Source organism: Corvus moneduloides, chromosome 1, assembly GCF_009650955.1.
Source record: "Corvus moneduloides isolate bCorMon1 chromosome 1, bCorMon1.pri, whole genome shotgun sequence".
Taxonomy (NCBI): Eukaryota; Metazoa; Chordata; class Aves; order Passeriformes; family Corvidae; genus Corvus; species Corvus moneduloides.
Genome location: NC_045476.1, coordinates 27207163 through 27437306, shown reverse-complemented (window position 1 = coordinate 27437306; position 230144 = coordinate 27207163). Strand labels below are relative to the sequence as shown.

At 39.8% G+C, this 230144-nt stretch overlaps 3 protein-coding genes and 2 long non-coding RNA genes across 18 annotated transcripts; 3 read left to right on the top strand and 2 right to left on the bottom strand.

Annotated features, from left to right (window-relative positions):
• Positions 1 to 14693: 14693 nt before the first annotated feature.
• Positions 14694 to 18078, top strand: LOC116441362. The gene is given in 3 exon segments (XM_032103168.1): positions 14694 to 16395; positions 16398 to 17167; positions 17228 to 18078. Coding segments are annotated over 3 exon segments (1503 nt in total). The 5' UTR covers positions 14694 to 16112; the 3' UTR covers positions 17678 to 18078.
• A 14206-nt stretch (positions 18079 to 32284) lies between these two features.
• On the bottom strand, positions 32285 to 101383 carry LOC116441343 (solute carrier family 12 member 7-like). 4 transcript variants are annotated; one of them, XM_032103118.1, is made up of 25 exons: positions 101131 to 101378; positions 88634 to 88728; positions 86060 to 86182; positions 81898 to 82044; positions 81110 to 81164; positions 78017 to 78147; positions 76072 to 76313; positions 73220 to 73431; positions 68905 to 69072; positions 67413 to 67511; positions 66704 to 66761; positions 63291 to 63465; positions 61329 to 61447; positions 60539 to 60637; positions 58548 to 58667; positions 56783 to 56887; positions 54496 to 54664; positions 51810 to 52005; positions 47621 to 47790; positions 47339 to 47470; positions 45058 to 45165; positions 37072 to 37253; positions 35835 to 35849; positions 33703 to 33836; positions 32285 to 33249 (listed from the first exon to the last, which is right to left on the bottom strand). In XM_032103118.1, exons 1-25 carry the CDS (start codon positions 101234 to 101236, stop codon positions 33158 to 33160), a joined length of 3252 nt encoding a protein of 1083 aa, XP_031959009.1. In that variant the 5' UTR covers positions 101237 to 101378; the 3' UTR covers positions 32285 to 33157. The 4 variants fall into 4 exon arrangements, with proteins under 4 accessions (XP_031959009.1, XP_031959023.1, XP_031959017.1 ...); XM_032103132.1 differs by lacking the exon at positions 101131 to 101378 and adding an exon at positions 96658 to 96767; XM_032103126.1 differs by lacking the exon at positions 35835 to 35849 and having other exon boundaries at positions 101131 to 101236.
• LOC116441361 lies at positions 96833 to 102916 on the top strand. Its single transcript, XR_004239042.1, has 2 exons — positions 96833 to 97009; positions 100430 to 102916. It is a non-coding gene; the product is annotated as an uncharacterized LOC116441361 (long non-coding RNA).
• Positions 102917 to 122989: 20073 nt separating this feature from the next.
• Positions 122990 to 212095, bottom strand: NFX1 (nuclear transcription factor, X-box binding 1). 11 transcript variants are annotated; one of them, XM_032103043.1, is made up of 24 exons: positions 211989 to 212095; positions 201401 to 202450; positions 197428 to 197589; positions 173125 to 173202; positions 170806 to 170911; positions 167275 to 167346; positions 165427 to 165566; positions 164370 to 164469; positions 164014 to 164231; positions 163151 to 163248; positions 161737 to 161767; positions 160503 to 160585; positions 159854 to 159962; positions 154557 to 154676; positions 153780 to 153859; positions 153215 to 153445; positions 152858 to 152931; positions 150182 to 150283; positions 147890 to 147931; positions 147411 to 147509; positions 142344 to 142410; positions 135311 to 135456; positions 128323 to 128424; positions 122990 to 126827 (listed from the first exon to the last, which is right to left on the bottom strand). In XM_032103043.1, exons 1-24 carry the CDS (start codon positions 212011 to 212013, stop codon positions 126752 to 126754), a joined length of 3411 nt encoding a protein of 1136 aa, XP_031958934.1. In that variant the 5' UTR covers positions 212014 to 212095; the 3' UTR covers positions 122990 to 126751. The 11 variants fall into 11 exon arrangements, 10 of the variants coding, with proteins under 10 accessions (XP_031958934.1, XP_031958989.1, XP_031958917.1 ...); XM_032103098.1 differs by lacking the exon at positions 211989 to 212095 and adding an exon at positions 211683 to 211911; XM_032103026.1 differs by lacking the exon at positions 211989 to 212095 and adding an exon at positions 207342 to 207516.
• On the top strand, positions 126816 to 132939 carry LOC116441338. The gene is made up of 2 exons (XR_004239037.1): positions 126816 to 127712; positions 128157 to 132939. It is a non-coding gene; the product is annotated as an uncharacterized LOC116441338 (long non-coding RNA).
• Positions 212096 to 230144: the final 18049 nt, after the last annotated feature.

Here is a 230144-nt window from a genome sequence, read left to right as displayed (position 1 = left end):
GGTTTGATCTAAGGGCCAAGAATGTCTCCAAGGTCAAAACTTGCGTTTGGTTTTCTTGTTACAATAAATTCCAGACTCCAGTACACCATTTTGAGGTGATCATAATAACCTATTACACTTGGTTTACAGTGATACTCGTGATAACCTTCAGGCCAGTTTCTTGCTTAACTGAATCTCAACACTTGCATTTCACTAATACCTGCTCTACGTATCACTGGAAAAGCCCAGCACTGGACAATGGCACTTCAGTTTCCCTGTGGCACCTTTTTGAAAGGGACCTACTATCAAGTGAGACCATTATGTGTGACAGTCCTAACCCTAAGGACACTATGATCAGCCCAAAGCATTACTATGATCAGCCAAAAGTATTCTTTCACCAGGTGTCAATTGTGTGCAGTTACTATTATTCGGCCCTCTTGGTTTTAGAAGTATCCACATCAAACACCCTTGGTCTTGATTCTTCTAATCTCCTTGGTACAGCGCAATGTGCCAGATTCGCAGAGGGTTTTGAAGTACACTTGAGATTGTACATAGATAGGAAAGGTCTCTGGTCTGCAGCAAAGAGCTTTCATGTTACTGTCATTATTTGTTGGCAACAAGATGTGCTGGTAATTTCCCAAAAGCCATGCAATTGCTCATGATGTGTCATTTAAATGCTGCAGGTTAATGTGTATAAGGCATACCATTCTGACATCGGGTATGTCTTCACATTTCACACACACACCCCAGAGCCACAAAGCAAGTATCTCACAGAAAGGATGAGGAAAATTATTGTCTTTAAAATTCTTTGCCCATGGAGAGAGGAGCCCACCCTGGAGCAGCCTGTCCTTAAAGGACTGCACCCCATGGAAGAGTGACGCATGCTGCAGCAGTTCAGGGAGGACTGCTCCCTGTGGGATGGGCTCACATGGCAGCAGTTCTCAGGGAGTTGCTGCTCATGAGACGGACTCTCACTGGAGAAGTTCATGGAGAAGTGTCTCCTGTAGGAGGGATCCCATGGAGGAGCAGGGGAACTACTCCCTGTGTAGCAGGAGAAACCACAGGTGATGAACTGACCATAACCCCCATTCCCTGTCTCCCTGCCCCACTGGGGAAGGACGTAGAGTGGAGAACGAGGGAGGGTAGGGGGAAGGTATTGTTAAGGTTTTATTTTTCTTCTCATTATCACGCTCTGATTTTATTTAGTAATAAATTTAATTCAAATGTCTAAGTTGAACCTGCTTTGTCCATGGCCATATTTAGTGAGTGATCTCTCCCTGGTCATTATCGCAATATGAGATAAATTTGTTAAATTTTGTTAAATTTTTTTGTTAAATTTTCTCTCCCCTGTCCAGTTTGTGGAGGGGAGTGAGAGAGTGGCTTTGGTGGGTGCCTGGCATCCAGCCAGCCTCCACTACACAGGGTCATGCAAAATTCTCTGAGTGGCTAAAATCTGACAGACTTGTCATGGTTCTGTAATTCCCAAGGTATTATAGAGATATTCCACTAAAGTGGAAGTTGTCCATAGAATTCAGAACCCTGCATTTTAAGCCTGTAAGATGTCTCATGTTTCACAAGAGGCTGTGCAAATGCTGAGGATCTTCAGGTATCTCCTAGCCCAAGAAAGACTATCACACTACTGTCCACCTTAAAAGAACTCATGAAAATTTAAAAGACAGATGTTGAACAGTTTTGCTTAAAAATCTCAGAGTAGGAATTCTTGGCATCCATCCACGCCTATGGATCACACAGCTGCTCACAAAGGGCTTCTGAGAGTTTTACTCCTTTATACCCAGCAGAGGGTGATAGATGCTAGAATTTGCATTTGCCAAATTAACGGTCATTTGGCTCAATATTCAACTATGAGTTTGTGTCATTAATATCTCTCATTATCTGAAGTTGGCTAATGTCTGCAGCCACACACAGCAAATTCAGTGCAATACCAGAAACAAAACCAGTTTTATGCATACAGTAACTAGCTACTTCAGTCTGTAGGCAAAGACAGAAAACTACTTTATCAAGCTGCAGCTCAAGTCATTAGAGCAACATATCCTTGTATCTCATACATGTTAAAACTTACGTTGTATACCAAACATGGTAAATCTGCACCAAATAATAAGTTATTCAGCTGATTCAATTCAAAGTGACAATGTTGGTTTAAGAGGAAAAATATTTTTATGTGCTACTTCTGCCTAAAATAATTTTATAGTTTAGTGGTTAAGTAAATAGCTAAATTGTTAACTGTGGGAAAATATTTTAAAACAACCAAAAAAAGTTATCCTTCTGGATTATGTAACATGCCCTGCCATTGCAAAAGGTCCTAGGAATATTTAAAATATGATAAAGTGCCCAAGGGCTGCATTACTCAGCATTTTATACAGAGGACAGAGAGACCAAGAAGGGGCACATGAGCCAGGAGAGACACCCCAAAGATCTCCTTACGGGCTGGTTCGCAAAGGGATGCCTCTCTGGACGCCTGTGCAAGTCTTCTCCTGCTCAGCAAAGCCTATCATCATCCTTAGTCTCATTGTGGCAGCTCCACGGCCATGTACCCCCATTTCCTCCTAGCTCACAACCTCCATGCTGGAGCCTCAGTGCTGCTGTCCTGACAGCCATCCCAGCCATCCTGGCCTCTCCAAGCTAACAAAAGCAATGATGCTGAGACTGGTCGGAAGATGGAATTCTAAAAACGTATTTCCAGATGGCTTCCCTTAGTGTTGTCAGGCCTGGCAGCAGCTTTCTTTGCTCTGTATCAACCCTGGAAACATTGGTAGACAGTGGGCAGCAAGTTCTACCAGCATAGGAAAGAATGGACTGATTAAGTAACTCGGTTTCCAGGGTTAAACACTCTGGGCAGAGCTTAGCAGGTTTAGTGGTTTGCAACTTCATACCATTTTTTGACAGATTTAAAACTCTCCCTAATAAAAAAGGCAGGGGAATGAGTTTGAAGTTTAGTGTAATTATGTTTTCATCATGAATGAGCAGATGAAAACAACATCTGTTTTACATAACTTTTCTTCATCTACTCAAAGATTTTACTCTTTAGAAATTACCTTCTTTTGAGCAAACCCTCACACTCTGTGAAACTACTGAAAGATTTATTTGTGTAGTCAGTTGCTTTATTACCAAATGGTCACAATATGCAATGACTCTAGAGGTAGATTCAGGGGCTGACACCCAGTTGATGCTGTGGTAGTTTCTCATTAACATGACAGATTTCCAAACTGAGTATTTTCTTTCATGCAATTTGAATGCTTGAAGACTGCAGAAGTTTGTGCTCACTTTGAAGAGGCTAGAGTTAAATATTTGCTTTCAGTACTGATGGAGAAGCTGGCAGTGATGTTATAGTCGTGATTGCTCATGCTGTTAATGAGCCCAGGTTAACACAGGATGCTGCTGTCTTTCCCTGTAACTATGAGTGTGACTGGAGATATGTGCATAAGCTTTTGGTACACCCTTTTATATGCTTTAAGGTGTAATAATATTTTTCCTACATCAAAGTGAGTGCCTGCACCCATCAGATATTTTGCTTTAGTCCTGAAAAGGTCCAAATGTTGCTCTCCTAATGATTTTATCATTCAATGAAAATAGGGTTTTCTTTATGTTCAATCTGACCCTTTCTCATTAGCCTACTAGATACAATCTCATTAGTAGTACTCCAGGTAGGTACCACACTGTTCTCCAAACAAAACAGAGGACCAACTATCTTAAACAAAATCCGCCATGTCATAAAAGGAACATTTGGCAGGAAATTAATTCAGTTATTGTGATTGCTGTCACTGTTACGTCTGTCTGTGAGTGACCTATTGCTGTGTTTGGTGCTTCAGAAGTAATCTCTGTGAAACCATCCCATCCTCTGGGGAGTTATGCTCCCAGTCAATAAGCAAAACAGATGAAGACTTAGGGAAAGGGTGGAGAATTACTCTGTTTTTCAAGTCAGTCACTTCAACACAGAGAAGTTTCTGGCTGGGCATCATCAAGCCCAGCTGAGCTCACTGCAGCATTCTCCACTGCTGCAAGTCCGAGATTTTGTGACTGACCTGAGAGTAGGCAGAGAGGGAGAAGGGGCTGAGGTCAGGCTCCAGCAGTGCTCTTTCACCAGGCTGTTCATGGGCATTCCTGTGCCAGCAAGGAGGAAACAGACAGATCATGAAGCCCTGCCTCAGGAGGAGGGAGATGTCTGGAGAAACATCTCTACTCAACACAAGGACTGATGAGACCATAGCTACACAGTGTGTATGACCCTCCTCCACCATTGTTTTACTGTAAAATTGTAAAAAAAACCCTGACCTGTCAAAACTGTATCACTGCTCACTAAAACATGACTGATGTCTTCACTGACTGATGTCCCAGACACTGGGTGGTGCAGGAGTTTTTTTGGGGTGGGGTGAAGGTATGTGTGCTTAATGTGTTATGCTTTATATGATAAGATGGGAGGAATATTAGCCACCTGGAGCTGTGTTCTCCCTGCCCATGATGAGAGGCAGTATGCACAGGAAGAAGTGGAATGGTATTGTGGAAAAAGAGAAGACCCTGGGCACAAGATATTTCTCCCAGGGTATAAGGACATTGTTCCTATTTTTATTTATGACTGAACTACAGTCATATGTACACTGAATGCCTTACCACTCTTACATTGTCACACAATATCAGACTAACCTGCAAGCATGTTAACTATGTTAAGTGTGTTAGAAAATGGCTAGGCTAGCTGTCTAAACACATAGATGTCTAAGCACTCAAAATCTCAGGCAGTACAACGAGCAAAGGCCAGAGGACAGGGAGGAGGGTGGTGCTCAAACAAAAGTACGTGTAGCTGGTTTGGTTTTCGGAAGGTTTGGTGGCTGGATGCCAGGAGAGTAAAGTACATCTCTGCCCAGTAAGACCTGTGTGGGTGCTCCCCAGCTCTCAAAACTTGTCCCTCAGTCACTTCTCTGTTACTATCCAGAGGAGTCATGAGGGGGCTCAGAAATAGCCATACACTGGTACAGAGAGGCAAAGCAGCGAGGCAGAACAACAGCATAGTGACCTGGTCTGGTTAGAGTCTGCACAGGCAGCACTTGTGAATGACATCACCAAGGTTTCACATCAACACATGCCTCTCTGCCTCTTTTTTAACAGGAAATTAAGCTAACATGATAAAAAATATCACATCTCTTCACCAATTCATTTGCGTTTTTTGAGGGGGCAAGGTATGTATCTGGGGGGTTTTTTTCTCATTAGAGTTTGACCCAGACATGCTGATCCCAGAATCTCTGAACTTCCTTTGCTGAGGAGCCACAGCAGAACTAGATAAAATTACGGGCTTCTTTAAAACCTTCCAATCTTGTCTCTCACCTTGTAAGTATATGGTATTTATTAGCTATTCTTTATTAGCTAGTCAGAATATGTTTCTTTTTGGGGTTATATCACACTTCCATTGTCACCCAGCCTACTTGTACATTTTAATATCTGCAATGTCCTATTACCCAAGTCCGAAGTTCAAATGACACTTAGCAGATAACTTGTGCACAAATACCTTGATTTCCCTGTGTGATGGTTGAGAAATATGTGCAATGTAAGCCAAAAGGTGGAGAAAGGTTTTTGCATTTCTCTCCAGATTGTTGGACCTTGCATCTTCTGAAGCTTCTGCCGGATGTCTCCTGTGGATTGTCCTAAAAATAAATTTACCAATTGCTGCACTCCTTCTTCCGATCCAGGATCCAAGGTGGCATGGCGACGCATCGCATCTCGCAAGTTGTCTAAAAATTCAGAAGGTGTTTGAGAGGGACCCAGCTTAGTAGCATACAGGGCTGACCAATCTATGGCTTTAGGGATTGCTCTTTCTAGCCCTTTTGTTATGAATCCCCAGTACCTTTTTAACAGTGCCATTTCATCTGGCTCATTAGGGCCCCACTCTGGATCCTGAAGAGGAAGTACCTTTTTAACATCCTCCTGTGTTATCCTGCAATCATCTTCAGCCATATTCACAGCTGTCTTTATAACTAATTGCTTTTCTGATTCAGTTAGAGCATCAAGCAGTAACTGAATATCAGCCCAATCAGGATTGTGTTTGTTCACCATAAATTTAAATTTCTTAGCAACCCCAATATTGGGTCACTCTGGTAATTTCTGGCCACTTTTCCCCAGGCTTCTATGTCTATAATAGAAAAGGGGATTTTAACTAATACAGGAATCCCTTCATGATTTACTGCTTCCCTTAAAGGTGCTTGTATATTTCTTTTAGTTCACCCCCAGGTCCTTAATGTTATAGGACCCTGTGGGGAGGGTGGTTCATCCTCTTCGCTGTCACTGCTCGGTAAAGGTGGGTAGAGGTTAGTTGTTATTGATTTCCCAGAGGGAGATGAACTAGAAAGTGGAGCGGGGTTTGGGGATGGAGATGATGGTAACTCTGATTCTGTATCATTTGCTACCTGTCCCCCATCTCCCTTTTTAGGGGGTGACTTAAGTAGATCTGCCACTTCTTGTTCTTGGGCTTCTACCTGATATACCTTGTCAGGATGGGTACATCTCTGGTTTATTGAACATGCACCGCAACATCACTTAGGTTTTTCATTATTAACTTTGTTATCCTTTTCAAAAGCCAATACTAAGGGATCAGAGGGTGGTCTGACCCAAACTCTTTTTGTCACTCAGGTAGATTTTGAAGAGTGAAAAATAATTCAGCATAAACAATCTCTGGCCATTTTTGCTCACGTCTGAGAAAAAGCATTAGTTGCAGTAATGTTTCACAATCCAGTGTACCAAAAGGTGGCCACTTCATATCCCCTTCCAGTTTATAAAGTGGCCACCATTGGGTGCATAATTTAATAAGCTCCCTCTTGGTCTCTGCACCACTATGATTCACCATCTTTTTCCAGTGTGTCAAAACACATCCCAGAGGGATACTCTTAGGAACCTCTATGCTTTTGTTTGCCACCATTTTTAAAGTTCACAAAAAAGCTTGTTTCACAACACACTCACATACTCCACCACTCAAAACCCCCCCTCCTTTTTATTCAAATCTAAAAAAAATTCACACAGCACATTAAACTCACTCCACGCATTCAAATGCTTGAAACAATTCACTTAAAGCACTTCTACCAACAATTTTAAACTTATAAAACCCACAGCAAGCCTTTCGCAACCCCGAGCAAAAATTTTGCTGGGGTTTTGCAAGGCTCTGCTAAAATCTGGTAAGCTAGCAAGTTACAGCTTGTGCTGCCGCCTCAGTCACTCTGCCGAGCGGGGGGGTTAGCCCCTACCGCTTCGTTTGCACTGCTGAGTGGGGAGGGGGGTTTAGTCTTGAAACTGAGCTACATGCTACGCTGCTCTGCCTCGCCACTAAGGTTAAAATTATTAGCCCTTGGTCTGGATGTCACCCTGAACCAAACAACCAAATTTAAACTCACTTACAATCAAACTTTTCAAAATATACAACAAACTTACAAAACAAAAATCTGAAGCTACAAACTCAAATCACCCCACTGGTCGCCAAAGTGACACCAGACATAGTTTCAAACTAGCTCCGCTTGCTCCTTTAAACACAAATTTAACAATTTCTAAACACACAATTACCGCTTTCTCACTAATACCTTAACCAAATTTCACCACCACCATTCACACAACTTAAAGCTCACGCACTCTACTTAACTCTTTTCTTGCAAGCCACTCTCTAGACACAAAAAAATCTCTCCACTCTCTCAAGCACAAAAATCCTTCCTCAACTCCAGTAAACACAAACTTTTATAACTTTTTCATACAAATACGTGGCTGATCCGTGCCAAATACACACAAATCAAAACACCCACAATACAAACTCTCACAAACTAAACACACACGTACACAACACACTGCTAATTCACAGTTCCAACAAGCCCTTTTGGCATAACCCAGCCATCATACCCTTACAGCGCTTGCACAGCCTAGGGGGTCTGTACTCTTTAACCCAAAGCGGTCCCTGTAGACCTGCAGCGCGTCCCTAATGCATGTGCACATCACTCAAAATAAAGTTAGTCTCTCTCTCTGTTCACCACTCGTATCCCAAACTACAAGCCAATACTGCTTTTAAGCCGCCGACCGGACCGGAGCCGACGGCGCTCCCGCCGATGCCACCCGTACTCCTCCAGTGTGCAACCCCACGGTCCTCGCTCCCCTCTACGAGAACGAACCAAGCTGGAGTTCTTGCAGCCATTCAAACTCCGCAGCGACGTGCACCGCCCCGCCACCCGCTCTGTGCTCCCGGCTCTCCTCCACGAGACACCAAAGGCAGTGCCCCTCAACACACGCCGCACGGCCACCCACGCTGCGCACCCGTCTCTGCTCCATGAGAGACCAAGGTACCTCGTTCCCCTCCCTGGGAAACAGAAGCAGCTCTACTCCCCTTACGGGAGATGAATCTTTGGAGCCGTTACCCGCTCCGTTAAAAAATTACTATGCTTTCTGCGGACACTTACAACCAAACTCTCCCAGGCTTCTGCTTCACACAGGGTGTCCCGCTGTGTCTTACAAGCTGCCTTCTTTAAGGTACCCCTTTAATTTTAAAACATACCTCTTTGTCCATGGTTCCGGCAGGTCCTGGTCTCTCCCTGGGTTGTCAGAGGATCAAGGAGCCCCCACTCCCCAAAAATGTGGGGCGAGCACCTAAGGGGGGTCCCTGGACCCCTGGCCCCTCGACCAGATAGAGCAGGGCCCCACCAGAGTCGCCAAAATGGTTTACCAAAATATGAATATCGATCTAATGTCGATATTCAACTGAGACGGACAAAAACTCTCTAACAGTTTGGAGTTAGAAAGCGCATGTTTTATTTGGCTCCAGGTACTGCGTGGGATAGCTCCCTAAGACGCAGGGCCCCGATCCAAGCAAACACGACACTTTTTATTTCCAAATATTATGAATATCCAAAATACAAATGCATATTCATAACATTAACACCTCTCATTCTCCACTTCATATGGAAATGAGCTTACATTAAGCATGCATAGTGTGTGTCCTGAATGGAGTTGGTGGTCTTGAATTGGGTCAGTGGTCCCAAGAAAGATGAAGTAACTCATCTTCCTCATTTTGACCTTTATGACTTTTTGAACAATCCTAATTACTTTAGTGACCTCTAAGTTTCCTCTTGCGTGACTTTTGAACGGGTTCCCACCAAGGGAGGAAATTGGTAATTGTCCTTGTTCCCTACACCAACTTATCAAAGTTTCTATTCCTCATTCTAAGCACAGCTAAGCAAACATACAAATGACAGATCATCAGTTATTTGGTAATCAGTTACTAACATCTTAAAACCCATTTCAGGTCCAGCTCTCTCAACTATTTTAATTAACTCTAGCTGGGCCCAAATTCCTTCCTATTCTAACTAATTTCAACACAGCTAGCCTATAACTAAAATCTTTGTATTTCTTCTAAATCTATGTTTCACTCTGAAGAGGAAAGGCTGCAAGGAAAAGGCAAGGCAAGGTCAGTGAAAGCTTTCTGTCCTGGCATATTTAGCGGTGTGAAGCGGAACCGCTGTTTGCTTTCCCTAAGGACTCTACGACGCTGAGAGCATGTGCTTTTACATGTAGCTGAGAAGTGTGGAGATACAACTAGAAAGCAGAAGTGAGAGCACTGCTAAACTCATGTCAGAAGTGGACACGCTAACGCTGCTAGGCCGCAAACCATGGCAGGCAGTATGGCCTACCAGGAAATAGCTAGTATAAGGGAACGGCATGCTTGGTATGTACCTGTGTCGGTTAATGCTACCTTGTAGCTTTGCAATGTTATTAAGAAACATAGGTATGGTTGTTATAGTGATTGCTGCTTATATAAGAATCCATTTTTAGTTACTGCTGAAAAGGTATAAATACTCAGCTCTGTATCAATAAAATCGGCTTCTTGCATCCGAGCCATCTGCCCCGTCTATTCCATCGCCAACCACCACACAACAGAAGGAAAGTGAGAAGCACCCGTATGTTGGGGTTTTAGTAGTTCTCCTTTTGTTTTTTGGGGGTTTTTTTTCTCTTAAGGAGCTTTCCCCCATACGCTAGGAGACAATAATGACTGGACACTTAAGAGAGACAAAAGAAGTTGTCACCACTCAGGGGAGGGGTGCAGCTGGCTACTCTCTCTTTAGCTGAGGTTTCTCACAGAGGGCAGAGATACAGCAAAGTTAGGACTGGGAAAACGGGGTTGTGTGCAGCCCCCAGCTCTTGTGCTCTCAGCATTCGGAGGGGAGAGAGGCTGCGGTGGCTGTGGGGAGAATTCGTCACCACTGCAGGATTCCGTCTCCTGCTGCCTTTCTTCTACCGTGAGTGCAGCTTTGTTCGTAAGAGCGGCCGTTGCATTGGAACCTTCTTAAACAGTCTACCTTCACTAAAAGAGGGACTCTTCACCATCTGCTCGGGTGCCTCAGGTGAGAAACCCCGGGATCCCGAGCCTGCCTTTCCCTGCCCCGCTCAGAGCCAGGCCACTGCTGCCCCACCACCCCCTTCTTTGCCACTGCTCCGAGTTTTCTATTCTATAGGAATAAAATCACATATAAACACATGAATAGATTGAAGAGATTGACTGATAATATGGGTTTATTTACAAGCCTGATTGGAGTATTTAAGGCCTGATTGCCATACGACTCACAAACTACTTTTAAATGTAACTCACTTTCAAATTTCTAAGAGTAAAATACGTATTTGCACTGTATTCAAAACTGCATGGCAAATTATTTCAGATATTATGGACAAAATGATGCAATAATCACATAATAAGAATTTGAAAAGTCAAGTAGGCAAGAGAAAACTGCTGGGTTTTTGTCTGCCCGCATTCTGGACCACAGCTGTGTGAAAATGGTCTGTGAGCCAGGTGCAAAGGTGCACAGCAGGAACAGCACTGTCACCTAATAAACACCCCAGGTTTCTTTATTAATGACTCTCAGGAGTAGAAGAATGTGTCATGTTTCCTACAGAGATCCATTTTGAGAGGAGAAATGTTTGGAGAGGAGCAAAATCACAGGAGTTCCCACTGTAGGCTATATCCCCGTTTCATTGTATCCTTTCACTTGCAGAAACCCATCTGATCCTGACTATTTGAATTACAAGGACACACCGAACCTCTTGCACGCACATCTGCTCACTAAGCCTGAGAAATGTTTTCTAGTAAAAAGGAAATGAGAAGGACCAGTGTAGATACAAAAATGCTGCTAGAGAGGATTTTCTTGCTATTTTCTAAGTCCGTGAGAGACTTTTCTCTCTCACAGAAGAGGTAGCAGATTTGTGTAAACAACCAAGCCACCTGCAACCTTGAAAAGTCTTGTTTATGGTACAGTAGAAAAATATTTTGACAATGGATGTTTTAGGATTTTAGCCAATCACCCCAAGGGGTGGCTGATCCTTTGTCCAAATAGACTATGAAGAAAAAAGTCTATAAAAGAGTTTGTAAAATAATTAAATGAATAAATCTTGCTGCACAATTCCTGCCTGCTGGATCTTCTCTCCTCCTCCTCCTCCCTATGGCTGCAGGACACAGTGATATACCCTAGGGCCCAGGCCTGTGGTAATAGAGTCTGGACCATTGCCAACAAACACCTCTGCACAAAAGGCTGAAATAATTGCTCTAACCCAAGCCTTAGAATTGGCAAAAAGAAAGAATATTTATACAGACTCAAGGTATGCATTTGAGGTGGTTCATGCACACGGAGCCATTTGGAAGGAGAGAGGACTGTTAAACTCACAAGGGAAGAGTATCAAGCATGCACCAGAAATACTGAAGTTATTGGACACGGTTCAGCTACCTGAGAAGGTAGCTATCGTGCACATTAAAGCGCACCAAAAAGTGAGTTCTGAATTGGAAGAGGGAAATATGCTGGTGGACAGAGAGGCAAAAGACGCAGCCAAAGGTGAAGTACCCAATGAAAAGGTAGAGGCAACATTAATACCAGATGGAAAGATTTGCCTTGAAGGTAGGCCAGAATACAAGAAGAAAGATAAGAAACTTATTAAAAAAAGGAAAATGCAAGTTATAATCAGAGGGATGGGCTTTAACAAAGAATAACAAGCTCATAGTACCTTCTTATTTTTTGTGGTCACTGGTGCAGAAATAACATGAGAAAACACACTGGGGAATGGATGCTTTGTCCAATTATTTGAAAGATAGGATTATGGCTAGGAGATTGCAAGGTGCAGTGATACAAGTAACTCACCAGTGTGGTCTTTGCCTCCAAACTAATCCTAAGAATATTCCAAAACCTAAAGTTGGAAAAATTGGGAAAGGCTGCGGACCTGGGCAACAGTGACAAATTGAATTACCCTGAAAAGGGGGGTATCGATACCTATTGGTATCAACAGATACCTTTTCAGGATGGCCAGAGGCCTTTCCTGTAGAGGAATTCCTTGTGGAGCGGGGGCATAGGATACCCCAGGAGAGCTTGGGCATCCCAGGGCTGTTGCAGAAGTACCCCTGACGGGGCCTCAGGCTGAAGATAGGCTTGCAAGGCACCTGCTAGCTGGCAGCCTTGAACAGCCTTGGGAAAAGGTATACACTGGTCAGCTCCCCCGCTGCTAAGACGCTTTCTTGTGGGAAAGGGGCGTGAACTTGGCAAAGTATAACTTGGTGTAAGTAAACAATAAAACTGGAGCACAATGCTAAAATCATATCGGTGTCCATATCGTGTCTCTGGCTGGATTCCCCTGCACCTGGGACCCCCCCCGCTAAACTTTCCCACTAGGATGGCTAAAGCATGAGAGGTGACCAAAGCGTTGTTGCAAGAAATAATATCCCACTTTGGAGTTCCAGCCACTATGTCTTCGAATAGAGGAAACAACTGAGAGAAATTGAAAAATATGTGGCTGGGGCCCAAAGCAGAGAATTAGATGGGCCAGTACATGATGTACAACCTGGAGATTATGTGTATGTAAAGTCTCTTGCAGAGAAGATTTTGGAACCGCAGTGGGAATGACTGTTCCAGGTGATCCTCACCACCTTCACTGCAATCAAGATCAAAGAGCAGAAGGCCTGGATTCATCACTCCCAGGTGTGCAAAGCCCCTGAGGGAGTTTGGGAGGTAACGCCAGGCGACAACAAACTGAAGCAGAAGCTGACCCAAAAAGGCAACGGATGAATTCAGTTATGATGGACATTATGTGGAAAGTTGGGACTTTACTAATTATTCTTACAATCGTAACAAGAGTTAAAGTAGTACTACTCCAGTCTAACGCAACTGAAATATACCCATGCCAGGGGAAGGCATATGATCCTCACTTTCGGAAGGCTTTGAACAAAATGCTCAAAGTCACAAACGCAAGCCTGTGGGAAGGAAGGGATGTTTGAAGATGTAAATATGCATTTGTGCAGGATGGGTTTCATGAGGCTTATCCGTTTGGCCCTGAATGCTGTGACAAATGCTTGAGCAATTAAGTTTAGACTGAAAATAGAGGGGTGTGCAACAAAAGCATATGATGAACAAATTGACCGCAGTAAGGAGTGACTTAATTAAATTGCAGCAACCATTGCAATCCTCCTTGCTGGTCCTGGGTGATAAGCATTGGAAGCTGTCCAAAATATTACCAGATTGGGAAGATACAGAAGAACAAGACCATGAATTGAACTGTATTATACCCCTCTGAATATAGAATGTGGGCACGAGAACTTAAAAGCCAGTGGCAAACCATTAACCTAGAGCCCTGCTCTATGAGGGAGCAGTTAGGGTACATATGTGGAAGGATTTTAGGTAAAGACATTTGTTTGGACACAGACCAAAGCATTTGCCACTTTGAGGTGCATTCCATTAACCAAACAACGTGGCTAGTGTATACGGAAGAGGTTGCATCTGCCTCAGGATGGCATGTCCCACCATAACGATAGACAATTTAATCGTAAATGATAACCCAACTTAATCTGTGTATTTGGAATTTTACGAAAATTGGAGAATCACATCAGTATATAAAGACAAGCATGATTACTGTCCAAGAAGTCTTGCCTGTCCCTATAGGAATGAATCTGACATTTGTCTCATCATTGGTGGGATGTGCTTTTTGGATGGTCACCGACAGCAACTGGTATACTCAATGCCTTGATTCATCTTATTATTGTATTGCTCATTTTAGTTAGTGCAAGTTGGATTTTATCTATGGTGATGCTTGTTTGGTATTGGAAGATGCTGTGGAGAACAGCAGCCTTGATATCACTATCCAAAGCGTATGGTTTAGTCTTGAATGAGAAAAAGGCGGACCATGCCGCTTGGATAAATGAAGAGGAAATCTGTGTACTGAGTAAAAGAATTTACTCACTGTTAAAAGAGAAGTGGGGAATGAAACATAGATTTAGAAGAAATACAAAGATTTTAGTTATAGGCTAGCTATGTTGAGATTAGTTGGAATAGGAAGAACTTGGGCCCAGCTAGAGTTAATTAAAATAGTTGAGAGAGCTGGACCTGAAATGGGTTTTAAGATGTTAGTAACTGATTGCCAAATAACTGATGATCTGTTATTTGCATGTTTGCTTAGCTGTGCTTAGAATGAGGAATAGAAACTTTGATAAGTTGGTGTAGGGAACAAGGACAATTACCAATTTCCTCCCACGGTGGGAATGAAACAGATTTAGAGGAAACATAAAGATATTAGTCATAGGCTTGGGATTTCAGTTGTAGGCTTGGGCCCAGTGAGAGTTAATTAAAATAGTTAGGAGAGCTGGACCTGAAATAGAGTTTTAGATGTTAGTAACTGATTACCAAATAACTGATGATCTGTCATTTGCATGTTTGTTTAGCTGTGCTTAGAATAATGAGCAGAAACATTGATAAGTTGATGTATAGAATAAAGACAATTACCAATTTCTTCCCTTTGTGGGAGCCCATCCAAAAGTCACACAAGAAGAAACTTAGAGGTCACTAAAGTAATTAGAATTGTTAAAACTCAGAAAGGCATAAAGGTCAAAGTGAGGAAGATGAGTTACTTCATCTTCCTTAGGACCACTGACCCAATTCAAGACCACCGACTCAATTCAGATCACACACTATGCATGCTTAATGACATGTAAGCTCATTTCTATACGAAGCGGAAAATGGGAGGTGTCAACACTATGAATATGCATTTTGTATTTTGGATATTCATAATATGTAGAAATAAAAGGTATGTTTGCTTGTATCGGGGCCTGCGACTTAGGGAGCTATCCCATGCAAAAATAAAACATACACTTTCTAACTCTAAACTGTTAAGAGTTTTTGTCCATCTCAATTGGATATCAATATTAGATCGATATTCATATTTTGGTAAATCATAGTTAGCATAGGAGAAAGGCATGCTTGGTATGTACCTGTGATAGCTAGTGCTAGCTTTTAGTTTTGCAACGTTATTACGAAACATAGATATGGTCTTGGCCAGTTGCCCCTCGTTTCTAAAAAGGGCTGTAAAGGGACTTTCTGAAATAACTGAGATGAGATCTCCCCACGGAAAGAGGACAAATCTATTGGCAGCAGACCACGAGGACTTCGTCTCATCCATTGGTAACTATTGCCCCCCCCCTTTCTTCCTCTCTACTCTTTCACTTTGTTTTTTTTATCTCTCTCTCTCTCTCTCTCTCTTTCTCTCCTCTATCACATTACCATGTTGTGCGTACTTAAAAAAGGTGCACTGTTTTGATTAAAACTGAAATCCCTTGTGTCCTTTTGCTCTCTGAGATCTGTAAACAAACCATCACGACCCTCACTTGTATTAATGGATCGTGACATTAAACTGGCATCACGGACAGGATTTCTGACAGACAGAAGGGGTTGCAAGGTTGTTTGTAGTCTGTAATAGGGGAAGGACGTTTCACTCCTGCTGCACCTAGCCTGACACCCCGAAAAGGGTGAGCGGTGACTAGAAAGCAAGGGGGGTGACTCGAATTTCCTGCAAACTGCACACGCCTAGGTGAAAAGCACCCCATACTCAGCTGAGGGCTCTGTCTTCAGATTTTTCACAAGAAGATCTCTTAGTGTAAAAGGGGGAACTGTTTTGGTGGGCGTGTGTGTATCTGGACTGCTTGGTGTAGTGAAGAGACAGCCATAAGTAACTTAAGGAGTACCTCCCAGGCAGATTTTGGTCTCTTCACCCACCCAGGGAAGAGAAGGGAGACACGGCGAAGCTGTTTGTGTCACAGAGTGTAATTAAGTTTTACCTCCCTGTAGTGGTTTTGATCCCTTCATAAAATGACTGAAAACCCTAATGCAAAAGATAAAGCTGCATTTTATGCTCTGCTAGCAAAACATAATGCCCGGCCCTCTCCGGGAGGGGAAGAATGGGCTCAAAATAACTGGTTTAATTTGGAGAGTGTGACTGATAGAATATGTTCATTACAACATAAGACAAACTTTAAATTTGGCCAAAATAAAACCATAATCTGCTCCATTTTAGGAGCATGCCTTACAGCAGCTATAGATCACCGCTTTAAGCAATGTAGTGAAGAGAAAGCAATCATAGATTCCCTTCAAAACCTGTGGAAATTTTACAGGAACAATCAGATGAAGAAAGGAATGAAAATCATTTGCTGCAGGCTGCTTTGAGGGAGGAATATTTTAAGAATTCAATGAATGCTGACTCACCAAAAGAGAAAGAGGAAAAGAAAACTCCTAACATTAACCAACTATACCCCCAGGAAGAACTAGTGCTAGTGAAAAATTGTGGGGAAAACTGCTGCCCTCCTATGAGACCTCTAATTAAAACAGAATATAATTATATCAATGATGAAGATTTTGAACCCCATATCACCACTAAACAAATACCATACACTGCTACTGAATTGGCTAAGTTAAAAAAGGAGTATGAATCTGAGACGGAATATGTCTTCCAAGTGTCTCTCGCCGGAGGAGACCAAATTCAATTAACTGAACAGGAGGCCAGTGCATACTGGGGATGTGGAGTTTTCTTAACAACAGAAGACAAACGTAACACATGGTCGCTGACTCAGCATGCAGCTTTCTGGGCTGGGGGACTCAATCCTTTAGAAAGGGGAGACCCTTTCGCTATAGTTGGTACTCCCGATCAACTTCTAGAAAGCGTCCACAAAGCCGCCTGTCTGCAAATGATCCATGAAAGGAAATTAACTCCTGGATATGAATCCCCCACGCAATTACCTGTTAAACCTGAACTGATGACCCCTTTAATTCGAGGCCTTCCAGAATCACTCAAACCTACAGCAATTGTCCTTCAAAAAACCATAGCTGCTGTAGGTCCTGTAGAGAGGTTGGATAGATTCCTTGGAAACGTGAGCGACCAAACTGCATCTACCGATCCTGGGTTTACTCCATATTCAACCCCCTCTCAGCCGCCAGGTTCACAATCAAATTCATCTGCCGGTGATTGCAAAGTTTGGACACGGAGTGAGGTTGAAGAAGATCTGATTAATTACAGTAGGAAATATGGATCTATAAAAATCCCAGAGGAAAAATCAGAAAAAACAAAAGGTGTCAGGTACATTAGGGCTCCTCATAGTGAAAAACCAGAGAATGTAAAACAGATCCCTAACCGTCAGCATTGGTGGTTATTAGGTATCAAAAAGGGAGTCCCCAGAGATGTGATGGATGGCTTACCCCTTGATCAGTTGAGTAAGGTAGTGTCTAACTGGCACTGCCAAAAACCCATTCTACCGAATCCGTCACTTCAACCCAGTGCACCCCTCCTCCCTCAGAATCTGGGCAGTGAGTCAAAGCCACTTCTCCCTCAAAGTCCGGCCAATGAGCCAAAACAGATTCTTCCTCAAAACCAGGGAAACTAGACCCTCTGTTTCTTGTCAGTGGGCAAAGAAACGGAGCATAGGTATACCTGAGAATGCTCGCTAAAAATAAAACAGGAGATATAATGATCAGAGCTATTACAAGTCCTAAACGGGCACCTGTAACTTTTCTGATTGACACTGGGGCACAAATTTCTGCTCTGACAAAGAAAGATGCCCAGAGGTGTGGAATTGTTCCAACAAAGAACCAATATTGTGTTTTAAATGCCTTGGGAACAACAGAATCTATGAATGTGGCCTTAGTCAAGCTCACTTTGCCTGGAGAGGAAAATCAACTCTCTATCAATGTGGTGATTGGAGATATTCCAACCAATTTATTAGGGATGAATGCCCTTGCTAGGAGGCAGTGGGAGGACTCAGAGGGTCTTCTGTGGTCTTTTGGCACACCATATTTTAACATCAGACTGCTCCAAGCTGCAGCCTCCCTACCATTCAGCAAAGTAACTAATGTGAAACAATACCTCCTTCCCCTGGGTGCCAAAGAGGGTATCAAGCCAGTGATACAGGAGCTACAAGAACAAGGAGTAATAGTTAATACTCATTCTCCTTTCAATTCTCCGGTGTGGCCAGTGCGAAATCCTAATGGATCCTAATGTCAGTGGAGGCTGACAATAGATTTTCGTAGGCTAAATGCTAACGCAGACCCTCTTACAGCAGCAGTCCCAAATCTAGCAGAATTAATAACATTGATTCAAGAAAAGGCTCATTCAATCATGGCAACTATAGATGCCAAAGACATGTTTTATATGACACCTTTACAGCCAGAAGATATGGACCGTTTTGCTTTCACATGGGAAGGACAGCAACACACTTTCACTAAGCTTGCCCAAGGGTACAAACATTCTCCTATCCTGGCTCATCACGCTTTAGCCCAAGAGTTAGAAAAAGTTCCCAAAGCGGACAATCTAGCTGTTTGTCAATACATTGATGATATCCTTGTGAGAGGAGATTAAATAGAAGAAGTGAGAGATACCCAACAGAAAATAATCTCCCACTTAGAAAGCCTTGATTTGCAAATTCCCTCAGAAAAACCCAAAACCCTTCACATGAAGTGAAATTTTTGGGAATTTGGTGGAAAGGAGGTATGACATGTATCCCACCTGATACCCTAACCTCTTTAGATCAGATTAAAATGCCTGAATCCAAAAAAGATCTCCAACGTGCTTTAGGATTATTAGTGTTCTGGAGAAAACACATCCCAGATTTTCCATAATTGCCAGACCTCTTCATAACTTGTTAAGAAAAGGGACAAAATGGAAATGGACTGCTTCTCAAGAAGAAGCATTGCAATTGTTGGTTTTTGAAGCAACAGCTCACCAAGCCCTGGGCCCTATTCATCCTACAGATGCTTTTCAGGTCTCCTCAGGGTTGTCAGTACACATATGGCAGCGGAGTCCTTAGGGTCCGACGAAGACTGTTGGTTTTTACTCCCATGGCTTTAAAGATGCTGAAAAAAGGTACACTACCTGGGAGAAAGGATTGTTTGTGGTTAGCTTAGCTCTCCTAGAAGTGGAGAAGATTGCACGACAACAACCGATTGTTTTGAGAGGCTTTTTCAAAGTTATTAAGGCAGTCTCTACTGGCACCACCCCCACCTGACAGGGTGAACCAGAGGGCCTCAGTAAGGAAGTGGTATGCTCAGGTTGAACATGATTGTAGCGTCTTCTCAATAACTGAAGGAGCTGTTAAAAATCTGGCAATCCAAGAAACTGAAAACTTGAATAGCAGCCAAGACAAACCTGCCTCAGTCATTAAAGTAGCCCCTCCTTTTTCTCCCAAACGGTCAGCAAATTCTTGGTTTACGGATGCTTCTGCCAAGCAAGAAGGAAAGGTGTGGAAATATAAGGCTGTAGCCCTCCACACTTCCTCAGGTGAACGAATTATCACAGAGGGGGAAGGCAGCGCCCAAGTTGGCGAGCTGATAGCTGTTTGGAGTGTTTTCCAAGGTGAGGCACAGAATACTTCTCCTGTCTGTATCTACACCGATACCTATGCTGTTTAAAGGATGGACTGAGTGGCTTCCTTTTTGGCAGCAAAATGATTGTGAAGTTAACAGAATCCCAGTATGGCAAAAGGAAAAGTAGCAAGAAATTCTAAGTAATGCAAGTCAAGGGAATTTTGCCGTGGGGTGGGTAGCCTCTCACCAGACAGATGGAAATCCAGCAGGAGAGTGGAACAATAAAGCTGACGAATTAGCAAGACTAAGTCCTGTGAAAAAAGATCAAATTACAGAGGACTGGGAGCACTTCTTAGAATGGTTGCATGTAAAAAGACAACACACAGGTGCAAAAGATTTGTACAAAGAAGGCCTTGCTCGCGGTTGGTCTGTTACCAGAGAAATGTGTAAAACAGGCATATCAGCCTGTGAACAATGCCGCAGATGGCTAGAAAGACACCCTTTGGAAGATGACCCTCTGCATTTAAGAAAGGGTAAAGGCTTGTGGGATGCATGGCAGGTAGATTATATCGGCCCCTTTAAAAAGTCAGGAGGTAAACACTTTGCACTGGTAAGAGTAGAGATAATAGCTGGGTTAGTCCAGGCCGATGCCTTTAAAAGAGCTACAGGAGATAATACTGTTAAAGCATTGCAGGGATGGTTTGGAACTTTCCCAAAACCACAAGAAATTCAATCTGATAATGGGTCTCACTTTACTGCCAAAGTTGTACAGGACTGGGCAAAAGGTGAAGGGATTAAATGGACTTTTCACACCCCTTACTACCCTCAAGCTAACAGGATTGTAGAAAGGACCAATGGTGTCTTGAAACGACTTTTGAAACCACAGGAGAGAAATTGGGATGTTTGGCTATGGGAAGCTGTGAAAGGTGTGAATGATAGATGGGGGGGGTAAATGGGTGTCCCAAAATCACTGCCTTTTGCCCAACAGCTCCAAGCATAATTCTCTCACTACAGGGACCAAATGATCCTAAGAATCCTGCGCACTACCCTGGACAACCTGTTTTGGTAGACCTCCCTACTGCAGGAGAAGTACCACTAGTGCTAAAAACCCCTCTGAATAAATATGCATGGGTAGCCTCTGATGCCCTAGGGAGAGAGCATCGGATACATACACGCTACATAATTCCATCATTCTAATTTTCTGCCTTTTGGTGGCAGACTCTGTTGTATTTACTTTTCACAGAAGAACTCCGAGGGACATGAAGAAGACCACATAAACCATGATAAGACTAGTGATACTTTTCTGCATCCTACCACAACACCAGGGCCAAAAACCAGCTGAGTGGCCATGGTCTGAAGCTACCATTAGGTACACTAGTGCTCTAGGATCCTGTCCCAGAGATCATTGCCTGAACCTAGCCACTGTAGTACTGCATGACTCTGAGGTATACCATCCAAGTGAATGGGGATGGGACTTGAAGGATTGGACTAGAATCCTAAAAGGAACAATTGGTGAAAAAATTAAGGTAGGATGCAGAAAAGTAGAAGGATCTCTTTACGAGAAAGCTTCCACCATTGCAATCTCTGGAAATTTTCTAAAACCAGATGGGAAAAGTGATTTGCACCCCAACATTACGGCCAAACTCTGCCCTACAACAGAGTGGGTGTGTGACAAACAAACCCCCTTCATCCTGTGTTGTTGTCAGAAGAATGTCGGTAACTACACCTTTAGACCCCAGTACCAACAATGTTGAAATCACAAAGCTTTGCAGAAACAAACTAACTGACTGCTGGTATAACTTTCCTCTAACCAAACCAACCTATGCAACATGCAATTGGCAAAATAACCCGGCGGATCAGCCAAGTCTGAAAGGTTTAACTTATAAATTCAAAATAAATGCCGTAGCAAAGCCCATACTGAGTGCAGTAATCACATACCATGGTATAAGTACCCTCCTTGTGTTAGATGACAAGAATAAATTTTTTTCCACCCTTTATGGTAACCCGAGGTGACGATGTTACAATACGATGTGGATTAATTGCTGAATTTTTTACCGAACCTATACACAGTTATAGCATTGGACCTCATGGTCATGTTTTGTTTTCAAAATTCAAATCAAGATTGTTGGCTAAACCTTAATTGCTGTACAGTTTCCCCATAAAGTCATGTGTGGTAAAAACAATACAAAATACTGGGGGGGAACTCAAAGTCGATGTTGCAATACATACCACCCAACCACCGGTCATGCTAAGCCCAAGAATTTTTGAAATTGGACCATGTATAATCACAAAAACAGGCCAACAACAAATATTGCTCAATCCGGCATGGTCCCTTAAACAAGTCAAGTTGCTGATGCAAAACAATATCTCAGAAATTCAGCCAGCTCGTTCACCTTTTCTGCAAACTTCCTTCAAGGGGTGGACAACCTGGTTGCAAAAGCGGAACCCTTCTAAGAAACGAACGCAAAGAGACATAACTGGTGTTGTGGGAACAGGATTGGGAATCTTAAATAGTATTGATTCAGAAGTACTAATGAATAAATTGGCTGCCACAACTACAGATTTGACTAAAATACAACAACCCATCAGTGGTTGTTATCAAACATATTACCAAATTGAGAAAAGGTAAATGTGAATGACCACAAATTGATAATTGGCATGCTCGGTGCTACACAAAACAACATTTCTTTGGCTCTCAGCTGTGTCCAGGCTCAATTGTGGATGCAGTCAGTTGCTGCCTCAATTATAAGAGAAGGCAAAGAAGGCACTTTTCCTACTGAAATTCGGAAAATAATCTGGGACGGTGCCACTGATTTTGAAAGAGAATTCCAATCCTGATGGAACTTAGTGAATTTTACCTACAATCCCATCACAAACACAGCCACAGCCTTTGTACTAACCATACGTAATGCTTCAGTGCATTCGATATTCCCTATCATTGCATTAGGGCTGAACCATGATGCAGCTATTCTCTACCCTTTCCAGCACAGAGAATGGGCCTGTCAAATTGGTAAGAAGTGGCAAACTGTTAATTTGGAAACTTGTATTGTCCGAGAACAACAAGGGTTCATCTGTGAAAGTAATGCAATTAGACCTCAAGACATTTGTTTGGACACAGAACAAAATATCTGTCATTTTGAAATTCATCCTAACAAGATTCCTGAAACAGTGCTTGTGTATATTGGCAATGGATGTGCATGCTTAAGAACTGCATGTGATAAGGTAGTTAGAGAAAATTTAGTAGTAGATACTAAAATTCATTAAAATTTTTGAGTTTGTAACTTTACTAAAATCACAGGATGTGATTTCTCTTATTTAGCCCCACTTACTTCTTATTGTCTTTTACAGTCCAATTACACACTGATCCACCAATTATTGCCTACCCCCACTGGGATGAACCTTACTTAGGTAAAGCACTTGTTGCTTCACCAAGATTTCGTTGAAATTTTGGAAAAGATCAAGAAAAACGGACAGAAAGCCTTGGTAACTATCAAAATGTGAAAGAAATACATCATGTTCTAGAAAGAGGAAAGAAAGATGCTGGACACAGCTGGTGGGATACTTCTTTTGGGTGGTCACCTACTGCTACAGGTGTCCTGAACAAATTGTGTCGTCCCATCCTTGTTCTCTTGATTTTAGTTTTGATTTGTTTTGTTTTATCAGCAATCTTACACATCATGAATTGCAGAATGATGAAACGGTTAACACAATTGACATCTGTAATAGATGTGCACAATTTGGACAATATCCCATCCACTGTGGACACCCCTAAGGTTGCTGACACAAGACGAACTACATGAGTATTAAAATAAGATAAGACATGATTAAAAATTACATGTGTATTTTGATTAAAAATTACTTATTCCTTCTTTTTCCTTTTCTTTTCTTTCTCTTTTCTTATTTTCTCTACCCTTTTCTGGGATATGCTACCAACATTGACGCGTCCTGAAGACTTCGCAACAACACTACGAAATTGTGCTGATGGAGCTCTCCTGATGACAATCGTGAGTCACGGGGTGGTGTAAGAGATGGTCCGAAGATCCCTCATCTGCCTCACGATCATCGCCAAGGACAGAGATTGAACACAGGAGTTCCGACCTGCCTAAGGTGGGATGTCTGCCAACTGTTGCCTGCAGGTGTGCCCACTGGGAGCTGGTACGCATTCCTGAGGAAATTTGTGCAGGACACAGTGGACTGTGCCGTTCTTGCTGCCCAGGCGGGAAGGACTGCGCTGAAGTGGAAAGGAATGACCTGTCCTGTTCCTGTTTCCCAAAGCAACGGGCCTCATAACAACGGCTGTAGATTTGCCCCACCTCTTGGGGAAAAGGGGGAGATGTGGGGATACAGCTAGAAAGCAGAAGCGAGAGCACTGCTAAACTCATGCCAGAAGTAGATGCGCTAACGCTGCTAGGCCGTGAACCATGGCAGGCAGTATAGTTAGCATAGGAGAAAGGCATGCTTGGTATGTACCTGTGATAGTTAGTGCTAGCTTTTAGTTTTGCAACGTTATTACGAAACATAGATATGGTCTTGGCCAGTTGCCCCTCGTTTCTAAAAAGGGCTGTAAAGGGACTTTCTGAAATAACTGAGATGAGATCTCCCCACGGAAAGAGGACAAATCTATTGGCAGCAGACCACGAGGACTTCGTCTCATCCATTGGTAGCTATTGCCCCCCCCTTTCTTCCTCTCTACTCTTTCACTTTGTTTTTCTTTATCTCTCTCTCTCTTTCTCTCCTCTATCACATTACCATGTTGTGCGTACTTAAAAAAGGTGCACTGTTTTGATTAAAACTGAAATCCCTTGTGTCCTTTTGCACTCTGAGATCTGTAAACAAACCATCCCGACCCTCACTTGTATTAATGGATCGTGACACATGTCCAAAAGAAAAAAATCACTGGAACAAAAAGAGCAAACTGATCCAAGGTGAACTGATCCATGGAGAAAAACAGAAGCCTACAAAAATCTGGGGGAAAAAAAAAAGGCAACTCACGTGCCCGATTCACAGATGCAACTCTTGCAAAACTTTTGAAGGCAGTCTCACTCCCTCTGCTGAACAATTGACTGGAGGAAATCCCACTCCAAATCTGTGGGAAACAACAAAAGTGGTGCAACAAGCAGTTCATAGAATAAAAACTAAAACTCCACCTGAATAAATTAATGCAATTAACAACTTGTTTCACCTGGCTTTTTTTTTTTTTTTTTTTTGAGGAAATTTGTTTATTTTCTCTTTCTAAGAATGTCAAACATCCCTGCATTGATGATAAAGAAAGCAGTTTGAGGGCAGAGAAAGTGCAGGAGCAGTAATGTAGATACAAAAATGCTGCTAGCAAGGATTTTCTTGCTATTTTCTAAGTCCATGAGAGACTTTTCTCTCTCACAGGAGAGGTAGCAGAGTATGTAAACAACCAAGCCACCTGCAACCTTGAAAAGTCTTGTTTATGGTATAGTAGAAAAATATTTTGACAATGGATGTTTTAGGATTTTAGCCAATCACCCCAAGGGGTGGCTGATCCTTTGTCCAATTAGACTATGAAGAAAAAAGTCTATAAAAGAGTTTGTAAAATAATTAAATGAATAAATCTTGCTGCACAATTCCTGCCTGCTGGATCTTCTCTCCTCCTCCTCCCTATGGCTGCGGGACACGGTGATATACCCTAGGGCCTAGGCCTGCAGTAATACAGTAATCTCAATCATGTGCAGCAGGGCACCACTGAATCTACCAAAGGCCTGTGTTATCTAAACAGAGATGTTCTACTTGTCAAATATAGGAAGCTAAAGAAAGATTTATATGATACACATCTTTTTCTACACCCCAGCTGCATGTCACTGGAGCATGTCTATAATCCTCCACATCAATCTCCCATTACTATCCCACACCGGATCTGAAAATGACTAGCCGTTCCATTTCATCAGCGTAAACTATGTCCCCTTGTTTTTCAAAGCTGATGTTATTTCCATGGTGATCTATTGTCACTGTCCTTCCTAGTCTGTGGCTCTGGTTACACTTTAGCCTTCCTTTGGGCTGTGGCTGCTGAAGTCACCTGATTTTGCAATCTTGGGAAAGAGTCCAGATCATTGATTAAAAGTATTAAATGGAACTGACCCTAGAAAGATGAATTATGCCTCTCTGTAGATGACCAAATCTCCACCTTCTTCCCAATTCCAAAACTGAGAATATTTGTTTACACTTTTAAAGGCCCATCTGTTCTGTGAAGTTGTAATGAAAAGATGATGGTGATGATCTTTTTTCTTCCTTCTCCATCATTTCTAGAATAAATGCTTTCAGTCAGAAATGGTTTCTTTCTGCTTTCTGCTAATGTTTCTGCTGTGTATTGTGGGAAATTACGCATAGAGCCACTGACTTGTCTTTTTCCATCCTCTGCTTCATTGGACTGAAGGTTTCTCTTGAGCCTGAGATCCATCACACAGCCTCAGCTTTACTTAGAGCTCTTTCTTTGTTGGGATTTTCACAGGCTGAAAGACAAACTTGGTTATGCTCCTTATTATTTCCATTTTCATTTTGAGCACCAGCTAACCTGCTCCTAATGAAACAGAACTATAAGCTTCATGGATGCTTAGTAGAAGTGTAATCCTTTTGTTGTAGTTTTCTTCAGTGCTCTGAGATTATGTGATGAGGTTGATAGAGTCCACAGCATGTCTATTGAAACAAACTGATGTGCTGAATGAGTATTTTTCATATAGGAACACTGCTTCTCTACCTTATCTTGTGAAATTTTCTCTCACAATATTTCTACCTGAAGGGGGAGAATAAGGAAGGGAAGTCTCACAGGAGCATGCTTCTGTGAGTCACAGCTCTATTTTTCACACTCAGCAGATTCAAAACTAAAGTTTTTCTTCCTGCAAGCTTTCTCAGGCTGAAATTGCAGACCTTTCAAGGCTCACTTTCCTTCATTTGATCCTTTTTAGATGCTTCACAGGACATATTATCTTGCAGGCAAATTAGTTTCTCTCTCATCAGAATTGGGTTTGGACACTGTACACAGAATTTCTCCAAGTACGAAGTCTATTAAGGAGCAAGAGAGCCGATTGTTCTTAATATGCTCAAATACTGACAAGCTTGTGATTTTCCTTCAGCATTTATATGCTTAAAGCTTATGGTTCAGGTCTTGCTGGAGAGGTTTTTTGGTGGAAGAACATAGGCAGAGAAAATATTTGTATCCAAACTTCTCACTAGCTTGACAGGTAAAACCAGTGATTTACAGTCAATCATAATGGGAATGATTTGTAGCAATTCAACGCATTATCAGCATATATCAGTGTGTGGCATCAGTGTTAACAGAGATGTTGGGAGGCATAGCAAGAAGAGAGGTGGTTTACATGGTCAGGAAAAGAGATGATGCCTGAAAAGTTCTCTGAAAGGCAGCCTATGCCACACACCACAAGTTTCTCTAACACAGAAAAGAGACGCCTCTTCTTCCTCATGACCTGCCTCTTTTCCTGAGTAAGGAGGACACTATTTCTTGAGCTTTTACTTCTAGAACGGATCCTTCCCTTTCAGTACCAACTCAGGTCATTCCATGAATCAGCAACAAGTTGTCCCTTCACAGTTTCCTGCCTCAGCTTATGAGCAGCTCTTGCAAGAGCATTGCTGCTGCAGTTCCCTCCAGCTTGAGTCCGTTTGCCCTGGATGCAGCTCTGCTGTTTCCAACTGCTACCTTCCGTACAGGCCCTCCACTGGACTTACAAGTACTGCTGTTGTAGGAACCCAGAGTGCAGAGAATATTTCTCTGCCTGTTTTGAAGGGTTTTTACCCCCCTGAACAACACTGTTTTGACCTTCGACCATGGAAAAAATTGCCAACTATTGGACAAGAACTAGAAAATACAATGGTGTGAATTAGGTGATAGACTACTATGTAAGATTGTCACAGGGTGAAAAACTTAGAGGTTTTGGGCTTCTCTTTGTAGTAAATAGATAAGAGCAAAAAACATCAAAATGGAGGATTGTTGTTGTTCTCCAAACCGTCTTCTTCTACTACTCCATATTCTGCAGTAAAAGTAATTTGGGATGATTGGACAAAAAATTCCGCAGTTCCTGGCTGTGTTACTGAATAATTGGTAGGAAAGTGAAAATAATATATGTTTTCAGTAACTATGGGTTAAATTATCTTTAAAAGGCTGTGTAAATCTTGATAATTAGGCTTTCTCCTGCATTCTCTGCTCTGTGCGGTGTCTGGGTCATGCTAGTGACTCTATTTCTCTGATAAGACTTAATAAACAACTATCTAGCAGCAGTGAAGGCTGAAAGTCTCCGTTTGTCTCTCGAACTAACTCCTGGCAAGGACTTTAAAAACTCTCTCCCATCAGGAGAGATTTGATTTACAGCACAGATCTGTCAGCTGTGATGTGAGGTTTGTTTGCACTAACCCAGGAAGTGGGTATAGAGATACATAAAGAGCTAGGAATAAATACAGGCCTACAGGCATACATATAGGTAGTGGTATAGATATGTGTGCATATTATTTTTTCCCAGTTGTTTCTAAGAAGTGATTATGTTCACTTAGTAACAGAGGACAGAGGTAGTGGCGTTTTGTACTGTTGTGTCTAATGTGAATAATAGTTTTGGCAAAAAAGACAGTTCATTCAGATAGACATAAAATTTTCTTCATTTCAGTGAGGAACACAGCCAGGGCTGTCTACTTCAGCCTACAGCAATATCTCCAATAACAAACTGTGGTTTTCCCTTTCACCCTCATAGATAATTCCAGAAATAAATCTTACGGGAGAGAGTAAGCCTTTGGCATTCCAAGGATGCAAACAAACTTGCTGGAGTGATCTATTGTCAATCTCTACCCTCAATACATTACCCTTTCCTTCAGCGATATTTAATGGAGATGGTTTTTTTTCAACTGATCTAAACAATTTTGTCATTTTGCTTGAGTGTTGCCAGGAAAACCCACTCCATGCATCTTAAAGCAAATTGGGATCCAAGCATTTTATTTATCTGTTAACAGCACAAAATTAAGCAGCAATAAGAAAAGTGTGTCATTCAGGATAAACAGTGGTAGTATCACAGGTAAACCTCCAAACTTGACATACACAAATGTTAGTAGACACCAGCAAATTTTTAAACACCCTTTGTAAAAAACGTAAAAGAGCTTTCTGAAGAGCATTCACTTTCCCTTGGCAGCCTTTCAATAGCACCACCAACACTGGTGCTGTACACTTACCTTGTCAACTAAAGGTACCATCAGATTCTTGCATTCTTGGGGGAGTCCAGCTCAAAAACTGAAAATGGCCAGTAACTCCTCCCACACAAAATGTGCCAGGATAGAGAGCTGTTGATGTTCCTCTGGCAGGGTTTTCCATAGCATAACCAACACTACTGCTATTCACTTCTCTTGCAAACTAAAGGCACCATCACTATCTCAGTCTCCACAGTGCCCAGCTGCAAAATTGAAAATATCCAGCAATGGGCCCTACACAAAAGGAGCCAGGACAAAAAGCTGTTGCTGGCTTTTACCTCCTTCCTCCCTGTCACCGTTCAACAGCACCACTAGATAGAGCTATGTCCTTGCCTTGCCAGCTAAAGGTACCATCACACACTCAAACTCATTTCAAGTGCAACTCCAAAATTGAAAACGTCCAGCAACTGTTCTCACACAAAAGGAGTCAGGACAGAAAGCTGACCCTTATCTTCTCCTGCCAGCCTTTCAACAGAACCACCAACCCTGGGGCTACGTGCTTGTCTTACCAATGAACTGTGCCAGTGCATTCTCTCACTCTCTCCAGAGTCCAGCACTTTCTCCCATACAGAAAGTGCCAGGGCAGACCTCACCTTGCTCTTGCAGGCTTTCAACAGCACCAATCCCACTGTGGCTAGGCAAGTGCATGCCTGCTGCTCTTGCACTATCAAGGCACCACTTATGTCCTGTTCCTCTTGTTGAGTGGAAGTTTGGAGAGGGAGTGAGCACTGCACTACCCTTAGCTCCATTTCCTCAGGGGATCTTGCTTATGCAAAAGAGCCTGTGCTTTAAAAGGACTCCAGGCTTGCTGCACTATCTGGATCTATTGCTTCTCAGCTGTCCCTGCATGCACTTCTCATACATCCCTGGCCAAGAAGCACAGCTGGGCAAGTTTTGAAAAGTAAAAAGTGTGCTTGTCATTGACTCGTGTCATACTTTTGAAAATATTCTACAGTACTACATACCTCTTCTACATTTGTGTTTGGTCAATACTGATCCTCATTCTCCACATCCTCACTCTTCAGGAAACAGGGACTGCTTGGCCTGTACTCCTGCTGCTAGTCTTGGTGGCTTTTCTTTGCCAGACTGCAAGGGTATTTTTTCAAGCTAAACTGAAGAACACATCAGCCTGATCCTGCCTACTTGTGTGCATTGTGTTAATGCTTGTGAGCATTGGTTCTGAAAAAGACAGAAGGAAAAAAGGAAAAAGATAGAAGGAAAAAAGGAAAAAAAAAGACAAACCCCCCACCATAAAATATAATCCTGTTTCCATTTGCAAACTTTTTTGATTTGTGTCCTTAGAAGAGTTTTTAGAACTGAAAACCCCCTGGTATTTCAGGCAAATAATGGTCTCATTGTTACTCAATGTCATTGAGTTCTGAGGTAAAGAGAGAGGGAAGCTGTTTTGGAATAAACCTACATCAATTGCCTAGTCCAGCTGCTGACCAAACACTGCAACTCGGCACTTGCTCTACCACCTAAGCTTCACCAGCAGTTAACCCTGACTCTTGAGAGAGATCAGCTCCAGGAGTGAGCAGGAGTTAAAGGTGTTTCTAGCTCTAATTTTTGAAGATCCAAAAGCTTCTTGGCAGCCCATTTAGAATCCTAGCATCACAGGAACTCTGAGCTTGCTCTACTACCTAAATCTTATGCCACTGTCCTTTGCATCTCTCAAATTTACAGGACAACCTACTCTATGATTTAACTTCACAAACTCATTAAGAAATACCACAAAAAGCAAATGACAAAGATGGGCACAATCTCTTTCTCCAGACCATTCTAGCATGTGAATTTAACTATTCACCACTCAAGTAATGGTATTTCATAGCTTACAACACGTAAGGTTTAATATTGTGCACCTATGACCAAAATCCAAAAGAATTACATACCCAACAGACAAGTGCATTCATACTTCCTCCTGCATCATGGGTGCATTTACTACCTGACACCAAAAAGCATGAATGCCTCAGGAGTTCAGCAGCTGTTGGATCTGCGGTCTATGTATACTGCCATAAGTTAATGGATTTTTACCTCACTTCCTAACATATTTAAAGGCTGTAGGAGACAGCAATTTGCAGGTGAGAATAGGTGCAAAATTGTCCTGTAGCTTTTTCTTATGAGGTCATAAAGAAATATAACAAACTATCATCAGAAATAAGGCCTCAATGACATTTTGCCCTGACTAGTCTTGCACGTGAATTCACCTATCCACCACTTTAAATCATAGTGTTTGATAACTTATAGCCCATAATTCTTAATATTGTGCACCTACAAGCAAATCTCAAAAAAATGAAGCTGACATGGAAGTGTTCGTACATCCTCCTCCATCACAGCATGGGTGGTCCCTGTAACACAAAAGGATGTATAAAAGTCTCAGAAGCCCATCTGCTGTTGGATCATTGAAAGCTTCCTTTCTAAGTTGATGTTTTGTACTTTCCAGCTTGAAGGTTTGTTCTCTACCGCTTCTGTAAGTTTATCAAATACCTTCTGTTATGTCCACAGAAACCTCTGTCAGTCTCGCCTTGCAACTAAGGGCACTCATAGAGCCTTTGGTAGGTCCCTGATGGCTCTGAAAGCTTATCTCTAAATTTTTATCATTACTTTTACTATAAGCCATCTACAGTTGTCTATAAATGCCTGCTGATGGCCCTGCACAACAGCCCATGGAGTGCCTTTTAATATGTCCCATGAAAAGCCTAGAGCCACCTGGAGTGCAGTAGGGGCATCTGCTGATGTTTCTCTTCTCCTCACTGGTCTGAGAATGCTTTTTAATTCAATTGATCTGCTGTGCAAATCTAGAACCTTCAGATGCCTTCTCATCTGTCCACAGGGCCTCCATGTGCCTTTCATTGCACGTAAGAGCCCCTGCAGTGTCTTTGGTGCACCCCCAAGGTACCTCTGAGTGACTATGCAAAAACCTATTCCTAACTCAAGGCATACTGCTGCAGTCACACTCAGTGGTATATGGGGGCATTCTGGTGTGCAGCATGCCTTTCCAAATGCCTTTTGATGTAACCCAGCAGTGTTTTTGAGTCATCAGGAATTCACTGGGTCATCTGATTACCTTTTTGTTCCCTCTGTTCCTGTGCATCAAACTACAGGGACAGGTAATGGCTGTTTTCAGCTTTTGCTGTTTATAGCTTTGTCTTAGTTCAGCTGAGAGTGTTATGATAAAAACCCTGGCCTTGAGCCTAGCCAGGTACTTGGGCACTGCATCACTGCTGTTCTAGTCTGAGCAACAGATGTCTTGATTGTATTACAAAGGAATAAGAAAAAGAAAAACCAAAATAAGTGTCTATATGTCTAAATAGACCCATTCCTTTTACAGCAGGACAATCTTCTGATACACTTTAGGTCTTAAACAACATTTACAAAGCTAAAGAGTGCCTGAAAAGGAACAGAATTATAAAAGAAGCAAAGAGTTTCTATTGAACACCTAAGCTAAACTGTTCAAAAATTTCAAGTGAAAAACACTTAGGAGCTAGTTCAGTTGAGAAAAGCAGATTTTATTTCAAACAGCAGCATACATACAACATTTTCAAAATATACATATCTGAAAACAAGAGACTGCATTTCATTAACCACCTTGCTGTGGTTTATCAACTGTTAAATTATATTTGGAACCGGGTGAAGTTTCTGCACCATCGCCTTCCTATGAGGTGGATGCTCTCATGTTTCATCACTGGTATAATGGTGCAAGATAATGGTAACTGTCAGTACCTCATAGAAAAGAACCCACACAACTTGTCTATTTGCTGTCACCTGGTGGTTTCAGCTACCTAAGTATTTTAAATACAGAAATATTATTTTTAACAGGTATGGCAAATCATGAACTTCAGGGAAACACTCTATGCATGTCATAGACAAATTTGACTGGCTATATATATCTCTGAAGGAAGGTTCCTGAACCAGGACTAATTCCAACAGAAGCAACACAGCAGCATTTTGGTAAAGAAAGAAGACAACCTTTCCTACAACCCTTCCCTTTTATTATGATGCAGAACAAAGATTAAAATAATCAAAAGTTGCTTACATTTCTATATCTTTAAAAATACGATTGCATTACCAATTTTTTTGTTTTACCACAGCTTAAGAAGTGTCAGAATATGCTACACATAAATATCCTAACCCATCCACCATTTATCAATTCCCCATAGAAATATTTTCTACCTAAATTTGCTTAAAATATTATTTAAATATAACATCTTATTAGGAAAAAAAGAATACATCATCATAAGATTCAGCTTGCAGGTAATTTTCAACGCACTAGAACACAATGAAGCTGCTCAAATTATGGCAAAAAACTTTGTTTTCTTATGGTGGTGGTGTGTTGTGTGTGAAAACCACATGCAAACAGATTAAGAATAAATGGTGATCACTTCACGTCCACTGCCTCGGACTAGGAGAACTCTATCCAGACCTTCTGTCAGAACTTCCAGAAATTCCATGTCTGAAATACCATCTGGTCAAGGAATTTATTCAGAAGAGAAACAAAATAGCTAGTAATCTCTCAAAAAGTCTGACATATAATGCGAAAATAAAGTTCAACAATTTCATCAAAGAGTTTTTATGTGTCACCCTTTACTGTCCCATTACTGGTTATTCAAGTGGAAGTGAGGCCTAACTTGGGAGAAATTCCTAGTTTTTCCCTAATCACCTACAAAAAAAGATAAAAGTAGGAAATTTTAAAATTAGTTCAAATTTAAGAAATGCTTTATATCAATAGAAAACCCCCCTCCCTCACCACTACCAAGATTTTTTTCTAACTCTCTTTGTGTCACTTTCTTAAAGGCAGACTTATGCTTACCATACTTACTATTGGTTATCCCAACAGGTAATGGCAGAATGACAAAAATGAAACTCTCAATTTCAAGAAATATGGAATAAATACAGTAGAGGATACAGTTTTCATCCCCTTTTCTGTTTTTAGGAGGTCCAGGCATATTCAGGAGAACTAGCTGAGCATGCTGTGATTTATTAAGCACTACTCCGTTGAGCTTCACAGCAGTGTGCATTCTTCTCACATTTGACTGATTTCTAGCATGCAAAGAAACATTTTTAAGCACTGTCATAATACTTATGTAATTGAATCATATTTATTTGAAATTACAAGTATGTAAAACAAGCTATTTTCATGGACACTAGTATTTGTACATATTCAAAATAAATAAGAAAATTCAATACCTTTGACAAGAACATTTAAGTCTGAAATTCAAGCAGTTCTAAGTAATTTGTCAGAATGCACAAATCTTCCAGTTGCCAATTATCTTTTACCAAGATGAATCAAAACTTTGGTTTCAATAGAAATTAAAGTTCAGACAAGAACCACTAAGAATCCAGTTTGAGTTATATAAAAAAGTAACTGGATTTATACAAGAATTCCCAGACAATGAAATTACAGGTATGCAATGGAAAGATCACAGTATTTATGCTGTACAGTACAAGGTTTTATTCATGCTCCTTTGGAAACATTACAAAATTCTATAAGCCAGTGAAGAAAATTCAGAAACACCACAGAATTTTGAAAAAATTACTAGCTTCTCACGCCGTAAGAGTAAGGCAGTAAGCAGTGAACTGAAATTGAGCCTATTCCCTTACATTATCAACATTACCTAGTATTTTCCTTGATGCATCTACAAATGTAATTGTTGTAGATTTGTGCACAGGAAGAAAAAACGGCTAGGATTTAAAAAATGTCCTAATTTTAGTCTTTCTCTTGTATGGTTTAGTTGCTTTTCAGAACAAAATAAAAGAACAGTTTCCTTACAGTTCCTGAGAAACAGCCATCTGTGTAAAGTTAGCCATGGCTGGAAATGAGTCTTATGCTACAATGTGACCAAAATATTCAAACTCTAACTTAGTCCATTTATCCAAAAGATCTGCTGCCCAAAAATAGATTTTTTTTTTTTTTTTTAATAAATAGTTAAAAGGCATTTGGCCTGAAATTTAGTGGCCAGTGAAAACCAGCCCTATCAATTCAATTGATTCTCTACACTCTGCCACCCCCAATCTTCCCCCTACAAGAGAATGACATTTCTAAAACTGAGTTTATCAGTCCCTCCTGGGGGATTTTCTATCACGATGCCCATCTATCCTAAGAACCAACTGTACAAAAACCATATATGGAACAAAGGAACGCTTGAAGCTCAGTCTTTTAGAAGCAGAACTGCATTTGAGACGATCAAACAAGAACTATGAAGAAAGGCAAGATTGTATAACTTAGATGTATAAATATTGAAGCTGAAACATTGTTAAACTAAAAACAAAATGCAGGGTGTAACTTTGTGACTGTGGGCAAAAATTCAGCACTGAAATAAAGGCTTGCGTTGTGTAAAATATGAACTGAGGCATACTAACATCACTTATCCTTCAAACACTGGTAGAACTGAAATCATACATAGTAGACAAAGTAAACTTCCAAAATTTTCAAAAGAAGCTCAATTTGTTAAGCAGATAAAATTAAGAAAATGCTGAACTCTAAAAAAAAGCAGAGCAGTCAAGTGAATTTCGCTCAAGAGATGTAGTATCCCATTTTTGTGTGCTGTCATATATGTCTGAACTTACGTTATTTCTACACATGCATGGGTTGCTAGAAGGCAGGCAAGAACTGACTTTTGATGAAACATGAAAGTTCCCTTTGGGAACAAATATTCCTTATTGTGCAAGTAGTTATAGCACAATGAGAGGCTATTCTTCCAGAATAAAAATATATTCAATTTTAAATGTAGTAAATTAGAACACTAAATACTATGCTGGTGCAGAGGAGTACTGTCAATATTTATATTCTTACAGAAACTAAAACACATGTTTTGTGACTTAGCTTGAACAGAAATCTGATAATACTTAAGAGAACATTAACAAGTCACAATGATGAATATTTTTTCAGCGACGTGCTATATCACATTATATTAAAAAAGGAACAAAAGAATAAATGCATTGCAAATTATGATTTAAAAACATGCATAAAATGTAAAAGATCACAAGAACCAGAGAACCCAGCCTATGTTGTTTAAGTGAAGTGAAATTTAGACTTACAGATTTCCCCATTCTCTATGTGAAAGGGAAGCAAATGCATAGAAAAAAAAATTATGCCATCAGGTACATTATTAAGTCAACGATATTAATATACTGTACAGGCACACCAAGTTTGAACTGTAATTTCTACCCAACTACACATTGTAGTTTTAAAATAATAATATCTGAAATCAGTGTCTTGCACAATTCTAAAGTAGTGATAAGAACTATTTCAAAGATACTAATTTTAAAAGCCTTTAACGATTAGAGTATAATGGAGCCCAGGACAATGCTTTAGAGCATGACCACAATAATTTTTGGAATCTGCAGAACGCAAACTGTTTCTAAAGAGCTCAAAGCAAATCCACAAACCAACTTAGGATTTTAGGTACAGATTTTAAATATGCTTTCTAACCGCATTGCCCAAAAGTCCTAGATTTAAGATACGTTTTCTTTAGATATTAAGATTTCCCTTGACATCCACAGTTTTGGTTTGGTCATGTGCAGAAAATAATTTAAGCTATTCTTCTAAAATCACAACATGAGGAAACAAACAAACTGATTTCCTTCTGTCATTGTTTTTGTGTCTACTACATTGGTTTGACACAAGGAGTAGCTCTTATCTATCTAAGAAGAAGACATTAGGGAATATTTAAAACAGGAAATATTTAATATAGCAAGACATACATATTTACACAAGTTTTATATTGCTTTAATTTACAGGATGAGCACTGAATGTCCATTAAAAAGCCAACCAACCAAAAAAAAACCCCAACTCCCCCTCTCTTCCTTTGTTCAATAAAACACCCCCCACACCCAACAAACATGCACCCAAAATCAAAAACACAACCTAAGTGTCTTGAAAGACTATCTGCTTCTTTGGTACTCCCTCTACTACCAAACACAACAAAAATACACTAATTTTTCACCCAGAGGGAGAAAGAAGAAGTTATCATTAAGCTTTTTAACATATATGCTTTCTGGTACAATCCAGACGTTGAGTTTACAGCTTGAAGTCTGCTATATTTAAACTTCACTCAAAACATTCTCTTTACAGTCGTTCTACCCAAGTACATACTATTTTTATAAGGATGCCATTTAAGTGAAGTGCATGAAAAGATTATTTTTGTATTCAAGTTTAAATAAAGCAGAATCACTTAAAAAACAAAACCCAGATAACACAACCAACTAGAACCCCTCCCCCCATTAAAATACGCACAATGAAATAAAAAGCTCCAAATACCACATGCATACTTACGGCTTCATGTTGAAAATATCTTTAAAGCCAGACACATTTGAATCCTTGTTTTTATGCTTTTCCGCTACAAACTTTTCTTTAGTCCAGGTCATTTGCACTTTCTCTGGCACAGCAGCAGCCACACTTGCTTCAACTGCTGGAGCAGAGTGTGAGGCAGTGTTTCTATCATGGATCAGCTGGGCCTGGCCACAAAACAAATAATCACCCCAAGATTCAGTCAAAACTAGCATTTTCAAATTACACATTATTAAAATTTTGAAAAGGAATTTCACAGCAGGAGAACCAAAGAGGTTAAAGAAAAATGCACCTTACTTTGTGAACAAATATGAGACTATTGTGACTTTAGCATGAAGTGAAATTGCTTGTAAAAATGTACTTAATTGTTTATATTTGCAAGACTACATCTTACCTGGAACATTACTTTTGTAATGAACTCAAGTGAAGTTGAATTTCACCAGAGAGTACTTTATTAACATCAGGGCATTTTGCCAATGAAAAACTTGAAAGCCAGTACTCTCATTGTTCATGAGTTACATTATTTCACAGATACTGTTGTAAACATTGTCCATTTCACATGCCTTTAGCTGAACTACCACATCACTCTCATGACGCCAGTATGGGACTGGCTGAATTGAAGGCTAGCTGTAGATTTAGATTATTAAATTAGATTATTTATGCCTGCAAGAGTATATTACATAACAAATCCAACCAATCTAGCCATGAAGGGGCCTTCTCTTCCCTTTTAACAGTAGAAACTCAAATCAACTTCAAGAACACAAAAGCGCATGTTGGAAGAATATTGTGTTTTCTATTTTCCATTCCCCTTGCTTCTTTGGAGAAAAGAAAGATTAAATATTTAGCACATTATTTACTTACTTTCCCTCATAATACTTTGTCCATAGACTTCTCTATTTCCATCAAATGCAACACAAATACAGTAACTTAGACTCTGAAAATTATAAATGAATTGGTATTTGGGGGCAGGATTCTTTTTATGCTTTGGAGTTTTCTGTTTTGGAGGAGGTATTTCTTTTTTTCCCTGTGATTGTTTGTTTGTTTGTTTGCTTTATGTTTAACAGTTATGAAAGCTATTCAGAGACTTGTTAAATCATGAGTTGAAGCTCCTGTTCTGTTTGGGAACCCAAATTATTCACATGTTAGACATCATCATGATCCCTCCACATATATGTTGATTAAGAATTTCATGCAGGTCAATAAAAAGCATGAATAAAACCCAAGCAGATGAGAATACTACTTTCGTCTCAGAAAAGCAATTCCTCTAGTGGTTGACAAATTGTAATTGCAGGTGGTTTTAAATGCCTTTGAGCTTCTGTATATTCCCTAAATTATTTCCTAGTCTTTATCCTTCAGGATTCCCAAATTCTAGAGTTAATTTCTGAGGTTCATATAAATATCTCTTAGTTTGATGGTCTTCCTATGTTCACAGATGATTAAATGATGATTCAAGGCCATAAATCAGAAATTCCTGTGAATACAATTCTATGAGGAGAATGAAAGAAGCTAACAAATACATGCCAATATTATAAATACCATGGAACAATATCTGATGGACTAAAATTTCAAAGGAACAACCGTAAGATGAGTTCAGTTCAACTATACTTCAATGGAAGAAAATTTGCCATGTTTAGAAAGACAGTGAGACCAAGAGAAATTCTGGACCTATAATACACATTTATAAAAATGCAAACACAACAAAACCACATTCTTGTTAGTGCTATTTTGACACCAAATTCAATTCATGAAACACAACACTTTGCTCTCTCACTCCATGATGAAAGGGAAATACAATGGTATATAGCACCTACAAACTAGGCTACACATTTTAGATATGAGCAACGCTTCAAGTGCACTCTAAACTCATTGATTACATCAGTCCATTTCCTTTCACTGTCACCACGCAGAAAGCAGTAGTGACATATATAGGTTAATAATGGCTTGCAAATAAGCATAGAAATCTCCTTAAAAGACCTAGTATATCAATACAGTCTCTGCGAATCTTCAGTATTTCAACAGAGAAACTATAAAGGAAGTCAATGGTTTGTGAAAGCATGAAATATGTTTATTAATGTAACACCCTGCTTCTGGCTCTTAAGAAAACAGGAAATCTCAGAAATGTGTTTCTTTTACGGAAAGTAAGTTTGAGAAAGAGAATATAGTTCATGTCGCAGAAGCATCATCTAGAGACAAGAAATACGGGTTAAGATAATGAATGTAGAAAAAAATATTAAAAATTCCTCCATAACAATGAATGATTAAATTGTTCATGTGTAGTTTAGTTTGCAGTAGTGGCACTTCAAGTGTTGCAATGGAAAATATGTCTAGTCAGCACTATGTCCAACTACCTCTTCCGCTTGGTAATCATTAGTCAGCAGTGCCTGAGCATCTTGGACAATGGACAATGGACTGGATTAGCTTTTTCTTCTAATTGAGCCTCGAGATTCATCTGTGATGCTCTGAATCTGGGACAAAAATGTTACCAATGACAAAAAAAAAGTCTACAGAAAAAAGCAGGTATCATATTCTTCTTCATTTCAGTAGATGAGATGTGGTATCAGCTTATACGGCTCTTTTTAAAATGTTTAGTAGTCAGTTATGAAGTCCCTTTACAGACATTTGTGAAAACATCAAGCCAGTTGAATCTTTCAGTCTCTATGGGAAGCTCAAATATTCACTTGTTTGTGAGGGTCACATCCTTTTGTATACATACATATTCAGGTGAATTTTTTTACTCAATTACAAACAAAAGCATGAAAAAAATTAAAGCATGTGAGAAAGCTACTTTCCAACTCTAAAAACCTAAAACCTTAAAAATCTAATGATTCACAAACTATAATTTTGCTCCTCACGTGCATGCACCCAAATTTCTGCCAATGTTACCTAACAGCACAACCCAACACAATTTGGTGGGGAAAGGATTATTACCTTCTCACAGGTCCCATTATCACTGCCTGGCCCAAGAGTCATTACTGAGGGTTAACCAGAGAAAAAAGCCAACAACCACCAAAAAGGGAAGCAAGAAAGTGAGCGAGGTTCTACATTTTCCTTCCCCTTTGTAGCATGCTGCAGTGGGGTCTCCTGCAACATGCATTAGACAGTGAGGCCCGTGGAAAGAAATAGGGAGCGATTCTTGATAGAAGTTTCAGAGATCTTTATTCTCCAGCCACATGGCCAGGGGACTGCTGAAGAACTGAGCAATCACAGGACAACCAGGGTCCTCCCCAGGCAGGGGAACACAAAATAACCAATGGGGAACAGGATTAGGGTACACGTGATCAGGGAGCAGGGAGATCCCATGCCTAGGCCATACCTCTACCCCAGGGTCCCCTCTCCCAGGACCCCATGGCAGGGGGGAGGAACCCCAACAGTAGTGCTATTGACAAAGTCAAATAAATAAATGTTTGCCAGCTACACTTAAGTTACCTATCTTAAGCTTTGCAGGCACATGTTATATTTACACCCAAGCAGAAGCAATTTGACCAAGTTTTCCAAGAAAGTAAACAAAAATCTGATGAGTCCTCGATGCCCTGTTCTACAAGAAAACCCAGAGGGCAAGATCAAATCAGTTCTAGTTTTAAAAAGTGACAGAAGAAGGAAGGGTGAGGGTGATTGCTCAGGGACAAAAGCAGGCCTATGACTGAAACAGCAAAAGAACGCTGTACAAAACCAAATGCACCTCTTTGAGAAGGTCTTAGCTTCATTTGAAGGCATCCACTTCAGGTTAAAGTGAGGTTAAAGTACTAATCTTGGTGGTAACAGGAAACCAAATTACACTCACCATTCAAAGCTGGAATACCAGGTTATATTTGAATGCCTGGAGACAGACAATAAAAGAAAAGCAATGCTAATTTGAACTAGAGATACTAATAAATGAAATGTTTTGGAGGTCAGCAAAAACATGAAAAGAATGGCTCAGCTCATTTAAGAAAAGATGATCAGAGTAAGAATGGGCCTGGCACACTGAGTACATCTACTCATCTTGTAGCTCCAGAGGACAAACATTATCCACATTTTCTTATGAAAATACAAAAGAACAAGGTAGATTTAGATATCCTGATCAGAAACAATACATAGATATGACTTTTAATCTTGGACAAGTCAGTAAATACTAGGGGTTCTTGGAAATATCAAGGGTTTTACTTCAGACGCTAAAATAAATTCAGTGGTATTTTGAATGTCTCCACCACAATCGTTGGGGTTTTGACACTGACTAGAAGCCAGGCACCCACAAAAAACTATCCACTTATTTTCCTCTGCTATAGCTGAGCAGAGGAGGGGAAATTAAAACAAAAACTTCATGAGTGAGATAAGGATTAGGGGAAAAACCACTCTAAGGCAAAACAGGTTCAAAACTCAAACAGTATAAAGAAGATTTATTGTTAACAGATTTAAAAATAAAAAGGGTAATGAGAACTAAAATAAACCTTTAGAACACCTTTCCTTCCCAATCCCTCCCTCTTTCACACTGACTGTGCAAGGAGACAAAAACATGGGGTTTTGGTCAGTCTTTGTCACTTCCTAAAAATCTTCCTTCAGTACGCTTAAGGAAAGGAGTTTCCTCCTTCTGCTGTGCCGTGGGATCCTTCCCATGGGGATAGTTCTCTGTGAACTTTTCCAGCACGGTTTTCACATTCACAAATAGCAGCCCATCCGACCTGTTGTAACATGACTCCCTCCCACAAACGGTGCAGTCTTCCCAATACTGCACATCATGGGTCATTTTAGTTCATGGGGTTTAGTCTTTTTAGGAGAAGCTGTTCTAGTTCGGAAGCAAGGGCTCTCTATCTCTGGAAGAAAGGGTCTGCTCTCTCTCTTCGAGTTCCTCACTAGATTACAGCTTTTCAGCATCCACGTGCTCCAGCATGAGCACTTTTCCTCATGGGCTGAGCATGGATCTCTGCATCCCCCCCATGCACTTCATGAATTACAGGGAAATAATTTGTTGTATCATAGTCCTCACCACAGCTTGCAGAAGAATCTCAGCTCCAATGCCCAAAGCACTTCCTTCCCCTCCCTCCTTTCACTGACCTCGGTGCCACCATGTTGGTTCTCCTCACATGTCCTCACTTTTCCTCTTCTCTGACTCAGAAGAAAATTGTTGTCCGTAGGTATTATTGTTCTCAAGTTTTATCAATTGAAAAGTTCTTATTGAGCTTCGCTATGCCAAAAAGGTTGATCTCGACTGTGTTCCATGTCGGGGAATTGTTTGCCATGTTTTTGTTGTTGGCCACTTGGTCCCTGCTGGCACCACATGGGTGGCCCTGGGCACGCTGCTCCTGCCCTCAGGAGGGGTTTGGCTTCGGGAGGGCCTCAGCCATGCAGCCTCCCCTGGCCCCAGGAGGGCTCTGGCCGCACATTTTTGGCTGTGCCACCCCGGCCACATGGGCATTCCCAGTGCTGGTCACAGCACCTGCCCATCGTCAGTGTCTTCAGCGCTTGGCTCTGTGCCAGACATAGTAGAAGCTTTGAGCAGCTTTCTCCCGCCCACAAAAAACTAGACTGTTTTTTTAAACTAATACACTCAGGTTTTACCCTGCTTGATAAGAAAGAAGAAACTGAAGCTATAATGGTGATGGTAAAGTTCAGACAAAAGTGAGTAATAAAGAAAATTATATGGAAGGAATAGAAAGAAATAAAAACTTCAAGCAAACAACTCTGAAGTATAGTCCAGATTCCAACCAGCTCAGAGCTGAGGAGAAATTCTTTCATCTCCTCTGCAATTGATGTGCTATAGACTACAAAGCACTAGGTCCTATTATTCATGTGGAAGTTAAATCCTCCAAAATCTCCAATAGATAAATCACTCAAACTCCACTTGAAAAATACTACTGTTCAATAAAGAAACAATAAGACTGAATAGGATGTACAGAAAAGTTTGGTTTGTTACTGAAAAGATGTTAGGCAGGCTTAAATTGAAAGAAAACTACCATGACATGGATAAGAAAGAGGATTTACAGTATCACATCATTGTAACAATAGCAGGCATCTTTAGGAACCTTAAAAAAATCCTGTGAGGTGGAAAAATGAATAGAGAGAAGAGGAAAAATAAAAGGAAAAAAACCATAAAAACCCTAAACTGCTTGGACTTGTACGATTAACAGCAAAAAAGAAAAGCCACAAGAAAAACAATCTAGCTGTTTTACAAATGAGCAATTAAACACAGTAGAGTTCTCTTATTTGCCGCGGGATGGAAATAATTTTTGTGATGGCAAAGCCAGAGAATTCACTATCTTCTACATCGCTAAAAAGTCTTGATAATACTGAAAGAGTTAGCAGAATATATGAGGGGGTAGGAGCACAAGCCAAAAGGAAAGGACTTATAAGTTACAAATATTCATAAAATTACAGCTGAACGAAGCTTGTTAATAAATATGCAAAATAGTAAGGATAGGGGAGCAGCAAAAACAGCATTTCCATCTTGATACTATAGGATTATAGATTGTTGGCCTAAGTTTGCTTCCAGAAAGAAATTAGTTGATTCATAAAACATTCAAAATAATGCAGAAACTAAAAAAAAATATTCAGTGTGATTTGAACAAATTTGTATTATATTGTGTAATATGGTGTATTTGTAAGTTATATGAGGAGTGGCTGAGGGAGGTAGGCTTCTCTAACATGGAGAAAAGGAGGCTCAGGAAGGACTTTCTCATTCTATTCAACTACCTGGAAGACAGTTGCAGTGAGGTGGGGATTGGTCTCTTTTCCCCAGTAATAAGTAACAGGACAAGAGGAAATGGCCTTAAGTAGTACCAGAGGAAGTTTAGATAGAACATCATGAAAAATTTCTTCACGGATAGGGTTATCAAGCATTTGAGTGGGCTGTCCTGGGAGGTGGCTGAAGTTGAGGTTCCGGAGGTATTTAAACAATATGATATGGCACTTAGGGACATGGTTTAGTGGTGGATGTGGCGGTGTTAGGTTAAAGGTCTTTTTCAATCTAAATTATTCTATAATCCTAAAACCAAATCACAATCAAAGCTAATCAGTCCAGTTGTATAATCATGAATCTTAGCTACTGATGTCAAGTTTGGAAAGGCTCTGAATATATTCGACACTGATGCTCAAATGTTTTGCTAATTAACACTTGCACTCAACAAGAACCAGAAAACTCTTCAAATCTGTTTAAATAAAAAATTATTTCTTTTCCCACATAACTTTAACGTTGAAAGTTGTCTTGGGGTGACTTTATGATGTTGTATCCCATATCTCTGCCCTATGCCCAGAAATTAATTTTGTGCCTTTCTATGCCTTTAAACTGAGCCTGAGAGGGGGGAGAGAAAAAAAAAACGAGCAAACTCTTCAAAGCAGTTTACAGTTTGTTTCAAGGATGCAGAGATAGAGACAGTTCTCTGCGTTCAGCTGCGGCAGCAGAGGGAGAGTGGAGGGAAGCACTCTGCTTGCTTTCTCAGCCAGTTTTCAGCTACTTTTTCTCCAGAAAGAGAGACAGAGAGTTGAACTTTGCTTTCCTGGGACTTTGGGGTTTTTTTCCCCTCTTTTTTGGACTGTTTCAACATCAGAACACATCGGGACTTTTTCCACAGAAGTGGAGGCCCTGGAGGAGGGGGCTCCACCCCATCCCAGCTTCGAGGAGGAAGAGAGAGGCTACCTATGGAAGGACTCTGAAATTTTCCCAGGTTTTTCTCTCCACAGTGAGAGGTTTTATTATTTAGCATTATTATCCTCTTCCGGTGTGTTTGTTAAATAAATAGTTTTTATCTCTTTCACTTTCTTCGAGGAAAATTAGTTTTTTCCTGAACCTGGTGGGGGAGGGGTGGTGGTAACCTGCCTTCTCCCAGAGGATATATTTCCAAATTTGTCCAAACCGGCGAACAAGTAAAACTGGTTGTAGAGAAACACAGAATGCAGTTATGAAAGTTCTTAACTAGTTAGAAACCAATTAGAAGCCACAGCCCAAAGGTAGTACTTTCAGATTTTTCACAGAACATCTTGTCAAGTCAAAGTTCCTACCTCCCTTTCCCTCTCATTCTTTGATAGCTGCATCTGTTTTAGCATCTGAGATCGCTGTTCCATCATAAGTGTCTTCTCATACGTGAACGCAGAAATATCATTTTCAAACTGCAAAAGAAATTGGCATTAGAAACACCAGAAGAAAAGTACTACTTGGAAGAACAACATTTAGACAGTGTATCTCTCATACCTGTATTCATTCAGTGCTCCTGGATGTTTTCATGGCAGTAGAGTAATCCTAAGCATATAATTTATCAATCACTTCTGTCCTCATTCTTAAAACTTAATCTTCAAACAGCAATTTCATACAGTGAACTATCCTAGTGTAACAATATTATTGTTGTTTTATCTAAATTTTAGGTACTTGGAACAGACTTTCCACTATTCTGTTCCAACTAGGCTGCCAAAGTGAGAGTTGAAAGCAGTTATTTAAACTGGGCCTGCATTGCTGCCACCTAAGCATGTGTGTACACTTGTTTCCTTAAAAACTGTCCACAGGCACAAATAACACATTATCCTTGCATCAGTGAGAAATGTTCATAAACAGAAGCCATTAGGAAAAAATTCTGAAATATATTCTCACATTGGCTCAAAACTAAAATGCAACATAAAAATCTACAGCAGTCACCTGTGTTGTCACTGACTTGTAAGGTATCTCTTATCCTCTGGAAGATTCCCAGAATTAAATATTACCCTCAGCAGAAAAGAATAAATTGTATTTCTGTAGTGGTTTAACACTAGCCAGCAACCAAGGCTCATGCAGACTCTCACTCACTCCCCCACAAGTGGATTTGGGAGAGAATCAGAGGGATAAAAGCTAGAGAACTCATTGGTTGAGATAAAGACAGTTTAATAGGAAAAGCAAAAACTGTGCACACAAGCAAAGCAAAACAAGGAATTAATTCAATGCTTCCCATGGGCAGGTCCCCATCATGCATAATGGTTACTTGGGAAGACCAACGGCATCACTGCAAACATTCCCCCCTTCCTCCCTCTTCTCCCCACCTTATACATTGAGCATGATGTCATATGGTCTGGAATATCCCTTTAGTCAGTTTGGGTCATCTGTCCCAACTGTGTCTCCTCCCAACCTCCCCTAACTTCCTTGTCAGTGTGGCAGTACGAAAAGAAGAAAAGATCTTGGCTCTATGTAATCCCTGCTCAACAATAACAAAAACATCTCTATATTATCAACCCTGACATTTAATCAAGAACAAATCCAAAACACAGCCCCATACCGTGAAGAAAATTAACTCTACCCCAGCTGAAACCAGCACAACTTTCTATACTGTCTTCTGCTCAAAATCCAACCAAGGCTGAGACTTTTTATGGCACTCTGTGTTCTTTCAACTGTACATGCCACAGCTTTTTAGACTTTCATATTTAGTAGTCTAAGCAAAGAACAGTAAATCTTTCACATGTAATTTTTTCCTAAGTAATTAAAACAATTCTTAAAATTGTTTTATGATTGATTAGCATGATGAATCTTTTTAATAAGTTCTGGTGATTCTAGAAACTAGTGGTGGTAGAAGTTTTGAACCAGTTTACTCATCTTCATCCCACTTCAGAATGAGTAGTTTTGGTTGTTTTTTTTTTTTCCATAAGCCTTACTTTGGGCGTTATGCTAGTCACCTTTTAGTGCTGGAAATTACATCCTTAGTTTCCAAAAAAAGTGGACCTAGACAGAGTATAGCTTTAGTCCTTTCCTCTTAAACAGTTTATGACCCATATTTAGAAAAAGAAAAAGTTACAAAATTCATTTTGTCACTACCTTGACTTGTGAAACTGTAGCTATACTGTCTTGCTGTTCAGTGCTGGCTGAGGCTGGTGATGCCAAAAACAACTCTCATTTGAGACTAGGGATTCCTTATTCCAGAGAGGTATTCTTCCAGCAGTTGGAGACATGGACAAGTTCATCCTGTCTCATACCATATGTCATAGCTTATTAGATTAAGCACATTCAGCCTTCCATTTCACTGCTTGCTAAAAATTCAAGCTTTTTCCTTCCTGAATGAACCAGCTCTATGGACTGGTCCTCATAAATAAAGTAAGAATTAACACATCAAACATCTCAAACTCTGCTTGACAAACCCATTAAACTCGCCGCCATGTATACTAGCATTGTAATATGGTAAGACAACGATGCTTAACTTCTTGTTCTTTGTGGGTCTGGAATCTTTCCATTTCTGTATTTGGGCTAAAGTCTCTTTATTTGAAAAAATCTAAATCTGTTCTCCCAAGTTTAGTCCCAGTAGCACCTTAAAAATATGTAGTAACAAACCATTTCAACAACTTCCACTTGAGCATTCAGTCTAAGATGGTATAAGAACATCTGAAGATCCTTCTTCATTTGAATACTATTATCATCCATTTGAGCGACGGTGAAGATACGCATTTTACATTTTCTCCAAACCTACCAAAAAGATACATTATAACAGTTTGTAACATGGTGATTGCTACTACCATGCATAATTTGAACAACGTGAAGGAATATTGAATTAGATATGCTTAGAACCATTCAGTGCTAGAAAACTAAATCCCAGCCATTTTCTGTTGTCCTTGCCTTGTGCTGTCGAAGGAGAAAAGGCAGCAACATCAGCATACCACCATCATGAACAATCCACCACACATCTATATTTCCTTCAGTAAAACGTTCTTGATTTGTTGGAAATAAGTCAATGTTTTTAGCCACCAAAAGTGCTTGTTGAGCTGCAGTTGTTTCTCGTACAGTATCTGTAAGGGAAAACAAGACATTTAATCAAGAACTCCTAGTTTTCATTCACAGATTTTGCTTTTGTTTATAATTCAAAAGTTTCAACCCTCCCAGATTCTGCTGAGGCAAAAGAGGAATATCCTAGGTATCTTGGCAAAAGACCTGGGTGCCTTGGTTCCAGCCGAGACAAGGTTAATTGTTGCAGTAGCAAAGATGGGTGTGGCTAGGACCCAGAGGTTATTCTACACCACTTCATGCCATTGCTGGAAGCAGGGGGGAGTATTTTCCCAAGACAAAGGGTTCCTTCTGGTCAAATAAACATGGTGCCGGTTCCAAGGTGGAGGGAGTGGTTGGGTGGCAGCAGTTCCAAGGCAAAGGGAGTGGTTGTGGTGGCATGGCTGCAATCAGGTGGAGCTCCATGGTGAGCATTTTTGCATGTGCATTATTCTCTCTTTCGTACGCTTTTTGTTATCAACATTGTTGCTGTATCCAGTATGTTGTTCTTAACGTGTGATCTTTACCTTTTGTGCCTCCAATTCTCCTCTCCAACCAGCCACAGGGGAAGAGGAAAAGTGAGCGAGTGGCAGCATGGTTTGGAGTGTGTCAGTGGGAACACTTAATTGGGGAGTACTACTTCTAAACCACAGCAGTCTTTATTTGGTATCTGAGGTAAGGCACAATGGGTTGAGGTAACAGCAGACTGCCCAGAGCAGGTTGGAAACAAATTTGATCCAGGCATTTTTTATTTTAGGTATAGAGCCACTAGTCACAGTGTTGCATGGTCTGTTTATGTGGGAGTCTTACCTAATCCTGTATATATTCCTGTCTGCACTCCTCATGATATTTTTCAGAGTAGCAAGAGGGATCAGGATTTCTTTGCTGATGTACCGTGGGATGTCAATTTATGACACAGTAACGTCAAGGGTCATTTGGGATGTATCTTGAATGTTGCTCTCCTACTCTTAACCTCGGGCACTACCTTTGCATGTTTATTAATCATACACACTCTGTGGGGAGATCAGGGGAGGATGATTTTCCCCAGCTTTTCACCCCCTTTTCGTGGCCTTTACCACCCCCTTCAGCCTGTTACATTTTGAGAATTCTGAATTCCGTTTAGATGTTAAGGAAATAATATTTTTGGTGATAAGCCTGCCATGTGTCCTCAGTCTACACCATGTTTAGAGTGAAGGAGTTTTCTAGGGACGTTATTCAGAGATCTGCCCCAAGGGTCATGAGTGACATGGAAGGTGGGAGAAAATGGGCTTTTGAAGGATTATTCTGCTCCAATGGTTTGGAACTTCACTCCTGAACAACTACAGGACCCTGGTAAAGTGACAGAATACTTGAAAGAAAAATGCTGCGGCAATTCCAGGGAGGTGTGAAGTTTTGCAGCGTGCTGGGCCCTGGCTACTATTTACTGCACATTCCTTGATACTAGAAAGCAGTCTCAGGGGGAAGAGGAGGAAAGCAGACTGACAGGCACTGTAACCACTCATACTGCAGCTGAACCAGAGGAACAACCTGTGCCAGTAGCAGTTGCCCCTATATAGAAAAAGAAATCCAAGACAAAATCAGTTCACTTAGTGAGGTATGAAGAGGAAGGAGGGCCCTCACAACAGGAGGAACAGGCAGAGCCAGAGATAATCACCCAATAATCCCTATCTCCAGGTGAGCTGTGAGATATGCAAAAAAAATTTCAGCCACCAGTTGGGTGAGCCCCTAGTGACTTAGCTGCTCTGATGCTGGCATATTGCTGCTGATATGCAACTAGATGGTAGTGAAGCCAAGCAACTGGGATCCCAGACTTGGGATGCCAGCACTGGCAAGGGGATTGGGAAGAAGGCAGAAACACTCAGCCTCTGGAGGTAACTGCTGTCAAGCATGAAGGAAAGGTATTTTTGCAAGGATGACCTAGTACTGCACCCAAGCAGGTGGAACACCATGGAGAAAGGTATCCAGTACCTGAAAGAATTAGCTGTGCTGAAGGTAATCCATAGGGATTCAAATAACAAACAGTCCCCTGTAGATCCAGATGAGGCTCATTGTACACAATCCACATGGCAGAAATTTGTACAGTGTATGCCATCATTGTATGCCAACTCATTGGCACTGATGTCAATGGAAGGAGAACAAACAGTGCTTCAGGCAGATATCTGACTCCAACAACATGAAGATCATCTGAAAAAGGGCTACTGGCATTATAACTGGATATTATAAAGGGATTCAAGCTTCTTCAGAAGTGATTGGCACTAAAGTACAGCTCCTCCTGGCATCCTGAATGCCAGTGCTGGACTGGATATTCAAAGGGAGAATCCTTTCCATACATCATGCCACTGACGTTACATGGAGTAAGTGGGTCACGCTGATCACACAGCAAGCTTGAACAGGAAACCCCGATTACACAGGGATCTTGGAAGTCATCACAAACTAGTCCAAAGTTGAAAATTTCATACTAACATCAGAGAAGGAAAAGATGACACATGCTGAGGAGGCCCCACCATATAATCAGCTACTGGAAAATGAAAGGTGTTATGTTCTCTTTACTGATAGTCCCTGTCATATTGTAGGGATACATGGAAAATGGAAAGCTGCTCTATGGAGTCCTATGCCGTGAGTCACAGAAGCTATTGAGGGACAAGGTGGATCAAATCAGGTTGTGGAGCTGAATGCCATCCAGCTGGCTTTAAGTAAATGCTCTGTGGCAGTGGCTAGAACTATAGAAAATGACCTTCTGGCAGCACAGAGGCAAAGCCACCTGGTCTGCTGAATTGTAGCAAGACATCACTGCCTGGGTAGAGAAGGTGGCTGTAAAAGCATGCTGTGTAGATGCATACATACCCAAAAGTCAGGCTATCGAAGAACATCACAACAACAGACAAGTGCATTGGGCAGCCAAGAATGAAGTCTCTCAGGTGGATGCAGACTGGCAACATAGGCTGAATTATTTCTGGCTCAGTGGGCCCATGGTATCTTAGGTCATCAGGAATGAGATGCAACATACTGATGGGCTTGTGATTGAGAAGTGGACTTAACCATGGACAATAAGTATGGACTACTATAGATACACCAGTTGTGAGCTCCTGATGCAGCTTGTAACCAGCCCTCCTGCCCTGGAAGACACCTAGGACAGATAGAACCCACAGTCATGGACTAAATGAACTCAAGAGACATCTTGGAGGAATGGATATTGACCGTGGAAGTGGTACTTGTTCATGTGTATATATACATATATAGATATATTAGTTGGACGGTGTAGGATCTGGGCATGACATAAATGATATAGAATAAGGGGTGGATAATGTTTTGATTCTGGCCAGGACAGGGTTAATTTTTGCAACAGCCAGGAGGGGGCATGGCTAGGACCCAGAGGTAATTCTATACCACCTCAGGTCATTGCCAGGGGCATCAGGGTAAGGGAGTCTCTTCCAAGGAGAAGGGGCTTCTTCTGGTTGAATAAGCATGGCACCGGTTAAAAGCCAGAAGGAATGGCTGGCTGGCATGGTTCTGAGCCAGAGGGAGTGGTTGGGGTGGCATGGCTGTGGTTGAGGCAAGCTCCACGGTGGACATTTTTGCATGTGAATCACTCTCTCTTTTGTATACTTTTTGTTATTAGCACTGTTGCTCTTACTGTTCATTTTCTTATATCATTGCTTTTTCCAGTAAATTGTTCTTATTTCAACCTGTGATCATTACCTTTTGTGCCTCCAATTTTTCTCTCCAACCCAGCACAAGGCGGGTGGGAAAGAGGAAGAGGGGCAAGCAAGCAGCAGTGTGATTTGGAAAGTCTCAGTGGGAGCACTGAATTGCTGAGTAGCATTCCTAAACCATGACACTGATTATAGTAACCAACCTGGTTAGAAGATGAAAAAGCAATGCCATGGTTGAAGAGGGCTGAGAAAACCCACTCCAGATGAAATCAGATATGGAGAAGCATTCAATTGTCCACCACATGTTCAGTAGCACATTTCATCCACACAGCAACTACACTAGTTACACAGCTGAATTAAAAATGCAAATGAGAAGGTCAATAAACACATACCAACAAAATTTTTCCACGAGAAACGATTTTCTGTCTGCTTCCACGACTGTGGCCATGCCATCAGGACCGTGTTGTGCTTCATCCCTCCTAGACCAGCTGACTGAATCAAATAGGATATTCCATCTCTGAAGTTAGGAGACACCACAATCTGGCAAAATCCTTTAGTCTTTTCTACTCCCATTAAGGCCTTAACATTCTGCAATAGGAAAATTACACACAGGGAAATACAAATCATCAACACTGATAATTAACACCAGAAGGAATAACAACATTAAATAATAGAAAAAATTTATCAACAATGTATAACCAACATGAAGAAATCACTAATTCCAAAAGAGTAAACATGATTCTATGAGAACTAGAGTCCAAATTGCTACCTCCCCAAAAGACATCACACAGTTTTTTCATTATTTTAATTATTCAGCCTTTTATTTCCAAAGAAGAATGAACAAGACATGAGTAAAAACACATAGATAAATAAAGCAACACTGCTTCAGGTAAAGTCAAAACCACTGTCTGACAAAACAACATATGTTTGGAATGATCAGTCCTTTCTTTTGGAATTGGAAGGGTTTGGAAGTGTGATGCCAAGTACTTAAGAAGAGGCTGCCAAAGTTCCTTAAACACCTTTGACATTAAGAGGCTGATTATTTATCAGTTCCCAACATGGAAAAACAGATGTGCAGGAGACACTTGGAGGCACTGTCCAAATAATGACGAGATAAACAGACCAGATTAAATATACCGCACCCCTTTAATTTCAACATGGCTCTCCTCCATTTAAACACTGACAAACATGAAGACACATAACCAGGTAATTTAAAAGAAGTATTCAAACCAATATCAAGCTTGACTAGGGAACATGAGCTTTGGCATTTATTATTTTCTGATTAAATAACTTTTAACCCCTCCATCATTATCAGTGACTCATGTGGGAGATCAACATGTTTCAGAAGGAAGAACTAATATATCAGTATTTTGAATTTTACAAAAACCAAAATCTGTCAAAAATCATCAGGAACAGATTGGATCACTGCCTCAGTGTGGCTTCAGATCAGAAACTCCATTTAATAGAGAAAAAAGAGTCTTCAGAGAATTTGCTAGCAAAGCTAACAAGTATGTCTGTGCAAATATCTGTGAGGGTTTATCAGTGTAAATAGATGCTTTTTTTTTTTAAAAGACAGACACAAGAATCCCTTATTTCCTACAGGTCCCCTAGAAACACTTTCCAGTTTAAATTTTCCAGAATCAATGAGGCCTCCAGATGCTAAAACTTTTACAATTCATCTTCATTTCCATTTTAAAAGCAGTAGTTTCCTGAATCTTAACACCAGGTCTGACTTGCTAGAGAACCCATGGATTAGGCCTCCCTTAAACTCATTAATTTTCCACCTCTCAGAAAAATAGCTAAGTTAGGCCATCTACAGATAACACTTCAAATTCTTGTGAGTACACAATTTCTGTTTAAAGGGTTTTTTCTGTTTTACTTCATAGGCCTGGTTTTGCATTCCTCGTCTTGTTTTCTACTCACACATGATGATAGCAACAGCTTAGTAACAACTACTTTTACAATATAGCATTGCTAGACTTTTCAACTTGTTTTCAAGTTAAATGGTGTCTTAGAACTTTTTCACGTGATGTCAAATAGGTCATCTGTCTTTTTACTTTGTTATTTTAAAAACCACTATGGATAAACCTGAATACCAAGAGAAAAAAAGAGCCAACTGCCCATTTCCCCCCAGTTTTATGTTAGCTAGTCCATTTCAAGATTTTAAATGCCCATCTATTTAAGAGATCCCATGTCTGAAAAAATCACAGGTGTTTTTACACAGCTTTGAAGACTATTTGGATCAAAATGGTAGACATATCAACTGGTACTCTTTTGAACAACACTGCAGAAATTAACCAATTTGGAAGATATAATGGCAATCAAAACCTACTTTTGGACATTTCAATACAATACAGGAAACATGGTACTTTCTCCAAATGTTTCCCCACTCTAAAAAGATAGGAGTAGGCGAGTTTGCATAGGCCAGTAAATACAATTATTATTACTAAAGAAACATTGAAATTAAATTCAATTGTGTTTGTAAGCACAGTTGGATATAATTTTAAATTCTATGACAACTTACTATTTTTTCCTACCCATCCTACTTCCTCTGGAGATATGGGATAGATAGAAAGATAAAACAAAGGATCTCAAGAAGGATCTTGTTCACAGTATTCTGGCAAAGTCTGTGCCTAATCCTAATTCTTTTATGTTTTGCTAGAAGACTGTAGAAAATCACATCATGAGAATGATATTATGCCAAGCATTTGCATTTATTAGTTAAACATTAATTTTTTTGTTAAATATGTGCTGTTTTCTTTATAAGGCAATTTGTTAAAACTTGAGTAGTTTGGTTTTTATTTTATGTAATTTGATTGTAGGCTCTCAATATTAAAGAAAAAGTTAGGAAGTATCAGTATTGCCTCATCCTATTGGAAAATTTTATAAAACATTTTGCTACATACACCAATCCATTCTTTTTTTACAATCACTGATTGCGCTGATAGCAAAAATAGATGTTTTATTCAATATTTTACAACAGTCTGTTCTAATTCAATGTATGAGTTACCCAGATCCAGATTCAACATTTAAATACTAAGGTAAATTACAAGTATTTGCAAGCTCTCTTTTACATACCTCTTCAGCTTTCTGAGTTTCTGTACATTTATCTAAGTAGATTCCCTGAAGCACAGAACCCACAATAGTCAGTCCTTTACCAGCCTTCAACTGAGAAGTAAAAGAAAGCAATCTAGGGTGTTTCACTAACTGCTCATTATCCAAGTTTAACAAGACCAAAAGTTGAGGTCTGCCAAACAAAGGAAAAAAAAAGTTAAGTGCACACACACACATTCATCAGGAAGAACTGGAAAATTAAAATTAACAATTAATAAAATGCAGATTAATTGCTTAATTCAATGGAAAACAGTCAACTACTAAGTAGGTAAGCCATAATTTGCAATAGCAACAACAGTTCAGGTACAGAATAACTACATAAGCCACCATAATGTCATTTTGAAAAGCTCTCTTAAAGACCAGCTTTACATAGAAAATTATAAAATCACAGTTATTTTACCCTTCCAGTGTCATCTGGTGAAACCTGCTGCTCGAAATGACTAAACACTGAATGCACACCACATTGTTTACTGCTCCATTCAGTTGGATTTGGAAAACCTCTAGAAACAGACATATCTCCTCTGGGTCACCTCTTCAATGCTTAATTATTTTATCATGTTCTCTCACTCTCCTACCCTAATCTGTTGTAGGGAATCTGACTCCATCTTCTTAGTAACCTTCTTTTAGGTTTTAAATGTTTATAGGTCAGTTATAACATCTTTTAGGCTCCTCTCCAGCCTCCTCCAAGCAGAATAAGCATAGCTCCCCTCAGCCTCTCCCCAGAGGAAACATGCTCTTGTGCTCCAACCACGACCTGTGGTCATATCTACTGGAGTTTATGTCATTCCTACACCACAGCACCTAAACATGGAAGAAATATTCTAAATGTATTCTAATGAGTGCTCCCAGTATATTTACTTCTCAATGGACTATCTATCCTGCTGTCAATACTGTCCAGCATGTCATTGCCAAGACACGCTCCTGGATTTCTATCTACTGGGAACCACAGGTCCTTTTTACCAGAGCAGCTTCTCAGTCTTGTATCACTGCTCTGAATATGCCTGTGCCGGGTACTGAACTTGCAGTTATCCTTCTGGATTTTCATGATGTTCTTAACGACCCATTCCTCTACCTGCGTAGATCCATCCAAAAGGACAGTCAACCCCTTAATCATACCAAGAGTACCTGAAGTTCAGTTTCAACTGCATACTAGATGAGAATGCATTCTATTTCCTTTAATCAATATTCAATCTACTTACTTTTCCCAAACCAACATTTATACATTTCCTGTCATTGCTACGAATTCAAAAGACTGATGAAGAGTTGGATCATACTTCCTACCTCAAAACTAGCACAGTTTAAGTTGTAACAAGATGGTTCAGTTCTAGCAATTACATTGACACAATAGAAAGGTAAGTCATTTGGAACTGAAGCAGTCAAATACTTAACAGGCTTGTCAACACTACATTACATTGGTGTCTCTGAGATGCCAAGTTCATCAGTCACAGGACAAATGGTAAAACAATGCCACTATACTGATGGACAACAGAACATTGCATGTGCATGCACTCTGTGATACTATCACTGAGCAGTGACAAGAATTAAAGTATCACATTACATTCATCAGAAATGACAATGTGCAAATGTCTTTTGTTTTTAAATGTTAAGTAATTTTTTATGTTGGCTTTGAGGAGAATTGAGTTTAACAAGTAAAAAAAATATATTGCAAAAATAGTAGTGAACATCTAACGCCATTACAGTAAAACGTGAGATTTTGTTTTAATGGTATCCAAGCAATTTAGAAAGTGCTACTATTGAATGAAGCTATATAAAAAGTATACCACAAAAATGAATTTAAACAAATAAAGGGTCCTCTGTAGATTTGTACAATGTATTTCAGAGGGAACAAATACAGAAGCAAAAAAAAAAAATTGCACTTATGGAAGTACAGTGTTTCTTCTGTAGAGACAGTGAGATTCAAAGATAACGCTTTCTTTGAATGTGAAAAGTCTATAAATAATCAAACATTTCAAATCTTCTGCACTTTTGCAAACCATGTCAACACCATATGGATTTCAGTTCTAGTTAGTTTGCCCATACTTCCAGCAAAGCTGATTAGATGCTGACCACAAGTCACATTCCATTTCAGTAAAATAGTAGTATTGCAATGATATCATTGCCATGCCCAAGTTAAAACATTATTTTAATGGTGAATTTCACTCCATCTTTACTTCACTGCTTTACCAGAAGTATTCCCAATATATTTACATATTTCAAGAATTATGCGATCCTGAAAAACATAGGACTCTACCTCCAGTTCTTGGTGTGAGGAGGACCGTCTTCAACACGAAGCAAAGCATAGCGAGCTGCATTCAGAGACAATCCTCGGATTCCATCACCCCATTCTTTCTCCGCTCTTCAGGACACAAAAGAGATTCAGTTAACAGGGTCCCACTTATTTATACGAATCAAATACTTTTTCTCATGTGGAGGATAATGGAGGAAAAAAATGATCCTTTTTTTTTGCATGAATGCATGAAAAAACCTTGTCTTGCAGATTTAAATCAAGACTGAAGACTAACCAAGATGAAGCAGTTTCAGGTCATTTCAAGGTAATTTTTTCTGTATTTATAAATATTTACTATGGTCTAGTTTATTCATACTTCAAAAGCATTTTTGTAATGGTGAGAGCTACTTAAGTTGCCTTTTAGCACTAGAATGAATAAATGAAGGATAGTTAAAAGGAACTATTTTAAAGCAGCAAAATTAGTAAGTGAAACTTGACTTCACATGGATTAGTAACCTATCTTGCCCTCAGCACCACCACTACAGCCTTTTCCACTTTCTTTCCTTCCCAGCTTCTCTCCCAGAAAGTCTGAAGCTCCATCCATTCTCCTGACCACTTTCAATCTCCCTACATTTTCCAGTCCTTTTAATTCCAATATTAGAATATCGGTGATTGAAAGTGGTCAGGAGAATGGATTCTACAATGGCAAGGGGTCCATCTCCCTTGCCCACCCTCCCTCCAATTTTCCCTCATGAATTCTCTCTGAACTTTGCTACCTCTAGCAAAGCATCTCCTTCAACAAGGTAGATGTCCTGGTATGTGCCAACATTTGTAGAACCTATATACAAATTTGGAATTACACATAATTTTATGTATGCGCCTATATACATACAGGCAAGCAGAACTGTTACCATCTAATCTGACTTCCTCACTAAAATTGGGAAATCAATTTCCTTATCATTACCCCAGTAAATTGAGATGTTAAAATCCAGGAAAGCATCTAATCTGGAAATGGAGATATTAAAAGATGGAGAATCCACAGGGTGGAGCAGTTTATACCGGCTGATCCACTTAAGAGCTGTGCTTAATCACTCATCAAAACAAATGGCCTAGCTTCAATTTCCTGCTCCAAGACCTTACTATTTTCTTTCAGCATAGGGTGTCTTTCCTTAGAAAGGGATAGCATGCACATTTACTGATCATAATTTCCTGTAGTGTTTGTATATGTTGTTTAGTTGGGGGTTTTTTTGTGTTGTATGCTGGTTTAGTTTTTTGAAGTTTTTTTTATGAACACAGCATGCTCTTTAAGACTCATCGTTGCTCAGCATGTCCTACAGGTATCTCTTGACAAATGCATACAGTGCAAAGTATGTTGCAATTTAAAGCTTAATTCTAGAAAGTAATCAAGTCCACACACCAAAAAAAAGTAGAGTTTGAGCTTCTTCACAAGGTAATAATAATTTACAGTTCTGTAATAGTTGCTGCTTGATATTGAGAGGTAATGTTCGTGAAGTACCAAAAGTTTATACCATCATCTCTGCTCCAATGAGAGTTTCCCAGACTTATTGGTTCTTACTTCTGTCAGTTCTGGCCGTTGAAAAGTTTGGAACAGAGCTTCCAGAGAAATTCAAATCTGAAAACTTACAAGCCTTAACAGAGATAGGATCTTACCTTGTTTCAAAGAATACTCTGAACTTTATTACTTCAGTTGTATCTCTTTCATATAAAACAGCTTTTTGCTGAATGGTAAAGATATTAAATATAGAATAAATAAGATATATGGTCTTACCCTCTATATTCTATGTATTTGTATATACATCCTGCGATTAGCATGGCAATCAAAGCATAGTACCAAGAGCAAATGAACATCAAGGCAAGACATAAACTCATCCCCAGGAATGAAAGAGTCCTAAAAGAAACCATTTTTTTCCATTTTTTTAAATAGGCATGCAAATGTTCTACAAAAATAATTTCTTATTTAAGTTAACTTCCAGAAAGGCCTTTCTTCCTTCAAAGGCTATTTTTTAGCTACTATAAAAGCAAAAATACATTGTCCCAATTTTAGCTTATAAGAAAAAACTGCATTCTGAACCTTTGTGTGACATAAATAATACATCTAAATTAGATATAATAATAGATTTACTACATTTGTCAGTGTTGAAAGTTCATCAATACCTCCAAGTAAGGTCTGTTTCAAAACATATTATTACTTATTACTGTTGATTTGAATTTATGCTAAAAAAATTCTAACAGTAATAAACAACTTTGTTACTTCCACCAAAATAGTTGATTAGTTTAAATTCAGTTTGACTCATCAATTCTATTCCTCACTTCTGTTGTGGTCTGTCTCTCCCGCAATAACACAAATCAGTAGAATACAGAAAACAATCTTCTAAAAGTTATAAATAAAGAATGACTAAGCTGAAAAAATTACAGAAGTATTGCCAGACTTAAGTCTATATGCCTGGTTTGCCCACACTTATTATCAAGTATAGATGTAAATAATGTCAAAATGGACAGTTTTGTGTATACTTTTAGTCACATACAACCTCCCAAATTCATTTTCACCCAATTTCCAAATTAGAGTTAGCTTTGACTATATCGACAGAGTGTCAATAGACCCAAGTTTGGTTTGGTACCTTTAGTTTTCTTCTTTAGTACATTGAGTTCAATTTTAAACTAAGGGAATGCTTTCTACCAGTTCTGAGCACATCAGTCTTGTAGTTTGTCTAAATAAATAATAGCTGCTCTTTTATGTCTGAATTAATCTAAGACTCTACTTTCACTCAAAAAACAAAATGCCATCCCAATTGCAGCCCAACATTCCAACACCTGCTTTGGCTAGTAGTCACACAGTGAATCAGCTGCCTCACTGATGTCTCTGAGAAAAATATAAAAATGAATTGTTGCCAAATGCATGTCTCTGGAGGGTTAGGTGTCAAACTAGTATGTAACTACGGAGCAGATTCAACAAGTTTTTTCAAAGCTAAAACTGCAACATTTCATTTTCACTCAGCTCTTGGAAAGGAAAAATCATAAGCAACTCTTACATCCTAAAATCACAGCAGCTTATCTACTAAATGCTCTAGTATTTAAGTTTATATTAGCAGTAAAATTTCTCAATAGAATTACTTTAAATTAAATCATGTACTTTTAACATACAGTTAAAAAAAAAAATAAAGTCATTTCCCAATCTTAGTTTGAAATGTTTAAACTCTTAACCTCTTAAAAAAGACTAAACAAAAACCCCACACTTTCACCTTTTGTGTTATTGATCTTTACTCACTTTTTAAAAGGTTGACTTCAGTTACCAAATGCTATGTCCAAAGCATATTTTAAAACCAGTCATCACATCATCAATGAGCCAACTGATGTATATTGAATGAGATTTTTTTCTGTAGAAGTTTTGGGTTTGTGTATTTTTTTTGCATAACCAAAATCAAAATTGTCGTAACCTTCCTGAACACTTTTACCAGTTCTCCTTAAGTATATATACAATTCAGATTTTATGGGTTTTCATCCCCATTTTCACTCAGAAGATCTCTTGGCTTATAAGCAGAATAAAATGTCATCCTGTAACCCCTTTCCAAACCAACTACACTGATCATGGAAACATGTGGCTAATGTTATTACTATGGTGCTATTCCAAACACATGAAAATAAATTATGCTCTAACTCATTTAGTTCAGAAAGGAGATTTTGTTTTATTATTACAATAAAATCAACAATTTAGGGTGTATAGTTAGTTTTAACCCTTTTGAATGAAGAAATATTCCCTACCAGTGGTAATACTTGAAACGAGGTCTCCAGTTGGGAGTTCGCAAAAGTGTCTGAACTGCACAAGCCAGATTTACAAACATATAGCACATAAGGAAAAACCTGTTAAGAAAGGAAGAGCATTTTCTAATAAGAAATGTACTAGACAAATGTGCTTTAAAATGTAAACAGAATCCAAAAAAGGGAAGAAATGTATCCATTTTCCTGTGCACTGTGTTTACAGTGGCCAAGAGAACACAAGACATACATTAAGATTACTTATAGACTATTAGGCCTCAAAATATGGTATCACCATAATATAGAACCTCAAACATGTATTTTGGAAACAAATGCGGCAAATAACTGACAATCATGGTGTATCATTTTTGGCTGCGACAGAGTTGATTTTCTTCTCTTTCTATAGTAGCTCAGATGGTATCATGTTCTGGACATCGTCAATAAAATAAAATTCTATTCATATTCTAAAACGTTGAATTGTTTTTTCTGTCTCTGTTAGATGCACTTTACTTAAATAGCAGAAATTGTTATTTGAAAATCCAAGTTTTTTTAAAAGTGGAACATATTTTTATTAGCATTCAAGACCTCTGTCATGGAAAAAATTTTTTGGGCCTAGAAATCAGTTCAACCAAAACATTTTGTTGTTTTATATTATCTGTAGGATCAAATAGAAATATAATTTGCTAGAAAACAAAGTCTAACATGTATTATTTCAAAAAGAAAAATAATTACCTACTTAATTTAAAAATAAAATACTATTTAGCTTAAGAACACGAAACACCACACTCATACTTACATTGAAAGAATTGGTGCTACACTGTCCAATGAGGCTATCAAAATTCCTATTTCACAAATACCAGCAGTGAGGAGCAGAGCCCAAGTTGGTTCTCCATTTGCTTTTCCATGACCAAATATCTATTTCAATTCAAGTTAAAAGTAAGATTAGGGAAAGCTGTTCATTATACAATTATGAACTATGGTACAAATCATGAACTAACTTACTTAGTTCTAACTGGAACTAAAAGTAGACATTGGTTACAAAGGAAAATGATGCTATCTATACTGTGGAAAACCAAAACTAAAATTGCAGAACACATATTTCCAATATAAAATATGCTTACTAATGTAGGCAATGACTACATAACATTAAAGTACTATTGCAGCTGTTGTTGAAATATTCTTAAATAAATTAAAAACCATATGCATAAGAAATTTATGCCCAGTAAAAAGCTAATATAGTTTAGGCCAGTATTTTTTGTAACACAGAAATGAGGTGTCAATTCAGTCCTTATCAACATAATAACATAAGGAGGACTTGGATAAGACTATGATCCTGCACAGAGCCCTACCCAAAACCATTTTGCATGTGGTAATTTCCTTTGTGGAGAATTCTATCCAGCTATACTGGTGACAGATGGCAAAATGCTTTGCCTGAAGTTCCAGTGGTATTTATTCTCCTCTGTATTTCTCCATTCAATTACAGAAATTAAGTCCTTATTCATTCTCCATACTGTCTTCTTTAGCTTCCTGTCCTCCATCAATTTTCCTACCATTATATTAAAATCCCCCTTTTTTCTACTCTTGTTTCAAGTATTTTGGTTTTTTTTTCTTAAATATATCATACTCTTGCTTCTATAATAATCTCCTTTCATTTCCTTGATTGTCCATTCAGTAGCCATATCACTCCAAAACTGCAAGTGCATCCTCAAGTATCAAATCCCTCTTTAAATATACTGCTTCTCTTCAATTCCCTTTCTCTCACTTCCCAAACCACAAATCTTTTCCTTTTGATTCTTCACTCCTTTCAAGTCTAACTCTGAAGACACGTAATCATAATGTCACCCTCTCTGTACCAAATTTTTGCTTCAGGCAAAAGTAAATTTTTCTTGTTTCTCTTTCTCTATACTACCCAGCACTCACAACTTACTGCATTATAACCCCTTTCTGTTGACAAGTCGAACTCCACCACTACTCAGTCCCTCCACGCTAGCATACTTAGTGTATTTACTTCCCGTTACAGATACTGATACTCTTGCAAGTCTTGAGGTAAGCTTTCAAACTCCAAACTTCCCCACAGAGATCACAGCTTTACTCTCCAGACACTATTATATTTCAGAGTCTTATTTACTAATTTTTAATTCAAGTGTTGTTGTCTGGGTTTTGCACAAGCAGCCAGCAAGAATTCTCTCATCATCTTCTGTTTGCCAGCTCCCTTACTTTGAGAAAAATCTGATTTATTTCTTCTTAAAACATGCACAGAGGTGTTGGAACAAATCTTCATGTTTGGAGTAATGCATAGAATTCTACTGTTATAGCTTTGCTGACTTTGTTTACCTTACAAAAATGAATAAAAATTAGGTTTATATCTCCATAATATGAGAAGTATTATGCATTTCCATAGTGAGATTAAGTAACTCTGTTCACAAATACAAGCAGTAAACACAGCCTGGAGTCTAGAATTTCAGTTATTAGTTGCTTCTTAGTTCATTTATTTCCGTTTATAGAATACTATATTCTCAGTTTGGAACCACTAACTTTCATGTGTAAGAACAAACATAATTAAATTGCACTGCACAAAAGTACTGAAGCTCAAACTTTGTCCTACAATAGCCTGATCTATTATTCTACACAAACAGAACTGAGTTCCAAATCTTTTCTTCACATTCTACAGGAACAGCAGAAATAATGCCTCATATATTTTGTCAAAATAGAAGTCACATGGGAAGTACTGTAACAACAAGAACATGAAAAATCTCACTTGAATAAACGGTACAATGCCATCTCTTGCAATGGCCTGCAACAGCCGGGGTGCACCAGTGAGACTCTGGAGACCAGCGCCACATGTTGAAAAGAATGAACCAATCACAATAACCCATGGAGAAGGCCAGGCCAGTGTACCAACCACCAGATTTCCATTAACTGCTTCTCCAAACCTTAGGAAAGAACAGGGGAAACAAAAATAATTAAAACAAAAAAGAATCAGTAAGCGTTAAAATAACTTTTATTATAGTTTCAACACCCACATTTCAATGTTTTTGGACAACAGCACTTTTTAACAATAAACACTATGTTACAGTACGCACTATAGGATTTCCCAACCAAGCACTCTCTCTTTACCGTGCTGTTTTAAAGAAGATAGTAAAATTGCTTCACATTAAGTGCTGCCTCTAAGCAGTTATGCAGCAATTACCAAATATCTTGGCAAACTTTTCAGAATTAACAGCAATAGCAGGAGTATGTACATAAGTATCTTACAGATTCTTGTGACAGCTAGGAACTAGATTGCAGAAATCTGTTCCACTACTAATACAAGTATACTCTGGGGCATAAGCAGGAGATTCACAAAAAGTATTAGCCTTTCCTTTTAAAAGTGTGACACTGACATACAACAAGTAAACAGAGAAATTACTAGACACAATGATTTTGAGTTTTCCACATCTTCTGGCTGTTTTGCTACCTGACGCAGTTTTTAATTTACTACAGCAAACAAGTGGGTAGAAGTCAGGAAGAGGCGCTTTCATCACAGTCCTGAGTGTCCCATCCAATACTACCTCCACTATGTTTTTTAGATACTTAATTTTATGTTAATTTAGGCATGACTTGAATAAACTACAAAAATGTTATTCCTCGCTCACCCCTCCTTCGAATTGACAGTTTTGTTTTAAAAGCAAGTAAGGTTCTTGTAGTTCATCTTACTGCTGTTAGTAAGCAGCCAAAATTTATTTTAAGGCTATCTCTACTGTGATACCACTGTTATTTTTTCCCAATGAGTTCAGGTTTTCCAAAATAAAAGGAAAAGTCTACAGAAATGAAAGAAGATAAAAACTAAGAAAAATTAAGTGCTTTTTATCTTTTCAGACCTGCTATTAAAATAGGGTCAAGAAACACAGCAATAAAGTGAATAAAATAAGTCAGTGTTCAAATTCTTGCTTATGCCCAAGTTTGGATGCATGACTACATATATTTTCAGCAAAGGGGAAAAAAAAAAGGCAAATCACACTCCTCAAAATTATAGGACAAAACCCATATTGTGCTTCTATATCAAGATTTATATAACTACATATTTATTCTTTGTTCAAATTCTAATGCCTGTTTTTTAAATTAAACACAGGATAGGAATAACTTGAAGAGATGCAAGAAACAGAAAAATGTACAACCTACTTTTTTCCCATTGCAGAAATAACAATCATAATGAAAAAAGCCTCAAAACCCAGTTTTTAAACCAGACTAAAAATCCATACACTTTACTATTCTGCTGGATTTCAGCCACATAAAAACTGTCAGCAATGTAAATGAAAGTTCATGGATTCAAGGCTCTTGCTGCTATGCAACCTGCTCTAATGATAGATAACATCTTGGAAAATTCCCTTCCCCCTGCCCTGTAAATTTAAAAAATGTGAGTTTATAGATATTAGTTCTGCATTAATTTCTTATTTCAGAATTCACTTACTATTTCCTAGGCAGTTTGATTTGACTTTTATATTTACTTTGCAGAAACAATTACCAGGTATTTTCACTGATGTGGCAATATAATTTTAAAGTAAAAATCACAGAATCAAAGAACAAGTAAGGTTGGAAGGGACCACAGTGGGTCACCTGATCCAACCTCTCTGCTCAAGCAGAGTCATGCCAGAGCACATTGCATGGGATTGCATCCAGATAGTTCTGTAATATCTCCAATGAGGGAGACTCCACAACCTCTCTGGACAATCTGTTTCAGTGCTCAGTCACCCGCACAGTAAAGAATTTCATCCTCATATTCACGTCGAACTTCCTGTGCATCAGTTTCTGCCCACTGCTTCTTGTCCTGTTGGCTGGCACCACTGACAAGAGCCCAGGTCCACCTTCTTGGCACCCCTCCTTTACTTACTTAAATACATTGATGAGGTCCCCTCTCAGTCATGTCTTCATAAGGCTGAACAGGCCCAGTTCCCTCAGCCTTTTCTCGTAAGAGAGATGCTCCAATTCCTTTATTATCTTCATAGCCCTCCACTGGACCTCCAGGGACTCCATGTCTCTCATGTACTGAGGAGCCCAGAAATGGACACAGCAATCCAAATACTGCCTCACCAGGGCTGAGTAGAGGGGCAGGATCACCTCCCTCAACCTGCTGGCAATGCTCTTCCTCCTAGTGCAACCCAGGATTACACTGGTCTTCTTGGCCACAAGGGCATACTACTGGTCCAGTATAGAACCCTGGGGGACACAGGCCTCCAACTAGACTCTGCCACTGACCATGACCCTCTGGGATTTGCCAGTCAGCCACTTCTCAATCCACCTTACTCTCCACACTTCTTGAGTTTGCCTATGAGGATGCTGTGAGAGACAATGTCAAAAGCCTTTCATGGAAGAAGCCTGCTGCTTCTTGTATTAGTTTGATTAGAAACCAGCTTTTAACTTCCGGTTTTCCTTCTAGACTAATGAAATAAGTAGTCTCAGCATCAACTTCACCACCTTTTAAACAATACCCCACTGCCACAACCAAAAGCAAATGTGGGCCTCAGTAGAAAAGAGAACCAGACACCAGCAAGAAAACAAATGCAAAACCTGACAAAAATTTCATCTTAACCAACTTCTCCTAACGGAGAAATTGATCAAAATCTGGAGATTTTCTTCATGCTCATATCCATCATATTTATTCCATTCATCCTTCATATTAGGCCTTAAATTTGTCAGGCAACTACATGCTTGAAAATCGAGATGACTCCTGATGTAAAACTGAGATTTTAAAACAAAAAATAGTCATATGTCTAGAGGAAATCATAATGGTGCACTGCAGTCTTACAAAGTCCCATTGTCACGTAACCCCCAAATTTTTAAATTTGTTCTTCAAAAGCCTATTACTTCTCCCAAAGTAATATCCCCTTATCCCCATGCATCAGTTCTGCAAATACTAATTATGACTTTCTTTGTCAAGAACATTTTATTAGGCTGGTTCAACTTCAAACATTTATCTTAGGTTCTGCTTCTGCTTCTTGAAGGCATAAAGTCTGGTAACCTGACCAGTTTTTGCAGCCATCTCAGTTTAACAGACAAGCTTTCCCTCCAGTTTTAACCTAAGCAAAAGAAATATATACCATATGCGTATTTCACAGAAGAGCCATTAATAAGTCCTATTAATATAACTTATGATTATACTCCCTGTAATATTAGAAGTTGAATACGACTTACTTATCTCTTAATATCACACCTTCTATACAGGCACCAAACAACACTATACAGGAGAGATCTGTTACTGAGACTGAAGGAAGATTACTCTCTAAAAAAATCACATAGAAAAAACCCCACCACTTTTCACCTAGGTATGAAATGAAAACATCCACAACAATGAAGTGTATGTGCATTTCCTGGTTGCTGTTTGTTTGTTTTAGTTCTTCCATGCTACAATTTTTGGTTTATGTTCTTCATGACTGTATTTGATTCATAGCGATTTGTGAAGTATTGGAAATAGCCAGTTCATATATCATGCAACAGAACAGGTATTTTCTCATACAAATAAGCAATTACTTGTGTACACTAGGTTTTGAAGGACCGACAACTTCAATTGCTGGTTGTTTGGTTTAAGATCTGATTATACTGAGTATAACAACAACCTGCCAACTGAAACAATGCTAAAAACCTTTGGATCGCTTGACTAAAACCATCAATTATATATTGGAATTTGAAGCACTAGTAGAATATAGTATATAATTGTTAATAAATTTCGACATATTTTAATAATATTTATAAATAATACTGATATTTTAGACAAATATAAAATATTTCTTTTCAGTTTATATTTCATTCATTTTATACTCGGGGAACTCTAATGACTTTCCAGTAAAAATTCTGTTACACCTACAAAATGTAGACTAGAAAAAAGTCATAGTATAAAGGATACAAATAAAAGATGTAGTCGAAATAGCCAAAATCGTTCCAGTAGGAATAGATTTCTGAGCATCCTTTAGATCTCCAGATCTGTTTGAACCTGCCATAATACCTTAAAAAGGGACAAAATTTATGTCATAAAAACAATTAACAATAATTCCATGTTAATAACTAATAGAATATGAACATCTAATTTTAAGCCAAATTTAACAGAGGGATTACCAATGAAGCAGGCTACAAAAGTATAATATAATCCTTCACAAATCATCAATTTATACCTTCATTTTATTCAGAAATCTGTGTTACTACCCAGTTGAATAAGCAAATCCTATAAAGGTCAGTAAAAAGACTGATTAAAAAAAATTATTTTTCAAGCATAACCTCAGAATCATTCTTGAAATGAAGAAATACAAGGAGTAGCAAAATACTGGGGGTGGATGTTATAAATTAATAGGGATTTAGCAATTTTAGCCAGTGTGACCTAAGGCACTAACTTTCTACTAAACAGACCATCATAATAACATATGCAAGCAAATCAATAAACTAACAAAAAAAGCTTTGAAGCAAAAAAGAAAAGAGCAGGCAAGAAAAAGAATGGTTAGAAAAATCACATGTACACATGTATGTGAATCTAAAAAGAGAACAGAAGTACTTTGTAGAACATACTCTCATAGGAGGGAAAGAAACCCATACAATAACTATTTCTGCCATCTCTCCTAGAGCTGACCTGACCACTGGAAGCAAAAACATAGAAGCTAACGTCAAGATGCTCCAGTGCAAAAACATTGTCAAACTCCATGGAATGAAACATTAACCATGGGTTCAGATATGATGAAATGTTGGTAAGCATCTGAAGTAAAGAAATGGGAGCAGTGGGGTTCAAACAGTGAATACAAAGGGACACTTCCACTTGATAATACTAGCAAACAGTGCTGCAGCTTCTTACTGGAGTTCTATTCTGTTACTTGATATTACTTCAGCTGGGACTTGAGAAGAAAAACATGTCTGGTTGTTTCAGTCAAGCATGAGCTGAGGAAAATGAAATACAACTAGTTTAAGCTTGACAAAAAAGTCTACGTAGTTAGTGTGGCAAAAAAATATTGGACATTTAAACAAAGCCCAGGCAGTTAACCGGGCATCTTGAATACCTGCAGAATCATCTGAATATTAAACCATTCTCATGCCTTTGAAGATTAAAGTATTATAAAGGTATGCATCTTATTTTGAATAAGCATTTAGTAACCCATGAGGATTTTGCCTTCTTTTCAGACATAGATTTGGCCCTTAAACAGATTTCCTGTTTAAGTCCTATAACCTCCAAAAGTCATCAGCCATGACCCATGTCTCCCTAGCACCAGAAGGTTTTAGGTATATAAACTTGGACACAGAAACTAGCAACAGAATGAGTCACCAATAAGATTGGTGAAAATGAAAAATTTTCACATGAAATTTTTTTTTCCAGGTATAAGTACACATCCTCAGGCAAGAAAAATAATTGTATCTACCTGTCACAGATGGGAAATAAATCCCTACAAGCATTGTGAAGTAGGTCATGATGTCTGTAAAAACATAAGGAAGTCCACCCATTTTTGACTCTTCTGATCCAGCAACTGAGGGCTGATCTTTTTTCTCAACTATTGATCCTTTTTCTGAATAGGCACTCCAGAGATTATCTACAAGGTCAGGGAAAAAACAAAAGTCAGTGTCATCTCTCTGTTTCAGGATATCGACTAGTGAGAATGCAATAATCCTAGAAATCAGATGCCTTTTTCTTACACAAAAATAATTACATTTCCCAGTATGATTAATACCAATTGTAACTGGTGGGCATTCCAGTCCATGCCAGTAAAAATGCAGTAGTGTGAGATGCGTCCTGCAAAATTTTCTCCTCTTTTAAAGGAAAATATAGTTATAGAATTAAATTCTAATATATTTGTAGAACATACATTTCCATTGCGCACGCACACAGATGCACTATTGTGAAAAAATAAGGAAACTTACTTCCAGGTTCAAGGAATCTCAGTGTATACTAATACTTCTTGTTCTTGTATTTTGAGGAGCAATATGAAAAAGAAATGCTACTTAACAGTAACTTGAGTTCTTTGAGACCTGCTGTACAGAATAATCCTGGATAACAGTTCAGGATTCAGCTGTTCATGGCTAAAGATTTCCACATGTTGACAAAAGCAGGGTAACCAGACTTCAGAAGATCACTTATAAGCAAAAAACCCCCAGCAGAATATGGCTCAAATTCCCCAGCAAATGAAGCATATTTGTTTGAAGACTGATAGGTCAAAAAGCCAGAAACTTTTGAGAGCTTACATTTGTGGAAACACTGGTTCTGTACCTTGGTAAGATTGTGAGAACAGCCCACACTGATTCTTATTTGAAAATGAGACAAGTTGTCCTATCATATGTGAGGAAACAAAGTGGATACTCTCCTGCCCCGTCAAGAAGGCAAAGGATTTTACAAGAAATAAACAATTCCCATGGACTGCCAGCATGATCAAATAGCCGATTTTCAGACATCCTGAATAACCTTAAGGAATTCAAGTACAATATTTTAAGTTTTTATAATAGCAAAAAGTAACCTTGAGTAAAATAGAAGATGGACTTTAAACCATAAGTGGCCAAAGATAGGGTACTCATACCCAGATTTTTAACAAAAATCTTACAATCGGTAAGCATATATGGAAGTGTGCATGAGAAGCAGAAGAGAAAGCAGATCAAAGATTAAAAGTAAGTATTATATGGTAAAGAATGCTATGTGTATTCAATCAAATGAAGAAGAGTAACAGACTGATCTAGAGATAAAACTGAAGCCTAAGAAGAGTTAATGAAACAAGAGAATTTTAAATTTCAGGAATTTGAGAAGTGACGTAAAATAAGACTAGATCTCCAAATTAGCATCTACCTACCCCCTGGGAAACATAAGAAGAAAGTCCAAAATTAGTTTGTAACTGCCAATCAAAAGCACTTAAACTCTTAATGAGCACTCAACAGCTTGTGTCCTTTATTCAGCACGACATATGGAGTGACAATGACTTGAGCACTGCAATGCATACAAACTTAATTGTGGAACTGTGCATGCCAGCACAAGTGGATAAAATTGGCTTAGATATTTTGTTAAATAGAAATCACTTTCCTATTTCACAGCATGTCACACAGAGCTTTCCTATGCTCATTTTCCCAAAAGTGATAATCCAAGTGGACTTGAAAGTTGGGGTGAGAAAAAAGAATAGCTTTCCAGAAAAGTCCAGACATTTGCCCCTTCTAGGACCATTCCTTGATTGCTAAGGCTCCTCTAGCAACATTGAGGATACATACATGAGACCTGGTACAATGTATCAGACCAACATGCTACCATGAAGCAGAACAACGTTGATTAAACCTAGTTGCAGAATTGTATCTTTTTTGTTAGAGTTACAGGCGTATTTAGTCAGTCACTTGCAGAATGATTTGTTATTGTTAGGACAACATTCACAGAAGGTATATAAGAGATGAATACTTACTGTATATGAGTGCCCAATAAATGGTGTGGACTTATCACACTTCCTAAGACATGCAGTCATGGCATCTGAATACTCCCAGTCACAGCTCAAGAAACTTTAATTTGCAGAGCCTGCAGCTCCAAAGTCTTCACACAATGTAGAACATATATCAAGTGGAAGAAAACTCTCCTTGAGAAATCTGTGCCACTTGAGCTCAAGCGAACACTAGGTATCAGAACGTGTGCTCACACTCAGCAAGTAGAACGCCTAGTTTTAGCATTTGGTGTAATTAGGATAGTGAAATGCATTGTTACAAAGTAGTTCTTGTTCAGAGAAATGTTAATCAGTGAACAGGAGCAGAGCACGCACTTCCAAAAGTAGGGAAAGCAGTACTCAGCCCAAAATCTCCAAGATCACTGAAAGACCTGAGGCTGAGGTGAAATAATATTGACACCCAAGGACAAACAGAAGGCCATTTCTTTCATTTAAAAGTGTTTCAGGGAGACATAGAAATTAAAGACTCATGAGTAGCATCTCCACAGGAACAGTCAACAGCAACAATAGCAGTTGATAGAGGCAATAAAGATAGGAATTATCTTTGGGTTCTGACAAAACTTAGTAGTTATTCACAGTTTTTCTTGAGTTTTGAAAAACTGGGGAAGCCTCAACTCAGCTTTTGTAAAAGAAAATTGTCAGAACTATTCAAATTCCTTGAGGGAAACAAAAATTAAGGCAATCCACTTAGATCAGTCCATCCGTATTTCCCGTGTTTTTAAAATATTGCTCACCCAAGGAATTTATAGCAGACATTGGATAAGAGGGAATGTCCTCACATGGATAAAAAAAAACCAGTTCAAAGACAGAAAGTAACAGGTAAAAGTAAATGGAAATACAGCTTTGTAATGCAGAGGAGTCACCAGTAAGCTTTTACAAGAACACCATCAGGATGTAACCAGTGCTATCCAGTACACTCAAACAGCCCGAAAAAAGGAGCTAGGACCAAGATGAGAGCCTGCTGGCAATACTCAGTTAATTGAAATTTGTAGAAGGAAACCCAACTGCAAAGAACTTAAAAAAAAAAACAAAGCCAAAACAAAAAAACAGGTTCAGTGGGTAAACATAATGGAATTGATGAAATTCACTATAGGTAAGCAAAAAGCAATGAATACTGGAAAGTGTGTTGCTCACACTGAACTTTCAGCAGATTCCTGGTCTTTAGCGATCTTAGCATTATGTGAGAATAAATTAGCAAAATATACTTTTATACAGGATTGCTAGTTCAAAAAACAGCGAATGGAACAAAAGCACATCTTTCCAAAAGGAGAAAAAATTAGTAGTCAGCCTGAAACCTCCAAAAAGTAAAAGCACAATTTAAATCTCACAGGGTAGCAAAAAATTAGAACATACAGCTGACTTGTGATCTGGCGCAGGAAATGCAAAATTATTAATGAAAAATTGTAGCTATGCATACGGTAATTATAAAATTCAGAGAACAAACCCTAAGTTACATTTCTTGTAACAAGCAAATAATTCCATTTTTCATTGAGAAAACTATTTTTTTTTAAAACAGAAATTTAGATTCAAAGAAGCCTATGTTTCATTTAGTAGCTGTTAATGTACACTTTATATTTGATATATATAACTGGGGTACTATGGCAGCAGTGATTGTCTAGCGTCCCTATGTAGCATATTTATATAAATCAAACTTTAAGTGAAAGCAAGGGAGAGATATCAGAGCATCCATTTCATTCCCAGAAACATTATTTGTGTGTGTACAATGCAAATTATTACACATTTAAGATGAATCCTATGACTCGATGCAATTGGAATTCCAAGCTGACACAACTGTACAGATCCGTAAAGAGAAAAAAATCTATACATTTAGTAGACTGCTTTTCTTGAATTCAATCACTAACTTGTTGTACACATTGAATAAGCCACAGAACTTCATTCTCATTGCACCACCTATAAACTGGTAACAAGTTCTCCCCCAGAAGAGTTTGAAAACATATTAATGAATAGCATATTGAAATGTGTGCTTGGCATACACATGTAAAAAAATAGCTGTGATAAACACTTTATTACCTTTTTCATTGAAAGAGAACTTATAAAACTCCAATTACCCCCAAATTAAAGCACTTGATACTAAGATTCTTGATTCTAAAACCAGATGAAAATTTTATAGGAAGAAGCATGCTCAAGATAGCAATCTTTCACACAGATTAGAGGTAAAGAAATAGTGATAGACTAGACTACTATATTACTGACCAGCTATTGGCCAAATTAATAATTTCCAAAAGCTTTTAAATCACTGTGCTTTCCAACTTACCAGTTAGAACTCCACTCATTATTCCTGGAATCCCTTGAATTTCTGTTACATTATTGAGACTGAAGTAGTCATCACATGTAGCATTAAGCAAAGAGCTATCACAGAACAGGCGCCACAAAGGTGTAGTCTTTGTTTTATTATTGCTTTCAGTAAATTTGGCACAGACATCAAAGCTGCGTTTTGACAATGTACGGTTTCCAAGGAGACAGATACTATAAACAAGAAAAACAAAAATCAGCGTTCCTTCAATACAGGGATGTGAATTAAGCCATTTTTTGTCCATTAGACTTCTTCAGAAACCTATTATTTACACTTCCTACCTTAAGGCCTATACTACATCTACTAAAATAGTATATAGCTTCTACATCTAAAACTATTATCAACAGTCATTAGAACTTGGATCAAATATTTCTACTTTATGGTATTAGCAGCTATTTTGCCTTCTGATTTATTCTTTAGAAAGTACAATCAATTTAAGCAGCTTGACTACGAAATAACAGCAATCATGACGCATTCAGTCCTACAAGAAAGAAGTAAAATTAAGCAATACTTTATAAACTTAATTAAAAGATGAGTCTGATGAAGAAAATATAAAAGTAAGATTAAGCAAGTAAAGCATGCCCTTTCTTTTGTAGCAAATAAAACCTTTAGATCATCCTCAAAAATATTACAATCTAAAAGGTAGGAAATAAGCCAGGAAGGTTAAACAACAAAATTTAACAACAGTGATGGGAGTACACATTAAAGAATCATGTATTGGGAAGGAAATTGTTTTTTTCAGGAATGAAAGAAAATTAGAAAAGTCAGAACAGTTGTCAAAAGCAAATTCCTACCAGCACAGAATATTAAGGATCTAGGTTTATCTCTTTGCTAAACTACACAAAAGATGTTTAGGATTCCAGGCTTGTTGAATAATGGAATGATAGCTATCTATGAAAACAAAAGAAGGTACATAAAATAAAACGTGGGTTAGGCAGATACACCAGTGAGGCTTCAAGGTATAGCATCACATGGAAGTTGAGCAAATTTAACAGAAAATTGTTGCTAAAGAGATCATCTTGCCACTTGCCTTGCTTATTTTTCTTTTCAATTGCTACTGATTTGATGACTCAATAGCAGCAGGGTCAAATGATACAAACAATGGAAACTTCCTTCAGTTTGATTCAACTGGGAGATCCTGAGGTAAACTATTTTACCACCTATACAATGGACAAACTTAGTGGAGGTCAGTGATATTAACCTAACCAACCAGCTAAGTGGAAGCTGTTTTTTTGGGGTTTTTTTTAACAACCACTATCAGATCAGTCTTACCATTATATAGAACCCCACTTGAGTTTCTCATTTTGAGGCAGACTCTAAACCATTATATTTCCTGGAAAATAAACTCTTTTTATATTTTTTCCCCCAGTACAATAATATTACAGTAGCAGCTCATGTAAGGTTTCCAGGAACTTGAATAAGTTGGTAGTAAGTTTTATATGCTACATATCCACATAAACTCTCTTTTACCTATACAGGAGACAGAAAGATATTTCCTTTGATTTGATGTGTTTTGTTCCTCTGGAATAAAATATCTTTGATATTAGTTTTGACATAAATTCTACTAATCTTTGCGGCACCTTCTCATTAACATACTTCTAAATATTTAAATTACTAAAACTTTCTCTTTAGATATATATATATATATATAAAATTTCTTTTGCTAGCTTTCACATAACTAATCTATGAGAACTGGCTTAGACTGTATGCTCTCTGTAGAGAACTTCTGTATGCTCCTCATACAGATACAAATAAGAGTTTGAAATATTTAGCCATATGTTACGATGATTTTTTTTTTTAAAGGCTTCGGTGTTGCTTCTATTTCTCTTCCAGTCAGCTACAGGATAATAGCAACTGAAAGTTGTTGTAAGAAACAAAAGTTTTATTCAGGAATATGTCAACATTTTTGATCATGCTTATCTTCTCAACAGAAGACTTGGCATTATGTTACAAACCGTCCACAAGTACTGGTCTAATGCTAATTTGTAATGCAATTACCAACACCTCAAAGTAACATCGACTGTGTAGCAATCATACAGCAAAGGATAACTCTTATTATGAAGTACCATGCAAGACTGAAGTTATCAGCCTATTCTGATAATGTCTTAAGCAATATAATTTTGTTTTCTCTTTCAAGATAAAAAGATGCACAAAAATGCAGCTCACACAACTGGGTAAAGTGGAATGCACCTAATAACTGGAGTAAAGAAATAACTCTTATTGAGCTAGGAATTATGCACATTGAGGATGTTGAGAAGCAATGTGTCATGCATAACAATACAATTTTATTTTACTAACGGGAAAGGCTTCACAAACACAAGTGAATGTAAACACCTCAATGTTTCAATTTTAAGTAGGGAGAAATGGAAGTTTCAAAAATTTCCTCGCAACACAGAAGTTTAAAAGTTTCTTTCGAACTATGGTTCATAGCTACAATGCTTTTTTTGACCTTTTTATTTTATTCTATAGGTTTTTAGTTTAAATCTTTAGATAAAGCAGTTATATTTACTGTCAGCAAAACCCACCTTCTTGTTCCTTAGGTGTGGATGGAATAAAAGCCAGTAATTTTAAGCACCAAAGAACATTTTCTAGAGTTATCATATCTTACGAAAAATGAGAGAAAGATTCGGATATGTAACTCAGAATAATAAATGAGCACATCAATATTTAAACTACATAAACCTACTACTGAAGCCAATGTGGTTGTATTTTGAAGCTTAGCTTAAAACATGAAATGGTTGCAGTACCTATTCCCTCCCCACGCTTCTTTTTTTTTTTTTTAATAACCCACACAACTTGGATATTGCACTTACGGAAAGTCAGGTGGGTCAAAAGCAGTCTTAATAGCTCCAGCATATATGGCAATGATGGAAAGAATCACACAGGCAAGGAAGACCAGTGCAAGTTTGTTGACATATTTCACTCCCACAAAAACTACTACAGCCATCAGAATGATAATACATGTTCCATAGACTCTCATGTTGTTGAGCATAGCCTCTGTTTCTTCACCAACATCTTCCACTTTAAATATAGCGGCACTTGGAGAAATATAGGTCTGCAAGTGATATGGCAAATTATCATACATGTAATAATGAACATTTTATTAAAAAATCATTTACTTGAACTACAAAATCTAACCTTCTACACCAGTTTTGCTTTCACAAATGATTTTAGCCAGAAAATTTGGGCATTTAGAAAGTGTAGAGATAAAAGGAAGGGAAAGGCAAGGGTGAAGAAAAACAAATTTTGAGAATAGGATACAGCTTTTGCTCCAGCTTCTTCTCTCCCATTAAAGAGTTTCCACTCCTTAAATTCATGTGTCTGCCAAATGGGAAAAACCGCTAAGGAATTTGGGTGGAAAAGGAAGTAGCACACTACACTACATAACAATATCTATATTCCTTCTTCTAGCACCCCTGAAAAAAACCCTCTCTGCTCAGCTAGGGCTTGAACATTAGGGCTTGAGGCAACTCCACTCCTTCCAAAAAACTGCTAAAATGACTATTTTTCAATAATATAATTCCTAAAGGCAGGAAGAAACTTTGAACAGGAGGCTACCATGATACATTTATAAGCAAAAACCAAAAATAGACAATTATTTACCAGAATTTTTTTAGATTAAACTTAAGTTTAGCAAATTAATATTTACTAGAATGCTGAAAAAGATGAGAATTGTCACATCATCATGGAAGAAAAAGAAAGCAAATTGAAAAAAATATTACTGATAGAGTATATATTGTTAGAAAACCCTAGATTGTGATGTTGCAGAAGTTTCAGGCTCTATATGGAGGTACTCCTGAAGATGTTCTTGTGAATTTTGTTGACCTGCTGTTCACAGCCTTTGCCAGGGAAAAACACAGGCAGACAACTGATTTCTGTTTCTCAAAATAATCCATGCCCCAGTGGAGAAAAAAAAAAGCAATACTCATGCCTTGTGGTTATGACAGGAGTCTATTCTGAGGTCTTTGTCAGATATCCTGGGTGGCATTTTACTTCAAATTCTGTAGCTGAAACCTGTACATTTTTATTAACAACACAAACCCAGCATGACTATCTAATAGGGAGAACACTGCATCAAATTCAATCCACAATTTAACATGTGCTCATGTTGCTACTATAGATCAGATCACACGAGCAAGCATTAGTGAAGACTATCTCTAATTCAAATTTTAAAAAGCCTGGATTTGATGACATGGATCATTGTAAGTAACAAGAAAGAATTCTGAAGTATCTCCTGTACATATCTTAAGTTTCTGATATGATGACCAATTATTGCCCCCCCCCAGATGAAGCAAAGCCATAGTAGCTGGGCCACAGCATCTTTGCAAATAGATGAAAACTCAAAGCCAGTAGTTTGAAATGAGGAAGTGGGATAGATTATTATTGCCTCATTGGAGATATGACCTTCATGTTCTTCAGAACTTTTCATTGGGCAGCAGTGAGTTACCTCGGTAATGCTTGCCTGATCTAGGCTTGCAGACTCTCATTTGGAAAAAGAAGATTTATGCTTGGTTCCTAAATTAAGTAGAATAAATATACATCAAATAGCCTTTAATTTATTTTTGTATTACTGATAAGAATTTAATTTTCTCAAATAGTCACAAGTAGAGTAAGAATAAATATCAACATCCTGAAAGTGTACTATCAAAACATTAACAATCACCAGACTAGAATGCATTTTAGACCATTTAGAACAGTCATCAGCAATATTCCAAAACAGCTCAAATACATTTAGTCTTAAGAGAAACTAGTACTTACCAATAAAATTTCAATGGTACCAAGAATGTACATTGCTCCTGCAAAGGTTGTGCCCAAGTAGAAACAAAGTCCCACTGCACCACCAAACTCTGGCCCTAAAGATCTTGAAATCATGTAGTAAGAGCCTCCAGCTGTGAATTTAACAAAAAAAAAAAAAAAAACAACAACACACAAAACACTTCCAGGCCTTCAGATTAAGGACGGCAATAGAGAACAAAAATCTGAATAATTCAATCAACATAATCACGATAACCACTGCATGTGCCTCCATTGACATGCTCATGCCAAGACTGTAGTCAATGTCTATACTAACTAGGCAGTTAGAATGTGTGTTTCAAAATTAATATCCCCACGTGTGTTTTCTATGGAACAGAAAATGAAGACCAAAGAAAGAAAAAGAAAAATTCCACAAGCTAAACAAAAACAAATTAGAAAAGGATATACAGGTATAAATAGATGTGAATGAATTTTTAGCTTCTAACCTCAAGCTATTCCCCATCAAACAGTAAATTTCCAAAATAATTGCTTTATGAGACAAGGACAAAATAGAATATTTTCTACTGATATACACTCTTTATTTCATCTGTATATGAAACCATTGCCACTTTCACTACAGATCACATTTTTTTAGTACTATTTAAAAGTGTTAGGTAGGGATTGCTTTTTCTTGTCCACTTATATGCTATTTACTTTGACCCTGAGTTTTTCAATTCTTCTCACTCTTACTTCCCATACATATGCATCATCTTTCTTTAAGCCATAAACTACATCACCACCAATACCCTATTTCCATTGCTCTATTTGCCTTTTAATAAGGCTCTAAGCGTCAAGAACTTCCTCTCTTTTTTTAGAATGCCACCCAACTCCCTCGAGGCAAACTCTTCTCTCTGGTTCCCTCTCCATCTACTCTTAAATTCATATTTGTCCCACTTGTGACAACTGAGAAAGAAGGAGACAGAGAAAGGAAGGGTTTGATTTTAAATAAACATACATCAATGTGCAGTGTCTGAAGCTGTTTTTCATAGAATCATTAAGGTTGGAAAAGACCTCCAAGATCATTAAGTACTATCATTAACCTAACACTACCAGGTCCATCACTATACCCTGTCCCTAAGCACCACATCTACTTGTTTTTTGAACACTTCCAAGTATGGCAATTCCACTATTCGCCTGGGCAGCCTGTTCCACAGGCTTCAATGTTTTCAATATGAATGAATGAGAAATTAACAAAGATATTATGATGCATCACCAATTCTTTTGCTGAATATAATGCTGTTGCATATAAAGGCAAAAGAAAGGATCCTGCTGCTCAGGTCTCCTTTGCATCCTAGGTTCTTATCTGTGCTTTCAGCCTTCTCCATATATGCCAGCACAAGCATCATTTCTCTAAGAAACTGGCACCACCAACGAAACAACGAAAATTAAGACCTGTCTCGTGTAAGAACTGCAGGCTTCAAAGTCTGTGACAGATGTTAAACAAAACCTTTACAATGAACTTTAAAAATATGAGGGCGAAAAAGAGCAGAACATTTTAGTTATCTGCACACTAATTTGAATAAAATCAATAATTGATTGAATAACTCAACTTTATAATAAACTACAAGTATTTAAAACAAAATTATCTATTGTATTTTTATTTAATATATGGTACTGTATCCATGAAATACAATTATAATACAATTATTCTATATCCTACACAAATTGTATCTTTTACTTTTGCCCAACAACTTCAGTAACAGCTCTGAAAACCCTTGTTGGAGTGAAAGCTCCTCTGGACTCAGGCCCAGAGGGAAACCAAAGCACAGGGGTTGAATTAAAACCTTTGAATAAGCTGAGATACATGAAGTCACACTAAAGTGAAATAGAAATACAGATTTTTAACTTTTAGTAGAAATATATGCTAAGTGCCTTAAACATTAAAAAGCTGTAGCAGAGACCTTAAACATAGTTCTTGCTGCAGCAGTGTTACCTTTTCACAGAATTCTTTAGACAAAATATAGATAGAATTATACTGTTCACATTTTTTAGAATGTTCACATAAACAATAAGAACTGATAGAAACTGTATATGTAAATCTGTGTAATACCTATGTAACACTTGTGTAAGACTTACGGTTGTTAGAATTAGACCAGGATAGGTTAAGAAAAGAAAAACTAGAATCGTGTGTTAATCTTATTGGTCAATTAAGAAATATAATCCACACTTCTGTAACAAAAAAATATATGGAGCATATAGAGCATATAGAAGAAGAAGAAGCTGGTTTTGCCTGCTGTTGCTGCTTGGCCTTATCATATAACCCCCTTCGAACTCTGCCTTCAAGAAAGCTATGAGACTATGAAATAAAGAACTTAGCAGAACAGCAGCCTCCTCTGCTCTCTTACCCTGGTCCGAGAAGGAAGGGTACCCTGTCAAAAGCTCAACAACCCTTACTAAGCTGCAGAAGCTCTGCAAGTGAGGAACTATTTTAAGTTCATTAGGTAAACTGTTCAGAGTTCATACCCATGCCTGAACACGAGAACTATCATGTAAAATGCTGAGAAACTGAAAAGGGTAAGAGCTTCAAGAGCTAACTGATTTTGCATCTAAAAATAAAATCCTCTTAATTTATGAAGCCGAATCAATTTATCGATCTATCCTGAAAATTTAAGGAGATGGGCAGAACCTAGAATGCTTATATAGAAAAATATTTCTACCATCAGACCAGTTACTACTCTTGCAGAAAACAAGATAACTAACTCCAGTGTTTAGATGGAATGTAGGCAAAATCAGGAGAGAAAAAAGTACTAGCCGTATTTGTAAAGAAATTTTGTGTGAAGACCAGTCTCCACTAATTCAAATTATAACATCTTATCTTTCATTAAAACAGGATCAAATGATTGATGACAAAGATGTGCTGCAGAATATAACCCCCAGAAGCACAGATAAAAGATTGCATCTCACATTAAAAAGTTATTTATAAAATCAATTAAAAGAAAATATGCATTTGACGCAAAATCATTACTTCTGATATTTGAGAACTGTAAGAACTTCTTGTCCCAGATTTAAACTTCCATCATTTGACAATTTGCCATCTAAGATAAAATTCTTCATTACCTGGAACTACACCATTTGTTGCTATAGCACTCATTGAAATTGCAGTTAGCATAGTCTGTGGAAAGATGAAATAGAGGAAATTTAAAATACCAGAGTTCTGGAAGTTTTTTTTTTAAAGACTGGGCAAAACAGTAATCAAATGAAACTAGATTTTTTTTTTTTTTAAACTAAGATGTTTAATTTGGGATATCCATGCAACTCAAGTACTCAACTTTTCAGTGGAAGATTTCGTTTACTTAGATATTTGACACAGTCTTTAAAAAGAACTGGAAGAATACAGACCATTGAATACACTTAAAACAGTATTTTCATTATTCCAATTAAAAAGTAGCGAAAACTGATTGTAACATTGTTATGATGACATCTAGTAGTGGTCTCACATTCTAAAATATTACTTTATGGACCTAATGCTCTGGTTTGATTTGTAGTTTATTATTCAGTTTGTTCTGAAGTAGTAAAATGGAGAATGGTTCAGATCTCAAAGTAAATAATGAAACATTTGCTAAAGGCCAACTTAATAAAACTCATATAATACTTCAAACAAAAGCTTATTTTGATCAACTCAAAAGAATCTCCATACAGGTTAGACTGATATGTGACAGTCACTGCTTAAATATACAACCCATCTCTCTCAATTTAACCATATTGGTTAAATATCAGTACAATTTAACCAATATGATTAAATATGGTTACTTTACCCTGATACTGATATAGTAGAAGGTATCAGTACTCTTGCAACAGAGGATTTGGCCAAGAGTTTAAAAAAAAGTAAAATATGGTTAACTTACACAAGCACAACACATGAACACAATGATGAAAGACTGAAGAACTCCAGCTGTTCCCACAATCCATGTTAAACGCAGGAAAAGGATGACTCCCAAGATGTTTTGCAAACAGGGAAGATACACACCAATAAAAGTGCCCATTTGTGGACCCTGGAAACAAAGTGAGAACATCAATTCCTTTGTACTAAAAAATTGAAACCCATAAGAACTTTATGGCACAAACCCTTATCACAAATGCTCCACGAACAAATGCCAAGTGAAACTGAATGGTAGCTTCAGAGTGTCCAGCTTCACAAATATTCACATGCTATTTATGCAGAAAAATTCCTGAAAAGAGAGAAAACTATTTGTGATAGTGAACTCTCTTGTTCCACAGGAATTAGGATGAAAACTTGATAGGGATAGGGCAGTCCTTTATCTGTTGATTATAACACTTTACAAACTTTCTTCTGAAATACCAGTTACAGGGTAAAGTTGCATGTTGAAGATAAGCTACTGCCATAATCAAAATATCATCTATAGTCTGCAAAATTGCCACACAGCTGGCACAAGAAGTTATATTCAAAAGTATTTTCAATTTTTAAAAACGACAGACAAGGTATTAAGACAGAGGAAGAAGTAATGCAGTGTAGAAACAAAAATGTTGCTAGCAAGGATTTTCTTGCTATTTTCTAAGTCCATGAGAGACTTCTCTCTCTCACAGGAGAGATAGCAGGGTATGTAAACAACCAAGCCACCTGCAACCTTGAAAAGTCTTGTTTATGGTATAGTAGGAAAATATTTTGACAATGGATGTTTTAGGATTTTAGCCAATCACCCCAAGGGGTGGCTGATCCTTTGTCCAATTAGACTATGAAGAAAAAAGTCTATAAAAGAGTTTGTAAAATAATTAAATAAATCAATCTTGCTGCACAATTCCTGCCTGCTGGATCTTCTCTCCTCCTCCTCCCTATGGCTGCGGGACACAGTGATATACCCTAGGGCCCAGGCCTGCGGTAATAATGCAGAGCTGACTACAATTTCTTTTTTCAAAAGTTGTAAAACCTGCCACAACATAGTATATGTGTACCTTTTATTTGCTAGTGATCATCATAGGTGAAGACACACACAAAAGAATTCAGGCTTCATCACTAAAGTTTTGGTCTTCAGCATTTATGAAGAGAAATCAGGCTTTGAAATACTCTAGTTAGAATCAACAGTTATACACAGTAGCTTTCCAGATACACAAGGTGGTCTTAAATCACAACTTGGGCTGTGAAAAATGGCAATCAATTTAAATAAATAAGCAAGCATTGATGCTTTAGAAGTTATCAAAATTATTAAGAAAATACTAAGTTTCCAAGTACTTATAAGGAATCATAGAATGTCATTTGGACTATGTTTTTTTTATTTTTAGCATCTTGGGCAATACCCATGTGCAACATCAACACTACTGTCTCAATCACACCATTAAAAATGCTGCTCTGACAGGCTGCTACTTAACTACCACAATTTCAGAAATGAAATTAAGACACTATCTTCGTTTTGAAAGACAGATGTCTGCTAAGGAAGGCAGAAGCCTCCCTTGAAGTGGCAGATGTAACCCCTTTCCCTCCGAGTTATCATAATTTTGAAATCAAGGGCCTTTAGGCAAAGATGTGGGAAAATAGGAATAACAGTTCTTTATTATTATATATATAACCAGTCAAACAAAACAACAATAACTATGGCAGTAACAGCAAACAATCACAAACCCAGTCCCAGCCTTCTCAGCTGTCAGGCCCTTTCCCCTCGGGTGCAGTTCCGCTCGCAGCCGGCAGGGGCGCTGGCGGCTCACGGTGAGCAGGGCAGGTGCGATGGTTCCCCCGCGGCTGCAGGGGGCGCTCCGGAGCGAGCTCGGGGAGCACACGGCACCGGTGGCCTGGGATCCCGGGAAGGGATGGAACAAGGGCTTCACAAACCGCTGGACAGCTGGCCCCGGTGTCCGGCTGGACTCTCAGGAACAGCAGGCTGGAGCGGCAGGGACGAGCACAAATCCCAGAGGCCAGATGAGATGTATCCAAATGGGGAACCCCCCGGAGGTCAGTCAGGCAGGTCGACGGCTACAACGCAGCGAAAGCTCGAAGCAGCAGCGGGGCAGGGCGGCCACAGCCCGGCCTCCAGCAGGGCAGGGAAAGCGGCTTTGGGATCCCGGCATTGTTTCCAGAAGAAAGAAAAACGGTCGAAGAAAAAGAACCAGCAGCTCCTTTCTCTGCATCTTCTCTCTCCGAACGCCAAGAGCGAACTGACCCCACACCCAGGTGAAACAAAGGAGTAGCCAGGCCCACCCCACCCCCAATGGGCAGCTCTTTTGTCTTTCTTAAGTACAGCCTGTTACAGCGGGGATTACTGCAACACGCATATATCAAACCAGGAGTCCCGTGGAAGCGAAGTATATATGGACAGATTCGTGGTAGATGTTTCAGAGATGTTTATTTCTCCAGCCGCATGGCTGGGGCTCAGCTCAGGAACTCCCCAGTCACGGGACCCGAGGGTCCTTGGCCACACCAGGGAACACAAACCAACCAATGGGGAATGAGGCTGACCAGGGGCAGGGAAACCCCGTGTCTCCCCCCCAGGGCCCCTCTCCCAGGGCTCCATGGCAGGGGGAGAGACCCCAACAACAGCCATTTGTCCCCTAGCAACATGCATATAGGAAAAAATTCCTTTAACAGGAAAAAAACTAGGACTAAACTAAAACCCCAACAGACACGTACATAAAAATCATGTTATCAAGCCACCACATGGCGCACAAACAAGATTAAGTGCAAGTGAGGACACAGTGTTTATTTGGATAGTCAGCTCCAGAGGGAGTAATATGGTGCTGCATTGAAAAAAACCTCTACACAGCAGCTGAATGGACAACAGGGATCACACTAAGGAAAGTGTGAGTAGATCAGTGTTAGTTTTCCCATGTCTGAAGTTTACCTTCAGATGAGATGAAACAAATATAGATCAAGCACAACTAGACAAACAGAAAGAAAGCACACTCATGAACAAATGCAGGATAAGCAAAAAGTTAAACAAACAGCTGGACTTTATTCCTGACTCTTGCCCACTGTCCTGGTACCAACTTCCACTCAAAATCTCCCTTCCAGTCAAATGAGTCGCCCTTCTTAGCTTATTTTCATCTCTGTCTCTTCTGCTCTGTGCTCATTTTCCTTTCACTCATTCTCATGTGCTTCTCCTCTTTTCTTCATAGCTCAGCATATAAATTCAGTAGCAGCACCCCTTCTCCTACAAAAAGAGAGATGACTCCCAGCACTGTCCCTTTCCCAACCTCTACCTTAATTATCTTAGTTTCAGTCACCATGCAGCTCATCATCCCTCCTTGCCTACAAGTTCTTATACTCTATCAGGTCACATGTTTTGATCCAAGCTTTCTCCTTCCAAAACAGTCCTTGCTCTCAGAGGGATCAATCTAACATGCCACTACAGACTCCAACTGTTGCATACATTCCATTTCTACAGAGGCAGAGACACGCACTTTGGGTATCCAGTAGACAGACAACCCTTGATGAATTCAGTTCACTTCTAGCAAGTGTGTTTAGCAATGTGTCAAACAGAATATATGCCTTCCCCTCCCCCAAGTATAGTATTTTTGATGTTTGCAACAAAATGTTTTCTTGGAATGCATCCACTAAGTTTTAAAAATACTTACTCTGACACACAAAACCAAGACAGTTACTCAAAAAAACTACTACCATGCTAAGAGATACAAATATGCTTATAGATTTAAGAGTGACCTGCTTCATCTCAAATTTGCCTTAACATAACTACCTAAAAACCTAGGCAGTTAAAATATATTAATAAACCTGCAAAAAGTCCTATTGTATGCTCACTAGAGGTAGGTAACAGGTACTGATGCTCAAACAAGTTCACAAGGAAGAAGAAACTGGGTATAATCCATATTTCAGATCCTAGATTAGCACATGTTTTTCCTAGGGGTTCTACAGCAAAGTCTTCCTAAAATATGCTAACAAGAACATCAAGTTAACACAAGTCCTTCTGCAAATGCTTCAGTTCTAAACATGGTATTACAAATCTTACTCCTGTTTTTAGGTATCCACATATTCTATTTTCAGGTTGAAAAATGCTCCTCTTTGTAGTTAGCTTTGTCTCGATAAATTATTAGAAGTCTAAATACCTTGACTTCCTTTCGTTTGCTGTCTTCATCTGCTTCATGTTCCACCACTCCTTGAGTCAGATTGGTGTAGTTTGCTAGTTTATTCAGAAGAGACGACACCATGGGGTTACTATCCATTTCTTCCTGTTGGATTTTGAAGAACACTGCATTTATTAAATAGATTTTTTTTAAAGTCATCATTTTATGATACTACTTCAAACACATACTCAACAGGTCAGCCCTGATTCAGCCAAATAAAAAAATTAGCATGACAAAATACCACTCAGCTTTCAACCAACAGGAGAGTTCTATTCTTTCTAGAAGTTTAACACTACATGGCTGTGTTGCACCATTTCTTTCATATTTTTACACTATCTTAAAATATGCAGCTCGAATATAAGGAAAACCTAGAGAAGGACCACTGTTAATTTTAAAAATATATTTTTATCACAATACAGTCTTTAGCAATTGTACTGGTAGGGCTGAGTCATTAGGGTGTTTTTCCAGCATCTTGCTTGTGTTTAAAGAGTGACTTCAAATGATTTCTCAAGCACCAAAATACTTAAGGATCTCTCTAAAGTCTACCACTGCAGGCTTACATATTTTATCTTACACCAGGCATACTACTTCCAAAGTGTTAATGTGTTGAAAATACCCACACATATGCATATCACATGTTATTGCACATATGTAATACCACCTGACACAGAAGTCAGCCCATCTTTCTTTAGCCAATTATCTGCCACGAAATAAAAACATGCTAAAACAAATAACAAAATCCAGAAGAATATACAACACAAGAATCCCAAGAAAAATGGATCCAAGGGAATTCAATTAAATACACAAAAACTGAACACTGGAAAGAAGACGAGATCGGGTTTTTGGGGGAGGTCCGAGTGCTGGAGAGCTAGCCAGAGTAACGACACATACACCAATACGATTTGAGCATCGTTCTCTCCTTTATTGTTTACCTATACAAGCTTATATCTACTTTTGCAAAGATTCACACCCAGTCCCTCTAGACGGCCTCTAATCCGTGGGAGAGCGAACCAGTGTATTGCCAGGGGCTTTCAGGGCTGCCTGCAGCCAGGTGCTTTCCAGGCTTGCCTGCAGCCAGGGGCCAGTTCAGGGGTTTTTCCTCAGCAACCCTGGGTTGTCCAATCTTTCCAGGGGTATCATATGCCCCTGTTCCGCAACGAATCCCTCTACAATTGGGGTGACAAACACAGACAAGAAGTATCTCTGCCTGGGAGATTAGGTAATGATAACAATCATAATAGTCAAACTTCTTTTTAACAATTTATACAACAACTCCAACATCTGAAAACATCAGAAAAACAAGATTGTAGGAAACTTACTCTGAAACATACATAGTATGAAAAAAGATTCACGACAACATCACCATTGGTGATGAAGTCACTAGAAGGCTTTCAACATGATACTGTTAACAGCACTGTCTATAACTTGAGATATGTAAAAGTAATGGTTTTATATCAGCTGAGGATTTAAGGTAGGTCATGATTCAAAATAACAGATTTGGGACAAAAAGCAGCTACGGCCAAGTTATCATCACTAAGGAAAACAGCAACTAATTTGAACCACATAAAGTTTTGGGAATGGCTTTATGGAATAGAGCCTGAAGGAGAGAAATTCAGTGACAAAACTTAAATATTGTTCCTGTCAAAAAATACTAAGATATTGCATACATGATAAAAAGACAATTAATTATGGACATTACTTTGATCCTTAGCACAATTTTCTCTAAGACAGCGAAAAATAGTACATATACATTTTTTGGTTCATGCACAAAATGAACTGAAAGATCATGTCCTCTGCGCAAAGACATTTGAAAGGAAGAAGAGAGGAGCATAAGAGAACAAGAAAACATTTACAAGAATGCAACAGCAAGGTGGCTAAACAATATTGGAAGGACCTTGCTTTTGTTAACAGCAAGCATCAGAGCCAGGCCAGTTGATGCTGCTAGAGCAGAACAACTAAGGTTTTTACTAGAAATACTACTTAATTGCAAAAGTGGCCCTTAAATGTACTAAATTAATATACTTTTTTCACTAATTGATTATAATCATTCAGTCGATTATAGAGGTATGAAACATCCATTATAAAGCAGATGTTTACATTAGAAATTGCTATGGTGTGCTCTATACTATAATTGGACAATACAACTAAGTCATGGCTTATAAGTTTGTTTTATAGCTTTGCTGCTTTACGAGAAATCTGTGATTCCCCTGTTGAACGAAATCTTTTGCTAATCCTTTAAAAACTGAATACTGCTTTCTTAAAACAAATAGATTTAACTTCCAGCAACTTCCTCTAACAATGTCTAGATTCTAGCCCAAAAAAATTAAATGCAAGAATTATTTTGTCTTATTATTTCTTCCCATTAATGCACACCAGTATTTACTGTTCTTGCCTATATATCATTCAAATCCACTGAAATGGAATGTTAGCAGGAACCAAACTATGAAAAAGTTATTAAAACTCATTTTCCCCCCACTAAATTTCAAGACAGAAAGCAAGCAGGTGCTTGCGCATCTCCATGAAAGGTAAAATATGTTTTTGGAGTATTTAACTCACCTCAAAGAGAGCCATATTCTTTCCTTCATACACATTTCCTCTGTCAAATTCTGCTCTGTTAATAAATGGACTACTTTCCCTGGCAGTCCCATCCCCTAGTGGAAAAGTAACAGAATTAAAAACAAGAGAAAGATAAAATGAAATGATACATTATACCATAAAAGGAATAGTCAGAAGACTCTGGTTTAAGAAATGGTTCTAAAAAACACCATAGGTGGCTGCAAAACCCACTCTTCATCTCAGACATGCAGATGTTAAACATTTAAGGAAATTAAGTTTATTTTAACAGTCTAATCTTTGTATAGCATTCTATCTCTTAACTCTTACTTATTATTCTCTAACACACACACTGATTTCTCCCCTACCCTTTCTAGTTTACCTAAAAACACTTGATAATTGCAATAAACTTCACATAAATGTTCTGGATATACAATAAAATAACCCCCCAGCCTGGCTTTTCTTTACTTTACTAACTCCCTCAAAAAATCTCCAGTAGTTGAGGCAGGAATTTATGAAAAACAATGCAAAAGGAATTATTTTGTAAAGGTTGTGGGGACCCTTCCATGACATGTTTTACTTAATCTATTCCTTATTGAAATATAAACTTCATTAACCTGTAGCTCTACTGATCTGCTCTGGCACTCCTCTCAAAAAATACAGCATTACTTTCACTGCCTTCCAGCCCACAAACTACATAAACTATTACATGCTGATACTGTCACAATATTGGCATTTCCAAATAATCTCAAGTCCTTGCCTGTGCCACTTTGCCTGTCTTTTTGCTCTTATATTCACAAATTACAGCAATAGCACCTACCACAGTTTCTTCACTACAGAATTAAAGAACAATTGAAGAACAAGTTGTACTCTTTTTCCCTGTCTCCTCCCTCTGCCCCTACAGGACATTTCTCTCCACAGTCCCAGAAGAAAGCTCTGGCAAACGTGTACACTAGTCTCAGCACAACATATTACCTTGGTTGTAAACCAGACAGAAATAGATCTCAGTCCCTCAAAAAGAAGAGGAACTGTGGATTTCCCACCACTGATTTCCTACCACTCTCTACAGTATCACTAACTTGTTGGTATCATGACATAGAAACCACATACTGTCATAAGAGACACAGAAGATAGCAATTGTCCATTAGGACTCTAAAATGAGTTCCCTAGTCCAGAGAAGAAATGGTGATGAATTCACCTGTACAATATACCTCCTTCTATCCATATCCTCCAACTTTCATTTTTCGGTTTCTCTACAGGTTATATTTAGTCTCCCACTGCTTCAAGTCCTACAGCCTGGTTAGGTGCCCCTCGTCCAACAACGGTTAATGCAAGGCCAGCAGAAGGAGCATTGTGAACGCAAAAGAATCTCCCTCATGAACTAACACCTTGAAATTTTTCACAGTATATGGAACACGTTGGTTTAGCACAAGATTATCTGAGAAATTGACATTTATCCTTTAATGGGCTCCATTGTACTTAGAGAAAGGTTCAGTTAGCTTTTTTACAGACAACAAAAAGCAACTCCATCCTAAAACAAATACATCCTGATTCCTCTTTTCATTTTGCTAAAGCATGTCAGCACTAGGACTTTTTGCTTAAGACATTGCATTTCCTTTCCAAGATTTTTGGAACATTGTTTTTCTTTTATCTCCATTCCTTGAAATCACCCCATTGTTTTTGGTGAAGCTTTATAAACCATTCATTAAAAGGTCCATTCCCAAGTTAAAATAAAACTAAGGTTGTTCTATGTCAGTCTTGCTGAGGTCACACTTCTATCGACTTTCTCACCAACTGACAGCTGGTACCTGTAATGATTAACTAAATATTAGTATTCCTCTCAGGGTACTTCCAATCCCTTCAGAAAGGATAACTCTTCGAAAAGTGAGCAGGGAAATGTCAATTATTGTTTTGCACTCATACAGAATGTAGTGTCACTGGAGTTACTCCTTCAGTGGGTATCACCAGACTAATCAAAACACCAAAAGGGTAGCAAAAAAAATAACGTGAATCAGTATTCATAATTCTGACGTTAAATACTATGGTTTTGTCTAACCAGTTCTGGACATAAAAATCAGTATCTCAGCACTACACAATATTTTAAATTGTAGGTAGAAGAATAGTGAAGATGTCCTTTATATGTTCGTATTTCTAAACAAAGAGTTACTTGGCTTTGCTCCAATAGGAAAAAGCTCAGAGCACAATATCTCTAAGAAACGTGTCTTGTTAAATGCACCTAACAGTCATCAAATGGAAAAATGCAGAACTTAGGATCTGAAGAATAGGAAACCTTTTTCAGTGTTTCCAACCAATATTCTGCCTATTTCAAAGCTTTCTAACAATAGTCTTCAAAACAGTCTGGTAGTGACAGACTGCAAAAAAGTCCTGTTTCTCTAATACAGCTCTCTTTTTGTATTTGTGGATATTTGGCACAGCATTTTGATAGGTATTGCTGATCATGTCAAATATTATTTTAGCTTCACTTGAAAAAGAATCAATGCTGAAAAAGTGACCACAAAAGCAAACTGAGAAGTACTCTGTCATCTGCAGTTTGTTGACTAATTCTACAATTGTCATAAAATCATTAGAATCACAGAATCATAAAAGCATTAAGGTTGGAAAAGAGCTCTACGATCAGGTTCAAATTTTGACTGAACACTACCATGCCAACATAACCACAGCACTAAGTGCCACATTCAGTTATTTCTTGAACACCCCCAGGGATGGTGGCTCTACCACCTCCCTGGGCAGTCCATTCCAATGTTTAACCACCTTTTCAGTACAAAAATTCTTCCTGATGTCCGACCTGAGCCTCCCTGGGTGCAGCTTGAGGCCATTTCCTCTAGCCATATTGCTAGTTGCCTGGGAGAAGAGGCCAACCTCCACCTTGCTACAACTCCTTTCAGGTAGTTAGAGAGTGATACGGTATCCCCAGAGCCTCCTTTTCTTTATGCTGAACAAGCCCAGCTCCCTCAGCCACTTCTCATCAGACTTGTGCTCCAGACCCTTCACCAATTTCATTGCTCTTCTCTGGACACACTCTGCAACTCAACGTCTTTCTTGAAGAGAGGGGCCAAAAAGTGGACACAAAACTCGAGGTGTGGCCTTAACAGTGCCAAGTACAGAGCAACAATCACTTCCCTGGTCCTGCTAGCCACACTATTTTCAATACAGGGCAGGATGCCATTGGCCTTCTTGTCCACCTGGGCACACTGCTGGCCCATATTCATCCAGCTGCTGGTCCTGCACTCCAAGGTCCTCTTTTGATGGGCCACTGTCAAGTAACTCTTCTCCCAGCCGGTAGAGTTGCATGGGGTTGTTGTGCATGACATGGTGCTTTGCCTTATTGAACCTCATACGTGTGCTACAGTGGATAACCTCCAGTTGTCTGGAACCTCCCCAGTTTATCAGGACTAACAATAATGATAGAGAATGGCTTAGCAAGCTCATCCACCAGCTCACACAGTACACTCTGGTGAGTCCCATCCAGCCCCATAAACTTGTGAGTGTCTAAGTGGCTCAACAGATCACTGACTACTTTTTTCTAGATTACAGGGGGTCAGTTCTGCTCCCCGTCTCTCTCTACCAGCTCAGGGGGCTGGTTCTCGTGAGGAAAACCAATCTTTCTGTTGAAGACTGAGGCAAAGAAGGCACCTCAGACTTCCTCATCCTTGGTTACAATGTTCCCCTTCACATCCAATAAAGGATAGGTTTTCCTCGGTCCTCTTTGTTGTTAATATATTTATAAAAACACCTATGAACACCTTTGAGTTTTCATCACTGCTGTCAAAAAAAAATCACCTTTATTTCAAATTTAAAAACACCACCTTTTGAAGTATGCTTATTGAATATGTTTAGATATTCAGTGAGCCTTATAAACATGTAAATCAAATTGACATGTATTATATCATTCAGGAGAAAGAACTAGTTTCAGGATCTCAACACACAGACAACATCCATGGTGAAGTTAACCAAACAAACTATCTCAATCTTTAGCTTGTCCCTTCTTCAAAAGAAGATTCAACAGAAAAGAAATTATTTGCTAGAAAACCAGAACTAACAGGATTAACACTTTTCACAAATGCTGTAAATCTTGCCCCTCATGCATCAGGTGGACAATAGAAAAAGCTATTTCAGTTACTGAGGTAACATGGAACACAAAAGGAATAAGTACTTCATTTCACTAGTAAGTCTCAAGCCATCTACGGTTTATCTTAACCTGATTCCCTTGAATTCTATGAGGAAGCTTTAAAACGGTCAAATCATAGAATAATTTAGGTTGGAAAAGAACCATTGAGTCAAACTACTCACCTAACACTGCCAAATTCACCACTAAACAATGTCCCTAAGCACCACACCTACACATATTTTAAACACCCCCAGGAATGGTGACTCAGCCACTTCCTTGGGCAGCCTGTTCCGATGCCTGACAAACAAATCACCTTTCCCTTAGGTTTCTTTGAAATTGAGTCTGTTCAAACTCTTCTCAAGTGTGGAGCTGAGTTAAACATAAAATAAAAATTATAATTTCCAGTGTAGTTTCAGACATGTCTTTAAGCTCCATTTCTTCTGAAAACCAGTGTCTGCAACTACAGCATTCCAAAAATCTATACTTCCTGTTGCTTGATTTCTGAAAGTAACTCAATTTATGAGGATTTATAGGCAAAAATATTAAATCTAGACTAGTATCTAATTTTGGACCACAAGAAAGACAAAATAACAACAACAACAAAAACTTCTTTGAGTTTGGTTATAGTATACTTCATCTGTCTTCTGGCACACAAAAAAAATTTGTTGGTTGATGTCATACTCCATGTCACCCAGTATAAGTCATCAAAGCCTAAGCTTTAAAAATTATGTTTCTACTCCCATACCTGCTTTAAAAATTATTATTACTATTTTTAATCTGATACAGAATGTTCATATAACCTAGCACAACTCTGCGCTTATTGCTGGACCAGTAGACAAACTAAAGCCCTAACTAATGTACCTTTCCTAAAAGCCTGTGTGGTGTTTGCTGTGTTGATGGGACAAGCAAAAAGCCCTACTCTTGATTTCTACAGATACTCAAGCACTGTGGTGGGTAGTTATATCTGCATGGAAATTAGCTGCAACAATGACATTTTCTTTTGCAGACAAGACATACAGCTGCAGGAAGAGAAGGTAGGAGATCTGTCTCAAGGTAATAGTCAGTGTGTTCATGCAGATCATCACAATGTGCACACTCCCATACTCTCTAGTCTCCCAAACCCACACAAATTACCACAAACCATCCCAGAGCTGTGCTGGTCTTAAATTTGCTGACAATGTCATTCTTATTAACACTTCCACACATCAAACAAAACTTAGGTAAAAATTTTTGCGTATCACAATTCAGTGTTGGTCACAGAGGCAAAAGACAGCAATGTGTCCAAATCCATATTCTTCAGAAGATTCAGAGTAGTGATTCTAAAAAACATCGACAGGTAGATTACTTTTAAGGTATGTTAATAGTTCAAAATTTCTAAGCTGACCCAAACTGGCGCATTTTATATAGTGCAAAACAGAACCCAACAGTATAGGTTAAACATGCAGAAGCCACCTTTGCCAAAGAGGTGGCCCTCTCATTTGGGGGTTGGACTAGATGATCTCCAGGTGTCCGTTCAAGCCCTAACAACTTTGCAATTCCCCTCTTATACTTACTACTCACCCATCTGCATCCCCATATCACACTGTTCCTCCCACAAATTGAACTATTTATTATAAATGCTTATGCTGTCACCAGAGACAATCAGCATAGGAATGAGCAATTCCTCGAAGAGAAACAACTTCCTTAGCATTCATGACAATAGCACTAAATTCCCACATCTGCTTCCTTCCCCACCCCTGAATCACAAGTGGTAGAGTGTGAAAAAAAAATGTTATAGGTGTCTTGTCATAGAGAAAGTGGCAGAGGAAGGCTAGAGGTAGACAAGGAAACGATCATTTAAGTGATCCTAAATTTCCACTATGATGTCTGTTCAAGAGATTAAGGACAAAAATATTTGACTATCTAATCTGATTTCCCATCTTTCCGCAGGCTGCAGAATTTCATTTGAGCATTAAGCTCTATAACTCTGAAAAAAGAATAAGCGGTGTATCTCTTGATGTTTCCATAACTGAAATAAGAATAAAAATCCTATTAATTTATATAAAGATTAAGGTTTTTTTAATACTGAAAGAATCTCAGATTGTTCCGTATTTCTATTTAAATTTGGCTCTTTCAAACTTCTAGCAATAACATCCTAGTAACAGCTTCCAAATGTAACCACTCATAGTATTTTCTCTCTGTGAAGGTAACTATACTCATTCAAGCAATCTCAACCTTTCTATTGAAAAACCAAAAAAGTTAAGTTCCTAAAACTTTTTTCTAACTTTTAAATTATTTTTGTGGAAACATTCTGTACAGGTTTTAAGTTACACAAAACAAAAAAAATTCAAACTTTAAAAATCAAAACCAGCCTTCTAACACCAGTCTCAGTCAAAGCTATTTACAGAAGTATAATCGTCACCTCTCCACTCCAAGGATCAGGTTAGCCTTCTTTACCACAGCATTAAACCAAGCTCATGCTATTCTATTCCAGTCTGACCCCTAAATCCTTTCCAGATTCACTGCTTTCTCACTGTCCGACACTATGTCTGCCATCATTATTCATATTCAAGTATATGCTCCTAATGCTCCTATTTACTTTTGTATTCAAACACATTTTGTCCAAAAAAGCAAGCACCTTTTTCTCCTGACATGAGGTAAGAGTCTAACACCTATCTGAAAAACAAAAGTAGGTTGCTTTCTTATGATAAAAGAATACAGGTGTTGTTCAAAGGAGTGAGAATTATCTAAAACTTTTGAACCACATTACTTCAAGTAAGATAGCTCAGCTATGACAATGTATAACTGTTCTCCAAACACGTACTTGTGGAAAACTAGAAATGCTTTGATTCCCACTAGAAATTGTTAATTTTATATGCTGTTATCTAAAGCAGAACTGCAGTTGGAGAATAATCCTTCACAGAAAAGTCCTAACTTTTCATCGTTTGCAAAGGGCAACTCTTAATCACAGTCCGTGTACTGGCTCTGGTTAACAACATACAGGTGAAACATAACAATTTAGAATAAAAACCACGGTAGCATTTTCATTCAGATAGTATTTGGTCACATTAAGAAGAAACCACTGCAAACTGAGAATATGAAAATAAGATTCTGCGCAAGAGACAGCAAACACTTAATGTAACAAAACTTTTTAAGGTAAAAGTACATAAAGTTTAAAAGTCAGTAAAACTGATGTATATGAGTGTCACATCCAAGAAAGCTGCCTGTGGCAAAACCTTTAATTCCATCTTCTCTATCCTGTATATTTACATCCTGCATGTTCAAGTTTTTGATTGGCAGGCAACTAAAGAGAAGTCATAGAATCTAAAAAATTAAATGCCTTAACACTTCCAATCTAAATCCACATATTGAAGCACTCCTTAGAGCTCTAAAATATAGTCAAGTTTTTAAAAGCCACTACCTTGCTATAAATTCAAATATGGAAAAGGCATCAATAAACTTGTTTGAACATATCTTACCTCATTTTTTCTGCCACATGGGTTTAAGAATTCAGTGCAACCTAACTCAAAGTTTCATGTTATTGCGCTCTTTTTAGTAATTAAATGTCTAAATGTAAAATATATTTATTATATCACAAAATTCTTGCAGTATTTTTATTAATGATTAGCACAATTTATATGTTATCTTGATATGCAGAACAAAGTGTATTTAAGCCCCTTGTAAATAAACTCCTTTACATAATGGATAATTCTAATACTACATACATCACCTAAGTTATTAACATAGCTAAATTTTAGCTTTTCTTTACTTAGGCTACTATTATAATCAAGCATAACTTCTAATGAAAACACTGCAAAAGCTCTTTATAAAGTATTTATAATTTGGCTGGAATTATGGGAACCTGATATTTCAGTAAGAGAGATATTAGAACCACAGTATTGTCTTTAAAGAGACTCACTTAGATTTGGCCCGTTTTCTTCATAATGTTGTTCACTCATGGTTAAGGAAAATTAAGTCAGTTCCTCTGCTGATTCTTCACCCATCAAGAATTGAAACAGGAAACTGACAGTTCCTTCCTCTCAGCTTAGTGTAAGACCTCAAATCCTGTCTCTTACTAGCATTGGATTAATCCTGAAACTAGTCATGAAGGTTTCAGGCAGCATGAAGCATGCAGATGACACAAATTACATGATAGTCACAGAATTCTCTGAAGAGAATTAAGCTGAAGGATTTTTGTCAGCAATAAACACCCTCCTTAGTGAAATGGGAAGGATCAAGTCACTGAAATACCCCCACATCCTCATCTAATAGTAAGTACATTTAAAGTTTTATTTCTATCAAATAAATTCACTTTAAAATATCTCCACTAAACAGATCAGCAGAGATTAGCAACAAGTAGTATTAACCTATTCCAAAGGCCTATGTACTATTAAAAAACCCTCTTTTATGCACCAAGTACATATTAGTACTTAAGCAAGTTCGTTTTTAAACATTGATTTTATGTAGAAATAGTTGTCATTTATTCTACTTAAGGTGTAGCAGATAAACACTTTAAAATACAACCCTAGTAACTCTGTAAGCTCTTTTTAAAAATAAATATTTTTCAATTATAAAGGGTTCTCTTTAAGATTGGCAGCACAATTTGTTCATTCTCTTTCAAATGAAATGTCACTGTTTTCCAGTTTATGCATTCATTTATTACACATTCTATACCAGCCTTAAACAACTTCATACAAAGTGTTTCAATTCTGTTAAGTGGATGTTAGTAGTAGGAACAGACTAGTTCCTGTGATGAAATATTTGAATGACATCCAAAATCTGCCTTTCGCTGATCATAACATCTATGTCGCAAGCATGGTCAGCTGTGGAAAGGCTATAAGGTTGAAGGGTTGACTGAAAATATACTAGACATCTCAGTGAGATTAACCTATCTTCCTCCATTGCACATATATACAGACACACACACATACGTGTGTCGACTATTCCCTGGTTTTCCAATAAATAACATTTTACAGAAATTCACAGCATCCATGCCTCATTAGTTATATGATTACTTCTTCGTAGATGATCAGGTTTGTCATTGCTATTCCTTGTATTTGAGGGTCTTCAGATTTAAAAGATTTTGCAGGAGTTAGTTCTCACATTAGTTTCTAAATAAGAAACTGCTGTGGCAAGATAAATAATACTATGGGATGCTAAAAATACTAGTATGCCTTGAAACACCTGATACACACAGCTGCTAAGGAACAGAAAGCTGATCAACTTTACAAAGTTTTGACAGGTCTATCTAGACAGCCTCTACAAATATGTGTGAAGAAAACAAAATACCCAACAAAAATCAAACCCAGAATTTCTTATAAAACTTCATACATTGCTGCCTACAGACTCACATTTCCTTCTCTTCTTCAACTATTTACTGACTACCCTTTCTTTGCAGTATATTATAAACACATTAAAAGACACAGGCACATATGCTTTCTGCTACTTTGTGAATATTTGAGTCAGCAGGCTGCACCCTTAACCACGTTGTTCACTTGAAGTACTAGTTTCCATTCTGCCTCCTTATTCTTCTGAAGTACTACTGTGACTAGTGCTATAATCCCATAGCAATTCACAAATGTCTTCCACTCCTTCACATACATGAAAGTATCATATAATCAGAAAATACAAAGCTATGGAATTTCATATTATGAAGGAGTGCAGATCATAGAGTAAGAACATCCCAGGCTACTCCGCTACCACACAGATGATTATCAGGTAAGAATGTGTGAAAGGGGATAAATGCACAAAACTGTGCATTAATTGATAAGTGCTTTGCTAATAAGAATCAAAACTGTTGATCTAATGACAAGACAGCATACAGCTGATTCCCTCCAAAAAACAGCATTGAGTTTGATAGGGCAGGTTTGTCAGGTTTTTGTGTGTTTGGTAGGTTGGGTTTGTTTTTTTTTTTTAAAAAAAGGTACTAGTGTAGTCAAGGAAGAACTACTTGTTTTTTAAGACAGACAATCCAATCAAAACCGATTAACATGCTAGATTTCTAAACAGCTGGAACAAAATAACATGCTGACCTATATAGGCTGAGTCAAATGGGAAATCCCCATTCTCCTCTTTTTTATTTTCCTCTTTGCTCTCAGCTTTACCCACCACTCACCTTGACACAACCCTAGCCATTCTCACTTTTTGCAGCCCTCATTTACCTCAACTCAAAAACATGGGAAGCATGATTTTTACCTCTGCAGCAGTTTAGTTTATTCACAGTTTAGCATGCTGAACCAGGCCAGTGAAACGTCTGATGGTGAAATGCAGGAAAAAGGAAGCAAACCCAATGACCGAGAGGAGGACAGGGAAAGAAATTATTTACTTCTTAGCCTTTTTCTCAAGGCTGGAGAAGTGAGAAGGGCAAATAGCCCTTCTCTGAGCAGCAGGCTTTTAGATGGGCTTAACTACAGCAGCTTTTAGCTGTACTAGTATTTCAGAATTCTTTAGTTTTCAGAAGAATAACTCAAGAACAATTATTTGATTACACAGCATTAACCTAACAATTCCATACAATACCCAAAGCAACAGTAAGTAGAACATCTTTCACTTCCCAAAACTCTCTGTCAAGTATAGCATTTAATCTCTTCCTGAAGTCAGAGCTCTTCGCCTATAATTTACATACAAATTAATGCCTTCCCTTTTCAGTGTTTTCCTCTCTACTTCCAATTTTACAGACACACGGGAAGAGTCATACATAAATTCATCCACTTGATTGATAAACCACTATGAAAACAGCAGTTCCACTCTTCCTCTCATCTTGCCAGGATTTAAAAGTGTTCCAAGCCTTTCAGATGCTTTATATATACATATAGTCTAACAAATCCTGTCTAACTATGCCTGTACGTATATTCAGTATTTTGAGATTCCATCTGAGTAAACACCATACACCATGCCTCTCTGACTAGCTCTTCTACCAAAAGAAAATTTGTCCAGATTAATGCTGTACTACAGTCATCCATCTAGTACAAGAAACAAATTGTTGCCACAGTTTATATTGTTTTTTTCTATTTCATTTAGTTTAGAAAAAGAAGAGGCAGTTATTAAAACACTCATCATTAAATATACTAAGAGAACGGCAACTATATGTAGTATGTATCTTTTATGAGTAAGTAAGGTTTAAGAGGAGAAAGCTTTGGAAGAAAATGACCCAACTTTGTCAGCTTGGTGTTTTACTATATTAGCTTCCTAAAATAATGTAAACACATTTAGTTTATCAAGTATCTGTTTTTATCTCTTTACATTTACATCCCACATCACACGGTATTAGCCTTTTTTATCTGTCATCTGTACCACAAAAATAAGATGACATTAAGAACTGCCTTTTACAAACCCCCATCTATTCACCTGTGATCATCTAACAAAGTTAACCCCTCCCCCACACCTTTACAGAAGTATCCATTCTAACAGTGTCCAAATGTGCAAGATATGAACTAGCTCGCGTAGCGCTAGCAGTGATTCACACACCATACTTGGTATTGCTGCTACAACACGCTTCAGAAAAAGGAAGTGTTAAGAGCCACAAGAATTACTGATTTCCCAGCAGAGTCTTGGCATCCAAGTGAAAAATCACTCATTTCCCCAGCAACGCTGGTAGAGAAATACTAGTGCCCCTGCAAAAGGGGCTGTCCTGAGCAGACCCTTACTCAGGATGCCCGAGCTCCACCTCAGACTTGATTCTACTCCCCCAGGAGGCTTCAGGAGCGAGGCCTAGCAAGAAACAAGGCTCCGAACGCGACAGCATCTCGTAGCAAACACCTACTTAACCCTAGACACGGTCTCTGATGCAAAAGCACATGGCTGTACAAACACCTGGAGCAAGGCAGGTAAAACTGTACTCTTCTCTACAGTCTGAATCTTTCCTCCTAGCCCTCTCTCTAGTGAGCTCCAACAGCAACTACCTTTTAAGAGAGCCTAATGGCTGGACTTGATGATCTGATCCTAAAGGTCTCTACGTCTTTTCCGTCTGTTAAACCGCCGTGGGCGGCGCTGCTCCCGCCCGCTCCCCGTCGCAGGCGGGAGGCTGTCTGACCGTCCCGCACCGCCCCCAGGCAGGCGCCGCGCCCGACCGCGGGGTGCTCCGCTCCCCCGGCCGGAGCCGCCCATGAGTACTTCCTCCTTTCGGCCAGCGGCGCTGGCTAAAGGAAACAAAGAGAAACAAGCTCTCAGCCACCCCAGGCGCCAGACTTTCGCCCTCTCCCGAAGCACACTTCTCCACCTGGACAGGTAGCCCCGTCATCGCCCGCTGCAGAGAGGCGATGGGGCCCCTCCACAGGAGTCAGGGGCTCTCCGGCGGCCGGCCGGCCCGCCACATGCGGCAGACCCGCTCCTCCGCACACAAAGAGCCGACGCTCTTCAGTCGTTGACCCCCGGCGCTTCCCCACTCTCTCACCGGTGCCCCGGTCCTTCTCGTCGCCTTCATCTTCCTCCTCTCGCTGCTGCCCATCCCGCTCCCCGCCCTGCGCCTCCACCGGCACCACCGTGAAGCTCGTCGGCATGGTGCAGACGGCCCCAGACCCGCTGGCGCCTCCTCCTAGGGCAGCGGGCAGGGTGAGCCGGGCGCTGCCGCCTCCCTCACGTGAGAGCCATTTCCTCACGCAGCGGGGGGGCGGTGGCCGGCACCGCGCCACCTCCCCCTCAGCGCCTGACTGATGGCGCTGCGGCCGTAGCTCCGAAGGGAGGGGCTCGGGCAGGGGCCCGGGCCCTGGGGCATCCTCTCTTTCTCAAACCTTGCCTTACAGTTATCCTTACAGCGCTAAGACCACCAGGCTGCTGCTCCTCTGATCCCGCCAGACAGAAACTGCCTTCCAAAGGAAACTAGAGCCAGGCTGCAGGACCTTAATCCTCCGGATCACTGAACAGATGACAGCATCCAGAACGCCCAAGCAGGAGATTTATGATCACCTTTTGGACAAGTGGAGGAGAAAGTCCACTGCACACATTTGGACTACCAGGAGATTAAGATGGCTCCCAGAAATCTGCTCTCCTGTGCAGCAGACATGGTTTGCAGTGGACAAGTCAAGGTCCTGTGATTCAGGCTGGAGTCACCATTTAAACTCTGACTGGAAGTGAAGCAGATTCAAAGAGTCAGTGGATGAGTAGTGTATCAAATTACATATTAATGATGTAGCACTAGTGATGAGATACAGCTCTTCTTTACCTCCAACTTCTATCTCAAAGGAAGTTGTAGCATCTCCACTCCAAAAGTAGAGAAAACAGATTTAGAAGCCAAGGGCATTTTTCTTGTCTCCTGCTCTCCTATCTTCTCAATCAAAGTGCTAGAATAAAGCAGAAATGCTATTCATGTCAGTCTGTATCTGTGTCTTTTGGAAGAGGACTCTGGTTGTTTTGTGGGTCCCATACTTCATTGGGATGGAAGATGTCTATGTAACACTACAGTCTGTCCCACAGCATAGAGGCCTTCAGAGAAGGGGGTAGGGAAAGTGATTCTGGCCACCAAAGGTGGCAGTGAGATGGCAGATGTGGAGATGGTGGGGCAGGAAGAAAAGGACAGGGAGAGATGCACGGTAACATTTTGATACTTGGTAAATGGGCTTCCCATTCAAACCATGGTGTCACTGTGGTAACGAGAATAGTGGTTTGCATGAAAAAGAAGTTTCTTCATCCTCCCTCACCCTTCTTCCAAGCTTAAGAAAGCAACTGGAATGGTTTCTTTGCTAATGATAGCAGATCTCCAATGTTAATGATGTTATCTGCAGAGTTAAGGATGTTTTGGGGCACTTTTAAAGTTCATTTTGTCATGGTACATACTATTATCAAAATTAATAGTGTGAAGGAATCAGATACAATGATAAATTAGAATAGTAAATGTAATTTTGAAATACATACACAAAATAATAATTTCTTCTTCAAAACAAGAACTGATTTTTGTCCAGGACAGAGCTAATTTTTTAATGGTGACTGTGAGGGAGCGGAGCATTGAACTATGTGTGCCTGTCTAGGTTGTTATTCTATCCCTTCACCGTCATCACTGGGGCAAAAACAAGGGATTCTTGTCTGGAGGGTCTGTCCACCACTAGTTTTCATTGTCCCAGGTTTAGTGAGCATATTTGCATGTAAGTCACTCTTTCTTTGTACATTTTTGTTATTAGTATTGCTTCTGTTACTCTTCATTTTCTTATCTCCTTGCTGTTTCCAGTAAATTGCTCTTACCTCAACATGCAATCTCTGCCTTTTGTATCTCCCACCGAAGAGGGAGGGGAGCAGCTTGTGGTTTTCTTTCTAATGGGACTACTAAATTTGGAATACCATTCCTAAACCATGACAACAGCATTGTCTTGGTTTTGGACACAAAACTTCAGGAGGAAACACTCCAGAATAAGTGTCTCCTCCTAAGGGAAAAGGGCCTCTCTTTTTCCTCCACCAATAAGACAAGTGGGTCACAGCAAGCGAGAGTGGAAAAAAACCCAAACTGTTTGTTAACACCAAACAAAACAAGGTAGAACAGGGAAAAAACCCTCAAAACACAACAAATGCCCAGAGAGGGAACAAACATGTGGGCTCGGACCAGCCGGGGCTACCCCGCGGGCCCGCTGGGGCCACCCCGCAGGCTCCCCGGACCGGCGAGGAGGGAAGGGAGGCAGTGAGGCAAGGGGAAGGAAAGGGAAAAAAGAACAAGAAAAAAACCCCAACAGAACGTTTCCCCAGCTAGCTCGAACACAAAGGAAACCAAAAAGCAGCACAGCGCTCCCGGCGCACTCCCTCCCGAGCCCTTGGGCCGAGCCGTTCAACTGGCCCCTTGGTCCGTGGCTCTGGGCCCGTCCCCAGGTCCATCTTAAAGGCACAGCGTCCTTGGGCATTGAGCGGACGGTTAAGGAATAAAGCGGCTTCATAACGTCACCCCAGGACAAGCATGCAGTGTATTAGGTATGGGATCATACATGAGCATTGAGAAGAAAATTTTCAATAGCTGATCATTTTTAAAGGAACATCCACCTCGTGCCTTGACAAGTCTATTGAAGGAAACTCATGTACCGTAAAAATGAAAACTGTGTCATACTGCATGCACAAAAGGTTGAGTGGAGAGAAATAGGACTGCAGCCTTCATTTTACTCCAACCTGATACAATTATTTTTTTGTTTAAAATAGCTAAGAGCCAAAGAAAGAGTTTTGGGCTAAACCACTTTTTAATGATCAGAGGCAGCACTTCCTCTTCCAGCTCTCTTCTGTTTCCTCTGTCATAACCATGGAGAACCATCTGATGAAAAATAGGCACAGTTCAGTGGAGCAAATAGGGTAAATTCATATGGGCTTGTGGGTTGTCCCCCATTACAGGGACAACCTGTAAGGTGACAGCTGTGGGTTTTGAACCTCTATAAAAGTTATTGCACAATGAGGACCTTTGACTGGGAAAAGTAACTCACTTCTTACATTTATTTGTCATTTCCTTTGAAATAGCATGAGATAAGTAGTGTTGGGATATATGCAAGATCTACCAACAGACTACTCTGATGGTATGGTTCTTGGAATAAGAAATAAAAAAGAGCAAAGTAGAATAAGATTAAGACATTATATAAATCTGTGTCTAAAAAGCACAATGATGAAATCATAACATTACGTGAGTGTTTTGTTAAAAAAAAAAAAATTGGGAAAAGCTTTCAGTTTGTGACATTCCCTGAAAACACAGAGCTCTGCACCATCACCATCCTTCTCTTTGGAAAGATAAGAACGCAGCAGGACAGCACCAATTCAAACATATATCCAGATAGACCTTTAGAAGTCATTCCTCTTGTTAACAAAAAATGGATTTTGATGAATATTCTATAGTACCCCCCTAAAAATAAACTAAAAACTGGAACACATGAGGATCTGTGTAAAGAAACTAGTTCATATACCAAGAATAGTAAAAGGATAAAATTAATGCTAACAATAAGGTTGTGATTTAAAACAAGATGTCTGTCTAAGTTAATGATGTCTCTAAGACACCAATACCTTAAAAACTTGTACTATCTTTGATCTTATTAAGATATTAGAAGTAAATCACTAGAAAGAAAAGAAAATGCCTTCATTGTCACAGAAAAAAGTAAAGTCAGAAATAGCAAAGAAGGAAAGAAGAACGTCTAACAGTCTGTGACTGACAAAAATCATTAATATTACACTTTTTCAAGTCATCAGGACTAATGCAGTTTATGCATGTGAAACTGAAAATAAACTAGCCACTGACTTCTTGGACTCAGGAATGTTGCATTTTTAGAAACCTCAAAATCTTTAGAAATCTTGAAAAACGGAAAATTCCAAGAAAGGGAATGACTGTCCTTGTTAATATTGAGTTATCAATACTTAAAAAGAAGAAAGAGTGGCTCAGAAAAGTTGAACTAACTGGCTTAATGATAATTTTGTTTTGAGGAAAGATTATCATGATCTGTATATTTTGGGGGACAAGATAATGTGTCTGAACAGTTAAAGTCCACATGAAAAATAGCCAAGGCATTTGGTTTGGTACCAATGGAAAATTGGTTGGAAATTTCTATGGAATTAACTGCATATACTTCTCATATATTTCAAAACTGCTTTCAGGAAGATCTCAAGCTGTTAGCAGAAGCAGAAAGAAAATAAAGCATAAGACAGGGAAGATTAGGATTTTCTCAGATGCTTTTTTCATCAGCCATTTAGATTTTCTAGTTAAGTCTGTGGGTCACAATGATTGCAGTAAGTAATGGCAGAAAACATTTGTAATCTGAATTGAAAAGATAAAGGCTTTATAATGCAGTCATAAATACATCTGAGGATCAGGACTACAAGGAAATTTCATCTTGGGAAGAAGTAATTCCAAAAAGGATACAGTGTAACCCAAATTGAGACTGACACCTTTTCAGTTTGACCTTTGCCTGTTCTTCCTAACTCTTCAGGAATTTGTGTCTTTTATTGTGACTAAAATGCAAGCCATCCGCACTGTGCTTTTTATTTGCTGTCTAACAAGCATTTTTCAGAGTCCTGTGCACCATGCCAAGTGGTACTGTTCTGACTTAGTTTGTTACCTACTTGTGCCTCCTCAATGAGAGAAGAAGGGCATCATAACCTCCCATTACCTGATTCCTTACAGTCTCTTATTTCTGTCATCTAGAACACAAGTTCATCTTAGCACATTGCAATGGACTAACTTTGTGAGAGCTAGAGTGTTAATTGCCCAAGTGTTCATGCCTAGAGCATTTCTGCAGAGATGCTGCAATGCCTTTTCATATCTATGGTGATCAAGACACCTGAAGCTAAGTATCAGATTGCATGTCTGTCTTGCATTCAGAGCACATGGAAATAGAATTCTATGAAAACCTGATTAAATTAGTCATTGCCAACACAGTCAATTCAAGTAGTGAGCTGTTACTTTTTAGGCAGGTTGAACAAGACCATAGTGGTGTATTCACACTGTTTTGTGAATATGGAATACCCAGCAGCAGCTCCAGAAACGCTGGATAATCTCTCCATTATTAAAGAAATTGGTTCAGTCTTCCAGGGTTAGAGCATGCTGATAGAAGAACACAAACTGGTACGAAGGTAGAATGCTACTGAAAAATAACATCAAGCAGCATGGTTGACTCCTCATATAAATAATAAACACATTGATAAGAGAACACTCTGGAGGATCCTTTGCTGGGTTATTTAGGAAGTTGTATCTGCTACAGTATGAAGCATGTTAGGATACCATCACAAAACCACCCGTGTATATATAATTATTGAACAATATTTGCAAAACTAGTGGCAAGTATTTTTACTTATAAAAGGCTCGGAACACAACTGGATTCAACAACTATTTCTCCATTCAGCAGATATACGAATCTTTGCTAACTGAAGGCTGGGGAAACTAGGGGTGTCACATATATTTACAATGCCAGCATGTTTACTGAGTAATGATACACCACAGCAGGTGCTGATATCACAACACAGGTTTCTAACGAGATTGAGATTTGCTTTTAAATCCTTTACTGAGTCACTTTTCATTAAATGCACGTACTTGATGGTACTCGAGTTGCTAACAGAGCAATGCTGTTGGCTTATGGGCAGGCTTTGCATGACAATTTTATCTTTCACAGTATATTCCTGTGGCTTCTGTAAAAAGAGTGAAACTCAAGAGTTGTATTGGTTTGCTAAAGCAAAAAAGGTCATGGCTGAACTTTGTAGAAATCTTCAGACTGAGTTGGGCCTGTCATAAGTTTACATGGTGATAGTTTATGGTGCTTTTTAGTCCATGAGGTTGGGCAGACCCCCAAGGTGCTGTGACAGATAGCTGCATTTCTTAAATTTGTGGCCTCAGTTGACTCTGTGAAAACCTGCATATTGTCTATTTTGTTGTAAAGATGAGATGGATAAACAACAAAGCAAAGAGGTGTATACATGGACCTCTCTGACACTGACACCTGGAATAGGCATTCTGCCTTTCTAGACACTAACTTACAGTGGTTGACAGAGGAAGTTTCCAAAGTGCAAGGTAGCAGGCAGACAAGCTGACAAACTCCCCAAAAGGTAAGAGATAAAGGTTGTCCCAAGGACCGGTACCAAAAATCAATGATTAGAAGTTACAGAAAAAATAGATGCAAAGAAACCATATTATGTATTTTAACTCCAGGAATGCCATATGATGTTAATTGTCCAGCAGGATTTTTGAAAGGGCCACAGTAGGCAAATTTCTTTCGCAACTTCAGATTGATTTGTTCCAACCAGCAGAGCTGAATTTCCTCTATTTGAAGAGTGAACTTATGTGATTTAGTATCTTCATTTATGAAGAAACTTAGCAAAGAAAGCTATTGTTTCTATCCTTCTCCATCTTAGAGATATCTAAAACTTGTTCTCAAAGACCCTGAATGTACTAATAGGCCAAAGTTGCGCTGACCAGCCTCACCTGAGACACTTCTAACTTCACATTCTCTGTCCCTGGATCAAGGGACTCCCTTTAAATTCAGGCCTCGGCCTTCTGTCCCTATGTGATCTATGGCATAGATGTACTTGCCTTAAGTTCTATCACAGCTCTGCTTCACCATGAACTTTGTTATCCAGAGCCTGGCCTGCTTGTCTCACTTGGGCACTGTGGAACCAGTGGCTGGAGAATCTCCTATTGTGCTAGCTTTTGTTATTGTGGTTTGGCTTCTCTCCCAAAGGGAGCAGACAGGCCTGAATGTTCCTTGATGTTCTTCTGAACGAGGTCCTGAATACCTTACTCTACCCTTGAAGTTCGCCCTTAGTGTAAGAGCCTGCACTAAATGACCTCCAAAGGTTCTTCAAACACTTCTTTCTGATTTTGTAAAAATGCAACCACTATCCCACATCAATTAGGTACAACAGAATTTGCTTTTTAACAGAGCAGAAAAATAGAAGGAAACTAGAAAGCTTGGTAAAATATCTGTTGCCTCCAGTCTCTACTTCTGCTCTCTCTTTTGTACTTTTGCCTCACTGGGTCAGTAGTGTGTGCTATGGGGACATCATGAAACCTAGGTTCTGTAGTCTGCCATGCGATACAGGAAACACTAACAGAATATTAATAAAAACCGGTTCCATCTTTCCTGGTGATAAAACAGAATGAGTCATCTCTCACTATGAAAAAGGCTAAGCCTGTGTTATGGTGCCTATAACAGCACTGCTTAGAACTCTGTGAGCCCTAATTTCTGTTCTTTCTTGTTGCATTGTTCAACATCACCTGCAGAATTAACTTTTCCATCCTTTCCCTCTCTGTCCACTTGACATACTGTTTCACGTACTCCTTGAGCTCAGAGGTTATTGTGTGGAAAAGATGCCAAAACTGTGGAGATGCACCCTTAGAGTATGCATAGTCGATTTTTCTGACTTGCAGAGTCTGTGCCAGCTGGAGCAAGTTTTATTAGTTACAGAAGTGGTGAAATAAACCACTTTTATGGTGCAAACCTCTCTACAGGCTGAAGCAGGAAATAAATAAGTTTGCTTACACCAGCATGACTTTCACATACACCTGTTCCTCTGTTGGTGAACCATGACTCTGAGAGAGGGAAAACATCATTAAAGTATTTTAAACAATTTTATCTCTTAAAGCTGTTCTCTGACAAAATGAATACCCTCTCCATCCTCTCAGTGGCATCTGCTAGCAGACACAGTTGAGCTGACTTGCAACATAAACACTTTGGTTAATCATTGCCAAAACTAAAATGAATTGTGAAACTAGTTTCATAATTCCAAATAAGTGAGGAGAACATAGAATCATAATAGGAAAATGTAAAGAGTTCCTTAAAGAACAATACTTTGTCAAATGAGTGGCAGGTATAAAAAACACTAAGATGATACAATAGAAGTTAATATTATTTTTGCTTTAATATGACTTTGCTTTAACTGTGTTTTATTATTCTGCTGAACAGAGAGTACTTGGCAGAAAAAACCCCTGCATAATCCAATTACATTGCTTTTCTTCCAAAGGGAAATTATGCTCAACTCAATGCTAGGAGCCCCTCTGCCCAGTGAGAGTCCTCATCACTGAGCAGCAACATGGTATGGATCCCTGATATTCACTCCTTGGGAGAGTGAGTTCTCTGCTGGACCGTATTACATTTTCAGTAGAAAGGGTGGGGAGTAGTTTCTTGCATGCTCATTAAGGATATTATTTTGGGACACGACAAATAGCACAGTCGAATCCCTTTAGGCAATAAATACTTAGAATCTTCCCAGAGTACTCCAAATAGCATGTTATTATGCTAAAACTAGGCGCTTCACCTTCTGTTTTTAATTAACTGACTAGTGACTGTTAAATGGCATATTCTTTAATACGTCTGCTGAATGAGGACCCTCAGAGGACATGGGCAAAATTAGGACCTTCTTTGCTTTGTCTGAAGTGAAGTGAGTCTACACAAACAAGCTGATTCTGACCAATTATTTCTCAATAAAGAGACCAAATATCTTTTTTATATCAGGGAAACTAGCCAACATACAACATAATGATCTTGCAAACCAACAGAAAACTGCTAATCTTTCTGTAAACAATAATAGCTACAGTTACAGTTTCAAATTTGAATATTGACTAAAATTATGATACAGCTTGTCATGCTGAAATACTAACTAGCATAACTTTATTCTCTTTGTGGAACCGTGTTCAACTAAATAAGTGTAAAAACTCGTATCTGTATTAGATTTACAGTTTATTAAAAATCATAATTTTCACAATATTTGGGAATACGTAATCTCTGTGCATTTTTTTTTTTTCAGTCAGTGCCTCAGCGTCTCCATACTGTTGTATACTATCACCCAGTGGAATACAGTTGGACAATATCTCTCAGAATAGCCTGAGGAAGTAAAGCATGCTTAAATAGCATCTTTCCAACTAAGAACCAAGGGAAATTTTCCACCCAGGTTTCAAGCAGAGAAGCAACTGGTGCTGAAATGGCATCTTTTGGTGACCAAAGAGCATAGGAACAAGCACCAGGCTTTAGAAGAGATTTAAAAAAAAATTTAACTGTAGTTCAGTGACACACACTATCGTGGTGGATCTCAGGAGAACAGGTTAGGTTGTGCCTGCTACGTGGACTTCGATCACACTTATCTAGAGACTGTGTGCTGCAAGCTAACTGACTAAGAAATGCTAATTGATTTTAGAAAAACTGTCTACATCTCTACAACAACTTCTTCTTGCAGCTTTTCTTTAGAGATAAGCTCTCAACATCAGCTAGTTCTGCCTTATAGGAATAAAGCTTATGCTGTAATGGAAAGGAAAGTCCTAATTTGAGTTGTAGCATCCTTAAAAACATTACACTTTGAGCTGTCTAAGTGGAAATTTGGAAAACTGTATGAAAAGGCTGTGGGCTGAGAAAAGCCTTGTAACTCTTCAGGAAATATGACCTGGTTTGAAGACAAGAAAATGGCTCCAGTCAAGGAAATTATGTGTAATTTTGAACTAGGATGTGCTAACTTTCATCACTCTGCTACATAAAAAAACCCCATATATCTGGAGAGAAAAGATGTCCTAAGTTCTATAAAAGATGTCCTATACATTCTGTTGCCTGTAAGAATACATTTTTCCTTTAAATAGTAAGGGCTTAAATATATAAAATTACTGCTACTGTAGACTTATTTACCTGATATATAATATATATAATATATATATAATGTATATAATTTATAATTTATAAAGTGTGTGTATACTGTGTAAAGTGTGTATATACACACCCTGATATATGAATCTAGTTATAATTCTTGTAGGATTTGAATAAGGAGACTGGAATACCTCTTTAGTCAGAGATGATTGTTCATCTTGTCAAACCCAGGGAAACAGGTGACAGCAAGTCATATCAGAGAAGGGAGTCAAAAATTGCACAATTAGCTCAGAAACCACTGCAAGATCCCACTTTAAACACAAACACTGTGAAGAAGACATAGTCTTACAATGGGATAAAAGAGCATAGGTGAAATAAACTGTCCGCAAGAAAGATTACACAGAATTAGACTGGGAGGAACCAATTATCATAATTATATAGCACATATTTAGGCTTGAATGGACAGAAATGAGTGACTTTCTCTCTAGCTGAGAGACTGGCAAACCTGGAAAAGCCAGGAAATGGATGCAGCATTGAACCTAGTGAGGGCAGGGAAGAAACAGAGAAGAGTTGCAGGGTTACACCTATGCCCTTCCTCTGGTATTCCTGAAATGTGCAGATTCCACGATTCTTTTGGTGACACTGTTGCAAGACCACTGTCTACATATTTTACACTGTTCAATTAGTGTAATATTAGCAGTAATAATAGAAATCTAGGAGGGTAGTCCCCCTACTCTTAAAAACATACCCTAACCCCCTAACCTTAAAAACACTAGCAAGTTAGAACATGCAGGAGGACTATGCCCCAGTCTTAAAAGGCCGCCAAGAAATCCCCAAGCAAGCTCTGCCCCATGCAAAGAGGCTACTCCTATGAGTCTGATCAGGAGACCCTGTGTACCCTGATGCAAACTGCCAGGATGACCATGGCAGCTCCTGGGGCAGCAAGATACAGGCCACACTGCACACTAAAATGGAAAAACAGAACAAAAATGCCTACTTTGGGAATATGTATAGGTGGGGACCATGGGCACTTTGGTGCTGGCTAAGAAGTTTGCAAGTTTCTTAGCAGACTAGAAGCTGGGCTAGAGAGGGGCAGAGGCAGAGCAGACAGCATCCTACTGTGGTCCTGCTGCTAACTCCATTGCAAAAGTATAATTTGGAACATATATGCCACTTCTCTGCATACACTTTGTATCATCAAAACCATAGCACTTTCCTGCCTCTAGTTTCTTTTAACATGGGTATGAAAGCACATGTCTTATGTGCTGCTTTAGCTGGGATAGACAACTTTTTTCAGTGTCTGGTATGGGACTATGTTTTAGATTTATGCTGAATTCAGTGATGATATTTTTGTTATTGCTAAGCAGTGCTTATACAGAGCCAAGACCTTTTCTGCTTTTCATACTGCCATGCTGGCAAGGAAGTTGGAAGTGCATGGGAAACTGGGAGGAGACACAGCCAGGACAGGTGACTCAAACTGACCAAAGGGATATTCCAGACCACATGGCATCATGATTTTTATATAAAGTAGGGGGAGAAGGAGGAGAGGGGGATGTTTAGAGTGATGATATTTGTCTTCCCAAGTAGGTATTATGCATCATGGGGCCCTGCTCTCCTGGAGATGGCTGAACATCTGCCTGCCCTTGGAAAGCAGTGAATTAATCCCTTGTTTTGTTTTGCTTGCGTACGTGGCTTTTGCTTTCTCTATTAAACTGTCTTTATCTCAACCCATGAGTTTTCTAGCTTTTACCCGTCCCATTCTCTCCCTGATCCCACTGGTAGGGGAGTGAGTGAACAGCTGTGTGAGGCTTGGTTGCTGGCTGGGGTTGAACCATAACAGTCCTTTTGGGCACCCAATGTGGGGCAAAAAGGGTTCAAGATAATGACAGATTTGACTGGGATGTGCTAAATTGAATTCATAGCTATTAGTGCTGTTTAGCTAGTAATCAGCAGACTCCTGTGCTTGCCATCTGGCTCCCTTGCATGACTTTATATTAGTCTAGTGCTCATTAGTGGTTGTTTTTTGCTTTTGCTGCTTGCTGTATTGCTGTACTGCTTGTCACCTCCCTGTACTCTGCCTGGGAACATTTTGATAACAGCCCTGGTGATGTGCCTGGGCTAGAAGATGGCCAGTGTGTTGCTGCTGTTTCTGTGCTGTGGTACTGGTCAAAATTCCAGTGTGAATTTGAGCTGAATGGACTATGGCATGAAATGATGGAGCAGAGACCCACCTGCAGCTCATGGAGGACCCTATGCTGGAGCAGGTGAATGCCTGAAGAAGGCTGTACCCCATGAGATGCTGTGATTGAAGCAGGTTTGCTGGCAAGACTTGTGACCTTATGAGGGGTCCCACTGGAGCAGTTAGCAAAGAACTGGAGCCCATGGAAAGGACCCACACTGGAGAAGTTAGAGGACTGTCTCCCATGGGTGTGGCCCCACACCGGAGCAGGGGCAGCAGAGAGTCCCTCACAGCCCATGATGGAGACCATGGTGAAGCAGCTGTCTCCTGCAGCCCATACAGACTGTGATGTGGACTACACTAAAAGTGGACTCTGGCGGGAACCCTCTGTTGTTAGCCAGGCAGGGGACAAGGGAAGGAGTTAATTGCAATGTTAGACACTATAACCTGGCCCAAAAGGACTAGGGATGGAGATTATAATGGATATACCTTTAAATTGTTGTAAACTATGTTTTGAATTGTGTGGTACAGGAATTAGTACAGTAGAAACCACCTGAGCCAATGGAGGAGAAGCCTTACAGGAAGCGTGACTTTACCTGAGCTGGCTTTGGTGCCCAGTAACAAGCAGCAAGAAATAGAGCCCAATGTAATGGACTAAATGAATTCAACAGACATTTTGAACACATTTTATAGACATTTTGCAGGGGTTGTCTATAGACTAAGGGAACAATATCTGTGTATTATATCAAAGAATGGGAAGGGGAAGGTGGTTAATGAGGTTGTATGGAATAGTGTGGGACCTGAGTATGATGTAAATGGTTCTAAATAAGGGGTGGAAGTCCCATTTTTCTGCATACACTCTATGTCGTCAAAAACAGCACTTCCCTGCCCCTTGTTTCTTTTGACATGGGGATGAAGCACAGGTTTGTTTAGATTACAGATCCATCCATGACATGTTTCACTTTTTTAGCCTTTTTATCATTGATGTTTTCCACGCAAACTTTGCATTTCTCATGAAAAAATCATAGCCAAATTAACAGTTTGTTTTTTAATAGCCAGGGCCTTGTGTTTCTGCAAACATTCCTAGACATCAGTCTGCAGCTTGGGCAAGTTAGTTTCACATTCACATTAACTGCAGAGTCATGTGATAAGCAGAGCTGGCAATATGTCTTTATAGACAGTTACCACCGGTAATACAAATAGAGCACCAACATTTTCTGCTCTAAGTAAGTTTCTGATATCCCTAACCCTGTGATAATTTTGATCTTGTGAAAGGAGGAAGGAGGTCTTGGGATATCTATGGTGATTGTTTGGCTTAAAAATACCCCAACACTTTTCCCCCTGTGATATAACATGCAGAGGGTCTTCAGGCAAGGAGATCTCAATCAATATGACAATCCTATGCACAGATCACCCCAATCTGTGAGGCAGTTCTTTTGCACCCATTAACATATGTACATCTGATCCCTCACTTCTGTAAGTCCTGTGAGACTCTCAGCAAAACAAAGATTATTGTTACCATTATTTAGCTCAATTAAACAGTACCTCTTTTTGTCTATGGTTAAAATGGCAGGTGAACTACAGTTCTGTGTTCTATACTTCCAACTGCTTTTACAGTGATGATAGCCAAGAGGAAAATCTGATCAAAACCACAACTCATTAACTCTGTAGGAGAGGTACTGATGCAGTCTAAAATTCTCTCTGCTTTCATATTGCTTAAATTAGTAGCGGAAGAATATGGAACATTGTACATGTTGACAGCTTCAAGATGAAGCTGAACATAATCACCATGTTTGAACAGCTGGCATGAGTGGTTAAAACATTTCATATAACTCCAATAATGATACCTAAATGACAGCCTAAATGTACAAATCTGTATTCTTCTACATATTGCCTAGCTCCAAACACCTGGATGTATCATAAACATTGCTGCACATCCTCCATAGATGCCTCCTGCTCTACCTCCTCTGGTACGTTTGGGTGTAAAAGTAACACTGAGCTTTTAAATACCCCATCAGAACTAGTGTGTGCTGTATGTGGCCTCTCCTGGTAGACATAGTCATTGTGAATTTGTTCACAATGGGTATAGCCCCCTGTTCTATAAGACGAGCACAGTATCCAGGGTGTTCCTTCCAGGAACTCCTTTCCTATAAGGATACATGTCCACTGCCCAGCAGACTCAGAAAAGCAGTTTACACTTGTGGGACTTGCAGTTGCCATTAACGCTCTCTTGAAAGATGCAGATTTTTTTAGCCTTAACTAATGAGCTAGTCTTTGTTGTAACAGAGTTATATATTTTGGTGGGCCAAAAGTATTTGCAACACCAGCATTTTTATGCCTTCTACCTTGCCTGCTAGTCCTCCACACCCAGTAACAACCATGGTCTTCAGCTCTGCAAAAACCCCACTATTTTTTTGGCATCCTTGGTTTTTCAGTCGTAACCGTGGTCTCAATACCATGTGTCTGTAGTCTGCAACCCAGAGCCTTGGTTTTGCTGCTTCCACAGTAATTATGCTGTGATAATTAGTAATTATGGTCTAATAGTACAGTATTTATTTAATTCTTAGTCTTCTGTTTTTCATTTTAAACATAAAAAAAATCACAAGCTTCCAGCACAAGTATTATCAGTCCTACAAGTTGTCATCTCCCCCACAGCTGTGTGTAAAGGGTGCTTTCCCACAACCAACACTCTCAGAATGAAACTTGAAATTCAGTTCATGGCCCTGGCTCATGTGGTCTTTTATGAAAAGCCCTTCGGGCTCAGACTGCCCACTCATGTCTCATAAGGACTTCTGTAAAACATATAGCTCTCCCTCTGTGACAGTGGGGCTTTTTAGCCCCAAGATGACCACTGTTGTAGCATATACTACACATAGGATTACTACCCATGGCAGCAAAATGAAAGAATTTAGTAGGATTGCTAATTGAGTGCAAATGTCATTCCAGTAATAAGAGTGAGGAATTCGTCCTGGGGTTCCCCTCCCTGTGTATTCAAACAATACTACTTGTCTTCTTTTCTGTTGCCCTGTAAATATCAGAAGTCCAGCCACAATTCTACTGTGCTGCACAACAAATAGAAAGTCATTAAGACAATCCACAACATGAGCAGTCTTTTGAATTTGTTAATACTAGCATTGGGCTCATCTGCATTGAAAACTGCACAAGCTGTTGAGAAACCACTGTGCCTGGCCTTAGAACTTAAATCTCAATAGATTAAAATCACATGGGGTTTATCAATAGTAGTCAAAATACTAAGTTACTTTCTATTGTAAGCAATGTTCTATAACCACAGGGATGTATGAATGAAGATATTAAGTGAAAGGAACTCTCACAGAGCATAACAGAGGATCCATCCTGTCATCTCTGGCTGCTCTAAAAGAATAGAATGAAATTTATATCTACAGTGAGTGATAATCAACCAGAATTCACTGGTCTCCCTAATACTCATTGGTCTTAAGCATGAACAAAATTTTCCCACTAAATGACGATTTTTTTTCCCTGTTTCTTGATAGGTTGTAACTCCACGCTATTACCTGACACATTGTCCACCTTAAAACAGGAAGCCTTCTGGTACTTGACCCAAGAAGCACTTTGTGCTTCTCCTGGGCTAATCTGTCAGAACTCAGAGCCCAATGCAAAATGAACTTCTAAAATCCCCTGAATTGTCAGTCTATTGCATTCCCATCCACTCCTCTGTGATTTAGCTTACACTTTAAAGCAGGCCAGACTGTGGTTGAGTGTCCACCTTACATTTGGCAAGGGAGGGAGGTTTCACCAATCGTGCCTCATCAGAGTGTAACAAACATCATGTAAAGAGTCTGGAGGAACAGATCATCCCAATCTCTCCCCTCTCCCCACTGCCTACCATGCAAAACTTCTTCACCTTTGGTGCAATCATGAACTTCAAGCATAACTCACCTATATTTCTCCATTCATTGAAGTCATCAGTCATTAGCTCATGCTTGCCTAAATCTCTCATTCTTATTTCAAGCAATTGTGTCCCTCCGTGTGCCACCAGAATGTCTGCCCACACTTGCCAAATGCCTAGGTCAGCTTAATCTGTTTTTGAAATGTATTGTTGGTGATTGTCTTGGCTACAGTACGCTCAGGAGTACTATTGCCTATGCATCCCCTTCCTCACTTTGTCCTGCTCTCTTCTCATCATCGTGAAACTATTTCTTCCCAGAAACAGAGCAAAGCCTGATTTTCTGCCCTTTTAGCAGAAAACACCAGAGCAACATTTCCTGCATTCCATGTCACTACCTTCTCTGAATACCTCATGACCTCCTGGGCTGCAGGAATGACAATGCCTTTGTTCCTGAGAACATATGCTACCCTCCCTGCTTGCTTTCTCCCTTATCCAAAACTGCTTTTTCCTGGCCATCTTATACCCTTAGACCCATCTTGGGGAAGCCAAGCTCAACAGTACCATGCATATGATTCCAGAGCAGATTTCAGTGTCATTCATATACAGTTTACTACCTTCATATCTACAAGCATAAAGAAATCAATCATTACCATACCCTTCCAGTGTTCTCCATCTTTTTTGGTAATCTGTATGACAAAAGACTGCCAGGTATAATACAATCTTCCAGGAACTCTGAAATTAAAACCACCAGTCATGACCTGAGTCCATGTATTTTTCTCTCTCCTGCCCAATCTGTTTTCTTAAAACTACTCCTGGAACAGAGTCATATGGGCCCATACTCCCACTCTGCACCTGCAATGGCTGAACTTCCCACCTAGTAACAATCAGGGAGTCTAATACCTAGAGCAAGTAAAGAACATTACTAACATTACTGGTGGACTGAATTTGAACTGAACAACCAAAGAGGAATCACTAACTGATTAGAGCCAGTGCGCTATGGAATAATTCCAAAATTGCACTCTTCAGTTGTAACAGTAGTAGAAAAAAGGGAAAGTCTTAGCTCTAAATGTGCATAGTTGTAAAGTAGTTTTTATTGATAGTAATTTCTTTCATGTAATTATATTTTCAATTTATAGACCTGGATATTGTTTTGAAAAATATTTTACAGGGTAGCAGTTTTTAGTTTATATTAATGTGAAGAGGAACACATCTGTCACTACACTATTTTGCAAATCCTTTTGCTTCTGAAAACAAGCCTTTTTATAACTTCTTGATATAAGATGTCCATTCAACAGAATAAACTGACCTTGCTTCAGTGAGTTTTTGATGCCAGAAACTGTTTGGCCATTAAAAGCATGTCCTCATTAAGGAATTAAATATCAGGTAACACTTAAATAATGCTTTATTAATTTCAGAATACCAAGAGCTCTCTCTTCAAGACAATGTGTTTATAAATTATTTCCATTTTATACATTCTTTGATGCAAAAGAAATGTTATGAAGCACTAAAATAATTTTTTCGTTCACTTAGAATGAATAAATGTTAAAATTTGCTCTTAGTGTTATCCCCAAAATTAATATTTGAATTTAACTATAACATTCTGAATTTGCAAACATTGTAGTAACTGAAAAATTACAGCCTTATCAAAACAGAGTTACAACATTGCATACACAGCTTATAAGGTCCTAGGAAAACATGAATATTTGATTTTCCTTCATTCACTCCTTTCTGTTCTACCAGAAGATATTTTACCCATAAATGTGTAAATACTACTGAATGGTAAACATTAGAAGAGTACAAAAGCTGTATCAGAATAAACAACAACAGAAGATTAGGAGATACCAAATTTGGAACAAAACAACCATCAAGGAGCTATTAGCATTGAACACTTCAGTGTGACTGCAGAATTACGTCTTTTATCAGTTAACAAATCATGACCTTTTTGAAAAAGACAAAAGGTAGCACAGATATTAGCATATTAATAGAATATAGCCAATAATTTCTGGAGACTGTATGCTACATTCGAAAAGGTGAATAAAAAGACTAAGATGATAAAGAGAATCAACAGCTTGTTTAAAAGGGAACTCAGGGAGATCAAGACAACCCAGCAAAGACATGGAGAGAACTTTATTAATGCATCTGTACACACACCTTTGGCAGCTAACACTGTATGTAGAAAAAGAACTGCTAAAGCTCAAGGAAAAAACTGAGTCAAAAGCATAGCTTGTTTAAGTTGGCCATGAATTTTAGGATCATATTTGTTGGAAGAGACTTCATGGAGGTGATGTAGTCCAATTTCCTGCTCCAAACATGTCCAGTTAAAGAAGGTTGTTCAGGATCTCATATAATTGAGTTCTTAATGTCTTCACAGAAGTCAATTCTGTAATATATCTGAGTAAACTCATCCTGTATTTTACCACCTTCCCTGTAAAAGTGTCTATCAACTCAAAATTTCTCATGTTTCAACTTCTATTTCCTCTCACCCTTTCACCATACACTCTGGCTCTCTCTTCTCCATACATCCCATTAGGTATTTATGGACATCAATAAGATGTCAGTATTCTCCCTTCTGAGGCTGAACAAATCCAGCGCCTTCAACCTCTCCATTATGTCACATCATGTACTCCTGCCTCCTGACAAACTTGATGTTTGACTTGTTTCAGCCAAGGTCTTCCTTGTACTGGGGAGCCTGCAGCTGGACCCAGTATTACACAAGTCATCTCACAAATGCTGAATAGAGAGCAGTGATTTCCTTCGACCTGCTGTGTTTGTGCTTAATAATCCAGGGCAGAGAATATGGCTGGTTTTGCCACAAGGGTGCACTGCACTTACTCACGGTTAGCTCACTGTCTACCAGGATCCCCAGGCACCCAGGTCTTCTTGCATAAAGCTGCTATGTAAGACAACCTGTCTATGCTCCAGCCTGTACAGTTGCATCAGGTTATTTCATTCCACGTGCATGGCCTTGTATATATTTAGGCTGAAGATTAAAATAATTTCCCATGGCCAGGACTTGAAAAAGCTAGGAAAACCATGGAATAAAAAATTAACTTCATATGAGGCTTTATAAATTCTTAGTAAGTACATTACTCAGTAAGTGACTGTCAGCTGACAGCCAAGACATACACTCCTTAAATGACTAATGAAGTTATCAAAAATACACCTTATATAAAAATTAATGAATTATTTAATTGATACTTCAATCCAATACCTGTTTAATCACTGCCGACTACAATAGAATATAATTAAAATTGCAGAAGACTTTGCTTGAAGCTGCTGAACTGTCTTTCCTAAGCAATCACACTTAACTAGAAACTTTGGCACCTATTTATTTGATGCCAACATACTGAATTTAAACATCAGCCTGAGTCAGTAGTTATTGCAGTGACTGAAGATATTAATTAACACTTCCTGAAACAGTGTTTCTTAATAAGAGGTATCTAACTTACTGGGTAACCAGTAAATTCTGAAAATTCCTTGAATTCCTTGTTAAAAAAAAAATGGGCTGTCTAGGTGCCTTAAATGGAGAGAATGTACTTTCCTGACTGTACTGTTTGATAGGTGACTATCCAACATCCAATAGTTTTCACCACAGCTTTTACTTCCTGGAACTTAGATATATAAGTAACTCTTGTCAAGATCCAGTTACTAAATTTCTTAGAAATGCCTCCGCCCAAATAAAGGTGCCAATGCCAGTGACAATAGTATGGGTTTTATTTGATAGCAAATATGAGAGAGACAGAAAGAAAGAAATCGAAAATAGGTGGGGGGGACAGAAAGAGTGACAGGGACATAATAAGGAAAATATCACCACTCCGTGGATCCCAGTGATGTTCCGTTGATCCTCTCCAGCCGGTCTTCTTGGTGGTGAAGGTTCCCCCAAAAAGCACAGAATCCGATGGGTTTATATACGTTCAGGCTAGGTAGGAAAACCCAGGCACCTCCCTGGGAGGGGGAAGTTTGCCATCGTCTCTTACAACAGACTCTGGGTTTATTGCATCATGTGCAGTCCCGTGGTGCAAGGATTCAGGAATTACTCTGGTGGGGGCACTTCGGGGGATCTTTGATGGATTAAGGCACCCCCTCAGCTGCTGCTCACATGAATGTCCCGTGGATGTGGCCTTCCCAGGGTTGGGGGTTCCACAGCCAGTTTGTGTAAAGGAGGATGGTTTCACTGCCCCTGAGCAGAGGTTATGACACACCGAAACTTCCTCACCCCACCCCATTTGGGGGGAAAATCGGTGCAAACTGGCTCCCAGCAAATGGGTCTGTGGACTACAGCATCCCCCACCCCAAAGCAAGCCAGAGATGATTCTTAGCACAGCTGCTGGGTTTGGCTCACATTCTTTTCCTTGTTTACTTGTTTGTTTCAGGTGATTGAAGAATGGGTTTTCCCTTTATCTAATCTCAGCAGTTTGACTTTCAGTCCAAAGTTCTAGTCAGGCATCCTTTGGGGAGGCGAGGGGGGTGGTCTTCTTTATACAGTTTTTGCTATAATGGGCAAAACTCTTTTATATCAATGTTTGAGGCATGAACTAGTTCAGTCTCTGATAACACTCCCTAGTAAAACATGTTGGCTTACTGACCAAACACATTTTGAAAGACAGCCTTTTGACTAGCATATAAAAAGTGTTCTATTAAGATAAATTTTTCTCTATGCTGATGTTTTTAGTTTAGTTTCTTACATCTCCTTACAAATTAAGTCCTCTAGTTCTCTGAGTAGAATACATTTTCTACACTTTAAGGGAATAAATGTGAATGTAGCAAGATGATTGGATACTGGAGTAAGCACACATTAGATCCATTAGAAAACCGAACCATTTACTAGGGGATAGATTCTGAACATTCCACAGAAAGTGAAGTTGGGAAGGCCAAGCATAGCAGAACTTGACATAACAGCCACATTTTGCTCCTACTTCCTTTTACTGAAAAGAACTCCAAAGAAGGCAACAGTAGTTCATAATGGCACCTAAAATGTTAAGAGGATTGCCTGAAATACCAGAAAGGTGATATACTTTGATCTGTGCTCTTAAAAAGATTCTTTCAGTGGTAAAAATAATTTTCTGCTGTGGAGGAGACATGCGTTTTCGATGGAAGCTTTAAATTAGACACCCTGACTTAAAAACATAATAAAAATACAGTGCTTGAAACAGCACCTCAATGGATAATACCAAGAGATTCCCAGGATCCTTCTGGGACCTTGCTTCTTGCAGGACAGTATCAACATGGTCTCTCCATCTGCTCAAGACACTGCACTACCTCCTTCAAAAATCTTGAGATGACAAAGACTAAGAAACCTGGTCTAAAGCTCAGGGAGCATCCAAAATACAGCCTCTCTATATATACCCTTTCTAATGGCTCTAATATTCTGGTTTATGGTTAAGTAACAAGTATATAGACATAAAAATTTGCACATCAACCATCTTAGGAATTCAGCATTTTAGTAAAGGACGAGGACAGCATTTGTTAAATATGATAGCTTCTGCTGGGAATTCACTATCTACAAAGGCTAAAATACTTGAAACCCAACATTTGAACAATAGTATCCATCTAAGCCTATTTCCAAACATGGAAAAGGGTTCAGAAAACAAAACTGATTGTCTCTTCTGCTGCCATTTGCACACACTGATAAGGAAGACTTATTTGGTCTCCCCCTAGTCCATGACAGACATAACTGAAGTGCAAGTGTTTTTTTTCAGGCAAAGATTTCTAGGTAACACATTTTCCAATGCTTGTATACCCGCAACATGCCATCCTCATCTTCCAAAAATACATGAAATGGACGTCCAAACTTAGAGACAGTTGACATAGCAAGATAAAAGGTTTTCATCTGTCTTTCAAGATTCTTCAATCTCAGATCACTTTCTGAATTTCTATGAGCCATCTTGCACTTCATCTGAAATACCAGGTCAGGCTTTTCCTGAAAATGCATGACCAGGTTTAAAAGTTTCGGGAGCAGGCAGTTCAAATTATTTCAAACTTCTGATTTTCAGACTGCTTGTTCTTTGAATCTTCCCGTCACTTACTGAACTGTGATGGCAAAATTTTTACATCATCTCTCCACCCCCCATTTATCATCCTGAATTTGTTGTATCTAAAGCCCACAGGGACTTTAAAGTTACATTAGTCCTCACTTCCCCTCCCCCCATCTGCCTTACAGTCACCGTTACAACTGAATGGTGAACAAACAACAATAAAGGGACCGTAAGTTAAAATCATACATTTTATTGCCAAGTAGCATTTAGGCTGACATAATAAAGGGTTTTTCATATAACCAAAATGTACATTTCTATCCAGAATCATCTCTCCTGTAGTTCTGAATTCCGAGAAGGCAGCATACTCTCCATTTCCTGGGGAGTCCTCTTTACGTGCTTCATTCTCCACACAGCATTCATTTAAAAATCACTTCAGATCCAGGAAATCACACCTTTTATATAAAAATTTGAGGGAAAAGTCTTCCCAAATGTCCATTTAAATTTTTACTCTTGTTTCTCTGTGATGTCTCAGTCTTCCAACCCTTGAACACCAAGATGAAGTTTGCAAACAATTCCAAAGCACTGAACTTTAAATTAAGATTTATTTTGGGTTTATAAAGAAAGTAGTTTTACATCAGTAACTTGAAAAAATCAAGTTAAATATGAATTTTTCAACAAATAACAAGCGTTGTAGAAAAATTTTATTTTGCTCATTTCATTATGAAGCAGATACTGTAAAAACTGCCACAGAAACAGTGATATTGAAGTCTACTTATGCATCTTATACAATTTTAGGTTAAACCCAAATACTGAATATTCAGAGCACGTTAAATATGTTAAACTATACAGAAAGGCAACAGCACAGCCCAAATGCCAAACTACCTGCCTATTTTAAACACAGTTTTAAAAGCACTTCATGAAGTTGCATGGATTCCAACTGGTATCACATAACTTATTTCAGAAGATGCTTACTGAAAGGTAAATATATTTACAGGAAATTATTATTCTTAGGGCTGTGGAAAATTGCTAGCATATCAAAGCTGAAGTCATAGTTACAGTGATGTCAAAATGATTTTTGTCACTGACTTCACGGATGCAAAGATTTCTTTTACCTACTTATTTTTCTATTAGATAAAAGGTGTAAAGGCCAGCTCAGATTTAAAAAATAGCTATTTGAAAAGTATTTCCACGAAGCACACGTGCAATATGAAGCTAAGTTATCACATATATCAAAACTCCAGCCTTATGACTATACCATATGAAAGTCAAAGATTGCAGCAAAAGCAAACAAAAACAGAGAGAACAGCACCACTGTTAGCCTTACTGAATTCTTTCTTAAGGCTATGTAGCTGAGTTCCAGGGGAAAATTACTTTCATGGCAAACATATGGTATCATATTTTTAACCAAATTATTAAAATGCATTTAAAAAAAAGATTCAGTACTTACGAATTTCTTCGTAACTACAGGTATGCTCCAATAGCCATGATTTAGAGATGTGTAACATACAGATCTATAAAAATGTTTTAACATTCATGTAGTTAAGAGGCAAGTGATAAGAAGTATGACTTCTCAGTATGAACAGATTCAGTAATAATTATTAATCTTAGCCTGAGAAACTGAGATTACCCCCATTTTCTTATTACAAGCAGTGGCAACTTGACTGCTGAAGTGCGTCACACCAAAGCTCTCATTTTTATGTTAATGCCATAATCTGATAAGAATTCCACTAAACAGAGCTGAAAATAATGCTATGAAAACCTTTTAGGTTTTAAATTTCAAATCAGAGGTGCAAATGTGATGGTTTTGGCTATATTCATGTGAAACTGTGAAAAGTTAGTAGGCTGCACCTTTATTCCATTTCTTATCAACTAAACCACTTTGGTTTTCTGTAATGTTAGGTCTACCTATAGTAAACCAACTGTGTGTGCTCCAGCATACAAGCACCTGACTCAGTTCACTGGACATGTGTTGCCAGCTCCTGTGTGGAACCTACCTTTGCAACGTAACTATGTACATTCTTCCTAGAGGTCTTACAAGCTTGAAATCAGTGCTATATTAACATAGCTCTGAGTTTCAAAACCAGAAATAGCCTTTTTTTGGCCACATTGAGTCAGCACTTGTCTGCAAGCACTGGTACAGATACAGTCCTCACAAGGAAGGGATTGAGGAAATACATTCCTGGAAAGGTGCTAAGTAACTTATTTCTTCAGCTGATCTTAGCAGTACACCTTGTAGAATTAAACCATAATTTGCTTAAGAAATTAAGGGCAATGTAAGACATACTGATTTATTTTTCATTTCTGTTCACAAAGTCTGAGACAAAAAAGTAAAACAAATTAAAATCACTACATTCAAATTAAAAGCCTGAACACTCTTGAAGGTACCTGTTTTACCTGAAACACTTCAAATGTTTAGTAACATTTAAGACTGCATCTTTTAAAATGTGAAATAATAAACTCCTATAAAAATATACAATAATAGCATGCATTTTATTTTCAAAACATTTGGGGGGACAGATATGGTCTGTGAGTTTTCTACTTGTTCCATGTTTCATGAGCTGCTCAATTGAAATGTAGCCATGGAATGCTTCATAGTTAAGGCTCAGGGTCATATGATAACTCTAAGTGAATCTAAGCATGAGTGAATGCCTTCCATTTTTTGGCAATGAATCTCACACTACAACATAGTGAGCCCCTTTTTAGCATCAGCCTCTGATGCTGTACAGGGGGCTCACCTCTAGTGCTACATTGTTGCAGCCTCAAGCAACAAGAACCAGAGTACCTCAGTGTCAGAGTTCCCAAAGCTATTAATACAAAAAACCTTCTCCTCAGGAGAACAGGTATTACTCAAATTCAGAGCTGTACCACCTCTTCTGATCAGACCTACAATCTCCTCTCCCAGAGAGCTACTCAGCTATCTTAAATCAAGATCTGGAAACAATTCACCATCATGAGACCACTCTGGTGTCTTTCAGTGTTTAAACTGCCCTCCCATTTTGCTAATGGTATTTCCCATAAAACAAAGATCTTCCATTGCCAAATAGTTCAGGCAGATGGTCTTATAACTGTTACAAGTATTATTCCAAATACGTAACATACTTAAAGCAAACTTCACGCATTTATCTTAAGCTTGCACAGTACAGAAAAAAAAAAATAAACCGCAATAAAACCATGCACAGAACACCAAAATAATATGTAATGTCTGATTTTGTTCAAGGTCTTGAATAAAAACATAGTAGTAGTAGTAATCTCACGTTGTGGAGTTGGTTTTGTTGTTGTTTGCTTTGGGTTTTTTTCTTTGTTTTTGCTTGTTTTTCTTTTCTTTTTTTAACATACCAAATTTGAGATAAATTAGAGTAAGTCTCAATTCCCCACCTTCCCCAAATACTGGTTCTTCAGATTCCAAAGCAAGTCTCTGCTCTTAATAGGCATTTATGTATATATTCACACATAAATTTTATATTTCTTTCCATGTAGAACTCAAATTCTCAAATTTACCACATTAAACCAAAAATGAATTAATAAAACATGAAAATACTTAAGAATATCCCAACCAGTGTTTTTATCATGTATTATTTCTAGTCCATTTTAACTTGTGTGATATATGTCAAAATAAATATTTGAGATTTATTGTTGTTCTTAATATTCCAAAAATATATTTGTTTACCACCAGTTCTCTTGCTTCAAAGTCATCAATGAAAATCTACATTATTCTGACAGCACATTAGATACAAAATTGCACCAAACCCAGATTTAAAAAGCTATACCACTATTAGGTATTATGCAGTTACATAAACTGTTGAAATGCTTAACTTTTTAAACTAGCTTATCAATCTAACTTTAGATGTCAAATTATGAATATATTGAACAACTGATCATTTGACAGATAATCAAAAAGCACCTCACACAATAACTTAGCATTTTCACCTCTAAGCTTCTGTATCATAATCTATGTGATTCTGATTCATCTGAATGATTCACCATCAATCACTTCAGTCCTGGACATCAAAGTAGTCAATTATTGGCTCTTCCTTTAATGGTTTGGATAAACCACTGTTTCCACTACTCCTGAAATTATAAAAATATTAGATATTACTCACATGCATGTAAAACAAGATACAAAGTAAACTGAATCACAAACTCCTGTAATGTCTCAATGTGCACATACACACTGCATCGGTCAATAGCACGCACTTCTAAATTAAGTTTTAGTTGGAGTACCTTAATGCTCCAGAAAGCCTTTGTTAACTGAATTTTGACAAAAACATATGCTTGATTAAATTAATGTACATCGACATGTGTCTGAATTGACAGAATTTGTTTTGGGGTTTTACTAGAAAATGTAGTTTACCAGTAATATTTATTAAAAAAATGATACTGTACTGAAGATTAAATGTCCAAAATGCCCTCTTAAAAGAAACAGCAAAAGAAATACTGTTGAACTGAGCTGATGATAAATCCACTTGATTTCAAAAGCAAGAGTAACAAAAAAAATATGGTAATAGCAAATTCAAACACTAAAGATTTTTTTCAGTAAGACAGTATGAGATCTTTCACAAGGTTTTGTAGAATTAAGAACTTCTAAAGAAACTTTACTTCTAGAAATGAAAAATAAATGGCTAAAGTCCTTTATTTAATTTTGCTACATAACTCCTTGTCATTAATTAGGGTCACTGAAGACAGCAATCCCACAGAAGTGGAAACGAAGAGTAACAACCTGTTTAAAACTGACATTGAATTACACCTTAAGCAATCCTTTCGGAAATGTATTTTGCTCTAGATGCTTAGCTCTGAAACAATTTAAATTTTCTCAGAACAGCCTACTTTGTATTCTAGCAGCATCTACCAACAGTAGCTACTGCAACATTAAGCAGTCCCCTTCTGTAAAAGGTACTTGAACATGATTTCAGATGCTAATCTGGGAAAAACTTGGGAAGAAAACACTTCTGAAAGGTTAACCTGAAAAAATAATAAGCCATCCATTAAAAAAAAAAAAAAATCATAACTATGAGATAACTACAGGTATGTGAAGCTGGCAGGTCATACAATGTAAAGACTGTCCTTTTAGGACTATTGACCAAGATGTCTTATATATCCCACCTTCAGTAATACTCACTATCTGATAAAAATGGTAGTTCACTTTTAATCAACTGTGTAGTCATATCCACACAAAAAAATACATTTAGTATCTGTCCAAATAAATAATTTTATGCCAGTAAGGCACTACTCTTGGTTAAAGGTAAAAAAAAAAAGGAATCCCCAAACCTCCAAAACATCACTCTCTTCCCAATCATGTAATATTTATTAAAAAATAATTTTAAAACCCCATAATATTTGTTATACTACTACCCCTATAACACACAGTCAATCCTATGTTTTTGTATCACTTAATTTCAGGCTTGCTTCTGTGGAAAGAACATCTCAGTGCATGCTGCAAGCTCCAAAGCTGTGTGTGGGTTAAGAAAAAAGAAGAAACGGTGTATAAAGTTGAAGCTTAGGAACATGTTCCTTGGGGAACTCAGAACAAAACTGAAGAATATGGTTTTAAATCCAAATTCCTTACTTATCTGTTTGTTTGTAATGAGGAAGAGGAGGTGCAGGCCTGCTCTGTATTTCTTTATCTAGCACAGAAGTTAAGGTATTGCTTGGACAAACCGATTTCCCTCTAAAGAAATAAAAGAAAGGTTACTTAATTCAATAGGAAATCATATTCATTAAGAAGTTGGGAATGAGTAATATTTATAAGTAGCAGTTTTGGTGTCAGAGTTCATACTTGCATTCTTAAATCATCTATTCAAATACTTAATTTTCCAACCATGGAGACCAACACTGCAAAAAATACATTTTCATTACAAAGAAGATATCCAGTATTCTAAATGTCTCTTCACTTCTGTCTATAAAAGATGCAGAAGCAGCTTACTAGATTTGAGCATTGGTACCCAAACTCCTTTTCTGCATGTCAGGTCCACAAATCCTTTCTACTATGAAGTGCATTAAATGATCAACTGTTAAAATACCAAAACCGGAATACTTATACTCAAGGGCAACATATCTGTTCTTTTAAAGAACAACATATAAATCAGAAGGAACAACTTAATAGCTTAACTCAGCAGCATGAGAACACGGTTCACTGAATCTCTACAACATATTACCTAAAGTTTTGGAAGCACCTTCTCAAACTCCGGCAGTAAATCATGTTAAACTTGTTGATCACAGCACCCTCCTAAGCAGCACTCTCCCAAACAACAACTGCCTCTTCCTTGTAAGCAATTCCAGGTGAATCAGATCAGAAAAAAAACATTATGCATTAGAGTGGGGAAATTAAAAAATCAGCTTCTGTCCTCCACACTAATTACAATCTATTATGTGATTGCCACCACACAATGAAGCATCACACTTGTGCCTGTCCCATCTGAAGTGTAAGGGTCACCCCATGGCTATAGTCACAGGGCAGTATGTTCTCCAGTATAGGAGAACAGTGTACTTTAGCATGTATACTTATATGTTCTAAGCTTTGAATCACACTCAACTTCAGTTGGCAGTCTATGCCCAAAGGCTGCAATGGCTGGAGAAAGAGGAAGGATATATTAAAAAAAAAAAAAAAAAAGTCTGAAACAAACAACCCCCAACACCCAGGAAAAAAAAGTCCTAGAAAGATTGTTCCAAAAAGGCATCTAACTAAAAAAACCAATCCAAATCATTACCAAACACACTGTATCTCTAATAGATTGTGGAGATGTCTTAAAATTTCCTCTAAATTCATGAGCTACTTTCAAGAACGAGTTTGTCGTATTTCACTTGGATGATTTAACTGCAAGACTGAAAGAGCTTTCCCATTAACAGTTTCTTTTTCATCTTATCTGGGAGCAGATAAGATGAATAAATTAAAATTCTTAAACCTCATCAAGGTCAATTTCTTACCCTTCCTGCACCTTCTTCTAAACCCATGCTACTGACATTTTCAGACCAAACTACTTCTTGTACACTAATCAAACTGCATTACTGAATGGTTTTTATCGGGTATTAGCAAAAAGTTCTTCACTGAGAGAACTGCCAAGCATTGGAACAGGCTGCCCAGGGAAGTGGCTGTCACCATCCCTGAAGGTATTTAAAAGATGTGTAGATATGGTGTTTGGGGACTTGGTTTAAGGGCAGACTTGGTAGTACAATTGGACTCAATGATCTTAAGGGTCTTTTCCCAACCTACATGATTCTATGTCAAGTACTAAATAATATTTCCTCCTTAATTACTTTATTTATGCATTTCTAAATAAACTCCTCTAGATCACGAGATTCTCTGTGTTTGCTAATTAAATTTCTACTCAATGAATACCAACACATGCATCTTGTTTCTTTCAAAATTACACACTGAATAGCAGAAATGCTGCAAAGCAATGTGTTGTGCATTGTTATAATTCCAGAAATGTGCACATGTTGAGTTCCATGCTTTGTCACATTCTTGGTAATTCATACTTTCTCCCCATTCCCCTGAGAGCTTTAAGCAGTTGAAATCTCACAACAGTACACAGATGAATGCCAGTTCTATTTCAGAGCTTACAAAAATTATGTATTTGTCTTATTTCCATCATATTTATCTTTTTTATTTCATAATGTCTTGTTTCTATCAGTTTGTATTTAAGGGCAAATTTTTGTGATATTGTGGCAACACAGATGAAAAACTCCACAACACTTCCAAGGTAAGTCAAAAGTCCACTAAAATATTACGTGATGATCCCTGAGCTCCTTTCAGTATTGTTTTAAACTGAGTACTGACAGTCTATTCAAATGAACTACAAAATCTTACAAACATAGGTCACCAATTTAAAAAGCACCCCCATCTCCCCAACAGTGAAAGTTTTCATTATCTGGAAAAGAAGTTACTTGCCAATGACCGTAATTTTTTCAAGGTTATATTATGTTTACATGTACACTCTAACAACAAGTATATCACAGTCCTATCAGTTGAGAACAGCTAATTTTCCTCTCTTGTCTAAAATGGTTAAGAAGTCCTTTAGCTCTAAGCCGGCCATATAAAGCCAAATGCTCCCACTGCCATTTCACTTACATCTCAACGGTAGAGTTCTAACTGGAAAAAGACAACAGTGGTAGATGGGAGGGTATTCTGTTGTCCTCTTTCATTTTTATCAACTGTGATGCGCAAAAACATGGAAAGCAAATTGCCTGGAGGTAATTAAGCAAAAAAAAGAAAGGCTAGAAAGGCCTTCAACAACTAAAGTGTCTGTCCTTACTCTAGAACATCAGACTAAATCTTGCTTGTACAGTAAAAAAAGAAGAAAATAAATGAGAGCTCTGAAATGTCAGAAACACAACACTTCGAAGAATACATGTGCACTGATTTCTACTAATTAGCTAAAAAAAAAGAAATCTTACTGAAAAAAGAGAATGGTCCTGCATTTCAAGAATGTAAATCAGCAGTTCTGCTCTAAAGTTAAATGTTCCCAGGATGTAGAGGGTTAATCTAGCATACCTTCAAAAATTAGGAGGGATCAAAGCCTTGTGAACAATTAGAGATGATCCTGGAACAAAATCTACTTTGGTTACATCAAGGCCTAGACCTGTTATAGCTTTGAGAAAATTTAGCATTCCTCAAAAAAAGCAGAAGAGATAAACAGCAAATTGGTATGTCATGAAACCACAGGAGATTTAGAGACAAAAATCAATAAACTTACATTCCAGCAAAATGAACACCACTTTCTGTGTACCTTGGTGGCACACTGATTGGTTAAAGAGGAAAAAAAGAGATGAAACAGCCCACATTTAGTCCATGTGGAAAAACCCCAAACAATTGAATTCAACTAAAGAGATGTACAATGGGAAAAAAAAAAAAAAACTTTGATTAATTAATTACTGGAAATAAGAAAGAAAGCAGACCCTACCTAACCAGCCATGGTTATCTATCATCAGTTGTAAAAGAACTGTTGATATGAACACAAAAAGCTCTGCAAGTATTTTGGACATTTTGATATGAAAGTTGCTATTCTTCATTTCATTAACTTATTCTCAAAGTAAGGAAAAAAAAAAGCCAAGTGCCTGCCTCAAGCAAAAAAGTTGAGATGACACATTTTTAACAGCAGTACAGGGAGAAGCTTGAACATAAATTATCTGCTGATTTTAAGGCAGTGCTAGTGCTGACAGGATGGCCTGTTGTATAAAACCAGAATGTGGAAATCATGACTCAATTTATCTTCTTCAAGACTGCAAGCTCAATTTTTGTAACTATAGGATGGGTCAGCATTGATCTGTTTTGGTATGAAATACTACAAAATTCCTTGTCCACTACTCTGTCCAGACTAATTCCATGTAGTCTTGCAATAATGTGCCATCATATTTCAGACAGAGCAGATTTTTGTGAAAAAGGTCTCCAAAAACTGATAACAGTTGAGGTGGAATAATGAAGCAAATGGCTCTTAAATAATCCCCATATTGTTTAAACTTCATATAGTCTATGCCTAAGCTTTCCAGAAGCAACATACACTATTCTCAGGGCAAACAATGTCAATGTTTAAGAAAAAAACAATAAGAAAAAGATGCAGCTTTTTTTCTGAAGCAGGACTGCTGTTAAAACCACCTTGGCTGGTGACCTTATAGCATTATTTGTACTTAAATTGCTTTAACATTCTTAGAAGTTGCAGATGTCGAGAGGCATTGCCTTACAATAGGCCTTTGTGATTGCAAAAGGGGGTACAGAGAAAGTTAGCTTTTGCCTCATGGCAGAAGATGAAATTCTTAGTGAAGGGTGGAAAAAAAGCTCTTAAATAAACAAGAGTACCTTCATGTAGTCATCATAATTTCTGTCAAATTGAATCTGAATTTATTTTAGATACCAGAAAGGCTGCAGAGATAGTTAAGTAAAATGAATTTGTACCTAGAGTTCAAGTACTGAAACATGCCCAGAAAAACTTAAAGAAGTCAAAGGATAATGTTATTTCCTCAGAACATATACTTTCCTCTCAACCCTGCCACTGGGATGTGCAGTTTTTTCTTTCTGCGATGCAACTATAATGATAAGGGTGTTCCATGTGGTTACAGGGCTTTTCATTTCTTTAGGTCTTTGATCCTGCTGATCTTGTATAACCTACATCTATGTAACCATTTCTGAGCCATTTCCAGAGTGACCTCATCGAAAGGAAATAAAACCCTGGGTAAAAAAAAAAAAAAACAAAGGACATGTCAATGAGACTGTGGCAGCATGTGGCTTTCTCACTGACCTTGTCACCTTCTTGAGAAGGACCTTGTCACCTTCTTGAGAAGTCCCCTTGTTAATGAGGAGAAACTGACCTTAATGTTCTTCCTGGAAGTAACAGGAAGAGGATGGGTCTTACAGGGATGACTGCCCTCAAAATCACTTCCAAGATGTCTCAAGTCCATACAAGCTGCTTACACAGTGGTCACTACATAAAAACAAGCAGACACCCCTTTAACAGGCTCTGGAATCCAGAGTTATTTAGAGAAGGAGAAAAGTTTTACTCATCTGAGTAAAAAACTTCAAAAAACCACTGACAGGTACAGCGAAACACAAGTGTCTACTTGGAAAGGAAGCTTTACTCTTTTCATCATAACAGTCTGGACATTATCCATTACCTCTGAACATAGTTCAGAAAGAATCTGGTACTGCAACTGTTGAAAAGATGGTGACTGCAAAGATGACCAACAGGTAAGCACAGAGAAAGGCACTTACAAGGATTCACTACGGGTCTTACACTTCAAATGACACCAGAACTGTAATTCAGATCAAGGTTAACAGTCAAAACTGGGAATGATCTCTGTGGTTATATATGGGTAATGCCGTACATGAGTGACTCTAATGCAGCTAATATGATCAACTTTTACTGATGGTGATGGAGGCAGAGGCTGAGAGCAAAGCAGGTTTATGAAGTGTGCCCCTAGATCTCTGGAAGAGGACGAAGCCTGGTTGAAAGAAGCTTTCTTAGCAATGGGACTTTCTCACTCTTCTAACCTACCTGTAATAGCGATGCTACCATTTGAATGACACAATGGTGGAGTGTGAAGAGAAGGAATGGTCTTCTTGTCTGAATGATTTTCATTTATTTATACATGGAGGAGCCCATGATAGAAATCCGAAGACATTGCTGAGACAGAATGAAACAAAACCATTTTGACTTTCTGGTGATTACAAGCTCTGGGAGTTGAAGAAGCCATTGTGAAATACACAAAAATATCATTCTGCAACTTGAGCTATTCCTCATCTGAGGCTACAATGTTTTTTATATCTTGAAGAAGTGGCAGATAAAAAGAAAATTAAAAGAAGTTCTGGATGAATCCATTAATTTAAGAAATATTGGTGTGCAGCTGAAGAATAGTCTCAGTACACCACTCAAGTGTCTTTTAAGAGCGGCAGTGATGAAAAAGAAGCATGTGCATTCTGCACAGTATGCTATTCCCTGAAGAACACAAGGAGCAAGAGAAGAAGCAAGTGTGCAATCTCTCCTAAAACCATAGAGGAAGGCCTCCCATTCTCAAGTTGCAGGACTTGCCTTTGCTTTTGAAGCATAATCATCTGCCCTGCTCCTTTTATTCTCTTCACTAATTTCTCATCCTGCCCCCTAATTTCTTTCTTTTTTTTTAAAATAAGCTTTTTCAAATATGAACACTTTGTTCATCTTCCTTTACTTGAAACAAAAAGTATCATACGTTGTAAGATCAAAGTAATGTTCCATCTCTCTTGGAAGAAATCAAGATTGTAGCTAAGCTACCAACTGATGAACAAGTTAAGGAGTAGCTCATGGCACTCTAATAGCACGGAAGATGACAGATTTCTTACAACTGCAGTCAATATTTACAGTTTAAAACAATTGGTTGTCAAATAATCACAATTTGACAGCACAAAACTAAGTATGCTGCTGAGTAAGGAGCACGGTCAATGAAGCCCTGATACCTGAAGCCTTCCCATACTACGTCTCTAGTGCAGTCAGCTTGCTTTTCCCCTAGCTATATTCCCTTCATTTTCTTCTCTACTGTAACTGCCTTTTGTGAGTGTTCTCCAAAAATTTTCATTTTTGCTACGAAATCTCTTCAATTTGCAGTAATTCCAGCTCCCTCTTTGTCCATTAACTGAAGAGGGAGTATACACTGTGACAGCTTCAGATAGATGGAGAAATATGTTACAATAACCATATTTTTTCAAAGGTAGTGTAAATTTAAAGTATGATTTCTCAAACCAGTAATTAGTTTTCATAAAATTTTATTATGTATTTTATTTCTGATACCTCTATCAAATTTAGCTGATGACAAAAAGTTACTGCTATGATGAATGGAAAACAATCTTGCAAAATATTTTCTTAGCTTTTTTTATTTCTAATTGTGTTTTCTTCTCTGAAGATTTACTTAAGTAGTGGAAATGAACCCATGAAACTATCAATTCAAAAACTGCTTTAAAAAAAAAATTCTACTGGAAATTGCTGCATTTTGCAAATTGCATTGTAAATAAACTCATTCTGCTAAGTGATAAAAAACCATCCAATTATTTAAACTATACTGTAAAGATTTGAAAACAACAATAAATTACATACTTCACTGCAGTGATAACAACATTGCGCTTTGGTTCGTTGTCATAGCTCACACTTTCAATGCCATAAACCTGAGCTAATTCATGGATGATTCTGCGGTGATCTCTGTTCATTGGTGGGTAACAATGACTCTTCTTTGTATGCTTGCCCTGAATTCAACAGAAGAGGTTAAGAAAGAAGAAAAAAAAAAGATGAAGTTTTCCTTTAGAGGAGCCAAGGGGAAGAAAACAGCAAAAAAAAGTGTTTCTACCTCTAAAATTTTGCTGCTATGACAAAATCAATACCACAAATTGCTAAGACCTCAGTATTGACAGAAAGCTCATCTGAAAATATTAATTTAATTTCCCAAACTTAAATTGTATGTTCTCTGTTGTGTCCAGCACCTCAAAGTATACACACATCCACATAAGGATATCTTTTAAGTTGGAAATACAAATCCTGATTACATTCATTCTACTTAGATCCCAAAAAACAATACAAAATTATTTTTATCTGAATTTGTATCTTTCAAAATGATCTGCCAAGTTCACATCAGATCTAATTTTATTTTGCAGACTGGCTTCACAATGTACATATTGCAGATAGCTACAAAGATGTCAAATTTATCAATTACTTCCCTCTACCAAAGAAGCTATTTATCTGCAAGTTCCTCATGTAATGGCATCAGTAGATTCTTTATTCAATAAAACCCCAAAGTTCTAGTTTTAATCAGTTAATGAGACTGGTAATGTTGATTCAACACTGATTATTAAATCAACAGTAAAAGAACAAACAAAAAATCAAGGCCCTATGAGCCCATATCCTTAATGGGTTGGATCAATTTTTGACAACAAATGCATATAAGGATGAGTCACTCAGTGCTTTGGTCTGCTTTCACAGATTCAGGACACTGCTTCAGATTTTGCCTTCATTATCACCAGTGAAGTCTTCTAGGTTTCTGGGTCAACAGAAAAGATTCAAAGGGAAAAACTAACTACCTGTAGTAGAATAAGTTCGAGTCAGGGACTTCTGGAGAAATCCCAACCTACAGAACTTCCTAGGACTGTAGGCAGTGCATTTAAGGTCACTGAGAGACCAGGATGATATCCCACTTCTCCATCACCTCTGAAAGATTGTAAGAATGGGGTAGGAACCCAATGACTAGAGAAAGGTAATTGTTGCAACTATATACAAACAAACAAAAAGAACCCAAGAACTATTGGCTGATTAGCTAAAATTCAAATCTGTTTTTAGGTACATGGAGGAGAAAAATACCTGGGAACAATCAGTGTGGATTTACAAAAGGTCAGCCACCAAAATTAATGTAAAAACCACATGTCACCAGAGGTACGTTGCAGCTATCCTGAAAATAGTGCGTTAGTATCTATCTTCTCCTAGATTATAAAATTGCTAAGTTACAAATAGAAACTGGACCAGAAACTGTGGTCAACCATTTCCGGAAGTCTTCAGGATAATCACATGCTGACAGAATATTATCTTTCCTTTGCAATTAACAGTAATAAACCTCCCAGCTATTACAACACTTCCAGCATAGACAAAAGAATTTGAAGAACTCTACAGATTCTGTACCTATTTATGATGACTAGTATGCTTGGTTTAAAAAAGCAGTGATGGTTCCATGCTCTGAAAAACATCACAATTCTTGTCCCTGTGAAGGCAGAGCTGGATATACATGTTCTCTGTCTTTTCTGCTTACATATATCAACCATGAAAACTCTGCTGTGCTAGACAGAGTATATATTGATTAGTGTAGGCCAGAGATGTTTATGAGGCAAGGAAAGTCATATACAACAGAGAGAGTTGAATCATGTTAATGTTAAAACTTTTAAGTATCAAAATCCTTTTTATTACTCATTTCTCCAGTTAAACTGAAGTGGGCATCTCCAAAGGGACAATGCAAAAAAATAAAAAAGTAGATGTAAAATGAGTAAGCCTAAGTAACAGTAATCAGTATCAAAGACATAGTACTGATGCAGGCAGAGCTACATGAATGCTTGATAGATTAGCATGCAAAATACTTTTAATACAAGTAAAGTTTCACATCTAGAAACAAAGAAAACAAGACACATATTTAGTCAGAGAGTATTTAGGAATCATAATAAACAACCAAACACAGACTCAAGCATAAAGAGGACTTGAGGATTATGGCAGAAGAACAACTAAAACCAGTCTCTGCATAACGCCATGTCACACATATTAATTCAATCTTTAGCTACATAAACCTGTGGGTTGCAAGATGAAACACGACTCTCACAAGAGAGAAAAGAAAGCATCTGAGACTTCAACAGAAATAGAAAGAAAAGTTATGCAAGAAAAACTGAGTACAAGTGCAAATTAACTTTATAGTGCATGGGAAATATTCCCTTTTACACCATACATACCACAATTTTGAAGGAAAGGAGAGTCAGAGCATGGCCTCCACACATGCTGTCACTTCTAGCTTCAGGACAGGCTAGGAGGACACATGGAACTACAGGCTGGTCAGCTTCACCTCAATCCCTGGGAAACCTCCTCCCTTTTGAAATCTAACTTGATTTTGGGGAGCTTTCTGGGAGCTTCTCATACCTTTATGGAATAGCAATTCCCTACAGCCTGATGGGTAGGATGGTACAGAACTGATCCTTGAGATACTGAACCGTCATGTGACCCTACATGGTTCATCCTAATCACGATAAAAGCTGGGTACACTGGGTAATTCTCCCCTTAGGTCAGACAAGGAAATGACTGAGATGTGGTTTCTTTTCATATTTTCCTTCTCTTCTCCAATGCAGATGCTCCTTAACAGACACCATTTCTCTGCTTTGTACAATCACTATTCAACAAATGGTTTGCACTGGGAAGTAAAGCACTGGAGATGTTCTTGAGCTCTCTGGTATTCTTGTTCTGGCATGTTTGATGTCACTAATCGCAAATGTAAGACCTGTGGTTGCCTCTTTTTAAAAGTAATTACATATCTTGGTTTGATATTAGTATAAGCATATATTTGGTATATGCAATTATATATAGAAAGACATATGTGTACATACTTGTATATATAAGTATGTATGATAAAGGTAATGTATAAAGGAATATGCAAAATAGGATAACCACAGGTAACACAACACTAGGCGAATTATTCTTAGGTAAAACATACAGATAACAAACAATTATTCTATGCACCTGCTTCCAAGTGTCTGAGGTTGGAGGGACCTGAGTATAATTAGCATAATCTGCACCCCAATGAACAAGAAATTGAGCACAGGGGCAAGAGACAAATGAACTAGGAACTCCTGTTAATACTGAAACAGGAAATACACAGGAGACTGAAGCAGTGTCAGGCCACTTGAAATGAACATAAATAAGTTGTAAGAGTAAGTAGAAATGAGACAATGAAGGCCAAGGCCCATCTGGAATTACATCTGGCCAAGGATGTCACGGACAGAAAGAAAGGCTTCAAATACATCAATAACAAAAGGAAAAGTAAGGATAATGTGGGCCTATTACCAAACAGAGGGGGGAACCTAGTAAGAGAGGACACAGAGAAGATGGAGTATGTGAACATCTTTGCATCAGTCTCACTGACAAACCCTCAAGAATCTCTGACTCAGGAAACCAGGGTAAAAGAATGTTGGAAGGAAGTTTCTGTTGGTCTAGGACTGGGGTTAGAGAACACCTAGGCAAACTTGATATCTGAAGTCCATGGGCTCTGATGGGATGCATCCCTGAGTGCTGAGAGAGCTGGTGGACGTTACAGCGAGGCTCCTTACAATCATCTTTGAAAGGTCATGGCGGTTAGGAGAGGTGCACGAAAACTTAAAGAAAGCAAACATCACCCCAGTCTTTCTTAAAGGGCAAGAAGGATTCTGAGGAACTACGGGCCAGCCAGTCTGTCATGGTTTGACACTGGCTAAATGCCAGGCACCCATGAAAGTCACTCACTTACCCTCCCCTGCTACAGCTGGGTAGAAGAGTGAAAATTTAACAAAGGCTCATGAGCTGAGATAAGGACTGAGAGAAAGCACTTCAAGGGCAAACCAGGCTCGACTTAGAAAGTCAATTTATTACTAACAAAATCAGAGCAGGATAATGAGAAGGCTTTTTTCCCCAACCGCTCCCTCCTTCCCACTGACAGCATAGGGAGTAGGGGTTTTGGTCAGTTCATCACCCAAGCTTTTCTTCCACTTGGCTCAGGAAGAGAAGTCATTCACCTGTGAGACTGTGGAGTCCCTTCCCACAGGAGACAGTTCTCCACGAACTCCGCATGGTTCCAATCTCACAAGCAGCGGTCCTCCCAAAACTGCTGCAATGTGAATTCCTCCCACAGGCAAACAGTCCTCCCAAAACTGAGGCGTTGGTCACTCTTCCACAGGTTGCAGTCCTCCAAGGACAGGCTGCTCCACCTTGGATGCAGGGGCCCCCTCTCTCCACCAGGTCTCCCACAGGACCACAGCCTCTTCCAGGCATCCACCTGCTCTGGTGTGGCCACCTCCCCCATGGGCTGTGGATGGATCTCTGCATCCCCTATGGAACTCCATGGGCTGCAGGGCTGCCTATTTCATCATGGTCATCACCATGGCCTGTAGAGGAATCTCAGCTCTGGTGCCTGGATCCTGCCCCTCCTTCTCCACTGACCTTGGTGTCTCCATGTTGTTTCCCTCACATACTCTCACCTCCTCCTCTTCTCCAGCTGGAATTAAAACTGCGCCACCACCTTTGTTTTGATTTCTTCTTAAATATGTTATCACAGAGGCATTAGTATCATTTCCAATTGGTCCAGCTTTGGCCAGTGGCATGTCCCTCTTCAGAGCCATCAGGGACTGGCTCTGCCAGACATGGTGGAAGATTCTTGCAGCTTCTCACAGAAGCCACCTCTGTGGCCCCCCCACCACCAAAAACCAGGCGTTGCAAAACCAATGCACAGTCTCACAGTCTCTGGAGAGGTGATGGGGAATGGTTCACCCTCAAGGTCATCGTGGGATGACAAGAAGGTGATCAGGATTAGTCAGTATGGATTCACCAAAGGAAAATCATGCTTAACCAATCTAACTGTATGATAAAACAACTGTCTATCCCCTGGCTAGATAAGGCAAGAGCACTGAATATTGTCTACCTGGCTTTTAGGAAGATTTTTGACACTGTGTCCTGTGACATCCTCATAGTTTAACTCAGGAAGTGCCATGTGGATGAGTGGACAGTGAGGTGTTTTGAGAACTGTCCGAACAGCAGATCTCAGAGGGTTGTGATCAGTGGCAGAGAGTCGAGTTGGAGGCCTGTAACTAGCGGTGTTGCCCAGTGATCAGTACTGGCTCTAATATTGTTTTAACTTACACATCAGCGACTTGGATAAAAGGGCAGATGCCTCCCCAGCAAATTCACTGACGACCCAAAGCTGTGAGGCGTGGCCAACATCCCAGAGCAGTGCGCAGCCCTTCAGAAGGATCTCAACAGGCTGGAGGGATGGACAGAGAGGAGTTTTCAGAAATTCTTTAAGGGCAAGTACAGAGACCTGCACTCAGGGAGGAAGAACCTCATGCACCAGTATAGGCTGGTGGAAAGCAGATCTTCAGACAAGGATCTGGAGATGCTGATAGGCAGCAAGCTGTCCATGAGACAGCATTGTGCCCTTGTGGCACAAAGCCAATGACATGGTGCACTAGGAAGAGTGTGATCAGGAGGTCATGAGAGGTTATCCTGCCCCTCTACTCAGCCCTCATGAGGCCTTACCTGGAATGCTGGAATGTCCAGTACCGGGCTCCTCAGTAGAAGAGAGAAATGGAGGTCCTGAAGCAAGTCCAGCAGAGGGCTACAAAGATGATAGGGGACTGGACCATCTCATGAGGATAGGCTGAGAGAGTTGGGCATATTGTACCTCAAGATGAGATGACAGATAAGATTCTATTTATTATTAGGTTTTTTTGTCAATAAGTATCTGAAGATGGAGTGTCAGGAGGATGGAGCCAGGCTCTTCTTAATAGTGCCAACCAACGGGAAAAGAGGCATCAGGCAGAAACTGATGCACAGGAAGTTCCACATGAATATGAGAAAGAACTTCTTTACTGTGCAGGTGACTGAGCACTGAAACAGATTGTCCAGAGAGGTTGTGGAGTCTCCCTCACTGGAGATACTACAGAACTGTCTGGATGCAATCCCATGCAATATGCTCTAGGATGACCCTTCTTGAGCTGGGAGGTTGGACTGGATGACCCAACTGGGTCCCTTCCAACTTTACCTGTTCTTTAGTAACTAGACACAGATTGACTTATTTTTAGTCTTTCATTCTAATGATGAAAACAACGGGCAAGAACACTAGACAGATGGACAATCACCAACATTGTTTAAGAAACATCCTCCATAATTTTTTTAAGGAATAAAGTTAAATAACTGTCCTTAGGGCCTAGGGGGATCAAAATTATGCTTTCTACAGTAGATTAGGTCCTTCTTGAGCTAAAGGCAACTGAGAATAGTATAGTTTACATGGTCCTTTGAACCACATATACTGGGTCTTTCATGGAGCAGCAGCAAGCTAACCTGGCAGACCTGAAGGTGGTATCACTGAAAAACATATGATTATGTCTGTGGTATCAGCCTCTCTAAGTATACTGGAGTCTCTCAAACACTGTGACTGAATCCAGGTTTTTTTATAGAAGGAGCACAACCTCATACACTGGCAAATATAGGAAGGTATAAAAAAATTCGTGAGCAAGTTCCACTGCAGGGATAAGAAGTACCTAGGCTTTCCTCCTCAAAATCTGAATGTTTAAACATAATCTTTGACAATATTTTATTAATGGAGAACCAAAAATTGATGATCATCCATTGGTGCATTAACGCCTAGCACTGCTTTAATCCTTAAGCAAGGTTTGGCACCAAAGTGATCCTGAACTACTAGGTCTCCTAAAAATTTTGTTCTTTTTACAATTAAACTGTGCATTATATTGGAGCGCAAACAGATCTGGTGTCAACTCATAACTATGAGTATTAATAAAGTTTAGTAATATCAAACTCCCCCCAAACGAAACCAATTCTAAGAATCTATACAGAGTATCTGAATACTGACCTTATTCACAGCTTCCACAAGCATTCTCATTTCCTTCTCAATGTCACTGACAAATTTTATATCCTTCCTGCAAAAACAGCATTCTAGGTGAACAGGGCAAGAGAGCGTACAAAGATATAGTATCTTCATATTTTGTAGTATTTTTCAACAAGAACAAAAGTAAAGAACACAATTGACGGAAGCAGAAACTTCATTCACATTAAAAGACTGTTAGAATGTCATCACTATTACAAAAATAATTATTTCCCCTTCAACAACTGGAACCCAGAATAAAATGCTGTGACATGGCTCTACTGTCTGACAATCCAATTCTACCTTTTCAAATGAATAATGTAGATGTTAAAGTTGCCATTTTGGTGTTTTTAAGTTACTTGTCATTAATTTACTTAATTACAATATATGATGAGACACAAAAATGGGAACAGGGTAAACAGAGTGGAGCTCTTTTCCAAGACAGAGGAAAAGTTCACTGATTTTGGTCTTCAGCTTGCCTAGCACAACAAATTATTAAGAATGCATGAAGCAGCATAAGGCTACTTGCAAGCAAACAAAACATTCTTGATGTGAGATACTAAGGATTTGTTTGAAGTATTTTTTTGTAACCAGCTTCATCACAGTACTTCAAGTCTTTCACTTATGGGCAAACTTTGTGCTCTGTTCTTAAATAAGCAGGTAAACCAGCTTTAAAAGGAAGGCTGCTATTTTTTAGGCTACCATCCCCATGGGGAAAAAAGGCTACCTGAAGATTTCATATCTCAAAGCTGGTTAGTAGTAAATAATCCTTCAAAAACCAGGCACTATTCCATATCAACACAGTACCACTTTGTGAATGATGTCAGAATTTAGCCAGTCAAGAAGTGCCTGCCAAAGCAAGCACAACTATCTCTGGCAGATGACCTACCAAAGTTCTGGATGCTGAAGTGAATGTATCATCAAAAGACCAAGGGGTCTCAAACAAATGTGCAAAACAACAACATTGAATAGCTCAGCTACCAACATCACTTGATCAGATAAAATGGACTTAGCCCATCACTGGTAAACCTTCAAGGTCTAGCAACAGTACATGGACACTGCATGTAGCTATGAGAATTCCTGGGTCTTCAGTAGAGTTTAACACTGGGAGAATTGGAAAAAGGACATGAACTGGTAGAGCTAAAAAGAAAGGGGCCTCCAGACACCTACAGTGTGAAATACAGAGTCAGCTCATGTAGTATGAGGCTTTGGAAAGAATATTGCAGAAATAATTTCAAGTTCAAAAAAACCCCAATCCACAAACAAAAAAAACCCCAATCCAACAACAAAAAACCCAACCAAAACCACCAACACCTTCAGGATTTAGAGGGTTAGAAAGCATGAACTACACAGAATACCAACCATGAACACCCAAATTTCAAGGTGAAGTGATCATGGCAGTTAAGAAAAAAATGTATCAACTACCCAGTGAGAGGGTCCACAAGGATCTGATGTATAATATTTAAAAGCGTACTAAGGAACCAGCTAACACACTGAGGGATACATAAAAATAAAAAAGCCCCTCAGGAGCCTATAGAACCACAGATATTCATAGTGCATACAGTGTGGTCTTGCACAGCCAGTGACAAAACAAGAAAATTATTTTCTGTGTAGCTCCAGGTGGGTAGATACATCAGATATTCTCTCTTACTCCAGTAGTCTTAATTCATCAAATAACAGCCTCAACATCATCCATGTCCAGTTGGACACTGATACTTGTGCCAGTCTATTCTCCAACTTCATGTCAACAGATCAACCTGAGCATTTGTTTACTCTATGTGTATATATTTCTGGAGCTTCTTAAAAGGTCAGTGCTGAGGTGTCCAGCCAGTGGATCACTGTACCCCCTGATCTGTGCTCAGTTGGTAGTCATCTCCATGCTACAAGATGGATACCCCTTGGCAGCAGAGTATCTCCTCATGTAAAGCTATATGGTGGAGAGACTTCTTTTGACTCCTTATCAGATCCTGACAAACACATCAGCAAGATCAGCATGCATCAGCACTTCCATGCTATTCCTGGTGCCCCCTTCTCCTGTCACTGTCCTACAAAGGAGACATATTATCTTGGCACGCTTACACTCGCTTATCTTCTTCCTGTTACCTGGAGTTGCACTGCATTTTGGGAGCTTCAGGGTTCTGTCATTAAAGACTACACCTCAAAATCCTCAGGAGTTCTTACAGCTTTCTCAAGTTTTCTTCATTTTTATGTATGCATTTCTTTCAGCTCTTGACAATATATCAGCTACACAGACCAATTAATTGCCTAAAGAAGATAACATGGCATTCTAGTAATGACTTTGGCAGCTGCTGCCTTCTTGAGGCAGTGACTCTGAATGCACAGGGAGGCAACTGTTGAGCTTTTCAATCATTCTAAGATCCTGTATGTAACTTATGCTCTGCAGAAAGCCACAAGCCCTGAACTCCTGCATTAGTGGAGTGATGCACTCAAGCAAGAATAAATTAATCTGTCAGAAATTATTCAGAATGTTGAACCATCTGAAAACCATACTGTAACAGATACTGATGCCATGATGATTTTTTCCTTTTTTTATATATACCTTTTATATACCCTTTTATATAGCTTTTATGTATCCCCAGTGCTTTTAGCATGCATACTTGTTGTAGAGGAATTCCTTGTGGAACGGGGACATACGATACCCCAGGAGAGCTTGGGCACCCAGGGCTGTTGCAGAAGGGGCCTCAGGCTTGCAAGGCACCTGCTAGCCGGCAGCCTTGAACAGCCTTGGGAAAAGGTATACACTGGTCAGCTCCCCCGCTGCTTAGAGGCTTTCTCATGGGAAAGGGGCGTGAACTTTGCAAAGTATAACTTGGTGTAAGTAAACAATAAAACGGGAGTACAATGCTCAAATCGTATCAGCGTTCATGTCGTGACTCTGGCTGGTTCCCCTGCACCCGGGACAACGCCCCCCCCCCCCCCCCCCCCCCCAACTAAAACTTGTAATTCCTTAAGTCTGATAACAGCTTAGACCCAATATTTCGTTAAGCCAGGAGACCAAACATTCTGGAGGCCTTGCAGTTGGAGGCCAGAAAGCCCTATTCCATCCTGAGAAACCAAGGTCTTCCCTAGAACATCCTGTAAACTAAGATAGGTCCATCCAGGGGGGGATTCCTCAGGATGGGGGGTTCATTTGAGCCTCTCATTGGGTAATCTTTGATAGATCAGCTAATTTGCAAGGCCTATAAATTGTATACGCAATCTATCATGTGTTTGCATTTTGGCGTGTTCCACCTGGACGAAGTGGTGCACCTTAACGATCCTTAAATAAATACCGAAGTTAAAAACCCCTTTTCCCTTAAACCATGTTTGGTTCTTAATTTTAAGACCAGGGTAAGGCAACAACACAATTTCTGGATCCTGCCATCATAATGGAAAGACAAATCTTCTGCTAGACTACTAAGATAAAAGATCATCAGGAGTAGTCAAGGAAGTAAATTCATAAAGCCATAGATTCACAAATTGCAGACTGCTGCTCCTGTGAAGAGTTACTATACATTACTGTAAGGAGAAACTCATTTATCTTTAAAACTAGATAAATGAAATCCAGTAATTCAATGCACAAAGTAATTGACTTGAGGACTAACAAAAACTTTTGCTTTAGCTATGAATCAGTAAGAATAGCACTGGTGTATTAGTTTATTGTAAATTACCAGTGTAAAGTGGCTACAAAGGAAACACAATTAAAATCACTGCAAGAATGAGGAGGAGTGTGGAAGCATTAAGGCTACTTTTTAAGGTCTCTGTTTGACCATCGGCAATATAGTGCATGACCATGGTCAGTTCTGTTCATGAAAGATGAACACTGCATTATGGGTAGTGGCTGGCAGAAAGACAAGATAGAATTGTAATCCAAAAAACCACAGTAGACTACACACACAATGCAAAATTTTCACTTATTGTACTGAAAGTGTGTGCGGTGTTTTCTGAAAAAAGTAAAGGAAAACATACTCTATACACAACTAAGATAATAGTCCTTATAAAATAGCACTTCTAAGCGCAAATACTAATAAAAAAACCAGTAGCTCCACAATGAAAACATTCAGCTCCTATTTTACAGTAGCCTCATCAGTTGGAAGCAAAGAAGATGTAACTTTTAAATTCTGAGTGGTTGCTTATGTAAAATTTTCACTTATCTCAACATATCAACAAATTAAATAAAGGATTTTCAAGCAGCAAACATCCTTACAAAACCATGATATTTATGCAGCATTAGAGTACTGGAGCAAGAACAAAACATATTAAGCTGTTCTAAAAAACTTAGACCTGGTAAAAACCAACGTCATGCCTACAAACTCATACAGGAGTAAAAACTCTTAGATGACATATAATCTAAACATCTTTTTAAAAATTTGTCTGATCCCTCCCTGTCATTCCAGATTGCGAAGTATTTATTGATGTGATGATTTTGGTATTACCTTGATTTCACATTGTCTCATTTTAGGGTGCCTCAGTCTAGCAATGCTCTATGCAGTCACACTGGCATAGGCTTTGCTCTGCATCCAATGTTTTATTAATTCCATTTCTTTATTTTTAAAATAAAAGCAGTAAGGCAAAAAAGTAAATGACACTGGTGGAAAGAACAGCAGTCTATGAGAGCATATTTCATTATTTTGCCATCATTTTTGTCTTTGTTTTGAAATATTTATAAGGAGCACTGAGGTGAAAGCTGATTCTGTGTAAAAGCAGTAGAGATGTGAGAAGTACAGGTACTGATTCATAGTTAGAATGGTGTAAAATGATGTTCCCATTCTAAATCTGGTCCTTTTCTGGTTACAGAAAAAAGCAATCTGTCAGGCACTTTTTACTTTTCATTATATATACTTTATATACTTTATATATACTTTTCATTATATTATACTTTTCGTTTACATACCATTTTGGAGGTCTTGAGAAGTGCACATCAATTCCTTTGCCTCCTTGGCCATCTACTGCCAAGGCAGTTATTTTTAGAAGAGTAAATAGAACTGTTCTGCATTTCCCATCTTGCTCTCAACACTGTTGACTTATGACACCTGCCATCATTAGAACACATACCTTGCATCTTCTTTTAAAAGGTCACTGTACTTTGGCCCAGAAGAACGGATATTAAAAGGATCAGAATTATCATCTATTTCAAGAGCTTCAGCAAGGCGCCTAAATTTGATGGTAGGAGGAAAAAACCCCAAAATATAAACAAAAACGTAAGCAAACAACAAAAAAAAACCCCAACCCCATATAAATCCCAACCTTCCATACATGTCATCAAAGAATAAAGTTACAGGTTACTAATACAAATAAATAGCTTGCAAAAGATATGGTCTGCACATTTCAAACTACTCATTTAGAACTAGAATATTCTAGCAAGATTTCTGATCACTCAATATAGATCTTCGTAACAGGAATCATCTCCACACTTATCTGTTCTCTAGGTCATGCAGAAAATAATTTCTTATCCACATGGCATTAACTTTCCAAATCTAGACTACTTCTGTTAAAAAAAAAAATAAAAAAAAGCAAGCAAGTTAATTGCCCACCTGTTCCTCTGAAGAGCTAAGCATTCCTCATCGCACTGCAACCTGAATTATGAAAGAAAAATACAATTGGAATCACTGCTGCTACTCATACTTTTCAAGGTGTAGCTTGCTGGTGTCATATTATCAAGTCTAAAGAAGTAACAAGAGTGTGTGCGAATAGTTTATTGTATTAGAACAAATAGTAGAGCTAAAAATAAAGAAGCAACAAAGATCTTTGAGCAGCCAATCCCTTCTCCTGGTCTTGAACAGGAATAGCAATTACCAAAGTCGTACAGGAACTGAGGAAAAAAGCTTCTGAACTAGATGTTTATTGGCAAATTTTATCATTTGAGAGAAGAATGAAGTTGATAGGAGCACTGAAGGGATGCTAGGAAGGACTGGGAATCAGCAATGGAAGATGTCACTTACTTGTATGAATCAGAAAAAATTAACAGTCAGGGAAAAGAGGAAAGTTAGACATGTATATGGAGGATTGTGACGAACCATAAACATCAGTATTTCCACTGAATTCCTAATTTCTAGTGTCAGCAGAGTTATGAATTTCAGTTTTCTGTCTTGTCTTTGAAAGGTATTTCATAATTTTATTTTGAGGGATTAAAATGTTGAGAAGAATCAGGAGTTCCCCAGAATTTCAGTGGCAGTTACAAACTTCTTCGCGTTAGACTGCTTAAGTTAATTAATTCTCTTTATAATAGTTACTTACATTAAAAAAAAGAAATTCTACAGGGGAAACAGGTTCAAACTGGTTTATTCAGTGGCATGTATTATCTTTGGAGACAAATAGTTCCAAGATCCAGAACTTCTGATGACTTTCTTGAAGGAGACAGAAGAAAATGAACATACTTGCACTCTTAAGATCGACCTGGTACTGTTTAAAGTCATTTGCTTGAAGAATTATTTTCTCCTCCTCTAAAAGAGGAACGTAGCCAATTTAGAGAAGCTACTCTAGGTCTGATCAAATTTGTCAAAAGAAAAATCCCAAGCCCTAATAAGAAATCTAAGCTAAAGTATAAAATGTCTACAGACAGGACAAGAGAGTGAAACAAAAAGAAAATCCCTGCAGCTTGCAGAAAACATTCTTTTATTGTAAATGAATGAAGTAGATTTGTACACTACTTTGAAAACACAGGAGTTTGACAATAAACTAGAAATTTTAGACTAAATATTCTATGTACCACTGTCTCTTTTCCCCCTGCCCCAGTATTCGGTAGACAAAAAGAGAGAAGGGAGAATACTTCCTCTGACAGTCCTTGAATAAAGGCTACCTACCACAGTTTAGATATCATATTAGGAAAGACTTGTACAAAGAAAAGTCATCTCCGCTAATTTCAACTGTTCAAAGAAAGGACAGTGTCTGTCCACACAGAAAGGGATGTGTTAGTGACTACAACACAGTAGCAAAATTTCTTGAAGTATGCTGGCACTAGCTTTTGATACAGAAGTCATGAAGCAACTATATGGGAAATGTCACTATTTTGACTTTACACAATATAAAGGAACATCAGATTTTAACACAAGTAATAGACATACTCTGAAATAATAAAATTCAATATAAAAAAGAAGACATGGTAATAGAAATAAACTAAAACCAGAGATCAGGAACTCTAAGGGCAAAGATTTCAGTAAGTTTTCTGACAGAAGGATGTTGGAGAAAATTGACAAGTCCATAAAGAAATGACACCAAAAGTAAAAGGACAAGCTTATTTCAATCCTGAGGAACATCACAAAAAGAAAATCACCTATCTTATGCCACAAAATTAAAATCAGGTTTGTGGTGCCAACCAGGATCAGAACACCAAAGCAGCAATCAAACTGAAATGCAAATGTAAAAAATTCTAAAAAGGGTAATACAAAAATATTGTAAATAGTAAGATGATGACTAGGAGAAAATATAGCATATCAATAATCCAGAAAGGAACACTTGATGGTGAAACAGAAGATAATAGCTATTGTCCTGTCTAGAACTGAAAAAAAATCCAGAGGAACTCCAACAAGTTGGCTGAGTAGAAAAAAACTCTGAAACCACAGTTGTATTGTTCCACACTTAATTATAATAACAACCAGACAATGAGAGAGAACTCATCCTACATGAAAGCAAAACCACAAACCACCACGGAACTGCAAAATACTTTTTTAGCAGTTTTGCTGAAGTAGTCAGGCTGCATAGGAAGACTGTAAGTCTTCCTAGTACTACAGCTGACTTTTTTATCACCATATTATGTATTATGCATGTCACCTATGCTTCAGGTACACACAAGGGCTTCAAATACTTTACTACATATATCTCCTTACCTGGCCTGCTTCATTTCTTTTTTCGTAATAAGCCTACTGATTTCCACTGAATCTCCAAGCTGTAGATCTGTTAACTTAGTTGCTATAGATATAGCAGCTATTCTGAAAAAGAAGAGCATTAGACTTCATTTGAGGCAACACATAAACTTCTGAAAAGGTATATAAGGGTGCAGATTTAGAAGTAAGACAGACCGATCATTTTCTCATCAGATTACAGAATGGAAGTCGAGTTCTACATCACTGAGTTTTAAGAGTCTAATTTAGTTATATAAATCAAGAGTTTATTTTCATCTCCCTCAGCTAGGAGTAACACTAACAAATGGACATGCTTCTTATGCAAGTTGAAATTATGCAAGCCAAACACTTTTTCTCCTCACTTGCTTAATATACAAACTACAGCTGACAAAACAGCTTTAACTATCCTTTTATCTTATTCTTCCTTAACTCTGTGCAACTAAAATCTGTAAAGTGAATTTACAAAGTACTTAGAAATTTGCTTACAAAATACAGTTAACACAATCCACAAGGAAAGGACAAAATGCCTACTGAGATCATTACTATTTTCTTCATAAAGATTCTTCCTAATTCCCTTCAATAACAAGTCTTTCCGGTCTCCTTTGCTTGCTAAGATTTGTATAACTAAAACACACAGGAATTTTTCAGGGAAATATCCCACAAACTCCTAAAAATGAAATATTGTATCCTCTTGAACTATCTTTTTCTGTTACATGCAGATAAAACGATACGTTTTGTTCTATATGTTTATCTCTGTATGTTTTGCATTACATTCAAAGAACCTACCACCTATCAGGAAGAAGACTAATCATATTACATAAAACAAAGAAATCACTGAGAGGCACCATCATATTTATCAGGTGATGCCAAAGTCTAGGTAATGGGACATGAGATGATAGCACATCATCATTTGCACCATATGTACAGATACGGCAGTAGATAAAGCACATATATTTCCTGTTCCCTTGGGCATTCTTTCTCCAACATTCACTGACAAAGCCCAAAGCTGTTTCATCATTTCTCTAACCTTTCTGAGAAAACCTGGATACTTGATTAATTTGCTGACCTTTATTTTGTTGCTTTTTTTAAAATATGGTTTTTGTTGCTGTTGTTTTGGTGTGGTGATAGGTAGGAAAAAAAGCCAAACTTATATCCACAAAATCAGAATATCTTAATCTTTCAGGTACCTGAACTGCTGGAGTTTTCAAACTTAGCTGGCACTAAATGCTGGTTCTGTTACTATCACAAGGCAAGAGTAATTTGTCTGCACATATGAACACATTTTAACTGATAGAAACACTTGGTTTAAACAGAACAGTTTCTTTCCCTTCCTCTTGATTTGGGCTCTGATTAGAGAAATAAATATGTATGTATTCACCTTACGCGTGCAAGAACACTCATTGGCTTCAAAGAACCATTTTCCTTGAATGAATATTATTGCAGTGCCTGAGCTATAAAACAGCAGAGAATTAACAGCCTTCAAAAATCTGGACTTGTATCTGGAGCATTCAAAAATCTGGACTATGTTATCTTTTGAACTTATAATTAATGACAAGCATTTCTCAATTGAAACTGGCATTTCAGAGTTGAGTCAGTCTTCTGATTTGCATCAAATATCAAAATACCAAACTTCTGTACATGTATCTTGCATTCATCTTAGTATTGACTACAACTGTTCATAATTGTTTCTAATTAGCACATTTTTCTCCTTGTTTTCATTAGGTAATATTAAGTACCTAAGCTAAGCTATCTTCTGTCAGAACTTGAATATGGACAGCATACAGCAGAAACAAAACAGCATACCCTAAGTTGGACTAGGATAAAAAAAAAAGGCCCACAGATACCAGTTCCAAATAAAACCATCATTAAGTAGCTTTCTTTGAACAGCAGGAAGAATCTCTGACTTTTGTTAGTCACCTCACAACTAGGATACAAAGCAGAACTCTTCAGATTAACTTTTTTCACTCCCTTTCAATCAGTCTCAGAATAAGATTTTTTAAAATGATTATTATTACTGTTTTGTTATATTAATTTCAAAAGTTCCAAAGCCCCACTTTTCCTCTTTTCCTTGTCCATTCCTTGCTCTCTTGCATATGAGAAAGAGAAGTAAGTCTAGAAATAGGGTCTGGAGACTATTGCAATAGAGTTGGGTAGGGCTCAGTTTGCATATTAAACCCCAAGATTTAGACACCAAAGCTCTCCTGCCTAAATTTATCTATTTCAGAATTACTTTAAATCACTCTTTAGCATCCACCATCTCTACTGACTAGGTTCCAACACACATGATTGGAAACTCAGAGAGCAAGTCACACATGGACTGCAATCAAATACATTCAGGAGCCTGCATCTGGACTTGACAAATTCATCTGTACCTAATTGCTCAGTGTGGGTAGAATAGAGGCCCACATACGGGAGAGTCAAGCTTTGACACACCACCATAGTTAGATTAACAACAGAAAAAAGAGAAATGTGTTCTAATGCAGCATGGCTGGTATGAAAGCTCAAGGAAGTACCAAAAAACCCCCCAAAACCACCGTATGTCAAAGTACGAAAAACATGAAAAAGCTTGTGAACTAAATATATTTAGTCAAGTCTGCAATTTAATCAAACTGCGAAGCAGTAAGTCCAGTAAGGAATTGAAAAAATTATTACTGTACCAACCTTTGATATGTATTGGATGCTTCTGAGCAAATCATACTCTCCTTTCTTCTTCCACATTCACATTGAAGATCAACCTGCCATATCACACAAGTGAACAGCTTTTTAAAAGTTTTGTCTTTTTATGGCCATGGAGGGGTGTGAAGGATATAAATTTATTAATTTTAAAAGTCCCATTTTAGTGGAATAATGGCTAACTAAAACTGATGAATAGTTTTATTTTTAAAAAATCCGTATTTTAAGTTTACAGAAAAAATGTCATGCTATCAATATACAAACATGTCACAACTGTTACTGGCTGATAATTAAACCATACAATTCACCTGTGACTTTGCAGTGAATTTTCTTTGGGTATCTAACCTTTGCACAGCAGGATATTGACGGGCAGGGTGAAGAAGGATGACATGGAGCCATACATGGATGATTACAATATAGCCTTGGAATAATACATGGCTGTTTACACTCTTCATCTATAAGACATTCTCCTTTATGACAGATTCGTTTACATTTGTGCATTCCACATTTTAACATTTGATTGCAGCGAAGTCCACAGGAAATGTCAGTGAGATGACAAGGAATATTACTTCGCAGCTGAAAGAGGAAAGGAAAAAGATGACAAATAACAGTAAAAATTATCAATGGAAGTCTCAAAGTGCTTTTACTGTTCATACCTTCATTTGGCACTGCCCACATAAGCATCTTAATACTAAAAGGTCTTAGGTCAAAGAATGAGTTTTGCTTTATACTATAGCCCAATACAGCAGTTGGTTTGAATGCATTTGGAATAAAAGATTTACTTCTCCAATTTAATCACATTAAACTCCAACTCCAGTAAAATATTCCATTCCAAAGAAGCCACAAAAATCTAAGCCTACAGTCCTAAAAAACTGTTTAGTATTCAAAAATATTAATTCTCCAGACTTACTTCATGCTTGCCCATACACCATTTCTGAGTGAGATAGGTACAGGGGGGACATTTCTCCTCACTGTGACATGAATGGTACACTGCAGTCACAGAAATATAAAAGTCGTAACAGTTTTATTAGCATACTTCATTTGAATGCCTTAAAGGAGACAGTAAAGACTATTAAACATGAGTTTACATTTCAAAACTACACAATTTATGGGAAGGATGATGCTTCACACAAGAATAATATATTCTTAAAAAATTATGATGCCAAGTGTTTAGGTGAATATTCTCTAAAATTTCTAAATTAAATAGCACGTAATTTTCTAACTTGTGAGTAGGGTTATACACTCAGGCAAAATTTGTCAGAAACTGTTGGACCCACGCTATTTATTTTGTGATCAGCCAGTGTAATTCCAAGGAACATAGAAACTAACTGTTCACTAGTTTATCCTACTGTTTCAATAGAGCACTTGATCTTTGGAATAGAGCATTTAATGTGTTGTGACTATTAATAACAATAAGAAAAAACGCCAGTGCTTTTTACCAGTGAGAAGTACCACTAGTAGTACTCATTGCAAGTTTTTAGCTGGTTGGCTTTTTAGTGTAGACCCTTGGAAATCTATTTTCAAATAGACATATGCATACTTTTCTACATTTTGATTAGAAGAACCCCAAATTAAAATAAAAAGAACAAAAACAACCACACAACAAAACCAACCAACCAAAAAACCCGAACAAACAACAATAACAAAACGCCAAAAAACCCACTCAAAATGCAATGGCTTAACTCACCTGGATGATCACAGTCATGTGGCCTGGTGCATGTCTTTTTACACTCTGGTGGCTGAGTGCCACAGGGAACAGGGGGGTAAATCACAGATTCACCACAATAACAAGTTAACTCATCAAAACCTGAAAAAAAAAGTCAAATATATCCTAGTGGCTGCATGTATTTGCATGCTTCCTCTATGAGAAATCTTTACACAACATGCAAATGTTTTACTTCAGCTTTGTTTTTTTTATATTAAGCACTAGTATTTGAAATTAGTGAATTTATTAGCTTTCATGGCTCCTACAAGAAAACTAGACTCTGATGACTTCATTAGGAATTATGCTTTGCTTTTAGAGTGGTTCTTTCACATCAACATTTTGAACCAGAGCCAGCAAAATGCTCATATCAAGTTGAAAGCTTTGCTGTTCTACCTTTGATTTAAAAAAGGAGAGTTTGAATTCCCTTCCAGAAGGCCCATCACTGAAATTTTGTGTTCCAAACTTCCCGACATCACTTTTTCAGACCAGTGTTTAGATTCTGTCATTTTGCCAAGCCCTGAATAGAGTACCATAAAGATTCCAAAGAAAATTATCAAAAGACAGCAAGTCTTTTTTATGGTATTTAGTATAACATGGATCCTCATAAGCATCTTATGAACCTGTCCAAATACTTCAAATCCAACTTTGTATGTTTTGGAAGTTCTGTCTTAGGCAGTACCCATTTTATTCTGAGTGCTTTTTTTATCTTCTGTGTTTGGGAAACAAGTTTTAAACTCTTAAAAGATCCAAATCTCAGTGATAAACAAAGTAATAGAACTACTGACATACACCACCCCAATGAAAACTGCACAAAAAATAATATAATTCACTGCTTTTTTTCAGACTATAAAGAAACTGGCAGACTGATTGCAATGCAAACTACAGTTCGAACAGATAAATGTTTAGAAAAACAGAACACTAAGAAAACATTTGACATCATATAGAAAGAGATCTGAGAACAAAAAGAGAATATGATTGGTCTATAAAAGAATAAAGAGGTAGTGGATCAGGGAGAACAACAGCAAATGGTGGAGGAGGTAAGAGAATAAAGGGGCAACAAAAATACAAACCAACAATTCTAACCTGAAGGGAAGATGAGTGTTAAGGAAGCTTCTGAATTCATCAAGTTCTCTAACTCAGGAATCACCGGATTCTTCCTTCCTCGTCTACCAAAGCAAAACCTGTTGAACTCTAAACACCCAAATGTTCCTACTGTCCCACTTCTATAGATATTGATGGCTGCTAGATCAATATGCAGGTCCAGGCTAGAGCAAGACTCAACACACATTCCAGAGAGACGAGACACACAATAAATACATGGCAATAAGATGACCAGATAACAGAGTAACACAAAGCCAGCTGAGTAACAACATTCATGTAAAGAGGAATACCAATAGCTAAGTCCTCTTCTTTCTCTTAAGCTCATCAGGACAGAAGCTTATTAGTGAAGACACACACACACACAAGACACACACACACACACGTATACACAATTCACTCCAAATTCACATGCGCACCACATTCATGAATCTGAAATACTAGCAAAGGCTCTGTCTAATATCCATGCCTGGACAGACTCCTTTCCCAGTCACTGGCTGAAAACCTTGGGTATTTCCAGAGGCAGATCTCCTCCTACTAGCTATTTAATCCAGCTTTGAAGCAAGCTTGTTAGAAAACTGCGCGCAAACTCTCATCTTTCCATCTGCTGGCACCCAGATCAAGGGGTCCCTATAATTTACGATCCCATTCTCCAGCTGCTCGCACATAGGATACATCAACCTGGTCTCTCAGTTGCTAGCGTAAAGACTATGGGCTCTCATGATATGCAGCCAAGCTTCCAGCTGCTGGCACTCAAGAACTCTAACACACTGAACAGAGAATGGGACTACGTGGAAAGATACTAAAACTTAACTATGACAGGATAGACAGTGGACACGAAGTGCACAGATCTCCATCACATAAGTTGACCAACAGCTTCATTTGTCCAAATGGCGTCTTTTTATTTTTTATCTTCACTCGTTTGTCCATGCATCCACCTTGATTCCTCCCAAATAACCTAACAAAGTATTTTTTTCCCCATTAAAGTCACTTGAACTGGCTGGATGCCCTGCACTCACCAAAGCTGCTCTATCACTCCTTCCCACAGACAGAGGAAAGAAAATATAACGAACAGTTCATGACTTGAGATAAGGACCAGGAGAGGTCACTCATCAAATATAATCACAGGCAAAACAGACTCAACTTGGGGATACTAACTGAATTTATTTCTAATAAAATCAGAGCAGGATATTGAGAAGCAAAATAAATCTTAAAAACACCTTTCCCCCATCCTTCCCTCTTTCCCAGGTTCCACCTCCTGCCCGCCAGCGGCGCAGGGGTCAGGGAATGGGGCAGTTGATCACACATTGTTCTGGCATTTGATCACACATTCCTGTTGCTGCTCAGGGAGAAGAGTCCTTCCCTGCTCCAGAGCTGGGTCCTCCCATGGGGAGCTCTCCATTAATTTCTCCAACATGAGTCAGTCCCACATGCAACAGTTCTCCACAAACTGCTCCAGTGTGGGTCACTGTTCCATAGGGTGCTGTCCTTCAGGCAAAGCCTGCTCCAATGTGGTCCCCCCAGAGAGTCACAGGTTCTATCAGGGAACCTGCTCTAGTGCAAGGTCCTCTCTCCACAGGTCTGCAGGTCCCTCCCAGGAGCCTGCTCCAGCACAGGACTCCCACCAGTTCACAGCCTCTTTCAGGCATCCACCTGCTCCAGCATGGGGTTCCTCTGTAGGCTGCAGGTAGATCTCTGTATCCCTGTTGACCTCCATGGGGTGCAGGGGCACAGCTGCTTCACCATGGTCTTCCCCAATAGTTGCTATGCTTCAGTACCTGAGCACCTTCTCCCCCTCCTTTTTCATTGATCTTAAGTGTCTGCATAGTTGCCTCCTCTTCTCTCCGGCTGCAATGATATCTGTTCAATAACCTTTCTTACTGTTTAAATATGTTATCACGTATTTAAGATGTTACTGTCATTCCTTATTGGCTTGGCCTTGGCCAGTGGTGGATTCATCTTGGAACCAGCCGGCATTGACTCTGCTGGACATAGGGGAAGCTTCTAGCAGCTTCTCACAGAAGCCAATCCTGCAGACCCTTGCTTCCAAAACCTGGATGCAAACCCACTACACCCACTGGTCCCAAGTTCAGCTACATCTGTACCCAAATCTGCTATTTCTGCTATCATTAGTGTGGTTATACCAGCATCACACAACTACCAGAGTTCTGTTGGCCTTGAGAAATTCCGCCCCCTAAAAGATTCCCTGTACCTCCCATCTCCAATTACTTGTGAAGCTCAGACATCTCTCACCCTTATGGGTGAGGAATAGATGTGAAATTTCCTATTCGAAACTTTTTTCAGCTTTTCAATGTTTTTGCTGTGTTCAGAAACTTCTCAAGTCTGGTTATTTTTTATGATCTGTTTCATCAGTTAAATCTCAGGCCAGATCCTACTCATTTGCCCATGTATTTTGAAGTATAGCAGTTAGTAAAAAGAATTGCAATTTTTGTCTAAGGAGACTAAACTACAACAAATTCCAGCAAATAAGAATGCTAGGGAGAACAAAATGTTATGGGTTAGAAGGAAGAAGCAGAAAGCAAAAGTAGAAAAGATTCAGAATGTCCATGGACTTTCTGTGGAAAGGAAGCATGGGAAAGAGTAGGGCTTTATTGTCCCTCACTACAGGTCTTGAAACAACCTATAATACTCTATGCTTCAAAGCTACAAATCTTCCTTAGTCCAACAAGACGAAAGACCAGGCACCAAGGTCTCTGGAAGACCTGAATGTTAGACAGCCACACTAGTTGCTTTATATTGATGAGAAGTTATAGGTGAAGAATGTTATAATGAGAAGTCCCTTACTTGCACTAATCAGGATAATGGGGACAGAGTGCAGAAACGTCTGATCCAAAGGGCAGCAATACAGTATCTGAAAACTTTTTTTTTTAAATGCATTGTCTCTAATGCTGACATTTTTTATTTTCCCCAAGAGATGTATTCCTGTCTTGAAGTAGATGGGGTATGCATAAAGAGACCCTGGCACAGAAAGGGACCACACTTATCAGCACTGAGGAAATACACTGGAAAAGTAAAGTACCTGGGAAGCACACAGAGGTGTAGATGCACTCCAGTATTATATCTTGATGTCAGTCCTCACCATTCCTAGCAAAAACAGTAGTGGAGATGAAAGCAGGGGCAAGAAATCCAATCTAATGAGTAGGGAAATGACTTACAGCTGACCATGCCATGGCATTTGATACCATGGCTAATATAAGCCAACTGCAAAGTGCTGGCTAGACAGCTGAATCAGAGTCAAGAATGGCCTTCTGAGTGCTGAGAAGGACTCACATCAACTACAGGGTCAGAATCATATAGAATCCTACAATGCATGCATCTGAAATCTCAACTAGCAGCATCCAGAGAAAGCAAGACATCTTTAAAGACACTGCTTAATTGATTTATCTCTGGACAGATTCAGAATTGGAAACTTCATGGACACAGAGATTTAAGCTAAACTACCATAATAATCTAGTTCCTGAAGTAGGTAGCTGCTTTTCCTGTATTCAGAAAAATTTCAGCAGGGAACATTAACCACTAGATTGTATCACATTCAACAATGGAGGCAATCCTTAGGTCTCCTTTAATCTGAGAGTGAAATACAATCCTCAAAAATATTGCAGCAATGTGGAGAATTTTAATTACCTTAATTATTAAACCCATGGAATTCAGTGAAGAAAAACAACTGCTCAGAAAAATCTCTGCATTCTGACTCAACTAGACCAGAAGTTACTACCAGGACCCCTGAGACATTAAGATGACTATTTTGCTTTGTAAAGAGAAATGTTCGGACAGACAAATATTTATTTTTCTAATGAGAGGTACAGTCAACATGCACATCATACTCATAGGCTATTAAGACAGACTACAACGCTGTTTCAAATACAGTGAGCTTCAGAGGCTCCAGCACCTTCTCTTTTCCAGGATGTTTCCATGAAAAGTTGGTCTCCATAAAGTGGAGGTCTTTGACTATATCCATGTGCATACAATATAGGAGAGACACATGTACTACTGCAGCTAAGACACTTTGAGCTGTAAACAGTATCCTTACAATCTACACCACCTTGTCTTTCTCCTTTTCACCAATGTGAAATAGATCACATTAACTGGTCAGAGTCAGACAGAGATATAAATGTATTTCTATAATAAATAACAATTAAGTACTTTTGCACATAACTCACTTGTTTGCCAGCATGTTTGACAACTGCCCCGATGGCAGGGTTCTTCACATCTATGAAGCCCACAGTTGAGTTTACGACCACAAACCAAAGAACACTTATGTTCTGTGTCCTAAGAGAAGGCAAAAAAAGAAAAAGCAGAATTGAACTATAAACGCTATTGGTTATTTTTTTCTCTTTGAGGTCACAATCTACTTCTAATAATAGACTGACAAAACTGTATAGTGCAAACAACAGCTTAGGCCAGATCTATACAGTTTTTCCATCACTGTATGGATACACAATTTTTAAAGCAGATTCTGTTAAGACTTCTGTTACAGACACAGCTACATAGTTTATGCTTCTTCTGTTAAGTAATATGCTTTCCCTCTCCATTCTCCCTGGAATCACTGCATTGACAAAAAGCACCTTTACACTGATTGAACTGCATTTAGGCTGAAACGCAGTTTTACATTTATAATGACAACTACAAAACAAAACTTGCAAAATAAATGCACACACACAAACTTTTTGAGCATGACCAATACTGCAAATAGAGAATGAAGATGCACAAAAATGGAAAGATACAAAAGAAAAAAAGACCGTTAACATCACAACCAAAATCAAACACACATCACATCAAACAATTTTAAAAAACCACATGTACACTTACCACACAGCAAACTTCATTACACTTGTGTCGTCCACATGATCTTTTCTTGTTGCACCGCTTGTCACACATGAATGTAATAGCAGCTGTTAAAAACATAAAAAAAAAAGCGTCCCAAAAGTCCTAACTTTTAGGTCTTTGCTTATGCTCAGAACAAAAGCTGCAATCACAGTATTATGCTAAGGCTGTTGCAGGGCATGGTCTAGGAGAGACTAACACAGGGTAAGCCAGCAAGCAAACTTATATTACTTGTTTGCCCTCACTAATTCCCCATGTGGGCACTTGCCTTTCTTTAAAGAAACCCTTGTTCAAAAGGATTTTGGAAAGCAGAATACATGAAGCAAGTTTATTTTCACACAATAGAACAAAGAAAACAGGATATTCTGATACACTGAAGTACCACAAACATCCAATTTAAGACTGCTTGAACTGGTGGGGCAGTAAAAGTCAGCTAAAAACAACTATTGCTGTATGCTCATAAAACTACTGCTAACAAAGAACATCCTTATTACCATACACAGCTAACAAAAGGAATCACTTCTGGACTCCATTAAGAGCAAAGTCTTCATAGACAAAAGCTCAAATTAGGAAATATGCATATTACTTCCTTATATATCTTGTAAATAAACACCTCAGTATGATAGGGGTCAATCAAGTAAAGATTTCACTGAGGGGAATTTTGAGATGTTACATCCAGAATACCAAGAAGCATCAAATGGGAACTCTGCCAAGGTCAGATGCAATGACCAGCTGCAAAGATCAGCACCATACAATGTGAAGCAGAATCAAAGCTTGTATTTCCCCAGAAACACAGGCAAGAGCAGATTAAAACCATTACACTGAATCTGAGCTGTGCAAGTTGACCAAAGTTATATAGGATGATGGGGGGAGCAAGAGGGGGAGGACAATCTTTTGAATATGGCAGGTGGCATAAGAAACTGTTCAAAATAAAACAGACATTGTCTGAAATCTTTCAGATCAAATGTGAAGAAGTCTTTCCTTACACAGAAGATGAATGAAAACTAAAGATGTTTATTTCAAACCTTTTCCCAAACATAGCAGCATGACCAGCACCATGAATGAGCAGCAGAAATAACCAATTTGGCATGGAAGTATGGATAAAAGATGCAGTACAGATCAGCTGTTTGCCAACTTTGTCAATCAAACCCCAAATTACTACGAGCTGTGTACAGTTTTAAAAACAGTTTTACATTATGTATGTATCATAACCTTGTACCTTTATTTCTGAGAAGAGCACATGGGATTTCCTAGGAAGCAAACAGGGAGCCATTAGATTAAAATAGATGAAACAACTGAAACATACTTATCTAGAAAACACTTGGTCACATGAAAGAAGCACACTCAGTTTCCATGTGTATAACACATCTGTATTCAAAACTGAAATAAAAACTGGAAAAAAATATCCTCAAATCTTTTAACACAACATTTGTTCCTCAAAGATTCAATAAAAATTTTTTAAAAATGTAGTTTTGTATTCTCCACTGTAAACTGTCACTGTAAACGGAGAGAATCAGGCTTGTCCCAAGAAACCAGAAATTTGCATAATGGAAACCAATAGAGCTTTCCCAGAGGATACTGACAAGAGTGCATAAATTTGCGCTTTGACCAACTGTCAAAATTGCAAGTCTGACAGAAGAATGGAAGAAAAGAATAAAGAAGAAGCCAAATGTTATGCTATACAAAGTTACACCTAAAGACCTCAATATGAAAATAAAATGTGATGGATGAAAATAATATTATTGACATTTCAACCCTTCACCACACCTTTATATTCTAAGCTGACATTTCTGACTATCACATTTTTCATGACTGATTTAAGTTATCGGTGTAGTTCACTCTTTTTTAAGAAGCATCTTTCAGGTGTGTGAGAAACTTCATGAACTAAACCCAAAACCTCACTACTTTATTTCAGGACTCAAAATGCAATGTAAAGCCTTCTACCCCATAACTACTTTCAGCAAACTTGTAGGAGAAAACTGTTCCAACTTCTAATAAACTCTCAGTCATTTCTATGCACCTACAGACTCATATACTCAGAAGCCATCTCTACTTGCAGATGATATATAACAGGTCAGAAAAATATAACTGTGATAATAGCCAAAAATTTCAAAGCTATGATTACAGAAAGTAGCATAGTTCAAAAATATAATAATTACTAAATAACAATAGCTGATATAATATAAAAATATAATAATTACTAAATAACAAAACATTATATAAATGTACAAAGAATGGAAATCAATAACAACATAGTCTCTACGAAAACTTCTACAGGAGTCTACAAGCTATTGCTATAAAGTTTTCATTAGGCTGCCTTTCTTCTCTCAGTTTACTCTTGGCAAACTACCATTCCTTGTGCTATATAAATACTCCAGAGTAATACAGGATTTTGCAGACCATTTACACTAATAGAACTCAGTGCAAGCTCTGCCATAATACTTTTAAAATTGCTTTCATAGTAAATAGCATGTTACCACTTCACAGTATAATCTAGTTACCATCTATCAGTTAGTATACAATGTGGCTCTTGCAACTGAGGAGCACAGCACTTCTTATGCTTCTTCAGCTCCTTTTTCTCCACAGCTTTAAAAAGCAGTAAGGATTACCTGTTTCCATGGTTACACACTCACCTTTTTTTTGAAGCCACACCTACAATAAATATTTGATGTGTGAGAACATGGTCTACAGTCTCCTTCATGGCAAAGGCTTTCACATGTATGAATGAACTCTAGCAAAATAAATGAAAATACAAATATTAAGAATAAAAAAAGTCTATGACCTGGAACTTCATATTTATCAGGAACATCACTGGTCAAAGATACTAAGCTTATGTGCAGTTTTATTTCCCGATTTTTATTCCTGATTTCATTATTATGAACAAACAGCCAGACTGCACAACCTGCAGTGGTTTTTACACTCATTTTGGTTAAAACTCAAAATAGCTAATAAAATATTTATTTCTTGAAATTAAACATTTAAAGACCATGGTTTTTTGTTTTGTTTTTAAAACTACTGATATTGAAGGGTTAATCTAAGAACAAGGACTGTGTCTGTGTACTTTTAACAAAAGGAACAGGGTGGGCAGGATCTGCTTACCGAGCAGGGACAGAAGGAAGATAAAGGGACTTTGGAGGCAGGGGGGAGGGGGGGGAGGGTAGTACATTTGGCTTAGGAATGCAACCACAGCCAAAATAAGACCATAAAAAGCCTGAGCCAGGAGGAGGGTTATATGGTAATGAGCAATTATAATATGTACGAGATTTCTGCAAATTGTGATGCAGATGTATGTAATTAAGGTATGTAAGAAACGCACTTGCAGAGAATCAGAATGCACGCTAGGTGGAGCTATCCCCCCGCATCTGGCGCCGCAATAAAGAATGCCTGCTTCTCAACGCTACGTTGATGTAAAGGAGTTCTATTCACCTGACTTCCGGTGAATTTCAGTGACACTATGAGATACTTCAAATACTCTGATACAGAAATTTCTAATTACCATAGCTACCACAGGAAAGAGGTTTGCCACATGTTTTTCCGCATGATGGGATAGGATCTGTGCAAATTTTACGTTCAACACATCCTAGTTCGAGTAACTTGCTGAGAGGAGTCTGACCACAGGGACAACGATATACAACTTGTGGAAGTCGTGGACAGAGCTGGCAAGGCTGAGGATGGCATACTTGCTTACAGTTGTGCCTCCCACAATTTAATTTTCTGGAAAAAAATGTAGAAGAAACAAAAGAGAAAACAAGAAAAAAATTAAAAGGGGAATTATCCCAAGAGTACTACAATAAATCATTGTGAATAGAACGACCTTTTTGTTTTTAAAAGCGTAAGTTATAGTGACCTTACTTGCCACATATATTCTGACATGAGAAACTCCCAAAACCGTCAGAGAATTCTTCCTTTGATCCACACAATACTTCTTTAAAGTTGCTTCCACAGTAACACACTGAAAGAAAGCAATATCCCATAGAAAACAACACAAGAGAGTATCAGTGACAAAACACCTCCAGCAAATATAAAAAGATAAAAAGTAAAAAAGTTTTAAAGTCAATTTTTAGAAGAATAAAGAAGTTGCTCCTCTTTAGATTTACTTCATCAATGAAGGGTTTTTGTCCTACGTAAGCTGGAATTCCAGCATTATTTCTTTTGATAAAGCAGTACTATGTGCACAAAAAGTTTATTTATTAAAGCAGTATATATAAGTTAATTATTACCTTAAAAGTTGAGAAAATTAACTTGCCGTTTTCTGTATAAACTGTTCTATAAAATTATTTATATACTGGCATACATAGTTAATTTAATTTCCATTCAAGATCAAATTTAGAAAATTTTAACAGAAATCAAGAGAAGCTTGTTGTAATGTGTTTTCCTATACCTTTTTCTATTCTTCTTCCATGTACTGTCTAATTAATTCTTATAATTATAGTAGGACCAGTGTGGTATACTATGATCAGTAGGATCAGAGGACAATTCAGGTAAGAAAGGATTAGTTAGTCCAAGCCCTTACCTAAAAGCAATGAGATCAGACCACATTACTCAGTGTTTTATTCAGTTGGGTCTTGAAAACCCCCAAGAAAAGATGTTTTCCTTACAGCTAGTTACAAGGAATTTAAGCCCATTGTCTTTCATCCTTCACATATGCATAGCCTATCTCTGCCTTCTTAAACTACCTATTAGCTACTGAAATGCCACTACTCAGCCTTCTCAAGCTAACGAAGTCCAGTATCACCAGCCCGTCCTAATAAGGCACATGCTCCAACAGCCTAATCATCGTGGCAGGATTCCAACGATAGATTTTGGTTGTGTTAAGTAAAAGCTGGCACTTACCTCTTGGTACTAGTTTTTTTCACCCTCTTGTTTTAATTGTATAGGGTGGATACCCGTAAAGCATTTCAGTACTTACCTTGTTGTACTGTTAACTGGCAAGGTGAACATTTTCCTGCATGGCACACTTGAGTACAGCTGTGCTTTCCACAGTTTAAAGTATTTCCACATACATTAGAACAATGAATTTTTGTTGATTGGCCACAGCGAACTGAATGACTGCAGAGAAATGACACCATAGCCTGTCAGCTACCTTGACATCTACACAGTATTTAATAAAAAGGGAAATACATTTTCAGTAAAATGCCAAAGTCTTCAAAAGGCACCATAATTTACTAATGAAAGTCTTCAGGAAATAACACTAGTTTTTCCCTTGCTTCCCCTCTTCCACCTCACTCAAGTAAAACACCTATCACAGCAGCTAGTCTACAGAATTTTTCCTGGGGTGAAAATAGGGGAAAACAACCCAAGGTGACACTAAAACTTGGAACCTGATGTATAAACTCATGTATGCATTGTCAGAGAAGCAGATATTTCTAATCCAGACATCTTTCTGAAGACTTAAACAATCCTAAATCCATTGAGCACAATGAAGATAGGGATATGGGCCTTAACAGTGGGTCAGTAGTCTATGAAAATAACTGAGTTTTTAATTAAATTGTCAAAAAATGGGACAAAATCAATTCTCCTATTTTTTCAACTCTGGATGGCTCATACAATGGCTGTAAAAGGTCTATTTGAAATAGTAATTTTAAAACATCCTAACATCAGTGATGCCATGCCATATACCCTGGATGCTTATACAGTACATATGAAATAATGCTATTTTGAAGCAAGTTTTAAGTATCAAGTGTAGTATCACAAAAACCAGTAATCTGGTGAAGTAGGTAACATCTGGAAAAAATAACAAAACGAAGTTTTGCATCTATTAAACTTCTAAATGAAAGAAGGAGTCAGAAAAACAACAACAAAACAAACAAAACCCAAACAAAACCCAAACAAAAAAACAACCCCCCAAAACAATAAAGAGGTGATATTACTACGGAAGATATAATTCAGTAATATACAACCAATCCGTTTTTCTGCTGAAGACAAAGTGCTTTTACCTACAAATACTGCCACAGAAATTGCAGTACCTTCTTCTGAAAAATTGTGTACTACTAGATTCAAACTGACAAATAATTGTGAAAGTCTGAAAAATCTTTTTTCCAGAGCAAGAATGCTAACACTGAAATTGGTTTATGTTTGTTTTGGTTCTGTAAACAAGCTTAGGCAAACAATTTATTACACAGAATCAGTTCTAGGTAAATAGAAAAAGGGATTCTAAAGATTCAGGCCAACTGATTATAAGAGATCACACATAGTATAGGTAGTACCCCATATTGCTATTGGCAATGACACTATATGCACCAAACATGCAAGGAAGAGACAGCCTTCAAATCTGGAATACACTACAGACTTCTCTGTACAGTTTCTGAGAAAAGCATGTGTTATTTTTGAAATTATTTCTGGAATTAAGTAATTCAAGACCTCATTCTACTCAGACAGAAAAGATGTGAACCTTTTTCTAGTACTTTTTCTGAGTCTTCTAGCAAATAAAATGAATAAATACTAGTACAGGATTTCAAAATCGAACCAGTTCACAGACTGCTCAGACAATTCAGCTACATGTATCATAAACTGACAAGTCTTTGTTTGTTATTTTGACTTTCTTTCTTGATAAATTGAAAGTAACTGCATTTTTTCAAAATATAGAATTCTCCAAATTATTTTAACCACAAATAAAAGTTAATGCTCAGATTGAACTTTGTTCAGCATATTTTGAATAAACTGCAAGAAAGAAAAAAATTAATATACAAAATTTTAAACTGTTCTTTTGTTTGTTTATAATAACTAAAATTTGTTTGCATAGTGGAAGCACTCTCACCTTGTTTGTCCACATTCACAAGTTTTTGTCACAAAGGCTGGGCACGAAGGGCAAGGTCCTGGGTGGCACAGACTTAAAAGTAAGTCAAAAAAGCAAAGTTAAATTTAGCTTTATTACACTCCCAGAGACACAATCCAGCATAACCCAACCCTAAGTGCATTATCAGAACATTATACAGGACTCCTACACTCACTCCTGCAGGGTATGAAAGCAGTCTTAACACAAGAAAAAATTATTTGATTATGACAGTTGTATCAGTCTCAAAGATCACTAATGTTGAAGGAAAAACTGTACTCCTGCTGCTGTCAAATTAACTGTACTATTAACAAATCAACTATGCTACTGACACATTTGATATTTTGCATTTCACCATTTCACCAGCAAACATGCATCAACTCAACTGTGCTCATCATTGATAATAACCAAAACAATCATCTTATGTCCAAACTATTAATGTATTTATTTCCTTGGTGATCTTAAACACATTAAAGATAAAACCTTCTCTGTTAATTTCTTCCTTTGAGCTGGTGGTTTTATCTTTGAACTCAGCACTTCTAGTGCCACCATTAAGAGGTGTTGCTCCTCTTCCTGTAAGGTAACACATGGGAGACACAGCAAGTCTGCCTCTGTTTTTTTTCTTACCATCAAGAGAAGTTTCCTGTGAGTGTCATCAATTCCAGTCCATTACATGATTACCAGATCTTACCTCCTACTTCAAGAAACACGAGATATTCCCTATCTGCATGTAAGACCTTAGTTGGGTACAGACAAGCCCAGGTTTGTGAAATTATACTTAACTATTTTGTCTGCACTCTTGCTCAGCCAGCTCCCAGTTCCTTTCATTTGTAAAAACAGCAGCTCTCATTTGGAGCAATTATTATTGGCCAGGACTGACCAGCATAGACATCCTAGCCAAAGAAAAAGAAAAAACCCAGAAACACCAGAAAAGCCCATAAACACAGACTACCCAGTTACATGGTAACTACTAAATTCCTCAAGGACAGTAACTACAAGTACTAATTAGTACACCAGTTACTACAGTCATACGCTATATAGTTGAGTCATGCCTCAGTTCGTCAACAGTGGTCTGTCTTCCTTTCTTCCTCTACTGCTCCTCCCAGCTGACAATAAGGCCTAATCTATCACTCAAGCTATGCCAGCTCTAACAGTAAAGCCAAGCAATTGCACAATAAATGAATTCAAAACAATGAAAAACCCCCCATCACATAAAGCAAATCCAAAAAACAAATTACCAAAACCACTACAACCCTCCATCTTTTGATAGGTCAGTTTTATGACACAGTGAAGAGCTGGAAAAGCACCAGAGCAGGCACAAAGAAATGGAGGGAAAAAAGCAGAACTGGATGTGTACACAGGAAAGCAGGAAGAAAGCAAAACTACGGAATTAATTAAAACTGTATTGTGGAACTTCAGACAATGAGAATTAACATGCTTTCTGCAACATACAAGATAACCAATCTTACAAGAAAACCTCTTGTAAAAGGACTGCACTATATATTTCACTATCTTGACTTTAATTCTCACGGATCCATGTAGGATTCTAAAGGCTGGATGCCAACTTCTAAACCTAGCAATCAGATTAAAGTAGATATAAATTCAAAATACTATGATCTAGGTCATAATTTGGAAAAGTGAGAAGGCCCACCATCTTCAGATGTCTTGTCATGTTAAGTTTTTTACCTGGTCTATTATTTCTCTCAACACTCTCATATTCAAGCAATGTTAAGGTTTCTTCCATAACCCCATTCCTGGCACACTTTCTGATGATACTGATCACAAATATTTTAAAGTTGTAAATAACGGTAATAGTAGACTAGAGTCTTACAGCAAGATGCCTTTTGTTAGAACAGCATCGCACAATTAATTTTCAGACTTCTCAAAGTTTTGACAATGTGTGTTTCTGAGACAGTTTTCTGACCTCTTGTTAATATGAACAGAAAAACTGTAGTAATGCAAAAACTAATGCTTTGAAATCAAACTTCTGACTTTAGAACTAAGTATTCTCTACGCATCCCTACCTATACACGTGTTAAAATCTCTGGTACAATTTAGTTTAGGCAGAAGCTACAGTATGGCTACAGTTCTAGGATATACTTGATCCATACAACAGCACTTAAGACTGAAATTCAAATTTCATTCAGCACAGAGACACACACAGAAGTTTGCGGTCAGGAAGTTCTCAAAGTGGTTAAGAAGTCTGCTTATTTCTGATTGGGCAAAAAATACGTCCATGAACATATGCCTCCCAAGATGAAGGCCTGCAGCTGGTCTCCAAGAGAATCAGAGTTCTGTTCAGGGTATCAGCTACATCAAGTATAGTCTGAAAAGTTGATCTGATCTAGCATCATTCTATAAATTAAGAAAACACCTATGACACTTACATGAAATATAATACAAATCTTTGTGCATAAATACATAATACATAAATATAAATCAGATCTAGTATAGAGAAGAAATCTAATACAACATTTTCATGTATGGGAAAGAAGTATTAAAGAATTATTCTGACATTCAGTAAAATGTTACAATATATTTGAAATTATTAAATAAAAAGTTCAGAGTAAAGTTCTAGTAAAGTTCCGAGCTTTAGCAAATCTTGGAATAAGTGCCAGATGACAATATATTTGTTGGAATGACTGAAGTTTTTGACTGTGTACCAAGAACAGAAACAACTGCTTCTATTAAAAATTTCCAAAACCAGAAACATGAACAGATATTAAGGACCAACTTCTATACATGGAAATTGAAGCTATGTAACAAAATATAAGTTACGTTTCTGACTAGCAAGCATATTTATACATTGAAAAAGATCATATAATGGTGTTAATCTTAGCAATGCTACTACACTACTAAAAAAAATCTAATGTAAAACATCCAAAATTGGAAACAGAGGTGCTCTCCTTTGCCTCTGTTCACTGAATTATACCAATAAATGTTAGCAAAACAAATCTGAATTATATATACTGATTAAAATCTCCATGAGGGATTCTGGATAAACTATCTGATGGTCTCAACAAATAAAGAAATGCAAATACCCTTTTACCCTCAACAGTTTACAAGCGAAAAAAAAGAAAAAGAAACAAAGGAAAGAAGTCGTCTTTCAGTTTAACCAAGTACCACTGATCTCAAATTAAGATACTCACACATTATTACATGAATAGCAGCACCTAAAACATCTGGTGGACCACTGAACTTGTTCAGAGTTACTTTCAGACACTATTATTTCTCTACTTCAATGAAAATTCTTGAAACCAAGTCAGACAGCTGGTTCAGTTCCTAAAATACGACAGAAATATTGCTACAACTCCTGTAGACCTCCTGTTCATGCTCTCATATGAACTCACTTTACACATACAAACACAAATAGCCTCCATTTCCTTCAACTCAACTATAAACCTCTATAGGTTCTAAATCTCTAAGCATATCCTGGAGTCAAAAAAATAAGCAAATACAGTCTTTAGAAATTTTCTCTAAATCGTTTCAATGCTTATATGATAGACATTTACTTACATGTTACAAAGATGCGGGCAGTCCAAACACTGCCTCTTCTTTCCACAAAGTTCCCCACAGCTATGTGGGATTTCATTTCTGTTCCATTCAGGATTATGCACCTTACCTACACCACGTCAAAGACAAAAAGATATTTATTGAGTACCTGACTGCATTTGTGAAAAATATCATACCAAAGAGAAAAAGTGGTATTTTAAATACTGGCAAGTAGTCTTCTTTGACAAAAAAATTACACAAATGTTTACATTTTTCTGTACTGATATATACTCAACTTCTTTAAAAGAATGTACCATTGGAAGACCAAGCTCCAGAAGAGTCTTTCCTTCTGTACTCTCAATCAGCAGACATGCAGGTAGCTGATACTTTACATTAAATTAAACTGATAAAATACATAAAACTAAAAGCCCCCTATAGTTGGTCAGGCTGCACAGTACCTAAGAAAACTGAAGGGTGAAACTCCCTTGCTGTCTCAACGCAGCAGAGAGAAAAAAAAAGGAGAAAGTAAAAAGATACGACTCCCAGAAAGTAAGATCTACCTGGTATGGTAATGGGGAATAGGGAATTAAATGAGTGGGCAAATTATGAAAGTCACTTCTATAAAAAGAAGCAGACTCTACACTAATCTAAATATTAAAAGTTGATGAACTTTCATGAATGAAGCAGAAGTCTTAAACAAGAGGTATGTTAGCTTCAAGTATTCTGTATTTCAGATAAGTACTAAACCATATTCTAACTAATCTGAGATGCTACCGTCAAATCTCACAGCTCTAAGTGCATGAGATGATCATCAGGGTTAAGGTTAGCTGCCATCATTAACACTCTCTTGGCAAGCGAGGAATTAAATTAACAGTCAAGCAACTGAGCCAGTGTTACAAATTTGAGTTGTGACAATCAAAAGCAGCAAGAAAATACATTTTTGGTGACATAATTACATAATTTTAACTCTTTAATATACCTATGTATATTCTACAAGTATTAAGTTAGGAAAATATGAATAAATGCTACAGATCGCATTTATTCACCTGAGTTTCAATTAAACTAATTGAATACCCAGGAAAGTCCCAAAAATCAGAAGCTTCAGCAGAAAAATAAGCTCAGAATTTCCTCATGAAAGTGTGAAAAAAAAATCACACTTAACCAAATTCAGTACATAATTAGCACCTTGCATCAAATATAAGATAGCTTTGCATAAGCAACTGATGATGTCCAAATTAAGTATCATTAATGTAAAATTATCTACAGAAGATTAAACTCTTATGTTACTCCATGGTGCTCCGCAAGTAATAATTCTGCAGACAATTTAAGGTTCTTACCATAGATCTCCTAAACCATGAAACGGTCTTTAGGCTCAGGAGAATTTCTTTCTGTTTAACAGAGAGATGTCTTGTCTTAAAAAGTCTAATTTTCATTTGGTCTAATTTACATTCATGGTCAGTTCATTCTAACGGAATTATTATCCCTATACTCATAAGATTTCACAACTGTCATACAAAAACTATGCCTTAACTGCATTGCACTGTTTCTAACTGATTCACTGACACATTTAGGTAAAATGATAAAACTCTCCTATTTTAGCAAATCTATCTCTTTTATGGCAAGTTTACTGACAAAGTTTCTGTCTCAACTTCAGAACATTCTATTTTCTAGAAAGTGAGGTGAAAGTTTCCAGTGACTCTGATTTAAACAATACAGATTACAGAAGTGTAGATTCCAAACAAAACTTATTGACACCTATGCAATTAAGTAAAATAATTAATATCTCCTTTTTGTTTTATATTTATGGCTTGGTGAATGCTGTACTCATGCCATTTACCTTTTTTATTAAACACTTATCTACATAGAAGTCTGAAAAGCCTGAATATTATTTCCTATTTAAGCTCTATGTGTCCCTGAACAACATAAATCACAAAATTGCTGTATCAATTTAAAGGTTTAGGCAGCTGTATCCTTAAGTTGTATATTACTTTGGTGTATCTTGCCACAAAGAAAGACATAACACATGCAGGTTATTTCATTCCTTCTACAGAAAGAAAGCTTTCAAGATAAGAGCCAAAATCTATCATTATTTCATAAAAGTCACTATTTTTACATAATGATATGAAAATATTACCATGTGGGACTTAGTATTTCTTTCTTTTTATTTTTCAAGTGGCATATGTGTGATTCTCTGTGCAGCCACCTTCCAGTGTCAATAGAATTTTAAAAAAATGGAGTTCCAGGTATGTAAGCAAACAAGCACCAATATTGAAATTCATATTAACAAAATAGAATCATAGTGACAAAACTGTTTTTCTTTGCAAAAGCAAGTGAGAAACTCACCACAGAAACAAGTGTAAGTTTTAGGAACTTGCACAGAAGCATTCTGACAAGCTGGACATCTCCAACCGCTATTGCCATCTGTAGATAAAAAAAATATTAAAAAGACTTGAAATAAATAAAAGACCTAATCTGCAAGCCTAGAATAAATTCTTCTGCTCTGTTTCTTACCACAGCTGCAAATAAATTAAGTTTTCTACTTACTCAGAGGCAGTGAAAAAACAGGTTAATAAAAATACATTTTATACAGTATCAACATCAACACAGCCATGGTATTTCATTTGAAAAGGCTCCAACTTTTTAGTGAAGCAAAGCCAAATGTTAAAATTCCAATTTTCTATTATCATATGCCCTGTTATAAGACATACAGCTAGAGTATAGACAGTCTGCACCATATCTAAACTGAGAAAAAAGTGTTAAGAGAGGGAAATTGGTGAGGAAAACGTAATTACCTCACACAAAAGCACCACCTGTACTTTCCTTTTCACTACCCTCTCCTGAGTTTATGTGTTTTGTAGAAGACCAATTTAGTGTTGCCTCACATCCAGAATAAACCAGTGTTATATAAACCAGAATAATCTAATTTATTTATTTAAAGTTGATAATACCTAGATATCAGGACATTATTCTTCAAGTTGTTATTTTATTATATAGTAGTTCTCTTGTTTCTGTGTTTCAGGAGGGTCCTGGTTAGCAGTAAAGGAAGAACAGTAAAGTGTAAGAAAAGTGACATTAATGAACATTTTTCCCCAATTCAGTACACATCTCGCTATTAAGAGTATGAGTCTGAGAGCACTACTGAACACAAAAGGGGTCATAGAGAAGAGATATATATTTTTATATTGATATATAGATATTAAAAAAAAAAACCCTGATTAACACTTTCTCTCAATCAATTCAGTGCTGGTAAATTAATAAAACTGTGATTTTAGAACTATTCTTCACTATTAAGAAATCTGACCAAGATTCATGATAATTTCATGTTATGAAAGCAGAAGGGATTGCAAACAGGAAACTATACCTATGACAAGACAATTGCAGTGCAATGACAGGCACACCTCAGTTCACCTTCAATTGGGTTGAACACTTCTTATGTTAACCATCATAATGCACAATTAAAATTATTTTCACAAACTGAAATGACCCAAATTACAGACTGTCTTGACAGTTTAGAAATGCAAACCTAATGCATGTCTATTCTTTTCAGTATTTAATGCCTATTCATACCCCTGTGTTGGTTTAACAGCCTGGTTTTTGGTGGGGGCAGAAGCTGCTTGAAGCTTCTACTATGTCCAGCACAGAGCCAATTGCTGAAGGCTCTGACAATGGGCAAGTTGCCAGCCCAATTAGAGAAGTTGGCAACGGCTCTCTGACAACATATTTAAGAAAGAAAAAAACCCCAAAAAACGCAGGAAGCTCTTCTTCTTCCTCCCCTCCAAGGGGTGGAGAAGCAGCTGCCGGGGCCCTTCCCGGTACGGCGGTTGGGGCCGCGTCACCGGAGGGTCATCCCGGCAACACGAGCAGCCATGCAGCCAAGACCATGTGGCCAGGATCAGTGCCAGGAGCACCCATGTGGCCAGGGGCGGGGTCGCGGCCAAAACTGCACGGCCAGGGCGGCACGGCCGCTGCCATCTCAGCATAGCTTGCAATGAACTTTACTTGCTTAGCCACTTGTAACCAGCCATGCTGTGGACAGAAGAGCAGGGGCAGCAGCAACTTTTCATTTTCTGGTGCCCCCCATGAGGAGAGGTGCTGAGTGGAGCTGGTGGCCAGCATGGCCCGCGTGGTGCCGGCGGGGACCATGTGGCCAGCAGCAAGAGGCATGGCAAGCAGTTCCCCGATGCGAAGCCCAGACAGGATCAACCTTTCAGCGTTGTAGAACTCTGTAAAAACTTTTCAATTGACAGAACTTGAGAACAGACGCCAATTCTCTCCCAAGTCAGAGAAAAGGCAAAGGTGAGGAGAACAACATGGGGACACTAAGGTCAATGCAAAAGAAGGAGGGAGAAGTGCTTCAGGCGTTGGAACTGAGATTCTTCTGCAAGCCGTGGTGAGGACTATGATACAACAAATTGCTTCCCTGTAATTCATGAAGTGCATGGGGGGATGCAGAGATCCACTTGCAGCCCATGAGGAACAGTGCCCGCGCTGGAGCACGTGGATGCTGAAAAGCTGTAATCTAGTGAGGAACTCGAAGAGAGAGAGAAGACCCTTTCTTCCAGAGACAGAGAGAGCCCTTGCTTCCAAACTAGAACAGCTTCTCCTTAAAAGACTAAACCCCATGAACTAAAACGACTCATGATGTTCAGTTTTGGGACGGCTGCACCATTCAATGGAGGGACTCATGTTACAGCAGGTCGGGCAGGGCTGCTATTCCTGAAAATTAAGACCATGCTAGAAAATTTGCAGAGAACTGTCTCCCGTGGGAAGGATCCCATGGCACAGCAGAAGAAAGAAACTCTTTTCCCTAAGCATACTGAGGACAGATTTCTAGGAAGTGAACAACTGACCAAAAACCTCAAGTTTTGTCTCCTTGCGCAGTCAGAGGGAAAGAGGGAGGGGCTGGGAAGAAAGTAAGTGTTCTAAAGGTTTATTTTAGCTCTCATTACCTTTTTTACTTTTAATTTGGTTAATAATAAATATTCTTTATACTGTTTAAGTTGTGAACCAGTTTTGCCTTAGAGTGTTTTTCCCCTAATCCTTACCTCAGCCATGAGGCCTTCATTTTTTCCCCTCCCCTGCTTAGCTATAGCAGAGGAAAATGAGTGAATAGCTTTTCATGGGTGCCTGGCTTCTAGTCAGTGTCAAACCCCGACAAGCCCTCTTTATCCCAGCTCATATTACTGTGCCACCAAGACTGCTGCAGAGATCTCTACTATTATGGGCTGAGCAGCTGTAGGACAGTGGCACAAGGCATATACTTCCCCATTTATGGTCAAGACCAATCTGTATTTCCTAAGACTTTTTTTGTTTTGACTGCTAGAAACTGAAGAATCTCAGAAGAAGCATCTCAGAGAGAAGTATTGAAAGCTACAGGCAAAAACTGGCAGCAGACGACTAAAAGGCGTATTTGCTGACAAAACTGGAAACACCTTATGTGGCTCCTCCTAAAGCCAGCATACTAAATACTACGGGATTCCTTGTGGGATTACAGTATAGTACAGTACATTATACTTAAGTACTGCATTAACAATTTCTTTCATTCTTATTCCATGTTATGTTTTCAAAAGCTGTGAAGATAAGTCTACCCTGAAAGCTTCAGGAGGCCAGCAGAAGACCTCTCCTATCAACAACTCCCCTGGAGCTGGATGCCCAGTCCTCTACAAGAAGCAGTTTCTCTAGAGTATAGTGAAGGTCCCCATAAAATAGGAACCTCCTGCAAGACACATTTTCTTCTTCATCATCATTGATTATCTTTGCTTTAATATATGTTCACCCCCAAGGGATAAGAATGGTTGCCTTCCTCCAAAATTAAAAGCAACAGAAGTTTTATTCCAGGATTCAGGTGCAATTACAGTAGCATAGAATGATAGTAGAATGACGCCTGACATTTGTAAGAAGTGGTCCTGTAAGCACTCCTTACAAATCCTGATTACTAAAGAAAGTGAGAATGAGGATGATCCTACAGAAAGAACAATCCACTTTCATGAGTCTTCTCATAAACAGGAGTGAAGTAGGCAGAATTCCAAAGACACCAAAAGGACAGTCATCTAAGCAGAATCAACACACCTCATTCCCTTTTACTAGAGATTGTTTTCGCAATTGCTATCCTCTCCTTCCTTCTTGGATAAAAAGATTCCTTACTTGAAACTATTTTTCAAAATTTTTGGTAATTTCTATTCTGACCACTGAAACTCAGACGTTTAGAAGTGCTGTGTTAGAGGCCAGCATTTGACTGGTACAGATCACTAGCCCACTTGGAAGTGGAGACCAAGGGCAGAATAGAAAGAGACAGTTGTAATAACTCAAATATCTCCAATCCTTCCAGTCAAAATGGAAATACCAGTAAAACTATCTTCTCTACAAAGAAGGGACAAAATTACTTAAATTTTTGTTCTATCAATTTAAGGGCACAAGTTAAACACCACTTAACCACTAGTTTTTAAAAGAAGTAAAAAAAGGAAGGGGGCAAGCGACAACAATTTCCCCTTTATAAGCAAAGATCTTGTGTGCAGTGTAGGTATTTTTGTCAGATTAACCTTAGGTATGTGATACCTTAAGGTCACATTCCTTCAAGACATAATTCAAAATTTTAGTAAAATGCTTTCTTCCTTATAAGAAAGAATCTTTCCACAAGATGGCAAAGTGATGCCCAGCATAGCTCCTCCTCCTGACCAGGACATCTTCAAGATACAATAAAAATCCATGCTCTAGTTCTGAGTGCTGCAGACAACCTACAATTGTAGAAATAATGATGGGAAAAATGTGTGTTAATGTCTTCACAAACGACTCGATCTCGAAGAATGGGTGTGGGGGTCTTCACTAATGATATAAGAAACGGGTATTAACTTCTTCACATGTGACTCAATCTGAAAGGACCAATCATGTTCTGGAAGAATGGGTGTGGGGATCATTACAAACATCAAGCCGCCCAAGTTTGTTGCAGAGCCAAGCACAGCTTGAACTTCTGAATTTTGGGAAAAAACGCACAGGCTTAATAGACTTACGAATGTTAGCTTCTCCACCCAGGATGGGCTTACAGCTAGTTTTAATGGTCATACAATGTGTGATGGGAGTGCAGGGGAGGATACATGTTCAAGGGGGAATATTTAGTAGGCAGTTTGGGAGGTCTGTACCTTCCTAGTCCCTCAACCAAATGGGGAATGGAGGAGGGCAACATGCAGCTGGGAGTTTAAAAGGAGGCTGCATCCTCTAAAAACTCAAGAGATCCCATGGGGTATGGCCTAGTGGACTCTCTCCCTTCATTCGAATAAATTTGCAGGACTCCATCTTTATGGACACTGGCTTTTCACAGCGTGATTTTCTGCACAGTAGGGAGTCAAGTGAAGCACCCACTGGCTCACTGCAGCTGTCCACTGTGAAGGGGCTTTGGTCCAGCTGAGAAACTCTCTGGTGCTGAGAGTATGACTGCTAGAGGGTCTCATGAATGGGAGGACTGGGACGGTTCCTTAACACACCACAAAGCAAGCAGACCAAGAAGAGAGCAATGCCTTATGACTCCCCAGAGATAATCAGGAGACTTCTTCACTTGCCTTGGCCAAACCAGCTGTCATTTTTCACATGACTCCAATGGTTTTTGAAATGCACTTCGCCTTTGTTCTCGACAGAAGAGTGGTGGGAAGTTGGAAACAGACTGTGGCTGTCCACAATTGAGGGCGGAAAGGAAGGTAAAGAAGTAAAAGCTCTGGGATTAACGTGGAGAGCTGTGACTAATACTCTCGCAGAAATGAAAGCAGAGAGGAAGGTGGCCACGGCAGCCATGGAAGCCCTGGGGGGTGGCAGCTCCAGGAAGGAAAGAGGTGAGGGTCTCATGGAGCAGCAGCCGGAGGCCAGGGCGGAGTCCAGGGTTGCGCAATTCTTTGGGCTGACTGCGGGTTGACCGGTGAAGGGAACAACAGCACCCGTACGCTCGCTGTGGGAGCTGCTGGACGCGACGGGGAAGGAAGTTACCCCTCAGAAGTCTGAGGGAGAAATGGTCGCAAAGGCGAAAGTTCAGGCTCCCGACTCTGGGGGCGGGGCGTAGACGAGCATACGGGAAGCAAGCGGTCCTATCTCCCGGCCAAAAACGGCAGCACGCCACCCCCCTCTGCTGGACAGCGGATCATTGTCTGACTGCGAAGCAGCCTCTGAGACTTTGTCACCCACAGAGCCAGACCCAGCCAGGGCTGCCGGGGGTCAGCCCCAAGAGGAAGAGAAGCACCAAGAGATGATGCATGAATTCATGAAGAAGCTCGCTGAATTGTCTACACGTCAGGACGCGCTGGAGTCTAAGGTCTGCGAAACCACACCATCAGCACTGTGGTGTCCCGTGGACCCACCGGTCAAGACAGCCACCAGAACTCCTCCGTTCCCGTCGGGACAACCGGGCGCAGTGCCTACGGCCTCTCCCTTCCCGCAAGAGGAGGTGCAGCCATCGCCTCCATCAGCCCCGACAGTGAGGACTGATCCATTGCGAAGGAGATGGAATGGAGATGTCCATAACGCAATTATTGAAGGAGATTATTGAAGGGCTAGCCTGCCCTGTACTGATACAGGGGGACACCGCAAGGTGGGAACTCCATGACTGGAAGATCTTGCACCAAGCAAAGCAAACGGTCACCATGCACGGCTTACGGTCCGAAGCTACACGGAGCATCCTGCAGTTTATATTTACAGCAGATGCCCTGTGTCCGAATGATTGCATCAGCATCGCGCAATTGTTGTTAACCCCTTCACAGTTCCTGCTCTGGGAGCAAATGTGGAAGTGGCTAGTACAAGAGGAAGCTAGCAAACACCAAGGTGATACACAAGACCCACTGTATGTGATCCAAGCTGACATGCTAACTGGGAGTGGGGCTTTTGGAGAGACGGTGATGCAACTGACCATGCCCATAATAATTCATCAGTTGTCACAGACTCTTGCCCACAAAGCCTCGTGGTCAGTACCCGAAAAGAAGAAGTCTCCTCCATACGCAGCAGTCCGACAGGGGCTGTCGGAGCCATATGGTCAGTTCATTGACCGTCTGTCAGCAGCCTTGAAGGATGCAACTGAGCTCTCTGAAGAGCTCCAAGAACAAATGTTCCGGACCCTTGCCTTTGAAAATGCTAATAGGCAAACTAAGACAATTCTTGCCACACTGCCCCAGGGAGCAGGAGTAGACGAGATGCTCGTGCGTGCTAGCCATGCGGAGCAGTCGTCTCAAACAGCTGCCTTTACCGCAACGCTGCAGAATGTCCCGCAAAAACAGGGACAAGTCATCGCCGCAGCACTGACCGGAGGGGAGGAAAGAAAAAAGGGGGCAAAGGCCGCTGGCCCACCTCCTGGTCCCCAGACAGGCAGAGTAGCCTGTTTCTGATGCGGTGAAGAGGGGCACCTGAGGCGCACTTGCTGGAAAACAGTGTGGTGCCACAACTGCAATTCCAGCACCCATGCCACCATAGCATGCCACCGTGTGGGAAATGGCCAGTGCAGCACGGTGGGGCCATGCGTCAGGACACAAGTGAGCGCCCCAAAGATCCACGAGTCGAGTGCAACCCCGGTGGTTTCCTTCAACAGAACCAGCCAGCCACCCGAGGGAGCCTCGGCGTGGACGTGGCAACCTCAATAGAAATCACGCTGATGAACCACCAGGTCACCCTGATCCCAACCACAGCCAAGGCCCCCCCGTCATCAGACAGCCCTTGTTTGGGTGGCCTACTCGTGGGGCGGTCATCAACCAGCCGGCAGGGAGTAGTGGTGCTCCCTGGAGTTATCGACGCCGACTACACTGGTGAAATTAAGATCATGGCTTACGTGATGCAACCACCCATGACTATCCCGCAGGGCAGTCGCATTGCCCAAATCGTCCCCATTCCCCTAATGACCAACGGGGGAACCAGCAACAACAGTGTCTGTGGAGACCACACTTTTGGGTCCTCTGGGTTCGACATGTTTTGGACAATGAACCTGGCCCACAGATCTCAGCGGGAAGTGATCCTGTGAAGGGGGGCAGAGCCATCAAAATACAGCTCCTTTTCAACACAGGGGCCAACGTTACCATAATTAACCAGGCGATATGGCCACCTGGTTGGGGACTGGAAAAACCAGCAGCCACGCTGGTAGAGGTGGGGGGAACACAAATCCCCCAAGTAAGTGCAAACCCAATTACCCTAGAGTTTGAGGACAATCAAACCATTGTGCATCGCCCCTATGTTATGAAGCTGCCTCAGACCCTGCAAGGCCTGATCGGACGTGACATCCTTGTGCAGCTAGGCCTCGTGCTCACCACAGACCAGCATTTATGCTGACGGCCACTGCCGATCAGCCACCCATACGGGCTCTCACCTGGTTAACAGATGATCCTGTCTGGGTTGAGCAGTGGCCGGTAACGGACAAAAGGCTGAAGATAGTAGAACAGCTTGTTACAGAACAGCTAGCGGCAGGACACATCAAGCCTTTGGTTAGCCCATAGAACCCCCCCATCTTTGTGATCCCAAAGAAGTCAGGAAAATGGCGCCTCCTTCATGACCTTCGACAAGTGAATGCGTGCATTCAAACTATGGGGGCACTGCAACCTGGGCTACCGGCTCCTACAGTGATTCCAGCGGGATGGCAAATCACTGTAATTGACTTAAAAGACTGCTTTTTCACAATCCCACTGCATCCAAAGGACACAGAACGTTTTGCCTTTACAGTGCCCACAAAGAATTGCAGTGAGCCTACTAAGCGCTACGAGTGGGTTGTCCTACCCCAGGGGATGAAAAATTCCCCCACGCTGTGTCAGCTGTATGTTGACTGGGCACTATGTCCATTCGACGATGCTACGCAGAAGCACTCATCTACCAGTACATGGATGACATCCTGATAGCTACTGCTAAAGAGTTCCCACATAAAGAGATGCAATGGGTCAGAGAGCAACTGCATGAGATGGATTAGAGATCACCCCCCAGAAGATCCAGCGGACTGCACCATGGAAGTAGCTGGGCTGGCTCTTATCAGAATCGCAAATTAGGCCCCAAAAGATCGAGCTAAACACAGAAATCTCCACGCTCCATGATGCACAACGGCTGCTAGGAGATCTGCTAGGAGATCTGCAATGGGTCTGCGGAGTCGCGGGAATCACGAACGCCGACCTTGCCCCCTTCCTGCCATGGCTGCACAGGACGAACGCTGCCGAACCTCGAGAATGCTCCCTGGACCAAGCAGCAGCTCTTGCCAAGGTCGCAGATAAGCTGCAGCACGCATGGGTGTCACGCAGAGAAGAAGGAGTCCCACTTGCCATCCTCATCACTCTGATCGGCACAGCAGGTTCACATGCCATCATCCACCAATGGCAAAAGAAAAAGGGGGTGGACATCCGGATTCTCAAATGGATCTTCCCGCCGACTCAGCCACGCTTCAGACTGCAGTCCAGGGTAGAGATGGTAACGCTTTTAATCCGAAAGAGTCGCAACCGACTGGTGGAGTTGGATAGCAGGGAGGCAGAGGACATCAGTATACCGGTCTGGACAGGGGACCTGGAGTGGATGCTATGCCATGTGGAGGCACTGCAAGAAGCTCTGCTCGGATTCACCAGTGTGGTCCATAACAAGCGCCCACAGGGAAGGCTGGCACAGCTGCTGGGGTGCTATGAGTGGCTGGACCGCCCACTGAATGTAGAACGACTGGTACTAGGGTGCACAGTGTTCATGGATGTGGGGAGGAAGACAAAGCAGGCCGCCTGTGTGTGGAAAGAGAACAACCACTGGAAGACTCATGTCATAGCAGGAGAACCGGCCGACAGCCTGCAAAACACTTGAACTGCACGCCATGATATGGGCCTTACAACAGTGGTTGAAGGAACTGGTGAATGTAGTCAGCGATTCCCTGTATGTCGTTGGAATAGCCCAACGGATTCATGATGCAGAAATCTGGCATACTAACAATGAACATTTGGGCAGACTGCTTATCACATTGAAGCATACCCTGTGACAACGGACACACCCCTACTGTATCCTGCACATTCAGAGCCACCAGTGGAACATCAGGTTGGGAGAGGGCAATGCCCGTGCAGACGAGGCGGTGACCTGTGCCCCCATAGTGCATCTCCCGCCTGCGAGCATTTTTGAGCAAGCCAGATGTAGCCATGATTTGTTCCACCAAAACGCAAAATCCCTGCAGAGACAGTTTAGGATCCTGCTGATAGAAGCGAAAGGCATAGTGCGGGCTTGTCCCCGCTGTAGCCATCACGGCCCGGGGTTGGGTGTGGGAGTTAACCCCAAGGGTTTGAAAATGGATGTCACTCACATCCCTGAGTTCAGCCTACAGCGCTATGTCCATGTAACAATTGACACTTTTTCACACTTCCTGTGGGCTACTGCTCAGACAGAGAAGGCATTGCACGTGGAGTGGCATCTGCTCTCTTGCTTTGCAGTAATGGGGGTACCCAAAAAGATCAAAACGGACAATGGGCCAGTAAAACCAGGTTGCCTAGCCAGATTTATGCAGCAGTGGGGGGTAGAACATATCATGGGGATCCCACACTCACCCACCGGTCAGGCAGTGGTAGAGAGAGCCCATCATACACTAAAAGAATATCTGGGCCGACAGAAGGGGGAAGAGATGGAACCAAGTAAACAGCTAAGCAAAGTGCTGTTTACATTGAACTTCCTCTCTCTGGCCAGGGATAGGGAGGAGCCTCCAGTGGCAATCCATCATCAGACGGTTTGTAAGGGAATCAAGAAAGCTCTTCCAGGAATAAGTGTTTTGTACCGTAACCCTCGAATGGGTTTGTGGGAAGGTCCCAGCCCAGTGCTATTTAATGGCCAAGGATATATGTGTGTTTCCTCCCCAGAGGGACCGCTGCGGGTGCCCAGCAAGTGGTGCCGTGCTACGCATGCAGGACCCCAAAGCGGGAAGGCACAGTCAGCGTCGGCTCCTGAGGAAAGTAATGCCACTACTACAACAGCTGGAACTCTGGGACCCCTGTCCCGAGAAGCCTTGGGAGAGGCTGCAGACGTGGCTGAGTGAGGGGGCTGAGAACTTGCCAGGTCCACCACTCTCTGTGTGGGGGAAATAGCGAGACCCTGTGACGAATGTAGCGGCTGCCCTGGGTGGTTGCTAGTGACTTGCGGTGGTTGTCAGTGGACCCTCTGGATACACAAGCTAACGTTAGAAAGCAGGTGGTAAACATGCCCACCTTGTGCGGACTGTGATCGAAGGCAGAACCAAGAAGGGGAGTTACGTAAATTCTTGCGTATAGCACCAGACACAGAGGTAGAGTGGGGAATTGTTTTTGACTGTCTTGAGACAAGGGCATTGGTGGACATCTTCGATCGGCTGTCTGCCCATTTAGACTGAGTGAAGGCAGTACGGAGTGTGGCAGTGTTAGGGCGAGAGTGTAGCACACAGATTCATGTCCCATGGCAGCATGTGGTGGCCCCCAAACGCTGGGAAGCGACAAAGCAGCGCTGGGCCCGCAAACATTCTGAGAGGTTTGCTTCTCGTAAGCATCCTAACCGGGTCCCACACAATGTTGCCAACAATCCAAAAGAGACAAAACATGTGGGTCACCCTAGCTAATTTAACGGGGCAAGACTCTGTGTCTGAGCCTGGCCATGCCAGGGGACCCATTTCGCACCTGCTTAATTGGGGTCCCATATTTTAACCCGCAAGCCTTCCGAGGGATGCTAGACAACAGCTCCCTGATCGGGAATGCCACAGGCAATGGCAATTGTTCAGGGCTGATCAGACTCAAGCCTGCGCAGCAGCGTGCCTGCTAGCAAGCTGCATTCTTGAAAAGCATCCATGTCACTATGGGGACACCAGAAGAGTTAGATCTACTGGGTTCCACAAACCAAACTGGGGATGGTTACATGACATTTGAGCTGCCCACTACCAGTCAATTAAATGTTAAATAGGCGCCTTTGGGCCACTGTTGACCCTCTTGCAGACTGGTTTCTGAGAAATTACGAGTCCGAAACAATTTACTACCAAATCAACCTCATGGGTCAAGCCCCGAAACACCTCCCCAGTGGTACATTCTTAATATGCGAGGACCGCGCGTGGAATGGGGTTCCCGCCAGCCCACATGGGGACTGTGCTACTTAGGGAAACTCACCTTGTTCCATCCAAACCTGCATCAACCCTTAAATATCACCCACCGCACTGAAACCAGGGTGTGGCATTCAGTCCATGAGCTCAAACGTGAAAGGACTGAAGAGCCCGTCTTTTGGAGTCATAGTAGAATTTGGCTAGCATCTATGTTTTTATCTGGTGCTTCAACAGCTAGGGTGCACGCAACATTACACAAACTTGCTTGCTGGGCGAGGGATGAACTAAACATAACTTCGCAGATTCTTGATGAGCTAAGTGCAGATGTTACTCCTGTTAGGCATGCAGTATTACAAAATCGGGCAGCCACTGATTTTCTACTATTAGCCCACGGCCATGGCTGTGAAGATTTCCAAGGTATGTGCTGCATGAATTTTTCTGACCACTCTGTCTCAATTCACAAGCACCTCTCTGACCTCCAGAGGGGCCTGCACAACCTTCAGGAGACAGACGACCTGTCCTGGGTTGCAGTGTATTCTATTACCATCCTCATGAGCTGTTGAAATCAGGTGGGGCAGTGTTTCCTTGCCTCCTCCCCACAGACTATCTTTCTGTTAATGGCCCATCATTGTCCTGCTGCATGACTCAGAGATAACTCCCTCTGAACTATCTTCTGTTAATGAGCCTAATCAACACTTGGCCTCATGACTCATCACCCCATTGTGAGATGCTCCACCCAGAGGGAGGAACCAAGCATCCCATTGTGGATATAATCTGAAACTCTGAACACCAGAGACAACCTCTTTTCCACTGGATTTCCAGAGGACAGGAGCTACACAGCCACCACTGGACTTTCTGAGGAAGAGCAGACACCTTTACTACAGGATCACTGCTTCAGAGGACTGCAGCCACCATTCTACCAGACTGCTACCACCACCCTGCCTAACAGGGATTCAGGTTGTATCTTGACTCTGTCAGTTTGAAACAGTGTTTTCTTTCAGTTTTTTTTTCCTTTTCTTTAATTTTCCATTAAATTGTTATTCTGACTTGGTGTCTCCCACTGGTTTGTTTTCAAAATAGTACACGACCCTACTGGAGATTGGCTTAAGGGTCTGGGTATCACCGGATGGCTGCGTACCTTGGTAGTAGAAGGCTGCTAATTGCTATTTGTAGTTATAATAGGCTTAACAGTATTTGGGTACATTTTTTCTTGCCTTAAAGTGGGGCTGCGAAAGATCATCGACCAGGCCTGGGTTGCCCAAAAAGAAAATGGGGGATGTGTAGAGGGATTCCTTGTGGAACAGGGGCATACGATACCACTGGAAAAATTGGACAACCCAGGGTTGCTGAGGAAAACACCTGGCTGCAGGTAAGCCTGGAAAGTCCTTGGCAAAGTTATACACTGGTTGGCTCCCCCGTGGATTAGGGGCCGTCTAGAGGGACTGGGCGTGAATCTTTGCAAAGTAGATATAAGCTTGTATAGTTAAACAATAAAGGGGAGAACGATGCTCAAATCGTATTGGTGCATGGGTCGTTACTCTGGCTAGCTCTTCACACTCGAGTCCCCAAACCCATTCTACCGAATCTGTCAGTTCAACCCAGTGCACCCCTCCTCCCTCAGAATCTGGGCAGTGAGTCAAAGCCACCTCTCCCTGAAAGTCCGGCCAATGAGCCAAAACAGATTCTTCCTCAAAACCAGGGAAACTAGACCCTCCGTTTCTTTTAAGTGAGCAAAGAAACGGAGCATGGGTATACCTGAGAATGCTCACTAAAAATAAAACAGGAGATATAATGATCACAGCTATTATAGGCCCTAAACGGGCACCTGTAACTTTTCTGATCGACACTGGGGCACAAATTTCTGCTCTGACAAAGAAAGATGCCCAGAGGTGTGGAATTGTTCCAACAAAGAACCAATATTGTGTTTTAAATGCCTTGGGAACAACAGAATCTATGAATGTGGCCTTAGTCAAGCTCACTTTGCCTGGAGAGGAAAACCAACTCTCTATTAATATGGTGACTGGAGATATTCCAACCAATTTATTAGGGATGAATGCCCTTGCTAGGAGGCAGTGGGAGGACTCAGAGGGTCTTCTGTGGTCTTTTGGCACACCATATTTTAACATCAGACTGCTCCAAGCTGCAGCCTCCCTACCATTCAGCAAAGTAACTAATGTGAAACAATACCTCCTTCCCCTGGGTGCCAAAGAGGGTATCAAGCCAGTGATACAGGAGCTACAAGAACAAGGAGTAATAGTTAATACCCATTCTCCTTTCAATTCTCTGGTGTGGCCAGTGCGAAAGCCTAATGGGAAGTGGAGGCTGACAATAGACTTTTGCAGGCTGAATGCCAACACAGACCCTCTTACAGCAGCAGTCCCAAATCTAGCAGAATTAATAACATCGATTCAAGAAAAGGCTCATTCAATCATGGCAACTATAGATGTCAAAGACATGTTTTATATGATATCTTTACAGCCAGAAGATACGGACCATTTTGCTTTCACATGGGAAGGACGCAATACACTTTCACAAGGCTTCCCCAAGGGTACAAACATTCCCCCACCCTGGCTCATTACACTTTAGCCCAAGAGTTAGAAAAAATACCCAAAGCTGACAATGTAGCTGTTTATCAATACACTGATGATATCCTTGTGGGAGGAGATGAAATAGAAGAAGTGAGAGATACCCAACAGAATATAATATCCCACTTGGAAAGCCTTGATTTGCAAATTCCCTCAGAAAAACCCAAAACCCTTCACATGAAGTGAAATTTTTGGTAATCTGGTGGAAAGGAGGTATGACATGTATCCCACCTGATACCCTAACCTCTTTAGATCAGATTAAAATGCCTGAATCCAAAAAAGATCTCCAACATGCTTTAGTGTTCTGGAAGAAACACATCCCAGATTTTCCCATAATTGCCAGACCTCTTTATAACTTGTTGAGAAAAGGGATAAAATGGGAATGGACTGCTTCTCAGGAAGAAGCACTGCAATTGCTGCTTTTGAAGCAACAGCTCACCAAGCCCTGGGCCCTATTCATCCTACAGATCCTTTCCAGGTGGAATGGGGATTTGCCTCCTCAGGGTTGTCAGTTCATACACGTGTTGCAAGAATCCCCAACTGCAACAAATGGTTGGAGAATGCTGGCAAGACATCGATCCCTTGGGACAGCGACTGTGATTTGTGAGTAAACTCTGGATTTCTCTTCTTGTTCTCGTTTTGCAGTTCCATCTCTAAACTATGGAGGAACTGTGGAAAGACTCATGGCCCTCAGAGCTGCATATGGACATTTATCTTAAACTTGAAAAGATTCTTGAACAACGATTTATAAATTTTAGCTTAATTCAAGCTCAAAAGGAACTGAAACACTTCCTGGCATGGTTGTTTAAGAACTTTTTCTATGTTTCTTGGGATTTGATTCTCACCAAAGACTTTTGGAAGACTGTTTGGACACAGTTAATTCCTGAGTCAGAATATACGCTGATGGACGAATATTTTCATGAATATTATTTAATTACCAAGACTGTTGAACAATGTCAGCTGTGTCCTCGCGAAGAGAAGCGTGCCTCAGGGACCATTCGACCCAGGCCATGTGTGCCAAGCGCTCTCCGAGCAGCAGCGAGGCAGTTCCTGCGCGCGGGTGCAGCGGCGTGAGATACACTGTTGGCAGCAGAGCGAGGCGCAGTGGAAGCGGCGCGACCCGGTGGTGCCTGCCTGGCCCCGCGCAGCGTGTGGTGGAGCGAGTCCCGTGAACGCCCGAATGAGAGGGGCAGTCCATGGGCGGCAGCCGGTGGCGATGGCAGCGGAGCGGAGCTGTGTGAAGCCCAGGCACGTGCCAGGATGGAGCCGTTTGCAAGGCGCGGGGGGGCCGTTGCTCAGAGGCCCGGCCAAGACGTGGGCACAGCACCAGGCAGTGGCAGCGCAGCTGCAACCAGAGGTGGCAGCAGCAGTGGCGCGCGGGGGGCTGAGTGGTGCGGCCCAGCCCAGCCCTCACTGCCTCGAATGCAACCCCGGGAAGCCAAAACCCCGCAGTGAGAGCACGCAGGCACGAGCAGCCCTGACAGCCCCGGCAGCTCTGGCAGTTCCAACACAGGAGCAAGCAAAAGTAAAAACACAGCGAGACAGAAAACAGCAGCCACTTGGAAAAGGGAAAAAATCACCGTAGCTAAGGTTTAGGAATAGTAAAATGGTATAATGTTAAACAAAATTATGGTTTTATAATGAGATATGACAACCAGGAAGACATATTCGTGTATCGTACTGCCATTACAAAAAATAACCCCAAAAAATATATCCCAATCTTAGGAGATAGAGAAGTAGTAGAGTTTAAGATTGTCCAAGGAAGGAAAGGTTTACAAGCAGCAGATGTCACTGGGCCTTGTGGTATTTCTGTGAAAGGCAGTATATATCCTAAAAATTGTAGTCATGTTAGACTATATCCCCATTATAAGCAGTCCATACAGCTGCCCTTTCCTAATCCTACCCCTCCCCTTTATCCTATATCCTATTATGCCCAGTGTATTCCCAATCCATTTTTTCACCCATGGCTTCCCTCAGAAGACCATGCCTTTGCCAATTGTTTCCCCAAAAATCCCTTTCCAATGCCGAGTGGAGGATGACAAGGGTGGGGAAAGAATTTAACTATTGTTGTTAAGTGTTCCAACAGGTACATATGGAAGAAACCTCCTCCTGTCTCAGTTTCCCCACAAAGCATGCTCAGAGAGTCCTGTCTCCCTTCTGTCAGCCTTAAGATATTCCAGAAAAATATCCGTTTGGACATTTAAAGACTCAGGAGGATGGCTTGTTTTGTTTTGAAACTGTTCTTGTTATCTGATGTTTATCCAGTTGTTTTCAGTGTTAAGTTTTAAATCTCTTTTTGTTAAAAATAAATGGATGAAGTGTTGGGGTTCCTCCCCCCTGCCATGTGGTCCTGGGAGAGGGGCCCTGGGGTAGAGGCAGGGCCTATGGGGTTTCCCTACTCCCTGGTCAACCTCGTTCTCCATTGGTTGTTTTGTGTTCCCCTGACTGGGAAGGACCCTCTGGTCCCGTGAATGCTACAGTTCTTGGGAGGGTTGCCAACCAGGCGGCTGGAAAAATAAACATGTCTGAAAATATCTACCAAGAATCGGTCCACGTATTCTTTTCCACAGGCCTCGTTGTCTGATACACGTGTTGCAAGAATCCCCACTGCAACAAGTACACATATGGCAGCGGGGTCCTGAGGGTCCGATGAGGCCTGTTGGTTTTTACTCCCGTGGCTTCAAAGATGCTGGAAAAAGATACACTACCTGGGAAAAAGGATTGTTTGTGGTTAGCTTAGCTCTCCTAGAAGTGAAGAAGATTGCATGACAACAACCAATTGTTTTGAGAGGCCCTTTCAAAGTTATTAATCTCTACTGGGATCCCGCCACCTGATGGGGTGGCCCAGAGGGCCTCAGTAAGGAAGTGGTATGCTCAGATTGAACATTATTGTAGCATCTTCTCAATAACTGAAGGAGGTGCAAAAAATCTGGCAATCCAAGAAACTGAAAATTTGGGGAGCAGCCAGGACAAACCTGCCTCAGTCATTAAAGTAGCCTCTCCTTTTTCCCCCAAACAGTCAGCATTGGTTTACGGATGCTTTTGCCAAGTGACAAGGAAAGGTGTGGAAATAGAAGGCTGTAGCCCTCCACACTTCCTCAGGTGAACAAATTATCACAGAGGGGAGAAGGCAGTGCCGAAGTTGGTGAGCTGATAGCTGTTTGGAGTGTTTTCCAACGTGAGGCACAGAATACTCCTCTTGTCTGTATCTACACCGATTCCTATGCTGTGTTTAAGGGATGCACTGAGTGGCTTCCTTTTTGGCAGCAAAATGATTGGGAAGTTAACAGAATCCCAGTATGGCAAAAGTGGCAAGAAATTCTAAATACTGCAAATCAAGGGAATTTTGCTGTGGGGTGGGTAGCCTCTCACCAGACAGATGGAAATCCAGCAGGAGAGTGGAACAATAAAGCTGATGAATTAGCAAGACTAAGTCCTGTGAAAAAAGATCAATTTACAGAGGACTAGGAGCACTTACTAGAATGGTTGCATGTAAAAAGACAACACACAGGTGCAAAAGATTTGTACAAAGAAGCCCTTGCTCGCGGTTGGTTTGTTACCAGAGAAATGTGTAAAACAGGCATATCAGCCTGTGAACAATGCCGCAGATGGCTAGAAAGACACCCTTTGGAAGATGACCCTCTGCATTTAAGAAAGGGTAAAGGCTTATGGGATGCTTGGCAGGTAGATTATATCAGCCCCTTTAAAAAGTCAGGAGGTAAACACTTTGCACTGGTAAGAGTAGAGATAATAGCTGGGTTAGTCCAGGCCGATGCCTTTAAAAGAGCTACAGGAGATAATACTGTTAAAGCATTGCAGGGATGGTTTGGAACTTTCCCAAAACCACAAGAAATTCAATCTGATAATGGGTCTCACTTTACTGCCAAAGTTGTACAGGACTGGGCAAAAAGTGGACTTTTCACACCCCTTATTACCCTCAAGCTAACAGGATTGTAGAAAGGACCAATGGTCTTTTGAAATGACTTTTAAAACCACAGGAAGGAAACTGGGATGTTTGGCTATGGGAAGCTATGAAAGGTGTGAATGATAGATGGGGAGTAAATGGGTGTCCCAAAATCACTGCCTTTTGCCCAACAGCTCCAAGCATAATTCCCTCACTACAGGTACCAAATGATCCTAAGAATCCTGCGCACTACCCTGGACAACCTGTTTTGGTAGACCTCCCTACTGTAGGAGAAGTACCACTAGTGCTAAAAAACCCTCTGATGCCCTAGGGAGAGAGCATCGGATACATACATGCTGGATAATTCCATCAATCTAATTTTCTGCCTTTTGGTGGCAGACTCTGTTGTATTTACTTTTCACAGAAGAACTCCAAGGGATATGAAGACCACAAAAACCATGATAAAACTAGTAATAATTTTCTGCATCTGACCACAACACCATGGCCAAAAACCAGCTGAGTGGCCATGGTCTGAAGCTACCATTAGGTACACTAGTGCTCTAGGATCCTGTCCCAGAGATCATTGCCTGAACCTAGCCACTGTAGTACTGCATGACTCTGAGGTATACCATCCAAGTGAATGGGGATGGGACTTGAAGGATTGGACTAGAATCCTAAAAGGAACAATTGGTGAAGAAACTAAGGTAGGATGCAGAAAAGTAGAAGGATCTCTTTACGAGAAAGCTTCCACCATTGCAATTGGCAGAAATTTTCTAAAACCAGATGGGAAAAGCGATTTGCACCCCAACACTATGGACAAACTCTGCCCTACAACAGAGCAGATGTGTGGATGCTAAAAGGCAGGAGCAGAGAAATTTTCCAGCTCTGTAGTTTGTGAAGTTTTTCCTTTCTCATGCTTTAGCTGAGAAACAGAGAAATCCAGCATCTCACAGCTTCTCTGTGAGAAGCTTTCGTTCTCATGAGAACGGGATGGATAACCGTTTGTAAGAATGTAAACCGTTTTTGCACTTGCAAGTTGTTGTGGAAACTGTAGAATTGTTTTCAGTCTTGTGAGAATAATATTTGGAAATGGGTGTCTTACTGCTCAGCCTATCACCTTGAGAAGTGGTGAGTGAATAAGCCAATCATGTAATTTCTTTATTGCGAACTACACTATAAAAGAGGAGAAATTCATTAAATGAGGTCTTAGCTCTGTTTTGGCCATATCATCTGACCTGCCTATGTCGCGATTTCGCCGTTCTCTGGGGGGATAACAGCGACAGTGGATGTGTGACAAGCAAACCCCCTTCACCCTATGTTGTTGTCAGAAGAATGTTGGTAACTACACCTTAGACCCCAGTACCAACAATGCTGAAATCACGAAGCTTTGCAAAAACGAACTGACTGCTGGTATAACTTTACTTTAACCAAACCAACCTATGTAACATGCAATTGGCGAAATAACCCAGCAGATCACCAAGTCTGAAAGGTTTGACTTATAAATTCAAAATAAACGCAGTAGCAAAGCCCATACTGAGTGTAGTAGTCACATACCATGTTATAAATACCCCCCTTGTGTTAGATGAGAAGAATAATGTTTTCCCTCCCTTTATGGTAGCCCGAGGTGATGATGTTACAATACGATGCAGATTAATTGCTGAATTTTTTCCGAACCTATACACAGTTATAGCATTGGACCTCACGGCCGTGTTTTGTTTTGTGAAATTCAAAATCAAGATTGTTGGCTAAACTTAAGTGCTGTACAATTTTCCCATAAAGTCATGAGTGGTAAAAACAACACAAAATACTGGGGGGAACTCAAAGTCGATGTTGCAATACATACCACCCAACCACCGGTTATGCTAAACCCAAGAATTTTTGAAATTGGACCATATATAATTAGGAAATCAGGCCAACAACAAATATTGTTTAATCCGGCATGGTCCCTTAAACAAGCCAAATTGCTGATGCAAAACAATGTCTCAGAAATTCAGCCAGCTTGTTCACCTTTTCTGCAAACTTCCTTCAAGGGGTGGACAACCTGGTTATGAAAGTGGAACCCTTCTAAGAAACGAACGCAAAGAGACATAACCAGTGTTGTGGGAACAGGACTGGGAATTGTAAATAGTAGTGATTCAGAAGTACTAATGAATAAATTGGCTGCTACAACTAGAGATCTGACTAAATTACAACCACTGCAGTCATCCTTATTAGCCTTGGGAACTCATCAGTGGTTGTTATCAAACATATTACCAAATTGGGAAAAGGTAAATGTGAATGACCACAAATTGATAATTGACACGCTCGATGCTACACAAAACAACGTTTCTTTGGCTCTCAGCTGCATCCAGCCTCAGTTGCAGATGCAGTCAGTTGCTGCCTCAATTATAAGAGAAGGCAAAGAAGACACTTTTCCTACTGAAATTCGGAAAATAATCTGGGACGGTGCCACTGATTTTGAAAGAGAATTCCAATCCTGATGGAACTTTGTGAATTTTACCTACAATCCCATCACAAACACAGCCACAGCCTTTGTACTAACCATACGTAATGCTTCAGTGCATTCGATATTCCCTATCATTGCATTAGGGCTGAACCATGATGCAGCTATTCTCTACCCTTTCCAGCACAGAGAATGGACCTGTCAAATTGGTAAGAAGTGGCAAACTGTTAATTTGGAAACTTGTATTGTCCGAGAACAACAAGAGTTCATCTGTGAAAGTAATGCAGTTAGAGCTCAAGACATTTGTTTGGATACAGAACAAAATAATCTGTCATTTTGAAATTCATCCTAACAAGATTCCTGAAACAATGCTTGTGTATATAGGCAGTGGATGTGCATGCTTAAGAACTGCATGTGATAAGGTAGTTAGAGAAAATTTAGTAGTAGATACTAAAAATCATTCAAATTTTTGTGTTTGCAACTTTACTAAAATCATAGGATGTGATTTTTCATATTTAGCCCCACTTACTTCTTATCACCTTTTACAGTCCAATTACACACTGATCCACCAATTATTGCCTACCCCCATTGGGATGAACCTTACTTTGGTAAAGTAATTGTTGCTTCACCAAGATTTAATTGAAATTTTGGAAAACATCAAGAAAAACGGACAGAAAATCTTGGCAACTGTTCATCACAATGTGAAAGAAATACATCGTGCTCTAGAAAGAGTGAAGAAAGATGCTGAACATGGGTGGTGGGATACTCTTTTTGGGTAGTCACCTACTGCTACAGGTGTCCCGAACAAATTGTGTAATCCCATCATTGTTCTCTTGATTTTAGTTTTGATTGGTTTTATCAGTAATCTTATACATCATGAATTGTAGAATGATGAAACGGTTAACACAATTGACATCTATAATAGATGTACACGATTTGGTCAATATCCCATCCACTGTGAACACCCCTAAGGTTATTGACACGAGACGAACTACACGAGTATTAAAATAAGATGTGGTAAGAAGTTAGACGTGTATTTTGATTAAAAAATTACATGTGTATTTTAATTAAAAATTACTTATTCCTTCTTTTTCCTTTTCTTTTCCTTCTCTTTTCTTTTCTTATTTTTTCTACCCTTTTCCGGGATATGCTACCAACATTGATGAGTCCTGAAGACTTCGCAACAACACTACGAAATTGTGCTGATGGAGCTCTCTTGATGACAATCGTGAGTCACGGGGTGGTGTAAGAGATGGTCTGAAGATCCCTCATCTGCCTCACGATCATCGCCAAGGACAGAGATTGAACACAGGAGTCCTGGCCTGGCTGAGGTGGGATGTCTGCCAAGTGTTGCCTGCAGGTGTGCCCACTGGGAACTGGTATGCATTCCTGAGGAAAATTAGTGCAGGTCACAATGGACTGCGCCATCCTTGCTGCCCAGCCGGGAAGGACTGCGCTGAAGTGGAAAGGAATGACCTGTCCTGTACACCTGTCTTGTACCTGTTTCCCAAAGCAACGGGCCCCAGAACAACAGCTGTAGATTTGCTCCACCTCTTGGCCAGTTGCCCCTCGCTTCTGAAAAGGACTACAAAGGGACTTTCTAAAATAACTGAGACGAGATCTCCCCACAGAAAGAAGGTGAATCTATTGGCAGAAGACCACAAGGACTTTGTCTCATCTGTTGGTAGCTATTCCCACCCCCGTTCTTCCTCTCTACTCTTTTACTTTGTTTTCTTTATCTCTCCCTCTCTTTCTCTCCTCCATCGCATTACTGTGTTGTGGGCACTTAATAAAGGTGCACTGTTCTGATTAACACTGAAATCCCTTGTGTCCTTTTGCACTCTCAGATCCATAAACGAACCATCACGACCCTTGCTTGTATTAGCGGATCGTGACAGATGGGTAATTTGCTAAGTTGATGCTCAGTAAACTGCTTTATTTTGATTGAATGAGTTGCTTTAAATCTTGCCAATTTTATGATCTTATAAAGTTTTCCAAAAAAGTTTGGTTTTTAACCTCCTGAGAATGTTGTTGCACTTCTCCCGTGTGCCCATCTCAGGGTAAAGTAGTACCTCAAGCCCCTTTGAAATAAACTCGCCAAGTGAGAACTGGGGCTCACCACCAGCCCTACCCAGAAGTCTGACTATGCATCTTCTGCAAAAAGAACTTTGCAACCAAACCTTTCTGCAGGAGATTTACAGTCTGTACAAGCTTCTGTCAAACATTTGGAAGTAGATGACATTGTATTTCCCCAGTCTGCCCAGAGACTGAGAATGGCAAATGCTGAACAAGCAGGGTACAGAAAAAAATAAAGCCTACTTCAGGATAATCGTCTTCAGAGTGTGTCTACACCACACAACTGAACTGAGCAGTGGCTGCAATTCAGCCTTAGCTTACATCAGAGCACTCAAAGGGCATAATGTACTGGTTTAAGAATTTCAAAAAGTGGTATAATACAAGGAATCTGAAACAGTTTAAGCTGATGACAAAGGCTGAAGCTTTCTATCTTCTCCGAACTTCCTTTCATTGCATGGCATTAGGGATGGATTTCAGGAGTACTTTATCTGAGAAACAAACTAAGAAGTGGTTGAGTAAAAGCAGACAACTAACACATAAAGTATGTCTTCTGCTTGACTGCTCAGCAAAGCACAGATGAGAGATGAGACATTTCTTGGTGTGTAAAAACACAGCCACAGAGCTTTGCATCTTGAGGCACTGATTTCATTGAATGATCTTATGTATCCAAATCTGGAAATTAGTTTCAGCTAGAACACTGGAAAGGATTGAGTTATGAGGATTATATAAGGCATACACAGAACCCCCCAAAAAAATTGATTTAAAACTTGTTTACAGCTTACTGCTTGTAGTGAACCATTTGCACCTTATGGCTAAATTCTGTCTTAAACAAGCTTGTTTAACTAAAAGAGAAACTCTGAACTAAAGGAGAAATCGCTGTTAAGCAACAGATACTACAGATGCAGAGTAGTGGGGTTTTTAATGCCTATTTCCCTCCTGCATCACAAGCCATCACCATGCAGCCACAAAACTCTGAACTCAGAACCTTATTGCAGAAAATTTTTCCAGGCACGCCCAGACACATACGCTCAAGCCCCCTGTTGGACATTGCCTGACTTCTAGAACCTTCCAGAAAGAAGACTGTGCATACCCAGAAGTCCTCCTGGAGCAGGTACTGGGGTGTTTACTAGAAGAATCAGGGTTATAAACCCCCCAATTTTTGATGCATATGCACACCCCCATCTCTGATGGACCCAGACCCCTCCTCATGAGCCATGAGTGGTGATAGATCTCTCTTTTCTTCTCTGTTTTTGTCTTTTCAGTTTTCCTCTCTTAGGGTGATCACACACTTCAGAATGGCTACAATACCCCTTCTCGAACCATTAAGTGTTTTTCCATGTAAGGTTTCAAAGCAGCTCCAACAAAATTTGCTGTTTTATCAGTTATTTAGGGTTGCTTTGCTTTAATCCACCCCCAGGGGTCCCTTTAACAACACACTTTGTTGCCTTGCCTCAGAAATGGATCACATTGTTATCTTAAACAAGACTTCTAAATAGTTTTCACTGCATAAGAAACACATGAATTTGGATATTATATATATTTAAGAATATATAATATACATTATATATACAATACATATACATAATATAGAATATATATATAAAATAAAATTTGAGACAATACCAACCTTCAGCTTGTGAAGCTGGTGATCGCGCCCACTTCTTAATGCAATTCAGGTGGAATACATGGTAACAATTCTGACAGCTCCACACTGGGGCTACTATTCGGACCACCTCACAGCAAACCATGCACTCATACTTCTCTGTGGTCAGCTGTTCAATCAATGACCCTGCAAATAAAATATATTACCTGTGCATAAAAGAACAGCTAGCCGAGAAACAAAACTCAAATTAAATTCCAAGATTTTATTTAAATTATAACGGACCTTACTTTACCTCTGTGGCTATAAATAAGTTGCTAGTTTGCTCCTGGAAGATTCCAGTTTGATACTTGCTAGGCATTTCTTTAGCTTCAGAGCAGGAAGGAGTGTGAGATTCCTATTAAAGTGGCAATGTAAATTCCACTTTGACAAATAGCAATTATTCTGATCTTATGAATTAATTAGTTAGTTAAATTAAATAGTTTTAAGATTGGCAGAAGTTTGAGATTTTACTCACCACTTTATATGGGAAATTTATCTTTGCATACACTTTAATCAAAAAAGATGAAAGCTCTTAAATAGAGAAATCTCTCCCAAGATTATATTTAATTCCTATCCTTAAGTATTCCAAGGAGATGACACAACAAGTATTAACAGCGAAGGACCTGGATTATGGGAATAAGCCCTTTATAAAGTGAGTATTTTAGGAGCAGGATTACTGGGAATGACAGTCAAAAGTACAGGGTCTTTTGAGCCATATGAAAGAACGCAAAAAAGTACTTCGAAAATAAAGCAAGAACCCCACATTAAAGTCAGAACAGCCTGAAAACAGATGTGCAGCCATAAGAAAGGCACCACATAGCTTCATTTCTGTCAGATTAACTCTCATCCACCAAGGTAAGGCTACCAAATACACCTTAAAAATGTTCACAGATTTTAAAATATATTAACTACAAGTGTGAAGTGTAAAAATGTACCATTTTAAGATTACAATACAAATATCAATACAAATGCCAGAGACTGAAATGTTATGGTTTATGGCTCAAACATTTTTATGAAGGACTTTTGCCTATTATAATAAAATTGTATAACAAAAACTGCATGGAAGACCATTGTACCCTGAATGGGGCCCCTGGGCTGAGGCCCTCAACTGTGAGTTAAACCACCTAACGGATAGAGATAAGAAAAGTGACACTACTGTTCAAAGCATCTGGGAAATGATGGATAAGACTGGAAGAGCATGCATCCATGGCAGGGATGTCCAGAAGCTTCAGGGTGGAGGTTATAGTCCCGGGTTTATCTGCTGCCAGGCTTGCACAGACCCTACACCAAAGGGGAGAGGAGGAGAGGTTTTGGATGTGTGGCATAGCCTCTAGTCAGAGGCAGCGAACACCCATCCTCTGTTGTGCAGACTTGCCCAGCTGCGGGGCCCAGTACCCCAGGAAAGCCACTTCTACAGGACACCCATGTGAGACACAGCAGAGGGGATGTCATGACCCATGAAAGGCCCCCCATCAAGGGGTCCCCAGACCCTGCACCAGAGAGCACTGCACGTGATGCAACATGATGCAACAGATTCAGTTTTGCAGGGGACAATGCTAAACCTGCCCCCCTCAGGGGAGGCACCTGGGTGTTCCCACCTGGCCCATTATTAATCCATTGGGTTCTATACTTTTCAGCAGGGGACCCTGACCACCAAGAAGACCAGAGGGAGGGGAACAAGAAGACATCATTGGGACCCATGGAGGGGTGATATGTTTCTACTTAATCTGTCTCTATCACTCTCCCAGCCCTCCCCCCACCTTGTTCTATTTCTTTCTTTCTTTTCCTTTCTCTTTGCCTCTTTTACTATTCAATAAAATGTATCAATTTTTTGGTATCAACATCTAACCTTGTTCATGTTTTAATCTCGTTTTTGGGAACATTCGAACCCAAGTCCATTCGGCTTTATTCCCAGAGAGTTCTCTTTGCTCCTCTGTGATTAGACTGGATCGCAACAACAGGGAAAGTTCAAATTCATAATGAAGGAAATACAAAATGAAAATGATAGAAAAAAATTACTGTCAATTCAAAATGTGCTTGTACCACATGTGACTGCAAGCAAGCCCATGGCTGCCTGGAAACTTACAAGTGTTAACATTGTTTGCCCTCCTCAATACGATTTTCAAGTTTGTTTTCTAGCCCTCCTGCATCAAGCCTCACAACATTTAGAATTAACAGTAATTTCTACTTGTTATCCCATAATTATTATCTGTTGTAAAGAAGATTCTCATGTAAAATATAATTATTTTCTCCGGAAGATTAAAGCTATACCATACTCAGAAACTGTAGCTGTCCCGGAAGTAGTTAAAAACCCACAATCCCAGTTCCCTGGAAACAGTGGCAGACAGTGCTGTCAAAAGAGCTTCCAAGTAAGGCATGCAAAGACTACCATTTTGGAGGGGGAAGTTCCCTAAGTTCCCTGTGAAAGACTATTACGTATCTTCCCGCTTATTCCATGTGATGTTTTGCATTTAAAAATAATGCTGGGAAAAAGACTGAGGTATCTTCAATTTTATGATTCAAATAGAACCCAGGAGCATGACAGTTAATTTATTTAGGTTAGAGAGGATCAAGGAAGATCTTGATCCTCCTAAGAAAAGAAGGTTTCCAACTAGAGGCATCTTATGATTCATGACTACGTTATTACTTTCTCAGCTGTGAAAGAGGAGATGCTGAGAAACAAAGTCTTCAACAGATTTGATATCACAGTTAAGAAAACTGGAACTAGTCTACCCATCTCTATCACTGTGCTGCAGAAGATAAGGTTGAGATGCTTCGTAAAAAACCAAATAAATATAATTCTTGGTGTTTCTCCTTATTGCTTTTGAACACTTAAGCCTCTTAACGCTTAAGTGCTTAAGCCTATGCAAAACAGGAAGAATAAGCTACCTAAGTTGTTGAAACAAAAACCAGTATCATAGCACTGAAGAGATTCAGCTGATTTCCATTTAATATTTTCAGTCACTAATGGTATGAGTCAGCAGAAAATTCACTCAGCCAAAAATCATGGGTCTGATTTACATTGTCAACAGTACACATTTCTATTCTTAAACGTCCAAAACCAGTATCCAGATATTGCCTCTATTTCTAATTACCTGCTGAGAAGGTGATTCCTGATGAATTTTGTCTTTTTTCTTTTATATAATTCTCTGTATTCTTTATACACATATTTGGAGCTCTGTAGAGAGCTGAATGTAGACACATTTTCACCAAGGTTCAGTCCCATCTGAAGTGGGATAATTTAGCAGGGGCTTGAACTGGGGGGAGGAATTGTATCACCACTTGTGCTCCTAATTGGTGATTTTTGTCAATTATGCTAGTTTACTAAACTTATAAAACTGTATGCACCCCGGGGGGGGGGGGGGGAGGGGAAGGGGCTTTTGTGGACATTTTCCATATTTGCCCGTGGAGGCCTCCAATAAAGACCAGCTTTTATATTACCTCCTAATATTATCTTGAAAGTGTGTGTTGTTTCATTCAAAGGTTCTTTAAAGTATCAAAGGTGCAGAAAAAAGCACATAAAATTCAGTTATGAGTAGAATACTGTTTCCCTGTCTGGCATTTTCCTATTTCTACATAAAACATGAGAAGACTTATTCTGCAAAAATCAGTGTTAGCACTGTCCTTCTCAAGTCGCATTGTTCAGAACGCTCAGAATTTTACTCCCACAACATACATGTTTTAACATGGTACCCGACTACGTCATCATTTGTAGTTTGGTAGTGAAACAGAAAAACTTTTAAACAAAATCTGTCCTCCCCTAGTAAACTTACAGAACATGTTCCCACTGAGAAATCATGCATTTACATTTAATTCTACCCTCTGAAACCATTACCAATTTAATAGGAAATAATAAGCCTCTTCAGCTACTCAAGGCAGTAGCTGAAATGAAGACTGTTTAAATTATTCGAGATCGTATCTTTAATATAGGAGTCCAGGACAAGTCTACAAAACTTACCTGTATGAGTTTCTTTGTTTTTTGGTACATCACTTTGCTTTTTCCAGTACTGGGTCCAGCTGAAATGAAGTGAAGGTACTTGATCCCCCTTTAGCAGGAACTTTCTTCCATTGAACCTGAGAGACTCAGACAACTGATGTCTGATTTCACTGGTCAAGTTTTCATCATTTTTGTGAGCAGCGAGTTCTTTCTTCCTTTCATTTTTATCTTTTGGAGTATATGCAACAGAAGACTTCTTACCTACTTTTGTATTTTTACTACGGTGAGAATCATGTCTTTTCTGACACTCCTTTTCTACTGGAGGTTTATTCCACATAGGCTTCCGGGCATATCTTTTGTTTACATTATTGTAGCCTTTTTGCTCATCCCCACTTCCAAAAGGTGCATCACAGAATGCCTTTCCAACAGATGATTCTGAAGAGTCAGACTGTGTCAAATCCAAAGACGGAACATTTTCAAACAGCTCTACTTTCTGTTTAGAGCTCACTCTCTTTTCACGGTCATGTGCCGGCTTTCCCTTTTCCCTGAAACCTCTCCCAGACGTATGCATCAGATGTGTTTTCTTTGGCTTTGCCCCTCTGCTATCTGCATTAGGTACCTCCCTGTCACTCTCTGAGGAGAGAAAATCACTGTATCCTCTAGGAGGTGCTCTTCTACCAGGTACTACTGCAGCATCTGAAATTCCTGGACCTGCAGCAGCATCAGTAGTACTTTGCCTTATCTTATTTCTAGCACATGTGCTATCATTTCTCATTCTGTGCAATCTCTGGCTTTGCAAGCTGCGATTCTTCAAACTTTTACTCATACCAAAATATTGATGGAAGTCTTCAGAATTCCCATACTGACTTTCTGGATTACAAAAGCCATGATGCTTTGTGGAAGAGCGTTCATAATCTGTACCTCTTTCAGAAGACAGACTAGGAATTGGTACATTACTTCTATTCTGATTACTGCTAGGGTCTTTCCTATCTTTATTCACCCAGTTTACATCTGTAGGTTGTCTTTCTCCAGGAATGGAATCAGCAGCATCAGGACTGAAATTCAATGTACCTAAAAAATAAAAAAATTCATAAAACTTAAAATAGTAAATATTTCTTTTCGACCAAATTACCATGCATGCAAAGGTCCAGAAGTTCAATCAATCCCACACTTGACAGAACAACTGCAAACAAGTGTCCAGAAACTAGAACTGAATCATACAGTGCTTTGTAGAAGTCATCTTTACGGAAGGACTGTGATGACCCACAGCTAAGAATACAAAAATAAAAGGTGAAGAAAAACTTTTGAAGCAGTACAAGAGACGGAAGTGCGATAATCAGTGTTTAATATCTGAAGTTTTTCCTAGCATGTTTACATACATACAAGAACCTGAATAAAAGGGGTCCTTTAAATACGTCTATATCTGAGATTTTAGTATTATACAAAACTTTGAATATAAATTAAAATTAGCAGTAGTAAATACTTGCCTCAACTCTGATTACACTGTTCTACATATAGACATATTAAATAATACAGGGACTGCCCAGGGCAGCGGTGCAGAATTATTTTTCTGAGGCCATCAACATGAACCATGCTTCTACATCAGAGGTCTTCTGTAATTTCTATGTCTCTAGACAAAAGAAAGAGAAATCCTGTGTTGCTCAGTTTCCTGTAAAATTGTGCCAGTAGTGCCTGCCTGCAACAGAAATTATTAGGTGAATATCAGGAATAGTTTAATTGGCTGTGGCAGATTGGTGAAGTCTTACGCAATAATGTAAAAAAGTAGTTTCTAAAATCTCATTGAAGTACTACCCATTTTACTGGTTGGGTAGGTTACCTCACATGGTAGGGCCGAGTGCAGTTTATTCCTGGTTCACAACAATTCAAAACAATAATCAAGCACTTAGGCCGTGACATAGGCTGTCCTGGGTTGCAGTGTATTCTATTACCATCCTCATGAGCTGTTGAAATCAGGTGGGGCAGTGTTTCCTTGCCTCCTCCCCACAGACTATCTTTCTGTTAATGGCCCATCAATGTCCTGCCGCCTGACTCAGAGATAACTCCCTCCGGACTATCTTCTGTTAATGAGCCTAATCAACACTTGGCCTCATGACTCATCACCCCATTGTGAGATGCTCCACCCAGAGGGAGGAACCAAGCATCCCATTGTGGATATAATCTGAAACTCTGAACACCAGAGACAACCTCTTTTCCACTGGATTTCCAGAGGACAGGAGCTACACAGCCACCACTGGACTTTCTGAGGAAGAGCAGACACCTTTACTACAGGATCACTGCTTCAGAGGACTGCAGCCACCATTCTACCAGACTGCTACCACCACCCTGCCTAACAGGGATTCAGGTTGTATCTTGACTCTGCCAGTTTGAAACAGTGTTTTCTTTTAGTTTTTTTTCCCTTTAATTTCCATTAAATTGTTATTCTGACTTGGTGCCTCCCACTGGTTTGTTTTCAAACTAGTACACAGGCCAAGAGACTCTCCAAAAGACTAATGTTATCTAGGTCCCCAAACTACTAACTATTTTTTCAATAAAGATTGGAAATTAACATTTTCAAGGGAAGAAGAAACCAGAATATTTCAAGGCATTAACATACTTTTTTTCCCAGCGAATTAAATTTGCTTTCAAATGAAATACGTGTTTTTTAAACCTCTAGAAATGGTCATAGCTGCTATGTGAAAGTTGCTGGCCAAAGAAAAAAATACATGACTTTGTGGAAGTGAAGCTTCAACCTTAATAAAAATTAAGAATTTAAAATTACATTTAAGGATGTTTTAACCACATAACCTAATTCATACTTCAGCTTTTAAAGAGCAGTTGAAATCACTTTGGGGTTTTTTGTCTTTGCAAAAACTATATTATATATTATCTATATAATATACATAATTTACTATTACCTATATAGTATATAATTTACTATCATCTATATTTGCTATATCCATATATATTATTACAATGCTACATTACAAGATAGTATATATTATTAATACAGTATATTATATATTATGTGCTACTCTATACAGTATTATATGCTATAAATAAACTAGATACAAATGGCAAATACAAATAGTTTGTGTTTTTTTAAACTGAAATACTAACCTGATTTTGAGACAACAGAATGAGAAGACCAGATAGAAGTCTGGTCTTCAAAACAGCGCAAGACTGAGTTAAGAATCAATCTTAACTCAGGAGAAAAAGAAGTAGAGAGGCAGGTGCTGATCTCTTCTTCCCAGCACCAGGACACGTGGGAATGGTTCAAAGCTGTGTCCCCCAAGGAGGGGGGGCACAGGGGGGGTGGGGAGGTGTTCAGACTCAAGGTGAAGGAGGTATTTCTTTGCTGAGAGTGTGGTCAAAACCTGGAACAGGCTTTTCAGACAGGTGGTCAATACCCCATGTCTGCCAGTGTCCAAGAGGCAATTGGACAACACTCTTAATATGCTTCAATTTGTGGTCAGGTCTGGATTCAATGACCATTGTAGGTCCCTTCCAGTTGAACTATTCTATCATTAGGACTGCAGACCCTAGTAAGTACCAACATTAGACTTATCCATATGAAAGAATCTGGACTGCAAACATTCTATTTTTTTCAGCATATGTATCCCTGTGCAAAGAACTGCAAATGTAAAGTTGTCCATTTTACTTTCTACAACACTTTCAGTTTTCCCAGCATTTTGCCAGTTTATTTTCTATCACTAATAAAGAGCAGTACAATCATAAACCATGATTTTACATGATAACGTAAACAGCAGTCATTCAATATAGACTACTTAAGTTTCACGCATTTTGATTGGAAAACAGAATGCAATCCTATAATTACACGTAAACTTTATTTGAAACAACCCATTTTATTAGCTGTTTTAAGTTTTCTTTTGTATATTCTAAAACTTGAAGTCAGATGAACAGCTAAAATTTAGTAAAAACAGGTTTTGCAAAACTCACACAGCTTGCCTCTAAAAAGTATAGTCTATTTTTAAAGACCACTGTTTCTTTGGTTATAAGATGCGGTACATAAAAAGAATGGATGAATTACAGTCAGATTGACCTTTGAATATGGCCTCCAAGAAGTGTAACCAGGATTTGAGATGTAACTGTGGAAGTAATATTTTGAAAGCATTTTCCAAATAATCTATTAAGTCTGAAGAAAAAAATGAAAAACCAGAACTTGGATATTTAAGAGCACCTCCAAAATATGAATAATTCAACAGGACTTTTTACATCAATAAGATTCCTATTCTTGCTGTCAGCTTCTACATGATGAAGAAAATTCCAGAGTGGTAAATTTTACTAACTGATCTGTCTCCCAAGACAAGAAGCTGCAAAATAAAAGTCCAAGTGTAATAATAAGGAGCTAACATCGGCTGAAATTTTCTCTGACATGCTTACACAATCATATACAAAAATTCAAAGTAAAAGGGATCCTCCAAAGCTAAATTCCAGCCTGTATTTCTATTAAAAAAACATAGAAAACCATAGTACCTTCAGATACAACTTCTATATTGTCTCACCTCTGTATCTGACAACATCATGAAATGGACCCTTCTAGAAGTTATGCTAAGGCACATGGAGGACAAGGAGGTGATGTGGGACAGCCAGCACAGCTTCACCAAGGACAAGTCCCACCCGACCAACCTAGTGGCTTTCTATGATGGAGTGACTACATAAGTGGACAAGGGAAAGGCTGCAGATATTATTTACCCGGACTTCGGTAAAGACTTTGACATGGTCACCCTCAACATCCTGCTCTCTAAATCAGAGAGCTGGGTGGACTATTAGGCGGGTAAGAAATTGGTTGAAAAGTCACATCCAAAGAGTAGTGGCCAAAGGCTCAGAGTCCTGATGGACATCAGTGACAAGTGGTGTCCCTCAGGGGTCTGTATTGCAACCACTGCTATTTAATATCTTCATTAATTATACAGTCAAAGGGATACATTGTACCCTCAGCAAATTTGCAAATGCCACCAAGGTGAGTGACGCAATTTACACCCCTGAAGGACTGGATGCCAAAATATGTACTAGTTTGAAAAACAAACCAGTGGGAGACACCAAGTCAGAATAACAATTTAATGGGGAAATTAAAGAAAAGGAAAAAAAAAACCAAACTAAAAGAAAACACTGGTTCAAACTGACAGAGTCAAGATACAACCTGAGTCCCTGTTAGGCAGGGTGGTGGTAGCAGTCTGGTAAAATGGTGGCTGCAGTCCTCTGAAGCAGTGATCCTGTAGAAAAAGGGTCTGCTCTTCCTCAGAAAGTCCAGTGGTGGCTGTGTAGCTCCTGTCCTCTGGAAATCCAGTGGAAAAGAGGTTGTCTCTCGTGTTCAGAGTTTCAGATTATATCCACAATGGGATGCTTGGTTCCTCCCTCTGGGTGGAGCATCTCACAATGGGGTGATGAGTCATGAGGCCAAGTGTTGATGGGCTCATTAACAGAAGATAGTCCGGAGGGAGTTATCTCTGAGTCAGGCGGCAGGACATTGATGGGCCATTAACAGAAAGATAGTCTGGGGGGAGGAGGCAAGGAAACACTGCCCCACCTGATTTCAACAGCTCATGAGGATGGTAATAGAATACACTGCAACCCAGGACACATCCCAAGCGACCTGGACAAGCTTGAGAAGTGGGCCCACAGGAATCTCATGAGGTTCAACATGACAAAAGCGCAAAGTGCTGCACCTGGGTCAGGGCAATCCCCAGTTATCAGTAAAGGCTGGGGAATGAAGAGATCAAGAGCAGCCCTGCTGAGAAGGACTTGGGGGTGCTGGTGAATGAGAGGCTGGACATGACCTGCCAACATGTGTTCACAGCCCAACTGTATCCTGGGCTGCATTAAAAGTAGTAAGGCCAGCAGGTCAAATGAGTTGATTCATCCCGTCTACTCTGCTCTGAGTACTCCACACCTGGAGTGCTGCATCCAGCTATGAGGTCCCCAGCACATGAAGGACACTGACCTGTTAAAGCGAGTCTGGAGAAGGCCACCAAGATGGATGGAAGGATGGAGCATATCACCTGTGAGGAAAGGCTAAGAGATTTGGATTTGTTCAACCTGGAGCAGAGACTCCGAAGTGACCTAACTGTGACTTTTTTTATGAATACATTTAGGGGTGACATTTGAAGGTGCCACTTAAAGACATTATGCCCAAGTGACTTATTTTAGAACAGTTTCACAGTTTCAGGAAGCTACATTCAATTAGATTTTTATTAGATTAAATAATGTACTTTAATTAGTGTGAAGTTCATAATTAAAAACAAATATAAGAGAGAAAAAAATATCTTGACGAAGTCAATCAGAAAAAATATAACAAAGTCCATAGAATAGCCCGTTAGGTATCAGAGTTAGTACTTCTTTATTCTTAAATTAATTCAGCTTTATCTCCCAGACAGGAAGAACTGATTTCCTTCTGAAGTTTCATATCAATAAAAAACTGGAATGAAACAAACAACACTGATTATTACCAACCTTTCTGAATGGACTTCAGATATCTTTTAACTGACTGCTTTTAATGAGATATCCATAAATCCAGGCAAAAATAGTGTCTTGAGTACTGCTTGGACTGTGTGCAAAAGTAGCGTCTTGAATACTGTGTATTTGGCTCCACAATGAAAGAAGGATATAAAAATATCAGGTGTCCAGAGGAGAGCAACAAAGATGGTGAAAGGACTGAAGGATAATGAGGAGCAGCTGAAAATACAAGCTTTGTTGAGCTTGGAGGAGAATGAAGGGTGACCTTCTTGCTGCCTACAGTTTTCTCATGAGAGGAAGTGGAGAGGGAGTTGCTGATTTCTTCCCCCCAGTGGCCAGTGATAGGACACGATGGAATGGCTTACAGCTTGGTCACAGAGAAGTCAGATTGGATTGTATCAGGAAAACCTTCAATTAAAGGGTGGTCAAGTACTGGAAAAAGCTTTAAAAGGAAGTGGTCATGACCCCAAGCTTTTCAGTATTCAAGAAGTGTTTTAATAATGTGCTTATATATCTGATTTAACTTTTAGATTCCCCTGTGTGATGTCAAGCATTTGACCCAATGACTCTTGTGAGTCCCTTTCAACTCAGAATAGCCTATGAATAGATGTTCTATTTATATACTGTCTCTCACTATAAGACAAAGCTAATTTCAGGATGGATATCTTCAGTTTTAAAGCAATTCAAATAACCTGTTCTTTCACCTAAAGATAGATGACAGTAGAATGTGCACACACCCATCTCTTTGTGTCAGCATTACATATATCGAGACAAGAGATGATTCAGTCAGCTGTACACAAAGTACAATTACATGGAAGACACTCCTTGCAGGTCTTAAAATGCCTGTATTAAACAGTACAACAAGAAGAACAACCCAAAAAACCAGAAGAAAAAAAACCACAAAGAAACAAAAACAAACCAAAAAGGAATGGTGCATTATGGAAATCTGAGGCTTTCTGCAAAGCACTGGAAGCTTTAAACCAGACTACCAAGTTTGTATTTTTTGTCTTCTCTGATCACTTTATACATCACCTACAGCATTTTATCATTTTCAAAATGACACAGATTTACAAAATGTTGGAATTTCTTCCTAAACAGGAGTTACATTGTTTCAGGCTTAAGGACTCAAGCAGTGCAACCCATTTCCAGGTGAAACAATCTGCATACCCAAAACTCATTGTTAATTTCAACTGTATTAGTTCACCTAATAAAAGATATGCGCCCTTCCTACAACTCTTGCCAGAAATTTAAATTAGAAAATAACATGCAAAATCAGCATTACCATAGAATCACAGAATGGCTCATTTTGAGACTTCTAGAGATCATCTAGTTCAAAAATCCTGCCCAAAAAGGGTCAGTTGCCCATAACTGTGTCCAGCTGCGTTTTGAGTATCTCCAAGGACAAAGAGGCCATGACCTCTCTGAGCAACCTGTTCTGGTGTATTACCATTCTCACAGTAAGAAGGCTTTTCCTTGTGTTCAGCTGGAACGTACCTGTAGCCACTTGTCCTTTAATTTAATACCACTAAGAAGACTCTGGTTCAGTATTTTTTATTCCCACCCTTTCGTATTTGTACACAGCACTAAAATCACTCTGAGACTTCTTACGACTAAACAGTTCCAGCTCCCTCTACCTCTCCTCATGTGAGGGATGCTACAACTCCTTTATTGTCTTTGTGGCCCTTTCCTGGACTCGGTCCAGTATGTACATGTCTTTCTTGTATGCATCGAGCCCAGAACTGGACACAGTGCTGCAGGGGTGGCCTCATCTCACCTTTTCTGCAAAGCTATTTTCCAGCTAATTAGTCCCCTGTATATATTGGTGCACAGTGCTGTGTTATTGTCTTTTTATGCTATTGTCCAGTTTTATGTCCAATTCAGTGCATCCCTGCTTTAAATGGAACATGAAGTTTTAATCATCCCATTTCAAGACGACATGGGAGAGAATCTGGAAGTAGGATTTTGTCATAAATAGTTACATCATCCTAACAAAAGGACCTACTACAGAATGGATTTTGCTTAAGAAAAACAAATATATTTTAAGTTTTCACTTTCCTCTTCCCCCTTACAGTGGGCTACTCAATACTTTATAGCAATTCCCTGATTATCTTCAGCTTAATGATACATTGCACCATGTATAACACGCAGCTGTCATTGTGATGGCAAAAAAACAAAACTACATTGAACAGCAATTACAGCAACAGATGGGAAAAAATCCATTAAGAGCTATTAAATATAATACACGTGTCCCTTCTAGGTGCACAGGAATAGAAAGTAGAAAGATACATCAATGTGAACAATTATTATACAACTGTCTTGCTGCTTATATTTTTCCCCTTTTTCTTTTATAATCGGTTCCTGGGTCACAATAATTGTTCACTATTGACAAAATATCCTGGATGGGCAGCACATTTGCGGTGACCCAAAACTGCCACTCTTTGACCCCCCATTCTACTCTGAGAGCAGAAACATCTTTCAATTTTAAGCTTTCAAAATCAGACACTTGCTCTGTCCATGAAATTGCAGAGCAAAACCCAGCTTCTATTCTAATACTGCACAGGTACAATTCAAAACTTACCTATGAGATTTTTCTTGAAAGAACAGTAAGTGTTACCACAAAAATGAATGAACTCCAGAATTTAATGCCAAGTAACAATATCTGTGTTAAGTATTGTAAGGCAAGTGTAGAAATGCTGCCCCATCCAGACTAATCTTCTGCTTTACAGTAAAGCAATTTTTAGCCCAGTACACCTAAGACTCTTTATTCCAATACACATGTACTATATAAAAGATTTCACAATCAGAGTTGACCTGCAGCCTGACAGCATGAAAGATAAACAGACAAGAAGAAATTTGACTGCACCAGCTTTACTGAAGCTATGTCTCAGGCCATTTCACTTCTGACAAGGCAGTTTGTGGACCCATTCTCATACCACCAAAAAATGAACTCAAATAACTTTTCCATCATGATAGCCAGGCTGCCAAGAACAGGGGATGCTATTAAGGACATTGGCTGTTGATATTCTTAATCTGAATTAACATCAGGAAGCTGCAAAAGTAGAGAATGATCCCTTCTTCTTTACCCAAAACACAAAAGTCCAGGATTCTCCCTGACAGAAATCCAACAACTCTATGAACAATGAAATTAGTTAGCTCATCAGTTGACCTCAATAATATGAAGACATTGATTACCAGAGAAGGTCTACCTATACTACAATAAAATTAAGAGGCCTGATGAAAAAACTTAAGTGTCATTAATTACTCTCAGCAACACTGTTATTTCTAGACACATACTCATGACATAATTACGTAAGTGTTCTTCTATTGTTAAGTACCCGGAATACAGGACAAATCATTAAACACAAGGCTGAAATACCGATCTTGAAAGGTTTCCTCCTCACTCCTCAGCAACAACAACCAATAACACTAAAGTTAACCTGAACCTGCATCATACAAGTAAGCAGGGCAAAACAAACAAAAGAAAAAGTGTTTTCTTGCATGTTGCTCTCAATCCCTGTCCAGGTCGTATACCTAAGATGCTCTCCATCCGTGAGCCCCTGCCTAGATCCCTCTGCAGGTAGTACCTGCTCTAAGCAGTAACCTCCTGCATGTCCAAGACTTCTAGTCAGAGATCCCTCTGAGACCCCTCAAAAAGCCACGGTTTTACAGTAGCTCGTGGGCCTGAGACGTTGTCATTGTCACTGCTCTGTGCAGGCAGCCTGAAACCTGGGTTTCAAGGGCATGGGTGGGCAGAGAGCAGTCAGATTTTCCAGTAACCAAGATATTGTTTATTTATTTTCTCTGGCGTTACCGTTCGTTTGTCACATACCAGGAGCTCGCACGTTCCTCCTCGGGCAAAGTTCTTCCTAGCGGGCCCTGCGGCAGAGGCGAGCCCAGCCATTTTGAGCGCCATAGGCGCCGCCACGTCGCGGCGGGCAGGGGCCGGGCAGCCGCAACAGGTGTGCCGCAGCCCGCGCAACGACGAGCCAGCGTTCGGCGGCGACCGCCACGGTGCGACTTTCTGCCTGCTCGTATCGCTGGGGAGTGATGACTGCGCCTCCCCTTCACTGCGCCCACCCCATCCTGTAGCTCCCCGTCCTCAGTCCCCCTCCCCCAGCGCGGCAGCCACGCTCACCTGCGCCGGGCCGCGCCTCCGCCATGCCAGCACCAGCCACACTCCGCTGTCCGGCGTCCCGGCTGCCACGCACGCGCAAGACTCGCGCACGCGCCACCAATTGAGCCCGTCTCTCCGCACGCAGCCGCACCGCAGCCGCGAGCGGGAGAGCGCAACCCAGCAGGAGGCGGGAGGGGCGGAGCCGGGGGCGGGGGACAGCGAGGGCGCGGGTTCCTGAGCACGGCCGGAGCGTTGGGCTGTGTAGCGCTGCGTCTCCAGTAGCGCTGCGTCTCCAGTCGCCGGAAGGAGCTGGACATCGGGAGCCTTGTTTGATGCTGTAAAGTTGGAAGAAAGAAAAGCTAACAGCGAGAAAGAAATGCTAGCTCTGCCAGTAAATTGACCTTTTTGGTAATCGGCTTGCCTCCAGCACTTCAGAGCCAGGCTGAGCGGGCCAAGAGCAGGAAGAGGGTGGGTACAGGACAGCTCGTCCCTCTGTCTCAATGTATAAAAGAGGTGCTTTCTCTAGGCACAGGATAGAAAGCAGGGTTGTGTCATCAGGCTATCTATTGCATCCTGCAAGCACTGCTTGAAGGAGGTGGCAGAGACATACAAAAAGCCCACACAAGAATTCCATACTACAGCTGGTACTGCAGAAAAATCTTATGCTCCAGCTACAAATACTCCTTAGAACTGCATGATTCGTCATACTGCGGGTTTCAGCACCAGTGTTTAACCATTTTATGATTCACACCTTCCTGCAGAGGTTTGTAGTGCCATGGTTACGGTACATCTGCTGAACAGCTCAGAGGTCTTACAGAGCTGGTGATCTTTACAGAGACTGCAGAGAAAGTTCGTAATTCCGTAACATCAGCAACTCTGAAGAATGGCACCTCAGGAGCACTGCTGCACACAGCCTGTCTGCATTTTGACCTCCACACCCCACCCTCCTAGTGAAATTTCCACTTGCTTCATAGTGCTACTGTTCATAGTGGGCAAAGTTCATGGCTTTAAAGTCCTTGAAGAAGTGGGTTTATAGCAGAAACACCAGCTACTGAAATGCCTCCCAGACTCCTGCCATTGCTGCGAAGGAAGCTTGCAAACCAGCATGGCAACAGCCTTATGAAGATGGTACATGTTTTGCCATGCATTTTGAGTGTGTTTGAAGTGCTTTGCTATATATGAACATGGTGATTGTCTAAGGTTGCAAAGAAAGGTATGTGTCAGTGGCATCCTTTCAGAGATGATGTATGGTTTTCCTGCTGCTGTGAAGAAACTTGCTTTAGTCCTCTAGTTCCCACAGACTTCTCTGTCACTACTGTAAAGATGTGACCATAATATTCACATAGGACTACTACAAAATTTCAACACCACTTTTCATGAATACCACACCACTACCACTTCAGTATCCACACTCTTTTTTTTGTTATCACCAAGAAACCAGTCACTGCCTGGAAAGCACTAAGGAGATTTTCATGTATGTTCTGCGGCATAATTGCTAATGATCAGGTCTGTACAGGTTTTCCTTTGTTCTCCCTTTTCCCTTTTTATCTGAATAGTTCTGCTTTTTTTTTTTCCCCTTTCCTGTCTTAAATTTGCATTGGGTCAATTCCAACCACTCCCGATAACCTAACTTAATTGCCCAGCATTTCTCTACAGGCATGTGACTTTATTTTTCTTCTTTATTTTGGCCGAAACAGCCTTTTTATCTTTTCTCATAATTTCTTCTTTTCTGTTCGGGGATAGTGGAAGGGATCTCCCCACTGTATCCTACACCATCTCGTAAAACATCTATTTTGTTTCTACTTTGTCACGCTTGAATATTTATCTTCCCATCCTTTTGCTATTTATGACTCATTTCTTTGCTCAGTGGCTGCTTCTTTTCATCTGAACAATATGACTGTCAGGATGTAGCAGGGACAGACTGCTCCATGTGGAAGGTAGAGCTGGGAGCTAAGAGTCAGCAAATTCTATAATGCTTGAGCAAGAAGAGCAAAGCAGGTTCATCAACAGTCCAGGCAGCAGGCCAGGTTGCCATACAAGCCTGTAGTGACAGTGCAGCTCAAGACAAAAGTCAAGTCAGTGGGTAAAAATCAGAGAGCACAAGCATACATGCAACATAGTTCAGGCAGAAAGAAAAAGAGCAGGTGTTCTAAAGCAGTGGGGGAAAGAACAAGGGGCAGGCACCCTTAGAAGTTGGTGTGAGCTCATCCAGACAAACATCCAGGGTGTGGGGGGAAGGGACATGGGAGAGATGTACTCAGGGCTCTTACAGTTGTCTCTCCTATATGCAGCAGGGATGACAGTAAATAGCCTTGCCTTCCAAGGGAGAGGGGGAGATGAGGCAGGAAAGCAGAAGGAAGGGAAATCCTAGACTAGGTCTGTTTCAGCATGCATGCCAAGGAGGACAAATCTCTAATAGAAACACATTCACTCCTGAACTGGCATCATGGTATAGTCATTTCTAAGAACCAGTCAGCCCATGGTGGGGTCAGTCACTGCTCAGGACATGCCTTGACATGAAGACAGCAAGGTTGTCATGATGTGGAGATTCTGGTGAGGAAGATGAAATGGACTACAGCCAATAAACTGCAAGTCTAGATGTTCAGCATGAGTCTCCTGCATACACACAATACCCTTTTGTGCAAAGTATTTCCTGGACTTCCTGATTTTTAAACAAGCTGGTCCTAGGTATTTCCAAATGCCATTGGGCTTACAATCCCTGCAGCCAGGAGCAGTAGTTTAATACAATACTGTGTACACTTCCAGAAGGCAAGCGAGGGGTTATAAGGTGCTGTAGGCACAGTCAATTGCAGCACACAGTGATGCTCTCACTCTTCTGTTCTTTCCTTCCTTACATAAAGCCCTTATGGACAAGGAAAAAAAAAAAAAGGTCATCCACCAATATGTGCTTTCATTTTAAAAAAATGCCTGTTGCTGGGGTCAGCTTTTTAGAAGCATCCTTCCAAAAGCTAAATTTGGGCATAAAATTGAAAGTAGAATCCAAACTTGTGACAGATAAAAAGTAAACCGTACCATGAGACAGTTTAAAAGGATTTGAGGAACAACTTGCTTAAAGAATAAAATCTAATAATAAATCCCCTTTCAAACACTTCAGGCTCTGAAGGGGCTCAGACTGGCTGTCTGCCCGACAGACTGCAGCACCAGGAAAATTGAAAGAAATTTAAAAAAGCATACAAAGAAAATAACAGAAAATCTAAATTAATTCTTTACATCTGTGTTCACTACAGCAGAGATGGATGAGATTCCCAAGCCAGCTCTTTTTTTATGAGGGGACTCACTAGGGGTTATGTCTTGAAAGATTCCATATGTAACATATAGGTTATGGAACATAGAGGCAAAATTATTAATAACAAAGCACAAGTACCAGACAGTATATAAACAGCAATTCTAAAAGAATTCAAGAGTGAACTACAAACTGTCCTGAGAAACCTCTAGTATAAAAATGATTTGGTAGCAGAAGACGGGGTTGTATCAGATACAGCTGACTCATGAAAGCTGATTTTAAAAGAATGCCATAAGATATCTTGAAAAGTACAGTCCTGATGTCCATAGCAGGCAATTTAGTGGAAACTGTAAAATAGATTAAAATTGGTGAGCATATGCATAAAGATGTTGTAATAGGGATGAGTCATAAGGACTTTTGTAAAGGGAAGAACTGCCTCACAATCCTACTGAAATATTTATTAATCCCTTATGGCTAAGGGAGATATATCCTGGAATACTGACCATGGATTTCTGGAAGGAATTTGGAGAGGTCAGTCATCAAAAGCTCTTAAAATTTACACTGCCAAGAAATAAATAATTGCAGGGGTAAATAACTGAATAAAAGGAAATAAGACAGTCAATAGTCCTTTTTCACAGGAAAAGGCGGTCATCAACAGAGTCTCACAAGGAAGTGTTTTGGAACCTGATCTGTGCAACATATTTCTCAAGGATCTGGAAATGGCAGTGTCAGAGTCTGCTGACAGTACAGTGTTATTTAGGGAAATATAGGCAATAGCAGACTGAGAAGAACTGTAAGCAGAAGAGTCTTTGAATACTGGGTACATGAGCAAAAAGATGGGATTTAGGGAAGCTCAGTGTAAAGCAGGGCATGTGGGAAGAAACCATCCTACCTTCACATTTAAAAGGAAGAGCCCTGAGCTGTTACAAGACAGGTAGTTGTATGAAAATGTCTTACCTATGCTCAGTAGTGTGGAAAAAAGCAAAATTATTAAACTTTGCTAAGAAAGGAGTAAAGAATAAGTAGAGATAACACCAAGACAGTGTATAAATTGATGAATATTATACACAAACCTGGGTCCTCATTCTCAGAGGACAAAGGAATGGGGAAAGGACTTCGAGAGGTGACATAGAATTAAAGATCATTTAGAGTCCTGGCCAGGAAGCAGTGGCAGAGAGTAAAATGTAAAAATAAAAGAAGTTGAACTGTGCTTAAACTACCAAACAAGTTTGAAGCTGAAAACCGTAATGGTAGGGTACTAATAACGTGGTACTAGTGACAGAATGGCCAGTCTGGTTTGAGAAATCTGAGTGTCAGTAAAAAGGCAGTAGTCTAGATGGGAGTCTCAGACACGGCTTTTCAGATGTTGAAATTCTGTGCCCACTTCTGATTTCTGAGGTGCATAGCGCAAGCTGATCCTGCCTTTGGTCCTGGTGTCCTAGGTTCTAACTGCATTTTTCCTGCTTATGGAAGACAAGTGCTGAAGTCCCCACATAGCCCTTTTACCCAGACAAAAATAGGTGGCCTACAGCAACTGTTCCTTTCTACACATTGCTGAGATACCAGACCAGTCCCACATGGCTCCCAAGAGCTTCCACCTTGGTTTGAAGCCTTCAGCAAGCACCACCTCTGCTGTGCGAGGAGAAAGAAATAAGCAGGTCCCCCCACAGGCCTCAGTAGGTGATGAAAGCTGTCTGGTTTGTGTTAAGAAAACTCCCCAGTCTTCTCATTTACGAGATTCTCTGGCAGTCACACTCCCAATGCCAGAGACCTTAACTCCTAGGACTGAAGCCCCTTCACAGCAAGTGGCTCCAGTGAGCTGAAGGTGGCCCCACATGACAGACCCCACTCACATGCTGTCAGACCAGGTTTCCTTCCCAGTTCGACCCCAGGTTTTCCATAACCGAGTCTCAGATGTCGAGTCCCAAAAAGCAATTTATTCAAGGCACAGTAATACAGAAGTGTGTTATCCAAAAGCTTAGCATTTCACAGCCTCTTGTCTCAGGCTCCTGCCCAGAGCTCAATCTGCGTCTCAATTTGCAGCTTGCAAGCTGGGCTACCTGGACCAGATGTATTCTTCAACAGTTTGGAAAGCAGCAAATGAGGTAGAAATGTGCAGCACCCAGAGACAGCACGTTGTGTTACCAGGAACTGAGCATAGATCACCAGTCTGCAGGTACAGAGTATCATTTTAGTGTGGCATCCATAGGGAGATAAGGAAAGGGAGATGTGCATGGCATACTAGGAAGACATGCTGGCACATAGGACCAAAGGCCTTTATGCTAAAGGACTCCTGGCAACTGACTTCTGTTACGATCCAGTTACTAAAATTATTAGAGAGATGCCTCTCCTTGAATTAAGGTGCAAACGAGACCATATGCTGAAGTCAATAGTATGGATTTTATTTGACAGTGAATGTGAGGGAGAGAGAGAGAGAGAAAGAAATAGGAAAAGGGTGGGGGAGAGAAAGAGAGTGACAGAGAAGGCAGATTAAGTAGAAAATATCACCACTCCATGGATCCCAATGGTGTCCCATTGATCCTCTTCTTATGGTCTTCTTGGTGGCGAGGGTCCTGCAAAACTGAGTTCAATGGATTAATATACCTTTGGGCCAGGTGGGAATGCGCAGGTACCTCCCCTGGGAGTGGGGGGCAAGTTTGACACTGTCTCCTGCAACAGACTCTGTATCTGTTGCGTCAGTTTGCGTAACGTGCAGTCCTCTGGTGCAAGGCCTCAGGAATGAGTCTGGGGACCACTTTCGGGGTCTAATGGTTTATGACACCTCCTCAGCTCCCTCCCATATGAATGTCCCATGTGGGTGTGGCCTTCCCAAGGTGTGGGGGAGTTTACAAATGAGCCAGTTTGTGTAAGGGAGGATGGGTGTTAACTCTCTGGCTAGAGGTTATGCCACACGCCCAGAACTCTCCTCCTCTCCCCTTGGTTGGGGTGGACTGTATGCAAACCTGGCCTCAGGAAATGAGTCTGTGGGCTATGGCCTCCCCATCCAAAACCCAGCCAGAGCTGATTTTCAGGACAGCTGCTGGGTTTGTCTTTCTTTGTAGATACATTCTTCTCCCTCAGCTTTGTTCACTTCTGCCTAGACATGAGATAATTGGATAATAGTGTCACCTTTATCTTATCTTGCATTCCCTTTAGATGGCTTAATTCACAGTCCAAAGTTCCAGTCAAGAAGAATATTCAGGGAGGGGTGGGCTTCGGTGGTGGCAGCTCCCTTATACAGTTTTGCCATAATGGACAAAAAGTCCTTCATAGCAACGTTTAAGCCATTAACCATAACATTTCAGTCTGTCACAACTTCTGATTTGCTTGCAGCAGGCAACCTATTTTGGGTGGAAAATTTAGCTATAAACTATAAAGCCTCAAAGTTTCTGAGCATCTGTAGTTCTGCCTGGAAAATCTAGATGAGTAGTATTATGTGCTGCTGAGATCCCCAGTATGGACACAAAGTATCTCCAGTGTCCATGCAAAATCCAACATATTGGGTGTACCATGTATATTTTTTTCAGAACTACACTTCTAACCAGCACACAAGGCACTTGGTCCATTGCATCTGTTCACATGTACAGCTGACAGGTAGTGGATCTAGCAAAGAGTAGTCACATCCCTGTGATTTCTAGTCAACTTTTCCTACTTTATGTAATTTCAAGGTAAAAAATACAAGAGGATTCTGCCAATGTTGTGTCACAGAATTTACTACAATGTTTGAACTTCTTTTCAAGAAAGATCTTAAAAGTTTAATAATGAGGGATTTTAAATAGATAGTTGTAACCAGTACTCTCTACTTCCTTTATCATGTAAACCAAGTAGAAGAATTCACTGCATGCAGTAAAACTATACAGGAGGACCATGCCAGATAATTTACCACTTGGATGTTCTCGCAATACTGAGAAGAGGCACTAAGAATGATACTTCAGAAATTACACATTAAAAAATCTTGGATGTCATGGTAACAGAATGAAGAACCAAAGCCCCTCTCAGAGTTATTTTCATAATCAAAAGAAAATGTACCTCTAAATTAGCAATGAGTGGCAACAGTGCTGCTTTCCAATATCTGACATATCAGAGAGAAAAAGAAAAGAAGACCTAAAAAAGTGGTATTGCAGAATTGAAGAAATACGCACAGAACACTCAGAAAATATGGTAAAGAAGGATAAAGTTTGAGAAGGGAGATAAAAATACGACATCTCATTTTTACCCTGAACTAGGTGTTGACTCACCCAGATTTCTACACAATGTCCATGCGACTATATGAAACAGAACCTTTTTGTGTCCTGTAGTACACTTGTCTGGAAAAACTCCTATTTATTTCTTTTCAGCACTCTGAATACTATGCAGTGATAACCCAGTAGATGAGTTCAAATGGTGTGTCTGGGTTTGTCTTATACTAAAGGAAAAATCCAAAAGAGCAGGTGAAAATTGAACAGAAAAGCAAAAATTAGCATATTCTGTGTCAAATTCCTTTACTGTCAATTTATGTAACAGAAACTCATAATTCTGCAGAGTGTGTGTGCGTGTGTGTATGTGTGTATCTGTATAAAGAGGGAGGGAGTAAGAGAGAGAGAGAAGTAAAATAGGAAAATGTTTGGTTATATCAGATAGCCAAAGTTAAATGACTCCACTATGACTAACCGCAAGTGACAGCTGGCAGCCCAGTTAAACAGGATTTCTTAAGGGTCGACACTGGGGCTGGCTCTGTTTAACATCATCACCAATGACCTGGAAAAGGGGACAGAAGGACCCTGAGCAAGTTGACATATGACATGAAACCACAGGGAGCACATGATATGCAAAGGCATGCCTGTCATTCAAATTGACCTTGGAAAACAGGAGGAATGGTCCACTAGGGGCCTTATAATATATACAGGGAGAGGCTGATCTAACTGCATTTATCCAGCCAAGAGAAGGGAAGACTAAATCTGATTGCTGTCATCAACTATCTAAGTTGGTTTATAGAGAAGAATGAGCCAAGCCATTCTCTGAGATGCACAAGAAGCAACAGACTCAAACTGAAACAACAGAAATTCTGACTGGAGACAATAAAAGATTCTTCACTCTTAGAACAGTTAAGCAGGTTGGTCAGTGTCCTGCATAACCCAAAATGTTGCTATATTCTATATCTATCTGTGCTGTGTCATCTGTCCAAAATTGTTACTGTCTCTGTAAGAGCTGGTGTCCAGAAACAGAACCACAGTGGTGTCTTAGTTTAGAGAAAAATTTAGGAGAACACACTCTGGAATGAGTCATCTCCTCTAAAAGAGTTCAAAGAATCCCTTTCCACCAGTATTAAAGGAATGTGACAGAGGTGTCTTTACAAACAAACTGTGGGCCTGCTGGTTGATAAAGCCGGATACTGACAGGTGAAAGAAGCAATGGGAGGAGCCATAAATTCCATAGGAATTCCACTAATTGACACAGACTGTTGCTCACCCAAGGCCGTGCTAAATTCCAGGAATTAGAGAAAAAGAACAGAGACACAAAGAAAAAGAACAGGGTGGATGCACATTAGGAGGGGATCTGTATTAGGCAATTCAGGAAGTCTGTACCTCTCAAGTGCCTCAGCCAATGGGGAAAGAGAGAGGGAAATGCAGCTGGGAAATTAGGATAAAAAGGAGGCTGCATCTTCTAGCAATTTGAGAGACCCCATGAGAAATGCCCCCTGGCCTCTTCCTTTATTCAAATAAAGTTACAGGACTCCTCTGTCTCCTTTTTGGACATAAACCTCTGACATCGTGGATTAATTTTCCTGACAAATTGGGAATGAATACTGGTGGATGAAAGTGAAAAAACAAAAAAACAAACAGTTTATTAACAAACAATGCCCAGAAGGCATGGAAAATAAAGTAAATAAATGCTAGGTATTAAACTGTCAGACCTTACCCCTACTTCCCTCCACACCCCTCATACACACCAGAACAAAAACCCATAATGCCAGGGAAAAAATACTGGCTCACGCCACGTGGTAAAAGAGTGCGCTGGATTCTCTCTCAGGAGAAGAAACCTGTTTGGAGCTTCATGCTGTAGTTCGGGCAAACAGATGAAAATCTGGTGACTCTCTGGCATTGATCCACTCTCCACAGCAGATGAAGCAGGTGGGCTAGAGCCTCTCAGTGTGCATTCTCTCCCCGGCTTGGCTTTCCCAAGGTCTGGGGCCAAAAATGGAGCAGCCCCTCTCTCCCACCGATCCCAACCAACCCCTCTCCTGCAGGTCCCGTTTCCTCTGGTCTTGTACTAAACAAGCTGTCCAGTTCACCTTGAAAAGTTGCTGAAGGATTGTTGCTGCAGCTTCTCTGAGGGCTAGGAAGGAAAAAAACTTCTTGCCTGGGCTAACAAAAACCAAGCTAGCCAAGCAAAAAGCCCCAAAAAATCCAGACCATACCACACCCCCAGACACCTCAGTAGTGAGGCTTTGAAAAAGCCCGCCAACGAGCCTAAGGCTCCCCCCGTCTCCTGGACCTTAAAGTTACAGAAACCATTTTACATAAAGCAGAGGATCAGGGAATAGACTATCATCATAAATCACCCCAAAACAAGAGGTCAGCAGATGCCAAGGTCTTCTTAAGGTCAGGGGCACTCAGGCAGAAGCTCTATGGCCTTCCTCTTTCATTCTTGCAGGGAAGCTGGAATGGTGCAAGGCAGAAGCCATTTTTGTCTCTCTCTGGGCTCCTGAGGAGGTTTGTGAAAAGCAAGTTAGTGGGAATTGGCTTTCGCAGAGTATTATGTGGATTGATATTAAATATTATAATGTCGGCTTTGGGAAATGTTAAGATAATAGCATGTGTTAAAATTGATTAATGTTGTTGCAGTAGCCTGGTTGTGAGGTTGGCTTTCACAAGGGTTGTGTGATTCGTGTGCTGTAATGTTAGTTTTTTGAGTTTGCATTGGATGAGCTGTTGCTAGACAAACTTCTAAGATGTGACCATAAAAGGAGAATGATTTCATCCAATGAAGACCCCGACAACCACAGCGATGGAACTGCACTGGTGCCAAAAGGAGTGTCGTGGGGTGAGACTACGTAAAACTGAAAGTAAATATGCATAAGGCTGATGCAATTTCAGGGGTATAAAAGGCAGAACCACCATTTTGTGGGCGAGCCTCTGGCATTTGGCCACGCTCCCAGCACTGTCCCCCTTTGCTTTGCTGATTTTTATAGTTCTCAATAAAATTTTTATAATTAATTTCCACTCAGGATCTGAGTCATTTATAACAGGTTGCTTCAGGCAGGTCTGCGAGTAGCAACTGGGCCGCCATTCTTTGGTGCTTGACGGGTCCGCTCCTTCCCCCTCCTCCCCTTTGGGACAGCAACCCATGACAGCAGCACTGACACCGGTTGAGTGCAGCAGGTGGCAGGAGGAGGCAGTGAGCAGCTGCACTGACCTCACACACAGTGCCACAGTCACCGAAAGGAAGCAGGGGAGCTGACACCATAGGGCCGGAGGCTGCAGGCAATGCCAGCACACCTCATCTGCCACTAGAACTGCTTCATATGCTCCTACCTTCCCGTTTTTTGTTCCGGGGGAAGGTTTACCTGAGTAAAAACACCATGTTTGTCTCTCAGAGTGCATGGTTGTCTGCAGAGAGCACCATCTTGGGGGGAAGGTTTGTCCACCATTTCTACCTTTGTCTCTCAGACCACAAGGTTGTTTTTGGAGGGCGCCATCTGGGGGGCAGAGGTTTCTCTGCCATTTTCTTTGTCCCTGGGGAGTCCATGGGATTCAGCAACTTTGTATCTAGTGATTATCACGGTTATTTTTGCCTGTTGCTGCTTCATTTTTTAAACTTATTTTTTCACTTATATCTTCTTACATTTGTCTCTCCTATTGGTGAAAAGGGGAGTAGTTAAAACTAAAAAGGGAGATACCTCACTTTGGAGTGTCTGCCCTTTAAATTGTCTTAAGACAGCCAGAGAGATGGTAGGATCTACACCCTTGAAGATGTAAAAAAATCACCTGGACAGATCCTTGTGCAACCTTATCTAACTTGTAGTTAAATTCACTTTGAGCAGGTTGGACTATGGACGTTCAGAGGTCCCTTGCTACTTTTTTTCCTATGGTGCTGTAATATTTAAAATACCAAAATTATAATATGCTTGTCTGCTACTATGCTTGTCTAAATAAAATAGCTGCTTCAAGTCTATCTTAAATGAGTTGCTTCCTTGCCATTATTGCATCCCAGAGTACTATGGATAGGAAATAAGAAAAAGTGAAGCTTGTAATTCCATCCTGATCTGTTGTCCTTTTAGGGAAAAGAGGGGGATTCTATATGTCTGTGTTTCCATGCTAGAGGTGTAAAGTATTTCAGAGATCTTGTACATTAGACTGTCAAGAGAATTGACAAGAATCTGAAGCTGGCAAGAGCTGCTAAAACAAGAGATTCAACTGAAAGACTGCATAGAAGTTTTGCATAGGAAGTCACTCTGCATATAATTACAGCTGAGATAGGTGGAAGTGGCACATCTTCATGAAGTAATATTGAAATAATAGAATTATAGAATCATTTAGGTTGAAAAAGACCTTTAGTACTGTATGGAAAATCATGCTATGAAAAGCCAGTGTCCATAAAGGAGACAGAGAAGTCCTGCAACTTTATTTGAATAAAGGGAGAGAGTCCACTGGAGCACATGCCCACAGGGTTTTCTCTGTCTTGGTTTTGGAGGGCACAGCCCCCTTTTATCCTGAACTCCTGGCCACATGTTGCCCTCTTCCTTTCCCCATTGGCTGAGGTACAGCCTTCCTGAACCGCCTACCACATATTCCCCCCTTGAACCTGTACAGAAACTCAAGCTTGTGCAGACCCACTTGTCTGTTTCAGGAGCCAAGCCATCTGGGCTCTGTAATAAACCTGCTGCTCAAAGTCAGTAGAGACATTAAGACCCATTTCAAAGACGTTAACACCCATACCTTCACCCATCGAATTATTTGTAAAGACGCTATTACATCTTCCCTATCAGGATAATCATGTTCAACTGTTAACTTATCACTTCCAAGTTCCACCACTAAACCATATCCGTAAGTGGCAGATCCACATGGCCTTTAAATACCTCCAGGAATGGTGACTCAAGAACTTCCCTGGGCATCCTGTTCCAATGCTCGACAACCCTTTTCTGGTGAACTAATACCTAATCTAAACGTGCTAGATTTCTTTCATACTTACTATAGTTAATAAACTTTTCTGCTATAAAGCTGAGAGTGCCAAAGACCATGATGCTGTCATGTTGACAAGCTGTGAAGATGGTTAGGCATCTTCATTTTCTCTTCAGTCTCTCTAATTTCACCTATCACCAATACTGCCTTCAGTTACTGGTGGTGAAATTATGACACTTTTGAATGCTATGAATGACCACCTGAGTCTTTTTTTGTGCAGAAATTCTTTGGGAACATCAACACCTTTCTGTTCACCATTCATGAAAACCAGGAAGGACATTTTATGTTGTCTCTATAAGGAACAGTAAAGAAACCATATTTACGTGCTGCTGGCTATTTCAGTTCTGCTAAATAAACACAATAACACTGCAAGCATAATTTCATTCTTTTTAAATGGCCCCATTCAGTAATGAGGAGATTCACAGCTAAAGAAGTGGCTAATTTTCTGTTTTATCATCAACAAAAGAGACCAAAGTCTCTGTGACTTGGACTTCATGCCACACACATCTTAGCCCTGTATCAGTCAAACTCACAAGACTTTTTAAATTCCAGATTTATAACCCTCCTCTTTTAGGTCATGTTTGCCCTTTCCCATGCATCCCCGTGCATCTTCTCTGAACTCTGAGGTGCTCATCACTTGAGATATAATGAAGCAGAATCTGTAATTCCATACCCTACAATCTCCTGCACTAAAAATGTATTTGAGTCACTTTGACTTGCTCATTCAGATGTATAGAAGCTGGACCCCCTTTTGAGGTACACTTGGAGGCCTTGTCTGGAAAGGTCCTCCAGGTCCTCGTTGTGAAACAGGGTTCACCAGCTACAGCAGACTCTGGGTGATGGTCCAGTGTTTAGGCAATTGAAAGTGTATTGTTCTAAGGCACTATCCTTTTGTCGTGTGATACTGATTACACATCTTACTTTGCTTTTTTGCTGGGTGTAGGTTTATTGTTTCATTACATGTATTTCCTTGCTTTTATGTTGCCTTCACGTTCATAGTGACAAACACACATGTTATCATAAAAAACAAAAAGGGGGAATATGACCTATGACAGCTGGTGAGGGGTCAGTAGGTCTGACCGAGGAAGAGGTGACCAGTCCGGAGAGATGGTCCCAAAAGGAATCGCCTTCCTGAGGCCCTGTGTCTTCCCTCAGCTGCTAGCTAGGAGGGCCCGTGCAGAAGCTGTCAGCTCTTTAGTGATTATCAGCTCGTGATTTCAGCTCAGCTCTGCAGGGCAGCCTCCAGGCCAGACCAGAGAGAGACAAGAGGCTCGTGTAGCTGGTTCCACATGAAGTCGCTTTATTGTTGGTCCGTACTGCGGCAAAGGGGAGGCTAGGGACAAGCGCTCTCCCTCGCAGGCGGATACAGGGGGTGGATGTCAGAAGGTAAAGGCCAATGGGTTACAAAAGATCTGCATAGAGTCTCCCAGAGGATTCTGGGTCTGTCTTCTTCTCGACGTGGCTGAAGAGTAGCTGCCTTCCCAGAGGGGGTCCTGCTGGGAGATTGAGCAATCTCCTTATCTCAGCAGACGTCCCTCCAGGGCAGTGGCTGGGCATACCCTACAATGACCTCTCAGTAATATCTAGATAATGCAATATTTACACTAAAGTTTTTGCAGGCGGATCATCAATTTTGATCCCCAGCAGAATGATACTGGTCTGAAGATTTGCATGTGGGTTACCAATTTCTAAAAGGTTTTATGTAAGGATCCACAACTGTATGTGCAATGGCAAGGCCTAGCTGACCTACTAACCTAGAGGAGAAGGTACATATGTGTTTTATTGCCAACAGGTCTAAAGTGGTTGCCTCCTGACCTGACAAACATCAATCGCCTCTGAGAAAATGAAGCCCAGCGAGAGGAAAAATGACCCAATCACCATCCAGCCCTCATGGCCAAGGCAGGAGCAGGAGTAGGACTGCCAGGAACATGGCTGTGAGGGCTTGCTGAGGCAACCTGCTAACTGCCTTGTGTCCTACTGCATCTACCATCATGTTATTGTGTTCCTGCTGACCTTCTTCAGTTGTTCCCTGTTCCATGCCTCCAGAGAGACATTCAGTAATGTCAAAGTCAGCACTTCCAGCTAATGGACTCTCTCCTGCCTAAACAGCACAGCCTGTGAGCTCCAGCCATATGAGCTTTGGAACAGTATCCATTTACTGCCAAGCGCAGGAGAAGAAGCAGTTCTCTCTCTGGGAACATTGCACACTATCATCTTTTTGTTTTCCTATGTTATAAATCTCTTTGTCGGTGGCATGTTTGTTCCTGGTGGTTTTTGTTAGTTGTGATCTGTATTCCATGTGTTTTGTCCTGTGGCCGGCAGTTGGCCAGTGGTGGTCTTAGTGGGGTGGTGGATTTATAGGGGCAGACTGTTTTAACATTAGAATACATGAGCCCTTTGCTTAAAAACAAAAAAGGGGGAGATGTGGCATTTAAGTAAAAGCTTATAAAATTAAGGCCTTGTTGCCTTTGTAAAATTATGGCTCAGGCCAGGTACTTCAGATAGAGAAGGACTGTGAGAAAAAGTCCGTGAGAAGAAAAACAATTCGTTTTTACCCATGACAATGTAGTATCAACAGAAGCAAGAAAGTTAAACAGTAGAAGGAGAAAACCAGCAACATATCTGCACCTGTTATTTTTCTGAATGCTTGAATGCTTATGCTATAGGTAGCCAATGGTAGTATATTGAAGTTAATAATAGCCAATGAGTCTATCGTGTAGTTTAGCAGCCAATGAATGTGTAACACAAATGACAACATACAAAAGGTGTATAAAAGAGGCTGCTTTGTTTAATAAACGGCTTTTTGGCCCTTGAAAGAGGCACTGTCTGTGTGTGTTGTGACCACCCCGACAGTGACACATAGGGGTAAGAATCAGGCAGAAGGCCAACAAGGCAGACATCCTGATGGAAGTCTGTTACAGACTACCCAACCAGGATGAAGAGGTGGATGAAGTGTTCTATAAAAGGCTTGCTGATGTTTCATGATCCCTAGACCTTGTTCTTGTGAGAGACTTTAACTTGCCAAATATCTGTTGGAAACGCAACACAGCAGAGAGAAGGCTTTCTAGGAGTTTCCTGGGGTGTGTGAAAGAAAACTTCCTGACACAGCTGGTAAGCAAGCCTGTCAGGGCTGGTGCCCCTCTAGACCCGCTGTTTACAAACAGAGAAGGGCTGGTGGGAAATGTGGTGGTTGGAGGCTGTCTTGGGCACAGTGACCACAAAATTATATGATTTTTAAATTCTTGGTGAAGTAAGGAAGTGGGTAAGCAAAACCTCTACCTTAGAATTCCACAGGGTGGACTTTGGCCTGTTCAGGACACTGGTTCAGAGAGCCACGTGGGAAACAATCCTTAACAACAAAGGGGTCCAGGGAGGCTGGATGTATTTTAAGAAGGAAATCTTAAAGGACCAGGAGCAAGCTGTCCTTATATGCCAAAAGACAAGCTGACAGGAAAAAAAAAAAGGGCCTGGCTGAACACAGTTTTCACAGGAACTCAGGGAAAAAAAGTTTATGACCTTTGGAAGAAAGGGCAGGCAACTCAGGAAGAGTAAAAAGATGTAATTAGATTATGTAGAGAGAAAATTAGAAAGGTGAAAGTTCAGCTAGAATTCAGTCTGGCCACTGCTGTGAAAGATAATAAAAAATGTTTTTTATGAATACATCAAAAACAAAAGGAAGGCCAAGGAAGATCTCTATCTTTCATTGAACATGGGGGCGAACATTGTAACCAAGAATGAGGTAAAGGCTGAGGTACTTAAGGCCTTCTTTGCTTCAGTCTTTAACAGTAAGACCAGTTATCCTCAAGGCAACCAGCCCCCTGAGCTGGTAGACAGGAACAGGGAGCAGAATAGCCCCCCTGTAATCTGTTGCTGTTGAGGCAGTCACGACACATACAGACACACCAACTGCTCTGGGCAAAAGCTTATCTTTAATACAATGTTGCCTCCTTTATACAGTTTCTTAGCTGTTTACATAGTTTTAAAGCACAACAAACTTGATTCAACCAATCACCATACACGACTATTTGAACACATGATAGTCACGCAGCATGTTTTTCTACCTCTACTTCAGCTATGCCTCTTTCCCACGATCCTTCCCTAGCCGAAGTAACAGGCCTGAGCCATGATTTTACAAGGGCAACAAGGCCTTCATTTTCTAAGGTTTTACCTATATGTCACATAATCCAGGAGGAAGCAGTTAGTGATCTGCTGAGCCATGTACACACTCACAAGTCTATGAGTTTGGATGGAATTCATGAAAGGGTACTGATGGAGCTGGCAAAAAAGCTTGCAAAGCTGCTCTCCATCATTTATACTTGGACCTGATTAACCAGGGAGGTCCCAGATGACTGGAGGCTGGCCAATGGCCCATCCACGAGAAGTGTCAGGAGGATCCAGGAAACTACAGGCCTGTCAGCCTGACCTTGGTGTCCAGGAAGGTTATGGAACAGATCACCTTCAGTACAATCACACGGCACATACAGGACAACCAAGGGCTCAGGCCCAGCCAGTATGAGTTTAGGAAAGGCAGGTCATGCTTGACCAAACTCATATCTTTTTATGACCAGGTAGCTCACCTAGTGGATGGGGGAAAGGCTGTGGATGTGTCTACCTGGACTTCAGCAAAGCCTTTGACACTGTTTCCCTCAGCATTCTCCTGGAGAAGCTGGCAGCCCACAACTTGGACAGGTGCACTCTTTGCTGGGTTAAGAACTGGCTGGATGGCTGGGCCAAGAGAGATGTGGTGAGTGGTGCTACATCCAGTTGGTGGCTGGTCACTAGTGGGCTTCCCTGAGGCTTAGTATTGGGCCCAGCCCTGTTTAGTATCTTTATTGATGAGTGAATAAAGTGCACCCTCAGTAAGTTTATGGACAACACTAAGTTGGACAGGAGTGTATGATCTGCTGGAGAGTAGAAAGGCTCTGCAGAGAGATTTGGACAGGCTGGATTAATGGGCCAAGGCCGACTGTATGAGGTTCAGCAAGGCAAAGTACCAGGTCCTGCACTTGGGTCACAGCAACCCCATGGAGCTCTACAGGCTGGGGGAAGAGTGGCTGGAAACCTGCCTAGGAGAAAAGGATGGGGAGGTGCTGGTCAACAGGTAGCTGAACATGCATTCATCAGTGTGACCAGGTGGTCAAGAAGACCAATGGCATTCTGACCTGCATCAGCAATAGTGTGAACAGCAGGACTAGAGAAGTGATCGCCATCCTGTACTTGGCACTGGTGAGGCTGTACCTTGTGTACTGTGTCCAGTTCTGAGCACCTCAATTCAAGAAAGACATTGAGGTGTTGGAGTGTGTCAGAGAAGAGCAACAAAGATGGTGAAGGGTTTAGAGCACTAGTCCATGGAGGAGCAGCTGAGGGAGCTGGGTTGTTTAGCCTGGAGAAAGGGTCAGGGGGACCTTTATTGCTCTCTACAACTGCCTGAAAGGAGGTTGTAGGAAGGTGGGGGTCAGCCTCTTTTCTAGGCAACTAGCGACAGGACAAGAGGACAAAGTCTCAAGCTGTGCCGGGGAGGATTAGATTTGACATAGGAAGAATTTCTTCATGGAAACAGTTGTTAAGGATTAGAATGGGCTGCCCAGGGAGACAGTAGTGTCACTGTCCTTGGAGGTGTTCAAGAAATGACTGGAAGTGGCACTTAATGCCGTGGCTTAGTTGACAAGGTGGAGATCAGTAAAAATTGGACTTGATGATCTTGGAGGTCTTTTCCGACTTAAATGATTCTATGATTCTGTGAAGCCTAAACAACTAGAAAATTCGGACATC

Excerpts from the sequence above, each read along its gene's own strand:
- LOC116441343 (XM_032103118.1), bottom strand. The coding sequence starts at position 101,236 with ATGCCGACGAGCTTCACGGTGGTGCCGGTGGAGGCGCAGGGCGGGGAG. Across the intron at positions 78,148-81,109 it reads AACAAATGGTGTAGTTCCAG|CTGGAGGCTCTTACTACATG; the intron begins GTAATGAAGAAT and ends TTAAATTCACAG. Across the intron at positions 69,073-73,219 it reads AATGAGTGGAGTTCTAACTG|ATAATCTCTGGAGTGCCTAT; the intron begins GTAAGTTGGAAA and ends CTGACCTTGTAG.
- NFX1 (XM_032103026.1), bottom strand. The coding sequence starts at position 207,501 with ATGTCACCCCTAAATGTATTCATAAAAAAAGTCACAGTTAGGTCACTT. Across the intron at positions 170,912-173,124 it reads AACTTACACTTGTTTCTGTG|GTAAGGTGCATAATCCTGAA; the intron begins GTGAGTTTCTCA and ends GACGTGGTGTAG. Across the intron at positions 147,932-150,181 it reads AAAGAAATGAAGCAGGCCAG|GTTGCAGTGCGATGAGGAAT; the intron begins GTAAGGAGATAT and ends TTCATAATTCAG.